General features: G+C 43.5%; 2 protein-coding genes across 4 annotated transcripts; one reads left to right on the forward strand and one right to left on the reverse strand.

The window, feature by feature from the left end:
• Positions 1-26,497: 26,497 nt before the first annotated feature.
• kdm4c (lysine (K)-specific demethylase 4C) lies at positions 26,498-138,126 on the reverse strand. 3 transcript variants are annotated; one of them, XM_084318960.1, is made up of 22 exons: positions 137,990-138,126; positions 135,116-135,282; positions 133,588-133,763; positions 131,345-131,459; positions 126,714-126,907; positions 110,215-110,264; positions 109,249-109,352; positions 107,154-107,291; positions 103,136-103,329; positions 96,202-96,434; positions 90,034-92,081; positions 89,795-89,906; positions 84,606-84,787; positions 80,437-80,674; positions 49,322-49,398; positions 49,016-49,071; positions 47,847-47,955; positions 37,709-37,903; positions 30,674-30,844; positions 29,341-29,460; positions 28,198-28,290; positions 26,498-27,928 (listed from the first exon to the last, which is right to left on the reverse strand). In XM_084318960.1, exons 2-22 carry the CDS (start codon positions 135,257-135,259, stop codon positions 27,761-27,763), a joined length of 4,917 nt encoding a protein of 1,638 aa, XP_084175086.1. In that variant the 5' UTR covers positions 135,260-135,282; positions 137,990-138,126; the 3' UTR covers positions 26,498-27,760. The 3 variants fall into 3 exon arrangements, with proteins under 3 accessions (XP_084175086.1, XP_084175085.1, XP_084175087.1); XM_084318959.1 differs by having other exon boundaries at positions 90,034-92,084; XM_084318961.1 differs by lacking the exons at positions 26,498-27,928; positions 28,198-28,290; positions 29,341-29,460; ... (12 more) ...; positions 109,249-109,352; positions 110,215-110,264 and having other exon boundaries at positions 126,725-126,941.
• A 1,004-nt stretch (positions 138,127-139,130) lies between these two features.
• On the forward strand, positions 139,131-237,364 carry ecpas (Ecm29 proteasome adaptor and scaffold). The gene is made up of 49 exons (XM_084319080.1): positions 139,131-139,182; positions 142,651-142,781; positions 143,707-143,823; positions 144,083-144,201; positions 144,649-144,798; positions 151,148-151,325; positions 152,943-153,082; positions 153,460-153,538; positions 153,616-153,735; positions 165,597-165,682; positions 165,817-165,892; positions 165,979-166,028; positions 166,129-166,195; positions 166,373-166,495; positions 166,744-166,847; positions 183,507-183,630; positions 187,539-187,619; positions 191,528-191,744; positions 191,931-192,022; positions 197,171-197,305; positions 197,816-197,975; positions 199,295-199,467; positions 199,748-199,849; positions 200,030-200,153; positions 202,220-202,365; positions 202,834-202,888; positions 203,743-203,857; positions 206,188-206,256; positions 206,783-206,900; positions 207,156-207,323; positions 207,463-207,542; positions 210,041-210,146; positions 211,285-211,332; positions 211,665-211,783; positions 211,915-212,065; positions 212,208-212,273; positions 212,505-212,594; positions 213,176-213,242; positions 221,218-221,309; positions 224,630-224,696; positions 224,926-225,123; positions 225,440-225,651; positions 225,914-225,957; positions 226,642-226,834; positions 229,690-229,837; positions 230,771-230,876; positions 231,243-231,331; positions 231,610-231,681; positions 235,247-237,364. The coding sequence occupies exons 1-49, from the start codon at positions 139,161-139,163 to the stop codon at positions 235,384-235,386; spliced, it is 5,529 nt and encodes a 1,842-aa protein (XP_084175206.1). The 5' UTR covers positions 139,131-139,160; the 3' UTR covers positions 235,387-237,364.
• Positions 237,365-245,275: the final 7,911 nt, after the last annotated feature.

Here is a 245,275-nt window from a genome sequence, read left to right on the forward strand (position 1 = left end):
TTGCAATCAACAGTCATGTCTCGCCTCGACTATTACAATGCCCTGCTGGTTTACCCAATAGAGATCTGCAGTGCCTGCCCCACTGTGGTTGACAAAGTACACAGTTCCTTTACTTACCGGTAAGTAAAAAGAGAAATACTCTAATAGAACTGTACTTTGGTCAAAGTGAAAGTCCTCCATTTAAAATGATACTTAAATAAAAGTAAGTATATCAAAGTGTGAAAGTATTTACATTGTACTGAATGCATAATAGTACCAAAAGTAAACATATGTATTGTGTACTCTGTTCATATGGTGTTCTTTTATTTCATTGTTTGGTAGCCTTCATTCCTCAATGCATTTACCTTTTACGGTTATCATAAAGTAGTTCTTGGTCCAGCTATGCTGGCTTTCATTATTTCCTCTTGAAGTTGGCTTTTAAATTGCATTATGTATGTATCAACTTGTTACGTTTTGTCTGCAAAATAATTTTTCTTTAAAGTAACTGGTAACTGCAGGCGGCTGAGTGGCGCAGTGGGCAAGGTGCTCGCCACTCACGCAGGAGATGCTGGTATCGAGCCCAGCTCTCGGCGTTGCTACCGGCTTGGCCGGCCATCATACTAACACAATTGGCAGTGTTAGAGGGTGGGAAAGCCGGTGGGTGGGGATTGGACGTTGTGGACAGCGACTCCTACAGGTCGGTTGGGTGACGCCGGTGCGGCAGAAACAGGAAGTATCGGGGGCAGCGTGAGCCTCCCACGCATTACTCCTCGCCACTGAGAGTTCGAGCTGCTGCGGTGAAAAGATGCGACAGGCTGCCTCCTCGTGTACCGGAGGGGACACGTGATGCAAGGCTTCTATCCTCCTCACTACAGCCGACCAGTGGGAGGCATAGTCTAGCAACGTTCAAGACAGGGGAGGGAAGAATTGGAAATACGAAAATTGGGATGGGAGAAAAATAGAAATGGGGAGAAAAAGTGGATAAAAAAAAAGTAACTGGTAACTGCAGGGTTCAGATATATACATGTATTAAATTAACTAGTAACTGGAGGGTTCAGATACATGTAGTGTATATATTTTGTACATGATCTCATACATATCTCATACTAACTGGCAACAAAACTGTCAACACATTCATTTAGTTAGAGAGTTATTGAGAGTCAATACGATTGAATATGGCCACCAATTGATATCATTGGGGGACTCTGAATCATTGTGTTGTGTTAAGAACAACTCAATGAATTGATGGAGATGAGAAAATAGCAATCCCTATCAATCAATTCATATCATTGACTCTCAATAACCGTCAAACTAAATTACTGTTTACAGTTTGGGGATATGTGTGAAATTATGTGCTTAAAAAAATCTGCATTGTTTCCAGTGACAATAATGTATACTGTATACAACATAGAAATCCATGGTTCTCTGAGATTGTAAAGCATAATCATAATACATTTCCACCAGAGATTACGGCCATAGAGAAGATACTTCCAGAGCCAGAGAAGGGGCCAGTACATCAGGCCAACATGCTACTTCTCATGGCCAAACCTTTGCCAATTACAGGCCTGGGACATTATTTCCAATGGGCTCAAAGATTGCCGCCTTGGGGATCTCATTATAGCTGAGTGTGGTGAGTGTGACATTGGCCAGCTTCAGTCCCCTGGACACATGGAGAGAACCAGAGAAGACTATGAGGGTTGGACATGAGGTACCATGCTTATAAGCACCTTTCTGCTATTCCCCTAGATTGATTTGAAGAAACAGAGAGGAGATGGTAAGGCTGAACAATTAATCATGTTTTAAGATTTTGGCTTCCAACGATGTTTCTAAGTCAGGTCATGTTTTTAAAGTTCAGTAAATGCATGATGTTTCCAAAATCAATGAGTAATTGTGTTAAATAATCATAATTAAACATGTAAATAATCTCAATATTGACCAAAATAATGGTTATGATTATGATAGGAGATGGTCTCCCTGAAGCTCTCTGTTTCCCTCGGCAGGTAGTGGTTTCGGGCTTGTTGTTTGTGCATCTGTTATGGCATCTTCGTGAGGATGAAGGTCTGCTCACTTTGGCCTCATCAGAGCGACTGTCTTTATGAGAGTGTAGTTTCTATGTGAACGTTCCACAGTTTTATAAAAGCTCCATGGGACACGTAAACTGCTTCCTGGACTTCAGTTCTGTTTTACAGAACTGCATTTGTTGCCCACCACAGGCTATTGCACATCTGCTTGGCAGGTCAGTAGGCTATTGGGTTCCTTGGAAACAACATGGTCAATATCTTTAAAGGAGCACTTCACTAAAAAAACAATGCTGGCTTATTTAGCTCGTAATTTCACATATATCCCAAAACTCTTAAAGAAAAACTCCAACATTTTGGGTAATTGGCTTATTTAACATCTTCCCTGGAGTTAGACAAGAAGATACATACCTTTTTCGTGTCTCTGCATGCATTGGGCTTAGGGAACGCCTGGACCGTTAGCCTAGCTTAGCTTCATCACTGGAAGTGGGGCAGACATCTAGCCTAGTTCACTACAGTCAGGAAATATACTCCAAATACAATCAAAATACAACTCCCAAACGTTCCTGTAAACATGTTGTGACCTGTGTATTTACCACATCTCCCAGTCACACAAGTCACACGAGTCTCCCAGTCAAACAAGTCTCCCAAACACACAAGTCTCCCAGTCACACAAGTCTCCCAGTCACACAAGTCTCCCAGTCACACAAGTCTCCAAGTCACATGAGTCTCCCAGTCACACAAGTCCCAGTCACACAAGTCTCCCAGTCACACAAGTCTCTCAGTCACACAAGTCTCCAAGTCACACAAGTCTCCCAGTCACACAAGTCTCTTGGAGACTTGTCTCCCAGTCACACAAGTATCTCAGTCACACAAGTCTCCAAGTCACACAAGTCTCCCAGTCACACAAGTCTCCCAGTCACACAAGTCTCCCAGTCACACAAGTCTCCAAGTTGCACAAGTCACATGAGTCTCCCAGTCACACAAGTCTCCAAGTCACACAAGTCACACGAGTCTCCCAGTCACACGAGTCTCCCAGTCACACAAGTATCCATCACACAAGTCACACAAGTCTCCAAGTCACACAAGTCTCCCAGTCACACAAGTCTCCAAGTCACACAAGTCACACGAGTCTCCCAGACACACAAGTCTCCAAGTCACACGAGTCTCCCAGTCACACAAGTTGCCCAGTCTCACAAGTCTCCATGTCACACGAGTCTCCCAGTCACACAAGTCTCCCAGTCACACAAGTCTCCAAGTCACACAGGTCACACGAGTCTCCCAGTCACACAAGTCTCCCAGTCACACAAGTCTCCAAGTCACACAAGTCTCCCAGTCACACAAGTCTCCCAGTCACACAAGTCTCCAAGTCACACAAGTCTCCCAGTCACACAAGTCTCTTGGAGACTTGTCTCCCAGTCACACAAGTATCTCAGTCACACAAGTCTCCAAGTCACACAAGTCTCCCAGTCACACAAGTCTCCCAGTCACACAAGTCTCCCAGTCACACAAGTCTCCAAGTTGCACAAGTCACATGAGTCTCCCAGTCACACAAGTCTCCAAGTCACACAAGTCACACGAGTCTCCCAGTCACACGAGTCTCCCAGTCACACAAGTATCCATCACACAAGTCACACAAGTCTCCAAGTCACACAAGTCTCCCAGTCACACAAGTCTCCAAGTCACACAAGTCACACGAGTCTCCCAGACACACAAGTCTCCAAGTCACACGAGTCTCCCAGTCACACAAGTTGCCCAGTCTCACAAGTCTCCATGTCACACGAGTCTCCCAGTCACACAAGTCTCCCAGTCACACAAGTCTCCAAGTCACACAGGTCACACGAGTCTCCCAGTCACACAAGTCTCCCAGTCACACAAGTCTCCAAGTCACACAAGTCTCCCAGTCACACAAGTCTCCCAGTCACACAAGTCTCCAAGTCACACAAGTCACACGAGTCTCCCAGTCACACAAGTCTCCCAGTCACACAAGTCTCCAAGTCACACAAGTATCCAAGTCACATGAGTCTCCCAGTCACACAAGTCTTTTCCCTTTCTTTTTTGTTGTCTTCTTTTTGTCCGGGCACGCTAGTCTCACGGACCTATTATGGTAAATTGTTTTGTGACCGCACTGAAGATAGGGACGACAACAGACCAGGACCCTTTGGCTGGTCTGACCTGTCAGGAACGGCCACTGTTTTTCATTTTATTTAATAAAAATGTGTTCTTAAACAGTCTAGCACATCCCTGTTATGTTATGGCAGCAATACTACGGTTAATTTTAGCAAGCACAGAGAGGTTGGAATATAGAGTTGAGAGGATATTATGGCGGGGAGACTTAAAATAGTTAGCTGGAATGTGAAGGGGGCCAATCTTGCCACTAAGAGAAAGAAAATATTAATGTATCTCAAACAGAAGAAAACAGTCATAGCTCTCCTACAAGAGACTCATTTAGATGCAGCAGAATCAAAAAAGTTTCAGAGGGATTGGGTAGGACAGAGTTTTTACAGCACATTCTCTTCTAGCAAAAGAGGGATTATTATCTTGATACGTAAGAATGTCAGTGCTAAAATACATGCTCAGAGAGCTGATACCGATGGCAGGTGGATTGCACTTGACTTGGACATAATGGGAAGGAGATGCTCACTAGTAAATATCTACGCTCCCAATGTAGACTCCCCCGAGGTCTTTTATGACTTAAATAAAAATATATATGATATAGGTAATACAGATATAATAATTGGAGGTGACTTTAATCAAGTGAGAGATAATGTACTGGATAGATCAGGTAATGCATGTAGATTGAGATCAATCCAGAAGTCCCAGATAGCCATGGACTCTATTTCGGAGGACCTAGGCTTGGTGGATGTATGGAGACTATTGCATCCTCAAAAAAGGGAGTATACTTTTTTCTCCAGTCCCCATGCAACAGACTCTAGAATTGATTATTTGCTAATAGCAAAGCAGCTGATGTCCACAGTGGAACAGACCAATATAGGCAATATTGTTATCAGTGACCATGGACCAGTGGACTTGGTATTGCAATTTAAGCCTGGGGGGGAAACATTCTACTCGCTGGAGATTTAATACATCACAGCTTCAAGATAATCATTCGTGTGAATTTATTAGACAACATATATTCGAATACTGGGAAATAAACGAAGGTACAGTCGACAATCCAGGTGTGGTATGGGATTGCTTTAAGGCATATATAAGGGGTAGATTGATACAGCACTCTTCCCTAAAGAAAAAGCAAGCCGCTAGCCAACTCTAAAAGTTGGAAACTGACATTAAAGAACTTGAAAATAAGCATGTGGACAGTGGGGACCCAAGTGTAGCCTACTGGCTGACCTAAGCAAGATGAAGTTTGAACTGAACTCTATTTTGCAGAAAAAGGCAGAATTTTCATTGTTTAGATGCAGACAGAAATATTATGAGCAAGGAGAGAGGGCAGGGAAATTACTGGCACAGAGGGTGAAGCAGCAACAGGCCCAGACTTTGATCACAGGAATACAGAATGATGGAGGAGGGATTATGACAGACAACAAGGAAATCAATGACTCTTTCAAATCATTTTATCAGAATTTATATACATCACAGGATACGTGGAACAAGGGGGAATTTCAAAGTTTTCTTTCCAAGGCTAGCTTACCAGTGTTATCAGATTCAGAAAAGGGGCAACTAACTAAATTACCTTAGAGGAAATTCAGAGTGCGATTAGAGGCATGAATGCTGGTAAATCTCTGGGAGGGGATGGATTCCCTACAGACTTCTATAAAGCATTCTCAGATCTGTTAGCCCCAAAGCTCCTCACTGTCTTTGAAGATGCGTTCCAGAGGGGAAGCCTACCGGGAAGTATGAAGGATGCAATTATTACATTGATTCATAAGAAGGGCAAAGACCCACAGCTCTGTGGAAGCTATAGGCCTGTGTCCTTAATTAATGTGGATGCACGGGTCCTGGCTAAGAGATTAGCGACAAGATTAGAAGGATGCCTTTGTAGTGGGCACTTACATGGACACTTACATGGACTGGACATAATCCACCTACACTGTCACTTTAAGGACATGGGGCATTGTGGGTAGCTAGAGCGGCCATATGAACTCTTGGCTTGGTTTGTTGTGGTATTCACGCTATGCTAATAAATGACGCACACTGATGTGTGGTCAAAGAAACTTTACTCTCTGGTCGTGATTTCCCATCTCCCACATTGGTGACCCTGACGTGATATGAACATGCAACCTTCTGATTTCGGATCCTACAGACGGGAAGTAAGACCTTTGTGGTGGACATTGGCGGTAAACCGGAACATGTCTTGGTGGACCGGCTTAAGCCAGCTCACTTGGATGTGGATCACCCTGTGGCACTCGCTCAGCCCCTGCGGCGAGGGCGACCTCCCTGTGTTAAACCTTGTCACCCTAAATCACTTTTTGAAAATATGAGTCCCTCACCGCCCAATAGGCACCTTGCCCTTTGCCCTCCTCGCCACTGCAAGGCCCCAGGGGGTCCCGCGGTAGCTCATATGCCGGCTCCAGTTGTTCTGAGCCGTTATGGTCGGGAGGTCCGTTTACTGACCCGTTTTTTGAGTTAGTAGGGTGAATTCTGGGGGGACATATGTAGTGGGCACTTACATGGACACTTACATGGACTGGACATAATCCACCAACACTGTCACTTTAAGGACACAGGGCATTGTCGGTAGCTAGAGCGGCCATATGAACTCTTGGCTTGGTTTGTTGTGGTATGCACGCTATGCTAATAAATGACGCACACTGATGTGTGGTCAAAGAAACTTTACTCTCTCTGGTCGTGATTTCCCATCTCCTACACCTTCCCATATTAGTCCACCCAGATCAAGTAGGATTCATCAAGGGACGGACTTCTGCAGATAATTTACGTAGGCTTTTACATTTGGCTTGGCAAACGAGGAACAGCACAGAACCGGTAGTAGCTTTCTCTCTCGACGCAGAGAAAGCATTCGATAGAATTTAATGGGAGTATTTATTTGCGACTCTTGAGCGGTATGGAATTGGTAGCTTGTATATTACATGGGTAAAGCTACTGTATGAATGCCCAAGGGCATCAGTCCTTACCAATGGGAACATATCCGCCCCTTTCAAGCTTCTACGAGGGACCAGACAGGGTTGTCCCCTTTCCCCTCTTATATTCGCACTGGCCTTAGAGCCTTTAGCTTCGGCCATCAGGGGAAACGTGAACATAAAAGGCATCGTTGCAGGTCAAGAAGAACACAAGATGCTATTATATACAGATGATATTCTATTGCTATCGAGCAATCCAGAGGCTGCGGTACCAAAGATTCTATCTGTGATTGACTCCTTTTCACGTATATCAGGTTACAAGATTAATTGGAATAAGTCGGAGGCAATGCCATTGTCTAGATTGTGCCCCCCGGATATCCGCAAGAATTGGAGATTTAAATGGCTCCCATCTGGTTTGGTCTACTTGGGTGTCACAATTACTCCAGGATTGAAGGATATAATGCAGGTGAATTTATTACCACGTATCCAAAAAAATTTAATAATCTATTGAACTGGTCAAAACTGAATCTGTCATTGATGGGAAAGATAAATACTGTAAAAATGATGGTAGTACCCCAGATTAATTATGTAACATACATGTTGCCTTTGGAATTCCCTCCTCCTCTTCTAATCAGGTTTAATAGGGCCTTGAGCTGCTTCTTGTGGGCGGGTAAGAAACCCTCTTTCAACAAAACAAAATTATATGTGAGGTTTTGTCCGTTGCTCACCTTCTCGCTCTGTTCCTTTAAGCCTACTCGCTCTGTTCCTTTAAGCCTACTCGCTCTGTTCCTTTAGTTTTCTGTTAATCAATTGCATTCTCCTCACCTCACTAGCCCCCACCCTTGCGTTCGTTGCTCTTCAGCAGCCACACCCTTGGACTACCTGTCATTATGTGTTTGATTGGTCTGGTGCCGAACACACACTTCTAGTTCGATTATCAATTACCTCCCGCACCTGTTGTGTATTCTAATTAGCACCCCTGTGGGCTTTAAGTACCTCGCTCTTCCCCTCTAGCCTTGTCGGGTCGTCCCGTATCATTCCGTATCATATCTCTATCACCAAGACTCCTTCGGGAGGTTCGGTTTCTGTCTGTTATGCTGTTTTCATCTCCGGCGTGAGATGCGCTCAAGCCTTCGCCTCCTGTCACCGTTTGCCTGGAAGGAGACACTGGACTGCGCTTTCTAAACTTCCACGGGAGGTATTCCAGTGTTCCACTTCAGACCTCCGCGCAGCAGACGTCCAGACGCGCATCCAGACCTCCGCGCAGCAGACGCCCAGACGCGCATCCAGACCTCCGCGCAGCAGACGCCCAGACGCGCATCCAGACCTCTGCGCAGCAGACGCCCAGACGCCCATCCAGACCTACGCGCATCCAGACGCGCATCGCTTCCTAATACTCTACGGGAGGATGCGTCTCTCCGAGCCGGCGCGCTCTTCCGCGCAGACGCGCTCTTCACTCCAGACGCGCATTCAGACGCACTCCAGATGCGTCCTCCGTACCGGCGCGTACTCTAAGCAGACGCGCACCACTCAGACCTCCGCGCCAGATGCGCCCTCCGTACCGGCGCGTACTCCAAGCAGTCGCGCACCACTCAGACCTCCGCGCCAGATGCGCCCTCCTTACCGGCGCGTACTCCAAGCAGTCGCGCACCACTCAGACCTCCGCTTGTACAACCCGTTCCCCGTGGCGACGCGCTCGCCCTGTCTGATCCCGCTCTCTTTACGCACAGCGCCTGGGTGAGTTTTGCAAGACTGTTTTTGACCCTATTCGTTTTTCGTGTGTTTAATACACTGAAGAGATCCTGCTTTTTGTCTGACTGTCACTCACCCAGTGCCTGCTTTTTGGATAGTTCATTTGGGATAATATTTGCTTGAACATCGCTCACTGTGTGTATTCACACCGAAGATATTATCACCTTGGATTATTATTGGAACTTCGCTCACTGTGTGTATTTGCACCGAAGATATTATCACCTTGGATTATTTATTGGAACTTCGCTCACTGTGTCTATTTGCACCGAAGATTCTATCACGTGGATTGTTGTTGGACTTTACTCACAGTGTGTATTACACCGAAGATTCAGTCACTGGAGTATCTGTTTGGGACAAGTCACTTCTCCTGTCACCTGCTCTGTTCCCAACTGTACTCTGAGCTAACCCGCTCCCTCTCTCCCTCTCGGTCCCGTTTACCACCTCGGAGAGCTGCCGAGAGGAATCTGCAGAGCGGCTCTGACGTCACCGTCTGCTTCCCCAGATGAACCATCCCGGGAGAAGCTGCAGAGCAGCAACATTCATCTATGCTTGTATCCCAGTCTTTGTCTGTTTTTCCCCTCTCTAGTCCTCCTAGTCCTCCCTGTCCCCAGCCCGCCTCCGCGGGCCTCTGTCCCTGTTTCCCCACCCTAGTCATCCTAGTCCTCCCTCTCTAGTCATCCTAGTCCTCCCTCTCTAGTCCTCCTAGTCCTCCCTGTCCCCAGCCCGCCTCCGCGGGCCTCTGTCCCTGTTTCCCCACTCTAGTCCTCCTAGTCCTCCCTGTCCCCAGCCCGCCTCCGCGGGCCTCTGTCCCTGTTTCCCCTCTCTAGTCCTCCTAGTCCTCCCTGTCCAGTCCTCCTAGTCCTCCCTGTTCCTGCCTTGTCCCTTGCCCCGGCCCTGTTTCCGTTAGCCTTCCCTTAGCCTTCCCCTTAGCCAGCTCGCCTCTTAAAGGCACTGGGCCTTTTCCCTTTTCTTGTTTATCCAGTATTTGTGTTCTCCCTTAAAGGGACAGTGCCGTTTTCTGTGTGTTTCAATAAATGCCCAGTTCTTGGCTTACTCTCATACCTGTCTTGTGTTGTGCGATTGGGGTCGGTTACAAACCATAACAGTACGACCCGACCAATCGACGACCCCAGCCAGCACAGACGGTGTATGTGAGTTTGCCTTTTTTTTTTATTCCCTCTAGTTCCCCTGTTAGCTCCCCTGTTTAGCCTGTTTAGTCTTTTTTGTTAGCCCTGTTAGCTCCCCTGTTAGCTTGTTAGTCTCCCCTGTTAGCTCCCCTGTTAGCCTCGTTAGCTCCCCTGCAGCTTGTTAGGCCTCTACTACCAGCATGGCCCCAGTCTGCTAGCTTTGCCCCGGCTGCTAGCACAGCCTCTATGTTAATGCAGCCCTTGCTGCTGGCATAGGCCCTGTAGCTAGCCATGCCCAGGCAGCTAACCCAGTTCCCTCAGCATGGCCCCAGTCTGCTAGCTTTGCCCCGGCTGCTAGCACAGCCTCTATGTTAATGCAGCCCTTGCTGCTGGCATAGGCCCTGTAGCTAGCCATGCCCAGGCAGCTAACCCAGTCCCTCTGCATGGCCCCAGTCTGCTAGCTTAGCCCCGGCTGTTAGCACAGCCTCTATGTTAATGCAGCCCTTGCAGCTAGCATAGGCCCTGTAGCTAGCCATGCCCAGGCAGCTAACCCGGTCCCTCTGCATGGCCTCCACTTTTTGTGTAGCCTTCCCACTGCTAGGACTGCTCCTTCAGCTAGCAAGGTCAGTTTTCCCACTGCTAGGACTAACCTTTCAGCTAGCAAGGTCAGTTTTTTCCCACTGCTAGGACTGCCCTTTCAGCTAGCAAGGTCAGTTTTTCCCACTGCTAGGACTGCCCTTTCAGCTAGCAAGGTCAGTTTTTTCCCACTGCTAGGACTGCCCTTTCAGCTAGCAAGGTCAGTTTTTCCCACTGCTAGGACTGCCCTTTCAGCTAGCAAGGTCAGTTTTCTCACTGCTAGGACTGCCCTTTCAGCTAGCAAGGTCAGTTTTCCCACTGCTAGGACTGCCCTTTCAGCTAGCAAGGTCAGTTTTTCCCACTGCTAGGACTGCCCCTTCAGCTAGCAAGGTCAGTTCCCCACAGCTAGGACTGTCCTTTCAGCTAGCTTGTTCTCTCGTGCTGGTCCTGCCCTGTCTGCCAGCCTAGCTCCGGCAGCTAGCGCAGCCTCTATGTTGATGTAGCAGTACAGCTAGCATAGGCCCTGTAGCTATCAGTGCCCTGGCAGCTACCCTTTCCCTCTGCTAGCCCCTTCCCTGTTCCCCTCTCCAGTGCCCCTGGTCCAGCCCTGTCTGCCAGCCTAGCTCCGGCAGCTAGCGCAGCCTCTATGTTGATGTTGCATTACAGCTAGCATAGGCCCTGTAGCTATCAGTGCCCTGGCAGTTACCCCTCAGCTCCTCTGGTTACCCCTCAGCTCCTCTAGTTACCCCTCAGCTCCTCTGGTTACCCCTCTGCTACCCTACTTACCCCTCAGCTACCCTGGTTACCCCTCGGCTACCTTGTTCCTTGCTAGCCCCACTTTTGTTGTAGCTTCCCCTGCTAGCATGGCCCGGTGCTTTTTGTTTGTTGCCTTGTTTTGTCCCCTGCCGCTCTGTCTGTATTTTTGGGTCGCGGGTGGCTCCCGTGGAGGGGGGGGTACTGTGAGGTTTTGTCCGTTGCTCACCTTCTCGCTCTGTTCCTTTAAGCCTACTCGCTCTGTTCCTTTAAGCCTACTCGCTCTGTTCCTTTAGTTTTCTGTTAATCAATTGCATTCTCCTCACCTCACTAGCCCCCACCCTCGCGTTCGTTGCTCTTCAGCAGCCACACCCTTGGACTACCTGTCATTATGTGTTTGATTGGTCTGGTGCCGAACACACACTTCTAGTTTGATTATCAATTACCTCCCGCACCTGTTGTGTATTCTAATTAGCACCCCTGTGGGCTTTAAGTACCTCGCTCTTCCCCTCTAGCCTTGTCGGGTCGTCCCGTATCATTCCGTATCATATCTCTATCACCAAGACTCCTTCGGGAGGTTCGGTTTCTGTCTGTTATGCTGTTTTCATCTCCGGCGTGAGATGCGCTCAAGCCTTCGCCTCCTGTCACCGTTTGCCTGGAAGGAGACACTGGACTGCGCTCTCTAAACTTCCACGGGAGGTATTCCAGTGTTCCACTTCAGACCTCCGCGCAGCAGACGTCCAGACGCGCATCCAGACCTCCGCGCAGCAGACGCCCAGACGCGCATCCAGACCTCCGCGCAGCAGACGCCCAGACGCGCATCCAGACCTCTGCGCAGCAGACGCCCAGACGCGCATCCAGACCTACGCGCATCCAGACGCGCATCGCTTCCTAATACTCTACGGGAGGATGCGTCTCTCCGAGCCGGCGCGCTCTTCCGCGCAGACGCGCTCTTCACTCCAGACGCGCATTCAGACGCACTCCAGATGCGTCCTCCGTACCGGCGCGTACTCCAAGCAGACGCGCACCACTCAGACCTCCGCGCCAGATGCGCCCTCCGTACCGGCGCGTACTCCAAGCAGTCGCGCACCACTCAGACCTCCGCGCCAGATGCGCCCTCCTTACCGGCGCGTACTCCAAGCAGTCGCGCACCACTCAGACCTCCGCTTGGACAACCCGTTCCCCGTGGCGACGCGCTCGCCCTGTCTGATCCCGCTCTCTTTACGCACAGCGCCTGGGTGAGTTTTGCAAGACTGTTTTTGACCCTATTCGTTTTTCGTGTGTTTAATACACTGAAGAGATCCTGCTTTTTGTCTGACTGTCACTCACCCAGTGCCTGCTTTTTGGATAGTTCATTTGGGATAATATTTGCTTGAACATCGCTCACTGTGTGTATTCACACCGAAGATATTATCACCTTGGATTATTATTGGAACTTCGCTCACTGTGTGTATTTGCACCGAAGATATTATCACCTTGGATTATTTATTGGAACTTCGCTCACTGTGTCTATTTGCACCGAAGATTCTATCACGTGGATTGTTGTTGGACTTTACTCACAGTGTGTATTACACCGAAGATTCAGTCACTGGAGTATCTGTTTGGGACAAGTCACTTCTCCTGTCACCTGCTCTGTTCCCAACTGTACTCTGAGCTAACCCGCTCCCTCTCTCCCTCTCGGTCCCGTTTACCACCTCGGAGAGCTGCCGAGAGGAATCTGCAGAGCGGCTCTGACGTCACCGTCTGCTTCCCCAGACGAACCATCCCGGGAGAAGCTGCAGAGCAGCAACATTCATCTATGCTTGTATCCCAGTCTTTGTCTGTTTTTCCCCTCTCTAGTCCTCCTAGTCCTCCCTGTCCCCAGCCCGCCTCCGCGGGCCTCTGTCCCTGTTTCCCCACCCTAGTCATCCTAGTCCTCCCTCTCTAGTCATCCTAGTCCTCCCTCTCTAGTCCTCCTAGTCCTCCCTGTCCCCAGCCCGCCTCCGCGGGCCTCTGTCCCTGTTTCCCCACTCTAGTCCTCCTAGTCCTCCCTGTCCCCAGCCCGCCTCCGCGGGCCTCTGTCCCTGTTTCCCCTCTCTAGTCCTCCTAGTCCTCCCTGTCCAGTCCTCCTAGTCCTCCCTGTTCCTGCCTTGTCCCTTGCCCCGGCCCTGTTTCCGTTAGCCTTCCCTTAGCCTTCCCCTTAGCCAGCTCGCCTCTTAAAGGCACTGGGCCTTTTCCCTTTTCTTGTTTATCCAGTATTTGTGTTCTCCCTTAAAGGGACAGTGCCGTTTTCTGTGTGTTTCAATAAATGCCCAGTTCTTGGCTTACTCTCATACCTGTCTTGTGTTGTGCGATTGGGGTCGGTTACAAACCATAACATTATATGCATCAGTCGAGGAAGGTGGTTTGGGATGCCCACGAATAGACTGGTACCATTATGCCTCTTCACTAAGCCAACTGTCCAAGGTTAACCTATCTGAGATCCGGGCGCCTGCTTGGATAGTGATAGAGAAAAAGTTAGTAGAACCATTATCAGTGCAAGCCTTCCTATCCCAGACGAGAGGGGAAGTTCCTCATAGAGACCCAGTACTGACATTTGCTAGAGAGAGTTGGAAAAGGGCTCACCAGATATGTAGCATGGACCCCTACTATACAAAAGGATCTTCAATTTGGTATAATAAATCATTTAAAATGGGTAAAAAGTCTGTAATATGGGAAGACTGGGTGGGGGCAGGGGTAATGTTAGTAGAAGACTTGTTTGATGGTATACACCTACTTTCCTTTGAGCAGTTAATGTTTAAATATAAATTACCCAGGACAGATTTCTGAAAAAAAAAAAAAAATAAGGAGCTGTATTACGACAATAATCCGAATAATGGAAAATGCAATAAAAAAAGTAATTTTTTTTTAAATAAGTCAAGAAGAAACACCATGAAATCCAAAATAAAATGTAAAATAAATAAATGCAACACTCCCAGACATACCCCAGCGAAGGTAAGGAAAAACTCACAAAAACATATAGGAAAAAAGCACCACAGGCAATGTGGAGGGAAGAAACCTTAGAAGGACCGTTCAAGGGGGGTCTCCCTTCTTAGATGTCGGTGATATAGTGTTGCTATAAAACAGGCGAAACAGTTGGTAACTATGTACATATACGTGTATGCAGTGCCGTCTGGGAGAAATGCGAGGCCCTGTGCGAGATTTAAATGCGAGGCCCCCCCTTAAAGGTTAAAAAAGAATAAAAATAAAAAATGTATACATATTTTTTTATTATTAATTAATAAAAAAAATTTAAATGTATTTGTGCATACAGTCAACGTATTGTTAAATAATAGCGTTGCCCGAGGCTGGGCATACAGTCAACGTATTCTTAAATAATAGCGCTGCCCGAGGCTGGGCATATGATACAGTCAACGTATTCTTAAATAATAGCGCTGCCCGAGGCTTAGTGGCAATGCACCTGTACAGTCGTACACCTGGCAGTAACAGGGAAAATGCATAAAACACCCCTGGAACCTGATAAACAAGCTTAAAGCCAGGTTAATTTTTCAAGCACGACATGCAGATTGGCAGTTTTGCCTTATTTGAATCGAACTCTATAAGCTTAGTACACACGTCACAAACTGCACGAGCACAGTGTGAAATGTTCCCAGAGAGCAACTTGTAAAGCTGGAGTGATCATGTTGAGCAGTAATGTCCAGGCAGCAGAACAGTGCATAGCATTACTGCACATTCAATATTGATACCGGAGCAGACCCTGTTGCATGATGCAACACACCGAGTGAGAGAGAGAGAGACAGAGAGAGACCGAGAGAGCGCGCAAGAGAGAGAGAGAGAGAGAGCGCGCGAGAGAGCGAGAGAGAGAGCAAGAGAGAGAGAGCGAGAGAAAGAGAGCAAGAGAGAGAGCGAGAGAGAGCGAGAGAGAGAGAGAGAGCGCGAGAGAGAGAGAGATCCACGGCGGGAACAGACTAGATTCCATTAAAAACTCACCCTAACGCAGAATCAGGTCCAAGAGGAAGGAGACGACCGTGGAGATGACAAAGTTCACCAGTCCCATGATATTGTCCCCCCCGTTGGGATGAACTTGGGAGTCTGTTCCTAGTTTATCTGCCACACGTTAGCACTCGATAACGTAGCTAACGCTAGCTAGCTAGGTTAGCTAACGCTATTTAGCTGTCCCTGCCTTTAGCTAAGCTACTAGCCGACATGGCTAGCCCGACTGAACCACACGTTAGCACTCGATAACGTAGCTAAAGCTAACTAGCTAGCTAGGTTAGCTAATGCTAGCTAGGTTAGTTAACGCTAGTTAGCTGTCCCTGCCTTTAGCTAAGCTACTAGCCGACATGGCTAGCCTGACTGAACGTTCTAACACGCAACAACTTTCATCTTCAGTCCATCTGCTGAACGTCCTCTTCATCTTGGCATAACTTAATCACTATACTTGGTATTGATAAGCTTATGGCACGCTGCGTTATTTCTTCTGCTCCGATGCTGCACATTTGGTTTTCAAAAGTAGGATGCTCTTGGCCAAGACATCCACTCGCTCCCGTGGATAGCGCCGAATAGACCCCGTACCTGTACCCCCTCCCCTTGTGGATAATACCGGTCTTCTTCACATCTCTCTACCGACTACCAGACCGACGCCAACCAGCTCCCCCTAGTGTTAGTCCACCCACGATGCTTTGCACAAAAGTAAACGGGTCATTGAATGAAACCAATAGTATATCTGCAGAGCCCGGAACATTATTCTACAAACGTGTCTAATGTGAAATATATAGGACTGTCCCCGACTAAGGATTTGGATAGTCGACTTTTAGTATGGTGCTTAATGTCTGAAGGAGTCGACTTCTTGTCCTCTGCAAAAGCATGCAATTGGTCCACTGATGGATACATCTTGATATTTGTCTAGTCTAGTGTGTTCATTAGATGGGTGAAATCCTCTTTCAGTGCCTCTGTGCCTGTTTTCGTAGGCAGTTAGCCTCTGGTATACGTGCCATTAGCGTTAGCCACGCTTCTAGGCCTCTTTTCTTTTGGAAAGAATGATAAAAAATATATAAAATAAAAATAAATGTATACATTTTATTATTTTTTTTGTATTCGACTAAGAGGTTGGCAGTCGACTACGGCTCCTTTCGACCGATTAGTCGACTAATCGACTAATAGGGGTCAGCCCTAATATATAAGCATGTAAGCAAAACTAGATGTTAGGTCTGTGATGGAAAGTGATTGTTAACATTCTATTTATTTTTATTTTTATTAATATATATATATATATTTTTATAAAAAAATAAATTACTTTCTCGCGAGCCCCCCTTCTCGCGAGGCCCTGTGCGACCGCACTGCTCGCACGCCCCTAGCGGCGGCCCTGCGTGTATGTCTTGGCCAACTACAGACCCATCTCCAACCTCCCATTCCTGTCCAAGGTGCTGGAGAAGGTAGTTGCTACTCAGCTTCAGGACCACCTAAACACCAACAAACTACTGGAGAAGCTACAGTCTGGTTTCCGCTCTGGCCACAGTACTGAAACTGCCTTGGTCAGGGTCACCAACGACCTGCTGATGACGGCTGATGCTGGCTCTCCTTCCCTCCTCATCCTCCTTGATCTCACTGCAGCTTTGGACACCGTCGACCATGACATCCTCCTCCACCGTCTTCACTCCACCATCAGACTTTCAGACTCTGCCCTTGACTGGTTCAGATCTTACCTCATCCTACCTGTTGATACAAAAACTACTTTTACCACCTGGTTAACCAGACCCTATAGAGGGGTAATAGGCCCTTATAGGGAGGGGTATTTTCTTTTTATACATTTTTTATAGAAGGGGGGGGGGGTAACCAGACTCTATAGAGGGGTAATAGGCCCTTATAGGGAGGGGTCTTTTCTTTTTATAAATTTTTTATAGAAGGGGGGGGTAACCAGACTCTATAGAGGGGTAATAGGCCCTTATCGGGAAGGGTATTTTTCTTTTTCCTTTCTTTATACATGCCGTGGGTGGGGGGGTAACCAGACCATATAGAGGGGTAATAGGCCCTTATAGGGAGGGGTCTTTTATTTTTTATTTTTTTTTATAGCTGTGGGGTTAACCAGACCCTATAGAGGGGTCCTACTAATCACCATAAAGTAGGCTACCACAAAGAACCACAAAATACCACAAAGTACACTAAAAATACTCCAAAGTACCACAAAATACCCCAAAGTACCAAAAAATACCCCAAAGTACCACAAAATACCCCAAAGTATACCCCAAAATAACACAAAGTGTGAGGATTCGCCTGTTTCCCTGGACCTTATTTCCCTGTCCTCTCCTCACCAGCCCCCACCTTTGGACATTCCCTGTCTACTCTCCTTCACCAGCCCCCACCCTTGTGAGAACTTTTGCCTGCCTCCTACTCTTCACCAGCCCCCACCCTTGGACATTCTGTTCCTCTACCCTCACGCACCTGTTGGGAGTTTTGCAATCTGCTGGAGAGTACTTAGGTTGCAGACTCCCCTCCAGTCCTTGTCGGGTCGTTCTGTGTTCTGGACTCTGTGTTCGTTCTGTATCTGTAACTGTGTACACTCTGTGTTCATGGGGTTCTGTACGTTACCATCCTGTACGTTACCATCACCTGCCGCGTCTCCGGCGTGAGACGACGTGCCAGCCATCACCACCTGTCGCCGTTTGCCTGGAGTGGGACACCGTCTTCGCTCTCTAATTCTCTACGGGAGGTTTTCCAGTGTTCCCACTCCAGACGTCAAGGCGGCTCGTCATCGCTCCCGATTCCACGGGAGGAGGGCGTCTCTTCGTGATCCTCGTTCCTGGGGTGAGGCTCGTCGTCGCTCCCTAGTATTCCACGGGAGGACGGCGTGTGCCCATCCCGTTCCCCTTGGACCCAGGCTCGTCGTCGCTCCCTAGTATTCCACGGGAGGACGGCGTGTTCCCATCCCGGTCCCCTGGGACCCCCTTTGTTCTGCGCTGCCCGTCTGCAGCATCCGAAGAGGAGGAGGATCTCCATGCCAGGCCCCGCTGTCGGGCCCCTGTCCCCGTGCCAGGCCTCTGCCGTCGGGCCCCTGTTCCCATGCCAGGCCTCCGCCGTCGGGCCCCTGTCCCCGTGCCAGGCCTTCGCCGTCGGAACCCTGTCCTCATCCCTGTAAGCAGCTCTGGCCCTCGCCCTGTCCAAGGCCTTACCCTGTTCTCTGTCCCTTCTCCAGCCCGCCTCTCCGGGCCTCTGTCCCTGTCCCCCTCTCCAGTGCCCCTGGTCCTGGTCCTTGACATTTAGCCCTGGCCCTGTCCCTTAGCCTTAGTCCCTTAGCCTGTTCGCCTCTTAAAGGCACAGTGCCGCATTTTCCATATTCCTTGACTCTAGTGTTTTTGTGTTCTCCCTTAAAGGGACTGTGCCGCTTTTTGTTCTATAATAAATATTTGCCCTGTTTTGGCTTACTCTCATACCTGTCTTGTGTTGTGCGATTGGGGTTGGTTACAAACCATAACACAAAGTACCACAAAATACCCCCAAAGTATACCCCAAAGTGCCTGGAAATATACCACAAAATACCTCAAAGTATACCAAAAAGTACCCCAAAATACCCCATAGTACCACAAAATAAGTTGTATAAATGTTTTTCCATAAACTACTGAAAATGGCTTAGCAACATTGACACCTTTACCCTCATTGAGAATGCAAGGATCTATGAATATGCCAATTACAGTAGCAACAAGCACCCATTGGTAAATAGGACCTATTGATATTTACCAGGAATTCCAAGTTGGCAACTTATATTCTTTCAAGACATGTCAATATCTAATCTGCTTTCTGTGTAGCTGAAGCTAAAGGTGTCAGATGACCACATATTGGACCATGATAGGTTCGACTTATTAGTGACATCACACATACAAAAAGGATCTCCGGTGACACGTTCTTATAAGAATCTGTCTAGTCAAAGTCACACCTCCAAGAGGAGTTAAACACATGTTGGAGTGGAGGGGGATCCTGATTGTTTTTACCCTGAGTTCGGCCTCGCCTTCCTGCCTTTGTTGAAGTCTCATGCAGCCTCTCTGAGAAGCTTTCCCTGGCAACGACCCATCCTACTGTACCACGTCCTGTTATAGTTAGTATGGCAGGGTGCCCTTGTTGACTCTGAACAGTTAGAAGGTTTTTATGAGCTCTCAGTGTCAACAGAGGGTACCGTTTATTGGAAGTGATGGTGGCAGTAAGATGTCCTTCAGACAGGACGAAGCTGGATGGTCTCTGCACATGCCTAGTCGTGATTCAACTCCGTCACTGGCAGGGTGTTTGATGAGCTATTAGTTCCAGTCCCTCATGGTAATATTACCTGCCAGTCAACGTGTAACACTTCCCAGGAATGTGCTGGTATGTTTTGTGGAGTCTGTTCTGCTCCTTCTGGTCGACCTCAGAAGAAAGGTAATTAGAAATATGCCCTTTTTTTTGTTGAAATGTTTATTTTGAATGTATTTTGATTTGTTATTAAATAGTGACAGGTGTATAGCATTACCTGGTAAACAATTTTTTTTGTATCATTGCAGGTTGCAAGGAAAACTCAAGAGGCCCATTTCATTTTGTGTTGGAAATATTCTGTGTAGTAATGTAGGACATGGAAACGGAAGTGAATTTCTAAATCCAGAATATATATGTTAAAGGGGCACTTCACCAAAAAGCAATGCTGATTTCTTTTGCACATAACACATCCAGAAATACACATTCATTTAGTTTGACAGTTTGAATATAGTAGCTACTAGTGATGTCATCTGGGACATTGAATCCATGTGTTGTGTTAATTACAACTCCTTGAAATTATGTAAATGTAAAAATAGTAATACCATGTGGTATAGGTATAGTCTTATAGTAATTACTGCGGCATTAAGATAAGATAAGATAAGATATTCCTTTATTGATCCCCTTGGGGAAATTCAGGCATCATGGGGGGGGGGGGGGGTACAGGTAGTAAAACAACACAGTATACAGGTAGTAAAAAACAACACAGGCAGTGTAAACAATTTGATCAATATGGTCAATATAATTTACTATCTGACTAGCTGAGGAATATTCACATTATTCACAGTGTCACATAAGGTGCAGTATGCATGAGGTAGTGTTATAATTTACTATCTACTGAGTATACATTATTCACAGTATCACGGTATCCACTGAAGTATACATTATTCACAGTATCACAGTATCCACATAGGGTGCAGTAAGCCTAAGGTAGTGTAGGTTGTCCTCCTTGGGTTCCTATAAGTCCCAGGTCAATGTCTGGTAGCAGTCGCTGTCGTTCATTGAGCTGTAATTAACACAACACAAGGATTCAATGTCCCCCAATTACATCACTGGTGGCCATATTCAAATAGATTTACTCTCAATAACTGTCTAACTAAATTTGATTATGTCCAAAATATTGAAGTAATAAATAACAAAATAATGGACCTCAAGTCAAGTCAAGAGTTTTATTTGTCACGGCATACAAGTATACAATGAAATGCTGGTGGTCTTGCCCGCAACGATGTGCAATACAGTGGTACAACATGTAATAGAATCCAATAAAAGACAACATTGTGCAATAAACAGGTAACAGGTAACATGGTGGGACATCTCGGTATCTGTACATAGTTATTTACAGGGCATATAGGACATGCTAGGTAGCTTTGGTAGTGCAATACACTGTTACTGTTGTTATACTAATTTAAAGTGACCTTTCCTTTTTGGCCATAAGTGTGGGCGTGTGCGGCATGAGTGTGTGTCTGCTCATGTTAAAGTGTTAAAGTGGCTGCTAGTGTGTGAGCGTGCACAGCGTGTATGTCGTGTGTGTGCTCATGTGTGCTTGTGTGTGGATAGATCAGTGTTCTGTGGCACTCAGTGTTAAATCAAATCAAATCAAATTTATTTATAGGGCCCGACAACACACGTTAATGTCCCCATGGGCCGTACAGGTCTTCTTTAAACAAGTCAAGAAGAAAACATAACAATAAGTCAAGAACAGAACAAGAACACCATAAGGTCCAAACATTTTTAGATGAATGCAAATAAATGAAAGAATGCAAGCACTCCCAGACATACCCCACGCGAAGGTAAGGAAAAACTCACTAAAACCTAACAATAGGGGAAAAAAGCTCCACAGGCAGTGTGGAGGAGAGAAACCTTAGAAGGGCCATTCAAGGGGGGATCTCCCTTCTTAGATGTTGGAGATAGTAGTGTTGCAGACGGACAGTTGGTAAGCATGCACTCATGTGTGTAGTGAAACACAGATGAGTGCATGCAATAGCAACTGTACATTTTGAAAGATTAAAGATAGAGCTAATAGCGATAGCAACTGAACATTTTGAAAGATTAAAGATAGAGTTGATAGCGGATCTATTTGAGGCACAGGGGCGGCGCAAAGAGGGTCACGTCCTCCCCGTCTTAGTCACGGGACATTCAACACTCCGGTCATTGCTCAGGGACAGCCGGAGACAGGGAGATAGGGGGCGGCGCAGAGAGGGTCGCAAACTCCCCGACATCATCGCGGGACATCCGGCACTCCGGTCACCACTACGAGACCTCCGGAGACAGGGGGGCACGCAGAGGGGGTCGCAACCTCCCGGCCTTCATCACGGGACGTCCAACACTCCGGTCAACACTCCAGGACAGCAAGTCATAGGGGGACAGGGAGACGGGACAGGCGTTAGACAGCTCATGAGATTGTAGTAGGCGGACATAGCAATAGATACAAGTGGTAGGCATATATGTGAATGGAGTAGATATATGAAGTAAGCGTATTATGTGAATAGAATAGAAGTACTTAACCCAGCAATGAAACCGCGTTGACTGTTAATCTGTTAACAGTCTGTTAATACTGTTAATCAGTTGACAGGACCACGGACAGACGACGGTGAATAACTGATCCAAGGCCTCGGAGGTGCATGTAGAGCAGCCTACCATTGGTCAATTGCCCCCAAATACGACTTAAAAAACCCAGAACTTTTCAATAATTAATTATTATTATTATAATTTATTGTGTGCGTTCTGTGTCTGAAATGGATTATATATTGCTGTTAAAACAGTTAGATGATCTGGCTGCCCAGGCCGTACGCATAGAACACATATTTAGAGATCGTCTAGATCAGTGGTTCCCAAACTTCTTGTTTATGTGGACCACTAGATTGTTATCAAGAACATTTGCGGACCACCTCGTATGCAAACAGTAAAAATAAATAAATGTCAAGTGGTAGTGTTAAAACGCAGATATTTTAATAGTTAATTATGGACACATTTATGAAAAGTAAATTGTACTCATCACCGCATACACTCATATTTTAGAATATTTCAGCTAATGACAGTCTGACTTTGACCAACACGTTCCGTCTCAGAATGGATTTGGTAGAGAGAGAGAGAGAGAGATAGGCTACGTGTGGTATAGCCTACAGTACCTGATTGATTGATTGAACATTTTATTAACAGATTGCAGAATGGGTACAATACAGTACGGCTCAATACACACAAATGCAAAGGGGATGCAGACCAGAGAGAGACTTTCGTCTTGTTTACATCAGGGTCCCCCATTTTCAATTCATAATGACATTTATGACATACACAACATACAGATATATATCATGACATTTATGACATACAGATATTCGAGGGGGAGAAAACTGTACATTAGGAGGGGGTTGGGTGGGTGGGGGTTTGGACATTTACGGGGGCCAGTTTAGAATTGCAGCCTCCCGTAGGTGCTCTTTGAGGGCGATTCACATTATTTTATGGCTGTGGGTAGGGTGTTCCACATTGATGTTGCATAATTGCTAAACGTGTTTAGTCCCTTGTTTGTGCCGAATCTGGGTTCGACATGATTTGTGGAGCTCCCTCTGGTGTTGTGGTCGTGGTATTCATTGACCTTTGGGAAGTATTTCGACATGTACTGTACATGGGTATCTTATTGGTGTAGTGTATCTTTTAGACAAGGCTGCTGTACTCTGTCGTCTACTCTAAGCCATCCTAGGATGTCAAATGGGCAGGGCTGAGGTGGGTTTTAGGATTAAGGTCAAGCAGTAGTCTGACCAGTTTGTTTTGTGATGTTTGTAGTCTTGTTTTTAGTGCCTTTGAGGTACTTTGGTACCATGAGGTGCAAGCATAGTCGTAGTACCCTTGAATGAGTGCTCCTGCCAGAGTCTTCAGGGTATTCTTGCTTACCAGAGAGGAGATCCGGTACAAGAATCTTGTTCGTTGGTTGACGTTTTTTTATTACATTGGTTGCCATTTTGTCACAGGAAAGATTTGAGGTGAGGTGTGTAACTGATGTGTGTGTGGTAGCCTACAGTAACTGAGGTGCGTGTGGTAGGTAATAATAATAAATACATATATACTATAAAATGTGGTTTAAACCGATAGCCTTATGAAAACATAATGCTGTAAAGCTTAAATTCACTCAAAGTATTGAGAAAAATCTATTTTTTAAATGATACCCAGCCCTAAAAATAGCAACTGAGAAACAAAGTGAAAAGGATTGTTATACAAAGCATGACTCATGGTGATATACACACTAGTAAAAATGTAAGTGCACTTGCTAGAAGGTTTTCATAATTGATGATGTTTTACCTTAACACGAACATGGGGTTGAACCATTTTACAATATACCTGCAATACAAAAGGGGAATTGAAAGTTGTCCCTAATTCTCAATACTTCGTACTCTCAGTACTTCGTTACAATACTTAAGTACTGTTTTTGGGGATTTGTACTTTACTCAAGTATTATTAGGTTTGTATACTTGTAATCAATTACATTTCAGAGAAAAAAAACATACTTTTGACTCCTTACATTTAAAATGCAGACCTACAAAGTACAAATCTCACAGGTGCAACAATTTTAATTGGTATATTTGTTTCTCTGGCCGAACGAACGTTAACGGTATTAATCCTGCGGCAGCACTTTATTTAAAAACAGCCAAACAAATCCCAATCAATGGAAAATTAACCCGCAAATGCTTCAATTTAACAAATGCTGATTGGTCCTTGTGCAAGACTAGAAAGCGGGGATCTTTGATTGATCTTTGAGACAGTCAGAATTTTTTTTTTTACTTTTACTTTAGTACTTAAGTACATTTAAAAGTAGAAACTTTTTTACTTTTACTCGTGTTTTTAGCCAGATACTCTGACTTTTACTTGAGTACGATTTTGAGACGGTACCCTTTCACTTAAGTACTGTATAATTTCTGGGTACTTTTTACACCCCTGCGAACATGTCACTGAAATTGCACCTATTTGTATTGGACTTGACTAACACACACACAAGTCAACTACATATCACATACTGATATCACATACATGCAGTCCCATTCAAATGTATTGAGGGCCGTTGTTCTCCGCTTTGTTAGCTGGAAAGAACATATTATTCAGCCCCACTAGATACAATGGAGTGGAACAGTAATTTGACCCTTTAATTATGGTAACTTGAAATTGAGACTTGACACATTGAATAGGCTCAGTCCTAATGTTCCAACATTGAATGGCACTAATCTAATGTTACATTGAATGGCTGTCCTAATGTTCCAACATTGAATAACACTGTGCTAATGTTCCAACATTGAATGGCTGTCCTAATGGTCCAACATTGAATAACACTGCCCTAATGTTCCAACATTGAATAACACTGTTCTGATATTGAATAGCACTGTTCTAATGATCCATCATTGAATGGCTGTGTCCTCATTTTCCAACATTGAATGGCTGTGTCCTAATGCTGAAACATTGAATAGCCATGTTCTAATGTTCCAACATTGAATAGTACTGCTTTTCTTTTTCTTATGTTTTTGGTAGATTTTTATTTGTTTGTACTACCGGGCAGTCCGGTAGAGACAGAGGATGAACGGGAGACAGAGCGGGGGGAAGACATTCGGCAAAGGACGACGGGTCCGGGAATCAAACCCGGGTCGGCCGCTTCGCAACGCGTTACATGGGTCGCCACTTGGGTGCCCGAATAGTACTGTTCTAATGTTCCAACACTTTAATAGGCTCAGTCCTAATGTTCCAACATTGAATGGCACTAGTATAATGTTCCAACATTGAATAACAGTCCTAATGTTCCAACATTGAATGGCTGTTAGAATATTCCATCATTGAATGGATGTCCTAATGTTCCAACATTGAATGGCTGTGTCCTAATGTTCCAACATTGAATAGCTGTCCTAATGTTCCAACATTGAATAGCACTGTTCTAATGTTCCAAGTGGCTGTGTCCTACTGTAATGTTCCAAGATTCAGAGACAACTTTCAATACTCAAGTTGTTTTATATTGTAACTAGTGCCGTCAATAGATTAAAAAAAAGTAACTAATTAATCTCACACTGGTCGGCTGTAGTGAGGATAGAAGCATTGCATCACTTGTCCCCTCCGGTACACGAGGAGGCAGCCTGTTGCATCTTTTCACAAGACAGCTCGAACTCTGTGGCGAGGAGTAACGTGTGGGAGGCTCACGCTGCCCCCGATACTTCCTGTCTCTGCTGTACAGGCGTCACCCAACCGACCTGTAGGAGTCGCTGTCCACAACGTCCAAACCCCACCCATCGACTTTCCACCCGCTACCTCTGCCAATTGATAGTATGACGACTGACCCAAGCCGCAGGCAATGCCGACTCGGGGAGTCGAGACCGGAGTCTCTTGCATTGGTGACGAGCACAATCTCAGCTACGCCACCCAGCCGCCCTTTAATCTCACAATTTTCTGTAATTAATCTAGATTAAAAATTGCATTTTTCTACCTAAGACCGAAGCTTGTAACAGATATTTACTTGAGTAAAATCATGGAATTAATGTAAAATCGACACAAAGAAAGTATATTTAGATTCAAATACTATTTTAATAGCTTTCTTTGAATAGTTTCTCTCCTGTGAAATACAAATGTTCAACAAACCCATCAACATGGTTTTAGCTAGACCTCTTTCCATCTTCATGTCAGATGATTTTCAAAAAGGTGCATGAGTCGATGCAAAAAAAGAACAAGCAAATATACTTTGAAAGTTCAGAACGTTGAAGATTTCACTCCATAGATTAATCTAGATTTATTTATTTTAATGCTTTAAATCATTTTAATGAATCTCCTTGTAACACATGTTTTCATTTTCAAGTATTTACATAAACGTATAGGACGTGAAACAGTCAATTATGGTGGGAAAACAATTCCAGAAAGTGTACTCAAAAGTACGACTCGTACTGTATGCATTTATGTATTTAACGTATGTATTTTGGCCATATCTCCCACCCCATATGCCGAACGCTTCCTTATTACTGAACCTGAAATAATAAACACCATGTCATAAAAAAGCAAACATGAACTTTTTTTATTGTATTTTCCTTACAGCAGTTAGCAATACTTTGTCTACAGCAAGCAAAAAATAAATACAGATTTTTAACTTAAATTTCAAAAAATGTGTTTCATTCAACACAGTGACAGTAGCATCTGGTTTTCACATGTCAAACAGGGCAGGATGTCTACTCTCAACAGTCCAGCGTGACTCCCTCACCTCCTCTCCTGTCCTCGGGACAATCAATCACACTCTGTCCTGATTATGCATCTCAGAGCAATACAAAAAAAATAAAAAAAATGTAACAATAAGATTACGTACAAACAATACTTTGGATGTGAAACGAGTAATTTCATTTGTCGTTTTTGAAATCACAGCAAGTGAAGGGAAGGAGGCCACGCGAGGGACTATTGAGACACAGCCCTGGGCAGAAGCAGGTAGCAGACGACGTTTACATGCGGAGAAGGAACAGCAGGACATGGAACGAAAATCCTACAAGCAAAGTGCATAAATATTCAAATTAAGAAACGGGGGAATAACAGATGCCACCCCTCCCCACCCCCCAAAAAAGAAAGAAAAATTACTGTAGGTAAGCATTTTAGAAAAATTTCAGATTTCTGAATTTTATCATGTACAAAGGAAAATGTTTTTTTTTTTTTTCAAAAAATGTATGTGACAAATATACGTTTTTTTTATTCATTTATTTTCTTTTTCCCTGACGAGATATGAAAGCACTTGGCAACCACGGCCCACAATGCAGTCTGTTCACTCACTCTTTCAGAAACTCTCCTTGCCTATTACTCACCTAGCCACGACTCACCCATGAACCCGCCCATAAATAAACATACACAGGCGCGCGCACACACACACACACACACAGTAAAGTTCTATTTTAACCTATAAGCGCATTCCCTTGAACACGGAGGTTCTGATACACCTTCATCTTCAACACAGATGTGGTATGGGGCAATAGTTGTTCAAATGGAACCTGATCCAACACACATACTGTACATACATACACACACACACACCTGTACATCCACCATCAATTGACCTATCTCCAACCCACCTTCTTTTCTTGATCCTCCAATCACAACCGACCCTTACCTCGGACAAACGTTGTTCCCTTTATTTGTATAAGGGAAGAGACAGATGAGATCGGAGGATCAAGAAAAGAGGGCGGGGCTTGAGATCGGTCAATTCAGTGCATTCAATTGTCATCGATCTTTAGCTTCACACCATCTCCCCGCTCTCTTCTCTCCGTCCACCTCCTCATTTCCCCTTGGGACTGCGCGGCTCCCACGTGCTCCTGACGGCGGTACGGAGGCCCGGCAGGGCCACATAGTCTTTCTGGAAGCGCGAGTTGGGTGTCCTCTGCCTCTTCCTCTCTCCCTGCGTTGTGAAGAAGGTGTCCTGGAAACGCATGCTGGAGGCTGTGGACTAAAAGAGAAAAGAACAAGAGAGAGAGAGAACAGAACAAGGAGAAGACAGGAGGAGGGAGGAGGACAAGGTAAAGAGGTGATCGAGGCCACAGGAACAGAGTCCCTCCTGATTTGACTTGTTAAGTTTAATCAACAAACTCCATTTCATTCCATCATCATCGCATGCTGAGCTGACGAAGCAGCACTGATCTGAGAGTTTCAAAACGGTACATGTACATTTTGACCTGCAGCCTGTTCTTACAATAACCCACAGAGCGTGACACTTACGAGTCTCCCCTTCACCTTTTTGGGAAGGTCTTCATCCAAAGTGTAGACGTCTTCTCTCTTCGCCAGAACTTGAGACCCGTCCTCAAACTCCACCTGTACAACACACAGAGAAACACCCGACTCTCATTAACTTCGTTTTAAATGCATTGGTTGATCTCCTAGCTATGCCTGCAGTCCAAATGGCCTCTCTGAGAATATCAACGTTTAAAAAAATATATATAATATTTTTTTTTTACTCATCAATAATGAAGTTTAACCTTAAATATCATTAACAGGTTGTTCCAGCCAGCTGCTCTGATTGGTCACGAAATGCATTTCCCCCCTAAAGGCTCGGCCTGAACCCGTTTCATACCTGACCGCGCCTAGAACAATCAGTTTGTTATGAGGTCTCACAGTGTTCTATGCGTCAGAGAGGCATCTGTGCATAGCTAATGGCTGACGCCCAGCTAAACTAAATAAAGCTTTAAATGGAGGCAGCTCGACTCCCTCAAACATCTTGGCTTAGTGAATATTTCAGTGAGTTTGAATAATGCAGATCGTCACCTCCTCCTCCTCCTCCTCCATTGCTCGCTCTCTCCCATCACTCTTTTCTCTCCTCTATCCATCCTCTCTTGCTCCCTGTACAGTACGTGTACATCTTTCGCTCCCGATCTATCCTTTCCCCCGCCCTTCTTTCATCCTCTTCTTCCCTCGCCATCGCCTCTGCGCCACCCTTTCTCAGTCTCGGAGTGGCTTCTTTCTTTCTTTCTTTCTTTCTTTCTCTCTCTCTCTCTCTCTCTCTCTCTCTCTCTCTCTCTCTCCCCATCTCTCTCCATCCCTCTCTTTCTCTCTCTCTCCACCTCATACTGTATACCTGTGGGACTTGTATGAGGTCAGCAGAGTCACGACGGTCCTGAAGTTCAGAGAGTTGAACACGTTTATGCCGGTGTCCCGGTTTTGACCAACTGCTGGGCAGGCAGCTTTCTCTCCCCACTGTGTGCACCTTTTGTATAACAGGGTCATGCACTCTGTTGCCCCTTTGAGTCTTTCTTTGTCCGTGTAGTGCATCCGTGTGTCTGAGTGTGTGTGAGAATAAGTGAATGTCTGTCTTTCCGTTGACTTTGTGCTGTGTGTGTGTGTGTGTGTGTGTGTGTGTGTGTGTACCTGGTACATATGGGAGACGTTGGAGCCCAGGTATTTAGCTCCATAGAACAGGCCGTCAGGCCACTTGACCTGAACGGCTTCTCCCACCTCAGGTGGCCCCAGGTTCACACAGTCTCTGCTCTGTAAAGACAGGACATCATGTTCAGCGTGTTTATATTGAGCTCTACTGCTCGTCCTGGGGTCCACTGACACAGTATCTAGACACAGTACAAACATAATACAAAGGTACTATGTTACTAATGTACACAAAGTGTACAGTCAACATCTAATCCCACCACATAACATGTAATTCAAATGAAAACAATAGTACAAATGTGTGTGTGTGTGTGTGTGTGTTGTGTTCTTGTACTGGTGTTAATGTATAAAGAAAAACGTTTTAAATTTTTTTTTTATTGATTTGATCTCAAAGTGTGTCTGAAAAAAGCAACAGTTGTGATTGGAGGATCAAGAAAAGAGTGGGTTTGAGATAAGTGAGTTAGGGGTCAGCGTGACCATTCCAAGGAGCATTTAGGCATCAGGGCTTGGGTATGAATGCAAGTCAGTTGGAATATTATTATGTATATAGTACAGAAAATGTGTGTGTGTGAGTGTCTACTACTAGTCTTGGGATTTCTCTGGCCAGGATTAGTGTCACAGTGGGAGGTCTGGTGAATATAATGGCTTCCACGACAGTTGTGATTGGAGGATCAAGAAAAGAGATTATCGGCACACGTCCATGAGGTCCATCCCTCGAGAACTGAATATCATTGAGTTTTCCAAAGTGAGCAATACGCATGGGAACAATCCCTGTGTTTTAGAAAACGCTCTGATAATTCAGTTTGAATCAAAATCACCCTTTAAGCTATTTCAGCCATGTCAAGAATAATTTGTTTATAATGAAATAAGTTAATATTGATTCAAATTTGACAAAAAAAGTGTTTTTCCAGGTACACAAAAATAATGTGTACCTGGCGCACTACCACAAAAATAATGTGTACCTGGCGCACGAACACAAAAATATTAAGCTATTTTAGAATTGCAATTTGATCTTCAAAATGAAATCATCTTTTATATGTTTGTACCATAAAGAACCGCACAATCTTTGGACACATCGGTAAAATGAAACCTGCTTCTACCTAATGACAGACATTACAAGATAATTATCACTTTCCTAATGACTCCAGGTTTAACTCATTCTGTAAATATGACCTTGTAGGTCTGCGAGGTGACCTGTGTGTGTGTGTATATGTATGTATGTGTGTGTGTGTGTGTGTGTGTGTGTGTGTGTGTGTGTGTGTGTGTGTGTGTGTGTGTGTGTGTGTGTGTGTGTGTGACTAACTGTGCGCGTCCTCACCACTATATCCTCCGGGTAGGTGTCGTTGGAGAAGGAACCGTCGTCAAACATGACTTCATAGAATGTCTGGGAGGTGACCTGTGTGACCTTGGAGCTGTAGTACCTCAGGTTCTTGTGTTTGGAGATCACCGTCTGGCCCAGTGAGATAGGCGCCTGGCACGCACGCTGCTTCTGATGCACACATGCCATATGACACAACTTAGTGGGTCATACATCAATACCACATATATCTCGTGAATACATTACTGTGTGTATACTGACTATGTTTGAAAGCCTTCAAAATGGTCATATCATATCATATCAGCTTAACACAATAAGCAATAGACTATATTTACAAGCAGCCTGGTAGCCACTTGTAAATGCAGCATGGAACTGAGCAACCATGCTGTACCAAAACAATGACCACCAACACTGTTGCATGGCAACAATAAAGCAAAGTATCTTGTGTTTTCCTACCAATATGGCGCAACGACATCAACACAGCTTATTGGCCACGGTCGTCACTTAATGATGATGATCACCTATTAGAGCTGTCCCCAAAGCCTGTTTTTGGGATTCGAACTTCGCCAGGGTTTCATCGTTTTTAATCATGCAAAAAATTTGCTCCCAAATAATTTTTCTGGTTCAGTACTGTAGAGTCTTGACTTTAGGCACATTTACGCATATAACGTAGCGCATATGCGCATATTGCTGCGGTTATAAGAGTAGTAGTACCTACCTACTGGTCACGGGAGGCTTCAATAACGTTTGGATGATAATCCATTTTGTGAATACATTTGTTGAAACAACATCTTTGTTGGACGACGGCTCCTGCCATCTTAACGTTAGCCAGCTAAACATGCATAGCTTAATTAACGTGCATAACATACCTGTGTAACGTTAAGTAACTTGTCTTCCGTTGGGAAAGTTCAGCATCACTGCAGTGCATACACTTGGTTTAATCCAAACGTCCATTCGGAAACGTTGTATTATGAAATAAGACGGGTGAGTGTGAGTCACTCAACTCTTTTTTGCACGATTGATTAATTTCCTGATAATGTATGACGGTGACCCCTCCTCGCGTGACTTCCGAATGATTGTAAACACAACATAGTACTCTGATATTCTGATATACATCACATTCTGATATATATTTTTCATGTAAAAAGAATATTATAATTTGTCTTCTTTTTAAACGGAAGTTCGAACCCATTAATTAAGATTTGAATGCCAACGTAACGAACAAAGGTCTGAACGTTCGGGCTAGGGCTGGACGGTATGGTCTAAAATGTATATCACGGTATAATTTGAAGCATAGCGGTATATATCACGGTATATTAACGTATCTTAAAATGTCTATATACATGCTTCTGAAGGGGTAAAACACTGGTATGGCAGCTATTACTGTACTCTTGTATTACTAGGACATATTTCAGATAGTACAGAGGTATTTTAAGAACATTTATTATGCAAAACTGCAATAGAAAAATGCAAAACCTTTTCTCAAGTGTCTGCGGGCAGGTAATGCATATCTTGGATCATGTTTTGACCATGTCTTTAAAGCCCTTTCTATCGACAGTTTGAAAAGGAACCATGTCCTTGTAAACAGTGACAGCGTTTGTTATGTCGGTCCACCGCTGGCTTTTCTTTGTCATTGTTTAAACATAAATAATAAAAAATAAAAAAAATTATTCCGTTACAGCTGCTGAGCTATATACTATAGCTAATGTCCATCAAGTTTTAGTGATTCTGTGTAATCCCAGGAAAGCTGTCAAACGTTTTACTGCATTTCATTATAAATCGTGCCATTCCTCGCCTGGATCAATAATCAATCTGAAATCAACGCTAGATTATCGGTATTATGTTTCATCATGCATGCATGAAAGGGTGAGGGGGGGGGGGGGGGGGGGGGGGGGGTCGTTTTTCTATGCTTCGATCGCCACCAACGGAATACGCTACACAGTACATTACAGACACACGCTACGATCTTGGGGAAAGAATTATCGGATCAACGCAAGATTGATAACATATAGTCCTTACCTTGTCTATGATGTACTGCAAAAAGAATAATCCAATTATCTGATCGCCATTCCAAATACTGATCGCGATCGTGTTTCCAACGTAATCCAGCATTGAACATGAGCGGGGGGAGCCCCGAGCCTCGTTGATGCCATCCCTATAATAACTGCTTGTATTGCCGGAGTATTTAGACCCCGCCCGCACGCCGCAGCTCGGCCCAGACAACAAGCCACATCGTTTCAAATGGAGTGCAATAGCGGCCGCAAGGCGTTAGGCGGCGGTATTGGACGTTTGCGATCTCAGACCCATTCCCAATGATAACATCAGGCTGGATGGATGAATTATGAATGGAAATATCGAATAAAAGAAATAACGATAGAAACCCGACTTTTCTCGGGTTTGGCGCCCAACGTTCGGCGAGTTAACCAGAAATATGTCGGGTCTAGCGTCCAATGTGTTAACACTTTGTTTGCCGTTCACGTAGATTTACGTTTCTGTGGCCCGACCGACCGTTGAGTGCCGGAAACGTAGATCGACGTTTCTGTTTCGTTATTTCTTTTATTCGCTATTGCCATTCATAATCCATCGAGGCACCTTGTGCTGTACTGAATGTGTCTGAGATTGCAGACGGTCAATACCGCCGCCTAACGGCTTGCGGCCACTATTGCACTCAATTTGAAACAATGTAGTTTGTTTTCTCTACCGAGCTGGGGCGTGGGGGCGGGTTCTAAAGACTCCGGCAAGACAAGTGGTCACCACGGTTGCCTTGACGAGTTCATCCGCCCGCCCGTCCCTGTGCAATACTGGATAACATGGGACAGACTACCGCAAACCAGTATTTGGAATGGCGATCAGATAATTGGATTATTCTTCTCGCAGTACATCATTTACAAGGTAAGGAGTCAATACTATCAATATTGCATTGATCCGATCATTTCTTTCCCCCGATTGCAGCCTGTGTGTGTGTGTATGTGTGTGCGTGCCGTTGGCTGCGATAGACGCACGGGGGCCAGTTTTCATGCATGCACGAGGAAACATAATACCAATAATCTAGCGTTGATTTCAGGATGATTCGATAATCAGGCGAAAAATGGCAACGTGATAAGTGGATTTGACTAAAGGGCTGTTTTGACGGAGTTCCTTGGAATGACACAGTATCACTCTACAACTATACTCATATTCACCACGGTATAAAACGGAAATGTATAGATAAAAAAACGATCTATTTTTTGCACGTTGACCGGAAGAAACCCACTGACAATCAACGGCGTTATTAGATCCATAGCTATAATATAAAATATAGGTTTAGCTCTACAAACAAGGCGAGCGCTTACATGTGGTTAATGGGTGGCAAGGCCAGATGCACTTCCCGGAAGGGGCGTGGCACTCAATGTGTTAAGGTTACCTTTTAAAAAAAAATTACCTTTTATCCCATTTTCTCCCCAATTTAGTCATTATGCCAAGTCCCCCTGGTCTTTGCACTATCTGTTGGTCTGGGGAGGGTGTACCACATGCCTCCTCCAAGTCGCCAGCTGCTTCTTTTCACCTCACAGCTAGGAGTTTCACTAGAGGTTCACACTAACTCCCCCAGATCCCCTCCTTGCTAAGCAGGTACCCCAACAGACCAGTAGGAGTCGCTATTGCAACAACCAGGACTCATACCCCAGCAGCTTCCGACCAGCAAACACTGCAAATTGAGTTCGTTCTAACGTCTGACCAAGCCGAAAGGACCGCTGCCGGGAATTGAACCCGGGTCTCTGTGGTGGTAGGAGAGTGCTCTTGGACCTTTACACTACCCAGATGCCTCAGGGTTACCCTTTTGAAGATCCGTTCAAATACATGTGGAGGCAGCCAGTCACATCTTTTCACCTGCCAGCGCGGACTCTCATTGGCGAGGAGTAACGTAGGAGGCTCACACTGCCCCCGCCATTTTCCTGTCTTTGCTGTGCAGGCGCCCTTACCCACCTGTAGGAGTCGCTGTTTACAACGACCAGACTACCACCCTTCGACTCCCCTCCCGCTAACTCTGCCAATTGAGTCAGTATGACGGCCGGCCAAAGCCGGAGGCAACGCTGACAGCCGGATTCGAGACCGGTGTCTCTTGCGTTGGTGACGAGCGCAATGTCCGCTGCGCCACCCAGCCGCCCCGGACAGTTACTCAATATCTATAAACAAAGACAACTGTCTCCCTAAGCTAGAGATGAGAGCATGAAGACTTGAATTCATGACTTCATGACTTAGAGTAGGAGAATTAGTGGCCGACTTTGTGGGTTCATAACAGTTTTGGTTTGAGCTTTTACATCCAAATGGGTTTTATTTAATTGTAGGGCTTACAGCTCTGAATCAGAACAGTAAAGTCACAATGGGTATTTTCAGTGTCCTGGGGGTTGTTTCCCTATAGTTGATGGAGCAGCTCCAAGATCCGTCTCTTGATAACATCACTCAAATCTTTTCTCTCTGGCGTTCAGCTTAAAGGATAAGGCCGGTGTACTTTTTTTCTTCTCTTATCGTCAACATAGCCTACAAAAAGACCAAAACCAACAATGACTTTCTTCTATTTACAAGTATGGTCTGTCCAGCCAATGTTTTCCACACACACCTAAAAAGAAGTCATAGAGCCTTGCTTTTTGTTCTGGTCACATACATTTGACCTGATAAGGTAAAGAGGCAGGTGAATTGCAACCATTAGCTTTTACCACCTTGCAGAATTTAGATGTATTACGGCCGAGGCACACAGCACACGAATGAACACGGACGGACGGACGGGCGGCTGCTGCTTCACTTCCGCTCCCATGTTAACGGACGCTACTGTGCACACTGGCCGCAAGCGGGAGCACGCCTCGCGGGCGGCAAGCTATCTTTTCCACTTCAATCGGATTCGAGGCGGCGCGGGAGGCGTGCGCCACGCGATTGATTGATTGGAAATTTTATTAACAGATTGCAGAATGGGTACAATACAGCTCTCTCTTTTTCTCTCTTTATTCTCCCTGCCTTTCTTTCTTTCTTTCTTTCTCTCTCTCCAGTCTCTTTCTCCCCCTCTCTTTCTTTCTTTCTCATTTTCTCTCTAGAGAGAGAGAGGGAGAGAGAGAGAGAGAGAGAGAGAGAGAGAGCGAGAGAGAGAGAGAAAGAGAGAAAGAGAGAGAGAGAGAGAGAGAGAGAGAGCTCGTGCTGCTGCTGGTTCTATGGAGGGCTCCGCGCTGCAGCGCGCTCTCAAGTCCTCTGTGTGTCTGGCCAGGCACGCGATCCCGCTAGGAACCCGTGCGTGAGATTCATGCGCGTTCAATGTGCCCGAGCCGTTAAGAGTAGGTGCTAGTAATCAAATTCAAATAATATACTCTGAAAGCAATTCATGTGTGTCAGGAATAGGACAATGATCACTAATACCCAAGTCAAAAACACCACATGCAGTGATTTTATTATTATATTTTATTATTTATTATTATATATTAGAAAATATTCAATTAATTAAGGTCGACCTTAACACTTTCTGCGCCAGACGCAAGATTTCTTGGGTTATCTCGCCAGCGGTTGAGCGCCAGAACCACAGAAATCTCGGGTTATCGTTTTTTCTTTTATTCGATTTTAATATATCCTATACAGTCTCACGGACCTCTATGTTACCGTTGAAAGCCATACTGAGACCCCGAGAGTGCAATACCAGCTAGATCCTACCCTTTGAAACCCTGTTCCAGACTGTGTGTCACATCTAATGTCGTCAGGGACCCGATGGACTAGAAATATTGGAAATCGTGATCAGACAATTGGAATGTTCTTTTTGGAATAACCCTGATCAAAGGTAAGGACTATCTGACGTCAATTCCACCTTGATCCTAGAATGATTTCACATCGATCCAGCCGATCAACGTATGTAGTATTCAAAACGAATGCCGTTGCTGGCGATCAGAGCATCAAAAAATTAAACATAATACCTATTATATACCTTTGATTTGGAAACAGTAGCGTGTCCAGGCGAGAAACGCGAACGACTTTAGCTAAATTCACATAGCGCTCCATAACGCAGCTTCCAGGAATTAGCCAGGATCACTCTGAAACTATACAATATACACCACGGGATAACACGCGAAAATATACATGAAAAAATTTACCGGTACTCGTTTTTACATGTTGGACGATAGATGGTGACTGTCAAATGAGCCATAGTATTGTCTCCATAGCTATAATATAGATATAGCCCTGCAAACATTGTGAAAATCCCTATCTTTTAAAGCGTGGCCCATTGACTACAAGGATGGATAAAACGGCTGGCGCTGAAAGTGTTAAGGGGTTCTTCAGATTAGGCCTGGTAGGATCAGTGATCAGCTGCAATAAATTAAGGTTAGAAGAAAAAACCTTTCAATAATCCGAGGCATTTGTCACGTCATACAATATGTAAAAAAAAAAAGTACAGCTGTTTTAGCGTTGTTTGGAAAACAATGGAGTTCTATGACTTCTGGATATGAGTTGTAATCAGATGTTGGCTGGACGTATGCATACTTGTACGTAGAAGAAAACGTAGGCCGTGAATTTATTTTTATTATACTGGCCTTGTCCTTTAAGGAGACACATGTCCATATTCACAAATTGAAACCGAATGGTACAGTAGTATAGTATAGTATAGTAGAAAGGTATCCGGCTGCACGCTAGCCTAGCTTAGCACAATAAATGGAAGTGGATGCGTAGCGACTAGACTATCTTAAAACTCTGGAAGAGGTGTTGGTTGGCCAACGCCTAGGCTAGCCGTTAGAAATCTGTTTCCATTCATTGCGCTAAGCTAGGCTAGAGTGCAGCCAGAAAGCTTTCTACTGAATGCACAGAGAGGAAATTGGTATCCATCTTCTTGTCGGACCCTGGAGAAGACGGTAAGCAAATGTCCCATAATGTTCCTTTAAATAGTTAGCCCACTCCAATAGTATTCACGCAACTTTGATCTGGTGCAAGTAGGCAAATGATAAAAAACTAAATAATTTAGCATGTCCATCATAGCTCAGCATCATTTCATTCATAGTAGCAGCATGAAACATCACCCCTCTTACTCACAGCGGAGGCGCTCCGGGACTGGTGCCTGTGGCAGGTGATTGACACAACATAGGGCCAATCATCCGGCTCCATCGTTACTCCTGCAGCATGGGCACACGTGACATGGAAGGAGGTGGGACATCGGCCACACGAACACTGGATACATGGCCCCGCCTGCCGCTTGCCTGCACACCGTTTACGGCAGTAGATACACTTCTGTAAACACACACACACAAATGCAGAGGAAATAGTCAGAAGTCAATATGTACTCACTGTGTAAATCTCAATCAAAGCAGGAGTAATGATAATGGGATGATATTTTTTTTGGGTCTCTGAACGTAATTGAGGCTTAGCCAAGTTTAGCGCATATAAACAAAACAACTCAGCGGGCTGGCATGGGACCAAACACGTAATTAAGTGCTTGTTTAATTAACAGGCTTTGTGTTTTGTGATGTAGTACATAGACGATTAAATTTTTTTTTTAAATTGTCAAAATCCCCCCCAAAAAAAGAACTGCAGTCCCAGTATTTATGCCACAGTAGATGAATTTCTGCACGGTTGTCAAGGAAACCTGTGTGTTTTGTAGTCGCTGTTTTTACCTTATTTATCAAATAGGCCTCGGAATAAAGTGAAAGTACGAGTGATTACAGCTTTGCGATCCATACCGAGACCTCATCAGACAAGTCCCAGAACACAGAGCGAAAGACCAGAGAGTGATTCCTCATCATTAGCTTGTGCCACGAACCTAACACACCACGCAAAAACAATGTGTGCTCGTGCATAAATCAGATGGCTTAAATCTGTTTGCTTAGCTGTTATTGGATACGGCGGTGTAAACAGTGTGGAAACCAAACAGACTGAAATTAGAGGGAGGGAGCGAGAGAGAGAGAGAGAGAGAGAGAGAAACCCCTGTTAAAACAGGTCAACAGGAACATGTCGTCTCTCCACTATAATGCAGGGAAACCCTCAAATAAGACCCAATCGCATGACATCATCCGAGGTTTCCATCGCTGCCATGTCTGTGTTGTGGGCTCTAGTTTGGGTCTCGGGGGGGGGGGGGTCAGTGAGGGGAAGACAATAACATTTGTGTGGGTAGAGTGTACGTACAAACCACCCAAACATGTATACACACACGCATGCTTGTTTCTATGTTCATACCCCAAAACACACACACACATCTGAGACTACCCCTGGTTTTCTGCACCAAACGGCCCATCAAATCAATTTCCTCTGCTGTGGTGTCTTCTCTCCTCTTCTCCCCTCCCTCTAATCCTACGCTCTCCCACTAAAGGGAAAAAATTACGACATCTGCCCCATTACAGACTCGCTCTCTCTCTCCATCTAACTCACTCTTGCCCATTTCGCATCCCTCCATCTCTTTCACTTTCCCACTAATAACATAGCCATCCACCCCCCATCTCACTTCACTACCCCATCCTAATTTTTTTTCTCTCTTGCAATACGGTTTCACATCTCTTTCAAGTTAATTTATTCATTAACCCTCTGAGACCAGGGGACTGTATTTCAGAGGCTGTAGTGGGCTCGGTTTTAAAGCTAGAGTGAAGATACTGGTACCATACGAGACTAGATGACCATGGGTATCCGTAGGCACCAAGCTTGGTGTCATGCTATTGGAGCTCGTCGGGAAGGGGGCTAAATAATGCTTCAAAGTTAGGCTACATTTTGGTGAGGGGAAAAATGGCATGGCTCACCTCAAGATATCTGAATGAAAATGGGTTCTATGGGTAGGGCCATGAGTCTCCCCGTTACAGATATGCCCACTTTATGCTAATCCCATGCAGTTTCGAGCAAAAACCATGCAGCCTTTTGCATGCAAAACAAATGTGTTATTTTTGCCTATTCTAAAAATGGTGTATTTCACTATTTCTGCATATTGGGTACCACAAACATTACAACCACAAACTAGAGACCCAGGGCATTCAGGAGCTGAAAATTGCTGTGACAACTTAAGAGACATAATTGAGGGAATGGCCATTATACACTTCCACCATAATGTTCTAAGCCTGTATACACTCAAACCATTCTAAAAACAAAACAATTTTTTTTTTTTTTTACAGATTTATAACTAGATAATCCTGACAGTGCTGAGCTGCATCTCAAATTAATCTTCAGGTTCCCAGCATTCAGATGATGTATAAGACTTCTATGTGACATCTACTGTTGACCTGCTACCTCCCCCTAAATATCCCCCGTCCTCCCTAAAAAGAAAACATGGGTCTATGTGGGTCTCCTAAGGGTTAATCTAATCTAAAGGAATTCATATTATGTATCCATACATGGGGGAGATAATATGCCATATATAGATTAACTCCTCCGGGGAATATTCCAGTGGATAATTAGCCGGTATGTAAATATGAGCACCAGCCTATAAAAAAGCCTGACGACATGGAATCTGTCATACTACTGTAAGTAAGTAAATAGAGCTGGGCCGTTAGCGGTGTTACCGGGCTGTGTTAACGCCGGACTATTATCGCGCGATAATACAATTGACGCCGTTAATCTATTCTCAAACTTGGGTCTCCTCTCCTCTCTCTGTCTGCAAGAGAAGCGAGCCGCAGTGACTCAGCGAGCCACTCACAGAAAATACACATACGGGTACTTCAGGGAGGGGCCTGTCTGTGGCTCTGTGTGATCTCTCCGTTTGAGAGAACAAAACGAAAGTCTGGGTACACTTTACGAAAGTCGATGCCGACAACGCGCGTTGCCACAAGTGCAATAAAACATTTGCAAGTATGGGTGGCAATACAAGCAATTTGTTAATACATAACATTAGTCTGCAGAAATGCGCCGTTTTCGACTGCTTTGCTTGCAGTGTTCCATCTCCATACACGTCCACTGCAGGTAAGCCAAGATAATACAGAGTTAGCTAGGCTAATAACGGATTATTACGAATAGGCTAATAAATTAAATATAATTGCTTAGGTAATTGTTTAGCTACAAATATATTTGAAAGATTCGTCAGGCTGAGGCTGCAGCCACCATGTCCCAGCCCACCCCTCCTCCCTCTACACCACCAGTCCCAGCCAAGCCAAGTCCCTTCACCCTAGCAGCTAGGAAGGATGACAGAGGATAGGGTGAACAGGGCTGTGACCCAGTTTGTTGTCAAAGGCCTGCACCCCTTCTGGAGTCCAAGGGCTTTAGGTAACAACTAATCATTCAGTGTATATCGTTTTTTTTAATCTTACATTTGTTGTTTATTATAAAAAGTCTATAATTCAGACACATTTAAAACATTGTTGCTGCTGTTGCTGAAGAAATAATATTTATTTATAAAGTTATAAATAATAAAGCAATGTCGATAAAGTACCGAACCGTTAAGCAGTATCGATAATAGTAGTAGTATCGATAAAATCCTAACGATACCCATCCCTAGGTAGAACACACATTTTGAATGCCTTCGGCAGACTTCAAATGAGCCATTTTAATCTAGATTAACTCCAGGATTGCAGATAGATTAATCTAGATTAAAAAGATTTATCTATGCCCACCTCTAAAAGTAATATAATATATTATAGTCATGTGAACATACAGTATGATGTACTGTATATTTACAGAGGCTGGATGTACAGAGGCATTCTCAAACTGCGGCCAGAGAAATGTTTCTGGCAGCAAGAGTTGTTAAGGTGTAAATGCATAATATTTGGCCCGGTTCAATACAGTTTTAAACCAACCTACAACATCACACAGTACTTTGCTATTAACACATTGGGTGCCAATGACGAGAAATCTCATTATTTAATCGTTATTTCTTTTATTAGCGATATCCATTCATTTTTCATCCATCCAGCCTCACGTTATCATTGGGACTGGCTCTGAGCTCGAAAAGGGCAAATACCGCCCCCTATCGTCTCCCGGATGGTATTGCACCCATTGGAATGGAGTCAATGGGAATGCATTAGGCTTGGGCGGTATAATTTTTTTGACAAAAACAATAACGTTAGCATGTAGCCTAGCCATGGCAGACTATTTGATTCCTTAAGGGCTCGAAATTGCCTGGGTTTTGGTCATATGCTCCCGAAATGCTCCCGCTGTTTGGCTACTTCTATGTGCAGTGAAAACTACTCGAATGCTTTATAACCTAGTCATTGATTTAGTTCAGGGTAATCTAAAATTAGCCGCGGAGCTAATGCTAGCTAACGTGAGCTAACGCTAGTTAATCAAGCTCACAGAGAGAGATAAACAGGTCATATGCTCCCGAAATGCTCCCGCTGTTTGGCTACTTCCATGTGCAGTGAAAACTACTCGAATGCTTTATAACCTAGTCATTGATTTAGTTCAGGGTAATCAAAAATTTGCCGCGGAGCTAACGCTAGCTAACGTGAGCTAACGCTAGTTAATCAAGCTGACAGAGAGAGATAAACAGCTGACAGCGGACAGTACAGGTACAAATACAATAAAAAGCCGGTGGGGGCTGTTGTGTAAACCTTGTACTCTTTAGTTCACATATAATAAGAGACGGATTATTTGCTTGCTCCACCAGTGCACAACAACCACAACGCTTTACGGTATTTTCACAGCACTGTCGCAACATTACCGTAAAACGTGAACACCGTTCACTCGCTCCACTAGTGAGGAATGGTCTCACCCTCTGCTGGCGCGTGTGTGCACTACACTCAAAACTCTGTTTCACTGTAATAGAAACTGAAGCGCATCTGTGATTTGGACGGTATTGATTTTCAATACCGTCGGGATTTCTAAATACCCTGGTATACCGTAATACCATCATACCGCCCAAGCCTAGAATGCATCAGAAAAAATAACTCCGGGCTCCACATTTTACTTCTGAGGCAATGTAACCTGAGACTATTGCATCCACTGAGGGAACTGGAAGAAGCGTCGATTGTGTTTCGAGGTATAACGTTGGATCAATAAACGCAATCGATATGTGGAATGGTGATCAAGAATTGGATTAATCTTTTTGCAGAACATCTGATGTGAGGTAAGGACTTTATTTTACCAGTATTTGGTTAATCAGAGTTTTTCACAGCGTTCACAACGTGTCTCCTATGTGTGTATGTGTGTGTGCGTAACATTAGCACCAGGCAGGGCATAGATAAGCGATTTTTCAGCCCGCTTCTCTAGCGTGCATAAGTACACATATACTATCGATAATCAGGCGTTTATTTGAAAACTATTCATAAATAGGCCGAAAAATTACAACGTGTTTTGTGTATTCCACTAAAGAGCTATTTTCACAGATTTTTCTGGAATCACTAGAAATCTTCAAAACTATACTCATTCAAAACGGTATAAAACGGAGATGTACTGATGAAAACAATCCGTTTCGTACATGTCGACTGCAAGCACCACACCTCAATGGCCCCCCGACCCCCCAAGCCTGGTGCCCCCCCCCCCCCCACGGGTCAAACCGCCGGAACAATGGCCCCTCCCCCCGACATTCCCCCCCACTGAACTCAGCCTGCCCACCTCTGTACCTCCCATGTCACCGATATTACTTTATACATTTATGCTAACATGACTTAAAAATCAAACCGACAACACCATAAGAAAAAAATAGTAAAATAAGCTATATGGTTAGCACTTTTTGCCCCCTTTTGCGGTTTGGAGGGGAATCAGCTCTCCTATTGGAGAAGCCCCCCTAGTGATGGAGATACCACCAATGGAGATTCTCCAAGCCTCTCTTCATGTCCACATTTTTTTTTTATTCTTGTCCTTCACAAATGTCCATGTGGACATTTAAAGCAACTGCTATTCTATTATAACTCAAATTCTAACATAACTCAAAGAAAAAAAGACAACATTTGGCACTCCCATGGTGTTAGAGGATCTTAGTCATATCCCTCTGTTCCCCGTTGGAGGGTGAGGAGTAATGGCTCTCCTAGTGAGAGGGCTCCCCCCCTAGGGGCGAAGTGCACACTATATAAGTCCAACATTCGTTCTGTGGACGGCCTCAGAGCTCCCGGTCAATGTTCTGAATTTGTCTTTCTTATGCACATGTTCATTTGTATTGTGTGTCACGTGTAATCCTGTAGTTCCTTCATACCAGTCCATCGTGTATTATTCCCCAATATGTTTCCTAATCAGCGTGTCCCTTTTTTTAAATACATTTAAAATAGTTTGTCTATAACGTGTGTATTGTAAATCATAGTGTTAATTATTCTAAATTGTGGTGTTATACTATTTGGGGTAACTGTTCAATTATCTTTCCTCTTTTGTATCTATTCTCATCCCCAGGTCCCCCGTATGTATGTTTGTATTGGGTACTCTTCCACATTGATTTTGTCTTGTATCTTTCCTTGGATCACCGTGTCCCTTCATGCCCCTTTCTCGTGTCCCTTTGTCGTTCTTCATAGTTGATCTGCTTTGAATCGGTTCAGGTGCCCTCTTTCCTCCTCCTGTCCTCCTCTCCTCGTCTCTCGGTTCTGGTCCACCTGCACGGCCCCTCCATCCTCTGCATCAGCGTAGGCCTAGGCCGCAGGCCTAGGCCGCAGGCCTCTCTCCTTCCCCTGCCGGCACCTTCCATCCTCTCCGCGCAGCGTCCCTCGCCACCTCCTGCACGTTGTCGGGACCTGGTTCCTTTCTTTTTCTGAATTTTCTTTATTTCTACATAACTCCGACGCTTCATTGCCACCTCCATTGGATTTTTCAGTGTTACATTGTATGCTCCGCGTTGCTCCTAACCCAATCTGCGTGGTGGCCTGGTTATCCTCTATGTTAGCTTGTAAGGTCGTTTGTATGTTGGCCTGTAGCTTCTCTGCATTGACATTCAGCGTCCCACTAGCTTGTTGCATCATTGCCTCGTGTCGAGTCTTTTCCATCTGTGTATTTACTTCATCTGGGGTTGCTTTTCTTTCATTTGTCCTCGTGTTCATTCTTCCTTCTGTCCTCGAATCTTCACTTTATTTCGTTTTGAATTGTTTTTCTTCCTTTTTTTGATATTCATTGACCGGGAGCTCTTTCATGTGGCTGCTCACCAGAACGTTGCAAACCGGAAGTCGAAACACCATTTTTCTTTTTTGTATCTCTCTTTCTCCGATTTTTCTCTGTTTTCTCCCCGTCCCAATTTAGTCGTTGTGCCAATTCCCCCCCATCCCTACCTGGTTGTTGTGCGCATGTTCTCCTACTGGTCGGTACAAGGGAGCCCTGAAGTATCCGCACTCTTCCTCCGACACGTGCGGCGCCGGCGACAGCCAGTGGCTCTCTTCTCACCTGGCAGCGAGGGCTCTCATTGGTGAAGTATAACGCGTGGGAGGTCACGCTGCCTTCATCAGGTCCTGCCTCCGCTGAGCAAGCGCCCAGACCTGACCTGTAGGCGTCGCTGTCCACAACGCCAGTTTCCCACCCACGGCTTCCCTCCCCCTAACCCAGCCAAACGAGTTAGTATAGCGATCAGCCCAAGCCAAGGCAATGCTGACTCCGGGAGTCGAGACCGCAGTCTCTTGCATTGCTGACGAGCGCAATCTCCGCTACGCCACGTGACCGCCCGAAACACCATTTTCAATAAGGTATGGGCTGAAAAATAGTGACGCTATCATTTCGATTGGTCCAGTTTCATTCCTATGTGAGGTAAGTCACTTTGGATAAAAGCATGAGCTAAATGACAAAATGTAAATGTCCCTGTGCTGAAATACCTGGCCCCAAAAATCCTCCTCATATGCCAAGCAGAAATGGAGTGCATGCCGACGTGTGGTGGAGTGCACGCTGACGTGTGGTGGAGTGAACTGTCTATGGTTGCGCCTCGTCCAGTTTTACGCCCTAAAACGAATTTGCACTTGAAATTTTATTATAATGAGTCCATGGAAACATTTGCTGTGCATATTATGTTTTATAAGTTAATTACAGCGCAGTACATTTCAACCTTTTACACATATAGAAATATGGATAAATGAGGCCCAATGTGTGCAGGAGTTTGAGAACATGTGCGTATATAGTTAGTCCTTTGAGTGTGTGTGTGTGTGTGTGTGTGTGTGTGCACATGCATGCCTAACCCACTTTCCCCATGCCTGTACCATCTCCAGAGTGTATTTGGGTCCCTGTGTTGAGCCATGCGTTAAGAACATTCCCACAGTAAATTATGAATAAGTGTGTGTGTGTGTGTGTGTGTGATAGTAAATTATGAATGTGCTGGGCTGCAGCGAGGGGCAACGGGTCCAATCGGAGGCTTGCAGCACGTGGCCGAGAACGAACGGACAAATGAAGTGGTGAACAAACGACAGAGAGGAGCAAGAGCAGAAGGAGCAGAAGAAAGGTGTGACAGTGCCGCCACCCACCGTCTCCTTCTCACACAACCCATTAGAAAAGCTATTCCATGTTGCAAATGCTCTGTGGGGAGGTCCCTGGTGAAGACCATGAGTTCTGCCCTGGTGAAGACCATGTGTTCTGCCCTGGTGAAGACCATGTGTTCTTCCCTGGTGAAGACCATGAGTTCTGCCCTGGTGAAGACCATGTGTTCTGCCCTGGTGAAGACCATGTGTTCTTCCCCGGTGAAGACCATGTGTTCTTCCCCGGTGAAGACCATGTGTTCTGCCCGGTGAATACCATGTGTTCTGCCCTGGTGAAGACCATGTGTTCTTCCCCGGTGAAGACCATGAGTTCTGCCCCGGTGAAGACCATGTGTTCTGGCCTGGTGAAGACCATGTGTTCTGCCCTGGTGAAGACCATGTGTTCTGCCCTGGTGAAGACCATGTGTTCTGCCCTGGTGAAGACCATGTGTTCTGCCCTGGTGAAGACCATGTGTTCTGCCCTGGTGAAGACCATGTGTTCTGCCCTGGTGAAGACCATGTGTTCTGCCCTGGTGAAGACCATGTGTTCTGCCCCGGTGAAGACCATGAGTTCTGCCCCGGTGAAGACCATGAGTTCTGCCCCGGTGAAGACCATGTGTTCTGCCCCGGTGAAGACCATGTGTTCTGCCCCGGTGAAGACCATGTGTTCTGCCCCGGTGAAGACCATGTGTTCTGCCCCGGTGAAGACCATGAGTTCTGCCCCGGTGAAGACCATGAGTTCTGCCCCGGTGAAGACCATGTGTTCTGCCCCGGTGAAGACCATGTGTTCTGCCCCGGTGAAGACCATGTGTTCTGCCCCGGTGAAGACCATGTGTTCTGCCCCGGTGAAGACCATGTGTTCTGCCCCGGTGAAGACCATGAGTTCTGCCCTGGTGAAGACCATGTGTTCTGCCCTGGTGAAGACCATGAGTTCTGCCCTGGTGAAGACCATGAGTTCTGCCCTGGTGAAGACCATGTGTTCTGCCCCGGTGAAGACCATGTGTTCTGCCCTGGTGAAGACCATGAGTTCTGCCCTGGTGAAGACCATGTGTTCTGCCCTGGTGAAGACCATGTGTTCTGCCCCGGTGAAGACCATGTGTTCTGCCCTGGTGAAGACCATGTGTTCTGCCCTGGTGAAGACCATGTGTTCTGCCCTGGTGAATACCATGTGTTCTGCCCTGGTGAAGACCATGTGTTCTGCCCTGGTGAAGACCATGTGTTCTGCCCTGCCCAGAGAAATGTATTTTTTTAGTACTGTACACTTTTAATTACCATTGCTAACAAAGCCCTTAACCAAAAGCCCCCTATGGGTCCTAAAAACATAAAAACCAATTTCCGCTATGTTGAAAATAAAAACTAAATTTACCAAAATGAACAGGAAATTGACTTTGTGAATTGACGCGACTCTGGAGAATAAAGTCTTTAAAAGTGTGTAAACGAATGAACAGGTGGGGTTTTCCGGGCAGTGAAAAAAAAAATCACGATGATTCATCTTAAAACTCCTAGCCCTTTTAGATACCGTCCATGTTGTTGGCAGAAATGTAAAGCTGTGTACAAGAAGTAACATCTTCTATTCTGTCCATTGTGAGCTCTGGGACGTGTCCTCTCTCTCGCTCTACTGTTCACTTCCTGCTGAGCTATCAAAACGCCTGCAGCAGAGGGCTAACTATAGTGGCAACGTGTCAGCTCTGCCGAGACACACTCCTACTCTCTCATTAAGCACACACGCACACACACACACACAAAATGCTCAAGTGCATGCACCCTCACATTCAGCCAGACAGACACACACACACCGGTGGTTAATTATGGGCATCTCACATTGTTAATTAGCACGGTGAACACTTCATTAATTAGACCGAGCCGCTCGTCAAGGACCTGGGGGGTTTGAGCAGCGCTGCATCTTGTTCTCTCACCAGTTTGTATCTCTGCATCGGTATCCTACTGGTGTCGATGGGACTCCTCTTGGCTTCGTCGCTGAACCTCGCCTCTGGCAACGCGACCGCACACATTATGTGAGCCCACCTATACACACACACACAAACAAACGGTTAATACAAGAAAATTATCCGAGGACATAACAAAGTGGTGTTAACCCATTGCTCGCCAATGACTTGTTAACACGTCATTCTCCGCCATGCGTAATCTGCCAATGACGCCGTAAGGCGTCTTTGAGATCAATATTTCATATTTTCGTCATGGTATTTACATTTCACCCACGGAGTCTTGGCTGGTGCTGTAGGACCTCCGCTCAACTCTGCAACGCTTCAATACCGCCACCTGAAGTGGCCGGAAGTGCTTGGTCCGTCCCCTATTTTTCGTCCGGCCACTCGTGATCGTCCCGGGCTTAATACAGACACCGTGGATATGGATCTTTGCCATACCTCAATAATCAACATTATTTGGACGTGTATTAGTAATATACAACCCGGCAATGGATCGCATCGATCAACATCCCATAATAACGATCGTTTTGCTCCACTCTCATCACCCAACGCTACGAGGAGACTGGGGTGAGTTTCAGCGTTTTTCTTTACCATTTTCGATACAAACTGCTCTGATCAATATATCACCCATACTACATGAATCATTTAACGTCGGTCACGTAATTATAGACAACCCCCCCCCCCCCTCCGTTCATCCGCGCATGATGAGTCATAACGTCTAGGACCGTGTACAGTTGAAATCTTTTATCTGGCATCGATCGGTATCAAACTGCATTTGATGGTCTAATATATGCATTTATGGCTATATCTCACGTTCTATGAAATACTGCAGAAAACAATAAAAACATATTTATACTCTAGACCGTATTTTTGTATGAATGTGTGAATGAAAAAGTAAAACGTTCCTACATCCTGAACGATAGATAATTGATGTTGAATGGGCCATAGTAATGTCAATTTAGCAATACAATTTAAAAAGTTATAGCCCTGCAAAGAAGGTGAACATCTCCATAGACAAATAGAGCTGGCAGAGGATGGTTTAGGATGGGTACAATGCCCGGCGGAGAATGGGTTAACACTTACACACATGATAACCACAGATAATAAAGTACAGCTATAGTCACACAAAAGCCTCTCACTTGTCATCCGTGGTTTTCTTCAGAGCCCCACCTCTCAGGTTGCACAGACAGCATTCCTAACAAGAGAGAAATCAAACCTTCAACCCATCCATCCATCTTTCCTTGGGTGAGTTCAATGTAATGACCTGGACAGGCATGGGAAGCTATTTCCATCTGTGGCTCTGGCGTTGCTCCGTTTCATGTCGGGGGCCACAAATTGAATCCAATCTATAGCGCTTGCCTTGCTAAACTTATGATCAACAGAATTTAAAACAGGGTCTGACATCATAGAAAAGGACTAAGCTGGTAGGTCCACATACGACATACCGCTGTGAAGCTTCCTTCTGTACAGCGATCACATGACCACTCGTCACCGACGTCCGCAGCAGCAACTCCATAGCAACCTGAACACAGATTTAATAAAAGTTACGGGAAACTCTACAGCAACCTGAACACAGAGACGAGTTAATAAAAGTTAAGGGAAACTCTATAGCAACCTGAACACAGAGACGAGTTAATAAAAGTTCAGGGAAACTCTATAGCAACCTGAACACAGAGACGAGTTAATAAAAGTTCAGGGAAACTCTATAGCAGCCTGAATATAAGAGTCAATGAAAGTTGATGCAAAGGCCACTTGTTAAGGACCTTCAGAGAATCAACCACAGCTTGTAGAACACAAATAAATAAATAGCCTAAATGAATACAGCACCTACAGTAAGTAAAATTGTTTGATAATTAAGAACATAACATATTAAATTTGTATTTCGATGAAAGACATTAGATTGTAAAATGAATGAAATGAGTGCAGATGTGCACACACACCACACACACTTTCCATCTTCCATCTCCATTGTTATTCCACTGCTTGTTGACAGAATAGTGGGTTTGTTCCGTGCAGAATGGTGCAGGGTTGCAGACTATGTGAAAATGGAGATTTCTGCGGTGTGTGTGTGTGTGTGGGTGTCCATGTGTGTGTGTGAAGGGGGTTAGGCAAGAAATGGAGAACATATTGGGTATTGAAAAGTTTCTCTGTGTGCGCTAGTGTGTGTATGCGTGTGCGCATATATATATATATATATGTGTGTGTGTGTGTCGACACATGTATCAATGACCACTCTGTGCCACTGAGGCTGGCGCTTGGCGTGACATGGTGCATTAGCTTCAGATGCTAATGTGCCTATAGCCCTCTACAACCACCACACCATCGGACAGCAGAAAAACGGCACCAGAAGAAACAAACAAAAAACTAAAAGAATAACAGCGGCGGCTTTGTTTCACTATTGTTGTTGTTGGTTGTTTTAAGTCATGGTCTACGTCCTTGGTAAGAGAGAATAACACAAGCATTTTGCAAAAGGAAATGCTGGTGGCCTGTGAGAGAAAACAATTGGAATTCAAAAGGAAGATGAATGAGATTCCTTTCAGAGTTGGCAGTTCGTTAGAATCCACAGACTGGAGGCTTGGTCACAAAAGCTGGGGAATGTGTTTTTTTTCTTTTCTAGACATTCAATGTATGTATGTATGTATGTTATGTATGTATGTATGTATGTATGTATGTATGTATGTATGTATGTATGTATGTATGTATGTATGTATGTATGTATGTATGTGTGTGTTCTGTCCTCTCCTCCACTATACATCATCAAAGCCAAACATAGAAACCATGTTCACCTCGCTTTCCTCTCTCTAGTTGGAGTAACGGCAGAGACAGAGAGCAGAATCAGACTTTATTTATAGTCTGCTCCGACAAGCCAACTTGTGGCCTTTACATCAATGTCAAGCCATATCCACTCATACATACACTTTACTGCCAATGTGCAGACATATACAACACAGGAGCATACACACGCACAAATATACGTACGTCACACACACAAGATTACATGTATATAGGGCTGAAGCACACCACACACACACACACATGCCCCCCCCCCCACACACACACCTAACTTGGGTTAGGATAGAAATGGAGAGAATGAAGAAATTAATAATTGTGAAGCTGGAGCTGATTGAGGGAGAAGCACGCAGTTGTTATAAAGTGTAGGGTGGGGATAGTGTGCGTTATAAAGTGTAGGGTGGGGATAGTGCGTGTTATAAAGTGTAGGGTGGGGATAGTGCGTGTTATAAAGTGTAGGGTGGGGATAGTGCGTGTTATAAAGTGTAGGGTGGGGATAGTGCGTGTTATAAAGTGTAGGGTGGGGATAGTGCGTGTTATAAAGTGTAGGGTGGGGATAGTGTGTGTTATAAAGTGTAGGGTGGGGATAGTGCGTGTTATAAAGTGTAGGGTGGGGATAGTGCGTGTTATAAAGTGTAGGGTGGGGATAGTGTGTGTTATAAAGTGTAGGGTGGGGATAGTGTGTGTTATAAAGTGTAAGGTGGGGATAGTGTGTGTTATAAAGTGTAGGGTGGGGATAGTGTGTGTTATAAAGTGTAGGGTGGGGATAGTGTGTGTTATAAAGTGTAGGGTGGGGATAGTGTGTGTTATAAAGTGTAGGGTGGGGATAGTGTGCGTTATAAAGTGTAGGGTGGGGATAGTGCGTGTTATAAAGTGTAGGGTGGGGATAGTGTGTGTTATAAAGTGTAGGATGGGGATAGTGTGTGAGAATGTGGGATTATGGGACTAGGAACATATGGGGTGATTTGAGTGAAGGCTTCTGAGATATTGGGAAAATGTGTGTGTGGGTTGGGAAATGGAGATCTAGGGCTGTTTAAGTGTGTGTGAGTGTGAGTGTGTGTGTGTGTGTATTCCAGGGTTGTTAAGAGTATGTGTATGAGAGAGCTTGAGTGTGTAGTGTGAGCGTGTGTACTCCAGGGTTGTTAAGAGTGTGTGTTTGAGAGCTTGTGTGTGTGTGTGTGTGTGTGTGTACACTCCAGAGTTGTTAAGAGTGTGTGTGAGGGCTTGTGGCATTGGCTGAGGCTGCTGGACAGGAAGTGTGTGTGGTCAGAGTAGAGGATTCACCCTCGTTCAGCTGACGAGGGAAATAAAATACTCTAAACCACAGAGATGGAGGGAAAGGAAAAGAAGAGAGCGAGAGAGAGAGAAAGTGAGAGCGAGAGAGAGGGGGGGTATGGAGGGGGGAGATTGAGGCCTTAAACTCATTGAACTTTTTAACAGTGACATCAAATGAGTAGTGCAAAATATAATGGGGCACACAGGGGCGAATTCACAAAGAATGGATTGCGCCCGCTAATAGCACCCTTAACTTAACCGCTATTTGCTCCGTCTTAACTCTTTGGACGCCAGACACGATGATAGTCGGGTTATCTTGCTATGCGTTGAGCGCCAGGACCCCCAAAAACCTGAGTATAGTCTGGTTTTCATCGTTAATTATTTTATTCGATATTTCCATTCATTACAGGCACACAGACTCTGGGTTAACATGGGGAATCATCCTGAGAATGCCAAAGTGCAATACCGGCCGCATCCACCCAGGTGGCAGTATCGAGCACCCTTTGAAACATTATATCTTGGCCTGTGCGTCGATCAAATGTCTCCGGTCGGACTTTTCTTTATCGGGCAAGTGGAGCGGTTGTACCGATCGGATTGAGAGGCGTCAAATGCTCCCGATGCATGATGTGTGGCGGATTATGTTGGCGACACGATCGACACCAATACTGGGACTCGCAATCAGATAATTGGAATATTCTTTTTGGGGTACATCCTAGTGAAAGTAAGGGCTATATGGTATCAATCCTGCTGTGATCCAACCATGTGTCTGTAACGTTACTCCACAACGTATTCCGTTAGTGATGATCAAAGCATCAAAAAACGACCCCCCCCACCCTTTCATGCATTCATGATGAAACATAATACCGATAATATAGATTTGATTTAGAAATAGTACCGTGTGCAGGCGAGAAACGGCACCGCTTTTAGTGAAATGCACATATTGCTGCATAGCGTTGTTTTCTGGGATTAGACAGGATCACTCTAAAACTATACTCATATTCACCACAGTATAAAACGGGAATGTATGGATGAAAAATAAAATTTTTTCACATATTGAATGATAGTCGATGTCAAATGGGCCATAGCTATATAGTTATAGCCCTGCAAACACCGCCACTTATTCCTATCTCTTAGAGCTTGGCGTGGTAAGTACAAACGATGGTCAACTGCGTGGCGTCCAATGAGTTAAGGACCTATTCACTAAAGATATTGCACGAATGATATACTAGTGCAAACATGCCCATACGGTGTGCAATTTGCTCCGGATATCTGGTAGCGCTGTTGGCTCACGGAGCATCCAAGTGCAATTTGCTCCTGATGTGATAAAATAGTATAAATACTGCCCATGCAACATTATGCATGTCCTAGGACAATGGCAGACAGAAAACAGAAGCTTCAATTCTCTGATCGAGAATTGGAAGTCCTGACAATCAATACTGTGGCTCTTCTAGTCCTTGGGACAAATACTTTTTTGGTACCAATTGTGTTTTGATATGATACAGTTTGGTTTTGTAGCTTATTAGTGGTTAAGGAAAACGGAGTTTTCGCAAAATAAGTTTCCTGCCATAACTTGCTCCCCTTCATAGATTTGCTCGTACGTAGGGTTGTGGGGGTACTAGAGACATGACCATGATCAAGTTTTTATGCACCCGAGTCTCCTGAACACACACGATCAGACCTTCCTACCTCCTACAGGTGAATGCCTCATTGTTGCGGAGGTATTATGCTGTAGGTGTGGTATAGCTCAGTGTAGAGCGGTCCGATCGACTCTGGGTTTATCTCTATGTGTCAAAACACAATCTAGGGATGTATAGGAATAAAATAAATCACATGTAGAATTTGCACAACATTGTTTGTCATGTCATCTGAAAAGAAATTTGTTTGAGCAGACCTGTCCATGGTGCTGAATCTTATGCCAGTGAAAACTATTTCAGACTTAGGAATATTTTTAGAGGGAGAAATTCCACTTAACTGGCACCGAGAAAAGTGGCAATTTTTTTTTACTTGAACTTGAGGACTTTTTGAAAAGCATATCTTTATACTTATAGCACATGCATAAGCCCGGTCTCTTTTGAAAGATAACATTCTGAAGTTTTTAGTGCTAATTAAATAGAGTAACATAGGTCTGAACTTGAGTTGTAGAACAATGTGTTACTCAAGTTTTTCTGTAGTAGTTGCAATATCCAGAAATAGTATATCCCAAAGAATTTGTATGAGCTGGAATCCGTTCAGAAATGAGTGATTAGGAGCGATTTTGGTAAACAAAAAAAAGCTCTCCAGGTTTCAATTTCCTCATTGACTTCAATTAATTCAGTGTGTTTTTCTCTCCCGGTTTTCGCTTGTGACTTTTCACCTAGATCCCTGATTCGCACATCCCCACGTATCATTGGAAAGCCACACTCACTGGCTACAACCCTGTCCAATAATTTCAGAGATCGCCAAATGATTGACTGAGCTAGAGCCTCGGGAGTCAGGGGTGGTAATCTTACTCTGCTGTATACAATGGCGCACGCCTCACATATCAGTAGGGCTGTACCGAATGTAATTTTTTAACATTCGAAGCTTCGATTAAGTAAGAATTTACTTTAAAAAAAAACAATAAAAAATTCTCAAACTAAATCCTCAATTTGAATAAAGTGATTAATCTGATTAAATTAGTCTTTTATTAAATAAACTTTCTTTAATGAATATAACAGTTATATATCAGTTTCATCAACATAAATAATCCAATAAGGGCACGGTTGGTATGAAAGTGATGGTGACATCTTATAGTACGGTATATTATAATATTAGTGTAGCCTAATCTTTAACTGCAACTGTGAAGAAACCCCCCATTGGTTTAAACAGATTGAATAGACAAAAGAAAATTATTAAAAAAAGAAAGATTAAAAAGAAATTATAAAAAATTCAAATGTTGATTTAGAATTTGAATGTCAACATTATGATAGAGGCTTCGAAGCATTCGATACAGCCCTACATAGACATGTAACTCGATATGTCGCCTGAAGTGGCAATCGACAGATAACAAATAGGGCTTTAATTATATATGTGACCAGGTATGGACTTCAGGGTCATGTTGAGGGGTCTTCATTTTTTTTTTTTTACATATTATGAAAGTACAGATTCATACCTTCAAAATAAGCCATCACTTGAACATTTTGGTGGGATACTTTGCAAGCTACTTCCTATGATTCACGGTGATTATCACAAAACGTATTCAGAGATAATAGCCTTCAAGAGACGAGCAGGCTATTCAGTGACAATAGTGAAACAACTACAACACTACCCAGAAGTCATTGTAATCCATGGCCCCCCTCTCTCTAGGGCAATTAACACCTGGCAGCTTTCCAGTCTGAGGCTCTTTGTTATTAAAATGAGTCTGGTGACTGGTAGTGGTAGTGAAAGGGACCCTGATAATAAACAAGAAACTTAATCAAGTTTCAAGATTTTATTAGCATTTAAAATAACACGAGATAAAAATAGACATGCTAAAGTCAATGTTCAATGTTCTGATGGCCTCTCCAGAAGCATTTAGATGTAAATACATGTAGTGTGGTAGTGAAAGACACAACAACTAGGTTAACCTTCTGTAGTCTGGTAGTGAAAGGTTAACCTTCTGTAGTGTGGTAGTGAAAGGGTTAACCTTCTGTAGTGTGGTAGTGAAAGGTTAACCTTCTGTAGTGTGGTAGTGAAAGGGTTAACCTTCTGTAGTGTGGTAGTGAAAGGGACCCTGATAATAAACAAGAGACAAAATCAAGTTTCAAGATTTTATTAGCATTTAAAATAACACGAGATAAAAATAGACATGCTAAAGTCAATGTTCAATGTTCTGATGGCCTCTCCAGATGATCACCGTGGTCTTTTTGAACCGCCGCTGGATATTTTGGCTGGTGGTGCCGGGCATGTTACGCCCTGGGCTTCCTCATCACAGAACTCTCTGATCTTGTGGAACAGATAGTGTTGTCTTGCAGAGTCCAGTCCCGGTGGTGGCAGCACAGGAAGTCCATCTATAGGCGGCAGGACACGGACGTCACGGAGCAGCTGGAATCTGGTTTCAGCGCCATCAATAGACATCTTTGCCACAACCACACCAGGTTCCTTGGAATCAAAGCTGCAATAATAAAGTGAAACGTTAGTACAGGGCACATAACAATATCAATGCATTTGTATCATTTGCCAATGACATTCTTTGCACTAAAGTGTGAATAATTAATTACAGTAAATACACAACACACAGTGACCACACCCACCTAAAGTGCTGGTACTGCTTGATCTGTGGCAGTGGCTTGAAGTAAGGCCCCAGATGTTCCTGCCAGTTGTAGGACTGCACGATTACAGTGCCATCTTCCTTTCCCACTAGCTGTGGTATGTTGATTCCAGCCACTGAGCTGTCCCTTACGACTGCTGCAATCTCATCAAGAGTGTTCACCTTGGTCTTTCTGAAACGCTGCTTGAGAAGCCCAAAGAAACAGTCCGGGGAAAACTTTGTGTGGCCTACAATCAGCAGGTGGAGATTGACACGATGGTGAAGACCATGTAGCGCTCGCCACGCTAAGTACCACAACATGTACTTGTTCTTGTTTTGGCCACTGCAGTTGTCACAGTGAAGGTCAACATCTGTCTCCCCAAGACCATGGTCTTTGAAGAAGTGGTGCAGGTAGCTTATGACGGCGTTGCTACCTTTGCTGGACTCCATCCCCTCATCCACCAAATAGTTGACTTGCCGTGGAATCGCCTCACAGCAAACACCGAATATGCTGCACTTGCGTGGAGCCAAGAAGTACATGGGCCCTGGTTGAAGGGGGTCTGATGGGTAGTGCACCTGCAATAAATGAATAAGGATTTTAGAAAGAAAAAAAAGGGAGCAATGCAGTAGTTATAACAATTATAACATGATGTTGTGAAAGAGGGCTTGGTATGTAGTCACCTTTTGAGCGTAGTCGAAACTGTAATGCATTGTCAAGGGCTTGCTTGCCGGTGGCACATGACCACCCAGAGAAAGACCATCACCGATCTCCTTGGCGGCTTTAAGCATGCCCTTGTAGGCAGCCCGCTCAGAGGTTACATGCTCCAGATGTTGTTCCTGCTGCTTCAGCTTTGCAGACTTCTCAGCCTCTGGCAGATTGGCACTTTTGAAAATCTGAAAAAAAAAAGTTAAGTAAATGATGATTAATATTAATAATAATAAACTGTATTTGTATAACACTTTTCATACAGAAGTTGCAGTTCAAAGTTCATAACACTGTGATGTTCACTAACCAGATAATTGTTCTTCTGACACACCCAGCAAAGATCAGACATTGGTTTGATTGCTGTGATATGACTCAGTAATTGCCTCCAGAGGGACTTAAATGTGGACAGGCCCACTGCTCGCTGGTCTGAAAGATAGTTAGATCATCATCATCAATCATCATCATCATCACAAGTACCGGTACCTGTCTGTACCACACCCAGTCTACATGATTGTGGAGACAGAGAGAGATAGTTATTGTAATTGTGGCACAAATCAAAAGACACAAATAGTGTCTTTGGTCTATACTATCTGCTATACTTTATACTATACTATGCTACTATACTCTACTATAATGTACTATAATTAGTTTTAATAAAATGGGGGACCCTGATAATAAACAAGACTAATCAAGTTTCAAGATTTTATTATCATTTAAAAAAAAATAGGCATGATGTACTATATTAGTTTTAAATAGACAATAATAATAACTTACCCGTGGATGAAGAGGAAAGCTTCACGGCAGATTTGTATCGCCCCGAAGAAATAGTTTGTGTAAGCACGTTGTCTTTTTTTGGAAATCGATTTATTTCCGATAGTCCATTCTGACTTTCGACCAAAAGCCTGGAGCTGCGCCATAATAATCAAGTCTTTATGATCCTCTTCGAGAGCCGCTATCTCAAAACGCCTTGTGTAAACTTCATCACGGTCCAATTTTGTGATACATGACCGCCGATTAAGAATGTCATTTTCTTTATCAACCTGGACGCATTTACAAGTAAATCGCAAAAGTCTTTCCATTTGTATTGTATTTTAAGAAATGCAGACCCGAGCCGCTAGACGCTCGCAAAGTGGGGTGTCGCGCCGGTGGGCAAATCGTCCTCAAGAGGTCCCGGGGCCGGGTCGGTACCAGTTAAGAGGTTAAGAGAATAGAACCCGCATTCTCGTATACTACAGAATAAACTTTTCATTGACCGTGTTTCCAGCGTCTACTCCTCATGGACCTAACAAAACAAATTAAACGTTTATTCTGGAGCATACGAGTGTGCTATTCTCTTTATTGTGATTATTACCTAACCCAACGGATAACCGGAGACGCTGGCCACTAATGCGATTAGTTACCACCAAATGTAAATAGCGTCACTTTAACTGCGTGTGGCAATTAGCGACAATCTTTGTGAATCGTTTCATTTGCATAGAAAGGGGCACATTTTCCACCCATATTACCTCATTTAAATACCCGCAAATAGCACCGACGCACAGAGACGCAATGATGATGGCAATGCCGTTAGCACCGTATTTCACCCTTTGCACGTGCTTTGTGAATAGCAAGGTTTGTTTTGGGGCTATTTGCACAGGCATTGCATCAGAAACAGCCACGCAATCCCTTTGTGAATTCTCCCCACAGTGTCATAGATTGGCATTTTGGTTAACTTCCTGTCAAACTAGGTGTTGCCGATCAAATATGAATTAAGATCCAGCGATTGCATATCCTACGTCCCACCTAAACTGTTGTCAGAAACATATTTTAGTGAACCGTTTAGGTGGGAAAAGAACGATTACGAGCACAAGCCACCCTATACCATGCTGCAGTTGGTGTGCCTGGCTCACAAAATTCAGATCAAACTGTCAAGCTACACGTTGCAGATAAAATATTAATTCATATCACGCAATTGCATATCCTATATCTCACCTAAAAGGTTGTCAGAAACACATTTGAATTGACTGTTTAGGTGGAAAAAGAGAGATTACAACTAAGCAAGCAATCATGTTTCCCTGCTACCCATGTCCCACTTTGTAGAGTTCTCTCTCCTGGTTGGATAAAGTGGGACCAGGATACCAGAACATTTATTTTCTGATTACTGCAAAGCGGAGGGACTGGGAGACCCATGTTACTGACACTATATCCGTGATGGCTGTCAGAATGTAGAGCTATTTAACACTTGTTTTAACTCATTGAGTGCCACACTATTTCCCCATCTTTACTCAATGGTGCCAGCGTTATTGACCATTTTAGCGATGTTTGCAGACCCATCGTGTGTTCTGTATTATAGCTATGGAGACAATAGTATGGCTCATTTGACAGGCATTGTTCATAGTCCATCACTGACTAACCAGTTCATTTCTACTAGGGGTGTAACGGTACACAGACGCCACGGTTCGGTACGTACCTCGGTATTGGGGTCACGGTTCGGTTAAATAAAAAAAATTTATATTATATTTATGATAATTATTATTATTAAATAGAATAATTTTCTATAGGCTTGCCGTGGTAGTCAGTGATACTGGTGTCATTCTGTGTTCAGGCATCCACTTGCCTACTGCCCCTTTAACAATTTATCCTTGATAAGTTTCAGTTTCACTTCTAGAGAGAATTTAACTTCACGAGAGTGAATACTAGAGAACAGATGACATATTACAACAATGGCAGAGGATTATTTGGATTTAAGTGCCTGTGAGTCCGGCGAGGGAGAATGTTGATGTGTTTGTTGGCGCGGCGTGCGTGTGTCTTTCCATTGGTTTCATTTGGTTAACGTTATTGGGCGAACAAGAAAACAAAAGAAAACTGTAAAATTGTAATGACCCTGCAGCTGTTCCAATGTATGTGCCTTTCTCCATGCACTTTCGCCGCTCTGAAGTCTGACGGACCTCGCGAGTGCCTGCATGTGCGACTCGCGTGTGTGCGCTGTGGGGCGTATTCGTCGTATGGCTGCGCGTACCGCACTGTGACGGCCATACCGTAAATTCGCGGGACGAATACACGTACCGTTACACCCCTAATTTCTACATACTGTAGTTTGTGTACTATTACACGCTAATTGCATACTCGGCTGCCAGGGTTCTCACTCACACCAAGCCCTGGCAGCACATCACCCCCACCCTCATCCACCTCCACTGGCTCCCAGTCAAGTTCTGTACAGGGATTAAAGCAAAAAAAAATCTCCTGACTGAAATTTTTTTCAGGCCAAGTCATATTCTTATTTTAACCTCCACTGTATTTCTTTTTAATAGCGTTGGCGTTTTAAGGGAGCCTACTTGTTTCGGTTTCGTCGATAATCCAATGTACAGTTACCCCCCCACCCCGCCTACCCAACCCTTCCCTCCCCAACCACCTCCAATGTACAGTCCCCCCCCCCTCCACCCATCCTCCTCCAATGTACAGTTTCTTCGTCAAATGTATATGCTCTCTTTTTTAGACTCTTATTGTATCACAAACAATACTGTGTAAATCTGGTACGTCATAAATGTATAGATGTAGCAGTATTATCTATCTGTATGTCATGTATGTCATATATGTTATGATGAATTGAAAATGGGGGACCCTGATGTAAAGAGGAAAGTCTTTCTCTGGTCTGCAACCCCTTGACAATTGTGTGTATTGAGCTGTACTGTATTGTACCCATTCTGCAATCCGTTATAACAATCAATCAATATTTAACCGATTGCAGAATGGGTACAATACAGTATGGCTCAATACACACAATTGTTAAGGGGATGCAGACCTGAGAAAGACGTTTGTCTTGTTTACATCATCAGGGTCCCCCATTTTCAATTCAGTGACATTTATGACATGCATGACATTGACATGACATTTATGGCATAGGGACATACTACAGGTATATAGTACTGTTACATTTGTGACATATACGATATGCAAATATACAGTAATGTTACCCATAGATCCTGACAGAGAGAATATATACGGTGGGGAGGAGACTGTCTACCGATACACCTGTGTGATGTTGCTACGGAGTTAAGCTAATAAACGTATACTCACAACCACAGCAGGGGACTCGCATATTGTACTGTGAAGTAACACGACAATGACAAACGTGTTGTTTCTGTTTTTCTTTTTGACATCGTTGCGGCACACGGAACAAGTTAACTCACCACTACAGCCCCCAGTAGCGCTGCCTAGCCAGTCTCTTCAAACGTCCTCTCCTCTCGAAACTTTTTGTTAGGTGGTCCCGCTGATCGTTTTCATCCGAGAACCCCGCGGTGGGTTCTCTTTTTAGTGGCCGGCTTACTCCTTCCATTTAACAGACGCTATTAAGCTAACGTTAGCTAATCGGTATATAGCAGCGAGTGCAAGCAGCGTGGTGGCTGTGACGTTGGTAAACAAGCAGTTGACGCGTGAGGCTGCAAAAAAGGCGACCCGTCTCTCGAGTCGCTGAGTGATGATGACTGCTTGGCGCGATAGGAAAAAAAAGCCCTTTTCCATATTTGGCGCCTCTGATTGGCTCAATTTTGTTTCAATCTGTATGCATCTACAAATCATGCAAATACTTCCGTCAGACTGCGAATCAAATGGACGGATCTCCCCAATCAAATTGACGGAAATCCGTCTGGAGACGGAATGCTTTAATGCATGTCTGTATCTCTTTCAAACTCCTGCTCTTCACCTACAAGTCCCTCCATGCTCTCGCCCCCGTGGATACCCGTCTGATCTCCTCCACCAGCACACTCCATCCCGGAACCTACGATCCTCCGATCTGGGTCTCCTCTCAATCCCTCGTACCAGGTTACGGACTTTTGGTGACAGAGCCTTCAGCATGGCATCCCCTACCCTCTGGAACTCTCTCCCCCCTGAATTCCGCAACGCCCCAACCCTGGACCCTTTCAAAACTGCTCTCAAAACACACCTCTTCACCAAGGCTTTTTCCCATTAGTTAGTTTAGATTAGATTAGGTTAATTATCCCTTACCTGCCCTCATCCTCCCCTTTTCCCCTACTGCCCCATTTCCGTAGCCCTCTTTTTTTTATCCACTTTTTTCTCCTTATTTTTCTCCCATCCCAATTTCACCTCGCCAACTCTCCCTTCAATTCTCCCCTGCCCTGTCTCAAACGTTGCTTGACTATGCCTCCCACTGGTCGGCTGCAGTGAGGACCAAGCCTTGCATCATATGTCCCCTCCGGTACACGAGGAGGCAGCTGTCGCAACTTTTCACCTGTACAGCGCAATCTCTCAGTGGCGAGGAGTAACGGGTGGGAGGCTCACGCTGCCCCCGATGCTTCCTGATTCTGCTGTACAGGCACACCAACCGACCTGTAGTAGTCGCTGTCCACAACGTCCAATCCCCACCCACCAGCTTTCCCACCCCTAACACTGCCAATTGTGTTAGTATGAACGACCAGCCAAGCTGGTAGCAACGCAGAGAGCTGGGCTCGAACCCAGCATCTCCTGCGTTAGTGGCGAGCGCCTTGCCCACTGCGCCACTTAGCCGCCCTTTTCCCTAGCCCTCTTGATTGCAAAGCGACCTTGGGTTTCATGAAAGGCACTATAGAAATTTGATTTATTATTATTTAATTTTTTTGATCCACTTTTTCTCCCATTTTCTATTTTTCTCCCATCCCAATTTTCATATCGTCCAATTCAACCCTCCCCTGTCTTCGAACGTTGTTTCTTGCCTCCCACAAGCCGGCTGCAATGTGGACTAAGTCATACATAGCACGAGTCCCCTCCGATACTCGAGGTAACAGCCGTCGCATATTTTCACCTGCGCGGCTCGATCTTTCAGCGTCCGGGGTCTGGGCTTTGGAGGGGCCCCGCCCCCGTCGCTTCTTGATTCTACTGCGCAGGCGCACCAACCGACCTGTAGGAGTCGCTGTCCACAACGCCCGATCCCCACCCTTCAGTTTCCCTCCCCGTAATACGGCCAATGTGTATTACTGTGGACGACCAGCTAAACTGAAAGCAATGTGGAGAGTGGGGCTCGAACAGGAGGCATCCTGTTCGAGCCTAGTCTCCAGCATTCGTTGCGAGCGCCTTGCCCACTGCGCCACGTAGCCGCCCGATTTATTATTATTATTAAACATCGCCCCTTTCCAAAATAATCCAGTATTTTTTCATAGATCACGAGATATGACGCGTTATATGCAATATGACCAAATACTTCCAAATCAAATGATATACCATGTACATAATGAGTCTTCACAAAATCATCAAGGGGGGGTCGTTTTAACTCAAAACTCTGATCGTTACCAAAAGCATGGTTTAGGTCCTGTAAAATACGACACTGTGATCGCTACAAAAACATGTTTCAGGTTCAGTAAAATAGACATAGAATATACCTTACAGATGAAGCTCTTCAGATTCAGTTCCCTTCTACTGCTCTTGTACCATCCTTCTACCACTTTAGAACTAGCACTCCGGTGTTATATTTCGGGGGTGACTGAGCTGACCCTGGGCCCCCAAGAGAACAAAGGGAGGGTACTTGACTCAAGTGCTCTCCCGGAGAGGGGGTCGGGGGCTCCTGCCCCCAGACCTCCAGAATATTTTAGAAGACAGGTTCTGGGCAGTCTGGTTTGGGGGACTGCCCATATGGAAGTGACTCAATGTGTAATAATCGTGTGAAAAAATCGGAAAAGATCGGTTGGAGCTGGGGCGATTGGGAATAATTAAAGTCCATAGTGGGAAGCAGTCCCACTACGCTGAGGGGGATTTGCAAGGAGGGGGGCTGGTGGCTCAGTGATTGAGATGGCGCTGGCTCCCAAAAAGAACAAAGGGAGGTACTTAACTTAAGTGCTCCCCCAGGGGGGGGGGTCGGGGGCTACTGCCCTCAGACCCCCAAGATCATTTTAATAAGTGGGTTTCGGGGCAGTCTGACTTGGGGTACTGCACATATTAGTTTTGTAATTAGGGATGCCCCGATCACGCTTTTTGCCACCGATACCGATCACCGATCGTCGTGAGCCATATCGGCCGATACCGATCGTTTTTGATTAAAAATTAAAATTAAAAATTATTTTTATATAATTTTTTTTTTTTTATAAAATATACATTATTATATAATTAGACTTGTACTTGTATTATCTGCGAGACATCGCCACCACGCAACAAGCTCCACTGTCTGTGTGTACTCGAGTAGCCTCCAGCTACGGCCAGGATTCTCCGGAGCTGCAGCTGGACCCTATACTCGAGTAGCCTCGAGCTACGGCCAGGATTCTCCTGCGCTGCAGCTGGTCCCTATTGGTACAACGTTACTGCGCTTTGGTCATATCACATTCAACATGCCCTCAGCTCGAATACGCGTCGAATCAGTGTTATAAGACATTGATATCAGGAGCTATCTGTAGCTACTGCTAGCCGGATATATAACGTTAATATTTAGTATATTTTAGTTCAATGGGACATTTAGTTTTGAACAGTGAACTAACTTGCGCTAACATGAGCTAACAGGTATCATACACGTCTCTACTAGACTATTTGTTGATATCAGGAGCTATCAGTAGCTAGCCGGCTAGATACCGTTCGGTTAGACAATGCCTCATCATGTATTAAACTAAAAGTGAATAGTTGACTGGGTCATTTTGTAACGGTAGCTAACGTTAGCTCAGGGAGACGCCGTCCTCCCGTCCCACTAGACTAGACTAGACCCGTGTTTACATGCGTGCGGGAGGGGCTGGAGGGATGAGCAGACACCGCACCACCCGGTGTCTGAGACAGAACTCAGCGAGTGAGATCGGTTTTGACGATCGGCGAAAATAAAGCATTATCGCCGATCACCGATCGCATATTTATACTGATTATCGGCCGATAACGATCGGTGGCCGATCGATCGGGCCATCACTAGTTGTAATGCATGATAAGTAAACAGTGAAAAAAGCGAAGGAATCGGATGGAGCTGGGGCATTTGGGACGAAAACTAATTGAAGATGAAAAAGTCTCCCCAGCCTGATACACTGTGGGAGGCAGTGGAGGTGTGGAATCTGGCCCGGTCCAGAACAATAGGAGTCACAAAATCAGTTTGGCCTGTGGAGTGGTGGAGGAGTGGTAGAGGAGCAGCGGAGGTTAGAGTCTGAAGAGCTGTATCTGTACCTTAGCCATTACTCGTGTATATGTGTATACTCGTGTATACAGGAAATAGGTTTGAGGCGATAAAAAGTCGCTCTGTCCTCTGAGAGTTCTTGCAGAATTTTGGTGTCCACACACTAAACTATCACAGTTCAAAAGGTAGGCGATACTGCCACCTGGCAGGATTCGATAGTCATTAAAAATTGTACGTAGGCAGCAGTGCAAGGGAGATACAGGGAGGTCCGCGCAGTGGTTCGAATGGCACAGAAAGGGTTAAAGCTGCTGTGTGGAACTTTTACATATAAATTAATGTTTGTCACATTTAAGCCCTTGTCAAACGAGTTTACACAATGATGATTAATCCTCCATCACCACCAGGGGACTCTCTCTGTATCTCTCAGTCTACTGGAGTAGTGTCTGTGTAGACCTTACCGCACTGGCACACCGGTAGTGACATGTTTTACATCAACCGGCAATGATCGTTTAGTTTGCCAGAAGCCCAGAGCGGAAGAGAAGAGGGGAACAACAGTAGCGAAGAAAGGTTTCTGGAGCGGACACTCTGCATTCAGAGGAAGAAAGATAAGAAAGAAAAGAAGGCAATCGACGGTGAGGACAACGCTTGTGTGATTACTCTCACCAACAGTAGCTGGAGACAAAAGTTACTTAAGTAGCTTTAACAAAAAATAACACTTACAGCACCTGCGACAGCCCATATGTGGGAAGTTTTTCGGACTTTTTGCAACCGGCACTTTGGTGACCCCTAGTGGCTCGGGTGTGCACATTTTGTAATACAATATATATATCGAATTGAAGGCTTAATTGTTGCCTGTCGATAGCGACAAAATCCGACAAAATCCGTTTAGCGGTTCTCGAGTTACATGCCGGTATTTGAGGCTTGTGCAAAGTACCGGGTATTGCGCAAAATACCACTCCCGACTCAGGCTGCAGTAGTTCCGTCAATCTAGATCCGATCTCGGAAATGATTGTGGATTGTTGTAGCCAATGAGTGTGGCTTTCCAATGATACCCCACATGCATGTATGAATCTAAACAACTAAAATAAAACTAAAACTCGAAAACAGGAAGAGAAAAACAGCCGAATGAATTGAAGACGTCTATGAGAAAAGTTTTTCTTTGTACACAGTTTACCAAAATCACTCCTAATCACTCATTTCTGAATGGCTCTTTATGAATTTTGGATATGTACTACACAAGGCTTCAGGCTATGGCTCTGTCTGGATTTGTAAGCCATACCACCTTCTGGGGAAATACTACCTCTGGACTACTAACTACAGGCAGCCAATATTGACGCCGCTATTGTGGTTGTGGGCGATTTCAATAGCGCCAATCTGAGGAAAGTATTGCCAGACTTCTACCAGCATGTGACTTGTAACACCAGAGGCGGTAATATTCTAGACCATTGTTACTCGCAATTCAAGTGTGGTTACAAGGCTCATTCTGCCAGTGGCTTCGGCAAGTCGGATCATGCTGCCATCTTCCTCTCCCCGGAGTATAAACAAAGTATCAAGCGCGCACTGGTAGTCTCGCGAGAGGTGCAGAAATGGTCTGTCGAATCAGAGGGCGCACTCCAAGCTGCACTTGAATGTACAGAGTGGAGTGTGTTCCGCGATAACACAGATAACATTAATGACTACACGGAGACAGTGCTGGACTTTGTTCGTACTTTGGTGGAAGAAACAATCCCCACTACCACAATTAGAGTTTACCCAAACCAAAAGCCCTGGGTAGACAAGTCCGTCCGTGAAGCTCTGAAAGCATGCACCTCAGCATACAACGCCGGGCTTGTGGCAGGCAACATGAATGACCACAAGGTGGCGAGATACAACGTAAGGAGAGTAGTAATAGAAGCAAAAAGGCGATACAGGGCAGGGTTTCCGTTAGAAAAAATTGTTGCCGGCCTCAGTGTCCAAATGAGAGAAATTCCGGTCAGAGTTTATTGAGCTTAAAAACAATTGATAGGCAAAAGAATGACAACAAAAGGCATCAAGGCATGTAGATTTATAATATTTTTACTTAAAACTAGGCTACTTTTGCGTATAAAGTCATTATATTCCAAATAAAATAAGTCCCGAGACTCGTGCTGCTGCCGACTTTAAATCAAATAGGTGTCTGTGGGCAGTCGCCCGACATTAATAAACAACAGTCTGTTATAATCACATTTTTATGAGCTAACGAATTCCGTTATATTGGACATTTGTATTAATTATATCAAGCGAAGAACTGAGAAATTTGGCAGAGACGGCAACATTATCGTGGGTTTGCGTGACGACTCTCTCTCTCTCCACCTCCCAATGACTTATTTGCGAGAGTATGTCGATGCAGAGCAGCAGATTCAGCTGTTATTGGCTCTTTTCTGGGGACCGCACAGCAGCGCCCCCCACCCAACATTGAATTGAAAATGGCTGAATTGGAGTACTGCTGGAGTACTGCATTGTGCTGCTGCTGCTCCGGCTCTGCAGCTTCACAAAAGTTCGCACACCCAGCACTAAGCTCTCGCTGACAACGTCGTTGTCATTATTAGAAGCAACGATGAAACAAATGTAATGATTGTTTCGTTCATCGCATAGGCTATTTAATTTTAGCCTATTTTAATACAATTCAAATAATCAAATTGTGCTTAGACGCAGGGAATTATTTTCACCGGACATTAAGACCGGAGAGATTAAATATGTCGGACTTCAACAGATTTTGCCGGTCAAATACCGGTAATTACCGGCTAACGGAAACGCTGATACAGGGATAAAATTTAACTCCAGTTTGAACAGGCTGACTCTAGAGGTATGTGAATGAATGAATGAATGAATGAATGAAAACTTTATTTAACAGATTGCAGAATGGGTACAATACAGTACGGCTCAATACATACAATTGTTAAGGGGATGCAGACCTGAGAAAGACGTTTGTCTTGTTTCCATCAGGGTCCCCCATTTTCAATTCATATAGACATATATGACATACATGACATACAGATAGTCAGTACTGCTACATCTATACATTTATGACATACCAGATTTGCAAATACAGTACTTTTTGTGATACAGAAGGAGTCAAGAAAAGGGAGTATATACATTTGACATAGAAACTGTACATTGGAGGAGGTTGGGTGGGGGGGGTTGGGTACATTGGGATATTGACAACCATACTGGGTAATTTACATTGGAGGTGGTTGGGGGGGGGGGGGGGGGCGGGGGGCACACTGTATAAACAAGTAACACTGTACATTGAGGGGGGGGGGGGAGGAGACACTGTACAAACAAACACAATTGTACATTGAACTATTGACAAAACCATACTAGGTAAATGACTGTACATTGGAGGGGGTTGGGTTAGGATATTTACAGGGGCCAGTGTTGAATTGCAGTCTCCCGTAGGTGTCCCTTGAGAGAGGTTTTGAAAGTGGGTAGTGATCCACATTCCTTTACAGCTTTGGGTAGGGCGTTCCACATTGATGTGGCATAATTGCGAAACGTGTTTAGTCCCTTATTTGAGCCGAATCTGGGTTTAACATGATTTGTGGAGCTCCCTCTGGTGTTGTGATCGTGGTATTCACTGACCTTTGGGAAGTATTTTGACATGTACATGGGTACCTTGGTCGTGTAGTGTATCTTGTAGACCAGGCCCATTGCAAGTTGTTGTACTCTGTCGTCTACTCTAAGCCATCCTAGGTTGTCAAAGTGGGCAGGGGTGAGGTGGGTTCTAGGAGTAAGGTCAAGCAGTAGTCTGACCAGTTTGTTTTGAGATGTTTGTAATTTTGTTTTTAGCGCCTTTGAGGTGCTTTGGTACCATGAGGTGCAAGCATAGTCGTAGTACCCCTGAATGAGTGCTCCTGCCAGAGTCTTCAGGGTGTTCTTGTTTACCAGAGAGGAGATCCGGTACAAGAATCGAGTTCGTTGGTTGACTTTTTTTATTACATTGGATGCCATTTTGTCACAGGAGAGATTAGCCTCTAGGATGGAACCCAGGTAGGTAATTTCATCTTTCCTTGTGACAATATTGTCACCCACTGTAACTGAGAAGCCGTCGGTCTTGCTGAGTTTGTTATTTGAACCGAAGAGAATGGACTCTGTTTTGCCCATGTGTAATGATAGTTTGTTATCAGCGAGCCATATGCAGATTCTGCCTAGTTCCGAGCTGAGGGTTTTTTCAACCTGTAACTTGTTCTTGTCAGAGACCAGCAGGGCTGAGTCGTCCGCAAACAGGAACAAGTTGCAGTCACAAGCTGACGACATGTCATTTGCATAAATTAGGAACAGTAGCGGTCCTAGTATGCTTCCTTGTGGAACACCACAGCTCACTGTGAGGGGGGGGGATAGAGTACCGTTTACCTCCACCATCTGTTCCCTCCCCTCAAGGTAGGATTGCATCCAGCTCACTGATAGACTATCAAAACCAATTGCTTTTAGCTTGTCAATCAGAATGGAGTGATTGACCGTGTCAAAGGCCTTTTGTAGGTCCAGCATGACCATGCCGCAGTATTTGCCTGCGTCCACCTCTTGTTTGATGTGGTCATTCAAATAGAGAAGGCATGTGTCAGTGGAGTGGGATGTTCTGAAGCCAGATTGGAATTCGTAGATTAGATTTTTTTCCGCTAGGTACTTTTCGACCTGTTCGTAGACTATTTTTTCCATGACTTTCGAGATGGAGGTGAGAATAGAAACAGGGCGGTAGTTGCCTGGGTCTAATTTGCTGCCCTTTTTGTGCAGAGGGGTCACCCTCGCAATTTTGAAGTCCTTGGGGACGTGTCCCTGTTTTATGGAGAGGTTTATTATGTGTGTGATGATTGGTGTGATGGCGGCTGCTGAGTCTCTGAGGAATTTGGAGGGGATGTTGTCATGGCCAGTGGCCTTGTTAGGTTGGAGGGCGCTCAGTTTATTGAGTACCTCATCTGTTGTTACCATTTCCAGCTTGAAGTCGTCCTTGCGGACCCCTAGGTTTTTGTAGTAAGCTACTATGTGTTCTACCCCATAAAGCCCTGAGTGGGAGGGTAGTTTGTTTACCAGTGTTGTGGCTATGTTTGTGAAGAAAATGTTTAAGTAATTGGCTACATCCAGCTTGTCTGTGATGAGCGTGTTGTCCGTTTTTATGTTTATGTTTGAGAATCTGGTTTTAAGTTTTTTACTGCATCCTAGTTGATTATTGAGTAATTTCCAAAGTTCACGTGGTTTGTTTTTGTTTTCCTCAGTTTTGTCATTGATGAAATTCTTTTTTGCAGTTTTGATCATGGAGTTTACGTCGTTTCTTAGTCTGTTTCTTTCTAGTTTGAGTTCAGTCACGTGGGCTTGGAGTTCACTGCTCGTGCTTTTAGTAAGCTTTGACTGACTTTTACGAAACTCAGAGCATTTTTTGTCTCTGGTTTTCATAGCGGCCAGTATTTCGGAGTGCATCCACGGCTCAGCGCGATTTTTTACCCTGGTGGTTCTTAGGGGGGCCATGTCGTTTAGTATTGCTGAGAATTTGGTTTTGAAACCTAGCCATGTTTCGTCAACCAGTGTACCATTGAGTTCATCTGACCAGTCCAGACTCTCCAGTTCAAGGTTGAAGGCCTCGCTAGAGTAGGTTTTGAGGTCTCTAGATGTGACTGTTTTGTGGCAGCCAGCCTTTTGTTTTAGTTTTTTTCGGGTACAGAATATCATATAATGATCACTTAACCCACATGCTATAACCCCTTTATTTGAGATCTTGGACTTGTCGGAGGTCAGAATGAGGTCAATGGTAGTCTGAGTTGATTCACATACACGTGTGGGTTGGGTGATTAGCTGGCTGAGGCCATGCAGATCACAAAACCTACTGAAGGCCTTGAAGACGGGTGCATCTTTTCGTTGCATATCCGTGTTCCAGTCTCCAATAAGAATTTTGTCTACATCCTCAACTCCAGCTAAACACCCATCCAGTGTATCATAAAAGCCACTATGATCTGGCGGCCTGTAGACTGTGCCAACCAGTAGGGATTTCGCCCTTTCGAATAGGATTTCCACCCATACAGTTTCAATTGATTTATGATTCAGGTCATTTCTGTTGATGAATTTGGTGTCCTTGTGTATGTACATACAGACACCACCTCCATGTTTGTTCCTATCATTCCTGATTATTGAGTAGTTCTCAATCTCTATCTCTGGATCTTTTACAGAATCGTCGAGCTTAGTTTCTGAGAAGCACAGTATGTTTGCCTTACCATTTATGAATATTTGTTTGATTTCATCCAATTTGTTTTTTAAGCTGTTAATGTTAATGTGAAAAATGTTCAGTCCATTGGCGTTGGTTATTTCATTGATGTTGGCAGGTTCGAAGTATTGTCCGTTTGTGATCTGTTCCTCTGTGTTGTTGTGGGTGGGAAGGGGGGAGGGGGGGGTCGGGTCCCGCGCCGTGCTGGAACAACAAAGAAGGGGGGAGGGGGGGGTCGGGTCCCGCGCCGTGCTGGAACAACAAAGGACTCGTTCCTGGTTGTTTTCGTTGTTAGCTCTGCTAGCTAGCCGGCTATCGGGCGTCGAGATGTTTACATCCCGCGTCGAGATGGTCGTCATGGTTTCGACCCTCGGTTCACCTCCTCTCGTCACTGCCTCACGTGTGCTCGTCTGCTGTGGCGTCATTGGGGGAGCTTCGCCGCCCGCGCTGTGGATGTAGCCACAGGTTGCGTTGTTGATGCTGTTGGTCGCGATGGGAACCTCCATCGCTTCTTGCTGTAGTCTCTGGTTCCGTGTCATTACGGGACCAGGGTTCTGATGTATGTCACCCGACATGAGCAGATATAATAAAAACATTGATCTCTTATTACACTTGCCTGCCGGGGGTAATTTCTTTCGTTCCGGATTTGCAGTAAGTACTGCGTGGATCGCCGTGGCTCCGAAGGCTGGATGTTTCCTCTCCGTGCCCGTTAACAAGTAGAAGTCGCAATGGGACTGTTGATTTACGTTTTCGCTACCCTCCACTTCTGTCTGGAGTTGCTGCTTGAGTTGTGAATTCAGGTACAAATCCATAATCCACAGGAGGGAAAGTAGAAAATGCGCAAAGTACTTTTTTGTTGTTGTTGCTCTGTTGCGTTGGTTACGGGAGCTACGTAAAATGCGACCGTCCATGTTGAAGCCGGATGCAGCCGGATGTGGCAGGGCCTCAGAACGATGACAGATTACAAAGGCACCTCCCTCAAGCTGAACAGTGACATCTCCTTAGCAAATTATCTCAATACCTTCTATGCGAGGTTTGAGGCTGGGAATAACAACACCAGCCTACAAGCCACTGCAATGGAGGGGGGGGGGGGGTCTGCTGATGGAGACTCAGTGTTCAGGGTAACAGAACATGAGGTGAGGAGGACCTTTAAGAAAGTGAATATCAGGAAGGCAGCAGGACCGGACGGCATCCCCGGCCGCGTCCTATAAGTCTGTGCCGACCAACTGGCCCCGGTATTCACGGACATATTTAACCTGTCCTTGGAACAGGCTGTCATCCCCACCTGTCTGAAGAAGTCTACTATTATCCCTGTACCCAAAAAATCCAAGCCTGCTTGCCTCAACGACTACCGCCTTGTAGCTCTCACCTCCATAGCCATGAAGTGCTTTGAGAAGCTAGTGAAGGGCTACATCTGCTCCTCCCTCCCCATCAACCTGGACCCCCTGCAATTTGCATACCGCCCCAACAGGTCCACGGAGGACACCATAGCCCATGTGCTGCACACAGCAGCATCACACCTGGACAAGAGGCAGGGGAACTATGTGAGAATGCTGTTCATCGACTACAGCTCAGCATTCAATACCATAGTCCCCTCCAAACTCATAGCCAAGCTCAGGGACCTGGGCTTGAACTATGACTTCTGCCAGTGGGTCTTGGACTTCCTGACGGGCAGACCCCAGGTGGTGAGAGCAGGCAACTGCACCTCCTCATCCATCACTCTCAACATAGGGGCCCCCCAGGGCTGTGTTCTGAGTCCCCTCCTCTACTCCCTGTACACACATGACTGTGTGGCACAGCGGAACAACAACACAATCATCAAATTTGCTGACGACACAGTAGTGGTGGGCCTGATCTCTGCAAACGACGAGAGGGCCTACCTGGAAGAGGTCAAGGTCCTAGCGGGATGGTGCAAGAGAACAGCCTCTCCCTGAACGTCAGCAAAACAAAAGAGATGATTGTGGACTTTAGGAGGTCGGGGGTCAGGGACTACAGCCCCCTCAGCATCGACGGGGCACCGGTTGAGAGAGTGAACAGTTTTAAGTACCTCGGAGTCCACATATCCGAGGACTTGACATGGACCACACACATTGACAGTGTTGTGAAGAAGGCACGACAACGCCTCTACTTCCTCAGGCGCCTAAGGAAGTTCCAAGTCAGTCAGAAGATCCTTAAGAACTTCTACTCATGTACAATAGAGACAGGGATTAAAGCAAAAAAAAATCTCCTGACTGAAATTTTTTTCAGGCCAAGTCATATTCTTATTTTAACCTCCACTGTATTTCTTTTTAATAGCGTTGGCGTTTTAAGGGAGCCTACTTGTTTCGGTTTCGTCGATAATCCAATGTACAGTTACCCCCCCACCCAACCACCTCCAATGTACAGTCCCCCCCCCCCCCTCCACCCAACCTCCTCCAATGTACAGTTTCTTCATCAAATGTATATGCTCTCTTTTTTAGACTCTTATTGTATCACAAACAATACTGTGTAAATCTGGTACGTCATAAATGTATAGATGTAGCAGTATTATCTATCTGTATGTCATGTATGTCATATATGTTATGATGAATTGAAAATGGGGGACCCTGATGTAAAGAGGAAAGTCTTTCTCTGGTCTGCAACCCCTTGACAATTGTGTGTATTGAGCTGTACTGTATTGTACCCATTCTGCAATCCGTTATAACAATCAATCAATATTTAACCGATTGCAGAATGGGTACAATACAGTATGGCTCAATACACACAATTGTTAAGGGGATGCAGACCTGAGAAAGACGTTTGTCTTGTTTACATCATCAGGGTCCCCCATTTTCAATTCAGTGACATTTATGACATGCATGACATTTATGGCATAGGGACATACTACAGGTATATAGTACTGTTACATTTGTGACATATACGATATGCAAATATACAGTAATGTTACCCATAGATCCTGACAGAGAGAATATATACGGTGGAGAGGAGACTGTCTACCGATACACCTGTGTGATGTTGCTACGGAGTTAAGCTAATAAACGTATACTCACAACCACAGCAGGGGACTCGCATATTGTACTGTGAAGTAACACGACAATGACAAACGTGTTGTTTCTGTTTTTCTTTTTGACATCGTTGCGGCACACGGAACAAGTTAACTCACCACTACAGCCCCCAGTAGCGCTGCCTAGCCAGTCTCTTCAAACGTCCTCTCCTCTCGAAACTTTTTGTTAGGTGGTCCCGCTGATCCTTTTCATCTGAGAACCCCGCGGTGGGTTCTCTTTTTAGTGGCCGGCTTACTCCTTCCATTTAACAGACGCTATTAAGCTAACGTTAGCTAATCGGTATATAGCAGCGAGTGCAAGCAGCGTGGTGGCTGTGACGTTGGTAAACAAGCAGTTGACGCGTGAGGCTGCAAAAAAGGCGACCCGTCTCTCGAGTCGCTGAGTGATGATGACTGCTTGGCGCGATAGGAAAAAAAAGCCCTTTTCCATATTTGGCGCCTCTGATTGGCTCAATTTTGTTTCAATCTGTATGCATCTACAAATCATCATGCAAATACTTCCGTCAGACTGCGAATCAAATGGACGGATCTCCCCAATCAAATTGACGGAAATCCGTCTGGAGACGGAATGCTTTAATGCATGAATAGAGAGCATCCTGACTGGCAATATCACCTCCTGGTTTGGGAATAGCACCGCACAAGACCGTAGCAGACTACAGAGAGTGGCCCGTTCAGCCGAACGCACAATTGGAGGGGGGCTTCCCACTCTCCAGAACATTTACAACAAGCACATGGGTAATTTACAACAAGCACATGGGTAAGGCTAAGAGAATTATCAAAGACTCCAGCCACCCAAACAACTGCCTCTTTGAACTGCTGCGGTCAGGCAAGCGATACCGGAGTCTCATGGCAAGCACAGAAAGACTCAGAAGAAGCTTCTATCCCCAGGCCATCAGGATGCTCAACGAACAATAACACTATGTAACAACCATCAAATGCACCCACAGCACACACTCACTTTAAACAAACAACTCACTGCAGCACCCACTTTACACACTTTAGAACACCTAAACACACTTTATATTTATTGGTAAAGAATTTGCACTACAACCCATACCTCATTACACCTTACTGTAAATTGTACCTCATCCCATTTCTGCTTTGCACTATATAGTATATTGTATATTAGTATATTGTATAGTATATTGTATGGTAACTCAGTTACTTCTACTCTGCAGTGAACATTGTACATATGTACATACTGAACACTTATGCCTACTTACGTGACTTCTATTTTATACTTACCTATTTTTGTCTAGCACAGTCTAAAGCGTAACAGAAAGAAGCATTTTGTATAAAAGTATTCTGTACTTCTGTATGACAACTAATAAAGAAACTTGAAACTACTACAGAAAAACTTGAGTTACAAGTTTTTCTACAACTCAAGTTCAGACCTATGTTACTCTATTACGTTAGCACTAAAAGTGAATTTTTTTTCTGGAATCAGAAACTTCAGAATATCATCTTTCAAAAGAGACCAGGCTCATGAGCATGTGCTATAAGTATAAAGTATGTTGTTTTGGTTTGCAAAAAAGGTATGCAGTCCTCATTTCAAGTTAAAAAATTACCACTTTTCTGCCCGCTTGATAAGGTTAAAGGGGAACTATTTTACTATTTCTTTCACTATTTGGGCACTTTTACACAATTCCTGTGAGTCTATGGAACACCTCTGTAATATATATATTTTTTTTATTCATTGTTTTGTATTTCTAATCAAGTCCTCAAAAACAGCATTTTTCTACCTCAAGATTTCGAGCTGTTTTGAGCCTGGGCTCCTAAACCACTGTGCATCGTCGTGTTCCCCTGAACATTAACATGCAGCAGTGACTATATGACATCACATATAGGCACATTTTCAAACGACTCAGTTCAGTGAGGGTGAATATTGTGAGAGGAGAATTGGAAGAATGCGCCAATATGAGAATTTTGAGACATAGATCATATTAATATAAGTTCACATAGCTAGGAAACAATGCTAAACACTCAAAAAGGCCATTTATAAGATAGTTCCCCTTTAAGACCAGTGAGTGAGTGGCATTCTGAAAACAAATAATGACAGAGTATGGTGCAGTGAGGAGGTTAGAAGGAAAGGTGTGACCATTTTGGACCCGAATACTGTGATATCGGCCGCCGATATAATATCGTGGCGTTTTTTTACACACCGGTATCGGTCCGATATCAAGATAGGGCCGATATGGGCAAAAATAATTAATTTTTTTTTTTACATGTTTTGGCTTAAATAGTTTCAAAATATCAGTAATTTCTGAAAATAAGTAACAAAAGTAAAAAGAAATGTGTTTTGGAAAATAGCTCTTTATTTGATTATTATAAAAAAGTGTTTTCTATACAGAGATATCGACATCGGTATCGGCCAGAACAGCAATATTAATATCGGTTATCGGTCACAATGATCACTAAAGCCGTGTTTCAACCCAAAGTACCCCGAACCTTTAGTCACAAGCTACTTTTTAAGGAACTAAAAGTTATTTCAGTTTGTTCAGCTCATTGTTGTCTGCGTTTCCACTGCAGTCTAAAGATCCGTGAAGATTAGGCAAATTAGTCTGCTGATGGAACACAAAGGACAATTTTCTTTGATCAGATATTTGGGATCACGGTTAAATGAACAGGCCGATGTTCCCTGCATACTCTTTTCCCATATATTGGTCCTAGCATTGAACAAGAATGTGCCACAGACCACACAATGCACAGGAGTCCAGAGATGACTGTAGTATTTCCAAACGGGGCTTTGTAGATTGTAGAGTGCAAATCTCTCTCTCTGCGCCAGAGTTGGGTTCCAAACTCTATCATTATTGCCATGTGGTGGTTGTTGAATTATTGGCTCTTTTCATCCCGGGGAATAGGCTTGTAATTTCATTTACAAACCTCTATGAAATGAACGTGACATTCTGTCTGTCAAGTAACAGTGCAACAACCCAAGTGATAGTCCTATCCTATTTTATCATCATCCTAAGTTTAAAGAGTAGATGCTGCATGTTGTTTTTTCTGCTCTCAAGTGTCAATATCAATTGGCACGGAGTGTTGGTGTTTTATGTAAGATAAGACACATTTTAAACAAAAAAACACTGTATACACTGTACTGTATGCTCTTCCTTCCATATATGAACTACTGTGTGGAGGTGGTGTGGGGTAACACCTACAAAAGCACTCTACAGCCAATATGCACCATGCAAACAAAAGCAATAAGTCAACAATGTAGGATATTATGAACACACAAATTACTTATTTATGAAGCTACAAACATTGAAATTTATGGATTTCAAAACTGCTCTCATTGTATACAAAGCCAGATATAAATTAATCCCAGGCAACATTCAAAGATGGTTCAGAGACAGGGAAGGAGAATATAACTTAAGAGGGAGAGGGAATCTTAAACAACCAATGGTACACCAGGGTACTACATGGTACCACTGGGTAGTTTACTACAGGGTAGTTTAGTTAGGGTACAGGGTACTACATGGTACTACATGGTACTACATGGCACTACAGGGTTCTACATGGCTCTACATGGCTCTACGTGGCACTACAGGGTACCACAGGGTACTACATGACACTACAGGGTACTACAGGGTACTACATGGCACTACATGGCACTACAGGGTACTATAGGGTACTACATGGCACTACATGGTACTACATGGCACTACAGGGTACTACATGTCTGCTCCTTTGCAGCACCACAAACATGGGAACTCTCTAACTCTCCCCCCCCCCCCCCCTTCCCCCCCCCCTTCTCTCTGAGTGCCCGTCTCCTGGCGCTGACTGAGGTGATGGATGCCTCGGGGTCTTGGCCAAGATTGTAGTGACTGCTCTACATGCACCTCCGAGGCCTTGGATCAGTTATTCACCGCCGTCTGTCCATGGTCCTGTCAACTGATTAACAGTATTAACAGACTGTTAACAGATTAACAGTCAATGCGGTTTCATTGCTGGGTTAAGTACTTCCATTTCTATTCACATAATACGCCTACTTCATATATCTACTCCATTCACATATATGCCTACCACTTGTATCTATTGCTATGTCCGCCTACTACAATCTCATGAGCTGTCTAACGCCTGTCCCGTCTCCCTGTCTCCCTATGACTTGCTGTCCTGGAGTGTTGACCGGAGTGTTGGACGTCCCGTGACGAAGGCCGGGAGGTTGCGACCCCCTCTGCTTGCCCCCCTGTCTCCGGAGGTCTCGTAGTGGTGACCGGAGTGCCGGATGTCCCGCGATGATGTCGGGGAGTTTGTGACCCTCTCTGCGCCGCCCCCTATCTCCCTGTCTCCGGCTGTCCCTGAGCAACGACCGGAGTGTTAAATGTCCCTTGACTAAGACGGGGAGGACGTGACCCTCTTTGCGCCGCCCCTGTGCCTCAAATAGATTGCTATCAGCTCTATCTTTAATCTTTCAAAATGTTCAGTTGCTATCGCTATTAGCTCTATCTTTAATTTTTCAAAATGTACAGTTGCTATTGCATGTACTCATCTGTGTTTCACTACACACATGAGTGCATGCTTACCAACTGTCCGTCTGCAACACTACTATCTCCAACATCTAAGAAGGGAGATCCCCCCTTGAATGGCCCTTCTAAGGTTTCTCTCCTCCACACTGCCTGTGGAGCTTTTTTCCCTATTGTTAGGTTTTAGTGAGTTTTTCCTTACCTTCGCGTGGGGTATGTCTGGGAGTGCTTGCATTCTTTCATTTATTTGCATCCATCTAAAAATGTTTGCACCTTATGGTGTTCTTGTTCTGTTCTTGACTTATTGTTATGTTTTCTTCTTGACTTGTTTAAAGAAGATCTGTACGGCCCATGGGGACATTAACGTGTGTTGTCGGGCCCTATAAATAAATTTGATTTGATTTGATTTACACACTATGCTGAAAAGCATGTGCATATCCGTTTGTGGAGTGAAGTTGTGGAATGACTTACCTGAATACATCAAAATGAGTAAACATATTGCACAATTTAAAAAGCAGCTTAAAAAATACACATTAGAGAAATATAGAAATGAGTAATGCGGATAAACAAAGCTATGTTATATTGTGTTGTATTGTATTTACTGCTATCAGGCGACTCAAGTTTTTTCTTTTTGTACTATAAGTAAAAGTATATTATATAATGCATTATATATTATGTTATATCAAGTCAAATTTAATGGAAAAAAATGTAAATGTAAGGGGGTATGGATCAATAAGCTTAGCTTCCCTCTACTCCTTTTTTGAACATGTCAACTAACTAACTACATTGCTCTCGACTTTTTGTTCATAATTTCTTTTTCATTATGATTGTTCTGTATGATAGAGCTTGATATTGTGATTTGTTTGGAGGAATATGGAGAATACATGTTCAAAAATTAACTTTTTCATTCATTCATTAATTCAATCATATAACAATTATACACAAAATGATTGGATCTTTTTATCACAAGGAATAGGCTTGCATTTGATTTTCAATGCGCTATGAAATTAAAGTGATGCCAAGTGTTAGTTTCATCCTATTTCATCTCTAACGACGCTGCATTTTGTAAATACTTCACCTATAAATCACAACCCTGCTTAGCTTACACAATGTTGTTGAAACTAAGAGCTTCGCTGAAAGTGTATCAACTCCTAATACGCCTTTCACGCATAGAAATAAAATTAGGTTTGACATGTGCATTTCCTGGTTGATTACGGTAGCCTAGTAATAGGCAATAGTGAACTTGAAATACTTAACCTGCAAACACCGGTCCGTTCTGACAGCACAATATTGATGAAACAAGATTCACTGAGGATTTTTTTAACAATAGGTATGTCAATGAACGAAAAAGGAACTGGTTTGCGCTGCAGATTTTTTTAAATGGCAGTTGAAATAAAGGCTTCGAGTACTCGAACCAATCAGAATGTTCAGCACTGCAAGCCCCACCCCCATAGTTCCTGTACATTTAGAAAGTACCTACCCCTGACCAGGGACTTTTTTTGGGGGTAAAATAATGTCCCTGGAACTTAATTTAGACCCTGGTTCCTCAAAAGATTCCTAGTTCCTGCGCTGGAAAAGCCCAAGTGAGAGGGAAGAAATAAATAGCTCCAGTATCACATCACTACACACACACACTTCACCGATCAATCCCCAGTACTCTGGACGCTCGATTTGTAGAAACCACCCACCACATTGATTGTGCATGTGCCCTCAAGCTCAATGTACTGTACATACAACCACAACCACACACAAACACACACATCCCTCCATGTGAGGACGTACTTGCATGAACCTGCAGACAGCAGCCCTGGCAGTAGAGCAGAGGGGAGGTCCCATCCTCCTGCAGTAAGGGGTTAGTAGGGGTGGGTGGGCAGCTCTGTTCCCGGTAGGAGAAGCAGATCTCTGGCACCAGAGGCTTGGTCCTCCTCAGGTCTCCTGTGGGTTGAGCGGGGCCCCCTGGAGGAGAGAAGAGCTGGGAGAAGGCTGGAAAGGGCTTAGTGTCTTCTGCTTTGTCCTCAGGCTACAGGGTCGGGGGGAGAGAGAGAGAGTAAGAAGCATTAGTGGGAGAAAGAGAGAAAGCGAGATTCTTCACTCACCACATGGTGCAGCGCAAATCTGTTAAAAGTTGCGGAGGAGAGCGCAAAATAGCCAAGGTTTTCAAGAAACAAGAGGAAGGATAGGTTCTGATTGTAACTGTTTTCATTTATTTATTCTGGATTCTGGGAACTATTTATTTGTTTACTATGTCTTGTTTTATTGTGCCTATTTAATTGTTGTTTTTTGTGGTGTTAGATTATAATGCATAGCTTCCTAGTGTTTTTCTTTTTTTTTTATCTCGGCTGCATTGAAAATGAAGGCTAGTCTCTCAATTGTATTTTTGAGTATGAAATATGTTATGAATGAATGAATAATGTCAAGTGTTGATGTTCAACAACGTTATTATTTTCGGATAAAATGTGGTAACTTACCCCCCTCATGTTCTCTGATCCTGCCATGTCTGCCTCTACTTCAGTTGGTGAATAACTACATTTCCCAGAATGACTTTCAACAAGCCCAACCAGATGAGGCGTGAATCAAAACAGCATTTTGACTCGTCTGACATGTTACCTTGACTAGCTAACATTTAACTAATGTAAGTTAGTAACTAATTTGACCCATCTCAAACCCTGCCCTCTTTTCTCGATCCTCCAAATCACAATTGTTGCAAGTTTGTCCGGTTTTGATTCGAGGATTGATAAAAGAGGGCAAGGTTTGAGATAGGTCATTGTACCACAGGGGGTCTGTCTACCAATCGTGGCTGGGCTGCAAAATGCAAACATAATGCTACGTTAGCTGCATTGCACTGTGGACAGCTGAGGCTACTTTCACTTGGACACTGGTATGTTTCCTTGTTCTATGATCAATTTCACCCTGTATGATTGTTGAAAGCAGGGATAACATGGTTGGTCTACTCTAGAAAGAACCCCTTTGTCTTTGAGGAAGTGGGGCAGACACCAGAACGTGCTATTTACTGCTCGAGTTTTAGACGGCTGAAAAGAATCCTTTGATTGAAAACTTTAATTAACAGATTGCAGAATGGGTACAGTACAACTCAATACACACAATTGTTAAGGGGATGCAGACCAGAGAAAGACTTTCGTCTCGTTTACATCAGGGTCCCCCATTTTCAATTCATAATGGTTATGACATACACAACATACAGGTATTCAGATATAAAAATCTAATGTTATCATCTAATCTAATCATGACATACAGATATACAGTACTGTTACATTTGTGACATACAAGATATGCAAATATACAGTACTGTTAAACAGAGATCCTAACAGTAAATATATACATACGAGGGGGAGGAAAATGTACATTAGGAGGTGGTGGGTGGGTGTTCTGACATTTACGGGGGCCAGTTTAGAATTGCAGCCTCCCGTAGGTGCTCTTTTAGAGCGGTTTTGAAGGTGGGTAGGGATTCAATTTTTTTTACGGCCGTGGGTAGGGCGTTCCACATTGTTGTTGCATAATTGCGAAACGTGTTTAGTCCCTCGTTTGTGCCGAATCTGGGTTGCACATGATTTGTGGAACTCCCTCTGGTGTTGTGCCGTGGTATTCACTGACCTTTGGGAAGTACCTCGACATGTACATGGGTACCTTAGTGGTGTAGTGTATCTTGTAGACCAGGCCCATTGCAAGTTGATGTACTCTGTCGTCTACTAAGCCATCCTAGGTTGTCAAAATGGGCAGGGGTGAGGTGTGTTTTAGGAGTAAGGTCAAGCAGTAGTCTGACCAGTTTGTTTTGTGATGTTTGCAATCATGTTTTTAGTGCCTTTGAGGTGCTTTGGTACCATGAGGTGCAAGCATAGTCGTAGTACCCTTGAATGAGTGCTCCTGTTAGAGTCTTCAGGGTATTCTTGTTTACCAGGGAGGAGATCCGGTACAAGAATCTTGTTAGTTGGTTGACTTTTTTGATTACATTGTTTGCCATTTTGTCACAGGAAAGATTTTCCTCTAGGATGGACTCCAGGTATGTAATTTCATCTTTCCTTGTTTTTTTTTATCCACTTTTTTTCCTCCCTTTTCTGTGTTTTTCTCCCATCCCAATTTAGTCGTGCCAATTCCCCCCTCCCCTGTCTTGATAGTTGCTCGCATGTGCCCCCCACTGGTCGGTCATAGGGAGGGTTGATGGATACTATCGCATGTCCCCTCCGATACATGCGGAGTCAGCCAGCCACATCTTTTCACCTGCCAGCGCGGACTCTGATTGGCGAGGTATAACGTGTGGGAGGCTCACACTACCCTCGCCATCTCCTGTCCTTGCTGTGCAGGCGCCCTGACCGACCTGTAAGAGTAGCTGTTTACAACGACCAGATTACCACCCATCGACTCCCCTCCCGCTGACTCTGCCAATTGAGTCAGTATGACGGCCGGCCCAAGCCGGAGGCAATGCTGACAGCCGGATTCGATACCGGTGTCTCTCGCGTTGGTGACGAGCGCTTAGACCGCTGCGCCACCCAGCCGCCCGTTTCATCTTTCCTTGTGACAATATTGTCACCCACTGTAACAGAGAAGTCGCTTGTCTTGCCGAGTTTGTTATTTGAGCCGAAGAGAATGGACTCTGTTTTACCCAGGTGTAATGATAGTTTGTTATCTGCGAGCCAGGTGCAGATTCTGCCGAGTTCTGAGCTGAGGGTTTTTTCAACCTGTAACTTGTTCTCGTCAGAGACCAGCAGGGCTGAGTCATCCGCGAACAGCAACAAGTTGCAGTCACAAGCTGACAACATGTCATTTGCATAAATTAGGAACAATAACGGTCCTAGTATGCTTCCTTGTGGAACACCACAGCTCACAGGGAGGGGGGGGGGATAGTGTACCGTTTACCTCCACCATCTGTTCTCTCCCCTCCAGGTAGGATTGCATCCAGCTCACTGATAAACTATCAAAACCTATTGCTTTTAGCTTGTCAATCAAAATGGAGTGATTGACAGTGTGAAATGCCTTTTGTAGGTCCAGCATGACCATGCCACAGTATTTGCTCGCGACCACCTCGGCTATAAAACTCTTCTGTATCCATGGTCACAACGATACGACGTGACATCAGGTCGAGAGTTATTAAGCTAATTCGCCATGGGTAACGGCAAAATACTAGACCAATCTGCTAAATAGACACGGAAATGTTAAGTACACCGCCAGTTGCTTTTTGTTAACAGCTTGGAAGTGTTTTAGGGTGGACTTTTTCTCCAACTACATTGCAATATAAAAAGAAAACAAGGACACAGTGTCATAGGTGAGAGGCAACACAGGCTGTAACACACTCACTCCAAGTCTACTGTAAAGATGTGATGCACAGACAAAAGGATATTTCAGTGTACTCGAATAGAAGTCCTGATATCGTTTATATGTAGCTAGACAGCTATTCATAGTTAAATATTGAGTTATCTAGCAAACATCATAAGCGTGATTAGTGCCAATGATGCCAACGTTGATCTATTGCCGTTTTCAAAGAGGCTATGATGACAAAGCTCCTGTGTGTTGGCGGTGAATGTAGCTCAGTGGCTTGGCGTACAAAACCAGTCAAAACTCCCTCCATCAACTTCTCTCCACCCTCATCCCGTGCCTGGGCTGACTGCCTCTCCTTTCTTTTGGGGTGGTGTGGGTTCATAACGAGCAGCACGAAGGTCAACTTTTAAGGTTGAACGGCCCTTTGCTTGGCGAAGCGAAAGGTTGCTGTTAAACGGCGCAGACTAATGGAAATAATGGGTTTCAGAGCACAACAGTGGAGTTATCACATCCCATCTAAAAGCCCTATTGGGAGGTGTGTGTGCGTGCTAAATATGGGATGAGTCAGGTAATTGCCTCCATCTTCAGCTGAGTGGAGAAGAGGTGTGGTCTCATTGGGTGATGAGTGAGAGTGAGTGAGTGTGTGTGTGTGTGTGTGCGTGCGTGCGTGTCCCCTCTACCTGATAATAGGGCATGAAGAGGGTGCAGACGGCACAATATGGCTGCATGGTGGCAGCGTTGGCGTTGTACTCCCTCTCTGCTGTGAAGCAGCTCTTCCTGCTCTGCCACAGGAAGAGGAGGGGCTTCGCCCATGTCTCCACTTCCTGCTCTTCCTCCTCCGCCAGGCTCACCTCAGGGGGCTCTGAGGAAAGAGGAAATAGAGTCTAAAAAAGAAAAAAAAACTTACAAAAATGTATGAATAAAAAGGTTTACCATTGGTGCCATTGTTCCCGCTACACTACAAAAATGTTGACCGACGCGGGTTGTGCTCAAAAGAAATATCTCCAGTCTGCCTAACTAGCTCTGTTCTGAACGTGAGCCAGACATGTGACCCGATTATCAATAGCAATGATGATGCAATATGCGCTATTTGTCATCATGCACTCTGAATCACACTTATTCCATCCAATGCAGCAACTCCTCCAAATGACTCGGTGGGGTGGAATTAGTTGAGTTGGGCCTTTAAATGGACACCTCTCCATCCTCTGCTCCAGTGGGGGGTGAGGGTGCGCACCATTTTGAAAGAAAAGGCACCAAATGATTAAGAGCTCTCAACACCATGAAGCGGAATGGTCATTTCTCACTCTGGGAGAACCTCAACTAAACTAAAATGACTGCTGAATTATTCACCCTTCTCCACAGCGAAGGAGATGAGTGGGATTATGTTTATATTGAGGTGTGTGTGTATGCGTGTGTGTGTGTGTGTGTGTGTGTGTGTGTGTGTGTGTGTGTGTGTGTGTGTGTGTATTAGCAGTTAGATGATCTATCACTGGGGAACTCCCTCCCCGCAGAACTCTGCACCGCCCCAACTCTGGACTCATTTAAAAAACTGCTCAAAACCCACCTTTTCAACTTGGCCTTTAACCCCTAATTTCTCACATTATATGTATATGTATATGTTGTGTCTGTCCACTATGTTTGTTAATTTGTCATCCCCCCCCTATGTAAAGCGACCTTGGGTCTTCTGAAAGGCGCTATATAAAACGTAGTTATTATTATTATTATTTAACAGAGCAGCTCATTTCACTGTGGTAGACCTGGGCCCTCATGCATCAACGTGGACTTTGAACTTGACCTACTTCCACACGTAAGCACGGAATGTAGAACTAGCGTACGCACAGGGAAGTCGGCATTCATCACACGTGCGTACGCAGGCTCTATGGTCCTCCGTGTTGATGAATACCACTTTGTTCTACCGTCAATGCTCGTGCATGATTATCCATATATGGTCATGAAAATGAGGAAACACCCCCCATGGGATGTGAAATAATGGACCGACCCGAGCGGGACTCCGAGAAACTCCACGGAGAATTCACTGCTGTCGAACCAAGAAGACACTATCGCGTATTATGATTTATGGGATAAATAAAAGGCGGACTTGTAAACGGTGATGTCAGATATCAACGGCTCCCTAAAACCATTGCTGCAATTCTGCCTGGACAGCTCAAAATACTAATAAAGACCGTTTGTTGACCACTGTTTGGCGTTGGTTGTGTGTCATTATAACCGTGCTGTATGAATGCCTTTATTAGTTGTGTTCGATTGGCTATATGATTTTTAGAGGCATCTATTTTGTTGTCGGCTAATAAAGACCGCGCTGGAATATGACTGCCTTTTCCCGTGTTGTTTGATTAATACCCACGGATTAAAGTTCTCCTCAATTCTATTCCAAATCGCGATGGATCTCCCGTCAATTTTCTACCTGCTGCATATGATTTCTAGAGGCATACTACAATCTATTTTGATGTCAGTATTGGGTAGCCTATATAAACAATAATACGAGAGCATATACAAGAACAATGAATCTCACTGCATGTATGATGTAGCCTGCCTTTCAATACATGAACTTGAATTCCATCATGTTTGTGTGCGGGACTCACAAGGCTGTTGTCACAATGGGTGGTACCGGTAGTCCGGTACAGTAATAATAACAGTCCACACAATATCACGATCCATGCCATAGCCTATGTTCTATTAGGACATGATCTGTGATGACAAATGTTCTAGAATGTTTGATTAAGATATCATACTCTGACAGCATGCCTATGATCAACAAAAACGCGAACTTGAATCCCATCATATACATAGTCTGTCCACTATCTGGTGTCATTGCAATGCGTTTTCTATTCTTTCTTATACAGTAAAAAGGGGGAAGAACACTATATTCATATGACTTGTATTCTGCTTACAGCTTCGAAGTTCCACTTGTTTCGTTTAACGTAAAGCCTTTTAAATATAATCAAAACGTTCCCGTGTTTCTGCGGTCTGCGCAGAATAATAACGAGTTGAGCTTTATGATTTATGATGAATTGAAAATGGGGGACCCTGATGTAAACAAGACGGAAGTTGGTCTGCATCCCCAATTAACAATTGTATGTACTGAGCTGTACTGTACTGTACCCATTCTGCAATCTGTTAATAAACTTTTCAATCAATCAATCAATCAAGCTACGCGGAGCGCAGTCAGTCAGTAGCCTACACCCCGTATATTCCGATAACGCTATATAAACCATGCTGCATTCATTCTGAGAGAAAGATCTATTATTCCAAATGCTATTTATAGGGTTTTGACCATAATTACACTACTGTTGCTATTTTACAATGAACTATAATGAACTACGGTTCGTACAGAACGTGCCAGTGTTATTATGCACAGAAGCTCATTTCCTTGTTGTAATAATATATTCTACCACTGGGCGCTAGGTACGCCAGGTCTGACCTGTGCGTAGATGTACGCACGAAGTCAAGTTCAAGTTCAAATTGATGAATCCCACTCGTTGCTTAGAAATGATCGTACGCACAGGGTAAGCACAGATCTGTGCGTAGAACACGTTGATGCATGAGGGCCCTGGAGAGATAAATCTTTGACACCGTTTGTGTGTGATGCGTTTATGTGTTTCGGTGACGTCAGAAGCATCATTAGGGTGAAAATTGAATGTGAGAAATGAATAGAGGCCTGCGTGGCGGGTGGAGGGCTCTGGGAGGAACACTTTCCTTCTAATACGCCATATTTTGGGGAACAAAAAAAAACGCTATCAGACATTAATTACTCAATATTTCAACAATAATGATTACAACCTCTCCACCACACACACACACACACTTAGTAAGCAAAAAGTATTAAAAGAGAGATTAACACCAATTACGTTCCATAATGGGTTTTACCGCCATGCCAGAAATCATTTTTAAGGGTAGTTGTCACATTTTATTTAAACTGGATATCTCATTCTTGGAACAGAAGTGGGGGTGGTGGTCAGGGGGGGTGGGGGCACCTTGTCAGAACTGTTCAAGGTCAGAGGACTGTGGGCTCAATTCTGGCCCATCCATCACTCAGAGCTAAGATGGGGAAATATTTATGCCTTTTATTTTGGATGTGTTGGCTAACCATGCATATGCAAATGTGTGTGTATGTATGCGTGTGTATGCGTGCGTGTGTGTATGCGTGTGTGTATGCATGTGTGTATGTATGTGTATGCGTGTGTGTGTATTAGGGGTGGGAATCACCAGTTTCATCATGATACGATACGATATCGATTCTTTGGACAACGATACGATATTTGCCGATATCACAAAGTCTCTCACGATACAATACGATACGATTAGATTCAGGTGCCTGCGATCGATATGAGATGATATCATATGCCCATTTAACACAATCAGTAACATTTAGATCAACAAAAAAAAGGTAATGAAAATATCATTTGACATTTGTATTTTTGAGCTCTTCCAGACATTTAAAGGAAAATCAATCTATTGTTTTTAATACAAATAGACCTCCTGTTCACTGTAAAGTGCCAAATTTTTATATATTGAGCTTTAAACTTTAAGCTACATTTTTTGGAACTCAAAACTCACAACCTCCCTCTCCCAAACCGTTCCTACAACAATTTGTTGATGTTGCATGATCATGTATAGGCCTACATTTATTATGTATTATATTGTTTATGTTTAAATAACATTTAAACATCAAACTCCTCTGATCTCATCTGGTCTTTCCAAAGACGCGCGCGCACACACACACACACAGAAAGGGAGAATGCTATGCTGTAACGTCTACACACACGGAGCTACTGCTGTTGTTCTTGGGCGGATATGAGACTCGCCACAGGATTTTCAAAATAAGAGTATCGATATGAATCGATCTTATTACATCGCATCGATCCGATTCGATTGTTGATAATTACATCGATGTATCGATCTGGATCGATGTATCGTCCCACCCCTAGTGTGTATGTGTGTGTGTATGCGTGTCCACGTGTGCGTGTGTATGCATGTGTATGTATGCGTGTGTGTGTATGTATGCGTGTGTGTGTGTGTATGTGTGTGTATGCGTGCGTGTGTGTATGTGTGTCTGTATCAGTCCTTAGGATGGTCTCTGTATCCTTAAGTCATTGCTAGGTAAGCTGCCCTTATATATCTCCAGACTTCTGTCCTTTTATACTTGCTTTTTTAATACCAGACGAGCAGCAAATGGGATGCTTTTAAATGTTGCTTTGATGCAGTCAGAGCTTGCTAAAGCTGCATTCTCCCACTATGCTCCCTTTTTATGGAATACGCTGCAAGTAAAACTTTGTCTAGAGGTACTTCCTACTGTAAATGCTTTTAAGGTATGCTACGATTAGCCCTTCACGAAACATGTAACTGTTTTACCTGATGCTATTGTTGATGTGATTATGCTCCTTGCCACTGCACAAATGACCTTCTGTATTTATATTTGAATTATATGTTTTTTTGTTTAATGCCCTGTTTTATGTTGAAACTTGTTGTGTTGGTCAGGACTCCCTGGAAGAAGAGATCTTGTATCTCAATGGGACATTCCTGGATAAATAAAGCATAAATAAAATAAAAAAAAATGCGTGTGTGCGTATGGGTGTGTGTGTGTGTGTATGCATGACGTATGTATGCGTGTGTGTGTATGCGTGTCCACGTGTGCGTGTGTGTGTGCGTGTGTATGCGTGTGTGTGCATGTGCGTGTGTGTGTATGCATGCGCGTGTGTGTGTGTGTATGTGCGTGCGTGCGTGCGTGTATGTGTGTGTGTATGCTTGTGTGTGTATGCATGTGTATGTATGCATGTGTATGTATGCGTGTGTGTATGCGTGTGTGTGTGTGCGTGTGTGTGTGTGTGTGTGTGTGTGCGTGTGCACCCACCGTCATCGCTGGTGGCTTGTTGTTTGACAGCAGTAGGAACGGCCCTAGCGGTGGGTTTCCTCAGTGGGTGACGCCAGCTCTTACTAGTCCTCTTCACAGATGGGGCAGGATACTGAGAGAGACAACAGGGGCTCAAATACAGGACAGAAACAGAATGGGGGGGGGTGTGTGTGTGTGTGTGTGTGTGTGTGTGTGTGTGTGTGTAACACATGCATGTGTCTGTGTGAGGAGACACTCACAGCACAAACCTCCCCAGGTTCCAGGCCTGCTTCACCACACTCATAATCACTGCTAACATTTCCATCTTCTTCCTCTTCTTCTTCTTCTTCTTCTTCTTCTTCTTCTTCCTCCTCCTCCTCCTCCTCCTCCTCCTCCTCTTCCTCCTCGTCCTCCTCTTCTGATGAGTCACTGCTGCTCTCCAGCTGGGCACTCCGCTCCTCCTCTTCCGACTCTCCCTCCTCCATGTCAGACACCCCCTCGCGCTCCCCTCCTGCTCCAATCACCAGAGGAGAGCCTGGGGTGTCTGGGTCTAGACCCCTCTCAGCCTGCCTTTCTCTCCCCAGCTCCCTGCACAGTGCCAGGGCTTCAGCCGCCTCCACTTCCCCCCTCTGGAGCTCATACTCTCCACAGAGCCCCAGGGGCTCCACGGCCCCCGCTGAACCCAGCGAGGTAGGCTCCAGCTGGGCCCAGGTGAGAGGGCCATCCACCCCCTCCTGGTTCTCCAAGCTGTGGAGGTCTTGGTCGGGGTCGTCCGGATCCGTGACCTCTTTGCATTGCGGCTCAGTCCACATGGTATAAGGAAGGGGGTCGTGGGTGAAGTCAGAGGGCAGCTCCTGGTGGAGGCTCTGTATGAGTACAGCGGGACTCTGGGAGTTGAGGTTTTTCCAAATGCCACTGGAGAAGGGCTTAGGCTCCAGGTAGGGGCTGTGGGAACTACAGTGGGAGGGGGAGTCCATGTTACCACGGAGATGACTCTCCTCCATTTGGTGGTGATGTGCTGCTGAGCGACTGTTGTTCGGAGCGCATAATGGAACCGAGTGGGACAGTGGATTATAGTTTGAGGTGCCAGTCGAGAGTGTGTCTACAGTACTACAGAGGTTAAATACACTCTCTCTTTGAGGTGGGTACACGGAGTTCTCCTTAGATGCCAACTCCGCTAGGCTGGACACTGGGCGACTATTGGCAGCATTGCTGCAAACCTTCGCACGGACATCAACTACAGTGGTTTGCGGCATTGTTGGTGTTCCACGGGGTACGTCGGCAGTAATTTTGTGCGTAGCATCGCTGCCTCTATTAGCCACGTTAGCCGCAGGCCTTACACTGTCATATTGAAAAGAATCAAAATGCCAGCGGCTGACATGTTTAACAGACAATGTCGAGTCTGTCTCTTCTCGCTGGTCTGGGGACGGAGAGTTGGTGGGCGTCTCTCGCCGGAGCACAGGAGCCCTCTGGTGAGGGCGGGTTCTGGACTGGATGACCCCTCTTTGCCCGTCCTCTGCAGGGGTTAGTGAGGGCATCTCTTGCGTCAGGACCGGGGGCAGGGGGCAGACGACATCCCCCTCTCCTGCCGGCTCAGGGCTGAGGAGCGGCATGTCCACTCCGTTCCTCTGCAGCCGAGGAGGGAAACTGTTCTCGCCCCCCGGCTTGCGGATCGCTCCTCTACACTGGTGCAGCACGGAGGAGCCCGAGCTGCCGGACGTGTGGCCGCCCCTCTCGGTGTTGAGAGCGTAAAGTGTTTCTGGGGTGGAGTGTTGATTGATGTGTGTCGGGTCTCGGGAGGACATTGTCTCTGCTTTAGCAGTGTCAGTCTTTGTGCCTGTGGCTTTATGAGTGCTTGGTTTTCGGCAAAAAGCCTCCCCTTTACGCGAACGACTGGATGTCTGGGCTCCAGACTTAGGGGGACTCGAGTCGGCGTCCGGCCCAGCGGGGCAGTCCGTTTTGGGTAGACATGTGTCCGTTTTGCAGGTCTCTGGAGGCGTGACCTCCGTAGAGCGGTCCTGAGGAGTCGAGAGGTTTTGTGGTTCAGGAGAGAGTGGCTTTGAAAGTGTCTGGGCCTCAGACCCCTGCTGGGGTCCTTCGGCGATGAGGCCTGTGACCTCCGAACCAGACGGGTCCTGGAGGTCGACGCAAGGAGGTATTCTGACCTCTGGCTCTGTTCCAACCGGTGGGGCAGGGGAGGGAGAGGAGGCGCAGGGTTGACACGGTTGGCACGGCTCAGTGTTGGGAGAGCACAGGCAGTCGCCCTCCATTCGGTTCACCTTCACCACACACATCTGTCTGCAAGGACCTGCTGGCGAGACGGGGAGGACACCGTTAAGATGTATAATCTGCTGGCAAGACGGGGAGGACACTGTTAAGATGTATAATCTGCTGGCGAGACAGGGAGGACACCGTTAAGATGTATAATCTGCTGGCGAGACAGGGAGGACACCGTTAAAATGTATAATCTGCTGGCGAGACAGGGAGGACACCGTTAACATGTATAATCTGCTGGTGATCAAGGGAGGACACCGTTAAGAAGTATAATCTGCTGGTGATACAGGAAGGACACTGTTAAGATGTATAATCTGATGGCGAGACAGAGAGGACACAGTTAAAATGTATAATCTGCTGGTGAGACAGAGAGGACACCGTTAAAATGTATAATCTGCTGGTGAGACAGAGAGGACACCGTTAAAATGTATAATCTGCTGGTGATACAGGGAGGACACCGTTAAAATGTATAATCTGCTGGTGATACAGGGAGGACACCGTTAAGATGTATAATCTGCTGGTGAGACAGAGAGGACACCGTTAAGATGTATAATCTGCTGGTGATACAGGGAGGACACGTTAACATGTTTAATCCGCTGGCGAGACAGGGAGGACACCGTTAACACTTTGTATGCCACTCACGGCTTTTCTCGGGTTTACGCCCCGACCGTTGAATGCCACGGTCACAAGTATTCTCAGTGTTTTTTTTTACATTTTTATTATCGATCTGAAATCATATTGCATCACACGAGCCTACCGTTGGAGATCCAGGGACCGCCGGCGCTCAGATGTGAAAAAGCGCCCCCTATCGTCTCCCAGATGGTAAATCACCCTTTTGGAATGGACTCAATGAAAGTGAATGGGAGAACGGATTTCTGACTCCACATTTTACTTCTCACTGATGCAGCCGGGGTCTACCAGAGTTCATTCTGGAGCCTCTGAGCCGCGCGGATCATGTGTTATACTGTACACACGATGGATCAATGCATTTATCGATTTTTTCGAATGGCGATCGGAAATTGGAATAAACCATTTGGATACCATCTGACCTCAGGTAAGGAATCTATGTTATCAGTGTTAGGATAATCAGACTCGTTTTCACGGATATATAAGCGTTTATGTGATATGTGATATGGCTGTTTTGACTGTAAAAGCCATGAGGAAATAAGAGCAGCGATTATCAGCGCACGGCACGAGCGTGCGTGCGCACACATATACTATCGATCATCTAGCGTTTATTTGAAAACGATTCATAAATAGGCCGACAAATGACAACGTTCTGGAATATTCCAGTAATAGGCGATTATCATAGGCATGGGTTGTTTTTCGCCGGAAAATGGGTGATTTTCAAAATGCTATCAAACGGAAATGAAGCGATAAAAATACAATCTGCCTTGCCAATGTTGACTGGAAAATGAGTCTTTGATAAGCGACGGGCAGATTAGACACATAGCCATAATTTAAAACATAGATTAGGCGATATTAACGTTAACATTGGCCGTGGATGGTGGCATTCAACGGGGTAAAAAGGAAAACACGGCCGGCACTGAAAGTGTTAAGATGTATAATCTGCTGGTGATACAGGGAGGACACCGTTAAAATGTATAATCTGCTGGTGATACAGGGAGGACACCGTTAACATGTATAATCTGCTGGTGATACAGGGAGGACAGCGTTAAAATGTATAATCTGCTGGTGATACAGAGAGGACAGCGTTAAGAAGTATCTGCCAAAAAGTATGAGGGCAAAACACACACAAACAAACAAACATATATAAACACTAGGGCTGCCCTTCGAATTTCTTTTTGGAATTCGAAGCTTCGGGGCCAAGATTCGATTTTAATTCGAAGCTTCGAGATACTTTTTTTTTTTATTATAAATTTAAATGTATGTTGTGGGACTTGTACAGCACTTTGTTCAACTTTGTCAGTGCTGTAAAGTTTAAACCTTTTTAAATCTTAAGACAAACTAAACACTTTGCTTTCATGAAATATTGTAAGCCGTCATTTGAGGCTTTATAAAAGCAGCACAATGAACACAAATCTGTCAGTGCAGAGTCCGACTTCATCTTAAATAACAAACAGCATTGCTTGTTGTAATTAACACTATGGTCGCCAAAAACGCCGTACCACGTCATTCCCCGCCATGCTCATTCTGCCAAAGACGCCGTACCACGTCTTTGATATCAATATTTCAAAAATCTGTGATCGAAATCATATTTCTCCCCCGGAGACTTGAGATCTACTGTTGATCCCCTCTCAACTCTCCAACGGTTCAAGAGCGCCATCTGGTGGCCGATCGGCGGATCGCCCAGAGCGGAAACAGGAAATGGAAGCTGGTGCTCATTTCAATTCGGTCCGATCACTCGCTAATAGTCCCAGGACTCGAGCTAGACACAACGGATAGCAATCCGTTACCAATAACTCGATAAACATGATTTGGACGTATATACTATTATACAACCTGGAAATGGATCGCATATTTCTACATCCCATAATAGGAATATTTCTGATCCACGCTCATCGCCCAACGCTATGAGGAAGCTACGGTAAGATTCAGCGTTTTTTTTTTTTTTTATAAACATGTTCGATATAAACTGCTCTGATGATCATATCACCCACACTAGATGAATCATCTAACGTTAGCCACGGAATTATAAACGACCCCCCCCCCCCATCCGGTCAACATCAGATGATCAGTAGTAACTTCTAGAAGCACGTCCATTTGAAAAATTTTATCTCGCGCAGATTGCTATCAAACTGTATTTGATCATCAATATAATGCATTTAGGTCTATAAATCACGTTCTGGAGAAAGCTGCAGAAAACGATAAAAACATACTTATACTTTAGACCGTATTTTAGTATGAATATGTGAATGAAAAAGTATAACGTTGCTACACCCTGAACAATAGATACTTGATGTTGAATGGGCCATAGTAATTAGGGATGCACCGAATGGGAAATTCTTGGCCGAAACCGATACCGAAAAAAGGAAACAGTTGGCCGAAAACCGAATGCCGAAAGGCCGAAAATGATTAATATAAATATATATGTTTTTTTTTTTTTTAGCTACCTGATTATGGCAAAAGACATGATTATGGCTAAACTTTACTTAAATAATATTAATAATCACTATTATGGGCCCATAAAACATTTATTCAGCACTTTTGAATGCATACATTAATTCCAGAGTGTTAAGACTAAAAGACTACAACGATTGATGACGACATCCTGTCCTCGCATTTCCATTTCCGGTTTAACGATACATTTTCAACAACAGATTGCTGCTAATTAAACACTTCATTTAAACGGAGTAACGTTAACGTTATGTCGAGTTCATACGTGTAGTGTAGTATGAACTCGTCATAACGTTAACATTACTCAGTGTCCACTGTTGCTGCCACCGTTGCGTCGCAGATGGATGGTACACTGTTAGCTCCGTAGCTAATCCGCTCTTAGACTACTGATAGCAGTACCGTTAACGTCGGAGCTGATCAATACTCCGGTTTTTTCTAATTTAGTTTAGAACCGGGTTTCGGGGGGCATCCCTACTCCCAAGGAGTTAGTTATCACAGGCTGTAGAATGCAGGAAGAGCTGCCAAGCTGCTCATGTTACATGTTGCGCATGCTACCGGTATGTCTGTAGTCGCGTTTTGATGACGTCATCACAACAACACGTTATTTGACTTTCGGTCATATATTTTCGGTGCTAAAACCCTTTCGGCCGAAAGCCGAAAGAGCTGTTTTAACCATTTTCGGCCGATAATTTTCGGTAGCCGAATTTTCGGTGCATCCCTAATAGTAATGTCAATTTAGCAATACAATTTAAAAAGTTATAGCCCTGCAAAGAAGGGGAACTTCTCCATAGACAAATAGAGCTGGCGGAGGATGGTATATTAAGAATATAAGCCTGGCGACCAAAGTGTTAACAGAGAGGCAGAGTTGATTTTGCACAACTTTTTAAAAAATAAATACATTTTTCTTTTTTAAATATATTAAAATTTTATTTTCATATTTGAATCCCATGTCCATCGAACGAAGCTTCGAAATATTTAAGACAGCCCTAATAAACACAAAACACACCCTCCAAACCCAAGAGAAGATAATACACGGATCTCAACCATCAGACCTTCAAATGGCAGCAGTCTCTTACCAGGGACCTGGAGGGGGGTGAGGGGCTGGTTGCATTTAGACCCAGTCCCCTCTTGGTCCTCCTCCGTCTCCCCTGCAGCCGCGCAGGCCGCCTGGCTCAGGGACCTCCGCACCTTGGGCCCGGGCAGGGCGCCCAAGCCTCTCTTCTTACTGCTGCACACCACAGAGCCTCCCTCCAGGGCAACGTGCTCCTCAGTGGTCCTGAGGCGCTTGGAGCGAGTGCGTGAGTGGATGCTGGTGGAAGAAAATCAGGAAAGAAAGCCCAACGAGGATTCAAACCCTGATTTCTTTTTTAACTTACATTTTGTATTAACATTTATAGACAAACAACACTTACACAATACCTACAATGACTTCAACAACACAACAGTACATCCACATGGGCCCCTTGAATTCGGCCGCGCTCAGCCTACTAGACCTCCATGAGAGGGACCCCCCCCCTCTCCCGCCATCGACCCCCAGAAACGGGGCTCCCCCACATCCCAGGGCCGTCCCACGCGGGGCAGAGAACTCAGCGACATGGGTACCTTGAATTTGATTGGGCCAGGCCCAGCAGAGGTTCGAGGGGTGGCACTCCCCCCCCCCCCCCACCGAACCAAGCCCGCTACCTCCCATGTCACCAAGCACCCCACCCCACGGCCGACGACCCCACAACATCCAAGACCCCCCCCCCCCCCCCCCGGGCCAAACCGCGGAAACGATGGTCCCCCTCCTCCGACATCCCCTCCCCTGAGTTAAGCCCATTGGAGCCCCCCATATCCCAGGCCGCTGTGCTCGCAGCCGGGCCCCCAGCGACACGGGTCCCTTGAATCAATTGGGCCAGGCCCAGTAGAGGAAAGGATAGGGGACTCCCCCCCACCGAGCCAAGCCCGCTATTTCCCATGCCACGAGAGCCCCACCCCACGCCCACCGACCCCCCAACACACAGGGTCCCGCCGGGCAAAGCCCAGCCGCTCTGATCCCCCCCGAGAGAAACCCCTCCCTCCCGCCCTCCTCCCCGAGAAACAGAACACCCCCATATCCTGGTCCACCATGCGCGGAGCTGAGCACCCAGAGCCCCCACCCACCCCCGCCCGACCGCCAGGCCCCCGGCCCACGAGAACCCCAAGCCCAGGCCCGCAGAAGGCCAAAGCACCACGCCTCAAGGGCCCCCCGACCCCCTGCGACCCCAAGCCCGGTGCCCCCCCCCCGGCCCGGTGACCAGACCGCCCAGACCGCCACGGCGGCCGAGGACCCCAGGAAACCCCACCCCCCCACAACACGCAAGGCCCCCCCTCCCCCGGGTCGAACCGCCGGCCCCTCCCCTCGACCCCCCCCCCCCCACTGAACCCAGCTTGCCCACCTCTGTACCTCCCATGTCACCGACATCACCGCATACATTTATGAAAATAAACACAATAAGAAAAAATCACATGAATATAAATGGTTATATGGTTATATGGTTCGGTTTGGAGGGGGATCAGCCCTCCCACTGGAGAAGCCCCCCCCCCCCCCCAGAGACGGAGACACCCCCCAAAGGAGATTCTCCAAGCCTCTCTTCATGTCCAACATTTTGAATTCTTGTCCTTCATATTTGTCCATGTGCACATTTAAAGCAACTGCTATTCTAACATAACTCTGAAGAAATAATACAGTATATAAGAAGACTAAAGACAATTGGCACTTCCCAGGTAATTTTTTTTAACCCTGTTTGACCCCCGTTGGCGGTTCCTGGAGAGGGCCCCTCCTATAACGACGGAGATATTCCCAGTGGGGATTCTCCAATGTCCCTATTATTGTCCAACATTTTATTAGAATTTTTATCTTTCATAATGATAGTACATTTCCCGAGCTCCCGATCAGGTCTCCAGATGTGATTCCCCATGTTCCCGTCATTCAAACCCTGATTAACATGGAAAAGTGGTTTAAGGCAAGACTATTTTGTGATTTCTGGAGCGAGGCCTTTTGGCCTTAACTCTTTAATTGCCAAACCAGAGATAAGTCGGGTTAACTCGCCATGCGTTGGCTGCCAGACCAGAGATATCTCAGGTTTTGGTCGTTTATTCGATATTTGTATTCATTATTCATCCAGGGATCTTGGTGTTACCATAGAATGAGTCTGAGATCGCCAAAGTGCAATACCGGCCGCATCCAGCTAGACGGCGGTATCGAGCACCCTTTGAAACCTTATATCTTGGCCTGTACAACCATACAACGGTCTTCGGGCGCAGTTTTCTTGGTCGAGCGGTTCTCCCGGTTCCATTGAAGCGCGTCAAATATCCCCGATCCATATGTTGTGGTGGGTTATGCCGTGGACCAAATGGACATCGGATGTACCAGATGGCGATCAAACAATTGGAATATTATTTTTGGAATACTCCTGATCACAGGTAAGGACTATCTGTCAATTTTAGCTTGATCGTGCAATGCTTTTATACCGATCGGGCTGATACGCGTTTTTAGTGTTCAATATGAATGCCGTTACTGGCAATCAAATAATCAGAAACGACCCCCCCCCCTTTCATGCATTCATGATGGAACATAATACCTATTATATAGATTTGATTTGGGAATAGTAGCGTGTCCAGGCAAGAAACGGCAATGCTTATAGTAGGATTCACATACGAGGCTATAACACAGCCTTTCGGTAATTACCCCAGACCACTCTAAAACCATACTTATATTCACCATGGTATAACACGGGAACGTATGGATGAAAAAAGTAATTATTTTTCACATACTGAACGATAGATAGTTGATGTCAAATGGGCCATAGTATTGTATCCATAGCTATAATATAGAATACAGTTATAGCTCTACAAACAAGGTGACACACTCCTATCTTTTAAAGCATGGCATTGCTACGACAGGCCCCGTCTAGTAGCTGGCGCTAGGGGTGGACGGTATAAACGGTATACGGTATAAACGGTATGAATTTGCTCTACGGTATGGATTTTGAGTATACCGTGTAACCGGTAGTGCAGCTCTAAAATAGCAATGACGTCATGTAACCACAGCGCGACTATTTCACTGGCATTTGCCCCTAAAAATAGATAGAATTAGTCATAGATAATAGATATGTGCGAACTGGAAAAAGTTATTTAGGAGGCTTCGCGCAGTGGGCGTGCCAGCCCCTACCGCACGCATGTAAACACGGGTCTAGTAGTCTAGTGGGACGGGACACGGGAGCTGTCGGCGTCTCCCTGAGCTAACGTTAGCTTAGCTACCGTTACAAAATGACCCAGTCAACTATTCACTTTTAGTTTAATACATGATGGGGCATTGTCTAACCGAACGGTATCTAGTCGGCCAGCTACCGATAGCTCCTGACATCAACAAACGCTCCACAAAGTCTAGTACTAGAGACGTGTATGCTACCTGTTAGCTCACGTTAACACAAGTTAGTTCACCGTTCAAAACGAAATGTCCCATTGAACTAAATAATTCACTGAGGCGTTGTATTAACGTTATATATGCAGTAGCTACAGATAGCTCATGATATCAATGTCTTATAACACTGATTCGATGCGTATTCGAGCTGAGGGCTTGCTAACGTTATAATACCAATACAATAGGGTCCAGGTGCAGCGCCGGAGAATCCTGGCCGTAGCTCTGCTCGAGGCTACTCGAGTATAGGTCCAGGTGCAGCTCCGGAGAATTCTGGCCGTAGCTGGAGGCTACTAGAGTACACACAGACAGTGGAGCTTGTTGCGTGGTGGCGATGTCTCGCAGATAATACCAGTACAAGTCTAATTATATAATATATATATTTTATAAAAAAAAATATATATATATAAAATAAAATTAAATTTTTTATCAAAAACGATGATACCGTGATATATACCGTTACCGTCTATGCTTCAAATTATACCGTGATATAAATTTTAGACCATACCGTCCACCCCTAGCTGGCGCTGAATGAGATAAGATCCCCTCCAGTCAGATGTTTTTTCTTTTATTCTTAAACATTTTCTATATTGAATAACAATTTTTATAAAATGTTTTTCCACCAAAGTGTTCAATAAAACAATGGCATAGCAGCATCTCCACACGTTTAACCTCGTTAAGAATGCAAGGAGCTATGAATATGCAAATTGGCAAAAAGCACCCATTGACCTACATCCCAAGCAACTCAGATTTCGAGGAAGTATGCAGAAACTGAAAAAAAATAATAATGTGACAAGGGCACTCTGGTGACAAGTTCTGCACAAATAACAATCTGTATAGTCAAAGGCATGCCTCCAAGAGGAGTTAAAGGGGACATGTACTGCTATTCCTAGCACTATTTGGGCAACTTTACACAATTCCTGTGAGTGTATTGAAGACATCTGTACGTTTTCTTTAAAGAAAATGCATTGTTTTATATTTCTAATCAAGTACTCAAAACCATAATTTTTCAGCTTCAAGATTTCAGGCTGTTATGGCCTGGCTCCGCCCATAAGCACTTTGAGTGACAGTCAGTCCACACAGTCTGCGACTGATAGACAGACAGACAGACAGACAGACAGACAGACAGACAGACAGAGAGAGAGAGAGAGAGAGAGAGAGAGAGAGAGAGAGAGAGAAGGGCGGCTACGTGGCGTAGTGGGCAAGGCGCTCGCCACGAAGTTTAGCTGGTCGTCCGTACTAATACACATTGGCCGTATTAGGGGGTGGGAAACTGATGGGTGGGGATCGGGCATTGTGGACAGCGACTCCTACAGGTCGGTTGGTGCGCCTGCGCAGTAGAATCAGGAAAGTGTCGGGGGCAGCGTGAGCCTCCCACACGTTACTCCTCGCCACTGAGAGATCGAGCTGCGCAGGTGAAAAGATGCGACTGCTGTTACCTCAAGTACCGGAGGGGACTTGTGCTATGTATGACTTAGTCCACATTGCAGCCGGCTTGTGGGAGGCAAGAAACAGCGTCCGTGACAGGGGAGGGTTGAATTGGATGATACGAAATTGGGATGGGAGAAAATATAGAAAAAAATGGGAGAAAAAGTGGATCCAAAAAAAAGAGAGAGAGAGAGAGAGAGAGAGAGAGAGAGAGAGAGAGAGAAAGACGGGCCGTTCTTTTTTTCTCTGCCTCTCGGTGTGCTGCGCGACAGCTTGTGGGGGGGGGGGCCTCCCTTCCTCCCTCTCTCTTCCTTTTTTTCTTTCCATCACTCTCCCGTTCAGAGGTGTGTCGCGCGGAGGTCCGCGCGGCAGGTCCCCCCCCCCCCCCCCCCACTGGAAAACTCTTGCAGAAATCTGAATAATGTAAGTATTTACCTGAATAAATTAAATACAAATCTGAGAACAGGGCCCCGTTCCCCATACCTGGTTCAACTAAATCCATCAAAAGTCCCATTAGCCAGCTTAAATTAACCCGATGATTGAAGTCAGGCTATTCGGTCTCAAACAATCTCATTCATTCGAACCAGACTTCAGTAATCAGGATAATTGCGCATGGCCACCTTATCTAAAAAGGGGGAGGTGTCGAAAACCAAGATTTTCTAACGGGAAGATATCCCAGACAAGTTAAATGCATATCTATAGGCACATTTTAAGTCCCTCATTACCCCAATCAATCAGATTATATTTCTTTAAATGTGCCTGCTGGCAGTAGGCTTAATGGAATGAATAATCTAATGATCTTGCTAGCGAAAATAATTATTTTAACTCTTTCAAAATAAGTAGATAAAAACAAGCCCAAAGAGTATCTAATTGATACAAATGAATAGATACTTATGAGGATATATGTACTGTATGCGCTCAGGTATCATGTACTATATAAATACATGGTTCCCAAAGTTTTCAAGGCGCGACCCCCGAAATAACGGTCAGAGAGGCTTGGAGGCTATTAACAGTTTCACTATTAATCAGGGTTTAATCTGTTTCGGACATCATCCATAAATGCATTGAATTGATTAACCTTTGGTTTATACCAGTCATGTTCATCACCCTCTTTTTCATCATCAGATAACAGTGCTTGAACAGATTGATGCATTTTCTCAAATTCATTCATCAAAACATCAAAGGCTTGCAATTGCTCAATCACTTTTCCCACGTCCACGTCATCAAGTCCAACTCATTCTTGCACCTAGTCAACAAACCCAGCTTCGCCCTGCGAGAGCCAATCAATTTAACCAGGCTCTCAGCCTTTTTAATCCCAGTTACAATATCACAATAACGTGTGACAGTGATACAATTCAACAATCCAGATTCAGATTCCTCGTAATTCACATCCACAATCCATGTGTAAAGACGCTTCAATTTATACTTGAATGAAACACAATCCGTGCGCTCCGGTTAACCAAATGCATCCGCAGCGGAGAATATGAAACGGATCAGAGCCAAACGCCCGGTAGGCCTTCCACAATAACTTCGGATCCAAGTTTCATTCATTCAAAATATCCCAGCGGGATTCACATTTGCAATGCTCCATTATTAAAATAACCACAGTGTGTGTCGTGTGCGCCGTAGCTATGATGTGCATTATTTAGGACAAAGTAAATCCATAGGGTGAATATGATTTATTATCAGCATTTAAAAAAAAATTATTTTACATTTCAAAAGCATTTCTTTTACCAGTTTAATGTATTTAAATTGTTTTTAATTATAGGCATATTTCACACATTCTATGAAATCAATACATTCTGGAAATCATCTCGCGACCCCCCCACGGCTGCTCGCGACGCCTCTAGAAAAACTAAGCACAAAAACATTATTCAGAATGGTATAATGGGATCTCTGAGGAAGGGAGCTGCCATTTCTTTTTTTGCGAGGGAGTGGCCAGCTTATCCAGCTAACTCAAGTAAACCTGCTCTGGAACAGGTTAAAATTGTTCGATCTGTTGCCATAGTGATTTAGCCAAACTTGCTTTGTGGAACCGAAAAGCCTGACTTATGTCAAGTTATCCTGAAAATTATCTGGCTAACTCAGTTAGCCACGTACGAGGAACAGGGCCCAGGTGGAATACAGTGAGAATACAGTACCTCTTATTGACAGGTTTAGTCTTGCGCCGCCTCTGTAGCCAGCTCTGCAGCTCAGGCGTGGTACTGGGCGTGGCTCGGGTGTGGTCCAGGGGCGCAGAGTCTTTTCCAACCATCCAGTTGGCATAGCGATCAGGCTGAAAGCGCTTCACAAAGGGCTCCATAGAGATCTTCACCATGTCTTTACTACACGTGCACTACAGGAGGGAAGGAGAAGAGAAAGAGACAATAGTAAAACCCTACAAAGAATGGATGTATTACAGAATTAATAGAAATTACAGGCATTTGTATCCTCTTAACAGGTGGGGTACCGTATTCGGGCCAACGTGCCCATGGGCGGAAGGCACAAAGTCACGGCACTTTGCGAGCGTCTAGCGGCTCAGGGCTGAATTTTTTTGCCGAACATATAAATTACCGTTAGAAAGATCTATCAAATTGTGTTGCCGTTGGAACGCCACCTCACTTGACCAAATCCGTGCCTCGGTTCTCGAGTTACATGACAATATGTCAGGCGAGCGTCTTTTTACACATTGCGCGTCAGATGACCACCACGGACTCCCGACGCTCCAGAACTGACAATGATCCGCTGATGGCGAGAATTATTAGTCAGCGTTATAGCCAATGAGTGTACCTTTCCAGCGATACCCCACGTGGGGGGGTGCGAATAAGGGATCTAGGTGAAAGTTGACGAGCGAAAACCAGAAGTGAATCACACTTCAGAATGAACGGCCGTGGATGAGGAAATGGATTTTGGAGAGCTTTATTTTTTGTCGTACGGTTTACCCGAATCTCTCTCAAAGACCCATTTCTGAACAGATTATTATTCAATTTGGCTGACGCTTTTATCCAAAGCGACTTACAAGTTCTGTACGACAAGTCATCAGGAAAGGCACAACTATCAGCTGAGTAACAATGTTCATCAAAGTGTTGAGTGCTATAGTGTAGTTTAGTATATTAGGACAAGTGCATGACAGTAAGGTTAGTTAGGGTTAGACTTTTTATATATATTTTTTAAATGTCAGATAATGGTTGAAGAAGTGAGTCTTTAGTCGATGGCGAAAGATTAGACAGGTTTCGGCTGTCATAATTGTGCTGGGGAAGTTCGTTCCATCATTGTGGGGCAAGGACTGAGAATAGGTGGCTTCTCCTTGATGACCCTCCCGGAGCTCGGATAGGTGTGGGTCTGAGGCGGCCAGAAGATGCAGAGCGTAGGTAGGGGTCTTGAGGGTGTGTAGTTAGAGACCATTGACCTGAGGTAGGCGGGAGCGGTTCCCTTTGCCGCACGGTATGCTAGGTTCAGGTTGAGGGCCTTGAAGCGGATTCGGGCGGCAATGGGGAGCCAGTGCAGGTCCCTAAGAAGTGGGGTGACATGGGCTGACTTCAGTAGGTTTGAGAACAGGTGAGCCGCTGCGTTCTGAATGAGTTCAAGAGGCTTGGTGGCAGTGGCCTGGAGGCCAGCAAGCAGTGCGTTGCAGTAGTCAAGGCAGGAGATGACTGTTGATTGGACGAGGAGTTGGGTGGCTTCTTTTGTCAGGAAGGGGCGGATCATTCTGACATTGCTCAAGAGGAATCTGCAGGTTCTGGTTGTTGTTGCAATGTGAGCGGAGAAGTTCAACCGGTCGTCGAGGACAACACCAAGGTTCTTGGCGGTCGGGCACGTGGTCACAGCTGCATTCTCGACTGTGATGGAAAGGTCGGTCAGGGGGGAGGATTTGGCCGGCAGGTGAAGCAATTCTGTTTTGCTTAGGTTCAGTTTGAGGTGGTTGGTCATCATCCAGGCAGAGATGTCGGACAGACAGGCCAAGATCCGCTCAGAGACACGGGTGTCTGAGGGGAGGAAAGGAGAGGAAGAGTTGAGTATCATCGGCATAGCAATGATACGATAAGGCATGAGACGTGATAATGTTACCCAGAGATTTAGTGTAGAGGGAGAAGAGAAGGAGTCCAAGGAACGAGCCCTGGGGGACACCCGTCCGCAGGGGGCGGGGGCGGACAGGGTCCCTCTCCATGTCACTTGGTAGGAGCGGCCCTTGAGGTATGATGTCAGCCATGTCAGCGCAGAGCCAGCCACTCCCATTCCTGTGAGGGACACGAGGAGGATCTGATGGTTGACTATTATACCAATTTTTTTGTATTGCAACCACTACAGAAAAATGTGAGTACACAAGTTCAACTCAAGTTCAGACTTCTGTTACTCTATGTCATTAGCACTAAAGGTGATTTTCCTTTTTTGAATTAGTAACTTCAGAATGTTATCATTCAAAAGAGACCAGGCTCATGCATGTGCTATAGTATGAAGCTAAGCTTTGCAAAAAAAGTATGCAGTCCTCAAGTTCAAGTGGGAAAAACAGGCCACTTTTCTGGGTGCCTGTTAAGAGGTTAAGCTGCCGTGACGTCATTTGCATTTCTCCAATGCGTGCAGAGCACTGTTCTTCCTCGCTATTCTTCTGCACTCAGAGGCAGCTGGCTGTTATGTGGATGCCTTCTAACCATTAATGTCCTAACAAACTGACGTTAGCGCAACTTTGCTAGCTAGCTGGCAAAATCCTGGTCATGTTCTTTGTTTGGCGGCTATTAGCTGCTCGTTACGATTTGTACAGTATGTTTCCCTCTGGTTCTTGCACCAATATGACTCTGAGAGGTCAATGTTCAGAAAGGATCTGTTCAATTCAAGCCTAACCTTGCATTTAGGATTCAAATAAGGTAACATGAGATTTAGTCAAGTCAGATGTGAAGATTTTAAAACCGTGATGGTATGTTTTCAATTTTAGTCTAATACAACAGGTCTTTTGAAATGGAAAATGTATTTGTATAGCCTGAGATCACATGGAATAGCCCCCATGGGCTGTACATGTCTTCTTGTATAAGTCAAGAAGAAACATCACAAAAGATCAAAAACCACCATGAAATCCAAATATGCAAAACACCCAGACTTTCCCCAATGAAGATAAGGAACAACTCACTAAAAACCTAGCAATAGGAGAAAAAAGCACCACAGGTGATGTGGAGGAGAGAAACCTCAGATGGGCTGTTCAAAGGGGATCCCCCAACTTGGAAAACAAAATGGTGCCGCACTGTCCGGCCGCCTCTCTGTGGGCTCCGTCGAGATTGTGCTTAATTTTGTAAATTTTTATAGTTTTACTTACTTTTTTCACTGTATGAAGCACACTCTCAGGGGCTCATACAGAACCAAGCATTTCACCGTAAAGTATGTGTATTTTATTGTGATATTTAATAAACAAACTTAAACTTGGATGTCTGTGATAATATAGTGTTGGATGATAGATGAATGGAGAATAGAACAGGCGAATAATTGGTATGAATGTATATACATGTAATGAAACAATGTATGACCGACCTCCTCCTCCACTTTACACAACATTTCATTCAAAGGAACACCCCAACATTATGGGAAAAGCTTACCGTCTTCTCTAGAGTCAAACAAGAATATAGACACCAATTTCTCTGTGTGTTCAGTAAAAAGATATCCAGCTGATAGCAAAAATGTATGGAAGCGGATAGCCTAGCTGTTGGCCAAAAACACCTCTCCCGGAGTTGTGGCATAGGCTGGTGATCCATATCCGCTTCCATTCATTTTGTGCTAAGCTAGGCTAGCTTGCAGCCGGATAGCTTCCTACTGAACGCACAGTAAAGAGGAAATTGGTATCCATCTTCTTGTCTGACTCTGGAAAAGATGGTAAGTGCATTTCCCATAATGTTGCCATGTTCCTTTAAGGATTTCAAACTTCAGTATGCATGGTAATGTATTCATGAGATATGAACAGAGTTGAATTGTATGATGCTAATAGCAACACATTTTGATGTATGACACACTAAGTTTTGCCATATGGCCTGTGTGCACCAGAAGCAGCGTTTCTCTACTGAACACAGAGAGGGAATTGGTATCCATCTTCTTGTCTGACTCTAAAGAAGTGCATTTCCCATAATGTTGGCGTGTTCCTTTAAGGTTCTACTGATTCTTTGCCCACTTTTCAATACAGATCCCATAGCTAGACGTTACCTGTGTGGCCACCCTGCCATAGTCTATCCAGCGGACACTGGCAAAGTTGGTGGACTCGGCGCAGTTGAAGCCGTGGTTGAAACCGGCATGGTAGCCGTAGGGGAAGGTGATCATGAACTCCCCTGCTTCCTGAGTAATCTGATGACAGAAGACAAGAGAGCAGCTGGGGTTATAGAGTGGAAGAGGAAGTGAAGCTACGGTTAAAGACCAGGGTCAATATTCACTCGCAGAGTGGGAGTACTGATCTAAAGTCAGCTGCAGTCAGTATGTTAGTTTGAATAAGGTCATGAGTACTGATCTAAAGTCAGCTGCAGTCAGTTTGTTAGTTTGAATAAGGTCATGTAGACTAAATCTCCCTGGGCACTGACCCCAAATCAGCAGTAATATACTGGGCAGCTTTGTGAATATGGGCCCAGCCATAATTAAGTGAGTGAATTATATGGCAAATAAAAGGTCATGCCACTCTAGCAGTCAAAATCCAGAGTTCTTGCAGCCAATCAAACTCGAGACTATTTATACAGCTTGGCTACAATTCTAAATGAATTCCATGTAGTGGGAATTAAATACCAAACCTGCCCACCTTGGCATTCAGACCTGAGATTTATCTGTGTAATGAAGCTCTTACTGGACAGCTGCATGCGGAGGGGGGGGGGGGGTTCCCCAAAACACAGATACGTGCTGAGAGGTGTAATGAGATTCAGACTTGCGGTATCTGCTCTTGACAGAAGGTGGAACAAGTCTACAGAACCTGGCTGTATTAAAAGAAAAACTATCATTTGAAACGTATCCATGTAATAATAGGCCTGACCTCAAGCGAGTTCCCTCGCCTGTGGATATGAATAAGCCTGTTAGGTTGGTTTATGAAACAACATTTTTACATTTTACAATAGAAATGCTATTTGACACGTTAGCAAATGCTCCACCCATTCAATTGGTAGTGACAATTGATGATTGACCGAGGTCCAAATTAAGTATGTAACCCTATAGTAATAACGATATGATTATGAAAAGCCATGCATTATATTAGGCCATATTGATCCTCCACACTTCCAGACACAATTTACACAGGGTTTAAGAATAGGCCTGCTCATGTAAGGTACGTGAAGTACTGTACCACGATGAAACTAATAACGGCTTTCCAGACAACAGTATGATGGGTGATTAAATGCACAAGCTCTCACAAATTACTCTGCACTGTGTAAGCTACATGGCCATCCCCAAGAGGCTACACCTGATAAGATGGGATTGTAGTTGCTTCTTTGATAGGACTATTGATTAATATGTACTCCTAATTGTGCAGAAAGTTCCATTGTAGCCCATTGAAAAGAAAAGGGAAATATTGTTTAAGGCAACGCCCTCACCTTGGAATGCTGGGTTATCTTGAATTATGCAAGGAAACGTAGTACACGAAAATGCTGGTATTCAAGTGGGCAGATGCTGGGGATGGCAATTTGAATATTCCACCCTGAACTTATCAAAGGGGTTGAGTGCCTACCTTATCAAAGGGGATGAGTGCCTACCTTATCAAAGGGGATGAGTGCCTACCTTATCAAAGGGGTTGAGTGCCTACCTTATCAAAGGGGTTGAGTGCCTACCTTATCAAAGGGGATGAGTGCCTACCTTATCAAAGGGGTTGAGTGTCTACCTTATCAAAGGGGTTGAGTGCCTACCTTATCAAAGGGGTTGAGTGCCTACCTTATCAAAGGGGTTGAGTGCCTACCTTATCAAAGGGGTTGAGTGCCTACCTTATCAAAGGGGATGAGTGCCTACCTTATCAAAGGGGTTGAGTGCCTACCTTATCAAAGGGGTTGAGTGCCTACCTTATCAAAGGGGTTGAGTGCCTACCTTATCAAAGGGGATGAGTGCCTACCTTATCAAAGGGGTTGAGTGCCTACCTTATCAAAGGGGTTGAGTGCCTACCTTATCAAAGGGGTTGAGTGCCTACCTTATCAAAGGGGTTGAGTGCCTACCTTATCAAAGGGGATGAGGGGCTACCTTATCAAAGGGGTTAAGTGCCTACCTTATCAAAGGGGTTGAGAGGCTACCTTATCAAAGAGGATGAGTGCCTACCTTATCAAAGGGGTTGAGTGCCTACCTTATCAAAGGGGATGCCATACTTCTTCAGTACAGAGGGGGAGATTAGAGTCATCTTGTGACGAAGAAAAGCCTCACATCCCTTAAAACTGTTGGGAAAGAAACCTGACAAACACACACACACAGACACACACACAGTAAATACACAGAGACAGATTGTGCAGCTACCAAAAAGCTGAGTAAGTCAGGGTTCTACTTCAGAGACAAAGTTTGTTTTTCACTACAAGCCACATGTTAACTTGGATGGATTACAATGATATTTTGTGTATGAATGAATACCCAAGTGCAGTACACAAACTGTATCCACTTATAATGGAGCTCTAAGGTTAGTTTCCAACCCTCACCATTATTCGCTATATCAGCTAACAGGAAGGCCATGCCTAGCAATTAGGTGGCAAACAGTGTAATTTGTTTGCAGACAAGGGCCATGTGGTCCAATTGTTCTTCACTTGTCTAGACAGCTATAAACAACAACGGCTGAGATGCCATGCCTGCATTTCATACAGAGTGGCCAATATAATAACTAGATTTAAGAAGCATAGCTTTTTATTTTTTACATTTTTATTTATGAACACATAGTTAAACAAACGGGAAAACAATTATAATTTATTTAATTATTTATTTTAGCTTTGCATCCCAATCCATTTGAAAGTCAATGCAACAGAACATAGAAATCTAGACATTTTAAACTAAAATTGAAGGACTGAGTGCACATATTAAACAGTCAACAATCTCATCACTAAAATGGCACTTCCCTATTTTGTACTGGTTTTTATAGTATTGTATGTTTGATATCGGTTCAATGAATAACTTGTTATATACTGTTCCCTTGGCCAAGAGTCTATTGCAAATAGAGATGTTCCCTTCAAAGTGACCATGTTATATATATATATATCTTGTAAAAACGTTTCAATAATCAAATCTAATTGATCAGATTCACACAATGATGATGTATAAGATTGATTACCAGTTGCCAGACGCTCCAGCCTCTTCCCATGCTCAGGAGGAATGGCATACCTGTCAGAAACACAAGACAAGACAGGTAGGTGCCAGTCAGACTCAGAGAAAAAGAGAGGGGGGGAGGAGAGAGAGAAACACAGAGAGAAGAGGGAAACAGAGTGTGTGTACGCGTGTGTGCATGTGTGTACAATATGTAACTCTGTATACACAACCTATTCATTACTCCAACACTGTACACATAGAGATACATCGTTTATGAGTGGTGATTGTAGGATTGTTGTCACCAAGCTCTCCAAGAGAGAATTTGCCATCACAAGAGTGCCATCAAGTGGTGGATGAAGGAATAGCTGGTACTTGAGCATGAATAACGACCAGCCTGACAGCTCGCTGGAAATACAACAGCACTACAACATGCTGGGAGGAAGTTGGGTCCAGTTTGACAAGTGGAGTCAAATTATTTGTAGGGGTGAGTGAAAGTATAACACTCATCAAATATTTAAACGGAGATTCAGACTTTATTCGCCCACCTAGGTGACATGCAACATAAAAGCATAAATGTACACCAAAAATGGACACACAAAACACATAAGAAATTAGCTGCATGCATATTACCATCCAAATATTAGATGAGAGTTACAATATCGTGTTGCTGTAAATTAAGGGCTTAATTGCGAGTTCACCCTTTGATCTGGTTCTCCCTCTGTGGCACATTGCTGATGCAGTCGGAATTCTAACGATGCCCTAAGTTCCTGACAGGAAATCTGGAGAGACTGATAGAATTCCCCCATGGTTCTACTAGGCATTCCATTTGACTCACACCTTCCTCACAGCATCCTCCTCCTCCCCTGAGGTCTGTGGCGTTTCTGTCATCATATCACCTGTCAACCTTACAGAGCTGTGGGAGGGGAGAGAGGGAGAGAGGCATCTCTACGCTGCTCCCCTCCAGGGATGAGCTGTCAAGATGAAAGATCAAAGTTTATGTGTGTGTGTGTGTGTGTGTGTGTGTGTGTTTGCCCGGGGCACTAGACAGGTAGTGTGTGTGTGTGTGTGTGTGCACGCGCCACTGTCTGGTTGTGACACTGATCCCTGTGTTGCAGGACTCTCTGCTCTAATGAGCAAAGCTCCCTCTCTGGGACGAGTGTGAGAGATAGAGAGTGAGAGAGATAGAGAGTGAGAGAGAGTCGCTCAGTCCCTCAATGTGTCCTCATACCCAGATTCTCAACTCTTTTCAAGAATCTAACCATTGTAACTGGATGGAATTAGCCCCTACATCATTATGATTCTATGACTTACCTTAACTCATTCAGCGCCAGTTATTACCCTCATTCCTGTAGTCAATGCGCCAGCTTTCCATTGCCTATTTTCACTGTGCGTCACAATGTTTGCAGAGCTATTTCTATATTCTATATTATAGCTATGGAGACAATACTATGGCTCATTTGACAGTCACCATCTCTCGTCCAACATGTAAAAAAAATTGTAAATTTTTTCATGTATACGTTTGTTCGCGTGTTGTCCCCGTGGTGAATATTGTATAGTTTCAGAGTGATCCGGGCTAATTCCTGAAAAGCTGAGTTATGGAGCACTATGTGAATTTTGCTAAAGTCGTTCGCGTTGCTCACCTGGACACGTCACTATTTCAAAATCAAAAGGTATATAATAGGTATTATGTTTCATCATGAATGCATCAAAGGGGGAGGGGGGGGTTTGATGCTCTGATCGTCAGCAACGGCATACGTTTTGGAGTATGTTACATACAAGGGTGTAACTTTGTTGTCAGTGGTGGAGGGGACACATTTGGGGGCGTGGTCAGTGGTCAGAGGGGTGCTACGTATAGTTGTATGGTCACGGGGGGGTCCCCCCTTTTCGTAGATTTGTTTTACAAATCAGTTGTGCAAGTCAATTTTGGTGAGTTGTTTCTATATACAATTCACTTATGACAAGTCATAATGCGCGAGTCTCGGAATGCACGTACTGCGTTGTGTGTGTGTGAGAGAGAGAGAGAGAGAGAGGAGAGAGAGAGAGACAGAGAGAGAGCTATCGCGCTATTTATTATCTACAATGTATAAAACAACAGCCTAGAGGCTTTTAAATAGACAGAGATATTTCACAGACACCAAGCAATGCTGTTGCATTTCATGGCAATCTTCAGTCACACAGACCATCGTTCAGTTTCACACCAAACTTTGAGGGGAGGGGTGCTATGTAGCCTACTTGAGCACACCTGAAGACTGGGCTGTTGTTATGCATGAGAGTCAACAAATGCTATCTTTATGCAGCCATTTAACACTTTGACTGCCATGAAACGTGTTTTGACGTCATTGCTGGCCATGCTCAAGTTGCCGGGGGACGCTGTACAGCGTCCTTATATCAATATTTCAAAAATCTGCGATCGGATTCATATGTCCCCTCCGCTGGCCTGAGATCCACCAGCAGGACCCACTGAGCTCTCTGGCGGTTCAGGAGCGCCATCTGGTGGCCGATCGGCGCAATCGCTTTAACAGGAAGTGGCATAGAGGTTGTGCTACGTCCGTAGTACTTCCGGGTGCTCGCTATAGGTCCCGCGACTCTGGCTCGTCACGCTACACAGTGATCGATTGCCAATAACTCGATAAACAACATGATTTGGACGTATATACCATTATACAAGCTGGAGATGGACCGGGTAAATTTACATCCCATAATGATAAGATTTCAACTCTACAATGATCGCCCAACGGCGCGCGGAGACTGGGGTGAGTTTCAGCGTGTAACGTTACCGTCTTCGATACTAACTGCTATTATCAACATTTGACCCACATTAGATGATTGGTATAACGCTGCCCACGGAATTATAAACGGCCCCTAGCCCATCCGGTCAACATCAGATGACGTGTAGTAACTTCTAGAAGTACGTCTAGTTGTAATTTTTTATATCGCGCTGATTGCCATAAAACTGTATTGCATCATCAATATAATGTATTTGGGGCTATAGATCACGTTCTGGAGAAAGCTGCAGAAAGAGATGAAAACATACTTATACATTAGACCATACTTTACTATGAATATGTGAATGAAAAAGTTTAACGTTGCTACACAATGAACAATACATATAGGACTTTGAATGGGCCCTAATAATGGCAATGTAGCAATAGAATTTAAAAAGTTATAGCCCTGCAAAGAAGGGGACTTTCTCCATAGACAAATAGCGCTGGCAATCTATGGTATATCATGAATTTAACCTTAGGCAACCAAAGTGTTAACACAAAAGGATGACCCTCATGCATTGCAAATTTGCATCAAATTCAAAACAGAGTGATGCACAAAATAACTTAAAAGAAAATAATTTAAAACAATGAATAAAGTGTGCATGAAATAGGAGAAAGAAAACGTTAGGAACTTGTTACATTCACCCACACAAGGGCTGAGTAATCACACCCCCCCCCCTCTCTCTCACACACTCTCCCAGCTCTTTCTCTCTTGCCCCTTCCTCATCTCTCTCACCCCCCTCTCTCTCTATATATATCTCACACACACACTTCAGAAACAAACACAGTATCAATGAGAGCATCAATAATACACCTGAGTGAAGTCTAAATAAAAATTAAAAAATTAAAAAAATATCCTAAAAGTTAATCGTGAGTTAAAAAAAATAGTGGCGTTAATAGAATCGGGCGATAACGCGTTAATACCGCGTTAACTTTGACAGCCTTAGTATATGTTTTTGGCAGTCAACCGCTGGCTCCCAATAGCGTATTATATACATGCTTGGCCGGGAGTGCGTTAACCCTTTTCTCGCCAATGACGTGTTACGACGTCATTCTCCGCCATGCGTAATCTGCCAATGACGCCGTACAGAACCGGAAGTTAGGAACCGGTTCCTATTAGAACCGGTTTTCGGTGCCCAACCCTATATTTCACCCACGGAGACTTGACGGGTGCTGTAGATCTCCTCTCAACTCTCCAACGGTTCAAGACCGCCACCTGGTGGCAGATCGGCGAGTTGCCAAAACCGGAAGTGAGCGGCCGGAAGTGGTGCTCACCCATATTCGACACACTGGACATGGATCCGTTGCCATAACTCGATAAACAACATGATTGGACGTATATTAGTATTATACAACCTGGAACTGGACCAACTAGATCGACACCCCATAATAACGATCTTTTTGCTCCAGTAGCATCCCCCATCGCTACGAGGAAGCTGCGGTGAGTTTCAGCGTGTTTGATTATTATTATCCATACAAACTGCACTAGCAGATGATAAATCATAACGTCTAGGACCACGTACAGTTGACATTTTTTATCTGGCGTCAATCGGTATCAAACTACATTCGATGATCTAATATATGTATTTATGGCTATAACTCACGTTCTATGGAATGCTGCAGAAAACGATAAAAACATATTTATACTGTCTTTAGACCGTATTTTAGTATGAATGTGTGAATGAAAAAGTAGAACGTTGCTACATCCTAAACGATAGATACTTGATGTTGAATGGGCCATAGTAATGTCAATTTAGCAATACAATTTAAAAAGTTATAGCCCTGCAAAGAAGGGGAACATCTCCATAGACTTACAGTACTGGCAGAGAAGGGATTAAAATGAGAATAATCTCCGGCAGATAAAGGGTTAAAGATCTCACACAATGGAAATAGAAAGCATTTCACTGCCATGGTTTGAGCGGGATTTACAGTGACATCAGGAGGGAGTGACACCGATGTTAGCTAAAGCTAGGTATTCATTAACTCATTGACTGCCAAAAACGAGTATATTCGATTTTGGCGCACATACGTTGAACGCCAAAAACGAGTATATTCGTTTTATGTAGGGATGTCCGATATTATCGGCCGATATTGGCATTAAAATTTTGATATCGGAAATCGGTATCGGTTTTAATTTTTTTTTACATTTCTATAACCTTTATTTACCCAGGCAAGCAAGTAAGAACAAATTCTGATTTTATTTATTGTCAAAAGTATGCATAATGTTATGTTAATTCCACAACAAAACATATGTAATGTTAATTACCTGAAATTATTCAGGTAATGTGTATGGATTTGGAAACACTGTGATAATGATAGAATCCCGATAGGTGGCAGAGTGCTACCTTTTGAGTACATCTGGGCTAGTTTCCTGTGGGGGATATGGACTCTGGACAGCAAACTGAATCTGTAATGGTGATCGTGTGTAGCAAACAATTGGAGATTATTATGAAGAGGAAAAACAAGGTGACGATCAATCCAGAAGGTGCATTTTCACCAGACTATGTTGGACTCAGCATTTCTGGTAAATCATAAAAATACTAAAGCCAAACCAGCCGAGGATGTAGGGCTGTCTTAAATGCTTCGAAGCTTCGGACGTTCGATTCGATGGCACAAGCTTCGAACATAAAAAAAAAAATCGAAGTTAAAAAAAAAAAAAAAAGAAAAAAAAATATATAATTTTTTTTTCAAAAATAAATTTTTCAATTTTTTTTTTTACTTCGATTGTGTGTGTGTGTGTGTGTGTGTGTGTGTGTGTGTGTGTGTGTGTGTGTGTGTGAACTACCCATCCCAGTTAGGACAGCCGAATCCCGTCCAATCTTTCGCCGTCGACTAAAGACTCACTTCTTCAACCATTATCTGAAATGATAAAAAAAAAAAAAAAAAAAATCTAACCGTGACTAACCTTACTGTCATGCACTTGTCCTAATAAACTAACCTACACTGTAACACGCAACACTTTGATGAACATTGTTACTCAGCTGATAGAGTTGTACCCTTCTTGCTGTCTTGTCGTACAGAACTTGTAAGTCGCTTTGGATAAAAGCGTCAGCTAAATGACTAAATGTAAGTGTGTGTGTGTGTGTGTGTGTGTGTGTGTGTGTGTGTGTGTGTGTGTGTGTGTAGGTGTGTGTGTAGGTGTGTGTGTGTGTGTGCGCACGCACCTTGTAGAATTCCACACTTAAGAAAGAAAGATACTGGGATGAATAAACAAAATAGGAAATAAAATGTAGAAATGCATGCAATACATAAATAAATATGAATCTCCATATATGAAATATAACATTTAGATAAGGTGCTACTGAGATGTTTTGGTGAGTTCTTTGTTTTTTTGTGGAAGTTGCCCTTCTTAAAAATGCATGAACATTCACTGATAATTGGTCTGTAGTGGAGTCTACAAGGTCTACATTGCCGGACCATGTAGAATCCGGACCTTGTAGACTGACATAATTCTGTGCATAGTTTAGTCTACACAGGCCATATTTCAAATAATCAAAATCTTACTTCATTCATCTTAAACATTCTTGATTTGGGGGATTGGTAGTTCCCATGAAATCTGAAGTTGTTCAAACGACAACAGCGATCCACCTTGAATTAAATCACACAGCCGAGTGAAACCTTGTTGGATGCGTCAGTCACGAAAGGGGTTACTTAATTAATTAATCCAACCCACTTTATTTATAGAGCATATTTAAAAACAACAACGTTTACGAAAGTGCTGTACAAGTCCCACAACATAAGATAAAAAAAAAATAAATAAAAAAAAAATGAAAAAAAAAAAAAAAAAAAAAGCTCGGCCCCGAAGCTTCGATTGCCAAAAAAAGCTTTGAAGGTCAGCCCTACGAGGATGTAATGTTATCTGTTCACCACGCCGCAGTAGTCGCAAGAGCACTCCAGAGTAGGGCTGCACGATTTTGGGAAATAATCTAATTGCGATTTTTCTGACAGATATTGCGATTGCGATTAAATTTGCGATTATAATTATTATAATTTTTAAGCAGCCCCACAGAGGTTTATTGTAAAATGCGGCTTGCATCTAGCCTACGTGGTGGGTCTGTTCGGGATACCGAGCCTGAAATTTTTTCTTTTTACCTGGGAACTGATACCGGTACCCAACGTAGGGCTGGGCGATATGGCCAAAAACGTTATCACGATAAAATTATAAAATTATTTTCATATAACTCGATATCGATAATTATCGTTGATATAATTTCTGTCAAGTTTAATTAACTTCTTATGCCCGGCGCCGATGGACGGGCTATTAATAGACTTGTTTTGCTGCTGCGAATGTCTCGAGTTGATGTCGTCATCAGTCCGCGCACGTTCTTCTACCCCAGTGCATAGATTATTATATTCCACCAGGGGGCAACCTACCGGATCATATGCATTATAAGAATGGAACACAGTTAGCCAGAGCAAGCGGTGTATCCCACGACAATGTACTAAAATCACCCTAAAATACTCCGTTCCGCCCCAATACATTGCAACGACGTCCACCGCATACCCCACACTACTCTAACCGTGGCCTCAGAATTCAAGCCACACACCCACTCAGCACGTAAACTATAAAATAGCGGCGTGCAAGCTAATTATCCTAGCCAGCCTTGTTTCCAATGTACTATCACCCTAAAATACTCCGTTCCGCCCCAATACATTGCAACGACGTCCAACGCATACCCCACACTACTCTAACCGTGGCCTCAGAATTCACGCCACACACCCACTCGGCACGTAAACTATAAAATAGCGGCGTGCAAGCTAATGATCCTAGCCAGCCTTGTTTACTACCCAGAGCCTTGTTTACTACCCAGAGGTGCACCGCGGGTCTCCTTCACTGTCGCCATCTCCTTCACTGATTGGTTGTTAGTGCGTGTGCTCATACTGCCCCTTTAAACTTATCCTTGCTAAGTTTCAGTTTCACTTCCAGAGATAATTTTACTTCACGACCAGACTGAACTAGAGAACAGATTACATATTACAACAATGGCAGAGGATTATTTGGATTTAAACACAGTGGAGCTCAAATGATCTGTCCGGAAAAGTAGGTTTCTTCTTTTTATTTGATTGTGCGCCTGTGAGTCCGGCGGGCCGCGGGGGAGAATGTTGATGTGTGTGTCGGCGACGCGCGTGTTTAACTTTCTTTCCATTGGTTTCATTTGGTTAATGTTATTGGGCGCACAAGAAAACGAAAGAAAACTGTAATAACCCTGCAGCTGTTCCAATTGTAAATGTGCCTTTCTCCTCCGTGCACTTTCACCGCTCTGAAGTCTGAACTCGGTGTGCCCGGCCACACACGCCGTTCTCGTACGGACCTCGCGAGTGCCTGCATGTGGGTGTGTTTGCGCTGTGGGGCGTATTCGTTGCATGGGTGCGCGTACCGCACCGTGACGGCCGTACCGTAAATTCACGGGACGAATACACGTACCGTTACACCCCTAGTGCACATACCACCAAAATCACACATTGGCCCATGCCTACTAGATGCAAAGGATATCGGTTGTCAAGCTGCTTTTGTATGTTGTAGTGTTGTCACTTTGATACAGATAGGAAAGGTAATGGAATATATTATTAGATGACAGAACATGGAAAATTCTTTATACAATTATTTAATTCATTATAATTGAAACTCTATTGAATAATAGTTAATACAATTATTCTGTTACAGCTACAACTGAGCTATAATTTATGTACATCAATATCTTCCTTTTGAATGAAATAGGTTCAGGAGAGAGAGAGAGATGTAGAGAGGGAGAGAGAGCGAGACATACACACAGATACAGATATTCTCAGCCCCACCCTTTCCTCTGAGTGTTCCCAGTGATGGCTTACTGCTGTATGTGCGTGTGTGTGTATGTGCGTGTACAAACAGGAACGGGACACACATCTGTGCAATAGCACACACCACCAAAGTTACTGGCTGGCCCAGTGTGCGTGTTATGTGTGTGTGTTATGTGCGTGTGCCAACTTCGCTAGCATTATCAGCCGTCAATATAACGTTATCCGCCTCAGTAACATTAGCTGCCTCGCCAGATTCCTCGTCTCTCTTTCGCTCAAAATAAAAATGAATGGGCTTCATGGCTGGCTGAATTTTTAGCGTTGTCCGATTCTGAATGTATAACTTGCCGTGACTTTCTTTTCCAGCGCGTACTGTGTTATCTATCGTGTCCTTTCTCTCGCATGAAACCAGCCGCGTCACCACAGGAAACTCTATTGTGATTGGAACGTTTATGCGGCTTGTGGAACTTGTCGTTTTTGAACGATTAGTAGCGGAGCGAAAAAAGCACTGCCGAGTTTGTAATCTTCACTCGCACACTATGCGAGTAAATTATTTTTCCGGTTCGCTTACACATATTTTTAGGGGCAAATGCGAGTGAAATGCTGGCACTGTAGAGCATATATAATTAGTAAACTGTCTGGGCCTTTTTTTGTCCCCCTTAAACTGATTTGAGGGCATTTGGTCCATTTTCGAGGGCATTTTGCCCCAAGCCCCCGTTAATTTAGAACCCTGGAAAACAGCGTGGCAGTCAATGAGTTAAATATCATTACCTATCGATATTGGACCTCATTCAATAACATTCTCGTAAGTTTCCTTGTAAGAAGTTCGTAAGAGGAAACCTACAATAGTCCTCCTCCGGATACCTGAACGCGTGGAGAGTTGCTCGTAAGTGGCCAAAATTATCGCAGCTGCATCCCATGAATGAAGAACGTCACTCATTCCTAAACTGAAAGCGCATTCTCTTACACCTGAATTTGCATACAGAAATGCGCCGCCAGCTCCTTATAAGGTATGCAAGGACTGTGTGCAAACTGATTCAACAGCTCCTTATAATGGAAGGGAGAGGCTAAGTATTGCACTTGGGTTGTGAGAAAGCAATTTGCGACTGATCAAAATTAGATTAGATTAGATTCAAATGTATTGTCATAATACAGCACAAGTACATTACAATGTACTAATAGTAATAAACTATATTTATAATATATATTATTAAATTGTGGCAGATATCATCCCCGTTCTATGGCTACGTGGAGGAAGGGAGATACTACTGCCACGGGCAGAGGAGAATCAATTAGGGAGCTGATTAGGACTGATAGAACACACCTGTGCACCACGTGATCACCCACACACACACACACACACCCACCAGACACACATAACATAAAACCCTAGGAAAGACAGAGTAGAGTTGAGTGCAGAGAGAGAGAGAGGACTGGACTGTTATCAGACTACTCTAATTGCCCATTGGACTGTTGTGCTTCTATTCAATAAATATCTTTGAAATTGTGCTTGTGTGGACACTTGAATTAGTTTGTTTTGAACCGTGTCGAGCCTGAACACCACCGGCTCGTCACAAAATATATAGCCTACATGAAAGGAATGGGGTGTGCCGAGAGCAGAATGTAGATGTGTCCATTCTATTCCACTATAGCTATATCTGCGTGATTAAGTTTAGTTCTTATTCATTTATTTATTCACTAATTTGCAGTGTTCGTGCTTTTATAAAAATAAATATATTTATTTATTAATATTATTTTATTGATGACTATAAATGTAAAACGTAATTTTTTTAATGATACAAATATTGTCGTATTTATTATTAACCCTTTCTCTGCCACGCTTATATCCATCCTTATACCATCCTCTGCCTGCTCTATTTGTCTATGGAGATGTTCCCCTTCTTTGCAGGGCTATAACTTTTTTAATTGTATTGCTAAATTGACATTACTATGGCCCATTCAACATCAAGTATCTATCGTTTAGGATGTAGCAACGTTCTACTTTTTCATTCACACATTCATACTAAAATATGGTCTAAAGTATAAATATCTTTTTATCGTTTTCTGCAGCATTCCATAGAACGTGAGTTATAGACATAAATACATATATTAGATCATCAAATGTAGTTTGATACCGATTGACGTCAGATTAAAAATTTCAATTGTACAAGGTCCTAAACGTCATGCCTCATCATCTGCTGGTGACCGGAGGGGGGGGGTTATAAGTCCGTGGCCGACGTTAAATAATTTATGTAGTATGGGTGATATGTTGATCGGAGAAGTTTGTATGTATAATGATAATCAAACACGCTGAAACTCACTGCAGCTTCCTCGTAGCGTTGGGCGATCAGCGTGGAGCAGAAAGTTCGCTATTATCGGATGTTGATATATGCGATCCACTTCGAGGTTGTATAATACTATATACGTCCAAATCATGTTGTTTATCGAGTTATTGGCAACGGTTCGCTATCCAGTTTATCAAGTCGGAGTCCCGCGAGCGCTAGCGAGTGGCCGGACGAAATATGGGTGAGCACCACTTCCGGCCGCTCACTTCCGGTTTTGGCACCTCGCCGATCGGCCACCAGATGGCGGTCTTGCACTGTTGGAGAGTTGAGAGGAGATCAACAGCAAGTCTCAAGTCTCCGTGGGTGAAATATTATTGCCATGACAGATTTTTGAAATATTGATCTCAAAGACGCTGTACGACGTCATTGGCAGATTACGCATGGCGAGGAATGACGTCTAAAGTCGTCCTTGGCGATTAAAGGGTTAATATAATTATTTGTGTCAACGTAAACACAATCACCAACGATTTCTCCCAAATGAAGAACACGGGCGCACACCAGTCTGTCCGATGTAGGACTGCCTTTCCGTGCTCATAAATCCTGCTCTTAGCTACGAGCAAATCCCAGAGAAGGAACCGTTCGAGAATGCCAAAATCGCCCCGAAAAGCTTGTAAGTGGAGTTGGGATGAAATTTGCTCATAACTTTTCCCGTAAGTACGTTCGTGAATGAGGACCATAGTCTTTCAATGGAAAATTACATTGCTGTTCATTGCGGTGGACACCAATTCTATATAATATAGTGTGTCTCTGGTAACACTAGTACTGTTAATCAAGGACCATCTTTGATCAATACTAACTAGCATTAGCTGTAACATTTGGCAGCCGACAGAGCTCTAATGTTTGGTAGCAACATGTTAGTGCTAACATTTGCTAACAGCCAAAGAGGATGCTAGACTCCTTGCATTGTGGGATTGATGGACAATTTCTAATGGCTTCAAACATAGCTACTTGAAATGGGAATCGGACTCTGTGTCTGCCCTGCATTTGTATAAAGGTTGCTTTACTACAGAGTAAAATGAGCTCACAACCAGTTCTATACATATTATAGGCTTGATTCTCTTACCGGTCCCGAGGCCGGCCCTGGGCCCGGGGAAATTTATCTGATAGACTTTAACTTGAGGGCCTTTATTTTCCTTAGAGTGAGAGTGATACAGTGAGAGCTGGCTGACCGCTCCCGAATCGAATTAATCATCCTATCTGGCGAGGTCGGGGACGGAGAAGACGACTGAATTTGATTCTAAAACAGGTAAGACAAGCCCAATAGATCAGGAGGTAGACCAACACCAACAGAAAGAATATCTTGGTGAGGTGCAGGTAACAGCACCATATGAAGTGGATGGAAATATTTTGTTCACTTTCTGCTGCTTTAAAATAATTAGTTTACATTTGTGCTTTGAAAGCAGGTTTAGCAGTTCAGACTGAGAAGAAGTCTAAATAGAAACAGCTTATTCTGCTGCTTTCCCAGATTCCCACTGCACCGAAAAGCCGACTTAGTAAGAAAACTTACAAAAATTTTGCTGGGGCCCAAAAATACAGCAATGGGGCGGACGCCGAGCCGGGCTTGGACAGAACCTGCACAGGCTCTGGTAGGGCTTGGCTTGTTTTTCTGGGCCCGATATAAACTCTAATGCATATCGTCAGGCCAGAGAAATAGCCCTAAACTACTGTGCATGCTCAGAATCAGCTTTGGACGTTACTGGTGCGACATTAGCGGACAGACATTAACAGACAGATAATACAATAAAGTGGTGGAGTAAAGTCAAATTAAATATGAGCTTTGCTTTACAAAGGACAACACAACACAAAAAAAGGCAGAGCGTCAGACAACGCCAGTCAAAGGTTGCCACTCCTACCAAACACACACAAGGAGGGGGGGTGACTGGCTACTGGCCACCTGGCAAAAGAGAGAGTGGGAATAGGCAGACAATCGAGGTCTGCCTATTGCGAACATGCAAGCTCTCTAACCCCTGTCCCGGTCTCTCTGTGAGTGGATGTCTCAAGTGATAGTGTGTCGATATACAGGTATACAGCCAGCCCTGGTCGCGTCCCCGTTGGGCCTGTCAAGGTGGTGTGATCTTCCCTGTGCCGTCCTTGATGTGGCAAACAGCATTGACTGCAGTGGCTATTCTACCTCAAACCGCATCCGACTACCACAGGCGCGATGGATCCGCTCTACGTCGCCCTCAGTTGACCGTAGGGCTGAGCCCAAACGTTTGAACTTTCGTTCGTTACGTTGGCGTTCGAATTCTAAATAATTTCTCTCTTTTTTTTTTTTTTTAGTTAGTCGTTCCTCATCTTCATTGGGGAAAGTCTGGGAGTGTTGCATATATGGATTTGATGGTGTTTTTTGTTCTGGATCTATTGTGATGTTTCTTCTTGCTACGGAAAAAGTTATGGGTTTATGGGAAATGTGGTCCTATCGTGAGAATTAGGCGACCAATTGTTTCAGCAATGGTCTCATTTGATTTCTTTATATATATATTATATAAATATATTTCTGACAATCATATATTTTGTATATTATGTTATGCGCATACCAAGCGTGTGTGTCACTAGAGGGTTTGATAGGCAGCTTGCTCGTTCCAATCATTTGACATGGTTGTTTGTTTGATTGGATGTCGTTGTTTTAGCTCCTGCCCCTTACCGCAATGACAGATTTGCTTCATTTCGGTGTCAAACTTATTTTTTCTTTTTAGTACTATCAATTACTGTTGAGATATAATAAGAAATCTAAAATGTTGGCTATTGATTCTTCAATGTTGCTTTGCGGTGGAATTCCCATATCAATAATACAGTCGGCCGTTGGAATATCATGTGATTTTGCATGCGTAAGCAGATATGATAATGTGTCAATATAAAACCAATTCATTGCGTCTATTATAATAATAATTTGTTCGCCTTCAATCCATTGTTCGGGACCAACAGGAATAAAGTACATTAGTACATGGTAGATGGGAATACATGATGGGAGGGGGGAGTGAGGTCATAGGCAGACCCCATCTATTATTTTTTTTTAACAATCACATTGTGCTGAAGTGTTTTGACATCCATTCTTTGTGGCCACCCTACCTCATTAGAAATCCTCAACTTGCTCCTTGGACGTTTTAATAACCACTAAATTCCTTAGAGAAATCATCACTACAGCAGAGACAAGCATCCTAGATATAACAGCTCCCTGGCCACAAGCATTTTTCAGTATTTTAAAAACAGTATTTCAACCCCTAATTAATTGATTCTCAACAAATTTATTTTATGAGGCTCAGCAGCATCTTTGAGAAACTTTTCCAGTACATAAACAGCCCTTCTTAACTCTTTAGATGCCAGACCCGGTGATAGTCGGGTTATCTCGCCGACCGTTCAGCGCCAGACCCGAGTATAGTCGGGTTTTCATCGTTATTTCTTTTATTCGATATCTCCATTCATTACAGGCACACAGACTTGGGGTTAACATGGGGAATCATCTGAGAATGCCAAAGTGCAATACCGGCCGCATCCACCCAGGTGGCAGTATCGAGCACCCTAGGAAACATTATATCTTGGCATGTGCGTCGATCAAATGTCTCCGGGCCCGCTTTTCTTTGTCGGGCGAGGCGGGCGGGTATCCCCATCCCATTGAGAAGCGTCAAATGCCTCCGATGCATCTGTTGTGGTGGATTATGTACACCGGTACTTGGACTCATGATCAGACAATTGGAATATTCTTTTTGGGGTACCTCCTAGTGAAGGTAAGGATTAAATTATATCAATCCTGCTTTGATCCAACCATGATTTCACCTCGATCGCAACGTGTGTCTGTAACGTTACTCCACAACGTATGCCGTTGATGACGATCAAAGCATCAAAAAACGACCCCCCTTTCATGCATTCATGATGAAACATAATACCTATTTTATATATTTGATTTGGAAATAGTAGCGTGTCCAGGCGAGAAACGGCAATGCTTTTTAGTGAAAATCACATTTTACTGTATATCGTCGTTTTCTGGGATTAGACAGGATCACTAAAACGATATTCATATTCACCACGGTATAACACGCAAACACTTTGACAAAGATTTTTATTATTTTTCATATATTGAACGATAGATAGGTGATGTCAAATGGGCCATAGTATTGTATCCATAGCTATAATATAGAATATATATATAGCCCTGCAAACAACACCACTTATTCCTATCTTTTAGAGCATTGGCGTGGTAAGAACAAAGATGCTCTAGGCTTCCGGCGCTGATTGAGTTAAAATAACAGGTTCACAGTATTTTTTAACCCAGGCTCTATTTACACTTGGCTCGCCAACGGTTCAGCGCCATAAAAGTATATATACAGGTTTTTAGGTAGTTTTTTCTTTTATTCGATCTTAATATCAATATTACACTCACAGACCTATATGTTACGAGTGAAAGCCATCTAGAGACCCAAAAAGTGCAGTACCGGCCAAAACCTGCTAGGCGGCAGTATCGAGCACGCTTGAAACCCTGTTCCAGGCCATGTGTTACATCTAAAACCCTCCAGGTGCATAATTTCTGTTCAGGCAAGTCTAGCGGTTCACACTATAACTTGGAAACACGTCCAATGCCCCTCGATGGATAAGTTGGGCCACATTATGTCCGGGACCAGATGGACATCAATACTGGAAATCGCGATCAGACAGTTGGAATATTCTTTTTGGAATAAGCCCGATCTAAGGTAAGGAACATCCGACGTCAATTCCAGCTTGATCATGCAATGATTTCATACCGATCAGCCCGATCAGCGTGTGTGGTGTTAAAACGAAAGCAGTTACTGGCGATCAAAGAATAAAAAAACTAGCCCCCCCACCTTTGATGCATTCATGATGAAACATAATACCTATTATATACATTTGATTTGGGAATAGTAGCGTGTCCAGGCGAAAAACACCAACGACTTTAGTATAATTCACATAGCGCCCCATTACGCAGCTTTCTGGAATTAGACAGGATCATTCTGAAACTATACAATATTCACCACGAGATAACTCGCAAACGAATTCATGAACAAATTTATTCTTTTTTTGCATCTTGGACAGAAGATAGTTACTGTCAAATGACCATAGTTGTATCCATAGCTATAATATAGAATATAGATATAGCTCGGCAAACAACGTGACGCACAGTGAAAATAGGCTCTAGATAGCTGGTGCTCTAGCTACGAGGATAAGGCTAATCCCTGGTGCTGAATGTGTTAATGATCGCTTTGGTGTTGAGAACCTTGGCATCCTCTCACCAGGCTCCAATACAGTTGGGTGTTTTAGCCTTCAAAAACCATGATACAGTACATCTTTCCAAAACAGGAAGCTCACAGTATAAATCAGATGCATGCTGTATGTTCTACTGAAGAAATGGTTGCTAAGCGTACATCGTATCAAAGGTTTTAATGAGTTTCAATACTCAAGCAATCTGTGGAATTATGGCCTGTACTACTCAACATCATGCCAGGCAATGTTTTTCTTAAAAAAGAAAAAAATGAAACCGTCCTTTAACAAAATATCCTACACACTAACCTCTATTCCTACATATAAAACCTAACACAGCACTTATATAGTTGTGTATACAGTCGCTATTCTGTACGTTTATGTCTATAGTCTGGAAAAAAACACCAAAAGCCCTATCCCCTACTCACCAGGACTTGGGCTCTCCGAAGTGTAGATAGTTGATACTGTAGAGGTCCATGTCCTCCGTGTGCCAGGCGAAGGAGGTCTTCCACATCCCGAAGTAGAGGTAGGGCGTGTTGACCCCCTGGATGGACACCCCGCAGTCCTCCTCAATGACATCCAGGATGGAGTTCAGGTGGCCGATGTTCCACTCGTCCACGTCCTGGGATGAACAGCAACAGACAGAGAAGCTGTATCTAAGATTTAATTTTAAAACAGAAGTTCACCCTAAAACGAAATTCACACTAGGGCTAAGACAGAGATATAGGAGTGAACCGCTATGTTCAGCCTGTCAGCAACACGTGGCAAAAAGAGACGCAGATGGAGAGGTAGAGCTCCTCAAAACAATATCAGGACAAACGCATGTCTCCTGTTGCGTGCTTCAGTGTTTTTGTTCCAATACAACTTACCTAGACATATTGAGATATCTGACACTGTTCTTATTTTCAATAACATTGCAGTTTGAGCAGTTTGTTTTAGTTTTCCCATCTCATTTTTAGATTTAATTAAATTTTTATTTGTTCCATTCACAGCAATGCACAGTTCTACAAAAGCACTACAGCATTATTTCCTAATAAAAGCACCTCCCAATTTGCACATTCCATGAGCGAAAAGGAGAAAGAATCTTATTTTTCCTGTCCCTTACTCAAAACAATAAATAAAGAATAGAAATAGATAGTCTGTCAATTACACATATTTAACAATCAATACTTAACATGAAGAAAAACAAAAAAATAGTCACTTTATAAAGTCTCTTAAAAAAAGGTTTTACACCACATACTGAAATAGATTGAGAAATTTGCAAATCAGTAACAACAATGATTGAAAACAACAAGACTAGGAGAAGGAAGAAAAGAGAACGATAGGGAAAGACAGAACGGAAGGCAGACAGGGCACACAAAGAACATGGTTTCCATTATCCAGTAATTACTGTTGTTTTTAACATAATTCCAGAGTGGGCCAAAGTAGCCTGCTTGATCCCAGTCTCCAATGTGCCAGCTTCTCTGTAGCAGAGCTGCTGTGTGTGTGTGTGTGTGTGTGTGTGTGTGTGTGTGTGTGTGTGTGTGTGTGTGTGTGTGTGTGTGCGTGCGTGTGTGTGTGTGTGTGCGTGTGTTGTCCGTGGTCCTGAATTGGACAGTGAATCTCGGGAGGATACTTTAATTCTCCATTTATTTCACTCCACTCCCGTCACGGGGGAAAAGGTTCAATCTTAAAATGTAAAAAAAAGAAAAAAGATAAATATATATATATATTTTTTTATAGATTTTGCTTTTGTTGCTGGTTGATTCTCCTCAGCTTCTCTCTGGTACTATAAGAGAAAATAAATATAACACTTTTAAAACCCTTTGTTTATCTTTAGATCACACATAACTAATAATCCATAATAACTAAATGATATAATCTTAGAAATTAAGTAAAGTTAATAGTACTGCGTGTTAAGCATAACAGATTGATTGATTGCTAATTGTATTCAGATTGCAGAATGGGTACAATACAGTACAGCTCAATACACACAATTGTTAAGGGGATGCAGACCAGAGAAAGACTTTTGTCTTGTTTACATCAGGGTCCCCCATTTTCAATTCATCATAACATGACATTTAAAAAATAAATATTTTTTTTTAATCAAATTTAATTAATTTATTACCTTTTTTCAACTGCAAAGTAAAACTTTGTCAACATGTTTTAGCTAATAAAATAAAGTTCAGTCTGTTCATCTCACTTCAATCATTTTTATTGCAGAACATGGTATTTTCTCAAGCAGACAGATGTAAACGCTGTAATCTGTGTCGCATGTACCTGACAAACTGAACTGTTTGTATTAGTCATATTCCAACTTAACTGAATGCACATGTGTGTGGACTACTGTACTATTACAGGTATTGAAATGAACAATGCAACTTCCTTATACAAAAGTTATTATATTTTTATTTTTTTATGAATAATTAAATATCGATATTGCGGGAAATGAGTATTGAAACCGTTTTAAATATTCAGAATCGATATGTATAGAAAAATCGATATTTTTGACAACACTACCGCGTGCCGTTGCCTGGCTATTATTACAACACAGACAGCGGCTTGTAGACAGCTCTCAGTTTATTGAACTCAACTCAACAACACAGGCAACAGTCAGAGTCTTCCGTCACAAACATTATGGCTACGCTAGTGAGTCTATTAACCCTTTAATCGCCAAGGACGACTTTAGACGTCATTGCTCGCCATGCTTAATCTGCCAATGACGTCGTACAGCGTCTTTGAGATCAATATTTCAAAAATCTGTCATGGCAATCATATTTCACCCACGGAGACTTGAGACTTGCTGTTGATCTCCTCTTAACTCTCCAACGGTTCAAGACCGCCATCTGGTGGCCCATCGGCGAATCACCAAAACCGGAAGTGACGCGCCGGAAGTGGTGCTCACCCATATTTCGTCCGGCCACTCGCTATCGCTAGCGGGACTCCAGCTTGATACACTGGATAGCGATCCGTTGCCAATAACTCGATAAACAACATGATTTGGACGTATATAGTATTATACAACCTGGAACTGGACCAACTAGATCAACATCCCATAATAGCGAACTTTCTGCTCCACGCTGATCGCCCGCCCCCCCCCCCCCCCCCCCCCCCCTCCCCTCCGGTCACCAGCAGATGATGAGGCATGACGTGTAGGACCTTGTACAATTGAAATTTTTTATCTGACGTCAATCGGTATCAAACTACATTTGATGATCTAATATTTTTTTTGTATCCATTTTTTCTATATTTTTCTCCCATCCCAATTTCGTATCATCCAATTCAACCCTCCCCCGTCACGGACGCTGTTTCTTGCCTCCCACAAGCCGGCTGCAATGTGGACTAAGTCATACATAGCACAAGTCCCCTCCGGTACTTGAGGTAACAGCAGTCGCATCTTTTCACCTGCGCAGCTCGATCTCTCAGTGGCGAGGAGTAACGCGTGGGAGGCTCACGCTGCCCCCGACACTTCCTGATTCTACTGCGCAGGCGCACCAACCAACCTGTAGGAGTCGCTGTCCACAACGCCCGATCCCCACCCTTCAGTTTCCCTCCCCGTAATACGGCCAATGTGTATTACTGTGGACGACCAGCTAAACTGAAAGCAAATGTGGAGCGCTGGGCTCGAACTGACGAGCCCAGCATCTCCAGCATTTCGTGGCGAGTGCCTTGCCCACTACGCCACGTAGCCGCCCATTTGATGATCTAATATATGTATTTAGGGCTATAACACGTTCTGCAGAATGCTGCAGAAAACGATAAAAACATATTTATACTTTAGACCATATTTTAGTATGAATATGTGAATGAAAAAGTAGAACGTTGCTACATCCTAAACGATAGATACTTGACGTTGAATGGGCCATAGTAATGTCAATTTAGCAATACAATTTAAAAGGTTATAGCCCTGCAAAGAAGGGGAACATCTCCATAGACAAATAGAGCTGGCAGAGGATGGTATAAGGATGGATATAAGCGTGGCAGAGAAAGGGTTAACACTTTCAGTGCCAGCCATAACGTTGATTAATGTCCTTGGATGCCAGCATCCACTTCAATGATAGCGTTAAAAATGCATAATCTATGTTTTAAATTATGGCTATGTGTCTAATCTGCCCGTCGCTTATCAATGACTTGTTTGCAGCGAACATTGTCGAAACGGATTTTATTAATTTATTTTTTTAAACCGGTTTATATCCTTTTTATAGCATTTCGAAAAGCTATCGTTCTCTCAAAAACTTCAGGAAAATAGAAAGATTCTGTCATAAACAGCATTTATTGGAATATTCTCGAATACACTAGACACGTTGTCATTTGTCGGCCTATTTATGAATAGTTTTCAAACAAACGCTAGATTATCGATAGTATATGTGTACTTATGCACATTATAGAAGCGAGCTGAGAAATCGATTCTCTTATTTCCTCAACAGCACACACACACACACATACGGGACACGCTGTTTTCTCAGTGAAAACAGCTCTGATTATCTTAAAACTGGTAACATAAGACTCCTTACCTTAGATCAGATGTTCTCCAAAAAGATTATTCCAATTCCTGATCGCCATTCCAAATATCGATCGGGTTTATTGATTGATTATTGGCTGCTGTAAATATATATTCCAGGCTGCTTTCCATCTTGCGATCACTTCCCTCTTGATCAGACGGCTCGCCAGCATAGTGGAGCCAGTAGGCTCCCCCTCCACACATCCACCAGTCTAATCGAATGGCCTGCAGTTACACAGGGATAGACGATAGGGGGCGGTATTTTCCCATCGGAGCTCCTAGAGGGGCTGCTGTACCAACGGGAGACTCGGTTGATGAAATATGAATTCAGATTGCTAATAAAAAAATCAACTGACAATTCGCGTCGGTGGCACTCAACGGGGGCATGAAATAATGAGATAACACGTCTGTGGCACACAAAGTGTTAATGGGACTGTTTTTAAACTCAATAAACAGACAATATTTGAAATTCTAAATTTCTCCCATTTTGTAGAGGTCCATGTCCTCCCAGGGCACGTGGACTGGCACCAACTTATTTTCCAACAGAAATCCTGACAGAGAGAGAGAGAAGACACTCACCTCGTCATAGAGACTCCCACTGACATCAGCTCCATATATGGGCGAGACAAAGGTGAGGTTCCTCCAATACTTCCTCTCCAGGTCTTCATAGTTTAGGTAGCGAGGTGTACAGTACCTATGAAGGGGACAGGGGTGAAGGGGACCAGACATTAGTAGAGATCTTCAACAGCATGTTACTGTGAGTGACCTATATATTAGGGACATTTTTAACATACTATTTCAGGTACGTTCCACATCTTTATCAAGCATTCTCATTCCCTGTGCACCTGAGGGGAAATATGAATCACCCGCCCTATAGTCTCTTACAACAGTAAATAGGGCTAAATCCACAAAGAATGGATTGCACGGAGCAAGTTGCACCCTTACTTAAAATTCATTATGAATTGAAAATGGGGGACCCTGATGTAAACAAGACGAAAGTCTTTCTCTAGTCTGCATCCCCTTAACAATTGTGTGTATTGAGCCGTACTGTATTGTACCCATTCTGCAATCTGTTAATGCAATTTTCATTCAATCAATCACTGTGCAGATTGATTAATTGAATGAACATTTTATTAACAGATTGCAGAATGGGTACAATACAGTACAGCTCAATACACACAATTGTTAAGGGAATGCAGACTAGAGAAAGACTTTCGTCTTGTTTACATCAGGGTCCCCCATTTTCAATTCATAATGAATTTTAAGTAAGGGTGCAACTTCCTCCTTGCAATCCATTCTTTGTGGATTTAGCCCTAAGTCTCTTACAACAGTAAAGGGCTCTACATGCTCGAGCAACTGCGAAGCGACTGCGACACAACTGCAACACAACATGGTTGCAGATGTCGCAGAGGGTGTTGCGAGGATGTTGCGTACCTATCACAGAAATCGAACCCGAGCAACTGCAACACAACCATTGCGTTGATTGGTTGGTTAGTGAATGGGGGGCTGTAATATAATGGTTCCGCAGGCAGGAATACTATCCTCGATAGTTAACGTAATTTATACAAATGGAAGTATTGATTTCTTCGTAACGAATCATTCAAAAAATATAGTCAACTGGAATATGTTAGTTTTTTACACATATGTTGGATTATGTAATTGGTTTGTCACGACAAACCAATAAAAAAAATCGCGAATTAACTGGTGATTATCCTATAGCCCTAGTTATATGTACATTTCAAGTTCAACAAAGTGGAGCTGCATAGCATATGCCTTCAAATCCTCTTACCTTGACAATTAAAAGCCTTCACAATTTAGTAAACAGTATTCCCATGGCTGGTGTTGATATTTTACGATGCCAGCTTGTGAGAATTCGTTGTAGCCAGCCAGCTAGCGTTGATGCTATTCAATGCCATCATACCCAACTAACGTTAATGCCATTCCGAATTTATTAACATAGCTACAACACACAGTAACGTTAATATAATTACATGCATCATTGTTTACAATGAACGGGTGGGGCTAATCGAAAGGACTGGACACAGGGACAAGTTAAACAGCAATCAATTAATTTAATACAACAGCAACAGGTAGTTTTGAGCTGCATTTTCGTGCCTACGACCACGCCACAGGGATATATGGTTTTGATGAGCTCTCTCTCCTGCCGATTAAAATCAGAAGCTCTTCCTCGAGTGCCTGTAGCTGCCTGTAGCTGCCTGCATTTGCACAACGGCGTCCCATACCTGCTGCTAGCTAACGTTAAAACTAACCTAAAGTTAGTTGTTAATGTTCACCAACAATCTCAACATTTGTATTTAGCGTCAGCTCAAAAACACTGAACCGGCAGCAGCAATAATACTTCCGGTCAGGGGGGGGGGGTTCAAAATAAAAGAGCGACGTCTAAAACACCGGAAAGACGTTTATTTTGTTGCAGAAGCATAAAGGCAGTGTCTGCAACATTGTTGCGTTGTCGATGTTGTGTCGCAGTTGCTCGAGCATGTAGAGGCCTTAAGTCTGACTAATTAAATGATGGGAGCAGATGTAATAGGTTGTCCGTTTGCAACATGTAGTGGCGTGTAACAGAACACTCATCAACCTCACTGAATAATAAAGAATAAATAATAATATTTGCATTCGGGGAGGGGGGTAGTCGACTACAGTATCTGCACATTTCGGCCAATCAAAGTCGACTGTACAAATCCTTAGTCAGGGACAGGCCTATATCCTACAAGTAAGAGTAATTTACTTTATGTTGGGTTGTATTATTATTTTTCAATCAACTTAATTTCACAACCAGCCCAAAACAAATGCATGATACGAACATGTCACTGTTGGCCAGTCGTCTGAACTCCTGCACATTGAGGGCCTTCTTCTGGATGTTGTACTGGGTGAAGAGCCCCGATTGCCCGGCTACCATCTGCTGGATAGGAGCATGGATGAGCAGCTCATCTATGTCATCGTAGGTTCGACGAGGCTTCCAACCCTTAGGAGGAATCACCTGGGGGGAAAAAAACACTTTTAGGCCAATGTTGAAATAACACATGGACACAAATCCTTAGGTCTGACAATAGAGACATGTTGGGAAAACCTTGCTCGGGAGAAAGAGTTAACTTCCTTCATCAGTAGCTCCCTGGTGAGCTTCTCAGTGACTGACTACCCACTCTCTTTGGATGACAGCTGGAATTAAATGGGTGCTCAGACACTCTCAGTGCTACTGCCTTAGTGTTCTGGACCAAGCAAATAACACCACTCTTCTTCTGTGATTCGGGACAACTTGCCTCCAACATGGTGTAATGGCATTGTATTGAGAACTATTTCCCTCTAATGCTCTTCAGGAAGCACTTATACATCTTACATTGGTAGTTAATGCAAGTAAAACTAAATGCATGCGGTTTGCTAGAGCCAGAAATATTGAATATAATGGTTTGCATGTAGCCCACTGTGAGTGGTTCTAGCATTGAGACGGTCACAAATAGCTTGGCATCGATGAGATTTACATTTAAATACCATATAGACAACCTTGCCAGCAGGTTGTGACAGAAAATTGGCTTCTTGTACAGAAACAGAACCAGCTTTATTTTTTTATTAGTAGGAAAAGGATTGTTGAAGCAGTTTTCTTATCAGTCTTGGACTATGGTGATGTGATTTATAGACATGCTGCTGCTTCCACTCTTAAACCACTCGACGTCACTCTGTATGATACTCACCACTGTCTCCTGTATAATACGGTTGGTTTGTCTTGTAGAGAGGTGCAATAATGATATTTATGAAAAACACATCGACTTCAATTAGGCTAATTTGTACTAAGCTAACTTGCAGACGGATTGCTTTCTACTGAATGCACAGAGAGGAAATGAGTATCTACCTCGTTGTCGGACTCTCCTTGTCAGACTCTGGAGAAGACAGTAAATGCATTTCCCATAATGTTGGCGTGTTCCTTTAAAGAGAAATACTCCTCCAACCTATGCACAGTTCAAAACCATGATCAGCTGATGTCCTTAGTTTTCATCTTGTTGCGTTACTACTTTTAATTGTAATTGTCTTGTTTATTTTAACTGTCTGTTTACTTGGCATAAATAAGGGCAACCTCAATGGCCTAGAAGCTCTAAATAAAGGTTTGATGATGATGATGATGATGATGTATTCCCAGCACAGTACATACAAGGGAAGGGCAGCTTGTATTATCACAAGTAGCAGCTATTCTTACCACATACAGTATGGCAATATTTGATACTATAAATTAAATGTATAATGCTTTTGTGTATAGAATGTTGGAGTGGTGGTTAATAGCCTAGTCATGCATGCATACAAAATACATAGAACCCCCCCCCCCCCTCTCTACACACACACCTTAGCTAGGCCTGCACGTTGTGCCCCCTGAGACTCCATGTAAACCAGGTACTGGTTGAAGTCCTTGAACTCTTCCATTGTGGGCCTGAAGGTCATGATCTTGCAGGTGGGGTTTGCAGGGGTGAACACCTCTGCCCCCGCCATCCTGGTGCCTCACCTGATAGAGCCTGCAGAAGGAGATCATGCAGGAAGAGACGACTAAGATTAGGCTCTGTCTGCTTTAGACCAAAATATGAGTAAACTACTATGGAGACAATTTTACACAATGTATACATAGCCTAACTAACTAGTGGTGGCCGCATCCACATACTGTACATTTGATTAGTCAATGTGTCATTACAATCAATCCTGAGTCTACAATGTGTATGGTGGAGTGGTACATAGAAAATTAAAAGTTCATAATTGTTTTTGTCGACAGTTGTGGAGTCTGTATGACAAGACTGGGTAAGCAGGTGGTCAGCTTAACTCATTGAACGCCAAAAACAAGTATTCTCGTTTTTCAAAGCCAACCGTTGGCCGCCCAAAACGTAAATACTTGTTTAAAAAAAGTTTATTCTAAACAGTCCGCCGGACCTTCTTGTGTGAGCTCTGTGTGAATTGGAATTAGAATGACGATCGAATCCTGATAGGTGGCAGTACCTTTTGATCTGGGCTAGTTTACTGTGGGGAAGGGGGTTGCTCACTCACTGCTGGCCAGAGTCGTCGTAGCCACTAGCCTGCGGACTGTCTATGCAATGGCGAGCGAACTATTGGAGATTATTATGAAGAGGACAAAACGATCACACTTATGGATGATAAGGTGCGTTTTCACCAGACTACATTGGACTCAGCACTTCTGGTATATCATAAAAATACTATTCAAACCGGCCGAGCATGTAACATCTGTTCACCGCTCCGCGGTAGTCGCCGACACTAGAGTTGAGAGCACTCCAGACTAGGGGCAAATAACGTTCGGCAATGGCGCTCGCCTAGACGAGCGAATTATTGGAGATTATTATGAAGGACAAACGGTGACGATCCATCCATAGCATAAGGTGCGTTTTCACCAGACTATGTTGGATTGTAGTATTTTCGAACATGCTGTTTGGATGTAACGATAACGTTATCTGTTGGGCACTGCCAGGGCCAACTAACGTTATTTATTGTTCTGACCCAAGACACTTCGGAGCAAGAGTGGACAGGGTTTTGGTGGACCTGCTGACAAAGGTAACGTCTATTTTACCGAACCACATGATAAAACATGCCTTTGTAATTATCCCAGCGTCAGAGAAAACTATTCCGGAACCCCCCCCATGGTTTGAGAATCATTCTACTATGGTCATGTTACCTTTAACCTGGAAATAATATAGGTGGCAGGCGAGCAACCCACATGAAATGCGCATATGCGCACAAAACACGTCATATCTCAAGTTCCAGGAAACGGAACTGGATTATTTTGAAACGGGCGATTTTTAGCATGGGATAGTGTAGGAACGAAGGTATGTAGAACTAAACGTTTTTTTCCCTGTTGGAGTATACATATTTCCTTTCCAATGCTATTGTCTCCATAGCTATAATATATAATATACAATCTCTGCAAACATCGTGAAAATGGTCAAAAAACGCTGGCGCCAGGGAGTACAGATGGAAAAACAGCGTGGCAAAGAGTTAAGAAATAAACCCAATAATATTAAGAGGACTTGGACTGCTTGTTTGTTGTGTGCTATACACAAGTTCACCACTAGATGGAGGTCAGGATCCACCAAATGTCTAGCTGATCCTTTGATCCCCGTTGAAACAGACATCTCGTACTAGATGTCGATCCCCAGTCCCATCCCACTCCCAACTCCAAATTTACTTCACATTGGGACAAAGGGTTGCATTGTCAGATTCGTATTATTCAGATGTTATTGAGATTCAGATTTTATTTTCTCCGGTGTTATTTGAGACGAACCAAACGCGATACATCGGATTATGTAACAGGTCGCGGGGAAGGGTGCATTTAGTTTAGAAAGAAGAAAAAAAAAACTTTATTGTCTTTGGAAATATTGCACCAAACAACCTTACTCTGTCAACAAGAATAAAAAAGTGGAAAGCATAAGACCAACAGTTTCGTCCTCACAAGGCCCATTATTCATCAGTATTAAACTTAATCAAAACTAGGAACATTCATCAAGGTCCGTACATCCAATAGTGAATTATAACCAACCTCTGAAAACTGCAAGAAAAGTGGCTAACATTTAAATCTTGGCTGCATCTTTGTTGTCTGCCTTGGCAGCTAACGAGCTAGCCTACGTTTTGTTGTGATGCCAAGTAATGGCGCTAGCTAGCTCAGCTGGCTTCATGCTGATGATGATGGTTGACCAATAAGCAAGGACACTCCCTAAATTCAACTTGATAGGAGTTGACTTGATAATAGTTGGTGATAAAAACAACAGTTGTTTGGGGAGGTAAATGAAAAGAGCTGATTGAGCTAGCACGCTAGCTAACCTCACACAATGCAACACTGAGTGGGGGTTTAAATGCCCCTTGCAAGGTGGCTGCTGCAGAGGCTAGGCCCACAGCTAGCTGGCTAACTGGCTTAATGCGAAGCGCAAATGATTAATCTAATCGCATTAGCACAATGCATGGACTATTTTGGCAATATCGTGTTAGTTTAACAACACAACGACAAGGCATGCAGGGCGCCGTGCCCCCATGTGGCATCAGTCTGTGCCAACTTGTTTAGGTGGCAATGCTAACTGCTTGCTAGCTTAACGTTAGCTCATTTGGATAGCTAAAGCAAGCGAGTCTCGAACATTATACACCCCTCCGTTTAACTTGACGTAACATCATGCATAATAATCATAAACGACACCTTTCAGGTCGTATCTGTGAGAATAGTTTGCATTTTACCTTGGTTTGGGAAAAAATTGTATCGTATTGTTGTTTATTATCCCCCTTGTTGCGTTGTTCGCCCAGCTGTTTCACATGACAGCTGCTGATAGTGACAGTAGGGCCACGTTCCAGGTCACCTGCGCGGCAGCCGGGCTGCACGGAATACAGTGCAGCTGCACGCGGCCTGGCTGTAAAACCTGTGACCGGGAACGCGGCCGCTGTTTACGTCACGGACCGAGCAGTATGTTGATTGGCTTTGACGCCGTCGACTACTTATCCAGGCGCTGTGAGATCTGGCGACAGGCTGCAGAGAAGACGACTTGGAACAACACCCCCACGACGACGACGACCAACCTGCCGAGGCCAGACTTTATGCTACTGTAATGTAACGTTACACTAGCATCTCTCAGTATTTGTATATTTGGTCAATATTAAAATATTAGCTAAAGCATATTTGTTCAAAACACATTATTCATAGTAGTTACTTTACAATATGATCGATTGAATGGTTAATTCCCTGCAGCTTTAATAATGTAACTTTAGGGCTGTCTTAAATACTTCGAAGCTTCGTTCGATGGGCATGGGATTCGAATATGAAAATAAAATTGGATTAAATTTTTTTTTTTTTTTTTTTGCAAAATCAACTCTGCCTCTCTTTGTTAACTACAACAAGCAATGCTGTTTGTTATTTAAGATGAGGTCGGACTCTGCACTGACAGATTTGTGTTCATTGTGCTGCTTTTATAAAGCCTCAAATGACGGCTTACAATATTTCATGAAAGCAAAGTGTTTTGTTTGTCTAAGATTTAAAAAGGTTTAAACTTTGACAAGTCAACTGACAAAGTCCCAAAAAAAACTTATTAGTATTTTTTATTATTATCTCGGAGCTTCGAATTCAAATCGAATCTCAGCCCTGAAGCTTCGAATTACAAAAAAAATCAAAGGTCAGCCCGCATACATGTTCCATACTTAGAATTTCAGAAGACTGTTTTTGGTCGTTTATAAACATTGACGTTTATATTGGTGGTATATGATTATAAAACGACTAGATTATGCTCGCATTATTAATAAAGTGGAATACTTCTGGCAGACAGTAGAGACTAGAGGAGTGGCACCGGTGGTTGTGCGCATCTCTAACTGTGCTCTCTGTGCAGCAGACTGGGAGGGTCGCCTGTGACTTTCTGCAAACATGGCTGCCCAAGATGAACTCAGTAAGTTTCTCTATATGTTATTAGTGATTCTTATCATCTTAGGTTGTTGCTCTTGTGTATGACTGTCAAAATACGGGTTCAATGAATCAGTCTGGCTCTTTATTACAATCATAACATGTGTGAAATAACGACAGATTGTTTATTTTGCCGGCGCATGAACGTTAGCATGTGGCTAACGCTACCTAGCTACCACGCTAACCGTCAAAAGGCCGCCTGCCCAGTCATGGTCAAAATGAAGTGTCACGGTGGAATACATCTTCATTACGCTGTGATGACCAATATGTGTATATTGAACGACAGTTTTTGCCATTCGGGGTTAATCTGATGGGATGTCATTTTGGTGATGAAAAGCTAACGATTTGGCAGGGAAAAGATCAAACTGCGTGACTAGCCAGACTATGTCGGGGAGTTAGCTAGCCTGTTAGCTATCCATGCCAACAATAAGAGTGCTGTTGGTTGGACTATTGGGTGATGATGGATGTTGTAGGTTATTACAGCATCTTGTCAGCCAAGCTTGGGCAGCCTGGATGAGGAATTGTTAGTCCATGCAACTCACTCACCCAGTTGACAATCCAAGTCTGAAACTTGACAAAGCATATGATTATAACCGCTTGCCTCTTCTTTGCTGCTCAACATCCTCCCACTAACTGTTTCAGCACGTTATGCATTGGCGCAAAGTAAACAAATCATCTACCATCATTATGTTGGATGGTGCTGCTGTCGTTGCCTTGGCGCAGTAGTTTGGGCTAGAATAATACCTCCATGAAGGCAGATGCAGGTGTAGCTACATATCGGACACACCTCTCTCAAACCATACCACTCATCAATGACAACCGAGGAAAACAAAAACAAACCACGTGAACTTTGGAAATTACTCAATAACCAACTAGGCTGCAGTAAAAAACTTAAAACCAGATTCTCAAACATAAACATAAAGAGGACAACACGCTCATCACAGAAAAGCTGGATGTAGCCAATTACTTAAATAGTTTCTTCACAAACATAGCCACAACACTGGTAAACAAACTACCCTCCCACTCAGGGCATTATGGGGTAGAACACATAGTAGCATACTACAAGAACCTAGGGGTCCACAAAGACGACTTCAAACTGGAAACGGTAACAACAGATGAGGTACTCAAAAAACTGAGCGCCCTCCAACCTAACAAGGCCACTGGCCATGACAACATCCCCTCCAAATTCCTCAGAGACTCAGCAGCCGCCATCACCCCAGTCATCACACACATAATAAACCTCTCCATAAAACAGGGACATGTCCCCAAGGACTTCAAAATTGCGAGAGTGACCCCCCCTGCACAAAAAAGGCAGTAAATTAGACCCAGGCAACTACCGCCCTGTTTCTATCCTTACCTCCATCTCGAAAGTCATGGAAAAAATTGTATACGAACAGGTCGAAAAATACCTTGCGGAAAAAAATCTAATCTACGAATTCCAATCTGGCTTCAGAACATCCCACTCCACTGACACATGCCTTCTCTATTTAAATGACCACATCAAACAAGAGGTGGACGCGGGCAAATACTGCGGCATGGTCATGCTGGACCTACAAAAGGCCTTCGACACTGTCAATCACACCATTCTGATTGACAAGCTAAAAGCAATTGGTTTTGATAGTTTATCAGTGAGCTGGATGCAATCCTACCTGGAGGGGAGAGAGCAGATGGTGGAGGTAAACGGTACCCTATCCCCCCCCCCCTCACAGTAAACTGTGGTGTTCCACAAGGAAGCATACTAGGTCCGCTACTGTTCCTAATTTATGCAAATGACATGTCGTCAGCTTGTGACTGCAACTTGGTCCTGTTTGTGGACGACTCAGCCCTGCTGGTCTCTGACAAGAACAAGTTACAGGTTGAAAAAACCCTCAGCTCAGAACTAGGCAAAATCTGCATATGGCTCGCTGATAACAAACTTTATCATTACACATGGGCAAAACAGAGTCCATTCTCTTCGGTTCAAATAACAAACTCAGCAAGACCGACGGCTTCTCAGTTACAGTGGGTGACAATATTGTCACAAGGAAAGAAGATATTACCTACCTGGGTTCCATCCTAGAGGAAAATCTTTCCTGTGACAAAATGGCATCCAATGTAATAAAAAAAGTCAACCAACGAACTCGATTCTTGTACCGGATCTCCTCACTGGTAAACAAGAATACCCTGAAGACTCTGGCAGGAGCACTCATTCAAGGGTACTACGACTATGCTTGCACCTCATGGTACCAAAGCACCTCAAAGGCGCTAAAAACAAAATTACAAACATCTCAAAACAAACTGGTCAGACTACTGCTTGACCTTACTCCTAGAACCCACCTCACCCCTGCCCACTTTGACAACCTAGGATGGCTTAGAGTAGACGACAGAGTACAGCAACTTGCAATGGGACTGGTCTACAAGATACACTACACGACCAAGGTACCCATGTACATGTCAAAATACTTCCCAAAGGTCAGTGAATACCACGATCACAACACCAGAGGGAGCTCCACAAATCATGTTAAACCCAGATTTGGCTCAAACAAGGGACTAAACACGTTTCGCAATTATGCCACATCAATGTGGAACGCCCCCTACCCAAAGCTGTAAAGGAATGTGAATCACTACCCACTTCCAAAAACACTCTCAAAAAACACCTACGGGAGACTGCAATTCGAAACTGGCCCCTGTAAATGTCCTAACACAACCCCCTCCAATGTACAGTAAATTACCAAGTATGGTCTTGTCAATATTCCAATGTACAGTTTTGTTTGTATAGCTGTACAGTGTCCCCCACCCACCCCTCCTACCCAACCCCCCCCCCCCCCCCACACCATGATCCTTAGCTGCTGCTATCCCACCATCCTTATCTGCTGCTATCCACCATCCTTAGCTGCTGCTATGCCACCATACTTTTAGCACATGATTTTTTTTCGTAGCCGCAGTTTGCGAAGACGCTCTCTGATTGGCTAGCCCGCGTACAGCGAAGACCCTCTCTGATTGGTTTAGCTCCGAAGGGCTCTTCCGCCTTTTACATATATATTCTCTGCTTCGAAGTGGTTATGCTTTGGCCCTCTTTCGAAGTGGGTTATGCTTAGAGTTTATCTTTAGAGCAGGGCGATGGACCACCAGCCCTGATTCCAAATTCTAAGCATAACCCACTTCGAAAGAGGGCCAAAGCATAACCACTTCGAAGCAGAGAATATATGTACAAGGCGGACATTTCTATCCCAGACTCCAGAGCCCAGAGGGCCTTCGCTGTACGCGGGCTAGCCAATCGGAGAGCGTCTTCGCAAACTGTGGCTACGAAAAAAAAAGCATGCATACTTACTTAGCTGCTACTATGCCACCATACTTAGCTGCTACAATGCCCTTGTCATAACATTCCCTCCCTTGGCGTCGCAGAACGTTCCCGGAGTAAACAAGACGGAACACACTGATGTTAACATGACTGTTGCTGTTGTGTTTTTGACAGATCAACTGGAACGTGTGTTCCTTCGCTTGGGCCATGCAGAGACAGATGAACAGTTGCAAGACATCATATCCAAGTTCCTACCCCCTGTACTCCTCAAACTATCCAGTGTTCAAGAGGGGGTGAGGAAGAAGGTAAGAATACTGCTGTCCGTACATAAAAAACTTTAAAATTCTGTTCGCTTACCCTTATGAAATGCATTAGAGGACATGTTTAAAGGTGGTGCTCACTCATTGAGGTTCTAGAGGTAGAGAGCAGGGTTTCCGAAAAAATTGGTGTCAACTACTTGAAAAAATTTCAATGTCCTGGACAAAGTTATTGAGCTTAAAAACAATTGAGTCTATATAAAGAATTATTGAAAAATTGGTTACTTTTTCTTACACATTATTTTCCAAATAAAATGAGTCCTGTTGATAGAATCACATGCATAATGCATCCTCGAAGTCATGAGTCGAGTGTCAGACTAGCTTAGCCATAATGTTGTTGCAGGAAAACTCAGACTGCTGCCTGTGTTGTTGAGTCGAGTTAAATAAATGGAGAGACCCTCAGAAGATATCCATTTAAAAAACAAATGTCTTTGTTTTCCTGTAAGTGAAAGTTCGTAAGAGAGAGAGAAATGCGATTGCCTCTCTGCTGACCAGTTCAGCACCATGGACAGCGCTGAGCCACAGCTCCTTTTTGTTAGAAGAGATGAAACGGAGAGAACCCTCTGTCTTTGCTTGCTGAGGGGATCAAGCAGGCTACTGTATCTTGGCCTGTTTGGACAACTCTGGGATTATTTTCACCAGACATTATGACCAGAGAGAATTAAATGTCATACTTCAACAGATTTTCCCAGTAAAAAAAAAATAAGGTAATTACTGGATTATGGAAACCCCGGGAGAGAGGATGCAATCAAGTGATCAACCTCAGTCAACAGTGTTTCCTAATTATTTCCTGATGTCAGCTAATGGGATATATTTTACAAATGAAATAATACATTTACCTCTATGCAGAGCAAGGTCTTATTCAGCTTAAAACTACTGCTGTTGACGACTCCACGTGGCCCCCACATTCTAGGTGATGGAGTTACTGGTTCACCTGAACAAGAGGATAAAGAGCCGGCCAAAGATCCAGTTACCAGTGGAGACTCTGTTGGTTCAGTATCAGGACCCAGCCGCAGCCTCCTTTGTCACGGTAACTATCTCTTTTAACACTCCCCCCATCTAATAGAACAAGTGGGTTGTACTAAGAAATCACAGGGCACACATTTGTCTTGTTTCTGCTGATCTTGAATTAGATAGCCCACTCCACAAAGCAAATTGGGAAGTAATAGACAAAATTGCGCCACAGTTTTTCAAGATCTAGCATATCCCTATGCTGAAAAATAGGTTCACTAGATTTAACCTAACCCGAGATATGAAGTCTGATCATGTTTGATGTTGTTTTTGTGTAGAATTTCACTATCATCTATATCAAGATGGGCTACCCTCGTCTGGAGGTGGGTAAACAGTGTGAGCTGGCCCCCACCCTACTCACTGCCATGGAGGGCAAGCCACAGCCACAGCAAGACAGGTGAGGAACCACACACACACACACACACACACACACACACACACACGTATGATCTGATGAAGACCACTAGGCTGAAACATTAGCATGCTTGTTGACATGGCCAAAGTAAATAGGTGAAATTGAGATTAGTCAACTCTGTCCTTTTGTGTGTATGTGCACTAGCTTTTATACCTTTTGTGTACTTGACATTGGAGCTACTTTGGTTTAGCACCACAAAGCAACACCGGGAGGGTGCATCCTTTCATACATCTGTACAGAAACAGAGTTCGACACATGAGGGAAAAGTTTGTTGATTACGATACCTGACAGATCGACCTCTGTGGCATAAACGATGACACTAATTAATTATTTGATTTTTATTAATTTGTCATTAGAGAAGATATTCTCCTTTCTTTTCCTGTATTATAATTTCATTGATCTTGTACAACCTTCTTTCTCCAACCCTAGCTTGATGCACCTGCTAATCCCCACTCTCTACTACATGAAGTACCCCGCCGACCCCTCCAAGAACGCCTCCCCCTTCATCTTGATAGAGAAGCCAAAGACTGTGCAGCTGCTGCTGGAGTTCATGTTGGACGTCCTGCTGATGCCCTACGGGTGTGTAGTAGACGGCTGGGATCAGGCGTGTTTAACCGTTTCAGTGTTTCCCTAGGATTCTTTTCAGGGGGGGTGGTAGGCCCCCAAAACTACTCGTGTTTTCACAGGGCGCGCGTGTCACGGATATCAACCGATACCTATATATGCAGGGTTTCCCCCCCCAAAAAACGGAATAATTTCAGGTAATTAACATTACATATCTCTTGTTGTGGAATGAACACAACATTATGCATACTTTTGACAATAAATAACAACATCAGAATTTATTTTTTTATTTTTTTTACTTTATTTTTTAGCGTTTATCGCTTTTCTGGTCAAGCATGACCGACAGAAACAGGTTGAAACGGGATATAGAGCAGGGGAAGACATTCTGATAAATGACGGCGGGTCCGGGAATCGAACTCGTGTCCACCAGATCCGTGACGCAGCACGGTTTTCCCCGACGCAGAAATAGCGCAGAGATATGCGGTGAGCTACTGGAGCTCCCCAGAATTTGTTCTTACTTGCTTGCCTGGGTAAATAAAGGTTATAGAAATGTAAAAAAAAAAAATAATTTAAACAGATACTGATATTTTCCGATATCACATTTTAATGCCAATATCGGCCGATAATATCGGACATCCCTAGTTTAAAGGGATACTTTTTGAAGTTTAGTAGTTTTTGTTTTGTTTTTTTACCCTTGTCCTTTTGGGGAGGGGGCGGGGCTCCCTGATATGGTTTGTTAGAATTCCTCATTATTGGGAATGGCTAGTTGTGAGGTGAGCCTAAGAAGGGTATCCCTTTAAGATAATAGGGAGAGGTTAGGCTATAAGAAACCTTAAACCACAATGGAAGCTACTCAATGTTATACAACGGCATGCAAATTTCTCGATTCTGATTGGCTGAAACAGTCATTTTACACGTCTTTATTGGCAACAATCCACGCTGCTGGCCCAGGACCCGCCCACAACCGACCCACATCACATCACTCCGCCGGATCACAAGAAGGTGGCCAATAATCTTTACAAATGGATATGTTAATGGCGACTAAACGACTAAATATCAAGCGATTCTGTCACAGCGAATGTCTTAGTTGTTTAAACAATGTTGGATGATGTAATTGATGGGTCTTGAATCATTCTGTAACAAAAGAAAAATCGCGGATTGATTGATGGATTAATTTGCGATTTTTTTTTCAATTTCTTTTTCCTTTCGACTGTCAGCGCTCGCTCTAGTCTCCACCCACCGCCACACACCCCCCCCACACACATACACACACACACACACACGCACACACACGCACGCACGCACGCACACACACACACACACTCTGCCTGCAACGCGGGGGATAGTCAGAGAGCTGGGTGCTGCGCTGTTCTAAGTGAGCATGGCCTATTGAGTTGATTGATTGATTGATTGCTAATTTTATTACTGTACGCTTGGTTTCCAACTGGTTAAGTTTAGGCCCTCTACAGTAGGTTTAAAAAAATAAATAAAAGAATAGGGCGAAGAAAACGTTTTTTTCCTATAGGGCAAAGAAGACTTTTTAATTTGTTTTACCTACTTTATATAGAAGCATCTAAGAATGAAGTTCTATGGAAAGTAGGTCTGCATTCCCTTAACAATTGTGTGTATTGAGCCGTACTGTATTGTACCCATTCTGCATCTGGTAATACAATTTTCAATCAATCATTCCAATAATACACAGTTGGATGTGTTAGTTGGTTGGATGCACTTCAAGCTGCTTCCACATGAGGCAACTTCTCTCAATCATTCCAATAATACACAGTTGGATGTGTTAGTTTGGTTGGATGCACTTCAAGCTGCTTCCACATGGAGGCAACTTGTCTTTTTTGTAGTTGTGGGAACTACTTTTTCTGGCGGATGGTTTTTTCAATAAATCTTCGATTAATGTGTGTTTATTGTATAGAAATAAGGTTGGATGAATCTAGCAGTTGTATAAAAGCTTTACATCACTTGCAGTCGTGATTTGTGACCAATAAACCATGCCTAGGGGGGTCTAACGACCACCCCTAGGCATGGTTTATTGGTCACAAACCACTCCTGCGCGTGATGTAATGCTTAAGTACTTAACCCCTTAACACTTTGAGAGCCAGTCCGTGTTTTCCTTTTTACCCCCTTGAATGCCCAAATCCACTCCAATGTTAACGTTAATATCGCCTAATCTATGTTTTAAATGATGGCTATGTGTCTAATCTGCCCGTTGCTTATCAAAGACTAATTTTCCAGTCAATATTGTCAAAGCAGATTGTTTTTTTATCGCTTAATTTCCGTTTGATAGCATTTTGAAAATCACTCGTTTTCGCGGAAAAAACAACCCATTCTATGATAATCACCTTTTACTGGAATATTCTAGAACGTTGTCATTTGTCTGCCTATTTATGAATCGTTTTCAAATAAACGCTAGATAATCGATAGTATATGTGTGCGCACGCACGCTTGTACCGCGCGCTGATAATCGCTGCTCTTATTTCCTGATGGCTTTTACAGTCAAAACAGCCATATCACATATAGGGGAAACGCTTATATATCCGTGAAAACGAGTCTGATTATCCTAAGACTGATAACATAGATTTCTTACCTGAGATCAGATGGTATCCAAATGGATTATTCCAATTCCTGATCACCATTCGAAAAAATCGATCATTGTATTGATCAACCGTGTATACAGTAGAACACATAATCCCCGCTGCTCTTCAGGCTCCGGAGTGATGCCGGTCGATGCCGGCTGCGTGAGTGAGACGTAAAATGTGGAGTCGGAAATCCTTTCTCCCTTTCATTGAGTCCAATCCAAAAGGGTGATTTACCATCTGGGAGACGATAGGGGGCGCTTTTTTCACATCTGAGCGCCTGGGGTGACTGGATCTCCAACGGTAGGCTCGCTTGATGCAATATGATTTCAGATCGCTAATAAATAAATAAAAAAACGAATAAAACTAATATTCTCGTGAGTGGGCATTCAACCCGGGGGGTAATAACACGAGAACTCGTGGGTGGCATTCAAAGTGTTAACACATTCAGGGCCAACCACGTATATATATACACGTTTCGGCGCCATGCTTAAAGGGCCAACCACGTATATATACACGTGGCAAAGTTGTTTTGGCTTTTATTCCATTTTAATATCCTACTCAATGTCACCGAGCGGCACTGCAGGTTTACCCTACTCTTGGAATTCGGAAAAGTGCATTACCGGCCAGATCCTCGTAGGGGCGCTGTCTCGATAATGCAGTGTTCCCTGTTACAGACTCGTGTTTTTTTGTTGTATTATGATGAATGGACTTTTCTGTTAGCCTAAAGCTATGCGTGTAGCCGAATGCCTAGAATAGTTTTTGGGACGCTGAATTCAGTGTGCAGTAAAGGAATATAGCATCAGCCATTGGACATATGGATCTACCAGATGGCGATCGATAACTGGGAAATCCTTTTTGCAGTCCAACCGGCCACAGGTAAGAGCGATTTGACGTCAATTTCATGCTGATCAGGCCTTGCTTTGATAGCCATCCACCCGGTCAGCGAATAAGGCTACTGAGGCTAATGCCGTTATTGGTAATCAATAATCAGAAACGACGTCCCCCGTTCCCCCCTTTCATGCATTCATGGTGGACCATGATACCGACAATATGCATTTTGAGTTTTAACTCTAGCTTGTCTATAGCCGAAACGCCATTCGATTTAACGTTATTAGCTTAGCACCCTATATCTCGCGTTCCAGGAAATACCCCAGAACATTCTGCTATAACGTTCATATTCAAGACGCTATAAAATGTGAACGTATTGATGAGAATTATTTATTTAAGGCATATTGAAGGGACGGTTTATAGTGTCAATTGACAATGACAATGGACAGATAGCAATAATATAAAGTATAGATTTAGCTCTACAAACAGCCTCATGCACAATGAAAGGTTATGATAAGCTGGCCTTATAGAGTGGGCCCGTCTAATCCCAATGGCCCCGAATGTGTTAACACTTTCAATGCCAACGACGAGATAGCTCGTTTGTTCATGCCGACCGTTCATTGCCAACGACGAGAGATCTAGTTTTTTTTTTTATTAGCGATTTGAATTCATATTTCATCAATCTAGCCTCACGTTAGTGCTGCAAACTCTCTGAGCTCCATTGGGAAAATACCGCCCCTATCGTCTCCCTGTGGTACTGCACCCCTTTGGAATGGATTGAATGAAACACATGGGGGGGGGGGGGGGGGGGAATCCTGCTTCCTCATTTTACTTCTCAGACAAGTCACAGAGACGATCGGATTCATTGCCGAGCCCCAGAACAGCGTGGAATACATATTTCCAGTACCCAGCGTTGGATCAATAAACGTGATCGATATTTGGAATGGCGATCAGGAATTGGAATAATCTTTTTGGAGAACATCTGATCTGAGGTAAGGAATCTATTTTACCAGTCTTAGGATAATCGGAGCTTTTTTCACAGAGCTATCAACGTGTGCCCTGTGTGTGTGCTGATCAGGAAATGAGATAATCGATTTTTCAGCCCGCTTCTATAGCGTGCATAAGTACACGTATACTATCGATAATCGAGCGTTTATTTGAAAACTATTCATAAATAGGCCGAAAAATGACAGTTTTTTGTATATTCCAGTAAAGGGCGTTTATCACAGAATCTTTATATTTCCCTGAAACTTTCAAAAAACGAGCGTTTTTCAAAATGGTATAAAACGGAAATGAACCGATTTAGAAAAAATAAAATCCGTTTCGACAATGTTGACTGCAAACAAGTCATTGATAAGCGACGGCCAGATTAGACGCATAGCCATAATTTAAGATGTCGTTTATGCGTTCGCAAATATGAGAGCGCTATCATTGAAGTGGGTGGTGGCACGCAAGCACTAAATCGTGCGCCCCCTGCTGGCACTGAAAGTGTTAAAGGAAAACTCCAACATTTTGGGAAATTCGCTTATTTAACATCTTCCCTGGAGTTGGACAAGAAGATACATACCTTTTTCGTCTCTCTGCATGCATTGGGCTTAGGGAACGCCTGGACCGTTAGCCTAGCTTAGCTTCATCACTGGAAGTGGGGCAGACATCTAGTCTAGTTCACTACAGTCAGGAAATATACTCTAAATACAATCAAAATACAACTCCCAAACGTTCCTGTAAACATGTTTATTTACCACGTCACACGAGTCTCCCAGTCACACAAGTCTCCCAGTCACACAAGTCTCCCAGTCACACGAGTCTCCCAGTCACACAAATCTCCCAGTCACACAAGTCTCCAAGTCACCCATTTAAAAGATTTTCTCCCATCCCCAATTTCGTATTGTCAAATTCTACCCTCCCCTGTCTCGAACGTTGTTAGGCCATGCCTCCCACTGTCGGCTGCAATGTGGACGAAGCCTTGCATCACGTGTCCCCTCCGGTACACGAGGAGGCAGCCGTCACATCTTTTCACCTGCACAGCGCGATCTCTCAGCGGCAAGGGTCTGCGTGGGAGGGTCATGCCGCCCCCGTTGCTTCCTGATTCTGCTGTACAGGCGCACCAACCGACCTGTAGAAGTCGCTGTCCACAACGTCCGATCCCCACCCACCAGCTTTCCACCCCCTAATACTGCCAATTGTATTATATATAGTATATGAACGACCAGCCAAGCTGGTAGCAACGCCGAGAGCTGGGCTCGAACCCAGCATCTCCTGCGTTAGTGGCGAGCGCCTTGCCCACTGCGCCACTTAGCCGCCCTGGGAGACTTTTTTTCAGTAGACTATCGGCTAATTTCGGCCAATCAAAGTCGACTATCCAAATCCTTAGTCGGGGACAGCCCTAGTTGTCGCAATAAAATACATGTACTTTACGGTGAAATGCTTGGTTCTTTCGATGAAATTCTTTCATCCGGTGTCAGTGAGGTTGTATAGGAGAGACCAGTAGGGTAGATCAACTTTTATTGAGATGCAGCCACGATATGGTTTCAATGTATAGATTGTATAATTGTACTACTATTATTTATTTATATACATACAGAACTGCTCCACATGGTTTTTAATATATCATGCTTTAAGTACTTTAGTTTTAATGTAGTTGGTGTTTTTTTATATAGTGGTCTTTTTATTGTAGTTTTAACAATTTTCTTTTTATATATAGTGGTGAGTGTCTATGTATTGTTACTGTATGTTTGTCTTTCAACCACTGCACAAATGAAGTTCCGAAAGGAAAATAAAGTAATTTGAAGTTGAAGTTCCAATCATCAGACTTGTGTTTATTTTCAGTATTTGAGCTAGTCTCCTGACTTGTCTTTATTTTGAATATTTGAGCCAGGCTATTGACCTGTCTTTATTTTCAGTATGTGAGCCAGGCTCTTGATTTGTCTCTATTTTGAATCCCCCAGATTTGTGCTGAATGAGCCCCCAACCCGCCCAGCTCCGTCGTCCCCCCAGGGAAGCTCTGGGGCTGGGGCAGCTCCGGCAGCTGGCCAGGGTCTCCCCCAGCCTCCCCCAGGGATGAGTGTTTACGCTGCCAAGAGGGTGATTGGAGAAGCCCAGTGGAGCGCTGAGCAGCTTGAACAGGTGCCTTGACTACCGACCTGTCACCTTTGACACTGCACGGCAGGAGGGTGGGGTGTGTTTGTAGCGGTGAATGGTGTTGGCCATGACTGAGTGTGTTTGTATGTTTGAGTCAGCTGTTTGTGTGTGTGTGTGTGCTTGGACAGGGGATGAGTGGTGGTGAAGTAGTGAGTGGGTGACGGTAGTGGAGACTGTGTCAGTATGACCTTATTCATGACTAAGAAGTAAAGAAAGAGAATGCCATGTGAATTGGGCCACCACTTCTTTGAACAAATACTGGGAAAATGAGTGTAGTTCAAGAATAGAATGTTGCTCCTCCACACAGCTGAATGGACAGGCTCATATTGTTGTGAATAATGGCTATGATGTGGCCATCACCAAAACAAATGGCCAATGTGTTTGCCAGGAGGAAGCACAAGCAGCACCCCAAACAGGTTCTTATCTCTACCAGGCGGAAGTCTGAGACCATGGAATCGGCTGCGTATGTCTGTCTGTCTTTCCGTCGACAGCTATATCTCGCAAACTACAACGCCGATTGGTCTAATATTTGTTGTGCACGTTTATGACCACTGTAGGGTGAACGCCCTTCATTTGAAACTTTTAAAATCTGCGGTGCAGAAGCCTATTGATTTGTGACCCCAAGATCTCTCTTCTAGCATCACCACCAAAATGTTATTAGTAGGGGTGTAACGATGCAACCTCGCAACGATTAATTTCGATTACGATTATACAGGCAACGATTCAATGCATCATGAAATCTCTTCATTTGACCACGATTCGATTCTTTTTTTTATTAATTTTCTATCAGTTAATTCCCCCAACATTTTTGAATATGGCTGGGGGAACTGATTCACTCAGCAATGCATGAATGGACTATAGGTAAATAAAAACAATATTTTTATTTATTTATTTTTATTTTTATTCATTTAGATTATAAACGATTCTAACATTTTCAAATCGATGCAGTTGAATCTTCACATTAGAATCGATGCATTTTGATTAATCGATGCATCATTACACCCCTAGTTATTAGTGTATCTCCTGATCTGATGTCCACCTAACTTGACAGATATATTTGCCTTACTATGTAATAGAGCGACAGTGTAATTGTGTAATGGAGTGTAATATTATGCATTTGTTAGTTACAAACATTGTAGGTGTGTTTGCCCTGTGAGACCTTTCTAGTTTTATTTGTATTCGCCACGTCCAGCTGCCCTGAAAATAGGCAGCAGGGTTTCCCTTCAACATGAGAACCACTTCTTTTAGCCTTGAGGTATCTTTTCGACAGTGGGAGGTAGAGCAGTCGCCTGCTAATCTGGAGGTTCCCGCTTCGATTCCCGCTCCTCCCGGGCAGCGTGTCGGAAGTGTCCTTGAGCAAGACACTTGAGCCCTAATTGTAGGCAGGTTGGCACCTTGCATGGTTGCCTCCGCCGTTGGTTTGTGAATGTCTAAAATGTGAGGAACAAATGGTAACGCGCTTTGGATAAAAGCGATATATTAAAAAAATAATGCAGCCATTTTCTGTCTATATGGTGTGGAGGACATAATTTGCTGTGTTTGCATGACCGCTATGTGAGCTGATGATGGCAGCGGGCTAACTGTCTTGTCTGTCTGTCCCAGTGTAAGCTGGGCATAGTGAAGTTCATTGAGAAGGAGCAGGTTCCAGAGGTGGAGACGGTGGTGCACCTGGTGGTAGCCTCCAGCGACACGCGGCACGCCGTGGCCACCGCAGCAGACCTGGAGCTGAAGAGCAAACAGAGGTAGGAGGAGATGCTCGAGAGGCGTGTCGTGGGTTTGTATTTGAATCCAGACTACGGCACATTGTCAATGACGATGTCCAGAAATATGAAAGAGGATACTGAACGTGGGTTTTATTAAACGGAATAGAATTAGAGGGCAGTGGAAACTTCATGGCCATGTAACTTAAGAAAGGATCCTAATTCAGAACTATAGCTAAAACACAGTCTACCCGCAATTGGTACAGTATACATCAAGAGTTAAAATTTTATAAATTAAATATATAGTCTTACTAAGGTGTTTGTGAAAGGCCAATATATGTTGCTAATAATATCGGTGCACCAATATACTGTATATTTTGGGTGATCTTTTTCATGTCTCTTGTTTTCTTGATTTCCAGCCTCGTCGACTGGAATAACCCTCTTATTATTAATAAGATGTACAAGGTGTACCTTGGGGACATCCCTCTCAAAACAAAGGTGTGTATCATCCATACTCCTCTTTTTCGGTCTCAACGTGACAAATGTTTTGATTAATGTATGTGTGTTAATTCCAGGGGGCCAGTGTGAAGAGAGAGCTGAAGCACGAGCCAGTGAGCACCAGAGTCAAGCTGAAGATCCTGCCACACCTTCTACGATCACGCCTGGCTGCAGAGTGTTTCCCTGCCAACATCCAGGTAGGCAATGTTTGTGTAGGCAGTGTTTGTGTAGGCAGTGTTCGTGTGTAGGCCGTGTTTGTGTAGGCAGTGTTTGTGTAGGCAGTGTTTGTGTAGGAAGTAGACCGTGTTTGTGTAGGCAGTAAACAGTGTTTGTGTAGGCAGTAAACTGTGTAGACCGTGTTTGTGTTGGCAGTAAACAGTGTTTGTGTAGGTTAGGGCTGGGCGATAAAACGATAATTATCACAATATATTTTAATAATCGATAATAAAAATAATATCAATAATAAAAAATATATATATTTGTATTGTGACCTGCAACAGGGCAGCTTTAAAACTAGAGACAATGGACAGACTTTTCTTTCTTGCCTGCAACTTAAAGTACCGGTAATGGTTTTGCTTGTCCAAATGACAATACTGACCAAATTGAGATTTCTTTTTTTCTTGTACATTTATTTTGTTTGCTTTCTAATTTAAAATACAGTTTGAAACCGTCTGTACACAGTAGGCTATGTGTGCTAGCAGAGCTAGTCGCGAGTCACGGTTAGGGGTGGAACGGTTCACAAAATCTACGGTTCGGTTCGTATCACTGTTTTGGTTTCACGGTTTTCGGTTCGGTTCGACACGTTTTTTAATTTTTTTTTTTTTAAGTGATGTAATGTCTTTTATACAATGGCCGAATTCATCCAACCTTATTGCTATACAATAAACACACAGCACCCCAAGCATCAGTATCCTGGAGAAATTTAGAAGTAAATATAGTAGCACCACAGAGACTGCAGGACATAGTATACACCAAAATATCAATTAAGCAATGCGAACTGAAATTTGGCCCCATAATTACACATGCGATCCGGATATGGCGTGAAAAAAAAAAAAATTCTAATCCACATAAATGGCATAATCATACTCCCTTATTCAATAACAATGCACTCCTGATTAGAAAACGACCTATAAGATTCCCTAGATGGGAAAAGCAAGGCATACATACATTAGGAGATGTTTTCAACAAACGGGGTATTTGTAGCTATGATGAAATAGAAAAAAAGTTTAATCTCACCGGTTCCACATTTCTTTTTTACGCACAATTATTGTTATGTTTGAAGACTCAGGATGTTCCATTAAAGACACCAATTGCACACCACAGATACCACAAATGTTTCTATGAAAGAGAGACATCGAGAGGTTTTGTATCAGATTTTTATCATCAATTACTAACGGCTTCGTATGAAACCCTCCACCTAGACTCTGTTTGGAGGAGGGATATACCAGACCTAGAAAAAGATTTTGATTGGCAAGAAGCCTGGGCAAATGTTCGACTTGCATCAAGGAACCCGGACCATCAACAAATCAATCTTAACTACCGGTATATTCATAGGACATACTTGACTCCTATAAGACTGAACAGAATGGGTCTTAAACAAGACTCCAAATGCTCCTTATGTACAAATGGGGACGAGGGGACATTTATGCACATGTATTGGGACTGCCCACCAGTTAAGATATTCTGGAAAGAAGTGACCCAGCAATTATCAAATCTCTTAATTCTGAATATACCTGTACACCCCTCTATATTACTGCTGAATGATGTTTTTGAATATGCAGTACCTATACAACAAAAGAGATTGGTTTTAGCTGGTATTACAGTGGCTAAAAAACTGATAGCATCACGATGGTTTCAACCGGAAAAAAATTGCCGAAAGGTCTGGATTCTTACATATCTCGATGTGATTTATCTAGAAATATCTACAGCAAGAACTTTGGGTCTCAATGAATCCAAATTGACAATGTTGTTAGAAGTGGTGGAGAGAATAAAAGCTAGCATTTAATGGTAGTGTTTGGGTAGGAGCGAAGGATAATGGATGGATTATCCATGGGGGGGGTCCAGGGCGGGGGGTGCGAGCAGGAGCATATGTGTGTAGGGGAATAGATAGCAGGTATTAGGGGTATATCTTGTATAAGACATTTATCCAAACGATGAGTTAACTGATGTACACTGTTTTACAATGCTTGTATATCTAATCGTGTGTTGTCATGTTTGTTTATGTGTTTGTTTAAAAAATAATAAAAAAATAAAATACAATAAACACACAGTAATTGAAGCATAATGGAGATTTATTCACAACCATCCGCAGAAAAAGTAAGTAAAAAAAATAAATAAAAAAGTTGCCTCCATGTCTAAAAGCAGGTGCAGTGCTTCAAAGCATGCCATCTAACAACGAACTTCATATAAATCCTGCGATGTATTATTGTTTTGACAATGGGTCATGACAAACAATTACATAATCCAACATTGTGTAAACAACTAACATATTCCAGTTAATGGTATCTTTTTTAAATTATTCGTTACGAATATATCCATACTTCCATTGTGTCCGGGACATCCAGTGAAATCGCTTCGTGCGACAGTGTCCTTTTGCAGAGGCAGGTTGCTACAAATCATGCCATCTAACAGTGAAGTTACCGGTTGTTATTTGATTGATTGATTGATTGATTGAAAATGTTATTAACAGATTGCAGAATGGGTACAATACAGTACAGCTCAATACACACAATTGTTAACACATTGTGCGCCATAAACGGCGTAAGTCGTTATTGCCCGCCATGCGTTGGAACGCCAACAACAACAACACCCTGTCTGAAATTGCAACGCCTCAATAACGCCGCCTGGTGGATGCTCGGGCGAGTCAAACCGGAAGTGGCGCTCGGTGCATCGAGGAAATCCCTCCGGCAGTCATATACATTTACATTTAGTCATTTAGCTGACGCTTTTATCCAAAGCGACTTACAAGTTCTGTACGACAAGTCATCAGGAAGGGCACAACTCTTATCAGCTGAGTAACAATGTTCATCAAAGTGTTTAGTGCTACAGTGTAGGTTAGTTTATTAGGACAAGTGCATGACAGTAAGGTTAGTTAGGGTTAGATATATTTTTTATTTTATTTTTTATTTCCGATAATGGTTGAAGAAGTGCGTCTTTAGTCGACGGCGAAAGATTGGACGGGTTTCGGCTGTTCTAACTTCTAACTGGGGTGTGTAGTTCATTCCACCATTGTGGGGCAAGGACTAAGAATAGGCAGATTCTCCTTGATGACCCTCCCGGAGCTCGGATAGGAGTAGGTCTGAGGCGGCCAGAAGATGCAGAGCGTAGGGGTCTTGAGGGTGTGTAGTTGGAGACCATTGACCGGAGGTAGGCGGGATCGGTTCCCTTTACCGCACGGTATGCTAGGTCGAGGGCCTTGAAGCGGATTCGTGCAGCAATGGGGAGCCAGTGCAGGTCCCTAAGAAGTGGGGTGACATGGGCCGACTTTGGTAGGTTTGAGATCAGGCGGGCTGCTGCGTTCTGAATGAGTTGAAGAGGCTTGGTGGCAGTGGCCGGGAGGCCAGCGAGCAGTGCGTTGCAGTAGTCAAGGCGGGAGATGACTGTTGATTGGATGAGGAGTTGGGTGGCTTCTTTTGTCAGGAAGGGGCGGATCCTTCTGACGTTGCTCAGGAGGAATCTGCAGGTTCTGGTTGTCGCTGCGATGTGAACAGAGAAGTTCAACTGGTCGTCGAGGACAACACCAAGGTTCTTGGCGGTCGGGGACGCGGTCACAGCTGCATTCTCGACTGTGACTGAAAGGTAGGTCAGGGGGGAGGATTTGGCCGGCAGGTGGAGCAATTCTGTTTTGCTTAGGTTCAGTTTGAGGTTGTTGGTCGTCATCCAGGCGGAGATGTCAGACGGACAGGCCGAGATCCGCTCAGAGACATGGATATCTGAGGGAGGGAAGGAGAGGAAGAGTTGAGTATCGTCGGCATAACAATGATACGAGAAGCCATGAGACGTGATAATGTTACCCAGTGATTGGAGAAGAGAAGGGGTCCTAGGACTGAGCCCTGGGGGACCTCCGTCCGCAGGGGGCGGGTGGCCGACAGGGTCCCTCTCCATGACACTTGGTAGGAGCGGTCATTGAGGTATGATGTCGGCCATGTCAGCGCAGAGCCAGCCACTCCCATTCCTGCGAGGGCCACGAGGAGGATCTGATGGTTGACTGTGTCGAAGGCTGCAGATAGATCTAGAAGAATCAGGACAGAGGAGAGGCCTTTCGCTTTTGCTTTGTGAAGTGCCTCTGTGACCGCAATGAGGGCCGTTTCTGTGGAGTGGCCAGTCCGTAAACCAGACTGATTAGGGTCTAGGACAGGGGTAGGCAACCCTAGGCACGCGTGCCTGCATAGGCACGCAGGGGCATTTTCATAGGCTTTTCATAGGCACAGGGGGCAGCATTAAAATAAAAAAAAAATAAAAATATTATAATTTTTATTTTTTTTGCTTTGAAATATTATAATGAAATTTATCTTGTTGAAATCCTCCCACAGGTTCTTTTTACTACCACATATTTAATTGAGACCATTTATTTGTCTATTATTTCAATTTAGCTGGAAATACATTGCTACATCATTCAGTAACATTTGCAGAGCCTTATAACAAAAACAGTATTACGGTCACCATTGTGACCAGTGGGATTAATCAACAAATTTTATTATTTATTTGTCTTTCATTGAACATTGCACATGTTAAAAGCTATTTTTTTTACTCAAAATGTGAGTATTACCAAGTCAACTTGTGTTCTTAGTTTTATTAGGTTGAAATAATGTGGTTGTGTACTTATTTTTCTGTTAACTTATTATGGATTGAAAACTGAAAACCTTAATGCACAGTAACTGAACTCAATATTTTTAAATTCTGGTAACTTATTATTATTATTTTTTTTACAGTGTAGTCTTGCGATCAATCAAAACTTATTTACACGATATACCTCACATTCACTCTCCATTCACATCCTGGTGTTCTCTATTAGGCCTGTAGGTGGAGCTATGACAGCACACGTACAGTCCAAACATTTTTGGCCAAATGTGAGTGAAATGGTCGCACTGTATGCAGCTGTTTGTCTGTATTGCATTTCCCCCCCCCCCCCCCCAACTCAGATTTAGGGTTGATAAATCAATAATAATAATATTGTTAACACTTTCTATGCCACTCACGAGTTTTCTCGGAATTATTAATATTACGTTGAAAGCCACTCACGAGATTTCTCGGATTGTTTTTTATATTTTCCAGTCCACTGATGCAGCCGGGGTTACCACAGTTCATTATGGATCCTCTGAGCGCCGCGGATCATGAATTCTACTGTATCACGTTAGATCTATACACTTATCGATTTTTTCGAATGGTGATCAGTAATTGGAATATACCAGTTGGATACCATCTAGGGATGTCCCGATCGCCTTTTTTTGCTCCCGATCCGATTCCGATCATGTGATTTTAAATATCTACCGATTCCGATCGTTCCCGATCCGATCTTTCACATTAGTAATCAATTTTGACGCATTTTTGTCAGAAACTGGCGGAGCAAGACAAGTCCCTCTGTTGGCTTTAGTCCCTGGAGGGGCGCGAGCACGGCGGCTCGTTACATTCACCCTGAGAAATGTGCTTCATGAGAAATATTAAAAGTTTCAATATATGTTTGCACATTAGTATACATTCAGTGTTCGACTTACGGTCTGAAACGCCGACGATAATCCTTAAGTCACAGCAAATAAATGATGTTATCCAGGTGAAAAGTTAGTCTGAAAAGTCCGCCTCCAGGCTCCAGCCTGCTGCTTCATGAGTTGTTCCTCCACACGGAATGTCGTCCTTGCAAACATTGCAATTGCTGTTGGACTGGCTTGACTTTCTATTTTAAAATGCTTAGTTCCAACTTCCAAACCTCTAGCTGCTCAAGTGAGTGGATAACAGTGTTTCGGGAGCGACGTGTTGTACTGTTGTTGTTATGTGAGCGTGTAGCCGGTCTAAATGAAAGGGAATGTGTTTGTTGCAACGGTGTAAATTAAAGGGAATGTGTTTGTTGTGGACAATTATTCTGCTCTGTGACAATAAATACATTAATGATATATTATATGTAATTTAAAACCAAAACTAAGGCCTCCGTATGAGTTTAAGACGTGAACATGGTCATGTTTGTTGAATAATAAAAAAAAAAAAAAATCTTTTTTTACTGCCGATCTTTTTTTAAATTTCTTTTCCCCGATCCCGATCCTCTGAAAAGCATGTGATCGGCGCCGATCACGTGATCGGATCGGGACATCCCTAATACCATCTGATGTCGGGTAAGGAATCTATGTTATCAGTGTTAGGATAATCAGACTCATTTTGATGAAGATATAAGCTGTTTTGTGAAATGGGCTCTATCGGTTTCACTGTAAAATCCATGAGGAAATGAACACGGCTATTATCAGCGCGCGGCTCGAATGTGCGTGCGTGTACGTATAATATTGATCATCTAGCGTTTATTTGAAAACGATTCATAAATAGGCAGACAAATATCAACGTTCTGGAATATTCCAGTAAAAGACGATTATCACAGAATGGCCCAGAATGGGCTGTTTTTTACCTCAAAACGGGTACTTTTCAAAATGCTCTCAAACGGAAATGAAGCGATAAAAAACCAATCTGCCTTGACAGCACTGACTGGAAAATGATTCTTTGATAAGCGACGGGCAGATTAGACACATAGCCATAATTTAAAACATAGATTAGGCGATATTAACGTTAACATTAAAGTGGATGGTGGCATTCAAGCGCTAACTCTGGCGCCACCTGGTGGCACTGAAAGTGTTAATAATAACAATAATGATGTAATAATGTTTATTATTATCATTAAAAAGACCTGATTATGAGAGAAAAAAATTACGATGCATGGAATATTGTTGAGGCACACTAGTTACAACTATATTTCAAACAGGCACTCTATGTCAAAAAGGTTGCTGACCCCTGGTCTAGGAGGTCATTCTGTAAGAGATAAGCAGTAAGTTGGTTGGATACAGCACGTTCAAGTGTTTTAGAAAGGAAGGAGAGAAGAGAGACGGGACGATAGTTGCCTATGACTGGGGTTCAGGGTTGGTTTTTTTATGAGCGGCGTGACTCTGGCTTGTTTTAGGGAGGTGGGGACCACCCCCGAGTTGAGTGAGGAGTTGATGGTTGCAGTTAGGAATGGGAGGATGTCTGGTGCTATGGTCTGGAGGAGTGGGGAGGGTAGCCGGTCCAGCTGGCATGTAGTCGGACGGTTCGACGTTACCAGTGTCAGGGTCTCGGCTTCTGTAATGGGAGAGAAAGATGACAGAGTGAAGGATGAGGTTCTCGATTCAGCATTTGGAATGGGTGGGGGTTGGGAGAAGGAGCTGCGGATGTTCTCCACTTTTTCCTCAAAGAAGATCGCGAAGTCTTCGGCAGAGAAAGATGAGGGGGGAGGGGGTGGGGGCGGGGAGTGAGGAGGGAGGAAATGGTAGCATGAAGTTTGCGAAGATTCTTGGCAGAGGCCTCAATCCTATCTTGTTACGTGGGTCTAGATACACACTCAAATGCATTTGGATCGCTTTCGAAACGCAATAATCGATATGATTTTGCGTTTATTGCGCCATACAAACCGGAAATGGATCTAGGAGATCGGCGTCAAATAATTGGGATATTTTTCCTCCAGTCTCATTGGCGAACGGTAAGAGGACACTAACGTTATTTTCAGCCCGATTGTCCATTTCCTTGTTTGCAATCAGTCTGATCAATATATCAACCCATACTAAATAAAGCCGTTACTGATGATCAAGGAATTATAAACGACCCCCCCCCCTTTCCTTCAAGTATGATGAAGCATAATGTATACCGATCATATACATTTGAATTTTTTAATATAGCGTGTATAGGAAAGAAACGCCAATCGATAATCTATCATATGCGTCAGGGCCTATAACTAGCGTTTTTGGAATTACAGCAGAAAAGCTTAAAAACATACTTACCGGTATATTCTCGAAGGTATTAACACAACAATGTATGAATGAAAAAATATAACGTTCCTACATCCGGAACGATAGATAATCGATGTTGAATGGGCCATAGTAATGTCAATATAGCCATAATGTTTAAAAAGTTATAGCCCTGCAAAGAAGGTAAACATCTCCATAGGGTTACAGTGCTGGCAGACTGGGTATAATGATGGGCACAATGCCCGGCGCCCAATGTGTTAAGGGGATGCAGACCAGAGAAAGACTTTCGTCTTGTTTACATCAGGGTCCCCTATTTTCAATGCATCATAACATATATGACATACAGATAGACAGTGCTACATCTATACATAGGTTGCTACAAAGCATGCCATGTAACGGTGAAGTTAGCGGTTGTTATTTGATTGATTGATTGAACATTTTATTGAGGGAGGTTCTACAACGAATGCCACACTTCCCGCGATTTATATTTGGTTTCACAATGAGTCATGACCAACCAATTACATAATCCAACATTGTGTAAGCAACTAACACATTCCACGTGACTATCGTTTTTGAATGAGTCCTTATGACGATATCAATACATCCATTCATAAAGATTATTGTCTGCCATCTTGGTTTCATTGTAGAGGCAGTAAACAGTGTTTGGGTAGGCCAGTGTTAATTTTGTCAATGAAAATTATGACTATATGGTCGTCAACGAAGCTTTTTCCCCCGACGACAACGAGCCGTCACGTTAATGTAGATCATGTGACACTAACGTGACTAAATTATTTATTTATTACCATGACGAATTCTCTCTTAAAGGTGACATGCATTATAAATGGCTTTTTTCAGTGTCTAGCATTGTATTATAGTAATGGTACGTAGTTAGTATCAATGTGTCTGTGTCTCTAAATACCATATTGGCGGATTGCTCTCATTCATGTCCGACCATTTCCTGCTCCAGTTAATTAGGTCATTCTGATTTGACTCGCATCGTGACGTAACGAGGCGAGGATGGAGCGGATAGTGATCCGATTGACTCTGTGGTTGGAGCCAATGCCCGCCCACAACCTAGGCAGCCCACACAGCGATAGCAGAGCGAGTGGAAATCTTCACTTCCTCAAACAGCGAGGCAGATAGTGTAACCCGACACCTCGACTGCACTCTGCGAGGGAGAGAGATAGAGAGTAGCGTTTGTTTACACAGGCATGGATGCAGCGCTTGTTTACACAGTGCTCTGTGCCTCAGTCTCTCTCTATCTCTCTCTGTCTGCCAGTAGCAGACTGTGTCGATGACTGTCACTCAAAGTGCTTATGGGCGGAGCCAGGCCAACACAGCCTGAAATCCAGATGCTGGGAAATGAGGCTTTTGAGTACTTGATTAGAAATATAAAACAATGAATTTTTTTAAATAAAACCTTACAGAGGTGTTCCATAGACTCACAGGAATTGTGTAAAGTTGCCCAAATAGTGCTAGGAATAGCAATGCATGTCTCCTTTAATTTATGTTGACTAAAACAAGATGAGACAAAATAATTATAACTTTTAGATTATTTCAGCATTTCCGTTTCCGGCTAATCGATAGCTATTGCTCCGTTGTTAATGAATCCCTTTAGTGCTTGAAGTGCACTAAAACATCGTAATGACTTATTTTTCATATAATGTTGGGTACATGCTCAGTAGAGTTAGAATGCTCCCAGTCTTAGGGGCTGTGATATTTTGTTACCACACTTTATGCACATAGAAGTGCGGTGGCAGGTTTGCTAAGCTAATGTTGTTAGCCGAATGCTCTGATGGGGGGCCGCCATTTGAAGTTTTAAGTTTAAAGTGACGTCGGCGATCTACGGTTGTACTCGACGGACAAAAGGGAATGTGTGTGTGACGTGTGTGAAATTTGTACAGTAGGTCCCAGTAAGAATTGCAATCAGTGTGTACTGTGTATTTACACTATCCTAATGTTGCTTTGTTGGTTAAAAAAATAAATAAGCAATTTAAATCAGAATATGCTCCATTCCATGTCTTGACTATTTCTGAATCTATTGACCATTTCAAGGAATTTTTGGGGCGGCTGGGTGGCGCAGCGGTCTAAGCGCTCGTCACCAACGCGTGAGACACTGGTATCGAATCCGGCTGTCAGCGTTGCCTCCGGCTTGGGCCGGCCGTCATACTGACTCAATTGGCAGAGTCAGCGGGAGGGAAGTCGATGGGTGGTAATCTGGTCGTTGTAAACAGCGACTCCTACAGGTTGGTCAGGGTGCCTGCACAGCAAGGACAGGAGATGTCGAGGGTAGTGTGAGCCTCCCACACGTTACACCTCGCCTATGAGCGTCCGCCGTCCGCGCTGGCAGGTGAAAAGAGGTGGCTGGCTGACTCTGCATGTATCGGAGGGGCCATGCGATAGAGTCTTCAACCCTCCCTACGACCGACCAGTGGGGGGCACATGCAAGCAACGATCAAGACAGGGGAGGGGGGAATTGGCACGACTAAATTGGGATGGGAGAAAAACAGAAAAAGAAGGAGAAAAAGTGGATAAAAAAAAAGGAATGTTTGGTTACTATTGGGCTTCTAGCCTTCTACTGAACTTATTGTGAATCAGCTGATAGGGTTTTGGCTAGACTATACTTAATAAATAGAATTGCATTCTTTACAATATAAAAATATAAAATGCCTTTTTTTCATTAGCGAAAACTAGACAAAAATCATCAGTTTTCTGCGACTAAATCTAGACAAAAACAAAAAAGACAAAATCGAGACCAACACTGACTAAGACTAAAATGCTCAGACCTGTAGTTGACTAAAACTGACTAAACTAAAAATAAATGAAGGTGACTAAATATGATAAACGAAAAAGGAGCATTTGACACATGACTAAGACTAAAATTAAAATAGTTGCCAAAATGAACACTGGTGTAGGCAGTAAACAGTGTTCGTGGACCACACACATTGACAGTGTTGTGAAGAAGGCACGACAACGCCTCTACTTCCTCAGGCACCTAAGGAAGTTCCAAGTCAGTCAGAAGATCCTTAAGAACTTCTACTCATGTACAATAGAGAGCATCCTGACTGGCAACATCACCTCTTGGTTTGGGAATAGCACTGCACAAGACCGAAGCAGACTACAAAGAGTGACACGTTCAGCCGAACGCACAATCGGAGGGGGGCTCCCCACCCTCCAGAACATTTACAACAAGCGGTGCAGGGGGAAGGCTAAGAGAATTATTAAGGACTCGAGCCACCCGAACAACTGCCTCTTTGAACTGCTGCGGTCAGGCAAGCGATACCGGAGTCTCAAGGCGAGCACAGAAAGACTCAGAAGAAGCTTCTATCCCCAGGCCATCAGGCTGCTTAACGAACAATGAACACTACACAACAACAACCATCAAACGCACATAGCACACACATCCACACGCACACACTCACTTTAAACAAACACACTGTAGCACCCACTCCCCACACTTTATAGCACACACTCACTTTAAACAAACACACTGTAGCACCCACTCCCCACACTTTATATTTATTGATGAAGGATTGCACTACAACTCGTACACCTTACTGTAAATTGTACCTAAATTGTACCTCATCCCATTTCTTCATTTCTGCTTTGCACTATATAATATTGTACATTAGTACACTGCATAGTATTGTATATTATATGGTAACTCAGTTACGTCTATTCTGCATCGAACATTGTACACATGTCTATACTGAACACTGTGACCTCATTTTCTACTTCTAATTTACATGCTATACTATGTTATTTGATACTATCTTGTCTAGCACAGTCTCTGGAGCGTAACAGTAAGAAGCATTTTGTATGAAAGTATTCTGTACTTCTGTATGACAACTATTAAAGAAACTTGAAACTTGAACTTGTGTAGGCAGTGTTTGTGTAGGCAGTAGGCAGTGTTCGTGTAGGCAGTGTTCGCGTAGACAGTGTTTGTGTAAACAGTGTTTGTGCGCAGCCGCATATTGTATGAGCCTGTTGTACACGATTTGTAAGTTTGAGGTGTGTGCGAGAGTCTGAGCCCCGTCACCTTTCTCCCTGGTAAAGTTATGTCCTCTCTGTTTGCTCCTCCTCAGGTTGTGTACGACGGTCTCTTCGGAGCCAACACCAACAACAAACTGCTGTCTCTCACCCTCCAGTTTGTCCATCACATCTGCATGGTGTAAGATATGATCTTGACATATCCAGGATAATCTGTGAACCATTCTAATGATGAAGTATGTTTTCTTTTTCCTTTTTGAGAAATGTATTAATATATAAATGTAGAAATAATTATGTTATTCTGGTGTTTTCCAGGTGTCCTGACACCAATAAACCCCTGGGTCTGATGCTGCTCAATGGTCTCACCAAGCTTATTAACGAATACAAGGAGGTACAACTGGAGACGAAAGAAATCTATTTCATCACACTGCTGAAGAGGCAATATTGTAACTATTGACCAATTACATGTCTCCATAGGATCCGAAGTTGCTGTGCGTTGCGTATTCTGCTGTTGGGAAGCTGTCCAGGTATTACTAGCGCCAATGTGTTTTTCTTGGAACTATTAGCCTACAGAGTGTGTAATGTGATGGTGAAGTAAGTGCCGTTATTCTGCCTCCTCCCTTGCAGCCGCATGCCTCAACTGTTCACTAAGGACATAGCACTGGTGCAGCAGTTCTTTGAGTCCATGTGTAAGGTGGGTTAAACATCCAGTACCCCTCTCAAGCATCTGCATACTCAGTACAGTAATACATAAGAGGGAGAATATTTAACAACCAACGATTATTGTGGTATTCCTTCACCTGCTGTTACAGATTTTACACAAGTGGCTCTGACACTGATCTCTCTCTTGTTGCTTCCGTGTCTTGTCCAGGAGGAGTCTGATGTGCGTCTGGCCATCCAGGAGGCTTTGTCTATGATGGTAGGAGCCTATGCCAACCTACAGGGGGCACTACTCAACTTGATGGAGGCCCTGGTAGCTGCTTACATTGTAAAGGTATGGAACCGAACCAGTGGAAAAAGCTATTGTTTCACCATGTGGTGAGTTAAATCAAGCACACCTCAGTCAGTTAGCCTTGTTAATTTTGCCCCACGTTTTTATACCTCTAGAACTTAAACTGAAGCTTTATTACACATTTATATATTTGAAAGATTCTTATTTGTCATGGATTTTATGAGGAATTACTGAAAATGTAAATTTTGCAAGCTGTGCTAGTTCCTCTGTCCACTCCTGTCTCTGTCCAGCCGGAGGTCCAGGTGCGCCAGGTGGCCATGAAGTTCGCCAGCACAGTATTCGCTCCTGACCACGTCCCTTCCAGATACCTGCTGCTGTTGGCTGCTGGAGACCCGTAAGTCTGAACACTATAAGCCTGCTGTATGGTGGATAATGACCCGACACACTCTAAGGCCATGCTTTGAATCCTCACTAGGGTTGGGTACCGAACTCTGTACTTTTTTTTTTTTATTAAACATTTATAGACAAACAACACGACATATACAATAACATCAACAACACTATTAATCAGACATAAATAATAAATACAAAAATGTAATATCCAAAAGACGAAAAATAAAAAATACTGACTTAAGCAAATAAAAAACATAAAACAGTTGTCATACCTTAAACCAAAATGAAATTAGAAAACATTAAGTGTGTGACATGGGTTCAGAGACCCTCTTTGAACCTCTTTCCTCCTTTACCCTTCGCCCTCTTGTGGTGTATTTGGTTCTTCCTCTGTGATGTCGTTTTCGTTCCCCTTGTAATCCTCCCACTTACCCCATCTTTCTCCAAATTTCTCTTCCTGTAACCTCAGCATGTGTGTTATCCTCTCCATATCCTGTATCTCTTCCACTATTCCTACCCATTGTGCTATTGTCGGTGGGTCTTCCTTGTACCACAGTCTCGTTATTGCTTTTCTGGCCGCTATCAACATTATCTTTATTAAATATTTGTCCCCCCCTTGTATTCCCTCGTGTGTCAGGTCTCCTAAGTAAAGCACCAGTCGTGTTTGTGGTAATCCGTATCCTAATATTCTGATCATTGCCTCCCCTAGAGCCATATGAAATCCGTTTTATTATTTTCCAAATTCCATTTTATTTTTTCCCAAATTCCATTTTTTCCGTTTTAATATTTCAGAATTCTGTATTTTGCCTTTTATGCTCATTTTACCATCAGAAATAGTGTCTAATAAGTGGGAATGAATAAATGTCCACAATTGAATACGATATAACAGTCCATTTAATGTTTTTAAGTGCTGCAACTCAGAAATACAGTTCAATTTTACACAATATTTTTCAATTAATATTGTGACAAAATAAAAATACATATTTCAAGTGTAAACAATAGATACAGCTAGCTATTACTGACATTATCACAATGACAATGTCAGTAACCTAGCTATATCTATTATATTGTGATGAAATTTAGTAATGCATAATTTAGGCACCTTTAGTTTAGTTTATTTCGTTTATAAAGGACAGTGTATAATGGCAATCGTTTGCATTAAACAAATGGAAGAAGCTATCATTTCCATCTATAGTCCTATGTACTGTAACGTTTCATAGCTATTTAAGTTTATTTAGATGATAAAGGGCAGTGTATAATGACAATCGTTTGCATTAAACAAATATGGGTGCACCAGATTTAGCTAGAACTTCTAGAAGCTATCATTTCCATAGATAGTCCTATAACGTTACATAGCTATTTAAGTGTATTTAGTTTATAAAGGGCAGTGTATAATGAAATGGATGGGTGCACTAGATTTAGCTAGACGCTAAACGTCCTAACGTTATATAGCTATTTAATCACAATAGTGTCGCAAGTGTTTTTGCGGGTCCAGTCCACGGAACGTTGACAGAATTAGCAAAACACCTTATCACCGGAGGCATAAAAGTCATTAGGATACTGTTCTGCTCTGAATTGAGGGCTTATTGTGGAATTGTTTCGCTTCTTGACGATGTACTGAAGCAGCCAGACGCTTGAGCACCGCGGCTGTGTTGTGTGTAACACGTTGTAGAGTCCCCGCCTCCCCGGTCGTGTGTGCACCAAACGTTCCACCCAAAAACGAAATTTCAGTCCAGATTAGGCCAAATTCTGCAATATTCCACGTTTTGCAGTTGATTCCATTTTTATTGGTTAATTCCGCGATTCCGTCCGCGATTCCGTGAACGCGGATTTCATATGGCTCTAGCCTCCCCTATCTCCTCCCAATACCCCTTCAGCTTCTGACATCCCCAGAATATGTGCGTGTGATTTGCCCCCTCCTTCCCACACATCCTCCAGCATGCTCTTTGTGTTGGTGTATATTTTCCCTTCAGCTCTGGGGTTATAAAGAATCTGATTATGTTTTTCCATCCAAACTCTTTCCATATCCTCGATCCTGTTGTTGAATGTTGCACCTCGCATATGTTCCCCCAATCCCCATTCCTTCCCTGTTATTTCTATCTCTAGCTCTCTCTCCCTTATGTAATCGGTCGTGTGTCCCTTGCTGTTCATTATGGCCCGGTATATTGCTGATATTACTCTTCCTTGCCCCCCTTCGTATGCCCATACTATCATCTTTATTATTCCATTCTGTTCTTCGTCTTTGGCCCCCCTTATTTCTTTGTTGTAGTAGTCTCTAACCTGTAGATATCTGAAGTGGTCCCTGTTTTCTAGTCCAAATTTCTCCTTTAATTTTTGTAGTGTCTGCATTTCCCCCTTCTCTATCATTTTGCATATCGCTGTTGCCCCCCCCCCCCCCCCCCTCCCACCTTCTGAATCCATGGTCTAACCTCCCTGGTTTGAATCTCTTGTCATGTGCTACCCATCTCAGAACCCCTGACTGCTTCTCCAATTTGTGTGTCTTTACTACTCTGTTCCATATAGTCAAGGTGCATTTGGTGATTGGATCTAATAGTCCCTCTTTTTCTTTAAATAGTTCCCCATCTCCCACCAGAGCTTGTACCTTGTATCCCTCCCCTTCTTTTTCAATGTCTTTCCATCTTGCCTCATATCTGTCGTTACACCAGCACGTCACTGCTCTCAGTTGTGCTGCATAGTAATAATCTTGTAGGCTGGGTACTGCCATCCCTCCCTCTTCCTTTGGTAGTTGTAGTGTTTTATATCTGACCCGTGGTCTTCTCCCCGCCCATATGAACCTCGATATCAGTCTGTCCCACTCCCTGAATTGATTCTGTGGTATTTGTATCGGTAGTGACTGGAACAGGTACAGTAACCTTGATAGTATGTTCATTTTAATGACCTCTATTCTTGAATTGAAGTCCAAGGGCATTACTGTCCATCTCTCTAAGTCTCTCTTGATGTTCTGATTTATCTGTGTATAGTTCGCCTCAAACAGTTTCTCCACCCCTCTCGTGATGTTCACCCCTAAGTATTTAATCTTGTCCATGTCCCATCTTATCCCGTACTGTTCCCTAATTTCCGTCGTTGGGGTATAGTTCCATGCTAAGGTCTGTGTCTTTGTCACGTTTAGTTTGTATCCTGAGTAGTGGCCATATTCCTTCAGTAGATCCATCAGTGCCGGGAAGCTCTTGTCTGGTTGCCTCATGTATACTATCACGTCGTCCGCAAATAGGCCTAGTTTATATTCCGTTCCCTTTATCCTTACTCCCTTAATGTCCTCGGTCTGTCTGATCAGTTGTGCCAGTGGTTCTATGAAAACGGCGAAGAGCGTCGGTGAGAGACAACATCCCTGTCTGGTAGCCCTCTCTAATCTGATTCTATCCGTCAAGCTGCCATTCACCTTAACCCTCGCTGTCGGTTCTTGATATAGCGCCTTGATCATCTTCATCGCCCTCCCGTTCAGTCCGAACCTCATCAATGTTTTATATAAAAATTTCCAGCTCACACTGTCTAATGCTTTTTCTGCATCTAGGCTAATCAGTACCGCGCTACCACCTTGTTTTTGTATCTCCTCTACTATGTGTAATGTCTTTCTCACGTTGTCCTGTGTCTGTCTCCCTTTAATAAATCCAGTTTGATCTTCATCTATAATGTCTGGCATAAACATCTCAAATCTCTTTGATATTATCGATGTATACATCTTGTAATCCACGTTGAGTATGGACACAGGTCTGAAACTACTACATAATTCCCTATCCTTCCCTTCCTTCGGTATCGTGGTGATTATGGCTTCCTTCCACGAGGGGGGCATTTTTCCCTCTTCCTTCGTGTGTCTGAACGCCGCCCCTAACATGGGTGCTAATTCAGTTCTAAATGTCTTGTAGAATTCCGATGGGAATCCGTCGCTCCCCGGAGACTTGTTGTTTTTAGCTCTACTAATTGCCTCTTCCAGTTCTCGTTCCGTAATTATTTTATTTAATTCTTCATTCTGTTCTTTCCCTATCGATGGTAACTCTAGCTTCTCCAGATATGCTTCTATTTCCTCTTCTCCCGCTGCTTTTGGCTGTGTGTATAGTTTCTCATAGTATTCTCTAAATGTCCTCTATTTCAGCTGGGTCTCTCAATATTTCATTAGTCTTTGTATCCCTTATTGTGTGTATCGTGTTCAACTTCTGTTGCGTCCTAATTCTCCTAGCCAACAGTCTGGTCGCTTTTGGTCCCCCTTCATAGTACGTTTGTTTCATGAACCTCGCTTTCTTTTCTATTTCCGTCAATAATTCCCTATTTATCCTGGCCTTTACTTCTTTGATTTCTCCGAGTGTTTCCTGTTCTTTTGATATCTGGTGTCTCCCCTCTAGCTTCTTCAGCTTCCCTATCAGATTGTGATATGTCTCCGTTCTGGCCTTCTTCAGCATTGCTGTCTTCTCCATCAATTTCCCCCTTATCACCATTCAGTGTGTCCCATAGAATGTTCAGATCTACCGCCCCGTTGTCATTTTCTTCCTTATATCTGGCTATCTCCTCCTTGATCTGACTCACCACCCCCTTGTTATTTAATATTCCTACATTTAGTCTCCAGATCGTGTTCCTCCGTCTCCCTTCTAGATCTACTGTCAGATATATGGCACTGTGATCCGATATGTCCGCTACTCCTATTCTGCTCTCCCGTACCCTGTAACTGTCCCCCGTCGTCATCAAAAAGTAGTCTATTCTCGCATATGTCACGTGCGGGTGTGAGTAATGTGTGTATTCCCTGTCCATGGCGTGCATCCCCCTCCAAACATCTGTAATTCCCATTTCCGTCATCTGAATATTCATATCTACTGATTGGTGCCCGTCCTTTTCTAGTACTCGTGGTGTCTAGGTCGTGATTCAGTACTACATTAAAATCTCCCGCGCATATCAATATCCCTTCTAGTTCCATCACTATCATATCAAAAATGGTCTCATATAAATCCCTCTCACTCTCTGGGGGTGCATAAACATTCACTAACGTAACCATTTGGCCCTCCATTTTCCCCTTCACCAGAACAAACCTTCCCTCCTTGTCTCTTACTTCCTTGATCAATTCAAATTTGACTGTTTTTGATTAACGTGATTACTCCTCTCCTCAGGTTCCGTTTAAAGGAACTATAGTATGCATTTTCATATCCAAATCTCTTCAGTTTCTCATGATCCTGTGCTACCAAATGTGTCTCCTGCAGAAAAATCACTTCCATCTCACTTTTTTTACATTTCAACATCACTTTGCCCCTCTTTATCGCATTATTCATTCCATTAACGTTTAACGACATCATTTTTATACCTTTAACCATTGTCATCTTTCTTCTTCTTTCGTCTGTCAGTCCCCCCCATGTCACATTCATTCCCCCCTCCGGTTGTAGCCTCCGCTCTCTTCACCGAATACATATAATGATTAACATAAATAAAAAACATAAACTTTACATAAAGTGCTCCCAAGGCGTTCGGGGGGTCCCTGTGTCCCCCCCTGTCCCCTGCTGGTGGGTGAGGAGTAATTGCTCTCCTAGTGAGAGGCCTCCTCCTGACGGCTTGGGGGTTTGAAACCTTTGCCCCCAACCGCTCGTCATATTTGTCCAGCTTTCTTACTGTTTTTATTGCTGTCGTGCTCCTGGTCAAAAGCGCTCTGTCCTTCATTCTGATCAAAGACCCCCATTTCCTAGGTCCCCCTCAATGCGGCTCATATGTTCCAATGTCCCTCTTTCCTCCCAAACCCGTGTGTGGTGTCTTCTGTGTACCCCTTTTTATTTGATTTTCCTCCTCTCTATTTTCTATGTGATGTCCATTTATCCCCTTAATCCCTTCCAACTGTGTTACTCTCAGCGTGTGTCTATGTATTTGTTTCAATATGTTCTGTGTTCCGTCTATCATACCTAATTATATTTCCATTTATTTCCTCCGTCGGCCTGTGTATTATGTGTCCATGTATACGTTATGTTCGTTCCTATAGCCTGCCTCTACCTGGGAATGTGTGTTTATGTATATGTTATTTCAGTTTCTATATTTTGTCTCTATTTGGATAGTTTTTCAATCTCTTGTGCGTGTACTCATCCGTTCGTCTCCTCTCCCCTCCTTCTCCGTCTCTGGCCTCCTCGTCCGTCTCCGCCTTCGGTCTGTCACGTCTCACCTCGGCCTTCTCCTCTCTCCTCCCTCCTCTCCCGGGCCTCGATCTCCCACTCTGGTCCATCTGCGTGCCCCCTCCAATCTCTGCTGCAGGCTCCGCGTCTGGCCCTCCTGTCTCCTTCCCTCTCCGTCCTCCGCCATCTGCATCCCCCGTCGCCTCATCTCCTCCGCCGCCTCCCGCGCCGTTGCGTATGTCACCGTCCCTTCCTTCCAGTGAATCCTTAGCGAGGTCATGGGTGACTGGTATTTCATTCCGTTTTCTTTCAGAATTCTCTTCAGTCCCGCGTAGGACCTGCGTGTTATTGCCACCGCTGTCGAGTAATCTTGATCAAACGACAGTCTTTTCCCCTTGATTTCTATCTTCTTGGTCCACGCAGTTCAAGAGTATCAATTCCTTAATCTCAAATCTCAGAAAGTTAATAATCACCGCCCTCGGAGGTCTGTCCGGTTTCGGTCTCGGAGCCAACGCCCTGTGGGCCCTCTGTATCTCCATTTTTTCCAGTCCCGTCTCCTTCAGTTGTTCCTTGATAAGCTCTTCCACATATTGGATCACCGATTCCCCTTCCTTCTTTCAATCCCCATATTCTGATGTTATTTCTCCGTGACCTCCCCTCCATGTCCGATATCTTTGTCTCCATCTGTTCTTGCTTTTGAATCGCACACGTTAACACCTTGTGTATCTCTGTGCTCCATTCCTCCATCTGCGCCGTTCTAGTCTGTACCTCTGTTACGTTACTGTCCTGTTCCGCCATCTTCTCATCCACCCTTTTGATTTCTGTATTCATTTCACCTCTGAAGTCCTCCTGTTCCTTCCTCAATTCCTCCCGTAACTTCCCAATATCATTTCTTATCGTGTCCGAGTTCAGTTTCATGTTCGCCTGCATCGTGTCCGAGTTCAATTTTATGGTTGCCAATATCCCGGCCTGCATGAGCACGGCCCATCCTGGCATTTCCTTGTCTGTCTCAGCCGAGACTCCCCCTTCCTCCGCCTGCTCCTTCTCGGTCTCGCCTCGGGGGTTCTGCTCCATCGAACTCTCCTCTTCCTGTGAGTTCTCCATTTCTCTTTCCTTCATATTTTTTTTCTCCTCCTTCCTTCTCGTTTGCATCTTCATTTTTAATCACTTTTCGGGTCCTTATTTCTTTGTTTTTCGCTCTTTTGACCAGGAGCCTCACCGCATGCGTGCTACTCTTCCGCTCTCATACCGGAAGCCGTCCGAACTCTGTACTTTTAAGGGTACAGACCGAATTACGTCGGTACTACCGAGTACCTATTCACTAGGGGTGTAACGGTACACAAAATCCACGGTTCGGCACGTACCTCGGTTTTGAAGTCACGGTTCGGTATTACTTTCGGTACGGGGGGGGGGGGGGGTAAAAAAAAATTTGCTTCATTTATCTATTTATTTAACTATTAAACAATATAAAACGAATTGGCCATAATTGACTGAGCAAACTAATGCTTACTGCTGTAACCTACTAATAACACTTAAGTAAATCTGAAGATTATTATATAGCAGATGCCTTGGAGGATAAGTCGTGGACAACTGTAGCTTGTGCTTGTTTATTCATAACCCCTTTCATGACTGTGATGCTTGAATACAGGGGCAGGGCTTGCATCACAGTCATGAAAGTCTAGTTTATACAGAGCTGGTGGTATGACTTGCTGGCTGAAATACGGACGAGGGAACTAGGTAGCGGGGCTATATTACTTTTAACATGTGCTTAAACCCAGTGTTCTCGACAACGGAGTATGGTCACAGATCTGCTGCTATAAAAACACCTATGGCGTTTGTTATTGCTTTGGCCCGGTCTGCATTAATAGCGAGATGCTGCTTGAATGCAACGTTGCATTCAAGCAGCATCTCGCTATTAATGCAGACAATCGACTGAGATGAGATGCCACGACCCAACCAAACCCTAAGATCCAGTAGCCCTTTGATCTGATCTTGTTTATGGTTATTCCTTTACCGTGATGTTTAGCCTTTTCATGGCAGTGTGTGATGATCATCTTTGTGATGTGATGTTCCTTCGGAATAATCGCAGGGTGTTTGACTGCATGGGGAAGATTGGAGTCACAGAGCCTTCCTCCCACCTTGATTACACCATCCTTGATTGCAGGGTGTTTGACTGCATGGGGGAGATTGGAGTCACAGAGCCTTCCTCCCACCTTGATTACACCATCCTTGATTGCAGGGTGTTTGACTGCATGGGGGAGATTGGAGTCACAGAGCCTTCCTCCCACCTTGATTACACCATCCTTGTCTAGAAAGGGGTTAAGGCGATGCAACTTGTTATTGAGTGGCAGCCGAGAGCCTTTCTTCAGTAACTTCAGTTCCTCTGGATATGTTTGTCTCTGTAGGTCTTTGATTATGAGGCACTCCACGTCCTCTCGTTCCATTTTTTTTAATCTTTTTTCCCCCTCTTTTTCCGATTTTTTTCTCCCATCCCACTGTTAGTCGTTATGCCAATTCCCAACTCCCTTCCTGGTTGTTGCGCACCCCCCCTACTGTTGGTCCGAGAGGCCGGAGACTATCGCATGCTATCCTCCGACACATGCGCAGTCAGCCGGCAGCCAGCCTGGCAGCGCAGATTCTCACTGGGAGAGTGTAATGCGTGGAAGGTCACACTACCTCCCTCCAGATCCTTCCTTTGCTGAGCAGGCGCCCCGACCGAACTGTAGGGGTATTTTTCTGTTTACAACGCCCAGGACGCGTGCATTTTAAAGGCAACCAACTTGCGTCTAGCCACGACGCGGCAGCGGCAGGCCGCGGAGCTCTGCCGTGGCAGCATTATGCAGCGGTAATTCCCCCTCTTTTAACATCGATGACTAGCTCAACTGGTTCGCCGCCTTGCTATGGATCCTGCGGTGTGTTGGTGACAAGTTCGATTCCCTTCAATTTTCTTTTTTCTTTTTAACGTGCATTCTTTCGCCGGTTAAGTTTAGGCATGTTAAGTTTAGGCATTGTTTCGGAGTTGGTTAAGGTTAGGCATTGTTTCGGAGTTGGTTAAGGTTAGAAGGGTTAAGTTTAGGCGCTGTTTCGGAGTTGGTTAAGGTTAGAGTTTGTCTTGGAGCATGGCAATATTCTTTCGGAGTTGGTTAAGGTTATGGTTACGTTTAGGCATTGTTTCGGAGTTGGTTAGGGTTAAGGTTGGGCATTGTTTCGGAGTTGGTTAAGGTTAGAAGGGTTAAGTTTAGGCGCTGTTTCGGAGTTGGTTATGGTTAGAGTTTGTCGCAGAGAACGGCAATAGAATGCAGTCTATTTCCGCACTGCAGCTCTCTCGCGCTGCCGCGGTCACATGGGCGTAGTGGCCAATCAGAGAAACGCTGAACACAAGTTGGTTGCCTAAAATATTCACGCGCCCAGGACCCACCCATCAGCTTTCCCACCCTCTAATACTGCCAATTGTATTAGTACGGACGACCAGCCAAACTGAAAACAATGTGGAGAGCTGGATTCGAACACACGAACCCAGCGTCTCCAGCATTGGTGGTGAGTGCCTTGCCCACTGCACCACCTAGCCGCCCTGGTGGGAGCTCTTTGACCGCGATCCGGAGGCATTCTCTCGCCTGGCTTGGAGTGTCAAGGTGCGGTGAAGAGCACCCCACAATGCTCCATCCTAAATCGGTTCGAACTGCATAAGGTTCATCATTTCCTCCTGATATTACTTGTCTTGGTGCCATGGCCCTTGAACAGTCATATCCTATCAAGAGAACCACATCACAATCCTGTAGCGGTGGAATCTCGTCTATGACTGTGGAGAGATGATTCCATTTCTTGGCCGTTTCCTTTGTTGGAATGTGGGTGCGGTTCACCGGTATGCAATCCTTGGTATAGGCAGGAGGAAGATCGATGTGCAGGGAGGAGCTGTAACCTCGTACACGAAGCCCTGAGACTCTTTGGCTTTTGACTATTGTGTCTCGTCCTATCATTGTAGTTACCGTAATTCCTCTAATAGTAACCCCGACTTGTATTTGTTTCAACTGTAGCGGATACCAGGCTTGTATTAGGAGGAGGCATGTATAAGAGAGGCCTATATTTCTAATTTTCAAACAGATCATAATGAATAAATCAACATTTTGTGTCAGTTTGAACCCAGTAAAATGTACTGGGTTCATTTATTGAAACCAAGTACTGTATGAAATACGGTAGTAAACAGTGCAATTACAGGTGGTCAAAAAAAGTTAAATAAAGTAAAATAGTGCAATCACAATACTGGTATAATAATAATAATAACTTTGTTTTATACAATTCTGAGGTAGGCTTACTCTCTCACATTAACACCATACCATTATATGGTATTTACTATAAGTGAAACTCCGTTGAGGGAAATACCGTAATTCCTCTAATATACATGAAACCCGGCTTGTATTAGGAGGCCGGCTTATAATTGCTTAGCTCAACAGCGCACCCGGTCATTAATAGAGACCCGGTTTTTAATTTAATACCGGTTACTATTAGAGGAATTACGGTAACTTCAGTTTAACTGGACAGGAGTCTGCCTTTAGAGTGTTACTGACTTCCTGGTCGACGAAAGTGGTGTCACTTTGTGTGCCCAGCAGGGCGTAGACCAGTTTTTCCGTTCCTGACGCGTTCCTTGTGGACACCCACACAGGCACAATCATCGACGTGTTGGTGGCTTGTCCTGCTCCAGCAGTAGTGACTGCCAGTGACGTTGCGGCAGCCTCTGTTTGAACAGCTTTGCTTTGGAAAATGTTTTCCCGTGGTGCAGGCCTTTCCTTTCTCACATAGCTGTCATGAAGACAAGTGGGATGTTTACCTTCGCAGGTGTCGCAGGAATGTCGATGACGGCAGTCCTTGGCACTATGACCGAATAACGTGCAGCCATAGCAGAGCTTATTTTCCTTCACAAATTCCCGTCGCTCTGCCAGAGTCTTTGCGATGAACTTGGCCTTGGGACATCCATGTAGACTGTGTTGATTGTGCTGACAGAACACACAAGGGGGCTTTACGTTTCCCTTGGCTGGTCTTTGCCTGTCACTGTCGGCCTCAGTTTGAGTACTGAGAACACACGCTTTGTTCCTGTTGGGGTCCCTGTTTCGTTTTTCTGTGCTGGACTCAAGGGTGCGGAAAGCATGGAATGAGGTGATCGGATTGCAAACGATTTCTGCCTCCATCGCCACAAATGTGGCGAAGTCCTTGAAGCTGGGGAACTCTTGAATCCTGTTCAAGGCTTCGGTAGTCTTTCTGTTCCAGCGTGACATTGCCCAGTCTGGCATCTTTTGGATTAGCCTTCTATTCTCTTCAGTCATTCAATATTTCGAGACTCTTCACATGCCTCATTGCGTCTTGACAGGCATTTAAGAAGTCTGAAAAGTCTCTTAGTCCCTCTGCATCCTTTGGTTGTATTGTTGGCCAATCTGCGAGCCTGTCTCTAAAGGCTCTCTGTACAACGAAGGCCTGGCCATATCTGTGGTTTAGTTTGTCCCACGCGTCCTTGTAGGCTTCGCTGTCATTTCTATAGAAGGTTCCTTCCAGGGTTTTACGAGCAGGGCCCCCTACATACTTCCTCAAATAATAAAGTTTATCAGCAGATGAGACGGCTCTTGTGTCAATGAGTGACATAAATGAGGCTTTCCAATCAAGGAACTGGATACGATCGCCATTAAATACAGATGGCTCTGGAACTGGAAGTCTATTTAGAGCTATGCTATCTTGGAAGGCCTTGGCTAGGGATGATACATTTACATCAGTCGACAAGGTTGTGACGTTGGGGGGGTTGTCTGCTTGCCGCCGAGGAGGCATAGTGAATTCCTTCGGGACTATTTGAGTGGACGCTGCCTTCCTGTGTGTAGACTTGCAGCCTGGCCCAGGCTGTCTTCACGTCCTTCTCTGCCTGGAGGCGTACAAGCTCACGCTTCTCAACTGCAAGCTGCTTTCTTTGTTGCCCCTCTAAATCTTCTATTTTCTCTGTTTGCTTCCTTTCTTCCAGCAACCCTTCATACTCAACCTCCTTAGCGGCAAGATCTGCCGCAGCGTCCACCAGTTTGACTGTCAAAGTGGCACTGTCATGAGTGATGAATGATTTGTGACTCACTCTCGAGACAGTGGATCCATAGATGGACCGAGCATAGCTGCCTTTAAGCAGTTCTTTGAGACGACATTGTACTTGTTCTCCATCGAATTCTTCTTCAATGTCAAAAATCCTCTCATAGACCACCTTCTTAATCTCTGTTGTAACTGCCTCACATGTATCGATGAGGCTTCTCAGTTCAACTGATGGTGTGTTGTGACCTCGTATTTCAAGGTAGGCGCTCAACACAGCCTCTTTCTCTTCCTCCAGAGCTTCGGACATTAATGCCAATTCCCTTTCATTAAGGTCCGACTTGAGCTGCTTTCTTGACTCACGGACTCCAATTTTCCACCTTTCATACGCTGAGGCGAGTTTTCTTTCCTTCCTCTGTGCCTCTTCTTGTTGCCTTTCAAGCATTTTAGGGGTTGGATACCTTATTCGGCCTGAGTGTCGGAGGTGCTCCTCGCCGTCCTCCTGACTTTGACCTTTGAGGCTATTTAGGATTTCTTTTTTGTTTAGAATTTCCTTCTCTATACGTTCCATCTCAGTAGTCTCTAGCGTTTGTTCGAGAGCCACCTCAAGCTTACTAATTTTAAGCTGTAGGCTATCTATTTGATTTTCCAGCTCTAATTGTGGAGAAAGGTGCTCAGTCTCTGCTTGCTCCATTTTTAAATATGCAAAATTAAATCTGATCTGAATAATAAACCGTTGTTTTTACTATTACTATAAAAGATCAAATATACCTTACTATTTTTTACTGCACAAAGAATCCTAATTATTTATACCACTCAGAGAGAACCAAAACCTAACACATGTGCTGACAATTTAGACTGCACATAGTTATCCATAGAGGCATTTTACAGTCAAAGGCGATCAGGTAACCAACAGTAGTTATAATCACAGTGCAAAAACAAGGTTTCTATATAAATCACTTTAGTGTGGAGGGTACCTTAGAATTAAGAAAGGTTCTTAATTGTTGACTTCGATTTCTTCAGACTGTCAATGTGAGCATCAATTGTTCTTATTGAAGATGAATTGTTCCTTTTTAATGAAGTAATTGTTCCATACCTCTGTCTGACCGTCGCATCAAACCTCCAGCCAGCTATGAATGTTCTTGTTGAAGATGAGTTGTACCTTTTTTAATGAAATAATTGTTCCTTTTCCTTTGTCTGACCGTTGCATCAAACCTTTAGCCAGCTATCATCACGTGAAGTCCTTTTGTCTACAAGACCCATGGAATGGCGCCGAGTTGCTTGATGAATTGTCCGTTGTCCGTCGTGAGTAGCAACTCAGCCCTGTGGTACGTCGTCGTAGACCAGGCTTCCTCGGTGCAGCGGCGCGGCAGGGATGATGAGGGGCCAGAGCTCTTACTGTAGCATTTCCCAGCGGGACTTTACTTCAGACAAAATGAACTCCTTGAGACTGATGGCCATGGTGCGGTATGCCAACCATTTATTGACACAAGTTCACCATAAGACACCGTAAGAGCTGAAAGTGGAAACAGACATACAGTCATTCGTTTATCCAAACCACGTTTCCAGTGAAAGGTGTAGCACTGGTTAGCATCTTAGCTAGTTCAGCTCAATACATAAAATATGAAGATTGCCAATATAACACAATCCATAATAAACACATACCTCTTCGCCTTCCAGCTAGGTGCTAAACAAGGTAAAAAGGGGGGTTTCCTTCACAAAGTTATATAAATGAGAGATATCCGTTATTTACGTTAGTACTCTCTCCCGTCAACCATTTCTCTGAACCTGCAAAGGTAACCGGATATCGTTGTTACGCAAGAGTATCCACAGCGCGAGGGGGACCACCAGTATTTTAAAAATAAAAGACAGCAAAAAACAATTCCACGTAAAATCAAGTCTAACGTTATAAACAGAGGAATTTGGTTCTTTACAGGAAGCATGTGGTAGACTTCAGGGTTCCCTTGTACCGACCAGTAGGGGGAACATGCACACAACGACCAGGTAGGGGAGGGGGGGAATTGGCATAACGCCTAAATTGGGATGGGAGGAAAAGCATAGAAAATCAGGTGGAGAAAAAGAGGATTAAACAAAATTATCTGAATTCCAATGACTCGCAATTGTCATTTCATAATAGACACAGGCCAGCACGGACCTTCAATTTGAGAAGCTATGATATCTAGCTATTCAGCCCTGTGTTCGACAGCCCTGTAACAACTCCTCTCGCAAGTCGCGCTGTTTCTATGTGCCATGTTTCTAAAATGCTTTCCATCGTCGGCCATTCCTGTATGTCCACGTCGTGGTAAAAACCTTAACTAACGTTAGCTGATAACGTTAACTAAGCTAAGCTAACCGTGGAAACGCTCACAGCAGAGAAATACTCCACGACACCACTTTCAGTTCCATTAGTGAGGAAAGGGCTCAGCCTCTCTCACTTTCTCTCTCTCTACGTTCAATGATTTAAAGTAGCCAAACGTTACACTATAAAAACGAACTGGATAGTTGATGATAATAAACATTTTATTTCATTAGCTGAAATATTCTAAAATCATTAAGTCTGCTATAAGGCATTCTCCCTTTCTGTGTATGTGCGTGTGTCCCATCTCAGGTCTTTGGAGAGACCAGATGAGGTCAGAGGAGTTTGATAGTATTTACTGAGGATGGCCAGATAATGTTTATTTGAACTTAAAAAAATATTATACAACGGCATGCAAATTTCTCGATTCTGATTGGCTGAAACTGTCATTTTACACGTATGTATTCTTCACAATTCCACGCTCCTGGTCCCAGGACCCGCCCACAACCGAATCACATCACTCCGCTGTTCGACTTTGTAGAGGGAGCGGAGAGGGGACAATAATCTCTACAAATGGATATGTTGATAGCGTCATAACGACTAAATATAAACAGATTCTGTCACGGCGAATGTCTTGGTCTCTTACACAATGTTGGATTGTGTAATCTATGGGTCATGAATCATTGTGGAACAAAAGAAAAATCGCGGATTGATTGATTATTTGCAATTTAAAAAAAAAATAAATAAAAATCTTCCTTCCCCTTGACACTGTCTGGCACACACACACACACACACACACACACACACATACATACACACACACGCACACACACACTCCTGTCTGCAACGGCGGGGGAGAGTCAGACTGTAGAAGCAGCTGAGTGCTGCGCTGTTCTAAGTGAGCATGGCCTATTGAGTTGATTGATTGATTATTTTGCAATTTTCTTTTCTTCCCCTTCCTTGCCAGAGCTCACTCTCACACTGTCTGGCTTCCAGACACACTCACTCGGTCGCATACACACCCACACATACACACACACACACACACACACACACAATGTCTTAGTTGCTTAAACAATGTTGGATGATGTAATTGATGGGTCATGAGTCATTGTAGAACAAAATAAAAATCGCGCAAATTGATTGATTTTTTTTTTTACCTACTTTCAATAGAAGCATCTAAGAATGAAGTTCTATAGAAAGTAGGTCTGCATCCCCTTAACAATTGTGTGTATTGAGCCGTACTGTATTGTATCTGCATCTGGTAATACAATTTTCAATCAATCATTCCAATAACTACTAATTTCATAATTAAAAACTAAAGAAAAGTTGGATGTGTTAGTTGGTTGGATGCCTTAGTTGAAAGGCAGTTGGATGTGTTAGTTTGTTGGATCCGTTGGATGCACTTCCGAGCTGCTTCCACATGGAGGCAACTTCTCTCAATCATTCCAATAACACACAGTTGGATGTGTTAGTTGGTTGGATGCACTTCCAAGCTGCTTCCACATGGAGGCAACTTCTCTCAATCATTCCAATAACACACAGTTGGATGTGTTAGTTGGTTGGATGCACTTCCGAGCTGCTTCCACATGGAGGCAACTTGTCTTTTTTGTAGTTGTGGGAACTACTTTTTCTGGCGGATGGTTTTTTCAATAAATCTTCGATTAATGTGTGTTTATTGTATAGCAATAAGGTTGGATGAATGTGGCAGTTGTATAAAAGCATTACACCACTTGCAGTTGTGATTTGTGAACAATAAACCATGCCTAGGGGGGTCTAACGACCACCCCTAGGCATGGTTTATTGTTCACAAACCACTCCTGCGCGTGATGTAATGCTTAAATAATACATAATAAATGTGTACATGATCATGCAACATAAAAAAAAATGTTGTAGGAATGGTTTGGGCGAGGGAAGTTAGCGAGGGGTTTTAGTTTGTGTGGTGTATAATAACAATGTTGAAATTGAGAAGTTTAGACGTTAGTTTAGTTTTACAACTGAAATTAAAGTATCAGTATTGTTTCAAATGTGAACGGTAGCCAACCCTAATCCTCACACAGTTTTGTAGACATTTAAGTTATTAATCACCTGCAAGATGAGAAATGTTAAATGTGAGATGAACATGTTCTGTTTTTCAGCTACTGTGTTGGGTGAGTTGTATTGGGTGAGTTGTGTTGGGTTCAGTAGAAGGTCAACAGTGTATTTATTTTTTGTGTTCTAGGAGAGAGGAGGTGTGTGCGGAGGCCCAGAAGGTGCTGAGGTCTTTTCCCTCCAAGAGCTCAGAGAAGGAGGGATCTAAACCCATGCCTTCCTTCCCTGACATGGTGGCCTATGTCCAGGAGGAGGTGAGCTCCGAGGCGGAGTGAGGCTCCAGTCATCATCTGGCCTAACAGTGGGAGCATTAGAGCTGCTGCCCAATGGGTGTCTCAATGCTGGAAGCTGGAGCAGGAATGAATCGGCATGCATATTTCCTGCTCTAGTTCTTGAGGCATTGAGCAAGGAAACTATAAAAGAAGGAAGGGTCATCACGTCAGAATACCAGCGTTCTGGGGCGCCCCAGTGGCGAACCACATACATGAGTCGCGGCATGGCCCACCCGGGTTCGATTCCCAGACCCGTCGTTATTTACCGAATGTCTTCCCCCCACTCTGTCTCCCGTTTCTCCTCTCTCTCTCTCTACTGGACTGCCCAGTAGTAAAAAGCGATTAACGCTAAAAATTTAATCTAAAAAAATAAATAATAATAATACCAGTGTTCTATGCTCTGATTGATGCCAGACCTTGGTGCCAATTCTATTGAAGTCTGTATTAAATCGAAATATACCAACTATCTGAGGAAATATATCAAACATTAGCTAGTTAACAATGCAACAAATTGCATATGATTCTGACATCCGAGGTAATAACCTGTTTAAATGAGGTCATAAACATTAATTCATTCATAAACGAGGCTGATCCCACAACTCAATGTCGGCTCAACTGAAAGTTCTCCCACTTGGCACCACGTTCACACGCTACTCAGTGATGTGATGACTCTTCCTTTTCTAGTTTCCTTGGAATTGAGAACCGGAAGCTGCCGTCACTTCAGTCTTTTAGGCTGGACATGTTTATTCCCACTGAAAACTCCCGTCCTTGTCCTCAAACTGCCTTCTGAACGTCCACTGTTTCCATGACTACATTTACTCTTCGCTTGTATCCCTCCATTACTAGCTATATCCTGTCTTAGGGCCCGGGTCCACCTATCTCGTTTTTATGGCCGCAAGCGTCTTTTTTCAATTTATCCCAATGCGCTGCAGTCGGCTTCTTTTTTCAGCGCCTTTCAGTTTTTTGTGCAGCAGCACCCAGCGTTTAAAGTTTAACACTTCTGAACTTGTTCATACACAGTCATACCGGTGGTGGTAAGCTACAATTGCAGCCAGAGCTGCCCTGAGGCAGACTCACGGAAGCGTGGCGAATAATCATTCATACGAGGCAAGTAAGGACACAACGGCAGTGGGATGGACATGGGCTTGAGCGGGATTCGAACCATCAACCCTTCGATCATTGGACGACCCGCTCTACCCCTGAGCCACGCCGCCCCACCTAGCTCATTTGGAGCTGTTGTTTCTAAACCTGGAGCGTGTATACGTTCGCATGTTATACCGCAGTGAATATTGTATAGTTTCAGAGTGATCCCGGGTAGTGTTGTCAGAAATATCGAAAAATCGATACATATCGATTCTGAATATTTAAAACGGTTTCAATACTCTTTCCCGAAATATCGATATTTAATTATATATTTTTTTTGTATAAGGAAGTTGCATTGTTCATTTCAATACCTGTAATACCGTACTTTTCGCACTATAAGCCGCACCTGACTATAAGCCGCAGCAGCTAAATTGAATGATGTGTACATATATAAGCCGCACTGGACTATAAGCCGCATGTGTTTTAATGTTTAATTACCATATGTAAGGAGTGGAGCCTGCGGCTTAATTTGAATCAACACGGGAAACCTCACCCGGCCCGGACACGGAAAGGATTGACAGATTGATTGCTCTTTCTCGATTCTGTGGGTGGTGGTGCATGGCCGTTCTTATATTGAGCTTTAAGTTCCCACCTCTACAGAGAATGACTCCCACCTCTACAGAGAATGACTCCCATTGCGACACAATACTGTCGGACAAATAACAAGAATTAACTTACAAGTTGTATTAAGTTTAGCAAATAAGGGAACAGATAAATAACATTTCAATGCAGTAAAAAAAGCAATATTTCGATTGTCCACATATAAGCTGCACCGTTATATAAGCCGCAGGGTCGAAAAATGGGGAAAAAAGCCGTGGCTTATAGTCCGAAAAGTATGGTAGTACAGTAGTCCACACACACACATGTGCATTCAGTTAAGTCGGAATATGACTGTAATACAAACAGTTCAGTTTGTCAGGTACATGCAACACAGATTACAGTGTTTATATCTGTCTGCTTGAAAAAATACCATGTTCTGCAATAAAAATGATTGAAGTGAGATGAACAGTTATTTTTAAATGTGTGATCTAAAGATAAACAAAGGTTTTTAAAAGTGTTATATTTATCTTCTCTTATAGTACCAGAGAAGCTGAGGAGAATCAACCAGCAACAAAAGCAAAATGTATTTATTTATTACATTTATAATTTTTTTTTTTTTTATTTTAAGATTGAACCCTTTCCCCCGTGGTATCGAAAATGGTATCGAATATCGATAACTTTTCAAGGTATCGTATCGAAGTTAGAAATTCCAGTATCGTGACAACACTAATCCCGGGTAGTGTTGTCACGATACTGGAATTTCGAACTTCGATACAATACCTTGAAAAGTTATCGATATTCGATACCATTTTCGATACCACAGGGAAAAGGGTTCAATCTTAAAATTAAAAAAAAATATATAAATGTTGCTTTTGTTGCTGGTTGATTCTCCTCAGCTTCTCTCTGGTACTATAAGACAAGATAAATATAACACTTTTAAAACCCTTTGTTTATCTTTAGATCACACATTTAAAAATAACTGTTCATCTCACTTCAATCATTTTTATTGCAGAACATGGTATTTTCTCAAGCAGACGGATGTAAACACTGTAATCTGTGTTGCATGTACCTGACAAACTGAACTGTTTGTATTAGTCATATTCCGACTTAACTGAATGCACATGTGTGTGGACTACTGTACTATTACAGGTATTGAAATGAACAATGCAACTTCCTTATACAATTTTTTTAATGAATAATTAAATATCGATATTGCGGGAAATTAGTATTGAAACCTTTTTAAATATTCAGAATCGATATGTACCGAGTTTTCGCTATTTTTGACAACACTATTCCCGGGTAATTCCTGGTAACTGTTATGGAGCGATATGTGAATTTTGCTAAAAGCGTTCGCGTTGCTCGCCTGGACACGCTACTATTTCCAAATCAAAGGTATATAATGGGTATTATGTTTCATCATGAATGCATGAAAGGGGTCGTTTTTTGATGCTTTGATTGCCAGCAACGGCATTCGTTTTGAATACTACATACGTTGATCGGCTGGATCGATATGAAATCATTGTAGGATCAAGGTGGAATTGACGTCAGATAGTCCTTACCTTTGATCGGGGTTATTCCAAAAAGAAACAATTTACGTTAGTACTCTCTCCTGTCAACCATTTCTCTGAACCTGCAAAGGTAACCGGATATCGTTGTTACGCAAGAGTATCCACAGCGCGAGGGGGACCACCAGTATTTTCAAAATAAAAGACGTCAAAAAACAATTCCGCGTAAAATCAAGTCTAATGTTATAAACAGAGGAATTTGGTTCTTTACAGGAAGCATGTGGTAGACTTCAGGGTCTAAATTTTCTAAATTAGATGTGACACACAGTGTGAAATACGTTTTCAAAGGGTGGGCGATACTGCCACCTAGCAGGATGCGGCCGGTATTGCAATCTCAGAATGATTTCCTATGGTAACACAGAGGTCCGTGAGCCTGTAATGAATTAAAAAAAATCGAATAAAAGAAAAAATGGCATGGCACCCAATGAGTTAACACAGCCGTGTGAACACAAACCGAACCAAGGGGCAAGTGCAACATTGTATCATATTAGTCCCTGAATCGGAACAAAGCAAACGATCTACAGGTGTGAAAACGCCCTCAGTGATCATCTTCATTACAGAATTTGTCTTTTCTGGACCAAGGAGCGTTTGTGTTCAGCCAAGTAATAACATTTGTACACTTGTTATGGTTGTCCTCATCAGGCAGCTCAGAGGATGAAGACTCCAGCCAAGTACATCATTGGCACCTCCACTCTTCCCTTCAATCCATCTGCATTTGGAGAGGTACCACACGCAAAAACACATTAGTTATCCATCCGTTATGACATTCTGATCAATTCTTTGATTTTAAGTTTCATGATAAAGAAAAATGTGTTCTTTTTCCATCTCCTTATTAGGGCTGGGTATCATTTGAAAATGTTTAATACCCATACCTGGGATTTGATACCGATACCGAAACAATACTTTTTTCAATACCGTACATTGCAGAGTCGTGCGTGTGAGCCAATCGGAGGCTTTGTTACATTTTGGATGATTTTAGATTGTGGTTGAACAAAAGAAACGTTGTGTGTATATATTAGAGGTGGGCATAGATAAAAAAATTTAATCTAGATTTATCTATCTGCAATCCTGGAATTAATCTAGATTAAAATGGCTCATTTGAAGTCTGCCGAAGGCATTCAAAATATGTGTGTTCTACCTAGGGATGGGTATTGTTAGGATCTTATCGATACTACTGCTTTTATCGATACTCCTTAACGCTTCGGTACTTTATCGACCAAACCGACAGCGCTAGCCAACATACATCCAGCGGTACACTCCCTACCGGTCAATACCAACAAGCCCAATAAACAAGAAATAAAAAAGGCCATTCAAAAACTGAAAAACAATAAAGCACCAGGACCTGACGGAATACCCCCAGAGGCCATAAAAGCAGACCCAGAAATGGCAACAACACTACTCTACAAACTCTTTGGACAGATCTGGGATGAAGAAAAGGTGCCAAGCGACTGGGCAGATGGATACCTGGTCAAGCTCCCCAAAAAAGGCAACCTGAAGGACTGTAACAACTACAGGGGCATCATGCTCACATCTGTGCCAGGGAAGATTTTGAGCAGGATCATCCTGGAAAGACTGTCCAAAGAAGTGGACAAAGAATTCCGAGAAGAACAAGCAGGTTTCCGACAGGACAGATCATGTACAGATCACATTGCCACCCTCTGCATTATCATAGAACAGACTCTGGAATGGAACACATCTCTCCACCTCACATTCATCGACTTCCACAAAGCATTCGACAGTCTAGACAGAGACACTATATGGAAACTCATGGCACATTACGATATCCCAACGAAGTTCATAACCATCATCCAACAGCTGTACCTACAATCATCCTGCAGAGTAATACACAACGGCCAGCTCACAGACAGCTTTACAGTAGAGACAGGAGTCAGACAGGGCTGCCTACTGTCCCCTTTCCTCTTTCTTCTGGCAGTACTGGATCATGAAACAAACCACAGCCGAACAAAATCTGGGCATTCAGTGGACAATGTGGTCTCAATTAGAGGATTTGGACTTTACCGACGACATAGTCCTCCTCTCACACACACAAACACAAATGCAGACAACTCACAAAACTTGCCACAATTGCAGCTACCACAGGACTACACATCAATAAAGCAAAAACAAAGGAGATGAAGATGAACTACAATTTAGAAGAGGCCGTACAACTGGACGGAGAAGCACTGGACGAGGTGGACACCTTCACATACCTGGGAAGGACGGAGGCAGCGACAAAGACATCAAAGCAAGAAAGGGAAGGCAAGAACAGCATTTTTAATACTGAAGCAAACATGGAATTCAAACCACATCTCCACAAAGACCATACTCCGCATCTTCAACACCAATGTCAAATCAGTTCTATTATACGGAGCAGAAACATGGAGAACCACAAAAGCAACCTCAAACAAACTGCAAACCTTCATAAACCGATGCTTACGACACATCCTGGGAATCTACTGGCCAAACACCATCACAAACGAACAGCTCTGGCAAACCACTCAACAAGAACCACTTGAAACCCTAATCAAACGCAGGAAATGGGGCTGGATTGGACACACCCTGAGAGAACCATCCTCCAACACAACCAGGCAGGCCTTAACCTGGAACCCACAGGGGAAGAGAAAGCCAGGAAGACCCAGAAACGGCTGGAGAAGGTCTGTCGAGGCGGATCTCAAGGAAGAAAGAACATCATGGAAGGAAGCAGAGAAAATCGCCCAAACACCGAACCAGCTGGAGAGATTTCATGAATGACCTATGCTCCCCAAAGAGCAAAAGGGTTTAAGTCAGTCACTTTATCGACATTGCTTTATTATTTATAACTTTATAAATAAATATTATTTCTTCAGCAACAGCAGCAGCAATGTTCTTTTAGATAACTTTATAAATAAATATAATAAATAAATATTATTTCTTCAGCAACAGTAGCAACAATGTTTTAAATGTGTCTGAATTATAGACTATAGACAACAAATGTAAGATAAAAAAAACTACCGTAAATCTTCAAATATAAGACGGGTCTTCTATTTACCTCAGCTGCAAAGAGCACCAGGCCTTTTTTAGAGAGGCTTATATAAGAGGCAGGCCTTAATTTTAAAAAATGACACTCATGGACATAATCCCTTCATTTTCAGACTTTTATTGCATTATTATTATTTTTATTATTTTTTTTTAATACGTACATTGTCTACATTTATTTAGACTAGCATTGGTATTTAAATAATGAGTGCAGTTGAGTAATTGTGGGATTAACGTAATTCACACACTGAAGTTGGAACTGTCTACTAGGTTGTGGGGTCCGGGGACGGTTTAGCGTGTGGTACCTTCTCGACTTCCTCAGTTGAATCGAGTTGTTTACATGCAGTAGCTTTAGCTACTAACGTTATCATAGCATCATGGTCTGTAATGTGTCAACTGGACAACGCCAGCCTCGTCTGCCAACGCCATATAGATAGCGAACGTTAACGTTTGCAAACGAAGTCAATGTCATCCAGGCCAGCTGACACCACAGATCTATTTATTATGACAACGTTAGCTAGCGGCTAGCGCTAAAGCTAACCAGACACGTTAATGTACGGTAGTCAGTGTAGCGGGAGGCAGCACTTTATTTCCATTGGCAAGAGTTTATCTCATTTTATATCACGGCACGAAAAATAAAGAAAATACTTTTTTTTTGCTACCTTATATTGGAGCCCGGCCTGTGTTTGTCTAATGCATCAACACACCCCCCCCCCCCATTATAAGAGGCCCCTCCTTTATCGGAGGTCCCTCCTCTATTTGAGGATTTACAGTATATACACTGAATGATTAGTTGTTACCTAAAGCCCTTGGACTCCACTGTAGAGAAGGGCCTTTGACAACAAACTGGGTCACAGCCCTGTGAGTCGTTCCCCCTATCCTCTGTCATCCTTCCTAGCTGCTAGGGTGAAGGGACTTGGCTGTGGTAGAGGGAGGAGGCGTGGGCTGGGACATAGTGGCTGGCTGCAGCCTCAGCCTGATTAATGGCGAATTATAATCATAATCGAAGTCATCTTTCAAATATATTTGTAGCTAAACAATTCTATTTGATTTATTAGCCTATTCGTAATAATTTGTTATTAGCCTAGCTAACTCTGTATTATCTTGGCTTACCTGCAGTGGATGGAGATGGAACACTGCGAGCAAAGCAGTCGAAAACGGCGCATTTCTGCAGACTAATGTTATGTTTTGACAACGGATGTTTTGACAAATTGCTTGTATTGCCACCCATAAATTCTTTTTTTTATCTCATTCATTCCATAAGAACGTAGAATACACATTTACAGACTTTTTTTTATATGGTCCATTTGCATGTTCTTGGTATCTGATTCTAGGGACATCTATGGATCTCAGGGAATGTATTCCCAGTGTCAGAAATACTGTGTCTGTTACTAGGCTTGAGTAAATTGTAATGAACAAAATGAGAATATCAATACATTTTTTTTTATCTTTGACTGTGAATAACACTATGCTCAAATTGACCATACCTGAAAAATCTAAGCAAATTAATAGATGGAAGATGATTAAACAGAAGGTTTTGTAGATACAGTACTGCAGATCGTTCTGTATCTGAGGATGTGTCTAGCCTCCTGTTGACCTCCTCTCTGTCCCTGCAGATCGTTCTGTATCTGAGGATGTGTCTAGCCTACAGCGCCGGGGCCACACCGGTGTCCAAGACCCTGGCAGACATGCAGGACGACGCGCCTGCCATCGGCCGCTATGTCTACACGCTGCTGACCTCTGACCCCCAGCCGTCAGGGCTGAAGGGCAGCGAGGCCAATCCCATCTATGTCTACATCGACCTACTGCAGCAGCTGCTCTCAGCCATTGGAGGTAAAGGGGGGATGGGTCTGCTATTCACTTGACGTTGTTCCTCTATGACCCTTGGGGTCTAGTATTGTTTATGTGCTTTTTTCAAGCTTAGTGCGGTGGTCCTGGTGGTAGCTTGTGCATGCGCTGCTGTTTTGTGTCATGAAGGCAGAATGTGATTTCAGCTCGGTTCGTTTCTGATCTCAACAGGAGTCCCAGTTATGTACTGCCTTCTAGAGGTGGTGTCCGTCTGCCCAGAGAAACTGGCCCCCAGATTTGTTGAGAAAATTGACTGGATTAAAGTGAGTACTAGGACTGAACCATTTGGAAAACAAATATCCTATTGCGATATTTGGAGGGAATGGTAATGTTTGCATAATTATTCTCATTTCAATGAAAAACTTTGAATGTTGTGATTTTCTGCAGGGATATGTACTAAACAAAGATGTTTTCTAACACATTCGGGGCCATTCGATTTCCCCATCCTGTTCTAGTATGGCCAGGTTTTCATTACATAGTTTCACTGTGCGTCACCTTGTTTGTAGAGCTAAATCTATATTTTATATTATAGCTATGGATACAATACCATGGTCATTTGACAGTAACTATCTTCCGTTCAAGATGCAAAAAAGAATAAATTTTTTCATGAATACGTTCATGCGTTATCCCGTGGTGAATAGTATAATTTCGGAATGATCCGGGCTAATTCCTGGGAGGCTGGTTATATAGGGCGCAACGTGAATTATACTAAAACCATTGGCGTTTCGTCCCTGGACACGCTACTATTTCCAAATCAAATGTATATGATAGGTATTATGTTTCATCATGAATGCATGAAAGGGGGGGGGGGGGACATTTGAGTGTAGCACCCGGTCTGGAACAGGGTTTACTGCACTCTCGATACTGCCTACTAGCAGGATTTGGCAGGTACTGCACCCTCGGAGTCCCAGTATGCCTTTTAACGGCAACATACAGGTCCCTGACATTGAATAGGATATTAAAATCGGAAAAAAAGGGAAAACGTATATACGTTTATGGCCCTTAACACAATAGCCGCCACGCAATATGAGCATCTTATAGCTCTGACGCCACCGCTGTAAGCCTATGGAGTTGCTCACCTTCTTTGCAGGGCTATAACTAATTAAATAGTATAGCATCTGCATTACTATGCCCCATTCGACATCAGGTATCTATCGTTCAGGATGTGGGAACGTTATATTTTTCCATTCATACATTGTCGTTTAATACCATCCGTCGTAAATATAAGTGTTTTTAGAGTGGTCTGCGGTAATTCCTAGAACGCAAGTTGTAGGCCCTGATGCATATTATACTTAATCGATTGGCATTTCGTCCCTATACACGCTACAATTAAAATTTCAAATGCATATGATCGGTATTATGCTCCATCATGCATGAAGGAAATGGGGGGGGGGGGGGGGGGGTTCTGATTAATTGATTGTCAATAACGGCTTTCTTTAGTACAACATACGTTGATCAGATGGATTGCAATGAAAGAAATGGACAATCGAGCTGGAATTAACGTTAGATTCCTCTTACCTATGCCGATGATACTGGAGGAAAAATATTCCAATTATTTGATTGCCATCTGCTAGATCGTATGTCCATTTGGCCGACACCATAAACTCCAAAAGCATAATGATTCTTGCGTCTAGGGCTGACCTTCGAATTTTTTTTTTGGAAATCGAAGCTTCGGGGCCGAGATTCGATTTTAATTCAAAGCTTCGAGATAAAAACAAAATTATAATAATTTTTTATTTTATTTCTTTTTTTAAGTTGTGGGACTTGTACACACAACACTTTGTTCAACTTAGTCAGTGCTGTAATGTTTAAACTTTTTTAAATCTTAGACAAACAAAACACTTTGCTTTCATGAAATATTGTAAGCAGTCATTTGAGGCTTTATAAAAGCAGCACAATGAACACAAATCTGTCAGTGCCGAGTCCGACCTCATCTTAAATAACAAACAGCATTGCTTGTTGTAGTTAACAAAGAGAGGCAGAGTTGATTTTTCTTTTTTTATAATGGAATTTTATTTTCATATTTGAATCCCATGCCCATCGAACGAAGCTTCGAAGTATTTAAGACAGCCCTAGTACTTTCCACAACTATTCAGGGTTCCCACGGACCTGGAAAACATGGAAAACATGGGATTCATGGGATTCATTTTCCAGGTATGGAAAGGCATGGAAACTGAGCAAAAGTGACCAATTACATGGAAATAGAAACAGTTGTCCTGGAAAATTTTATTGGATGATGTGTAATAAAATGTAACTATTGAGCACAGAATTAACATGAGTTTATAAAAACCCTTTACACGTGAACAGCTTTTACTGTAGATAGAAATGGATGATCCCATGTTGTAGAGCATGCTCTTGGCATCCTATATGGTATATTGGATGTTGGAATTTGATGCAGGCAGCTTGGTGAGCCTTGGCATCTACAGTGAAACTTGAGTGAAACTTCTTATGCAAGTTTATCCTCAAATGTAAGTAGCTGTGTTTTAACTGTGTGGTAAACCTGGGTTTATCAACGTTAGTTAGTAAGCAGTGCAATCTTGCTAACTAGCTAGCCAACGTTAGCTCTCATAACGAGCCAGTTAGCCAGCGCCAGGTACAGTAGCTAGCCAACGTTAGCTCTCATAACGAGCCAGTTAGCCAGCGCCAGGTACAGTAGCTAGCCAACGTTAGCTCTCATAACGAGCCAGTTAGCCAGCGCCAGGTACAGTAGCTAGCCAACGTTAGCTCTCATAACGAGCCAGTTAGCCAGCGCCAGGTACAGTAGCTACCAACGTTAGCTCTCATAACGAGGCAGTTAGCCAGCTCCAGGTACAGTAGCTAGCCAACGTTAGCTCTCATAACGAGCCAGTTAGCCAACGCCAGGTACAGTAGCTAGCCAACGTTAGCTCTCATAACGAGCCAGTTAGCCAGCACCAGGTACAGTAGCTAGCCAACGTTAGCTCCAGGGGCGGGGCTAGGGGGTGGCTACTTGGGCTCAAGCCCCGAATGTTTTCTGAAAAGCCCCGAATCTATTTAAAAAAAAAAAAAAAAAAAAAAATTCTGACAATTCATCATTGTTACATGAAAATATGTTTGCACCAGATTTAGCAGAAGCTAATTTCCATTTGTGGTCTATCCAGCTGCTAACTGTATTTGAGTGAGTTAAGTCTTGGTGTCATGGTAGACTCAGACCTAAGCTTTAAATCACAATCAACAAGTTGACAAACTTAATTCTTCCACCTTAGAAACATAGCTAAAGTACGGCCATTTATAAATCAAAAGGACGCTGAAAACCAGATCCATACCTTTATTTCAAGCCAACTCGACTACTGTAATGCACTCCTTACCGGCCTCCCGAAAAAATACGATAACTATTTTATTGCAATGCACTATTGCATTATTTTATTCTATTTTACTAACTATTTTATTGCACTGCACTATTTTACTTTGTATCAGTGAATCATAGACGCCTGGCCATAAGAGCATTCGGAGCATCTCTGCTCTGACTCCCACTATTGAACTTGGGGGAGCAAAGGTATGCTCTTGCTCCACCACTTTTTGATCATATGAAAAATATGATATACCCCCCCCCCCAATATATAAATCTAACCATAACTACGTTATGGTTAACTGAGTTTTATAGTGAAAAGAGCAGCTTTATTGGTCAAGATTGAAGGCTCTATATTGCAGGAAATTGCACGTACAGGTTAATTAAATTCAAAAAAAATCTGCCGCTTGCCTGCAAAAAAAAAGAAAAAATTAGAAAAAAAAAAATAGAAAAAAAAAGACGGGCACCTATCTGGGCTAAGCCCCGGATCTCCTATAATCCTAAATCCGCCCCTGGTTAGCTCTCATAACGATAACCAGTTTGATTTACAAAAGCTTTTACAAACGCTTTTACAGAGTAAGAGTAGTAGGGGTGAAACGATGCAACCTCACAACGATTAATTTCGATTATGATTACGAGGAGTTGAGAAGAGTAGGAAAAGAAGACAGGAGCGGACACGAGGGGAGGTGTGGAGAGGAGGACAGGATGAGATAGGAGAGGAGTGGAAGAGAGAACATATATCAATCCCAGTGCTCATGTGTTCCAGTTCAATAAATTGTTGTTCATCTACAGCTTGTTGCATTATTTCATGCATTGATATTATCAATAAGACATAATCTCTAAGCATTTACAATGTAGACTTGACTGGTACATCTTTTAAATCAAGTAAGTAGTCAGGTGTCCTAGGGGGTTGTGTGTGTGAGGGGAGGGGGGGCGCGGATGGGGGCGGAAAACTTCAGGGGCCTATAGATCATCACTTAATATGGTACCTGGAAAATCAGGAGGTAGTATGGAAAAAAAAAATCAAGGCAAGCGTGGGAACCCTGCTATTGCCACCTCCTGCGATTTTGAATGTTGCTCTTAGTTTGCCAAATATGAAATATGTGTGTGGACCCTGGGAAGAGCAGTTGTTGCCTTGGTAAGATCTAACAGGGATCCAAACCAACAATAAACAATATGATTAACTGAACAGAAATTGTATTAATACAGAAATAATAATAACTTTATTTGTATACCTTTCATACACGGGATTGCAGTTCAAAGTAAAAAATAAGACATAAAATCAGTGTAAAACAAGCAGCAAGAGCAAAGCATAAAGTGGGATAAAATTATGCAGATATATTAATTAAATCATATCAGAACCTCACGTTCCAATAGGCTCCTGGAATCTGTTACAAAACATGATAAAGATTATAGATAGTATGCACCCAGCGGATAGTGGGGCGTAAAGATAAAAGTAAAAATAAGTCAAATAATTGCAAGGGTAAAATGAGCAGACATATAAAATCACAGTTTTTCACATTAGGATCTAACATCCCAACAGGCCACTTTGTTTATGGTTTGATTCCGTTTTAGTAGAACGTAAAATACATGAATGATGAAATGAGCACAAAGTGCAGACATACTATAAAATCACAGTTTCTTTACAGTGCAAGGAGTTTCACCGGGGGAACGTAATGCGTGCAGAGGTTCATGCTATTTCCCCCAGATCCCCTCCCTGCTGAACAGGCACCCCGACCGACCAGTAGGAGTCGCAGTTTACAACGACCAGCACACATACCCCACTGGCTTCCCACCCGCTAACACTGCCAATTGTGTTAGTAGGGATGACGGAGGTACCGCTGACGGCTGGATTCAATCCCAGAGTCACTGCGGTGGTAGGCGAGTGCTTAGTCCACTGCACTAACCAGCCGCGCCTCAGATGGAAAATGTTTAATTATTTTAGTTATGTTCGTTAATTGTACACACACTTTACGTTTTCAATTTAATAGCACGTATACAGCTACCTTGGGACATACTGTCACTATGGACTAGTCTGTCCTGTGTCCTGGTGATTCCTGGATCGCTGTGGAGGTAACTGGTAACATGTCTCCTACCTCTCCAGGGTCTCATGAACACCAACAAGGAGGACATGAGGGAGCTAGCAGCCCAGCTCTACGCTGTGGTGGTCTCCACCATGTCCGGTAACGAGCTGAAGACCGCCGTGAAGAACCTGCTCAAGATCACTAAAGACAACCACGTACGTCAGCTTAAGTTTTTCTATGAAATGTTAGGAGTGTAAACTTTAGGCTTTTACTACAAATAGGATTTTGACTCTTTAAGGCAACTATTTTATAATATAATATATATTGTGATCCAGCTAATGCAATCACATGACAACGTTTTTGTCAAGTCATGAACACCTACAACCAAATTGAGGTTGAGAGTGTACATTTATCACTTAAAGGGAAAACCTGAAGCACCTTTTTTTGAATCTGGGGAAATGTCGCCCGTTTTACGATATATCAATGTTCTGAATCAATATATTTACATTGCATCGATTGAATTGGATTGCTGCCTTTTTTAATCAATGTATCGATCCAAGTCGACGTGCCGTTAGACTCCTAGTACACATTATTTTACATTAGAGATGGAAAACAGCTACATTATTTCATATTTCTTTAGATTAATGGATATGCTAGACAAGCTTTCCCGGTTTTCCTCACATTGCTTGAAAGTAAGAATGTATATTGGTTTTGTTTAAACTCAGAGCCCTGAGACCCAGCATGGTGCCATCTTGGCTGTGGGATACATGGTGGGCAGGTACATGAACAAGAAGAAGTCCTTCAGCCCTGGTGACTCCTCCCAGCGAATGAACATCACCCCCCAGGAAGATGACGAGCTTGTTGCCATGGCCACAAAGACTATCGGTTTGTATTCATCGTAATTCAAATGATGTTGGATGTTCTTCTTAGACATTTTATTAATAGAGCTGCAGGGTATATCCCTGAAAACGCACTGAAATCCTTTAACCTCTTAACTCATTGGACGCCAAACACGAGTATAGTCGGGTTAACTCGCCATCGCTTGAGTGCCAATCACGAGTATAGTCGGGGTTTAATCGTTATTTCTTTTATTAGCGATATCCATTCATTTTCATCCATCCAACCTGATGTTAACGTTGGGAATGGGTCTGAGCTCGCAAAAGGGCAAATACCGCCGGCTATCGTCTCCCGGATGGTATTGCACATCATTGGATTGGATTGGCTGGGACTGTGCATATAAAAAAAAAAGTCCGGTCCAGGTTTTCCTTCTCGGGCATTCAGTGGACTCTGTTTTTTGGATATATAACGTTGGATCAATAAACGCGATCAATATTTGGAATGGCGATCAGGTATTGGATTCATCTTTTTGCAGGACATCAGATGTGAGGTAAGGACTTTATGTTACGAATCTTGGGTTAATCAGATGTTCCTTTCACCACCATCGGAGCGTGTGTGCGTGCCGTTGGCGCCGACCAATGCATGGATAAGCGATTTTTCAGCCCGCTTCTGTATCGTGCATGAGGACACATATACGGTACTATCGATAATCTAGCGTTTATTAACGATTCATAAATTAGCCGAAAAATGTCAACGTGTTTTGTGTATTCCACTAAAGGGCTATTATCGCGTGTTTCTCTGGAATTATTAGAAATCACAAACTATACTCGTATTCAAAACGGTATAAAACGGAAATGTACCGATGAAACAACAATCTGTTTTGTACATGTTGACTGCAAGCAACTCATTGATAAGCGATGGGTGTATTAGACCCATAGCCATAATTTAATATTTATTTTAAGCACTCGCAAATATCCCCGTCCTCCCATTGATTAAAGCGCTGGCCATCTAGACCTAATTCAGTCATATAGCTCCGGCGCTGAATGAGTTAACACATTGGGCGCCAGACCCGAGATTTCTCGGGTTTTCATTGTTTTTTCTTTTATTAGATTTTTTTATTCTATGCATTGTCACGGACCTCTGTGTTACCATAGACATAGATCAGATTAGACATTAAGGAGTAGTTAACCTTTTTCTTGTGGGAATAGGAGGCCAAATTACAAGTCACAAGCCTTGTTGCTATTGTAGGACAAACATTTGGCAAGTTCTTGAATTTCCAATCCCAACTATTGTCTGAGGGATACAAGTGAACAATAACTTATTAAAACCAAATGATTCCTAATGTGTGTGTGTGTGCGTGCCTCCAGGTTCATTCCTGGAAAGCAGCAGTGCGTTGCTGGCAATAGCGGCGTGCGTAGCGCTCGGAGAGATCGGCCGCAACGGGACCCTGCTCATCCCCTCGGAGGGCGAGGGCTTCACCAAACTGTCCACCGTGGACAACCTGCTGGCGCGCATCCCTTCCGGCAAGGAGACCACCAAGGTAACCCATGGCAACGGGCACAGACTAACTGAATCTGTGCAACACATCCAGGCGCTTTTTGGGGTGCAGGACTGATGGATGAATAATAACGGGAAAAGCAGCCCCCGCACAGGCAAAGAAATACCTTATGGGAGCATTTTTATTTCTATATGCATGCTGTTGCTTTTATGTCTGTGTGTTTGGTTCTTCTGTTATTTGATTGATGGTGTTGTAGATTTAACATCTATTAATGAATTGGGATGTGTACCATACATCAAAATGATCCTGTGTGTCTGTCCAGATGAAGGAGCGTTCCATCCAGACGCTGGGCTACCTCCCAGTAGGAGATGGAGACTTCGCCCACCAGAAGAAGCTGCTGCAGGGACTCATGGACTCTGTTGAGGTTTGAAACCTACTGTCTGCCTGCTGGTTGTTCATACTACCATCAATAGAAGTTCCCTTAGAAAATACTAATGTTAGAAGAAGATAATGTTGTCTTGTTGGTCATAGTTTTTTATCACTTCCATCTTACAGGCTAGAGTTTAATGTTGGTGTTTAGACTTTAATGTTTCTCTCACTCCAGGCCAAGCAGGTGGAGCTTCAGTTTACAGTAGGGGAGGCCATCACCAGTGCTGCCATAGGAACCAGCTCTGGAGCTGCCAGAGACCCCTGGACCTGCACTGAGGACCAATTCAGCCCCCCAGACAGTAAGGTCTCCTACACACACACACACGCACGCACTAGGGGTGTAACGGTACGTGTATTCGTCCCGCGAATTTACGGTACGGCCGTCACTGTGTGGTACACGCAGCCATATGACGAATACGCCCCACAGCGCAAGCACACCAGTCGCACATGCAGGCACTTGCGAGGTTCCGTGTGAGAACAGCGTGCGGCACACCGAGTCCCCGACTTCAGTTCAGAGCGGGCGAAAGTGCACGGAGAAAGGCACATTTACATTGGAACAGCTGCAGGGTCATTACAATTTTACAGTTTTCTTTCGTTTTCTTGTTCGCCCAATAACGTTAACCAAATGAAACCAATGGAAAGACACACACACGCGTCGCCGACACACACACACGCGCCAACAAACACATCAACATTCTCCCCCGCCGGACTCACAGGCACAATTAAATAAAAAAAAGAAACATACTTTTCCGGACAGATCATCTGAGCTCCACTGTGTTTAAATCCAAATAATCCTCTGCCATTGTTGTAACATGTCATCTGTTCTCTAGTATTCAGTCTCGTCGTGAAGTTAAATTCTCTCTAGAAGTGAAACTAACAACTTATCCTTGCTACGTTTCAAAGGGCAGTAGGCAAGTGAATGCCTAAACACAGAATGATACCAGTATCACTGACTACCACGGCAAGCCTATAGAAAATTATTCTATTTAATAATAATTATAATAATTATCATAAATATAATATATAAATGTATTTAAAAAATATTTGGGGCGGCTAGGTGGTGCAGTGGGCAAGGCGTTCACCTTCAATGCTGGAGACGCTGGGTTCGAGCCCAGCTCTCCACATTGCTTTCAGCTTGGCTGGTCGTTCATACTAATACAATTGGCAGTATTAGGGGGTGGGAAACTGATGGGTGGGGATCGGACGTTGTGGACAGCGACTCCTACAGGTCGGTTGGTGCGCCTGCGCAGTAGAATCGGGAAGCGACGGGGGCGGCGTCCCTCCAAAGCGCAGACTCCTGACGCTGAAAGATCGCGCTGTGCAGGTGAAAAGATGCGACGGCTGCTACCTCGAGTACCGGAGGGGACTCGTGCAATGTATGGCTTCGTCCACATTACAGCCGGCTTGTGGGAGGCATGAAACAGCGTTCGAGATAGGGGAGGGTTGAATTGGACGATACGAAATTGGGATGGGAGAAAAATAGAAAATGGGAGAAAAAGTGGATAATAAAATAATTATAAATATTTTTTTTCTGTTGTACCGAACTCGTACCGAACCATGACCCCAATACCGAGGTACGTACCGAACCGTGGCTTCTGTGTACCATTACACCCCTAGCACGCACGCACGCACGCGCACACACACACACACACAGTACAGCCCCCAGATAGTAAGGGCTTCCACACACACACACAGTACAGCCCCCAGACAGTAAGGGCTCCTACACACACACACACACACAGTACAGCCCCCAGATAGTAAGGGCTTCTACACACACACACACACACACACACACACACACACACACACACACACACACACACACACACACAGTACAGCCCCCAGACAGTAAGGGCTCCTACACACACACACACACACACACACACACAGTAAGGGCTCCTACACACACACACACACAGTAAGGGCTCCTACACACACACACACACACACACACAGTACAGCCCCCCCAGACAGTAAGGGCTCCTACACACACACACACAGTACAGTGTGCCTGCGTCTGGGAGACTGTTGCTAACGTCTGCGTCTGGGAGACTGTTGCTAACGTCTTTGGTTGATGCTGAACAGTCTAGACAGTATTTACAGTGCGTTTTTCAAAGCTCTGTAATCAAACCCAGTTTTGATGATAATTCATATTTAGTATTATAATATAACTGTATTACTAGCCGCCATGGATGTCTACCGCAGTTATCATTAAAACCGGTAACCATTTCATCCCTAGTGACCTCATTATACACTGCAGAGGTATACATGCTCACCATGCTGCAGTCTGGTGCAGTCAATTAGACGTATGGGAGGGGCATGTTGATTGACAGTAGTGATTCTTACTCCTGTCTCTTCTTGTCAGATGTAAAGAACAATGACGTCGTGCCATGGGTCCTAAACTCCATCCTGTCAAAGTACATTCCCAGCCAGAACCCCCATATCCGGCAGGCTGCCTGCATCTGGCTGCTCTCCCTGGTCAAGAAGCTCAGCCAACACAAGGAGATCAAGGTACCCGGCTAAGGGGTCTGAGGTAGCAAGCCAAAGTCAAAGGTCATCAGTGTGATATCAAGTAATAATTTTGCCTGCATATCATCCGACACAATATTTTGCTTTCATGTGAGATCATAGGCTCCTCCCACCTGGGACTATTTAGCACAAGATAATTTAGCATTCCTCTGTTAGCATCTTGTTTGATTTGTTTGAGGGGAAATAGTATCATTAGAAACTACCCGTTGTTGTTCTAGAGCGACATTAACTTTTATTTGGTCTTTGAATTAGAGAGGCGATTTAGCCTCTGGCAAATTCAATATTGGGAGGATTTATAAAAAAATATATATATTTTTCCCATCTTTATTTTTTATCTTGAGTGTTTTCTAGCAGAGATCTGGGGGTGAGGATAGTTAGTGCAGTGTGTGTTTTGTCATGTTGCCTTCGTTAATAACATGAACATATAATTATGTGTGTTCTTTCATCTAGTCCCACCTGAAGGAGATTCAGACAGCATTCGTCTCTAACCTCTCAGACCCCGATGGTGAGATAATCATTCATAGCTCCTCTAGTCCATCCACACTGTGCCTGTTTATTAGGTGCTTTGTATGAGCACCTCTAGAACTGCTGCTTTCTGGGTTTGTCGGTTCCTTGTATGTGCACGCTAGCGTACAATGGCTCAATCTCTTCCTAGGTCATCCAGATTCCTCCTCCACACACTTCACAGCTGCGTATGCTTCTGAACACCTAGAAAGGCACTGGTGTACTTTAGGTTGGGTGGGACCAAAAAAAAAACTATTGTGATGCATCGTCGCACTTCCTCTTGCGACACGTTATCATACACTTGTAGTATCAATATATATTCAATATATTTATAAACTTTTTTTTTTCATAACCTATGAATGATGTATATATTTTTTTATTGCAGATGGTAACAATGTTTTCCGTTGGGGACATACTTAATATTTAATAATTATTAAGTTGTGGTCAGTGTGTGTTAAGGCACTATGCAATTTGTTGAACATTGTTTCGTGTACAATTGGCCAGTTTGTGATGCACACTAAAGTCTTGTAAATTCTGTGAATAAAATTCCTGCTTTTTGCCTTTTTATGGGTATTTTTTCTTCAGTTACACAGATATCGTGATGTATTGCAGATGACATTTCTTGCAATATTTACACCACATTATTGCAGATATGGTGTATCGTGATATCGCTATCGAGGGCTAAATTCCTCACAGTGTCGTGAGTTACTTGTATCATCCCACCCCTAGTGTACTTGTTACTCCTGTCTTACCAGTTTGTTTTTGTTCCTTTTATCTATCTGTCCATGCATGCATGCATGCAAAGTGAAGTGTCCTAACCTTCTGCTCTCCGTCTCTCCCGTCCCCCTCGTCCAGAGTTGAGCCAGGACGTGGCGTCTAAAGGCCTGGGCCTGGTCTATGAGATGGGAGGCGAGCTGGACCAGCAGGAGTTGGTCTCCACCCTGGTGGAAACACTGATGACGGGCAAGAGGTGAGATGTGGTGGCACAGAGAGCTGTGGGACATTACATTTAGTATAAAGTATGATGTATATCATGCCAGTTAGGGAACCTTGTGTATAATGCTTCTGTGTATACTGTTTACTTTACTTATAGTATATATTCAGATTCAAATTCTTTATTGCCCATATTTATTATAATGTGTATATATAACTGATATATGGCATACAGACCCTCTCCTGCATCTTTTGATAACCGTTTACTTTCTCATATTCTTATATTGAATATAGTTAATTATATTTTACACTTTCTTTTTTTCTTATATTTCAGATCTAATTGTATTGCCTATATTTATGTCTTTCTACTATTACCCTGCCCATACATTTACATTTTGTCATTTAGCTGATGTTTTTATCCAAAGCGACTTACAAGTTCTGTACGACAAGTCAGCAGGAAGGGTACAGCTCTTACAGCTGAGTAACCATGATCATCAAAAAGTGCTGAAACTTGGGTGTTGCAGTGTTTAGTGCATAGTAGTAAAGACATATTAGTATAGTAGGAAGAGTGCATGATAGTATAAGACGGTAAGAAGGTTAGTGTTTTTTTTTTATTTATTTATTATTTTTAAAAAAATTCAAGAAGTGTGTTTTTAGTCGACAGCGAAACATTTGTCGGGTTTCGGCTGTCCTAACTGTGGTGGGAAGTTCGTTCCACCATTGTGGAGCGAGGACCGAGAATAGGCGGCTTCTCCTTGATGACTCTCCCGGAGCTCGATAGGAGTGGGTCTGAGGCGGCCAGAGGATGTAGAGTGGAGGGGTCTTGAGGGCGTGTAGTTGGAGACCATTGACCGGAAGTAGGCGGGAGCCGTTCCCTTTGCCGTGTGATATGCCAGTTCGAGGACCTTGAAGCTGATTCGTGCAGCGATGGGGAGTCTGTGCAGGTCCATAAGAAGTGGGGTAACATGGGCTGACTTTTGTAGGTTAGAGATCAGGCGGGCGGCTGCGTTCTGGATGAGTTGAAGATGCTTGGTGGCAGTGGTCGCCTGGTCGGTAGACCAACAAGCAGTGCATTGCAGTAGTCTAGGCGAGACTTGACTGTTGATTGGACAATGAGTTGAGTGGCTTCTTTTGTCAGGAAGGGGTGGATCCTTCTGACATTGCTCAGGAGGAATCTGCAGGTTCTGGTCGTCGATGTGAGTGGAGAAGTTCAGGCGATCGTCAAGGACTACACCAAGGTTCTTGGCAGTCAGGGATGAGGCCACGGCTACATTTTCCACTGTGATGGAAAGGTCTGTCAGCTGGGAGGATTTGGCCGGCAGGTGATCAATTCTGTTTTGCTTAGGTTCAGTTTGAGGTGGTTGGTCGTCATCCAGGCGGAGATCTCTGACAGACAGGCCAAGATTCGCTCAGAGACATGGATATCTGAGGGAGGAAAGGAGAGGAAGAGTTTAGTATCATCGGCATAGCAACGATACAAGAAGGCATGAAACGTAATAATGTTACCCAGAGATTTGGTGTAGAGGGAGAAGAGGAGGGGTCCAAGGGCCGAGCCCTGGGGACACCCGTCTGCAGGGGGCGGGTGGCCGACAGGGTCCCTCTCCATGACACTTGTTAGGAGCGGTCATTGAGGTATGATGTCAGCCATGTCAGCGCAGAGCCAGCCACTCCCTCCCGGCCACTGCCACCAAGCCTCTTCAACTCATTCAGAACGCAGCGGCCCGCCTGATCTCAAACCTACCGAAGTCGGCCCATGTCACCCCACTTCTTGGGGACCTGCACTGGCTCCCCATTGTTGCACGAATCCGCTGCAAGGCCCTCGACCTGGCATACCGTGCGGCAAAGGGAACCGATCCCGCCTACCTCCAGTCAATGGTCTCTAACTACACACCCTCAAGACCCCTACGCTCTGCATCTTCTGGCCGTCTCAGACCCACTCCTATCTAGCTCCGGGAGGGTCATCAAGGAGAACCTGCCTTTTCTCAGTCCTTGCCCCACAATGGTGGAATGAACTACCCACCCCAGTTAGGACAGCCGAAACCCGTCCAATCTTTCGCCGTCGACTAAAGACTCACTTTTTCAACCATTATCTGAAATTTAAAAACATTTAAATAAAAATCTAACCCTAACTAACCTTACTGTCATGCACTTGTCCTAATAAACTAACCTATACTGTAGCACTCAACACTTTGATGAACATTGTTACTCGGCTGATAGAGTTGTGCCCTTCCTGATGACTTGTCGTACATAACTTGTAAGTCACTTCGGATAAAAGCGTCAGCTAAATGACTAAATGTAAATGTAATCAAATCTCATGAAATGCATGCTAATTAACTGATATATTTTTATTTGGATTTCTTTTTCTAGAGTGAAGCATGCCGTCTCAGAAGACACAGAGGTGTTCCAAGGAGAGGCTTTGGGAAAAGCCCCTGATGGGTGAGAATTCACCACGGTTAACCGTTGGCAGTCATGTTCAGTTTAGTTCTACCCAACACAAAAGACCTAGAGAGAGAAGCATCGGATGGAACCTCACAGTACTTGGAAGATGAAGTAAAAAATTATGGGAAAAGTTAAGAAATATGTTGTGGGAGAACTTGTATTACTACTAACTAACATGCTGTCCCAAGCAGCTGGAGGGCAATGTAATTTCCTTTCTTGTGGGTTTGAAGGCTTGAAGGTTTGCTAGACACGGCATGAGTAACTAAGGGAGGCAGGACTTGCTGATATTTTGCAAACTGTCCATTAGGCTTTTTTCTTCTCCTTTTTAATTGAAAATTACTTCACGTAATTGGAGTTTCAATCCATGAGTCAAATGGAAACTATTAATTCATTCTATTTATTATTCTTTGTATGTATCTTTATATATTCTAAGTATAGAGTAGGTTTGACGTAAATGTGCTACTGGAGCCTGTCATCTCTCTCTCTCTCTCTCTCTCTCTCTCATCTTCCTTGTCTTCGGCAGTCATGGACTGTCCACATACAAGGAGCTGTGCTCATTGGCCAGTGACCTGAACCAACCGGATCTGGTCTATAAGTTCATGAACCTGGCCAATCACCACGCCATGTGGAACTCCCGCAAGGTACTGCAAAGATGTGCAACACGCAAAGCAGTTGATGTATTCTTATCAGACCAAAAGGTCTTTTGTAGCATGAGTTGATGTATTACTGACTCTCTCTCTCTCTCTCTGTATACCCCATCTCCTCCCTTTATACCATTTTGTCTTCTCTCACACTTCTCTTGCTCATTCTTTTCTTTCTCATCTGTTCCTTTTTCTTCTTCTTGTCACCCAAATCTCCTCTTCTGTCTCTCCTCCTTCTCCCCGCTCTTGGTCCAGGGAGCAGCATTTGGGTTCAACATCATAGCAGCGAAAGCTGGCGAGCAGCTGACCCCCTACCTACCCCAGCTGGTGCCCCGTCTCTATCGCTATCAGTTTGACCCCAACATGAGCATTCGCCAGGCCATGACAAGCATCTGGGATGCCCTGGTGACGGACAAGACCCTGGTAGGGGTTTATGGAGATAGACAGATATACGGGACAGACACACACATTATGTATATTCTGTTTTAGTTTCAGGTTAAAAGACAACAATGGCTACCCTCCTAATAAACATATAATACATGTGTTGGTGTTTGTGTTTCAGGTGGACAAATACCTAAAGGAGATCCTGCAGGACTGCATCTCCAACCTGACAAGTAACACCTGGAGGGTGCGAGAGTCCAGGTAACTGAACACACCCACCTGTGTATACAACCCTCTGGAGAAACAAGTCTCCTGGGCCCTATTCCCCGTACCTGGTTCAACTAAGTCGATCAAAAGTCCCATTATCCAGATTCAATTAACCCGATGTTTGAATCCAGGCTTTCCCTGTTCCTCGACAGCTGATTCAGTCTCGTTAATTCGAACCAGACTTGATACTCAGGATAATTGCACGCGGCCGCCTCACCTGAAAAGATAGCAGGTGTCGATCGCAGAAATCCTGATTTTCTAACGGCATTGATTGATTGATTGATTGAAAACTGTATTAACAGATTGCAGAATGGGTACAATACAGTACGGCTCAATAGCCTCGCCCACAAGTTAAATGCATAATCTATAGGCACATTTTAAGTCCCTCATTACCCCAATCAATCAGATAATATTTCTTTAAATGTGCCCTAATGGAATGAATAATCGAATGAGATCTTGCTAGCGAAAATAATTAGTTCAACTCTTTCAGAATAAGTATAAAAACAAGCCCAAAGAGTATCTAATTGATATGAATTATATTATGAGGATATCTGTACTGTATGCGCTCGGCTTAGGTATCATGTACTATATAAATTAGTGCTGTCAATCGATTAAAATATTTAACTCTATTAATCGCATGATTGTCCATAGTTAACTTGCGATTAATCGCATTTTTTTTTTTTTTTTACCTTAAACAGATCTTTTTCAAGTTCCAAGTTTTAATACTCTCATCAACATGCAAGTCAACAAATGCTTGCTTTATGCAGCCATTTAACACAAAAGGATGACCCTCATGCATTGCAAATTTGCATCAAATTCAAAACAGTGATGCACAAAATAACTTAAGAAAATAATAATTTAAAACAATGAATAAAGTGTGCATGAAATAATAGGGGAAAGAAAACGTTAGGAACTTGTTACATTCACCCACACAAGGGCTGAGTAATCACACACCCCCCTCTCTCTCCCAGCTCTTTCTCTCTTGCCCCTTCCTCATCTCTCTCACCCCCCCCCCCTCTCTCTCTATATATCTCTCACACACACTTCAGAAACAATGAGAGCATAAATTGAACGCGTCTATGCGTGGACTGTGGATTATGAATTATGAGGAATCTGAATCTGTGGATTGTTGAATTGTATCACTGTCACTCACACGTTATTGTGATATTGTAACTGGGATTAAAATGTCTCATGAGATGCGCTGTTTGACGGATTTGAGAAATTGAGTGAGCCGTTGACATTAATGCATTTGAGAAAATGCATTTATCTGTTCAAGCACTGTTATCTGATGATGAACATGTGTCACAGGTATAAACCAAAGGTTAATCAATTCAATGCATGTATGGATGATGTCCGAAACAGATTAAAACCTGATTAATAGTGAAACTGTATAGCCTCCGAGCCTCTCTGACACGTTATTTCGGGTTGCGCCTTGAAACTTTGGGAACCATGTATTTATAATTTATATATAAAGTACATGATACCTAAGCCGAGCGCATACAGTACAGATATCCTCATAAGTATCTATTAATTCATATCAATTAGATACTCTTTGGGCTTGTTTGTATCTACTTATTCTGAAAGAGTTGAACTAATTATTTTCGCTAGCAATAGATCTCATTCCATTATTCATTCCATTAAGCCTACTGCCAGCAGGCACATTTAAAGAAATATAATCTGATTGATTGGGGTAATGAGGGACTTAAAATTAGCCTATAGATTATGCATTTAACTTGTCTGCAAGGCTATTGAGCCGTACTGTATTGTACCCATTCTGAAATCTGTTAATAAAGTTTTAAATCAATCAATCAATGCCGTTAGAAAATCAGGATTTCTGCTATCGACACCTGCTGTCTTTTCAGGTGAGGCGGCCGCGCACAATTATCCTGAGTATCAAGTCTGGTTCGAATTAACAAGACTGAATCAGCGTTCGAGGAACAGGGAAAGTGCGGATTCAAACATCGGGTTAATTGAATCTGGATAATGGGACTTTTGATCGACTTAGTTGAACCAGGTACGGGGAATAGGGCCCTGAACTCACCCACCTGTGTATACAACCATCTGGAGAAACTAGTCTCCTGAACTCACCCACCTGTGTATACAACCCTCTGGAAAAACTAGTCTCTTGAACTCACCTGTGTATACAATAATAGCAGCCAATTGCACAGTGTTGCTACATGTCCCGGCTGTAGCTGCTAATGACGCTACAGCTAGCAGTCGGCTTTACTCTAATAGATTTACTTTCTGTTCTATGTCAGGTACCGGTGTGTATGTGTGTGCACGCATTGCTGTGGCAAAAAGCGATGGTAATCACGCTGGGATGAACCACAAAGACACAGCTTTGCTCTGAGTGGTGCAAATGCTGTTCGCTCTAGTTGAACATTTTTCATCTTTATGATACGCATTTTGATTGTGCATAGAACCAAATTCCCCAAGTATTTGCCTCTGCGTAGTCTGTAGATCTAAATGTGATTGATGTATATCCCCTATAGCTGTCTCGCTCTGAACGACCTCATTCGCGGCCGACAGGCTGATGAGATCATCGACCACCTGGCGGAGATGTGGGAGACCCTCTTCAGAGTTCTGGATGACATCAAGGTGACCGCCTCCCTGTCCCCTTTAACACTTTGAGTGCCAGGGACGCGTTTTGTCGTTAGTTCATGCCGCCAGTTGAGTGCCACCAACGCTATATAGCGTTTGTTTGTCGTATTTTTTATTAGCGATTTGAATTCATATTTCATCAATCGAGCCTCACGCTAGTGTTGCAGACTCTCTCTGAGCTCAATTGGGAAAATACCGCCCCCTATCGTCTCTCCCTGTGTAACTGCACCCCATTCGTTTTCGTTTAGGGGGGGGGGGGGGCAACCTCATGTTACTTTTCCGACGAGGCATCTGAAGAGACCCAAGTTGATCGCCGGCCCGGAAAACATGTGGAATATATATTTACAGTACCCAACGCTGAATCAATAAACGCGATCGATATTTGGAATGGTGATCAGGAATTGGAATAATCTTTTTGGATAACATCTGAGGTAAGTAATTTATTTTACCAGTCTTAGGGTAATCGGATCTGTTTTCACCTATATATCAACGTGTCCCATATGTGTGTGTGGCTGTGAGTGTGTGCTCGCTGATCAGGAAATGAGAGAATATATTTTTCAGATCGCTTCTCTAGCGTGCATAAGTACACATATACTATCGTTAATCTAGCGTTTATTTGAAAACTATTCATAAATAGGCCGAAAAATTACAAAAAATTGTGTATGCCCGAATATTCCAGTAAATGCCGTTTATCACTGAATCTTTATATTTTCCTGAAAAACAAGGCCTTTTCAAAATGCTTTAAAACGGAAATGAACAGATTATTAAAAAAATTTAATAAAAAAAAATCTGTCTCGACAATGTTGACTGCAAACAAGTCATTGATAAACGACGGGCAGATTAGACACATAGCCATAATTTAAGACAGCGATTATGCGTTCACAACGCTATCATTGAAGTGGGTGCTGGCATTCAACGGCGGTAAGGCGCACCGCATCGCCGGTAATCAAAGTGTTAATAGACTTGTCACTAGGGTTTAATGTTGAACCTCCTGATCCCAAAGATCAATGGTGAAAATGAATAGAGTATGTCTTTCACGGTTGTCAATTGTTGTGATATTTTATTGTGATCCCTGTTGTACTAGTTTACTCATATATTCAATGTGATTCTGACCTCGAGGTGATTTCTGTCTCAGGAATCTGTGAGGAAGGCTGCAGATCTAACACTGAAAACACTCAGCAAGGTAAGACTATTTGTTGCATGCTATGTGTGCATGTGTATGGATGCATGTGTCAGTACATGTCTCTCTCTGTATCCAGGTGTATGCTCTCTCTACAGTCTCTGTGTCCAGGTGTATGCTCTCTCTACAGTCTCTCTCTGTGTCCAGGTGTATGTTCTCTCTACAGTCTCTCTCTCTCTGTATCCAGGTGTATGCTCTCTCTACAGTCTCTCTCTGTGTCCAGGTGTATTCTCTACAGTCTCTCTCTCTCTCTGTGTCCAGGTGTGTGCTCTCTCTACAGTCTCTCTCTCTGTGTCCAGGTGTATTCTCTCTACAGTCTCTCTCTCTGTGTCCAGGTGTGTGCTCGTATGTGTGAGTCTACGGGGGCTGCAGCTCAGAGGACTGTAGCAGTGTTGTTACCCACCCTGCTGGACAAAGGCATCGTTAGCAATGTCGCTGAGGTCCGCTCACTCAGGTAACGCATCCCCTGTGTATGTCTGGGTTAGTGGATGTAGAAATAACTTGTAACCATCCACATTTGACTGTCTTGACACTGTTGCTAAATGTCTCTTCTTTCTTGCTTGCTTGCTTGCCTGCCTCCTTCAGTATCCAGACTCTAGTGAAGGTGAGTAAGACCGCAGGGGCCAGACTGAAGCCTCATGCTCCTCGCCTCATTCCCGCCCTGCTGGAAGCGCTGAGCACCTTGGAGCCACAGGTCCTCAACTACCTCAGTCTCCGCGCCACCGACCAAGATAAGGTAGGAACCTTGACATGATGGGATCTTACAGTAGCTTACAACTGTGATCTGAACCCTCTACTCCAGGCCACAAAGCCGTGCTCCTCTCCGTTCTGTCTGGTGTGTTTTATTAATGTGTCACTGTTGTGTCTTGTTGCTCCAGAGCGCCATGGATGCAGCCAGGCTCAGCGCTGCCAAGTCCTCTCCTATGATGGAGACCGTTAACATGGTAAATAATAACAACCACTCAAATTCACCTGATGTTTTTCTTGGTGTTTTTAGAACCAGTTTGTATTTATGGCCTAAGGAAAAGAGCCTTCTGTTTTGAAATCGCTCAAAATCACTTTGAATAAAAAATTGGCTTCATACAAGTTGTGCAGTTTGAATATAATTGTCTGTCTGTCTGTCTGTCTGTCTGTCTGTCTGTCTGTCTGTCTGTATGTCTGTGTCCACACCACAGTGTCTGCAGCACCTGGATGTCTCTGTACTGGGAGAGCTGGTTCCCAGACTCTGTGAACTGCTGAAGAGTTCAGTGGGCCTGGGTACCAAGGTAACGCACACAAGCTTGTTTTACCATACTTGTGAGGACATTATATTGACTTACATTCATTCCCTAGCCCTTTGCCCTGACCTTAACACACATGCACACTTGGGTATTTTACAGTTACTTAACGGATTACAGTTACCAATTTTTAGTAATTTGATTATTGTAATCGCCCATCATATGTAATCCATGAATCCCCAACCCTGTAGAGACACAAGCACACCTCACTTTTCTGCTTGCTTACTGTAGTTCCTTCTTTTACTCCTTGTACACCTGCTTCCAACCAGCTCTCTCCATACTGTATAATATTACCCCAGGTCTCCCATGGTTATTATAAAGACATGTTGTATCGCACTGTATAATATTACCCCAGGTCATTATAAAGACCCGTTGTATCATACTGTATAATATTACCCCAGGTAATTATAAAGACCTGTTGTATCATACTGTATAATATTACCCCAGGTCATTATACAGACCTGTTGTATCATACTGTATAATATTACCCCAGGTCTCCCTAGGTTATTATAAAGACCTGTTGTATCGGGACATTCCTCTGTATTCACTTTTACCTCTTGTCTCTGCAGGGTGGCTGTGCTAGTGTAATTGTTTCACTCACAGTGCAGTGTCCCCAAGACCTCAGCCCGTACTCAGGTACAGCACATAACATTTGTCCAATGCCTCTGATCCTGTTGAGGCCCAATCATAGCTCAGACGTAGCATACACCGCTTAGACGTAGCATACACCGCTTAGACGTAGCATACACAGTCCAGACATTGTTCGGATCTTTCAAAAATGTTCTATTTGAAACCCTCCGAAAGGGTATGACGGGCACCACACAATGGATGACCCAACGGATAGTCATTTGTTTGTTTATTTAAACAGACCAGTTGAGATAGTTTCTTTCTTTTTCCACAATACAACTGACCACAGTTGAGATAGTTGTAGTTATAACTTTCCATAGGTCCATAGATAACTGTCCATAGGTCAAAAACCTGTGAAACAGAACAAATGCACAGTAGCATACACATTAATTGAATATACTATTAATAGTTATATTATATATATATATTAATATACTATCAATACTACTATTGAATATACTATGTATATACTATACATTTCATCCATACATTTCACACACAATTAATTAAACAATACCAGCATGTCATGTCCCCTTTAACTCATTGACGGCCACGCCCATATGACCAAATTAGGGCTACCACGCCACCGCTTTAATCAATGGGAGGACGGGGAAATTTGCGAGTGCTTAAAATATATCTTAAATTATGGCTATGGGTCTAATACACCCGTCGCTTGTCAATGACTTGCTTGCAGTCAACATGTACGAAACGGATTGTTTTTTCATCTGTACATTTCCGTTTTATACCGTTTTGAATATGAGTATAGTTTTGGAGATTTCTAGTAATTCCAGAGAAATACGCGATATAATAGCCCTTTAGTGGAATACACAAATCGGCTGATTTATGAATAGTTTTCAAATAAACGCTAGATTATCAATAGTATATGTGTCCTTATGCACGATACAAAAGCAGGCTGAAAAATTACTTATCCGTGCCTTGCTCGGCGCCAACGGCACGCACACACAGACACGTCGTGATCGCTATGAAAAAAACATCTGATTACCGGTAACCCAATACTGGTAACATAGTCCTTACCTCACATCAGATGTTCTGCAAAAAGATTAATCCAATTCCTGATCGCCATTCCAAATATCGATCGCGTCCATTGATCCAACGTTATAGTCCAAAACACATAATCCACGCTGCTCCCAGTCCCCCCAGTCAACGTGGTACAACGATACTGCATGCCCGAGAAGCAAAACCCGGACCGGACTTTTTTCTTTTATGCACAGTCCCAGCCAATTCAATCCAATGATGTGCAATACCATCTGGGAGACGATAGGCGGCGGTATTTGCCCTTTTGCGAGCTCAGACCCATTCCCAACGATAACATCAGGTTGGATGGATGAAAATGAATGGATATCGCTAATAAAAGAAAAACCCGACTATACTCGTGATTGGCGCTGACCGGTTGGCTAGTTAACCCGACTATACTCGTGACTGCCGTTGAATGAGTTAACAGCAGGTGAATGAGAGATAACTACATTAACTACATTTACCAGAATGCCTGGCAATTAGGGGTGTAACGGTACGTGTATTCGTCCCGTGAATTTACGGTACGGCCGTCACGGTGCGGTACGTGCTGCCATACGACGAATATGCCCCACAGCACACACACGCGAGTCGCACATGCAGGCACTCGCGAGGTCCGTGCGAGAACAGCGCTCGTGGCCGGGCACACTGAGTCAGACTTCAGAGTGGCGAAAGTGCACGGAGAAAGGCACATTTACATTGGAACAGCTGCAGGGTCATTACAGTTTTCTTTCGTTTTCTTCTTCGCCCAATAACGTTAACCAAATGAAACCAATGGAAAGAAACACACACGCGTCGCCGACACACACACACGCGCCAAAAAACTCATCAACATTCTCCCCCGCCGGACTCGTCAAATAAAAAAAATAAACATACTTTTCCAGACAGATCATCTGAGCTCCACTGTGTTTAAATCCAAATAATCCTCTGCCATTGTTGTAATATGTCATCTGTTCTCTAGTATTCAGTCTCGTCGTGAAGTTAAATTCTCTGTAGAAGTGAAACTGAAACTTAGCAAGGATAAGTTGTTAAAGGGGCAGTAGGCAAGTGGATGCCTGAACACAGAATGACACCAGTTTCACTGACTACCACGGCAAGCCTATAGAAAATTATTATATTTAATAATAATAATTATCATAAATATAATATAAATAAGAGGCAGCTACGTGGCGTAGTGGGCAAGGCGCTCGCCACGAAATCTGGAGACGCTGGGCTTACCTGTTCGAGTCCAGCGCTCCACATTTGCTTTCAGTTTAGCTGGTCGTCCGTACTAATACACATTGGCCGTATTAGGGGGTGGGAAACTGATGGGTGGGGATCGGGCGTTGTGGACAGCGACTCCTACAGGTCGGTTGGTGCGCCTGCGCAGTAGAATCAGGAAGTGTCGGGGGCAGCGTGAGCCTCCCACGCGTTACTCCTCGCCACTGAGAGATCGAGCTGCGCAGGTGAAAAGATGCGACTGCTGTTACCTCAAGTACCGGAGGGGACTTGTGCTATGTATGACTTAGTCCACATTGCAGCCGGCTTGTGGGAGGCAAGAAACAGCGTTCGTGACAGGGGAGGGTTGAATTGGATGATACGAAATTGGGATGGGAGAAAATATAGAAAATGGGAGAAAAAGTGGATCAAAAAAAAATATATAATATAAATAAATAAATTAAAAATTAAAGAATTGTATTAATAATTATTATAAATATGTTTTTCTGTTGTACCGAACTCGTACCGAACCGTGACCCCAATACCGAGGTACTTACCGAACCGTGGCTTCTGTGTACCGTTACACCCCTACTGGCAATGTTTACATACATTTACATTTAGTCATTTTACTTAGACTTACAAGTTCTGTACGACAAGTCATCAGGAAGGGCACAACTCTATCAGCTGAGTAACAATGTTCATCAAGGTGTTGAGTGCTACAGTGTAGATTAGTTTATTAGGACAAGTGCATGACAGTAAGGTTAGTTAGGGTTAGATTTATTTATTATTATAATTTTTTTAATCTTTATTTTATTTTTATTTTTTTCACATAATGGTTGAAGATGTGCGTCTTTAGTCGACGGCGAAAGATTGGACGGGTTTCGGCTGTCCTAACTGGGGTGGGTAGTTCATTCCACCATTGTGGGGCAAGGACTGAGAAAAGGCAGGTTCTCCTTGATGACGCTCCAGGAGCTCGGATGGGAGTGGGTCTGAGACGGCCAGAAGATGCAGAGCGTAGGGGTCTTGAGGGTGTGTAGTTAGAGACCATTGACCGGAGGTAGGCGGGATCGGTTCCCTTTGCCGCACGGTATGCTAGGTCGAGGGCCTTGAAGCGGATTCGTGCAGCAATGGGGAGCTAAGAAGTGGGGTGACATGGGCCGACTTCGGTAGGTTTGAGGGGGACACCCGTCCGCAGGTGGGCGGGTGGCCAACATGGTCCCTCTCCATGTCACTTGGTAGGAGTCATTGAGGTATGATGACAGCCATGTCAGCGCAGAGCCAGCCACTCCCATTCCTGCGAGGGCCGTGAGGAGGATCTGATAGTTGACTACATCCTCCGTTGCTGCTCACACAAGCCATTCAAACCCGTCGTCTCAAACACGACACAAACCCATACAACGAGACAAGACAGTAGTTCACATTCAATCGGAGCTCAATCGGAGCACACACACCAAAGTTCCGCCACATGAATCTCACAGTGACGGACCGGCAAAGCCACAGCTGCTAGCTCAGCCGTACACCATTGGCAAAGTACGCTAGCCTAGCCACAAGCTAGCGGCAAACATTCAAGCACAACAACGATCATCCTTCATTTAACCACCATCACCAACACAGTCTAAACGCCAACAACCGTGTGCACATGCAAACATTATCTGCAAGCTGCATTAGCAGCCAGCAGCCAACGTGATACATTACATTGCGTTTATAGGTGATTGATTGATTGAAAACTTTATTAACAGATTGCAGAATGGGTACAGTACAGTACAGCTCAATACATACAATTGTTAAGGGGATGCAGACCAGAGAAAGACTTTCGTCTTGTTTACATCAGGGTCCCCCATTTTTAATTCATCGTAACATATGACATACATGACATACAGATAGACGGTACTGCTACATCTATACATTTATGACATACCATAAGGAGGTTGGGTAGGTGGGGGGGGGGGGTGGGGGGACTGTACATTGGAGGGGGTTGGGTAGGAGTGGGGGGAGGTTGGGTAGGAGGGGTGGGTGGGGTACACTGTACAAGCAAAACTGTACATTGGAATATTGACAAGACCATACTTGGTCATTTACTGTACAGGGGGTTGTGTTAGGACATTTACAGGGGCCAGTTTCGAATTGCAGTCTCCCGTAGGTGTTTTTTGAGAGTTTTTGAAAGTGGGTAGTGATTCACATTCCTTTACAGCTTTGGGTAGGGCGTTCCACATTGATGTGGCATAATTGCGAAACGTGTTTAGTCCCTTGTTTGAGCCGAATCTGAGTTTAACATGATTTGTGGAGCTCCCTCTGGTGTTGTGATCGTGGTATTCACTGACCTTTGGGAAGTATTTTGACATGTACATGGGTACCTTGGTCGTGTAGTGTATCTTGTAGACCAGGCCCATTGCAAGTTGCTGTACTCTGTCGTCTACTCTAAGCCATCCTAGGTTGTCAAAGTGGGCAGGGGTGAGGTGGGTTCTAGGAGTAAGGTCAAGCAGTAGTCTGACCAGTTTGTTTTGAGATGTTTGTAATTTTGTTTTTAGCACCTTTGAGGTGCTTTGGTACCATGAGGTGCAAGCATAGTCGTAGTACCCTTGAATGAGTGCTCCTGCCAGAGTCTTCAGGGTATTCTTGTTTACCAGTGAGGAGATCCGGTACAAGAATCGAGTTCTTTGGTTGACTTTTTTTATTACATTGGATGCCATTTTGTCACAGGAAAGATTTGCCTCTAGGATGGAACCCAGGTAGGTAATATCTTCTTTCCTTGTGACAATATTGTCACCCACTGTAACTGAGAAGCCGTCGGTCTTGGTGACATAGCCAAGTTAATAAAGTTTTCAATCAATCAAGTCTACTTACCAACGGGCGGTGTGTTCCTGTCAGTGCTCTAGTTAGAATGACATTGCCACCATTTAAAAAGGCAGCTGCGGCAACTGTGCATGCTCACAAGCACAAACACCAGACCCTCTCAACCGTAGCATAACTAATGGAACAAAGGTAGAACTTATGCAAATAGCCAGAAACATGTTAAATCATTTAGACCCCTTTACATGGATCCAATCTTTTTTTTTTGTATCTTCTTTTTCTCCTTTTTCTGTATTTTTATCCCATCCTAATTTAGTCGTTATGCCAATTCCCCCCTCCCCTTCCTGTTTGTTGCGCGCATTTGCCCCCCACTTGCCGGTTTAGGGAGGGTTGATAGATACTATCACATGTCCCCTCAGATACATGCGGAGCCAGCCGCTTCTTTTTCACCTGACAGCGAGGACTCTCACTGGGGAAGTTAACGCGTGGGAGGCTCACACTACTTCCCCCAGTTCCCTCCCTCGCTGAGCAGGGGCCCCGACTGACCTGTAGGAGTCGCTGTTTACAACGACCAGGATACACACCCCGCCGGCTTCCCACCCGCTAACACTGCCAATTGGTTAGTATGGACGACCGACCAAGCCGGAGGTACCGCTGACAGCTGGATTCGATACCAGTGTCTCTGCGGTGGTAGGCAGACGCTTAGTCCGCTGTGCTACCCAGCCGCCCGGATCTGATCCTTTTGTTAAATAAACTAAAAGTCTTGACATTAAGATCTGTCCAGTTAGAAAATAATTGGAATTCCAATTTCATAATAGACACAGACCAGTGCGGACCTTCATTTTAGAAGCTATGTCATCTAGCTATTCAGCCCTGCGTTCGACAGCCCTGTGACAACTCCTCTCTCAAGTTGCACTGTTTCTATGTGCAATGAAATTTCCACGAGCAACGGGTCCAATGCGTCTTAACATGCTTTGCATCCTCACCATTCCTGTAAACTAACTGGATAGTTGATAATGGTTACACTTCATTATCTGAAATATTCTAAAATCATTAAGTCTGTTCAGGGATGTGATTTTTCCGTTTTTAACCCGATTTCCGGTTTTTCTGACCAAAAATCCTGATAAAAAAAATATTCATTAAAAAAAAGTTTTTATTTAAATTTTTTTTAATATGCTTTGATTATTTCCCCACCTGGTCTAAGTGAAACGCGAAAGCAACATTTATCAGACCTGCTATTCTTGCATAACAGATTTTCATTGGCTATCGATAATGTTAGCAGTTTTGTTGAGTGGCGCGAGATGCTGTAAAGATGTCAACACACTAGGGAACACACTAACACTGGATTGCTTTTGTAAAACTGACCAACCAGGGAAGGTTACTTGCAAGCAGTGCCGCAGTCTTAACACTACTCAAGGGAGAGCAAGCATTGTCCAGTTAATGTGAAGCTCTGTAGAAACATCAAACTCTCAAGCATGAGGTACAGAAGCCAACCTAGACATAACCAAGAAGCTGAGATGGAGAAATGTCACCACCTTCATTCTCAAAATCGACCTGAGAGCGAAAGAAAAGCAAAAGAGTCCATTAGTCCAACTGCAGCCCTTCGCAGTAGGCAAGACTTCGAGAGGAGGCAGTTACAGGTGTTGCACAATCTCGTTGCAAAGAAGAAAAGATAAGGTCCTAACGTTAGTGTTTGAGCCAGGATGACTTGGGAGGGGGACACTGATATATTTTATTCATTTTCTTTGTCCCTTTCCTCTCCCACCTTCCTCTTCCCTGTGAACAGTTCAATATATACAAATAAAATGTGTTCATTCATTCAAATGGAGTGTTTATTTAAAAAAATTAAGATAGTTTAGAAAATGTTCAGGTTTTTTTCTTAAGGCGCAATCACATCCCTGTCTGTTATATGCCATTCTACCTTTGTGTGTGTATGCGTCTTTGGAAAGACCAGATCAGGTCAGGAGTTTGATGGTATTTACTGAGGATGGCCAGATAATGTTGATATTTAAACATAAAAAAGAATAATACATAATAAATGTATACATGATTATGCAACATTAAAAAATGGTTGTTGGAACGGTTTGTGAGAGAGAGGTAGGAAGTTTAGACTTAGTTTAGTTTTACAGCTGAAATAAAAAATGTGTTATTACAGCGAGAGTAAAGTACAGAAAAAGGTACCGGTGGGTACAAATGTGAACGGTACCCAACCCTGATCAAAGGGGATCGGTGGATCAAAGAGCTGGTACATGTGGATTCTGAAAGGCAGAGGATCGTGTATGCACCCTGTACGTCTAGACCAGTGTTTCTGCCATTGTTAAAAAAATATATATATATATTTTTTTTAACTACCTATCTTTGTGAAAGTGACTTCTCAGCTCTGGTCCAGCTGAAGACAAAGCAGAGGAACAGATTGGACATTGAGCATGACCTCAGAGTTGCTTTGTCTACCATCACCCCAGACTTTGAGACTCTTGTCAGGAGCAAACAACATCCCCAGTTATCCCATTAGTTCCCTGGGATGTTAAGCTAAGAAGTCTGCTAAGAAGCATATTATTCTTTATTATTATTTTATTTCATTGGGTTTTTAGCCCTAGTTGCACTTTTGTTGCACTTTTTTGTGTTTATTTCATGTTTTTAACAGTGCATGAAAGATTGTGTATTACTGCAAAAAAAAGAAAATTGAAATAATCATAGTGGTTAAAAGATTTGGGTCGCGACTTAATGACTAAGGAAAATGTTGGGTCCCGAGGCTAGACCAGTTGAGAACCACTGGTCTAGACTGTGTTGATTGATTGATTGAAAACTTTATTAACAGATTGCAGAATGGGTACAATACAGTACGGCTCAATACAAACAACTGCTAAGAGGATGCAGATCATTCCTCCATTTTCAATTTATCAAGAAGTGTGAGAGCCCTTTACCAGTCGACCATTGACTGTTGTGTTTTTGTTTTATGTTCCAGGGAAGCTGATGAGCGCCCTGCTGAATGGTATTCATGACAGGAGCAGTGTGGTGCAGAAAGCCTTCGCTTTTGCTTTGGGACATCTGGTCAGGGTAGGTACAGGTTATGAAAAGCACGCTATTACAGCTCAATACAAGTTATGCTGAATAAGTCGATAATAATAATCGAACCAAAAATCTTTACAAAAAATTATAAAAACATAGTATAAACAGAAAATTCAAAACAACAGCACAAGAGAAAAAATTAAAAGCTAACAGTCAAAGGCCTTTTTAACACATTGATTGCCAGTCAGCAGGGGGCACTGTGGGCCGTCTGTGCCAGCGTTCTATTCAATGGGGAGAATGCAGTGTTTGCAGTGCTAAAAACTATATAAAATATTGTAGCTATGGATCTAATAACGTTTTCAATTGTCAGTGAGTTTCTTCCAGTCAACATGCAAAAAACAGATACTTTTTTCATCCGTACATTTCCGTTTTATACCGTGGTGAATATGAGTATAGTTTGAGTGATTCTGAGTAATCCCAGGAAAAGACGTGAAAACAGCGTTTTATTGGAATTAACTAAACACGTTGCCATTCCTCGCTTGGATCAACAATCAATCTGAAATCAACGCTAGATTATCGGTATTATCTTTCATCATGCACTCATGAAAGGGGGCTTTGAGCGGGGCGCCCATCCGTGCCGTGATGTGACCAACGGGACACTACACAGACACAGAGCGATCGCGGGGGGGAAAATATCGGATCAACGCAAGATTGGTAATATAGAGTCCTTACCTGGTCTCTGATGTACTGCAAAAAGAAGAATCCAATTATCTGATCGCCATTCCAGATATCCACAGCGATCCTGTCTCCAACGTTATCCGGCATTGCACATGAACGGGCGGGCAGGGTCAGTTGTCCAAGCCATCCCTACAAGTGCTTGTTTTGCTGGAGTGTTTAGAACCCGCCCCCACTCCGCAGCTCGGTAGAGAAAATAAACCACATCGTTTCAAATGGAGTGCAATAGCGGCCACAAGGCATTAGGTGGCGGTATTGACCGTCTGCGATCTCAGACACATTCAGTACAGCATGCACAAGGTGCCTCGATGGATTATGAATGGCAATAGCGAATAAAAGAAATAACGAAACAGAAACGTAGATCTACGTGAACGGCACTCAACCGCTGGGCCACAGAAACGTAGATCTACGTGAACGGCAACCAAAGGGTTAAACAGATGGGTTTTCAGGCCTGCTTTAAAAGAGTCCAGGCTCTGTGGTGCCCTCAGCTGGATGGGGAGGCTGTTCCACAGGCGTGGTGCAGCAGAGCAGAAGGCTCGGTCACCCATGGTGCAGAGCCGGGTATTGGGGACCCGAAGGAGCAGGCTACCTGCGGATCTGAGGGTACGGGTGGAGGATTGTGGAGTGATGAGTTCCTGAAGGTAGAGGGTGCGTGTCCGTTTATGCACTTATGGGTGAGCATCACGATTTTGTAATTGATCCGGGATGAGACGGGGAGCCAATGTAGTGAGTGGAGGATGGGGGTTATGTGATCGTGTTTACGGACTCTCATCAGGATCCTGGCAGTGCTGTTCTGGATGTATTGCAGCTTTTGGATGCTCTTGCCAGGAATCCCGATGAAGAGTCTGTTACAGTAGTCCAGTCTTGAGGAGACAAAGCTTCTCTGCGTCTGACAGGGTTAAAGTGGGACAGAGTTTTGATATATTTGTTAGGTGATGGAATGAGGTCTTGCAGAGGTGTTTTATGTGGATGTTGAAGGTCAGGTGGGGGTCAAATCGAACCCCCACTGACTGAGGGGGAGAGGGGGATTACCTGGCCCTCAAAGGATGTGATATGGATGAAGACTGAACCTGGTGCCAATTAGAAGTGCCTCGGTTTTTTTGCTGTTTGGTTGGAGGAAGTTGCTGTTCATCCATGCCTTAACTCCCCAAGACAGGTAGTGAGGCATGACAGAGCTGCAGAGGGGTTTGGGGCAGTTTTTATGTAGAGTTGTGTGTCATCGGCATAACAGTGGAAGGACATTCCATGTCTGACATGACCGAGGGGGAGCATGTAGGTGATGAATAGGATGGGACCAAGAAACGACCCCTGCGGAACACCACAGGTGACATCGAGCAGCCTGGACTTACAGCCCCCACCCCGCTCTACTCTTAACTCATTGGACACCACGGACTTGAGCATCTTTTGTTCCTACCGCCAACGCTCTAAGGCTGAAGTTACACGAAGGGAAGACGGGAACGTTTCATTTTCACTTTTCAGAACGTTGCGTTATCACAGTCAGGTTAGACTACGTTTGTCTCCTGAATTATTTTCGTTGTCAGAAGCTAGGCGTGGTCAGACGGCAACGGATAAATTTTCCCCACATAAAGCTACCTGCCTTGGTTATCCAGATGAACTATCTTTTACAGCATCTTTTACATCTTGAGCAATGTTATGTTCCGAGACATAATTATTACCTTTTATTTGTTAGGCTATTTGAATACACCGTTTAGCCCTAAATGGTGGATTCGCCATTGCCATTTAACTTGGACATGCAAACGAAATCATTCGAAAATACAACGTTGCTGTTTTCCCCTCTTGTAACCTTGGCCTAAGAGATAGGAATAAGTGGCGGTGTTTGCACCTATATATTCTATATTCTATATTATAGCTATGGATACAATACTATGGCCCATTTGACATCAACTATCTACCGTTCAATATGTGAAAAGAATAAATTTTTTCACCCATACGTTCGCGTGTTATACAGTGGTGAATACAAGTATAGTTTTAGAGTGATCCTGTCTAATCTCAGAAAACGACAAGATCAGTTTGCAACGTTTAAATTCCTCCAAGTAAAACTCTATAATTTCTCGAGTACCGATAGCAGAACGGTTCAGTTAAAATAGTTATTTTTCTCAGTGACGTGAACGTTGGTGTCTAGGGCATGCGCTAGACTACAGAAACGGCAATGGCTCGTGCGAGGTTACATGACACCGGTCCAAGGGACTTTTGACAAACACCTTTTTGAGCGTTGCTGCTGCTGGGGAAACGAAAATGCCAGCCAAAACGCTGTTGCCATTCGACTTGGACGTGCAAACGAAATCATTTGAAAATGCAACGTTGTTGTTTTTCCCTCATGTAACCTTAGCCTTAAACTCAGTGTCCCCTTCTCTCCCTCAGTGTCTCCTAGCTGGCCACAATGAGACCACTCCTCTCAGCCAAAATTCATTTAACCCACATGTAATTTGAATGAATTGTTTTTACTATTAAACCTATTTTGATCAGAAGTTCTGTCTACGATATAATTGCTGAGTCTGGTTCCACCACAGTACTTACTGTTTAGCTTCCAGTAAACGCTAGTTCTCTTCTCTACATGTTTTAGTAGGAGTTTAATCCAGAATATCATAATGACATTTCTACTCCCTCCTCAGACAGCGAAGGACAGCAGCGTGGAGAAACTACTACTGAAACTCAACACCTGGTACCTGGAGAAAGAGGGTAAGGCAACAAAAAATTTGTATCTTGTGTTTAATAAAATAACAAGGGAAGCAACTGTTGTGATTGGAGGATCAAGAAAAGAGGTGGGCGGGTTTGAGATAGGTCCATTGACTAATTGGATTGTACACGATATGAAAATAACAAATGATTGATGAAGTTCTGACTGGGGTGCTCCGCCTACTCTCCCTTGTCCCCTCTCTCCATCCCTCATCTTCTCCTCTTATCTCAGAGCCAGTGTATAAGTTGTCGTCTGCCCTGACGGTTCATGCCATCAGCCACTACAGCCCTGACGTGCTGAAGGGCCATGCGGGGGTGGCGCTGCCCCTGGCCTTCCTGGGTATGCACCAAGCCCCAGGCCCCGACGAGGAGAAGGGAGAGAGCCACGACGCCACGCTGTGGTCTGAAGTGTGGCAGGAGAACGTCCCAGGTCAGCATCACACACAGTCTGCACCTGCTTATTCATATACTCTACTGATCTGGACACAGTACAGCTAAACACTGTCAATCTGTGTGAACATTAAAGCTGCAATAATAATTGTCTGACCACTAGTGGGCAGCATCGAGCCACTCTAAACAAACCCTCTCCCAAAATGAAAGCCTCATCTTGTAACTTAAAAGATTTGCTGGAGAGAAAAAAAAAGAATCAAGTGTAAAAGAAGTACTGTTACAGATGCACAATGAGCACTGGCGTTTTACATTTAAATTATAATCTTTTTATGTTCTGATTTGTCTTGGGGTGCTAGGAAGCTTCGGGGGCATCAGGCTTTACATGCCGGAACTCATCACCATTACACAGAAGGCCTTGCAGTCCCAGTCTTGGAAGATGAAAGCTCAAGGTGCTGCTGCCATGGCCACTGTTGCCAGGGAACAAACTGGCTCACTGGTGGCACCACACCTTGGTATGGTGCTAACGGCTTTAATGCAAGGACTGGCTGGACGCACATGGGCTGGCAAGGTAATGTCTGTGAAATGAGAATATTCTGCCTCGGTTTAATAACAATTCATCAAAAGGAAATACTTCTGTTAGCGGGAGATACTTGTGTAAAAAGAAATACTAAATTATAAAATAATTGTCCGTTGAAACGTCCATGTTCCTTTTATTAATGTAATAACTATAATTATTACCTAATTATCTACCTTTTTTGAAGTTTATTAAATAGTGAATCTTATTTACTTATAATTGCATCTTCTTACATCAATGATTTGATTGCTTACAGGAAGAGCTCTTAAAAGCCATTGGATCAGTTGTCTCCAAATGCTGGTAAGTTCACTCTCACTATACTGTACTATACTTCAATATTCTGTATTGTACCATTATTATTCTACACTGTACTAGGGATGCACCGATCCGACTTTTTCAGTCCCAATACCGATACCTGGCTTTGGGTATCGGCCGATACCGAGTACCGATCCGATACCCATACCATTATCTGAAATTAAAATTTTATTTTTTTAATAATTCTAACCCCAACTAACCTTACTGTCATGCACTTGTCCTAATATACTAACCTACACTGTAGCACTCAACACTTTGATGAACATTGTTACTCAGCTGATAGAGTTGTGCCCTTCCTGATGACTTGTCGTACAGAACTTGTAAGTTGCTTTGGATAAAAGAGTCAGCGCTAAATGACTAAATGTAAATACCCATTGTTCAATTAAGAGACTGGGATCATTCTTTGGTACAAGGCAAATGTAACAAATTAACACAGATATAAATGTACTGAATTGTTATTTCTTATTATATAAAATTTTAAATAAATCAGTTTTTTTTTTTATTCTTATTTTACAGATACCCGATCCAGCTATTTTTGTGATATCTGGGCCAATATCCGATATCAATATCGGATCGGTGCATCCCTACACTTTACATTGTTCAGATAGAACACGTATGTGTGTGTTTGCTTTAATTCCCATCATTCCATGTTTCTCTCTCCCACCTCAGCACTGAGCTGCAGAAGCCTTGCCCAGGCCAGCCTACTATATCTGAGGTGTTGGAGTTGGTGGTGAAGGAGTGCCGTAAGGAGAGCCTGGTGTACAAGATGGCTGCTCTGCGCTGTGCAGGCGACGTGCTCCACAGCAGTCGGGAGGACTGTTTCAGCGACATGGTTGAGATCCTTATCCCGCTCATCAAGAAGGTTTGATTTTTGATTCAGATGTTTATTATGTGAAGGGCATACATAGAGGAGGTCTAATGGTGCACCTTTAACACTTTGAATGCCGACGATGTGTATTGTCGTCTTATCATGCCCCCCCCGTTGAGTGCCGACGACGCGATTTGTCGTTCTATTTTTTTATTAGCGATCTGAATTCATATTTCATCAACTGAGTCTCCCGTTGGTACAGCAGCCCCTCTAGGAGCCCCGATGGGAAAATACCACCCCCTATCGTCTATCCCTGTGTAACTGCAGGCCATTCGATTATACTGCTGGATCCCTGTGGGGGGAGCCTACTGGCTCCACTGTGCTGGCAAGCCGTCTGATGATGAGGGAAGTGATCGCGAGTTGAAAAGCAGCGTGGAATATATATTTACAGCAGCCAATAATCAATCAATAAACGTGATCGATATTTGGAATGGCGATCAGGAATTGGAATAATCTTTTTGGAGAACATCTGATCTAAGGTAAGGCGTCTATTAGGGATGCCCCGATCACGTTTTTTGCCACGGATACCGATCACCGATCGTCGTGAGCCATATCGGCCGATACCGATCCGATACCGATCGTTTTTTATTAATTTTTTTTTTAAAATAATCTTATATAATTTTTATTATATAATTAGACTTGTACTTGTATTATCTGCGAGACATCGCCACCACGCAACAAGCTCCACTGTCTGTGTGTACTCTAGTAGCCTCCAGCTACGGCCAGGATTCTCCGGAGCTGCAGCTGGGCCCTATACTCGAGTAGCCTGCAGCTACGGCCAGGATTCTCCGGAGCTGCAACCGATATTGATTACATTCAACAACATGCCCTCAGCTCGAATACGCATCGAATGAGTGTTATAAAACATTGATATCAGGAGCCATCTGTGGCTTGCTGGCCGGCTATATAACGTTGATACAGCGCCTCAGTGAACCATTTAGTTCAGTGGGACATTTCGTTTTGAACAGTGAGCTGGCGTCAGCTAACGTGAGCTAGCGGAGGTATCGTACACGTCTCTACTAGACTTGCTGGAGCGTTTGTTGATGTCAGGAGCTATCAGTAGCTGGCCGGCTAGATACCGTTCGGTTAGACAATGCCTCATCATGTATTGGACTGGAAGTGAATGGTTGACTGGGTCATTTTGTAACTGTAGCTAACGTTAGCTCAGGGAGGTCCCGTCCCACTAGACTAGACCCGTGTTTACATGCGTGCGGGAGGGGCTGGAGGGAGGAGCAGACGCCGCACCACTGTGTGGGAGTGTGTGCAGCTCCCGGTGTCTGAGACAGAACTCAGCGAGTGAGATCGGTTTTGACGATCGGCGAAAATAAAGCATTATCACCGATCGCATATTTATACTGATTATCGGCCGATAACGATCGGTGGCCGATCGATCGGGGCATCCCTAGCGTCCATGTTACCAGTTTTAGGATAATCAGAGCTGTATTCACTGAGATATCAGCATGTGCCATGTGTGTGTGTGTGTGTGATGTTGAGGAAATGAGAGAATAGATTTTTCAGACCGATTCTATAGCGTGCATAAGTACACATATACTATCGATAATCTAGTGTTTATTTGAAAACGATTCATAAAAAGGCCGACAAATGACAACGTGTCTAGTGTATTCGAGAATATTCCAATAAATGCCGTTTATGGGGGGATCTTAAAATTTTACGGAAATTTTCGAGAGAACGATAGCTTTTCGAAATGCTATAAATCTGCGATGGGCAGATTAGATAATTTAAATAATTTAATAATAATTTAAAACATAGATTATGCGTTTTTAACGCTAACATTGAAGTGGATGATGACATTCAAGGGGGTAAAAAGGAAAACAAGGCCGGCACTGATAGTGTTAAAGAGAGGCCCCTCTCAAGAGAGAAGTGACCACACACTACATAATATGGCTATGGGTGTAATTCAAGAGTCAGTTATTAGGAGGTGCCCACTTAAAAATATTTCTTCATGGCCCATTGTGATCTAGCTCTACTTGCTGTAGCCCATGTAGGATTTTTTCTAAATATAATTGTCTAATTATTGTCAAATTGTGTTAATGACCATTAATGCTATATTCTATGGGTTGTTTTCATGTGCACCATTATGTACCCTAAAATGAATTATAGACATGTGCTCCCCGAAGGGCCCAAATGCTCAATCCACCTTTTGTGACAATGCCCCTAATGTGAGCCATTGAGAAGTGTTTTACAAGAATAGTGCCACCATGAGGCCAGATGACTCTGAAGTTGACAGGCCTCCTTTCTATTGTAGGGCAAACATATTTGTCAAGGGAAAAGGTCATGGGGTCACCGGAATCAATGGGCTTTTTCCTCTAGGGGTCATGAATGTGCACAGCAAATTAGAAAATATTAAAACGGAAGGTATTCGAGATCCACAAATGCGAATATTGAGCGTCTGGCCTGATGTTTGCGCTGGAGGACAGATCATGGGGTCACCAGAGATTTGAATGAAAGTTATTGGAGTTATTGTGTTCACATAACGGATCTGCGGCCACCACAGCAGTCGGGGTAAATCCATAATACATCACTCGTGGATATAATAAAACAAAATCCTCATTAAGAGGAACACAAAATGGCCACTGATGATGGCTGTAGGAAGGTATTATATCACATGTAAACAACAGATAGCTCACTACTCTTTGCCAGTATATTTCATAAGCTCCCCTCCCTGCTGCATTTTAAGTGGAATATAGTAGTCTATATTAATAATATAGGGATGTCGCCCAAAAACGACTTAAATGAATGCACAAAGAACATGTTGCATACAATATACTGTTTTTTTTTGCCGGGTACAACTAGTATACGTAACATCTTTACCTTCCTCGCTCTCACAGAACTGCCCAGCAGCCAGCGGTGCCTCCCGCAGATCTCTGGACGACGAGGATGAGGGTGATACGAAGGCCAGAGAGCTGAAGATGGAAGCTCTGCTTTGTGCCTTTGAGACGCTGGGAAAGGCCTGGCCCAGGAACCCACACACCCAGGGTAAGATTACAGCTAGAACCTAGAACCCAGAGTAACAGCTGGTCCTTAGAACCCAATGTAAGGTTACATCTTGTCCTTAGAATTGATTGATTGATTGAAAATTGTATTAACAGATTGCAGAATGGGTACAATACAGTACGGCTCAATACACACAATTGTTAAGGGGATGCAGACCAGAGAAAGACTTTCGTCTTGCTTACATCAGGGTCCCCCATTTTCAATTCATCATGACATTTATGACATACACGACATACAGTACTGTTACATCCAGACATTTATGACGTACAATATATACAAATATACAGTACTGTTTAAGAGACAAAGATAATAAAGATATATACATTCGAGGGGGAAGAAACTGTACATTGGAGGGGGGTGGGTGGGGGGGGGGATTTGACATCCTAGGTTGTCAAAGTGGGCAGGGGTGAGGTGGGTTTTAGGAGTGAGGTCAAGCAGTAGTCATAGTACCCTTGAATGAGTGCTCCTGTTAGAGTCTTCAAGGTATACTTTTACAAGAGAGGAGATCCGGTACAAGAATCTTGTTCATTGGTTGACTTTGGACTTGGTTGACTAAGGATACAGCTGGTCGTTAGAACACAGACTAAGGATACAGCTGGTCGTTGGAACACAGACTAAGGATACAGCTGGTCGTTAGAACACAGACTAAGGATACAGCTGGTCGTTAGAACACAGACTAAGGATACAGCTGGTCGTTAGAAAACAGACTAAGGATACAGCTGGTCCTTAGAACCCAATGTAAGGTTGCAGCTGGTCCTTGTTTTGGGGATGGTATTGAATACTCCAGTCTATCTTGACCCCTTCTCTGTTTAATTTATAAATTAAATTTTAATAAGTTACACCAACAGTTAAGTTATGCATCTGTAATCTTTAGAAACTGACATTTTTAAACTATGTTTGGTCCTGTGTGTACAGCTCGTTTCCAGGTGGAGTTGTGCTGTCTGATGTGTGAGAAACTCAAGCTGAGCACCTGGAAAGTCCAGCTGGGAGTTCTACAGTCCATGAAGGCTTATTTCCAGGGGTAAACACTGAACACTAATAAAAACATTAAATTAATTTGGTCTGAAATGAATGTATATTTGTAGGTGTACCAGATATGGGTGGGAATCGCCAGGAACCTCCATTATTATTATTATTACTTTTACACTAGTTAATTTCATAGCACATCTAACTATTGTTGTTACACTTCATGGTTAAAGTAAAATTTTATAGAATTTACTTCAGTTCCCGTCAGGGTTTAAATTAACATAAAATGTGGGGGGAAATAACACAATCCAGAAAAGTGGACTTTTACTTGTACATGAATCGATTTTTCCCATCCCTAGTATTAGATGTCTTCTGGAAGTGGTTTGTAGTCGAGTCATTTATTCACTGTTCCTCTTTCTAGCTTGTTGTTGTTAGAGATGGGGCATCAGGACATCAATGTTCTGTCCCAGATCCTCACTGAAACCTGTGCTGCTCTCACATATCCTCTAGGTAAGGGCCGAACAAACGTACCCTCTTATGTCATGCTCAGTTTGGAATATGGTCAGTGCTGCATTACATGTATTACATCCATCTCTAAAGTGGAAATTAATCTTGTTTATTTTGTTATTACTTTGTTGTTATTACTCCCTGAATTAATCCCATGAAATATGCACGCTGATTACACTTTGATCAAAATGTATTTAAATCAAACCATGGATACAGTTTTAATGAAAACGCAGTTGGATTGAACCCCCTAATTAGCATCATCCCTTTATCTGTCCGTCCAGAAAACAAGAGCTACTCATCCGTGAGGACAGAAGCCTTGTCTGTGGTGGAGCTCTTGGTAAAGAGAACTGGAGGTAAGTACTCAACCCAGCACTCAACCCAGCACTCAACCTAGCACTCAACCCAGCACTCAACCTAGTACTCAGCCTAGTACTCAACCTAGTACTCAACCTAGTACTAAACCTAGTACTCAACCTAGTACTCAACCTAGTACTAAACCTAGTACTCAACCTAGTACTCAACCTAGTACTCAACCCAGTACTCAACCTAGTACTCAACCTAGTACTCAACCTAGTACTCAACCTAGTACTCAACCTAGTACTCAACCCAGTACTCAACCTAGTACTCAGCCTAGTACTCAGCCTAGTACTCAACCTAGTACTCAACCCAGTACTCGACCTAGTACTCGACCTAGTACTCAACCCAGCACTCAACCTAGTACTCAACCTAGTACTCAACCTAGTACTCAACCTAGTACTCAACCTAGTACTCAACCTAGTACTCAACCCATTACTAAACCTAGTACTCAACCTAGTACTAAACTTAGTACTCAACCTAGTATTCAACCTAGTACTCAGCCTAGTACTCAGCCTAGTACTCAACCTAGTACTCAACCCAGTACTCAGCCTAGTACTCAGCCTAGTACTCAGCCTAGTACTCAACCTAGTACTCAACCTAGTACTCAACCTAGTACTAAACCTAGTACTCAACCCAGCACTCAGCCTAGTACTCAACCCAGCACTCAGCCTAGTACTCAACCTAGTACTCAACCTAGTACTAAACATAGTACTCAACCTGGTACTCAACCTAGTACTCAACCTAGTACTCAACCCAGTACTCAACCTAGTAACTATATACCTCTTCTCTCATTCTATACCTTGTTTTGGACTTAAATAATTGTCTCCATGTGAAGATCCAGTCTCATGTAACATTCACATTATATCCAGTCTCATGTAACATTCACATTATATCCAGTCTCATGTAACATTCACATAGATCCAGTCTCTGTAACATTCACATAGATCCAGTCTCATGTAACATTCACATTATATCCAGTCGCATGTAACATTCACACATATCCAGTCTCATGTAACAATTATTCACATAGATCCAGTCTCATGTAACATTCACATTATATCCAGTCTCATGTAACATTCACATAGATCCAGTCTCATGTAACATTCACATAGATCCAGTCTCATGTAACATTCACACATATCCAGTCTCATGTAACAATTATTCACATAGATCCAGTCTCATGTAACATTCACATTATATCCAGTCTCATGTAACATTCACATAGATCCAGTCTCATGTAACATTCACACATATCCAGTCTCATGTAACATTCACATAGATCCAGTCTCATGTAACATTCACACATATCCAGTCTCATGTAACATTCACATAGATCCAGTCTCATGTAACATTCACATAGATCCAGTCTCGTGTAACATTCACACATATCCAGTCTCATGTAACATTCACATTATATCCAGTCTCATGTAACATTCACATTATATCCAGTCGCATGTAACATTCACACATATCCAGTCTCATGTAACAATTATTCACATAGATCCAGTCTCATGTAACATTCACATTATATCCAGTCTCATGTAACATTCACATTATATCCAGTCTCATGTAACATTCACATTATATCCAGTCGCATGTAACATTCACACAGATCCAGTCTCATGTAACATTCACATTTCCACGATGGTGGCGCTTTGCCCGCTGTTCTTTTCATCTCAAAACTGACGTGAAAAACAGAACCACTCATTTTAAATTGATTCGAGTAGGCTAATATATCATGTTATGTAGACTACATTTATCAAGCAGGTTAATATGTTTTGGAAATTATCAGTGACTACAACCTACCGTGAAGCCATTGGTCATGCGTTTTGAAAGGTCAGCGACGGAGCAGCATGAGGCCTTCATTAGTGAACGATGCCTGACGGAGATGTTGTCATTAACACTTTCAATGCCCAAAACGTGATAAGATGTTTTATCTACCCAATGCCTGAATGCCCACGATGACAATTAGCGTTTTATTTTTTTATTAGCAATCTGAATTCATATTTCATCAACCGAGTCTCCCGTTGGTATGCAGCCCCTGTAGGAGCTCAGATGTGAAAAAACCGCCCCCTATCGTCTCCCAGATGGTAATGCACCCTTTTGGAATGGACTCAATGAAAATGGATGAGAAAAGAAAAATCCGGAATCCACATTTTACTTCTCAGGCATGTAACCCGAGCCGATCGGATTCATTGTGGAGCCTCAGAACAGCGTGGAATACATAATACAGTATGTAGCGTTGGATCAATAAAAGCGATCGATTTTTGGAATGGCGATCAGGAATTGGAATGATCTTTTTGGAGAACATCTGATCTGAGGTAAGGAATCTATTTTACAAGTCTTGGGATAATCAGAGTTGTATTCGCTGAGATCTCTGCGTTCGCCCTGTGTGTGTGTGTGGGCGATCGCTTTGAGGAAATCAGAGAATCGATTTTTCAGATCGCCTATATAGCGTGCATACGTACACATATACTATAGATAATCTAGCGTTTATTTGAAAACGATTCATAAATAGGCCGAAAAATGACAACGTTTTTGTGTATTCTAGAATATTCCGGTAAAGGGCGATTATCATGGAATATTTATATTTTCCTTGAAAACTAGGGCTTTTCAAAATGCTATAAAACGAAAATGAACCGATAAAAAAACTATCTGCTTCGACAATGTTGACTGGAAAACGAGTCATTGATTAACGCTAACATTCAAGTGGATGGTGGGCATTCAAGCGGTAAATCAAGATTAAGCTTGGGCTCTGAAAGTGTTAAGGCTGAGACCACTTATCAATTTATCGATTTATAAGTGGCGTCACATATCGATATATTTGCATATTTTTATACTATACTAAAATACTAGGTCTTGTGGCATGTTTGCGTTAAAACATCCACATTTCATGTAAATTCAGTTGAATTACAACTCTGCACTGTGCATTCAATATGCAGTGCACACCAATTATAAAATGAGAAGGATCACTGTGGTAGTTTTGAATGGGGAAATCAACAAAGAATTGCTGCAAAATAAACATACATTTGTTGTTTAAATAATAATAAATACAAATTAAAAAAATATATATATATATATATATATATATACTACCGTAATTTTTGCACTATAAGCCGCACCTGAATATAAGCCGCAGCAGCTAAATTGAATGATGTGTACATATATAAGCCGCAGGTGTTTTAATGTTTAATTACAGTCTTCCCATCAGCATTGGGACACAATACTGTCGGACAAATAACAAGAATTAACTCATTTACAAGTTGTATTAAGTTTAGCAAATAAGGGAACGGATAAATAACATTTCAATGCAGTCAAAAAAGCAATATTTTGATTTTTACATTTTCGGGTTTGGTCACGTCAAGTCACGTATAAGCCGCACCGTTGAAAAATGGGGGGGAAAGGCGCGGCTTATAGTCCAAAAATTACGGTAATACAAATATCTATATTTATCGATAATTTGGTCCCGATTTATCGATTATTCCAGATGACATATCGTCTCAGCCTTAGTTGTCATTAACACGATGTTGACCTGTTACTACTGTCCATGTGTTTCTCCAGAGAGCCAGCAGTGGGAGTGTGTGTCGGTGAAAAGCCGGGAGCAGCTCCAGAGTTCTCTGTCCACCATGCAGTCAGACAGCAGACCTGACCTGAGGGACAAGGCCCAGGAGCTACGGAGGCACATCCAGAGCCAGCCCTGAATACACACACACACACACACACACACACACACACACACACACACACACACACACACACACACACACACACACACACACAATCAAACATAAAGCCAACACCATAGAGATGGAATAATGTATAGAGCGGACATTCCTACACACACCAACGCTCTGCTGTGATAAACACTCAAACCGTGGGGACCTGCGTCTATCAGGCTCTCATGACGAGCTACAGGCTAGAAACACTAGTGGACCACTCATTGTGTCTGTCAGTGTCTGAATGAATGAAAACTTTATTTAACAGATTGCAGAATGGGTACAATAAAGTACAGCTCAATACACACAATTGTTAAGGGGATGCAGACCAGAGAAAGACGTTTGTCTTGTTTACATCAGGGTCCCCCATTTTCAATTCATAGTGGTGTCAGTGTCTCATGAGCTACAGGCTAGAAACACTATTGGACCACTTGTTGTGTCTGTCAGTGTCTCATGAGCTACAGGCTAGAAACACTATTGGACCACTCGTTGTGTCCATCAGTCTGTCATGACGAGCTACAGGCTAGAAGCACTATTGGACCACTCGTTGTGTCCGTCAGTCTGTCATGACGAGCTACAGGCTAGAAACACTAGTGGACCACTCGTTATGTCACCTGCCTGGCGCTGCCTTTGGATAATCTCTTGAGCATGTCACCTTCTTCACTTTGTTTCTATTTATTGGGTTGCGTGATACAGCCGCAGCTTTACGGCTAGATGTCGTGGGCAATGGTGTCATCAAGTAGTGATACACCTGCCCTCCATTTCTTTTCATCTTATCTGTTACAGAATAGTGGCTAATCATAAAGAAATAGCCTAGCGAAATGAACGGGCTACATATAGAATGGTGAAAGGATCACCACATGTAATGTTATTTTACGGTGACCTCTTCTGACCACAAAAGCAGTTTATTTATAAACATAGTTTTATTCAACTGTCACCACCCGCACGCCATCTACGCTCAGCCCGCTGATGGTATCCACGGCAACAAGCACGTCATCCAGTCCCTCAGCTGATCAAATATTTCCTATCTATTCATTATTCTGTATCTATGGCCAACACAAACACAAATTATACACACACTTAAATCTGATATATATATATATATATATATATATATATATATATACATACACGCATACACACTCCTCTGGCCCTGTCCAAAATCCTGGTTGCTCTTCAGATATTCACTGATCTCTGGCCATGTTTTCTGATTTGTTTTCCATGTTCTTGGAAAGTGGCTTGTCAGAAAGTGATGCTCCAGACAAGTGGACTAAATCCAAGCGCATGGGTGATGACACTTCTGAACCATATCTTGAAGATAAACCCCATTGTGACAACTCGCTCAGTCTAAATATGGGCGATGATGAGGAGGAGGAAGACAGGGGACTATTGTTATGTGTCAACCGGTTTGTTTGGTCATGTTACTGGACAATAAGATAATAATAAAAATGCCATATAAACCAACGTGTTGGGTTTGTAAGCACTGTATACCTATAGCTCCTGTATGGGGCGTTTGTTTTACTACTGTGGGTGGGCCTACTCATGAAATACCAGGGACAAACGCAGCTCGCTTTAGCGAAGGCGGGGGAGCGTTCTGCTCTAGTGTGCTCCATTATTGGAAGTGGAAACTCCAACTCATTGTCCACTACTAAATCACTACTATACCCATCAGTGATCAAAATAATTAAAAATAAAAATACAAAGCAAATAGAACAGGTAAAAGAGCACATGCATAGGCAAAACACGCGTTTGTTTTTTTTAATCTATATTAGGGAAGTAGAAAAAGAAATGGAATAGGACCGGAGTTAAGCTCTTATTTAAGGGACCGGTCCGCTACATGTTGAAACTGGTGTATTTTCTTCTGTTTGCATGTGTAAAAGGTGTGTAAAATAATCTATTTTCAGAATCATTGAAAATACCGTAAATAAAAAAAACCCAACTGTGAAGTTGGTGCTAAAAGGAGGCATGTACTCGTGTGAATTTGTCCCAGAATGAAATAAAACTACTATGTGAGCTTTGAGAAGTGGCTTTTTATTTGGTTTCACTGAACACAGTATGGGGTATATATTATGATGCCTCAAGGACCTTGTTAACTCATTGACCGCAGGGGATTAGCCTCATCCTCTAGTAGCTACCGCCACCGCTGTAAACGATGGGAGTCGCTCACCTTGTTTGCAGGGCTATAACTATTTAAATATTATAGCTATGGATGCAATACTATGGCCCATTTGACATCGAGTATCTATCATTGAAGATGTGAAAAAGGAATATTTTTTTCCAGCCATACATTCCCGTTTTATACCGTGGTGAATATAAGTATGGTTTTAGAGCGGTTTAGGGTCATTCCTGGGAGGCTAGTATTAGGCCGCGATGCATATTATACTTAATCCATTGGCATTTCGTCCCTATACACGCTACAATAAAAAATTCAAATGCATATGATCGGTATATTATGTTCCATCATGCATGCATGAAAGGGGGGGGGGGGGTCGTTTCTGATTAATTGTCAATAACGGCATTCGTTAGTACAACAGCATACGCTGATTAGGGCGATGGCTATGAAGACAATGCACAACCAAGCTGAAAATGACGTTAAATTGCTCTTACCTGTGGCTGATGAGATTCCAAAAAGAATATTCCAATTATTTTATTTGCCATTTGCTAGATCGTATGTCCATTTGGGCCACGACATAACCCCCCACAGCATAATGAATCGGGTGTCCCGAAAGCGATTCAATGTCATCGGGTAGACCCCTCGGTCCAGGCTACTCTAAAACTGCCTGGAAGAATTTCAATGATACACAGCCACATACACAGTCAAAGGGAGTGCAACATCGGCCGCATACTACCAGGCGGTGGTATTGTACTTTTTAGAGTCATTCCACATGGTTACACAGCCTTCCTGGATGATTTATGAATGGAAATAGCGAATAAAAGAAATAACGATCAAATAACGCATACGTGGTTGCTGTTATTCGATTGGCGGACAAACACGTATATATACGTGGACGGTGCTGAATGAGTTAAGGAAGTTGCATGATGGAAAACCCTTAGGGAAGAGAATGCGACAGGGCAATATTTATATAGAGCAAAAGAAAATTGCTCCCATATGCTCCGTTCACCAAGACCTGTTGTGAGAAGCAACGTAGTTGGTAACATTAGTCTAATACATATTTTTAAGTGCAAGAAGTATGAAGCTACTGTTAACATGTCTGGGAAGAGAGTTCCATTCCTGCATACCATGGAACATGACCGTTCGCTTCATTGCATTCAACCTCACTTTTGGACATGTAAAACCTTGTGCAGAAGCATGTCTGGTGGAATGGTTGTGTCTGTCAAGATTAATAGATAAATTGTTATATAAAATTTAGGGGATCTTTGTAACAAGAATATTCCTAGTGAATACAAGGAGTGAGTACAGGCAGGGGAAAAAATATATAGTAGAATAGAATATAATTATAGAATGGCAATAGGGAGGTGTAGTCTGACGTCACTGGTTGTTCCACCCGTATAGGGATTCATCATTGGGAAAATGGATTATCGGCTATTGTAACAATTCTGCCGCATGGAAATTGACAAGCTTCCATTTTTGCACAAAATGAGTTCCCTTCTACCACTAACATTATTGTTTAAGCATTTTTGGTTGAAATAAAGGTAGTTATAAGGTTTTTAATTAGTCGTAAAAAAATAACGAAAATGCACCCAATGTGCAAATGGGGACGAAGGGACATTTATGCACATGTATTGGGACTGCTCACCAGTTAAGGCATTCTGGAAAGATGTGACCCAACAAATATCAAAACTCGTATCTTGGAATATACCTGTACACCCCTCGGTATTATTATTGAATGATGTTTTTGAGTTTGCAGTGAATCCACAGCTAAAGAGATTGGTTTTATCGGGTATCACAGTAGCCAAAAAGCTGATCGCATCACGCTGGTTTCAACCGGAAAAAATTTGCCGTAAAGTTTGGTTTCTTACATATCTCGATGTAATTTACCATGAAATATCTACAGCAAGAATTCTGGGTCTCAATGAATCCAAAATGTCAATGTGGTTAGAAGTGGTGGAGAGAATAAAAGCTAGCTTATAATGGTAGTGTCTGGTTAGGTGCGAGGGATAGTGGAGATACTTCTCAAGGTGGGGTCCGGGAGGGGGGGGTTCGAGCTGAGCATATGTGTGTAGGTTTTTTTAGATAACAGGTATTAGGGGTATATCTTATATAAGACAACTAACTAAAATGTGATCTCATTGGATGTGCCCTGACAATTAATGCTTGTATATCTTATCGTGTGTTGTCATGTTTGTTTATATGTTTGTTTAAAAAATAATAAAAAAATAAAATACAAAAAATAACGATTTACCAGTAGGCAGCCTGTTGTTAGGCTGTCGCCTAATCCATGTCACGGCAAGCTGATACCAAGCTAGCTAGCTAAAGTTAACGTTACCCCGCTAAACGTACTAGACGTTAGCAATGTCTACTCTCATGAACCATTTTAAATTGGGGCATGTAGAGGAGTTTCGGGAACGAGTAAAATGAGCAGGTCAGCTTCTCAGACCTGTGGGACAAAGCACTGCACGCATCATGCCGGCTAGCAAGCTAGCTAGCTACACATCACGGCCCGCTGATACCACGATAGCCACGTTAACGTTACAAGCTAAAAAACCTTATAACTACTACTGTCATGTCCACAAGTTCCCTGGCAGAAAGTTTCGGGAATGGCTAGCAAGCTAGCTAGCTACTAACGTTATGTAAAAAACAATAACGTTATAAACTATCAGTGATGCCACAGATTACTTGTAAAAATTATCTGATTACTGATTACTCCTTTAAAAAGTAATCTAGTTACTTTACTGATTACTTGATTATCAAAGTAACTTAGTTACTTTGAAAGTAACTAGGTTACGAAGTCGTCGTCGTCCCCCCTGCTGCTGCCACAACATAAGAATGACAACAGTTATTTTTTTAAATAATGCTTTATTGCTTTAAGTGCATAATGTCATAAATCAGTGGTGCCCAACCAGTCGATCGCAATCGACAGGTAGATCGCGGGCTGATTTCAATTAGATCTCGGTTAATAAAATTAGATTATAACATTTTTTTTTTTTTTTTTTTTGCAAAATCAACTCTGCCTCTCCTTAACTACAACAAGCAATGCTGTTTGTTATTTAAGGTGAGGTCGGACTCGGCACTGACATATTTGTGTTCATTATGCTGCTTTTATAAAGCCTCAAATGACGGCTTACAATATACAATTTTGGCTGGTAGCTCTCGGCTAGGTAGTAAATTAAAAAGTAGATCTTGGTTCAAAAAAGGTTGGGGACCCCTGTCATAAATCATGATTGGCTGCTCAGACAGGCCATATAAGGTCACAGCTGTCCACTGCTCAGGCACTCTAGGACAGTGGTTACCAAACGAAATAAAATAGAAAATGTATATAATATAATTTTTATTAAAAATAAAATTGTAAAACCGTTGTGTAATATAAAACATGGTATTATAGTTTGTTATTCTCATGTGCGCGAGCGCACGTCCCATCTCCGGTCTAGCTGACTGTACCCCTGGCTCTCTTATCATCAGCATTATGAGATAGTAACTAAATAGTAACGCACAGCCACTTGGAAAAGTAACTGTAATCGGATTACTGGCTTGTAACAAGTTAGATTACTATTTACTGAAAAAAGTTATCAGATTAGAGTAACTAGTTACTGGCATCACTGTAAAGTTTGTGTAAACTATACACTATGTACAACGAAACAATGATTTACATTAGTATTTACAGTGATTTAATATGCAGTGAAATAACATACGATTTAAATTATAAATACAAATATAAAAAAAATGGTGGTTGGCTATAAACTAGTGTTGGGTGAAACGGATACTAGCAACAGATTCAGGGTCAGTTATTTTCCCATTGTATGATTTTTTATTTTTTTTTATCCACTTTTTCTCCCATTCCAATTTTTGTATCATCCAATTCAACCCTCCCCTGTCTCGAACGCTGTTTCTTGCCTCCCACAAGCCGGCTGCAATGTGGACTAAGTGTCATACATAGCACGAGTCCCCTCCGATACTCGAGGTAACAGCAGTCGCATCTTTCCACCTGCGCGGCGCGATCTTTCAGCGTCAGGGGACTGCGCTTTGGAGGGGTGCCGCCCCCATCGCTTCCTGATTCTACTGCGCAGGCGCACCAACCGACCTGTAGGAGTCGCTGTCCACAACGCCCGATCCCCACCCATCAGTTTCCCACCCCCTAATACTGCCAATGTGTATTAGTACGGACGACCAGCTAAACTGAAAGCAATGTGGAGCGCTGGGCTCGAACAGGCGAACCCAGCGTCTCCAGTATTCGTGGTGAGCGCCTTGCCCACTGCACCACGTAGCCCCCCCCCCCCCCCCCAAAAAATTATTGCGTTTTTCAAAATGGTATAAAATGGAAATGAACCGATTAAAAAAACAATCCGTTTCGACAATGTTGACTGCAAACAAGTCATTGATAAGCGACGGCCATATTAGACACATAGCCATAATTTAAGATATAGTTTATGCATTCGCAAATATGAGAGCTCTGTCATTGAATAGAGCGGTGGCACGCAACAGGGTTCCTAGGCCAAATGCCAAAGCTTATTTTTTTCACCATAGGATCGAGGCCTCTGCCAAGAATCTTTGCAAACTGCATGCTACCATGTCCTCCCTCCTCACTTCCCCCCCCACCCCCTCCTCCCTCTTCTTTCTCTGCCGAAGACTTTGCGATCTTCTTTGAGGAAAAAGTGGAGAACATCCGCAGCTCCTTCTCCCAACCCCCACCCATTCCAAATGGTGAAATCTTCACTCAGTCATCTTTCTTTCCCATTACAGAAGCCGAGACCCTGACACTGGTAACGTCGAACCGTCCGACTACATGCCAGCTGGACCAGCTACCCTCCCCACTCCTCCAGACCATAGCACCAGACATCCTCCCATTCCTAACTGCAACCATCAACTCCTCACTCAACTCGGGGGTGGTCCCCACTGTAGAATGATCGTCTGGAGGCTATGACTTGGTGCAAGCTCGTTTATTGACAACTTCAGTATCTAGTAACAGACAGACTCCTTCACGTTCCGTGTAACCATATATAACTCCAGATCAATGCGCATGCCTTAGAACTCCCCTGCATCTCTTATATACATCCGTATATGACACCCACCTCCGACATTTAAAAAATACAGTAAATCCAATAGTCGTACTGCAAAAGCGGGCCATTCGGAACCTTTTCAAGGCTGGTTACTATGAACACACAAATCCATTGTTTATAAAGTCTCATATTATGAAATTTTATGATTTGGTTTACTATAAAAATATGCAAATAATGTACAGAGCTAAAGCAAAGTTACTCCCAGGTGGGGTGCAAAGGTTTTTTTCAACACATGAAAGAAAATATGATTTGAGAGATATTTGTAAATTTACTGTTCAGAAAGCTAAGAAAGGGATTAAAAGGAGGTGTATTTCTATTATTGGGGTTAACTTGTGGAACAATGCGGATATACAGTTAAGAATGAGTAATTCGATTTTGGTTTTTAAGAAAAAGGTTTGTAAAGCAATTTTTGAAAAATACAAGGGTGAATAACACTGTTTTGTTTGCTTTTTTTCTTTTTTCTTTTAGAATACTGTTTTGGAATCTACATTTTTGTATTTTTTTTTTATTTTTTTTTTAATGCTAAATTTTGAAAAACTACAAGGGTAAAAAACACTGTTTTGCTTGCTTTTTTTCTTTTCTTTATAATACTGTTTGAGTAAAAAAAAATATTTTTTTTTGGTAAGAATATAGAACAGGCACATATAAGCACTATGCTTCAGTCTGTACCTTTTTCAGTCACTGTAAATAATCAAATATTGATAAATGATGATGTATATTGTACTTTTTTTTGATGACTGAAAAAATATAAACTACTACTACTACTACTACTACCCGTTGATGGAAACATGCCCGTTCGTGTATGACGTTCCGTCGCGGTACAAAGTAGTCATCGAACTTCACTAGCACTCTTCCAAAGTCATTTTGATGTGCTACTTCTTCAAATTCAAACGAACGGAATATATTCTCCGACTCGTTTCCCATAGCATATATCAGACTGCTAACCTGCACGGCACCCTCTTCCTTATCCAACTTGGTAGCCGTTCTGAATCTCACAAAACGCTGCTTCCATTCAGGCCATTCTCCTGGTTTGTCGAAAGGAAAACTCGCCGGCGGTTGAAATTTTGCCATTTTTGTCTACTTTGCTTCTGACACCATGAATGATCGTCTGGAGGCTATGACTTGGTGCAAGCTCGTTTATTGACAACTTCAGTATCTAGTAACAGACAGACTCCTTCACGTTCCGTGTAACCATATATAACTCCAGATCAATGCGCATGCCTTAGAACTCCCCTGCATCTCTTATATACATCCGTATATGACACCCACCTCCCTAAAACAAGCCAGAGTCACGCCGCTCATAAAAAAAATAAACCTGAACCCCACCGTCATAGGCAACTACCGTCCTGTCTCTCTTCTCTCCTTCCTTTCTAAAACACTTGAACGTGCTGTATCCAACCAACTTACTGCTTATCTCTTACAGAATGACCTCCTAGACCCTAATCAGTCTGGCTTCCGGACTGGCCACTCCACAGAAACGGCCCTCATTGCGGTCACAGAGGCAAAAGCGAAAGGCCTCTCCTCTGTCCTGATTCTCCTAGATCTATCTGCAGCCTTCGACACAGTCAACCATCAGATCCTCCTCGCGGCCCTCGCAGGAATGGGAGTGGCTGGCTCTGCGCTGACATGGCTGACATCATACCTCAATGACCGCTCCTACCAAGTATCATGGAGAGGGACCCTGTCGGCCACCCGCACCCTGCGGACGGGTGTCCACCAGGGCTCGGTTCTAGGACCCCTTCTCTTCTCCCTCTACACTAAATCACTGGGTAACATTATCACGTCTCATGGCTTCTCCTATCATTGTTATGCCGACGATACTCAACTCTTCCTCTCCTTCCCTCCCTCAGATATCCACGTCTCTGAGCGGATCTCGGCCTGTCTGTCAGACATCTCTGCCTGGATCCCTCAGATTCAGATTTCTTTATTCACCATTTTGTACAGGTACAAATGGAACGTGATTTGACATTACAGTGCATGATTGATTTTTTCACAAATAGGAACAACATAATAATAATAATGATAAATAAATAAGTGCAAAACAGGACAGAACAGTGAGACAACAATAAGACAGTAAAGTGCAGTGGTAGGGGACATGGAAACAGTGCATGTCTTGGGCAGCCGTAGCCACCTGCCGTGGGGGAGCATAATGAAGAGGCCGTGACCCGGGTGGGCGGGGTCTGCCATGATCTTCCTCGCCCTCCTCAAGGCCCTGGAGGAATGTAGGGACTCGAGGGAGGGAAGGGGGCAGCCGATCACCCTCTCCGCTGATCGTATCACCCGCTGCAGCTTGGCCTTGTCCCTGACCGTGGCTGCAGGGAACCAGGTGATGATGGAGAGGGTGAGGATGGACTGGATGATGGCAGTGTAGAACTGGGCCATCATAGTCCTCGGCAGCCTAAACTTCCTCAGCTGACGTAGGAAGAACATCCTCCTCCGGGCCTTTTTATTGAGTGATGGTGTTCAGCTCCCATTTCAGGTCCCGAGAGAGTGTCATGCCGAGGAAGCGGCAGGACTCCACAGAGGCCACCGGGGTGCCTCCCAGAATGATCGGGTGGGGGGGGGCTGCCTTCCGCCTGAAGTCCACTATCATCTCCACTGTTTTCTGGGCGTTGAGGTCCAGGTTGTAGCAGCTGCACCAGCTCAGCAGCCTCTCGACCAACCACCTCAAACTGAACCTAAGCGAAACAGAATTGCT

This window comes from Notolepis coatsorum, assembly GCF_963971535.1.
Source record: "Notolepis coatsorum genome assembly, chromosome: 7".
NCBI lineage: Eukaryota > Metazoa > Chordata > Actinopteri > Aulopiformes > Paralepididae > Notolepis > Notolepis coatsorum.

Coding starts and splice junctions, on each gene's coding strand:
- kdm4c (XM_084318959.1), bottom strand. CDS start 135,259: ATGGCGGGGGCAGAGGTGTTCACCCCTGCAAACCCCACCTGCAAGATC. Junction 126,908..131,344: donor GTGGGAGTCTCTATGACGAG/GTGAGTGTCTTC, acceptor TGTTCATCCCAG/GACGTGGACGAGTGGAACAT. Junction 109,353..110,214: donor GCTGGAGCGTCTGGCAACTG/GTAATCAATCTT, acceptor TGTGTTTGTCAG/GTTTCTTTCCCAACAGTTTT.
- ecpas (XM_084319080.1), top strand. CDS start 139,161: ATGGCTGCCCAAGATGAACTCA. Junction 199,468..199,747: donor CCGGCAAGGAGACCACCAAG/GTAACCCATGGC, acceptor GTGTCTGTCCAG/ATGAAGGAGCGTTCCATCCA. Junction 206,257..206,782: donor TTGGGAAAAGCCCCTGATGG/GTGAGAATTCAC, acceptor TGTCTTCGGCAG/TCATGGACTGTCCACATACA.